Source organism: Protomyctophum parallelum, assembly GCF_964188405.1.
Source record: "Protomyctophum parallelum genome assembly, chromosome: 17".
Taxonomy (NCBI): Eukaryota; Metazoa; Chordata; class Actinopteri; order Myctophiformes; family Myctophidae; genus Protomyctophum; species Protomyctophum parallelum.
In genome coordinates, this window is record NC_139719.1 from 21,842,243 (window position 1) to 22,101,211 (window position 258,969).

At 43.1% G+C, this 258,969-nt stretch overlaps 7 protein-coding genes across 13 annotated transcripts; 3 read left to right on the plus strand and 4 right to left on the minus strand.

The window, feature by feature from the left end:
- The first annotated feature begins 1,040 nt into the window (after window positions 1-1,040).
- LOC310874307 (uncharacterized protein) lies at window positions 1,041-17,775 on the plus strand. 2 transcript variants are annotated; one of them, XM_083787058.1, is made up of 6 exons: window positions 1,041-1,232; window positions 1,890-5,125; window positions 5,748-5,841; window positions 6,924-6,973; window positions 10,564-10,629; window positions 14,793-17,775. In XM_083787058.1, the coding sequence occupies exons 2-5, from the start codon at window positions 1,895-1,897 to the stop codon at window positions 10,609-10,611; spliced, it is 3,423 nt and encodes a 1,140-aa protein (XP_083643184.1). In that variant the 5' UTR covers window positions 1,041-1,232; window positions 1,890-1,894; the 3' UTR covers window positions 10,612-10,629; window positions 14,793-17,775. The 2 variants fall into 2 exon arrangements, with proteins under 2 accessions (XP_083643184.1, XP_083643185.1); XM_083787059.1 differs by lacking the exon at window positions 1,041-1,232 and adding an exon at window positions 1,363-1,717.
- Window positions 17,776-19,842: 2,067 nt separating this feature from the next.
- On the minus strand, window positions 19,843-50,234 carry bsk146 (brain specific kinase 146). Its single transcript, XM_083786797.1, has 5 exons — window positions 49,945-50,234; window positions 26,341-26,620; window positions 25,352-25,554; window positions 24,075-24,266; window positions 19,843-23,158 (listed from the first exon to the last, which is right to left on the minus strand). The coding sequence occupies exons 2-5, from the start codon at window positions 26,513-26,515 to the stop codon at window positions 22,346-22,348; spliced, it is 1,383 nt and encodes a 460-aa protein (XP_083642923.1). The 5' UTR covers window positions 26,516-26,620; window positions 49,945-50,234; the 3' UTR covers window positions 19,843-22,345.
- Window positions 50,235-55,185: 4,951 nt separating this feature from the next.
- Window positions 55,186-118,238, minus strand: LOC310874523 (uncharacterized protein). 5 transcript variants are annotated; one of them, XM_083787359.1, is made up of 50 exons: window positions 118,119-118,238; window positions 116,850-116,998; window positions 116,547-116,698; window positions 112,013-112,557; window positions 111,550-111,706; window positions 111,277-111,342; window positions 110,671-111,155; window positions 109,827-109,952; window positions 109,262-109,459; window positions 108,578-108,727; window positions 107,427-107,687; window positions 103,121-103,301; window positions 101,708-101,874; window positions 101,472-101,618; window positions 99,625-99,800; window positions 98,674-98,849; window positions 97,411-97,635; window positions 95,460-95,569; window positions 93,534-93,755; window positions 93,358-93,451; window positions 92,518-92,755; window positions 91,637-91,784; window positions 90,948-91,122; window positions 90,108-90,285; window positions 89,055-89,181; window positions 85,729-85,848; window positions 84,340-84,493; window positions 84,136-84,248; window positions 83,603-83,753; window positions 83,161-83,412; window positions 82,289-82,501; window positions 81,064-81,245; window positions 80,304-80,487; window positions 79,459-79,601; window positions 76,601-76,785; window positions 74,215-74,474; window positions 72,692-72,932; window positions 69,040-69,223; window positions 68,459-68,582; window positions 67,951-68,034; window positions 67,460-67,639; window positions 66,649-66,926; window positions 65,503-65,651; window positions 64,205-64,289; window positions 61,503-61,617; window positions 59,968-60,087; window positions 59,107-59,370; window positions 57,871-58,036; window positions 56,736-56,904; window positions 55,186-55,987 (listed from the first exon to the last, which is right to left on the minus strand). In XM_083787359.1, exons 2-50 carry the CDS (start codon window positions 116,993-116,995, stop codon window positions 55,547-55,549), a joined length of 9,207 nt encoding a protein of 3,068 aa, XP_083643485.1. In that variant the 5' UTR covers window positions 116,996-116,998; window positions 118,119-118,238; the 3' UTR covers window positions 55,186-55,546. The 5 variants fall into 5 exon arrangements, with proteins under 5 accessions (XP_083643485.1, XP_083643486.1, XP_083643487.1 ...); XM_083787360.1 differs by having other exon boundaries at window positions 98,674-98,846; window positions 117,944-118,195; XM_083787361.1 differs by having other exon boundaries at window positions 56,736-56,901; window positions 117,944-118,195.
- Window positions 118,239-119,992: 1,754 nt separating this feature from the next.
- Window positions 119,993-123,375, minus strand: sult2st2 (sulfotransferase family 2, cytosolic sulfotransferase 2). The gene is made up of 6 exons (XM_083787097.1): window positions 123,095-123,375; window positions 121,751-121,962; window positions 120,917-121,043; window positions 120,598-120,692; window positions 120,294-120,474; window positions 119,993-120,183 (listed from the first exon to the last, which is right to left on the minus strand). Exons 1-6 carry the CDS (start codon window positions 123,231-123,233, stop codon window positions 120,074-120,076), a joined length of 864 nt encoding a protein of 287 aa, XP_083643223.1. The 5' UTR covers window positions 123,234-123,375; the 3' UTR covers window positions 119,993-120,073.
- A 907-nt stretch (window positions 123,376-124,282) lies between these two features.
- On the minus strand, window positions 124,283-153,209 carry radil2b (Ras association and DIL domains 2b). 2 transcript variants are annotated; one of them, XM_083787961.1, is made up of 18 exons: window positions 152,452-153,209; window positions 149,338-149,540; window positions 148,571-148,745; window positions 146,825-147,054; window positions 145,457-145,947; window positions 142,673-142,975; window positions 141,393-141,806; window positions 139,902-139,939; window positions 139,229-139,443; window positions 138,695-138,807; window positions 130,929-131,199; window positions 130,111-130,289; window positions 128,542-128,686; window positions 127,915-128,099; window positions 127,253-127,706; window positions 126,823-127,034; window positions 125,146-125,285; window positions 124,283-124,987 (listed from the first exon to the last, which is right to left on the minus strand). In XM_083787961.1, the coding sequence occupies exons 1-18, from the start codon at window positions 152,589-152,591 to the stop codon at window positions 124,894-124,896; spliced, it is 4,002 nt and encodes a 1,333-aa protein (XP_083644087.1). In that variant the 5' UTR covers window positions 152,592-153,209; the 3' UTR covers window positions 124,283-124,893. The 2 variants fall into 2 exon arrangements, with proteins under 2 accessions (XP_083644087.1, XP_083644088.1); XM_083787962.1 differs by lacking the exon at window positions 152,452-153,209 and adding an exon at window positions 151,791-151,925.
- A 2,976-nt stretch (window positions 153,210-156,185) lies between these two features.
- Window positions 156,186-208,128, plus strand: abcc3 (ATP-binding cassette, sub-family C (CFTR/MRP), member 3). The gene is made up of 31 exons (XM_083786852.1): window positions 156,186-156,516; window positions 168,383-168,559; window positions 169,647-169,772; window positions 170,449-170,586; window positions 172,229-172,354; window positions 172,561-172,622; window positions 173,590-173,719; window positions 175,916-176,160; window positions 177,408-177,585; window positions 178,132-178,293; window positions 180,818-180,910; window positions 181,278-181,481; window positions 182,276-182,422; window positions 183,199-183,286; window positions 183,986-184,052; window positions 185,015-185,141; window positions 186,326-186,502; window positions 187,306-187,473; window positions 188,831-189,014; window positions 189,551-189,659; window positions 189,909-190,071; window positions 191,307-191,514; window positions 192,993-193,303; window positions 198,353-198,552; window positions 199,436-199,562; window positions 200,753-200,854; window positions 201,908-202,054; window positions 205,048-205,206; window positions 206,076-206,242; window positions 206,648-206,842; window positions 207,244-208,128. Exons 1-31 carry the CDS (start codon window positions 156,481-156,483, stop codon window positions 207,353-207,355), a joined length of 4,635 nt encoding a protein of 1,544 aa, XP_083642978.1. The 5' UTR covers window positions 156,186-156,480; the 3' UTR covers window positions 207,356-208,128.
- Window positions 208,129-214,560: 6,432 nt separating this feature from the next.
- On the plus strand, window positions 214,561-217,652 carry wfikkn2b (WAP, follistatin/kazal, immunoglobulin, kunitz and netrin domain containing 2b). Its single transcript, XM_083786972.1, has 2 exons — window positions 214,561-215,076; window positions 215,302-217,652. Exons 1-2 carry the CDS (start codon window positions 214,765-214,767, stop codon window positions 216,856-216,858), a joined length of 1,869 nt encoding a protein of 622 aa, XP_083643098.1. The 5' UTR covers window positions 214,561-214,764; the 3' UTR covers window positions 216,859-217,652.
- The last annotated feature ends 41,317 nt before the right edge of the window (window positions 217,653-258,969 follow it).

Here is a 258,969-nt window from a genome sequence, read left to right on the forward strand (position 1 = left end):
CATTGATCATAGAAAGTGCATGTTTGATTGAAATATAATTAACAGTTTGCAAAATTACACTACATTTCAAGCACAACTCAATACAAAGACTTAACTGAGTGGACGACCCAGTAAAGCATTACACTTGTTTACAAGAGGGTCCACCTTGTTCAATTCACCAAAACATTTAGAGACGTACAAATAGACACTTAACTATATAGCCAAAGAACAGAACAGGAACAGAGAAAGGGAAAATAAACATACAGTGAAGGGGAAAAGGGGTGGGTGGTGAGGGTGATTCATATTTTACGGGGGGCAGTTTCGAATTGCAGCCGGATCCGTAGGTGCCCTTTCCCTTTGAGAGCGGTTTTGAAGGAGTCAAGGGATTCGCGTGTCTTAATGACTGTTGGTAGGGCGTTCCACATTTTGGTGGCATAGGAGCGAAAATAATTTAGTCCCTTATTTGTGCCGAATCTGCACATGGTTTGTTGCACTCGCTCTGGTGTTGTGGGTGTGGACTTCGTTAACATTAAGGAAGTATTTAGACAGGTACATGGGTATCTTGGTGAGTTCGTACTCATTTTTCATTTAGTGAGTTACGTGTTGATTTAGATTTATAGCCTATTATTTTATTGGACCTATCACTTTACCTGCCACAACATATGAGTATTGAGGGCCGGCCCGGCAGGGTCTTATATTTTAAGTTTTGAGTTAATTACTACTAATCGACTACCCATGGTAATAACAAGGTAACTTAAACAGAGCTATAACAATTAAGGTATGTATTGTACAGTAAGTTCAGTAACCTGCGCGCGCGCGCGCGCGCGTGTGTGTGTGTGTGTGTGCAACCACGGCTCACCTTGTGAATAGCCTGCCTGAAAATTATCACAAGTCAAGAGTGACATATGATGGAACAAAACCGTAGTATTATATCATAACAGATAAAAGTCACTAATGTTAAAAGGCTCAGGGGGATGAATCACTACAGCTCACGTGTCCCATAATGCAGTTCAGTGTAACTTGTGCCCCAGCTGAGTGAGTGACAACTGTGTGCGCTCAGTCAGTCAGGAAAACTAGATCTTTTTTGTTTTCCTGCTTCCCCCTAGTATAATCTTGGGGGGTTGCTGCTTCTCATAATTGTTGTTCAAGTCTTCATTATTATTAATAACGAATCCGGTGGCTGGCTTCTTGGAAGCGATGTTGGGCGGGGCGGATTCTTAAAAAATTGTCCGTTTCAAAGCATCCGTTCCGGGGTAAGTTTTGTGCACTATGTGCAGCAGCAGCAGCAACAGCAGCAGCACTAGCGCACTGAGCACAGTAGCCCTACTGCCTTTGTTTCATCCATCCCGGGGCCTTCTAGCATTAGCATTAGCATTAGCTGCTCGCTAACCCAGCGTGAGGACAGGACAGGGACGAGTTCGCCTGACGATGTTGTCGGTCAATAATATTGTGAAAAAGAAACCGGTCTTAGTTGATTATCTGGGACGTGACATCCCGGCCGTCCACTTGTCACCCTCGCGGTCTCAACGAGTGAGGCGCAGGGTATGAGCTAAACTATTTTAAGCTAACGATAGACGTATTTAGATGCGAGCTGCTCCACGTTCCGGGGGCTAAGGTTAACGCTAGACTCGGGTCAGATACGCCGAGGACAGTCCGGTCCTATCTGCGGGGTTCCGCTTGGGACTTGTAGCACTTTAGAAAACAACAGCTGGGGGAAGCAGCCAAAAGGTTGTTATCGGTAGGTGACTTCAAATACAGTATGTATATTGATACTAGCCAACTGGAACCTAGTTAGCTAACTTTTTTAATAATCTAAAATCAAAAGAAAGGAGGGGGGGGGGGGGAATAAACTTCTTATTAATAGTACACTTGTTAACTTTATTTCTCTTCTCTGTTGTGTTGCATTGTAGTTGCTATGGAGCAACCACCCGGGAGCTTAGATGATTTACAGCCCCAGGATCTCTCCACCTGCAGCATCCCCACTGTGATCAACGTAACCGGACAGAGTGAGGAATGCGTCCTCAATGCCAGCTCCATGGAGGCCCTACAAATGGTTAGGAACACCAACTGGTACCCTCACTCCGGGAACAGCATAACTGGACTACCTTTCTTAGAGACGGCACCCTCGGACAGCAGACTACTACAGTCGGGGGATCAGATTCAACCAGACAATGCCTTCTCCAACACTACACTCACCCTCTCTTATGTGAGCAGGTCTCACCTCTTCTCCACCCATGACTCTCTGTCTCAGCATTCAGCACTATATGGTGTACCGTCTATCGGAAAGTTCTCCCTGCCCCCTTATGAGTCAGAGAAGGGGCTCGGCGAGGCCGGCTGTGCGCTGAGCCAACACTACTTACAGCAAACTGATAGTCCTCTGGACCTTGCCACACAGACGGAACTCTTTCAGTGCTTGTCCCAGGCTCAGGAAGGGATTGAGAATGCAGTGGGAGTATGTTTAACGCAGCAATCTCACGAGTTCAATGGCGGGGTTGTTTCCATTGATGGCAATCAGGATAAATGTCTACAAAGCAGGACAGAACATGGCACTACTCAGGATACAGTAAACAGCGGCGGTATGGACAATTTTCAAATTGACTGCATTCAGCCTTTGCCCGACAGCCTTGCTGCTAATATGGGGGAGCCCACAGTTCTCTTCCTCCTCTCTGGAACACCCGGGTCCGTGGTCATCCCGGACGGCATGCACGCTAGAGACCTGTGCGCGCTGAGTGGGAACTACGCCAGTCCTCTCGAGGACCCCGTCTCCCCCTCTGCTACCTCACTGGACGACGTGGAGGCTGTGTTTTCACTGCCTCAGGCCTCCAGCTCCCCCAGTGCGGACAGCTCCATTGTGGAGACCGCCGAAGAGGCCGTCTGCTGGGACAGGGTAAACGGAGGAGAGTCCGTCCAGCCTGCGGCCCTGGTGGGTGTGACGTCTGGCGGTGACATCGCGGTGACGGCCGGCGCCGGCAACAAGTGCAAGTCAACAGGAAGTCGACGAAAGGCCGTGCTGGAGCCCTTAATCGACCTGACTGAGGACGATGACTTCCTGTCGGAGGTCTTGGAGGAGAAACCCAAGAAGAAGTCCACGCTTCCTCACTTAAACGGGAAGGTGCCGACACTGCAGAAGAGCTTTCAGAAAAAGGAGCTGCCCATGCGCTCCGGTAGAGGGTTGAGGTTGGAGGCAATCGTCATGAACATTAATGCCAGTAGGTACAAACCACTGGCATGCATACATACTGCTAGAAAACCCAGGGCCTCCCCAAACGCAGCTAGCATTTCGAAAGTTGTGGCTGTGAGTCCTAAGAAAGAGACCTCAAAAAAGAAAGGGAGCGTGAAAGCGCCTGTCTCGGCCAAAAAGACTAAACCGAAAGCGGCAACGCCGCAGAGGCGGAGAAGACCCAACGGCATCAACACTGACGGCTGCAAACAGTCTACCTCAGAATGTGAGACCATCAACGATTCCAAAACCTCCCACAACAGCAGCACACCTCCCAAAAAGCCCAGTCCTCGAGTGCGTGTCCACAAGAAGTCTAAGAACAAGCAAGGGGATGTTTCACAACAACCCAAACAATCTCCAGAGACCAGTCCTTACTTTCATGTACACAATAGGTCCAAGTCGAAGGCAAACCATGGCTTGATTCCTGAGCCACCGTTGAAGTCCAGCCCTCAGCCTTCTAAACGCAAGAGGCCATCGAGGCAGCCCAAGCAGGCTTTGCGTCGTGCAGAGATCGATGCAGTAGTTGGGATATCCTCACCACCGGCAAAATCTCCAAAGAAAAGCCCCGCCAAGCAGGCTTCACGTCGTGCTCCAACAGCGGAGATCGATGCAGTAGTTGGGATATCCTCACCACCGGCAAAATCTCCAAAAAAAAGCCCCGCCAAGCAGGCAAACCATGGCAAGATTCCTGAGCCATCCTTTAAGTCCAGCCCTCAGCCTTCTAAACGCAAGAGGCCATCGAGGCAGCCCAAGCACGCTTCACGTCGTGCTCCAACAGCGGAGATCGATGCAGTCAGGATTTCCTCACCGCCGGCGAAATCTCCAAAGAAAAGCCCCGCCAAGCAGGCAAACCATGGCTCGGTTCCTGAGCCACCGTTGAAGTCCAGCCCTCAGCTTTCTAAACGCAAGAAGTCACCGAAGCAGCCCGAGCACGTTTCACATCGTGCCGCGACAGAGATCGATGCAGTCAGGATATCCTCACCACCGGCGAAATCTCCAAAGAAAAGCCCCGCCAAGCACAAAGACAATAACGCAGGCAGCAGAACCCCCCCGACCCCACAAAAAACAAAAAAGGTGTCCCCTCCCCCGAAGAAGAAGAAAAAGAAGAGACAGAAATTCCGACCCATGATGCCGTCCTCCATGTTTTCCCCCAGGGAGCCCGAGATCAGGCTGAGATATGTCAACTACAAGGAAGAGAAGAGGGACCCGCGGCTGGACACCTTCTCCCCCTTCATCCGCAGGGAAGTCAAGCCGTCGTCGTCGCCACTTTGCACCGTCGTCAACTACCCCGAGCAGGAGCAGACGCGGCTGAAAAACGGCCAGGTCCGTTCCGGAGGAGGCTTTATCCCCGGAGCCGTGCCCAGCACTTCCTGTCTGCGACTGGGTCGTGCCTCGGCCCACAGCCAGCACCGCCGGTCGCTGGTCTGCTGCCTGTGCGGAGAGTCGGCCAACGCCATGGACTTGGGGGACCTCCACGGGCCATACTACCCCGAGGGTTACCAGCCCAGCACCAAAACCCCAGAAAGCACGTCGCCTGGCCTTAAGGAGGACGAGGAGAAGGAGGACATTAGTGATTCGGACTCCTCACTATGCAGCGATAGGGGCAGAAATCGTGCTAACCCACTGATACCGTGGCAGCGAAAGCCGAAAGGACATCTGTCGAAGCGCAAGGGCCCGTCGTCGTCGGGGAGTCAGCGGTGGGCGGCCGATGGCAGCGAGCGTTGTGGCAGCCCCGAAGCCAAGAGGGCCAGGGTGGATACAGCCCCCACAGAGGAGGAGGAGGACTGGTACAGCCCTCCCGTTGTGCCCCTGGAGCCCTGCGAGTACTGGTTCCACGAGGACTGCGGCATATGGTCAACGGGCGTGTTCCTGGTGAAGGGCAAAGTCTACGGGCTGGAGGAGGCTGTCACGATTGCCCAGGAAACGGTAAAGTTGGGAGGCCAGTAATGGAGGGTATGCGCGTGTTATGCTGAGTGGCACAAAAGTACTTTCTGGCCATGACAGTCCATACATCAAAACAGAAAAGTCCAATCTGCTTTCATTAAACAATGTTAAAGTCACTTTGCCACTCGATTTGCCATTCACTTTATGCATGCGATGATGCGCATACCCTCTATTCCAGATTGTTGTCAAAACAGACAGACATCTGTTTTGTAGTTAATTTATACTTGGGGAATTAATTAGGAATTGTCTGCTAGGGCAGGGCAATTAACTGAAAATATATCGAAAGCTAGATTCGAACCTCTAACTCCATCTAAAAAAGATCCTATAAACGAATCAACACAATTAGAATTTTGTTATAATCAACAAAATGTTATGAATTATTCTCAAGCCCTGTATTATACAGTAACACTGACTGTTGTACAATAGTAGATGGGAGTGTTTCACTATTAAACAAATCATCTACAAATGATATCACCCAACCCTATTAAATGTCTTCTGCTTCTTGTCATGACCTCACATGTGGTCTGATTGTTACAAAAAAAAAGAAAAGATCTGCATAAAAAACAATGACTTGAGATGTGTTTTCTTGGGGCTGTGTTTTCAGATGTGCTCTGGCTGCCACGGCTCAGGTGCCACACTGGGCTGTTTCTTCAAAGGCTGCCCCTGCAAGTACCACTATAGGTGTGCCCTGGAGTCAGGTGAGTGCTGCCCACTCCACAACATGTATCCATCACACCTTCACACATAACCCATTTTGGACTGAGGTCGATTAAAAAAAAGGCTTCTAAGTCTAAACCTTTCCGAAAAACCCATGTTTCTGTGTAAGTGGTGCTCAACCTTTTTCATGTCAAGTTCCCCCAGAATTATCTCCATTGGGCCACGGACCCCCATCTCAAAATATGTAGTTCCAGGGACCCCCCCAGAAGCCAATATTTTAGTTAAAAATGTTCGCTCTGAAATATATATTCAAAGATTTGCGCCACATTTTCACGAGTGGCGCGCTATGAGCTTGTAGATCTGCTATTTCTCTCATCAAACCCTGTCCACTCAAGACACTGCCACCGCTGCCACCTTTAGATCTCCATATATGGAGCTGACCTGTTCTGACATTCCATATGTTGATCTGACCTCATCAAACCCTGTCAAGACACGTTAGTTTTTCATTGTCTCTCCCAAGCTGGTTTGTAACAGCTGACTATACTGTGTCCTGACAGCAGTCTGACCCTGAGCTGATTTAAGCACACTTCAGCATGGATCTGGAGAGGTTCTGTTGCAGTGCAGTACAAGAGACACCTTGTCAGAAAACTGAACAATGAAATGTGATCGCTCCCAGCCAGGCTTTTGAAAAGATTTAGACGCCAATAGATGTCTTTAAATGTTATGTTGGTGCTGACCGACCTTTCAGTTCATGTATCTGGAGTTATGGCCTATTTGATATCTTCAAACCCAGTCATTTACATGGACATCAAGTCCTTAAAGTCCTAGAAGTTCTCTTTAAAAAAAAATAGAACGAAAAGTGCCTCAGACATGTATAGCGTATTATGGTATATATAGTATTATGCTGATTACCATGTAAAAGCGTGTAGTTACCTGGGAACAAGTGCTTGCATGTGTGTGTGTGTGTGTGTTTGTGTCTATTCCTGCAAATAGCTCCTTTGTGCTCTGTTACATGTTATTATTGCAGCCATAAAGGCAAAACCAGCATGCGGGGGCTGGTTGACGTTTGCTTAAATCTTCTGGGTGAGTCACCGTCGTATCCTCATTCTTCTTGTCTTTGCAGGCTGTGTGCTCACAGAGGACAACTTCTCCATGAAGTGCAAAAAGCACAAGGTAAGCATGAATAATTTGCAAATGGGCGTGGCCTCAAATATTAAAATATTTGCATTCATACATTCAAAAATATTTGGATGCCTCATTCAGGGCTCGACAGTGCGACTAGGTAGTCGCATATGCTACTAAAAATAGCACTATGCGAGTTGTAGAATTAAATTTGTAGCACTGGTACGACTACGGAATTTGACCGTTCAATTGTGATAAAGACAATTAAGGCTCTGATCCCGCAATACACATTCTATTAGTTTCAGTTCTATACATACATTTATATTTGTAGTACGGCGGTGTCGTTCACCAAAAAGAGCAGATCTACGTGAAGATGTGTCGAGGCTCGATGCATTTTAGCTTGAAGATCTGTTCCCCTTCCACCGCACCTCCCTCGGCCCTCCCCCTTTTAGCACTCTGTGCTCATGTGCTGTGTGTCTGTTGTTCCCTCGCAGGCACTGGCAGCACACAGTGTCAGAGTGAACGCAGCATGATAGCGTTGAATACTAAACTTATTTGTAAAGTTCGAACGCCAACTTTTAACCAAACGCGGGAGAAACACTGTGCACTGCACGCACAAATGAAGAGTGCACGCGCGCACGCACATGACAGATTATTATCGATCAAAACAATCCTTAGCGTCGCTTACAAAAGCATGTGTTGCACAGCACGAATGATATTAGTAATCATCGACCTGGCTGGATATATCAGTGGTCCATCCATTGTGTGACCTGCTTAACGAGCAACGGTAGGCAGCCGAGTAAGTTACCAGTTTAGTAAATTAATAGTCTACTGTAGCTGTGTATCAGATCTGCAGATCTGCATAAAAAAACAAATAGTCTATCAGCATAAAAACAAATTGGTTAAATAGATTATATAAAAATAAACATAAAAATTATATCCTGATGAATATCAATATTTTGATAATTACTGAAAAGATATTGTGAAATAATATTTTGCCATATTGCCCGTCCCTACCTCATATCACTACATTATAAAGAAAAATCACACCTGGGTGAAGTGAGGGACACTCTTATCATCCATCATACATCATCATGAATAATCTCGTACATCAGAATACCTAGCTGTGATTGGTTTAATAGCTGATTTGCTCGTTTGCATATGACGTACATATGACATTTTCTTTTCAATGTCAATGGGATTTAATGTTTTGATGTATAATTTACGTCATATTTAGTGGAATTTTGACCAAATTTCTCCGTTCATTGCCAATGGCAAATATTGAGACGTGTGGGGACAAGATTTAGTGGACATTTGACCTGAATTCCCCTTTCATTGTCAATGGCAAATCATGAGATGTGTGGGGACTAAAGCTATGTATACCGTTATACATAGGAGGGGCTAGCGCCCCTCAAAAACACATTATTTGATAACTTTTCATCGTGCTCCTAAAATAATTTGTGTGCTACTAGATTTTTCAACTTAGTCGCACACGTGCTACTTGGAAAAATGCTAAGCGTCAAGCCCTGGCCTCATTTTGCTTTGTAGTATGTTCCACCTCTATGAACAAAACATAATGGTGGCCTAACTAAGAGATGTGATAAATGAGTACATGCAGTTCATCAGCTTAGTGAGATTCACATTCTCATAATATGCTGCATTTCCTTTCCCTTTGCTTCATGCAGTGTGTATATTTGATATTATGCTTGTTAAACAATATTATATTTTTGATGAATCTCACACCAACATCGTTCTTGGTGAGCTACATATGCAACGTAAGGCGGTGGCCTGTTTATAGTATTAGTAGGCATGTCTCTAAACGGACACGTTGATCTCTATAGAGCAGGGGTTTTCAACCGATTGTGAACCAGGGACCACCACCTTGACTAAGGATCAACCTGGGGACCACTGTTGTGCAGTAATGGGATATGGGCTAAGATTAGTGCTTTCGTAACACTTGTTATGGAATGCATCCCATGTCTTATACTGTTTCTCAAATGATGGTCCACGGACTTAACTGATATACAGTACTGACACATGTGGCCCTATCTTGGGCGTGCCTTAACCTTTATCCCTAAACCTTTTTTTCCATATTTTACTATCTTGAAAAATACTAGCAGATACATTATGGCTATTATCGTCTATTTGAACTATTTTAATAAATAGTAATATATATATATAGTAAAAATGGCAAATACGTGCAAGATATAGCACATGATGACATGATTATATGGGCACATTAACATTTCCTAATAATGATGACTCATTCAGGCAAGCTGGTACAGTGGTACACCCTTCTTGAGATTCTAATTAACTGCCTTTTCTGTGGAATGTCTTAACCTCAGACTTCCCAGTAATTCTGATAACATTGGCACACTTCCATGGAACAGTGCACAGACGTTTAGTGCACTGTTCTGTTCCGTGGAAGAAAATACTTTGCTACATTACTAAATGCATGGTCAGGGACCACATACAATACCTCCACGGACCACCAGTGGTCCACGGACCACCTGTTGAAAACCCCTGCTATAGAGCGTCGCAGTCCCGCCCCCTCGGGAGACCCGGAAAATAATTCCCGTTCATTTTCCTCGTAGCCTTTTCAAAAATTTATTTAAAGACGTTTACGCCGCAGACAAAGCCAACTCTTGTCATGACAAATCATGACAATAAACACAATGTTTTGGGCCAAACAAAGAATTAGAAAGAAGAAAAGAACGGAAGGTTACAACACTTTCTTTTTTGTTGTTGTAATTTCTTTGTAATTATTTGTTTGGTCCAAAATATTGAGTTTGTTGTCATGATTTGTCACGAGTCACGACTTCAGATGGCTTCGTACAACGCTTAAAAGGTCTTTAAATAAATACTTTTTGAAATGTCTATGGGAAAAATGCATTGGGAATTATTTCCTGGGCCTGGCGTCGTCATGAAAGCGAGCGACACTGCGACGCTCTATAATCGTCGCCATTAAGAACAAATGATGTAACTAGAGATTTTCTGAAACGAGTCTCTCCAACTCTTTAATGAACAGAAAAACACATTTTCACGTTGGTTGCCAATCTCACCCAATTCAGTGTTCCATTTCCAATTTTGTCTTCTTTGTGTCATTACTTCCAATTTCATTCGTTTATTAACAAAAAAAACGAATTGTTTTAAACATGAAACATTACTTACACTACCTTTTTAATGTCTGTAAATGTTTGATCGTTCTTTGAAGAATGCAGAGGAAATAATGTTTTAACCACTTAAACCCTATTTAATATTTGGGCTATTCAAAAATACCCGATCTAAGTTCACAATGTGTCGAATCACGATGACTTCATTGTGAGCTTGTACAGCTGTGATTTTCGAAACATAAAAAAAATAGTGTAGATTTTTGCATTGGTTATTCAAAAATGGCATTTGTCTTTAAAAAAATATTTTTTATTTTTGAAGGTATTTGTAGAATCGGTCTCGGGTCTAATGGCTTAAAAAATGGCAGCTTGTACATCTGCATTTTTCTTAAATAGTTTTATTTTATTTTAGAAGGTATTTGTAGAATCAGTCTCAGGTCTAATGGCTTAAATAAATCAATGTAAAAAGATCTCTGTCGTGACAGTTTCCTGCACACTGAGCTCTGGTTTCTCTCCCTCCCCTCTCCTTAGTACAAGACATTGAAAGCCCCCCCTGGGACCAGACGGAATGACAGGTGACGAATCCAGCCTCATGTGGTAAGTATCATGATGTCACACACGCTGTCGGGTGGGAACCTTGTATGTCCAACAAAACCAATCCTTTTTTATTATTACTTTAAAAACATTTTAAAAATGGTGGAAATAGCATATATACAAGCTCACAACTTGTAGATCTGCTATTTTCACTGCTTTTGCGTGATCATGAAGTAGGTCATTAATTATTTTGGAAGAAGAAAGATCACGCAAAAATGCAAATTGCAATGTGGAGATGCAAGGTTTTTGCCCGTCTGCCTATAAACAACCGCATGTGTCATGTACCACGACACCTCCAGGGGCCAGATAACTGCATTAGACTTTTCAAAACACATTCAGTGTATTGCAGGGTATGACTAAAAGGTACCAATCACAATCCATCAAAATAAGGCTCTCTCGTTGGGCTGAGTAATGGCTCGAAGGGATGAGAACATGCAGCCAATTAAACTGACGTGGATGAATTGCAGCTGTACGCTATTATTTCATCCTGATTTAAAACATACAATCAGTCCCAGACAGTCATGCTTGATGCATGACTGGCGGTGTCCTTTATGGCTGAATTGAATACATACTAGGACCACAATGGAAACAAATAAGTCCCCAGGGCTTATTTTGTTTGATCTTTTTCGTGTCAATCAACATTTATTAAACATATGCCAGTGACCCCGATAAGGGAGGATTTTTACGGCAGCAGTGATTCCGAAACGTATTAATTTCAAGGACCCCCAGTTTCACACGCATTATGCCACCGAACCAACGATTTAATGGCATTTCTATCTCTGGTACCCCAATTTATATTGTAAAACCACTGTTAATTTAACTCATAGGGTGTACAAATGGAACCATATGGACGTGCTAGGGTCCATTTGTTTCCTTTTGTACACTCTCTGAGTTACAGACCCATAAGGGTCCATTTGGTTACAAATTATCATTTAGCTGGGTTCCCCCTGGAACTCCCTCAAGTACCCCTGGGGGTCCTCGGACCCCACTTTGAGGACCACTGCTGTAGGCACACACGCAACAAGCCATGTACTAATCAGGTTTTGTTTGGAGCAAGAACAGGGTCATTAAATATAGAGCGCCTGCTGATACAGTCCAGATCAAATCTTTACATTACATTGAGGCACTTACATTAACCCATTTAGGGGCGGGAACCCCATTTGGTGTCCTAAGCATTATGTTATACTTTAGCTATTGAAAAATAGCAGATCTACAAGCTCATAGCGCGCCACCGAGACAGTGCCGCGCTATGAACTATTTTTGAAAAATCGTGAAAATGTGGTGCAAATGTTTGAATATATTCTTTCAGGGCGAACGTTTTTAACTCAAATCTTTGCTCCTGGGGAGTCACTGGAACTACATATTTTCAGATGGGGGTTGACGGCCAATTTCATATTACACATTTTTGGGTGTTCTTGTGACATGAACATTGAACATGTTTGAGAACGGCTGACATAGAAACATGGGTTTTTCAGGATTCAGAAGACATTTGTAGAATCGAACTTAGGTCTAAATGGGTTAAAGAAATTGTATACGCCTCTCACATTACCAATGGCCGCTTCGCTCGCTGCTTGTATTTCCGATCACCATTTGGTTTATTTTACAGATGCTCGTGTTGCAACAGTGTTAAGGTTCATGTCTGCACACACACACCCAGTCGGATAGAAAGTGGCCTATAAGAGTCAATCCGCTTGTACTGTTCACACGTACATGATCCGTCATCCAGACAGCCTGTCAAAACAAGCAGCGGCTGTCTGCCTGCCTGCGCAAGGCTGTAGACTGTCTGCCTGCGCAAGGCTGTAGACTGTCTGCCTGCGCAAGGCTGTAGACTGTCTGCCTGCACAAGTCTGTAGACTGATTGCGCAAGGCTGCAGACTGTCTGTGACGCAAATGATTTTGCCACTTTGCATTGCACGTCATTGCATTTGGGATGATCATGGTCTCTCTCCCTGCTGCATGTATGGTGAAATGCGCACAACAATCCAGTTCAAAGGGACTGACATCAACTGACATCTCAGACTAGATTTATATTGATATAAATCCTTAACTTTACGGACGTTATGTCTGGAGAGATGACTCATGTCATTTAAATCAAATCACTGGTGTACACGGGACACAAACGTATACTGATTGACTACCCAATTGACATTTAATTTGGCCAGCTTGCATCATGCAAGGATAATCACACACTCAGGCCCAGGCTACACATATATGGATCTTTTGCTAAACAGCGTTTTCACTCAAACGGATGTTTTTGGAAACGGATAAATAAGTGAAGATTTTCAAAAATATCCGGAGCTGTGTAGTCATACGAAACGGAGCTTTTGAGAAACGATGACGTCACCGCTTATTAGCGCATATCAATTTTACTATAATTAGGTGAGAAATGCAGCTTGCGCCTGCAAGGAAACTACACTTGTAGTTCATGTTTATATATCACTGCTAAAGGTATATTCAGTGATTTCACTCAAAAAACCATAGGTTTCGTTTTTGGCTGGGACCTAAGCCTTTCATCCAATCAGGATAGAGAGCCAAAAACGAAACCTAAGGTTTTGTGACCCCCAGGGGTTAACTGGGGACAGGGAGGAACTCCTTATATGGTCAGCACACTCTATAGTAGAGAGGATTATCACAACAAAACAAAAAAAGCAAAGCTTGAGGTTAATTGCGGACCGCTACAGATAGATAAACTGTGGATATTAACCTACCAAATAAGGACCCAGGCCAAATGCCATTGCAGTAGGCTACACCTGCAACAACAAGTCTATGCGTGGTGTGTGCTGCTGTGCATAGCCATGTGAAACTATGTTGTAGTATATGTTTATTTCATTTTATATCTACAATGGTATATGTCTCCACAGTGAAGCTGGAAAATATAGCCTAGCAACCTACTACTATAGCCTACTAGCCTACTGGTAGGCAGAAAAATGGCAACCAGAATATCCCGTTCTGAGTGAAACTACTCCCTATGCACTGGCCCTATAGGTCTGACTCTGCTATTATTTTCTGTGCAGGAATTGCCAAGTCGCCAGAGCAATGGTAAAGTGTCTTTTTATAGACTTTTTGATAGTCAGGATTTGGAGATTTACGTGACATGCTGACAGCCAATGAAAGAAACATGTTCCACTTCCACTCACAATTTAGGAGGCTTTTAAAATGCGGTACTTATTCCTTCTTTAAAAAATATGATTGGTACCTCATAACGTCATAAGTGTAAATATAAAATCAAATATAATATAAACTACAATTGAAACCTGCTACTGCAGTGATTTTATCCTGTGTTCAATGCGTTTGTGTGTGGACTCGGGTATCTTATGGGCAGGGATTTTTTCTAAAACTGAGGACGAAAATATCCTTTTTACAAAAGATCCATATATGTGTAGCCTGGGCCTCAGTGTGGCATGCAAAAAAGAGCAACAGATCTAGACATCTAGTTAGCCTGCGGATTGATGTGTTGTTAGCTTGTAGATCTGAAATTGGAGATTCAAGCAGCACTTGGCTTTAACACATGGAGACTGTGCAATCACATATCAAATAATGTAATTGTAAGTTGTTTGCAGTAATTCGTTTTTTGGAAATTTCTTTTAAAGGGGGGACCACATTGGGAAAGTCTATGGCCATATTGTCACCATACTGTATTCTTTCTTTGTCCTTGATTGTCTGTTAACCTATTGTGTGTGACGGTTGCAAGCAATTACATCAATTAAATCCAAATCCTTTACGGTTAATGAAGAATTAAAAAAATAAAATGGCACAGTCGGTAGTGCTGTCGCCTCACAGCTAGAAGGTCCTGGGTTCAGGCTTCAAATGTCCGTGCTTCTCCAGTGTCCTCTCCTCCTAACATTTTGGCGATCCATTTGCATTTATTGAATAAGATTAGCTTTTAATAGGGAGAACTTCCCCCCCATTGGGGCCTAGATGCTGGTGGTGGCAGTGCAGATGAACCTCCTTCCTTCCAAGTAGAGTTGGGGATGGAGGTGGGTTGCTGATAAGAGAATGAAAGTGTCAGAGGCAGTGATATTTAAAGGCGGAGTCCAATCGCCTGATTGGCTGAATGGCTGCAGAGATTGGCTAGATGAGCTGGCCTCTCCAGCTGTATGACAACAGAGATCTTCCTCATTGAACCATTGCTAAAAGCCACATTTTCTTTCCCCCTGTTCCTCTAGGCATTCATCTGCAATGTTTTGCAAGGAGACGCGGGGGGACTGCTTACTCCTGCCCGTGGAACTGTGGATTCCATTGATCGTCGCCTGACTTTCGGCAGACCACAAAAGTCAGACACTTCCTCACTCTCCGACTGTTCTGTCACCGTCGTCACTCCACCTGGGAAGACGTGGCCTTTGTGGGCTTGACGACTCCCTCCGAGTAATGTCTAGCCAGTACCTGCGGGGCAGCAATGAGCAGAGGCTTGCAAATGAGGCCATCGACGGGTGTTCTAAATCCAGGCCTCCAAACCAAGGCCACCGTTGGACAGAGCGATACAAATTATTTTGCAGACTTTATCGCTTTGTAATTATTTATCGGAAATAGTTTTTTTCTTTCTCGCTCTTTAAAGGAAGAAATAATTTAAGTCTGAATTACAATCAAATTATATTTAATTTTGTAAGACTTTTAAGTATGTGATTATCTTGTTTGGCTATTTATTTCAAGAGGTTTCTTAATGGCTTCTCGTTTAGCACTTGTTGAAGAGGTTCGATTTATGTGAGTGTTTTTTCTTTTTAAGTTATTAGGTAATCCGATGCTGCCCACTTAAGCCAGTCAATGAAGTGCTGGTCACGTCGGGTTGAGTGTGGGAACGACCCCACGTTTATCCTCGACATCATCAATTTGTGACCTGCTGTACCCCTTAACTTCCCCTCGTAACTTCCTTCACAATCCATTTTAAAATGCCATCAGCTCAAACAGGGTTTTGCTTTTTGCGCTCGATCTCTCACGCATGATGGAATATTTTGTTTTGCAAAGCAGGGGAGAAAGCTCTACAAAACACACAGTACTTGCACTATTGGTCAGTGGTTGGGTATGTGATGGTGGCTAGGTATGAAGACGGCTTTATGTAGGGAAAATAATTCTGTGTGTTTGAATGTTAACCAAGCCCCCAAATAACGGGATTTCTACAGTAAGCACTTTGGAGCAGAACCTCACCTTCCTCCCTTTATGGAAAATGCTTGTCACACTAGCTGCAGTTATGTCCTCCTAACCTGACTGACCCCTGTCTCTCATTCTTCCTACAGTCCAGGCACTTTTATCATGACGGTGTTTCCAAAACGGCATCTATCTATGTCACCGTAGATGCTGAGAACTTGGTCGTCTCGTCGATGACAAGGCCACGCCTCGCCGTCGTGATGATGGGTCCTTTTCATAGTTTTGTGTTTCGCTTAAAGCACTTTGTTGTTCCATCAGGCTTGAATGTGTTCCCTGTAGAGTGTATAGACGAAGGTCAGACCGGCAGCTGTTCACATGTGGACGTACGGTGGGAGGCCCGGAATAGTTCCATTTGGAGTACACCGTTAGCAGGTGCAGGTGGGGGTTCTGTTGGGTTGCTGGGCGGCAGCCCGCCCCTGCCGCCACCGCCCTAGTTCATTTCATGTTTCAGTTTTCCGACTATAATTTGGTGACGACATTTTTGCACCACACACTCCGCCGACATTGCCGACTGAATGTGGCACAGTGCACTCATTGTTGCATCACACTATACATTTCCAAGCACGTGCATCTTCTTTACTCTCTCGGCGTTAAAAGACTCAAACTCAAACGCATTCTGGGGTTGCTACAACAGCTCTTTTGCTTTTGACATCGGATGTGATAACGACGTGATAAGAATGGCTGTTTTTATTTCTGCACAGTTCAACTTGCTTGATTGTTTGACTTGGGCCTACTTTTGTCCAACCAGAACCTTTTCAGTTTTAGGTGTAGTTTTTTTCCCCACCCCACCAGCTTTACTTAAGACAGCTTTCTGTATGTATATTCCTTTGGACATCCTGGTGACTAAAGGCAGCTTGTATGTATTTTTCTGCTGCAAACAATGGAAAAGGTCTGTTAGATCAAGTACCGAAACAACACTGCTCCCCTGCAGAGCACACGGGCACAAACAAACCTAACCTGGGACCTCAAATGAACAATATTGAACTCTAATGAACAATACATATTGAAATGTGTACCCACTACCCAGCATGTCCAGGGCTGGATGTTGATGTCTGGCTTTAGGATCGGATGCACCTTTATGCCAGCCTTGTTTTGCTTCACACCATTTTCTTTTTTGAGGCATTCGTCATTGTGATCAGTGTTGGTGGAAAACGTCTATGTACATTGCACCACTAGGGGCAGTGTTGTTCCATCTTGGGAGTGGGGCCAGTCAGTGTTGGAGCTCTTTCTTGTTGTTGTGCAGGATGGATCACAGCAGCTGTGAATGTCCCACTGATACACCGGCAGACGTCTGATCGCTTTGCCAGCTTTGACTGTCCTGTTAACACACCCGGGATGTTGGGGGAGGGAGGGGTAACCCACATTTCATCAACCCACAACACGTCTGTCTTGTGATCTGTGCCATTCTAATGATTTACAATTATTTATTTTATTTGTTGCTGTGAAATGGGAATGTTTTTTTGATGGGTGTGTCTTAAAAGGCTATATCCTCAATGTTACGGTTTCATTTCACGCAGGTGTGTGCGTTGTACGTCTTATGGTTGTGCCGAATTGCAGCATTGGAAATATGTTTTATTCTTTTTAATATGTTTTGTCCATGTCTAGATCTCAGGGCCGAGTCTCAGATATTGCAATGATTTGATTAAAGATTTTATTTCCTTTTATTTAAGTTTTCTGTTTGGGTTAAAGATTTTATTTCCTTTTATTTTTATTTTCTGTTTGGGTTTATACATTAACTACACCTGGACTTGGAGCGGTGATCGCTGATGTAGCAGGTCGTTAATTTGAGCAGCTTCAGAGGTGTATGAACTGCTACTCATCACATTCCAATGTCTCCTCCATGTGTATGTGGTGTTGTGCTCATTATTTTTTAGGCTACACAGGACTGGATTAGGGCTGCCAACTCATTGTTTTTCCATCAATTTGTTTTCCTTTTGTGGCAACATTTTGTACTGTTTGCCTCTGCGAGTGTCGGAGGTAACATAATCGTGAGAATAAATATTTTGTCCAACCCTAGTATTTTCTGCAAAGATCTTTGATGTTCAAGGTTATTCATCACAATTGACTACTTAAAGTTGAATTGATGAAGTAATAGATTTAAAGTAGCTATTAAAGCAATATGTCAACATTACATTTTTCTTTTTTGTATTCAGACAGCCAGCAATGGGTAAAACACAAAAATGTCACTCTCTGTGACACATCTAGGGGCCACAATCTGCATTCAAAGATTTTCCTAGAAGCTTTGTCATTGGTCGATTTGCCTGTCTACTTCCTGATTGCCTTGGTTCGTCATTTCCGCAGGGTTTCTTTTCTTTTTTCGACCAATGACAAAGCTTCTAGGAAAATCTTTGAATGCAGATTGTGGCCCCTAGATGTGTCACTGAGACTCAATTCTTTGGGGGAGCGTTTTACTCATTGCTGGTTGTCTGAATAACAAAAAGAAGAAAAAAGGTCATTCAAATTTTGATATATAATTGGTATTGCGTCAAATAGCAGAATGTTAGCCTATTTCCACTGAATGTTCACCCGTTTTGACATGACCGGAAGTCCCCTTCCATGACGACGACAGGCCTGGAAAAAGTCTATGGGGGGAAATGAATGGGGAACTCTGTGCTGGGGGGCTCTATTGAGATGCTAGGGTTTATGTGTTAAGGGTTTTACTTGTGTCCCCCAGGGGTCTTCTCTTTATTTACCCTCTACACCAAAACTAGGAAGATCTGCAAAATCACAACCCATCACAGCGGTTGTGAGCTTGTAGATCGGCTATTTTCTTGATGGGGAATGTAAACATTCTATCACTACAAAATACGAATAACCATCCCCAAGGCACTAGATTCACTTGCATACTGTGTGATGATTTATAGTTAACTGACTAGCTGGAATTATCAAGAAATGTGATGTGATATAATCCATGACCATCAAAGCAGACTGTATACCTGTATCATCCAGTGTTCTGGATGATACAAAGAAAACTCAAAGTCACTCCCAACAAGAATTCTCATATTTTATTTTATTATTGTCGACTAAATCTGCGCTTACAGGAAGACCGTTGTATTGTAAAGACAGAACCGGTTACGAGTTCTATAGTGCTGTGTTCATCTACTCACTAAAACCATGGTGCTTCAAAATGTCACTGGACAGAGAGAGAGACACACAGAACTCCATTACATGGCTTGCAACACAATACATCATGGCTGAGTAGACGGCAGTAGCTCACTCAGATGTTCTAAGGGAGGCAGGGTGGAGTTGGGCTGGGTTCCAGCCTGAATCACTGCGTTATTCAGGCTGGAACCTATAGCCTAGGGTGGAGTCTCCTGTCCCCAGTTCTGGCTTTGTTGTTGTGACTGTCCTCTCTCCTTCAGGTGACAAGGCAGTGGTTGCCAAACCTGAACTCTGGAAATCTACTGTGTAGAGACGTGTTCCCAGCCTAATGGCAATTCCTTTTTTTTTAAGTATAAATTAGGTTACAATTAATCTGGGGAAGTCTTAAAGACAGAGGTGTTCATTTGAAGGGACCGAGGAGGAATCCCGCGGGGTATAGGCTGCCGCTCAGGCAAAATTAAACATTTGGGTTTCCTTCTTTTTCTTTCACCTCATGAAACCACCCCCGTTGGATCTGGCATGCCCCAGCACTAGAAACTGAGACGTCTACACAGCATGTAACTGGCCAGAACCAAGGTCGACAAGGACCCATTGTGAGAAAGCCAACAACAGCATGAGGGGACACAGCACTGTGTACAGTGTTTGTATCGAGACTGCCACCCCATTGTTTCCGAGTCAGAATGCTGTCGATGAGGTCAGAGATTGTCACAAGATGTAGTAATTTGCACACGTGTTCAGTGATCTGGGGCCGCTTTGTGAATGTGATCCAAATGGTATTGGTTTGGAGTTTGAGTGACCCCTCGTTCTGGGCCTGAGAGAGAAAGAGAGCATTCTGCTCAGAGATCAACCACTTGAGCCTTTGTTGTATGACAAATATAGCCAATCTACACTATCTTTGCAGCACAACACCAGGTGTAAATGTGTATAAATGAAGCGTATAATAGGTCTAGGCTATTTTTTGAGAATCTTCCAACTACAACGACATGCCCAAAATAGGGACACCAGTGCACCACCACACACCAGGGTTAAGTCGATCAGTGTTGAAGCCACTGCGCTTTACAAGCTAAAGAAACATTTTCCTGACAGCTACTCTACGTCTACAGTATGAGGTATTGTACTACAGCTTGTGACAGAAAAAACTATGAACAAAATTCTCACAATAGAGCTTTAGCACATACACATTCATGCAGCTATTGTCTGTAAGTTGCAATGCACAAAATGCCCATTCCACGCATGTTCCAAAGCTCCTGGCTTTTTTTTTTCTTCTTGTTTATAGGCTACTTCATAAGTCAAAGAAAGGAAGCATTTCATTTGTTTTCTTTTTCTGATATTTAACTTGGCAACAAAGCAAGAAAATCTGCTCTAGATTTTCACTCTACAACAGATTTGGCAATTTCGAAGCAATGATTTCTCATAAAATATACAACCTTATCCATCCCTGTAATTTAAAACAACGCCTCTCATTGTATGTTTTCCATGCGTAGCCTACATCTTTTCTCCATTTCTAACTTTTGGGAGATGGATACACAACATTAATAGCATACAAATACAATACACTGAATAAAAACTAATTATTGTTCCAATTTGTAGCCCTAGGGTGTCTCAAGAGATCATAACAGCAATATTCACTCTGGGACATAATGCAATAAATTGTGCTACAGCAAAATTACACATCACAACATTTTACGTTTATTTTTTTGTCTTTTCATTTTTGTATAGCCAGTTCAAATTCCCATAGATATGTTTTAGCTACTTGTCATGCAATTTATAAAAAATGTGACTGTGTACATCATGTTCACTGGATTTATTTTCCTTTCTTTTTAGATCAAATTGAAAATGCTAAATGAGCATTTGTTTGTGTCCTCTCTTTTCAGACAATAGTTTCATTATAACATTCCAAAGAAAAGAGAAAACCATACCGCCCCAAAAAATCATAACGTGTAGAAAATAGTCTTTTTCAACCATGGAACAGATATGTTTGTGTTAAGCCTAATTTGTTTTCTGTCGCACGACAAGGTCGTGCAGCAACAATAGCCGACCTACAAGATCACGAGGTGTCACATCCACACCGTATTGTGAACTTGTTAGTTGGCTATTTCCGACATGCAAAACCGCTGTGCGATGAAATATGAATCGGGCTTTAAAGAACAGGTTATAAACAAAGAGATCCTGAGCTTTTCCTCAGTCTGGTCAGAGGCTCAGGGACATCTTTGTTTGCAGCCAGTAGCAGGGAAGAAAAGTCTCCCCAGTACATTGATCGAAATGAATACCTCACGCCTTGCCATATGTTTGCCTTGAGCTCTCCAGCTTTGATATGTACATCTCTAGAGTCAATATGTACAGCAGCAAAACAAAATGTGTTGCACAAACAAATGGATTTGGCACAGGTATTCCCCAAAACCAAGCTGAACAGAAACAAAGGTACTTTGTAAAAACCAATAGAGGAAAAAAAAAAGTGTATGGATGTTTCTCTTTTCTCTTTCTCCCAATTAATATAAATAATACAAATCTGAACATAAAATTAACGTAATTCTGCGTAAGCATCTTTTTGGGTTCATACATACAGAACACACAGTGAGGTACATACATACATACACACATTTCACATTTTGTAACACATTAAACATTATAACCATCATTCACTTGTTTTTTTATTTTATTTTATTTGACATGGTATTTCCGTATATTTTAGTCAACTTCAAAAATACAAATCAATAGCTCTGCTCTGTGTCCCTTGGCTTCATAAAAAAAAAACAACACCCAGCCACATATACTGCAAATAATTGAAATAATTCAGACAGTTTCTGTTTTGCTTCTTTTTTTTCTTCAATTTTTTGCTGAAAATATTGCTTTAAGAAATACATTTTGGTCTTCTTTTCAGACGTTTTGTTGTAACGTTGATCTCTGACGGAAGCCATTGTGAAGCTTTATTAGTCTGTTCGTTCGGACACCTCGTTGATTGAACGGTCATTAAATGATGGCCCCGTTCAACAGAAAACGTCCAAAATGTCACCACTGCTGCTGTTGCAGGGCACCTCCTCCTCCTCCTCCTCCTCCTACGACCGATATGAAGATCATGAAGCAATATGCAGACCAATACTGTACAATACTGTACAATACTGTACAATACTGTACAATATGCAGACCAATACTGCCTCGCTATGTCACTGCGTAGAATATTCTTCAATTCATCTGTCGTTCCAACAGGATACACATGATGTACCCATTGTTTATTTATATTTATATGTGGGTCTATTTTGGTGGGTGTATTGTGTGTCACTGTGAGGGTGTGTGAGTGTGTGTGCGTGTGTGCGTGCGTGCGTGTGTGTGTGACATGACTTATGTGACATGTGGGTGTGTGTGTGTGTGACATGCATGTCCATGTGTCGAGTGAACGGTACAAAAGTGTTGCGTCTGCATTGTCCGTGCCGACGGCGGGGCGAGACGCTGGCCCGGGCGGCGGTTATATATACTCTCACACACAGATCTCTATGGGCGTGGTGACGAGCATCCGGCCCCCGGGGGAGTTGTTCTCTCTCCGCTCGTAGCTGTTAGTGGACGACACGGAGCTGTTGGTGGACACCGAGACAAAATGGTGGCCCCCGCCGCCCGGGCCGTCCATCATCCCTCCCTTGTTGGCCCCGCCTCCCGTCCCTCTCTCCCTGTCGGCCACGCCGCCGCCGGGGGACATGGGCGACAGAGTCTGCTGCTTCATCCTCTCCGCCAGCAGCTCCGACTCGTCCTCCTCGCCCGACGACGACGACGAGGTGGTCCCGTCCGCCTCGCCCCTGATGCCGCCCCCTCCTCCTCCGCCGCCACCTCCTCCTCCTCCACCCCCTCCCCCGCCACCGCCACCCCTCTCCCGCTCCCTCTCCCGGTCGGCGGCGGCGCTCACCACTGCCGCGTTGTTCCCGTTGTGGTTGTTGTTGTTCTCGCGCTCGGCGCCGCCGTCCAGCATCCAGGTGTGGCTGAAGTAGCCGAAGACCTCCTTGACGGAGCAGCGGCGGTCCTGCTCCACGGCGAGCAGCCGGCGGAACATGCGCAGCGCCTGCTCGGTGAAGCGGCGCCACTGCGACGGCACGGCGGCCGTGCGCCGCCGCTGCCAGCGCACGAACTCCTGGTAGAAGGAGTCGGACGGCAGCGCCTTCTCCCACGGGAAGTTGCCCGTCAGCATGCAGAAGAGCAGCACACCGAACGCCCACACGTCCGTGCTGTAGTCCACGCAGAAGCCCTCGTGGCGCGACACGTCGCACAGCTCGGGCGCCGTGTACGGGATGGTGCCGCTCACCTGCCGGGGGAGGGAGGGAAGGAGGGAAGGGGAGGAAGTGGCGCGCGTCCATTAGTTTGGAGACCCAGCGTATGACATTTTGCTTTGTTAGAAACACTAGGTCGACCACATACCCAACATCTTCTGATATAACGTAGAAATGTTGAGCCTCTTCCCTACAAGACAATTGAGATTTTGAGTGTATGCTGGGTTTTTAGTTGATATTGAGCAATTCTATATCGGCTAAATATGTTTTTCTATAATGGATATATTAACCACTTAAATCCCAGATACTTTGTTGCACGTCAAATAGTGAAAATAGCAGTTGTACAATCTTGGAAGATCTGCTATTTTCGTCAAATATTTTCATAATGTTTTTTTGCCGAATGTTTATATCCATTTTTGCCGAATGTTCACCCATTATGACATGCCCAGAGGAGGGATGCTAGGGTTTATGTGGTTAAACTGTATGGCAGGGCGGGGCGATATTGCACTAAATTAAATATCACATTTACATCTTTAATCTTTAACAAAACAACTTCTATATGGATAATGTGGTGATTTTTGGGGATGATACTTGGTGCTATCAGAAGATTTACACATTCATTAGCAAAGGTGGATATGATGATCAAACATGTAGAGGCATTCATTGTTCATTTCAATCAGCAAGAACAGTCTAATATGTATGTATGACAATATTAACACTTGACTTTAATACAGCCTTTAAGACCAAGAAAAGACAACATTTAGATTATATTACGATATTATGGTAAGCTTAAATCTCAGACAATATCTGGTCTCTCATACCATAATATCGAATATATCGACATATTGGCCAGCTCTATTGTATGGCAAAGATGATAAAACAGCAAGCAAGATGGCTACTGTCTACGCAATGTACAGCTAAACATCCTAATCAGTTGCATGCGTCACTGACCCTTTTGACCGGGGAGCCTGCGCGGCGGGTCATGCCAAAGTCAGACAGCTTGACCTTACGGCACTCCCTGTCAAAGATGAGAATGTTCTCAGGCTTGATGTCTCGGTGGACAAGCTTCTTTGTGTGCAGGTAGTCCAGAGCGATGGCTACCTGGTGCACACATCGCTTTGCCACCGCCTCAGGAAGGCCCACCTGAAGGAGAAGAGAAGAGAAGAGAAGAGAAGAGAAGAGAAGAGAAGAGAAGAGAAGAGAAGAGAAGAGAAGAGAAGAGAAGAGAAGAGAAGAGAAGAGAAGAGAAGAGAAGAGAAGAGAAGAGAAGAGAAGAGAAGAGAAGAGAAGAGAAGAGAAGAGAAGAGAAGAGAAGAGAAGAGAAGAGAATGGTATACTAGGTTGCCATCAATCAATCCATTGATCATTAAATTAAACATGCTCTGAAAATGCACATGTATCACCCATCTGACCACTTCACACTGTTAATTTAATGATTAATCAATGAATAGATTGCGTTGTGTAATTTGTCGGTATCACAATAAAATCGCATTTTACAAGAATATATTTCCCTAGATTTTAAAGAACTTTTATTTATTTATTGTTGACCATGTAATAAATCTTTATGTTTCACCAATTATTCGTTCACAAAAACAAATGGACCTATAACCTCACAAACCAAACTTCAAAACCCTGTCCACCTGGGCGAAACACAGGGAAAAGAGACTCTCCCGTTTTAACAAGCTGGAGGTACCTTCACTAAAAACGCTCCACACGTTCCAAACTCTTCTCCCTTCTGGCTCCAACACTATGGAATGCACTTCCCATCACAGTCAGAACTGCAGTCTCACTCCCAATCTTCCGCCGTAGTCTGAAAACCCACCTCTTCAGACTCCACCATGGCCCGTAGCACTTGCCCTAGCCTAGCCCCTTAGATAGCACTTATGTAGACTTGTATTAGATAGTATTTTAAACAGACTTATAGCTTGTTACGTAGACAGCACTAGAATTGCATTTCATGTAGTCATAGCACTTTATAATTGTATAATTATATATTGTATAATATAATATAGTATAGTATGTATAGTTTACATAGATACTCCACTGTTACGTTCTTAGTTTATACATGATTCATGATAACTATATATTATTATATTATATATGTGATGTATGCCATGCTTTTGTTTTTGCTTAATGTAAGTCGCTCTGGATTAAGAGCGTCTGCTAAATGCCTAAATTGTAAATTGTAAATGAACATGAACCAAACACATGAAACTAATGAAGCGCACCTGTGGAGGAATGATGTCGAAGAGGTCCCCTGCCAGAGCGTACTCCTGTGCAAAGACGTAGTACTCGTCCGTCTCAAAGGCAATGCCGAACATGTTGATGATGAAGGGACAGGGGGACAGGTACAGGGAGATGCTGTACTCTCTCACAAACGACTTCAGCTTCGTGCTCTTCTTCTTCAGAAACTTCAGCGCCATCTTTGTGCCTGCCAGTGGAATCGGAGGAGAAAGCCACATCATAGAGGTGAAGAAGAGGTGAGTGTGTGTCTCTTCTGTTTTACTATCACTGAGAGGATATCGTTGCTGTCGGGCAGAAACCTTGTATCTCCAAGTTTGAAATGTTTGGGTTTTGTAAATGAATGCCCTACTTCATCACAATAGTACCATTAAATGCAGCAGCAGCACTGATTATAGCTACACCTGGCCTACAGGGCACTGCTCCATGGATTACACCTCAGTAATGGCCACCCCCAGGGCACCCCTCTGTGGATTCGTCTATAGATAATACAAACTATTTGGACTTACAATGTTTCGACTCTCAGAATAAAACACTCTGGAAGAACTGTTTTTTGTTCCCCCATGAGGAAAACTAGTTTTTATGCTAAATGAAGATGTTTTATTCATAGAGAAAATGTCCTTAACACAAAAATAAAAACTAAAACTAAAAACTAAACTAAAAATAAGCATTTTCACAACATAAAAAACAAGCTAAATTAGCAAACGAAAAAGGAATGAATACTAACTGAAATTTAAAACTAAAACAAAACTAAATGGAAAACTAAATGAAAAGTGCAAAACTATAACAACCTTTGATTGATTGATTGATTGATTGAATAGTTTTATTAGACAGAAATGTAAAAACAGGAACAGTCTAAACAACAGTCTACAGTCAAACACTTAATCTAAAATGCATATAGCACCCTTGCGGTCTCGTTTCCATTTAGGCCCTATATATGCAATCAATTGGTAGATAGGTGCATGTGTTCCCTCACCTCGGATCTTATGGATGACCAGGTCTACCTTGCCATAGGTGCCCTTGCCCAGCTCCCTGATGACCTCATAGTACTTGTTGACCTCTAGCCGCTCCAGGTTCTGAGCCGCGATGAACTGCAGCTCGTCCAGGATGTCCATGTTGGCGCGGGACACCAGCGGAGAGGAGGAGCTCATTGTTTTTGGGGGGCACTGGTTAGCGGGGGACGCACTGGGAAACACACACCGAGGGGAGGGCTGAAGCTCAGGCAGAACAAGAGCAGCAGCTAACAGCTGGTGTCACTGCAGAGAGAATAAACACAAAGGGGAACGTTATAGCTAAATGAAATATGAGAGGATGTTCTGTACTCTGTATAGTGTATAATGTCATATTTTGAGCAACTATACAGCTCACTAACAGCCTAAAGGTAATCTGGCGATCGTATTTTTAAGTCATCAAAAGCGGTAATATTGTAACCGAGAGGTAGCGACGATTTAGTAATGAGCCCCTAACAAACACCTCAATCTGAGCCTCAATTCAGAGGAAAAAGGGTTTTAAGATCGCTGATCGCTGATTAAAATATAAAAAGACATCGAAAGACGATCTAGGCACCGAGCGCCATTGGAAAGAAGACGTCAAAAGACAATCTTTACTTGGCGGCGAGTGAGTTAACCACTTGAACGCCAGCATCCCTATTCTGTCAAAATAGCAGATCTACGACGTGAGCCGAACATACAGTACAAACACATTGTTCTTAAGGTTTCTAGAGATAGTAGAATTTCAAATTGCACAAATTATTTATGAGGCTAGGAATAAACTAACACCTGCAGGAAATATACAGAAATAGTTCAAGGACAGGGAGGGGAGGTATGAATTGAGAAGGGAACTGAATTTGAATCTGTCAGTGGAGTGAAATTCTGGAATGGTTTACCTTGGGATGTCTAACATTGTAAAACTGTAACACAACTTTAAAAAGAGAATAGACATGATAATTGAGGGATTTATGGACAATGGGCAATTATATACAGTATATAATTACTAATTATATAGGGTATAACTGATACACTATATATAGTGTTTGAATGTTTTGTTTGAATATATTAGAGTGCTCTGCGGAGTGCACAGCATTCTGTCAGAGCTCAGCTCAAGCATTCTGTGAAAGGGAGGGGCAGAGGAGAGAGAAAATACGTCCCAAGTGCGTCGTCACTTGCCACCCAATACAACAGCCAGACTGTCACAACTCAAAAGGCTCACAATCACATCAGCCTCCAATTCTATAAAAACACGTTAAGTACATGGTTCATTGCCGCCGAGTCTTTGGGCCCCAATACAACAGCAATGGTTCAATATCCTCAATCAAATTAGTGCCCACATCAAAGCACAGACAATGCCAGGCAGCGGCAGTATACACAGACAAACAAGTCTACCTACCATTAACGGTTTTCTTGTTGACATTTTGTCTTCCCTGTGACTTTTTCTATTTAAACCCTGACGGGCAGGGTTGAAATTATTTCCAGGAAATTATTTCCAGGAAATATACAGAAATAGTTCAAGGACAGGGAGGGGAGGTATGAATTGAGAAGGGAACTGAATTTGAATCTGTCAGTGGAGTGAAATTCTGGAATGGTTTACCTTGGGATGTCTAACATTGTAAAACTGTAACACAACTTTAAAAAGAGAATAGACATGATAATTGAGGGATTTATGGACAATGGGCAATTATATACAGTATATAATTACTAATTATATAGGGTATAACTGATACACTATATATAGTGTTTGAATGTTTTGTTTGAATATATTAGAGTGCTCTGCGGAGTGCACAGCATTCTGTCAGAGCTCAGCTCAAGCATTCTGTGAAAGGGAGGGGCAGAGGAGAGAGAAAATACGTCCCAAGTGCGTCGTCACTTGCCACCCAATACAACAGCCAGACTGTCACAACTCAAAAGGCTCACAATCACATCAGCCTCCAATTCTATAAAAACACGTTAAGTACATGGTTCATTGCCGCCGAGTCTTTGGGCCCCAATACAACAGCAATGGTTCAATATCCTCAATCAAATTAGTGCCCACATCAAAGCACAGACAATGCCAGGCAGCGGCAGTATACACAGACAAACAAGTCTACCTACCATTAACGGTTTTCTTGTTGACATTTTGTCTTCCCTGTGACTTTTTCTATTTAAACCCTGACGGGCAGGGTTGAAATTTGGAAGCCCGTTGGTTCTCAAGCACCCCCATAACTCTGACCTGTGATGGTCCATTTGGTATCCCCTCAATGACCCTGTGGGTTACACTACTTGTAGTCTTAATCGACAAGTGAAATGTCATGATCGTGACAGCCCCTAACAATGAGCATATTGGCCCAGTACAGTAGAATGTGACTGCTGAGTGTAAATGGCTCCGTTACAGCGGTGACCGCAGTTAGACTTGGGGCGAGGAGGACTGCAGATACTGCTGATGCAATCTACTGTAACCGAGAGCTGAGTAAGACAATTAATAATAGCATTAATATAAAAAAAAAGAAAATGGCCATGGGCAGATTTTTGCTTTTAAACCTTGAAAGCTTAAATTGTGATACAGATGCATAAGAACTTATGCTATAGGCTACTGTACTGAACACAAACAATTGATTGATTCATTAAAATAAACATGCTCTGAAAATGCACGCGGCCCTCTGACCACTTAACACTGCAGTCATTCGGCTGAGTAGGTGAAGTTGAACGAGGCAAATCAGTGGATTGTGTTGTTTAGGACAGGTCCCTTAATGCTCAGCAGATCTGCAAAGCTCACTGCACACTGCACTGATGATATCCAAGCTCCATCACTGTGGACCACCACATTCAGGGACGTGCACACATAGACATCAAAGGTCTGTCTGTAAAACAACTGCCCTTTCCAGACCATGAATGCAGCATTTTACTATGGTGAAAGAAATTCAGGAGAATTGCTTTCCCCCCTTTATAGTCTCCAGAACTTGAACACAGCATTTTGCATTGAACATCTCTACTAGCTAAAGAGTGTTGCACCCTGAAAATAGCTGATCTACAAGCTCAGCGCTACGACGCGTTGTGACCTTTTAGATCTGCTATTTTCCCCATTTTTGTCCAAAAGTGCCCTCTTACGGGATTTCAGCCCCTGCCTCTCTAACACTCTCTGCACGTCCCTGACCACATTACAGTTTCATCCAAACAGGAGTTGATGCACCGATAATATATCCACTTACGTGACATGTACAGTAACATCTCCACTAAAAGGACATGTAATACTTCCACTTACGTTGACATGTAACATCTCCACTTAAAGGACATGTAATACTTCCACTTACGTGACATGTAATATCTCACACATCATGTAAACAGGATGACGGGATGTGAAACGAAGGAGCGTGAATTCTCTTATGTTTTCAAGGTCAACCGTGGACAAGATGTTCCAGCTCAGTGGTTCTTAACCTTTTCATTCAGGACACACTTGAAAATCTTGAAAGAGTTCACGGCCCACCCAATTCTCTTTATTCATACCGCAGCCATCTTGCCAGCAAGGTGATACCTAGGTGACACTTCCCAAAGACAGCCCATTCATCCAAACAGAAAAGTCCTCTATAATTATATTAAACACTGTGTTGTAGTAACCAGCAGTTAGCTCAGTGTGATGAGGGGCTGTGCTTGTGATCCACAGGTCCAGGGTTCAAATCCCACATTAGTCATGTGGCTCTGTGACACTTTGCTTTGCACACTGACTTTCAGAAGGACAACTTTAAAGCAGCACAGAAATTCCCCATGATTGTGTGCCTCAGTGGCCCAATGGGTAAGTCAAATGTTATCCGTAGTCTACCTAGTAGAAGTGTGCCCGTTCAAACCTGGTTCAAATCACAGACAGTGCAGGATAATTGATATCCATAGATCACCGACACTGTCCATATCCTAGTAGAAGTATGCCGGCCACATACTCCTAGTAGGATGCTGAGTAGGTAGGAGTGTGTGCAGTTAAGGGCCCTGGTGGATGAATCAGATAATATCCATAGAATACCTAGTAGAAGTCTGCCGGTTCAAACCCAACTTAGGATGGTGCTGTTTCAAATCACCATCACCTAGAGTAGGTATGACTGTGTGCCATTAAGTGGCCCGGTGGATAAATCAGAAAATATCCATAGAATACTCAGTGGGATGACAGGAGGAGAGTAGGCGAGGGGGGGTCAGGCAGGAGGTGAGTAGGCCCCAGGAAGGAGGAGAGTAGGCGAGGGGGCCCCAGGCAGGAGGAGAGTAGGCGAGGGGGCCCCAGGCAGGAGGAGAGTAGCTGAGGGAGCGTCAGGCAGGAGGAGAGTAAGTGAGGAGACCCCAGGCAGGAGGTGAGTAGGCGAGGGGGCCCCAGGCAGGAGGAGAGTAAGCGAGAGGGCCCCAGGCAGGAGCAGAGTAAAAAATCACTTTCACCTAGAAACGCCATTCACACTTTTTATTATTCAGCTTACTGTGGAGACACATGCTGGAACCTTTTACTTTGAAATGTTTTGTAGTTTCTGAGTTATTTAACTTAAACGCCCAATGCATTCTCTATGGCAATAGCACAAACTTTGGCATGCTACTAGTCCTACATACTTAAACCTACCAACCCCATTCTATCCTACTTAGGTTCATCTTACGGTGGACATGTTTGCCTGAAAAGGAATCTTTGAAAGGTGTCATAGTTTTAGAAATATAGTGCTTTCAAATTTGAGACTTTTAACATGGGGCTCAATGGCAGATTTTGGCACGTCAAAAAATCACTTTCACCTAGAAACTCCATTCACACTTTTTATTATTCAGCTTACTGTGGAGACACATGCTGGAACATTTTACTTTGAAATGTTTTGTAGTTTCTGAGTTATTTAAATTAAACGCCCAATGCATTCTCTATGGCAATAGCACAAACTTTGGCATGCTACTAGTCCTACATACTTAAACCTACCAACCCCATTCTATCCTACTTAGGTTCATCTTACGGTGGACATGTTTGCCTGAAAAGGAATCTTTGAAAGGTGTCATAGTTTTAGAAATATAGTGCTTTCAAATTTGAGACTTTTAACATGGGGCTCAATGGCAGATTTTGGCACGTCAAAAAATCACTTTCACCTAGAAACTCCATTCACACTTTTTATTATTCAGCTTACTGTGGAGACACATGCTGGAACTTTTTACTTTGAAATGTTTTGTAGTTTCTGAGTTATTTAACTTAAACGCCCAATGCATTCTCTATGGCAATAGCACAAACTTTGGCATGCTACTAGTCCTACATACTTAAACCTACCAACCCCATTCTAGCCTACTTAGGTTCATCTTACGGTGGACATGTTTGCCTGAAAAGGAATCTTTGAAAGGTGTCATAGTTTTAGAAATATAGTGCTTTCAAATTTGAGACTTTTAACATGGGGCTCAATGGCAGATTTTGGCACGTCAAAAAATCACTTTCACCTAGAAACTCCATTCACACTTTTTATTATTCAGCTTACTGTGGAGACACATGCTGGAACTTTTTACTTTGAAATGTTTTGTAGTTTCTGAGTTATTTAACTTAAACGCCCAATGCATTCTCTATGGCAATAGCACAAACTTTGGCATGCTACTAGTCCTACATACTTAAACCTACCAACCCCATTCTAGCCTACTTAGGTTCATCTTACGGTGGACATGTTTGCCTGAAAAGGAATCTTTGAAAGGTGTCATAGTTTTAGAAATATAGTGCTTTCAAATTTGAGACTTTTAACATGGGGCTCAATGGCAGATTTTGGCACGTCAAAAAATCACTTTCACCTAGAAACTCCATTCACACTTTTTATTATTCAGCTTACTGTGGAGACAAATGCTGGAACTTTTTACTTTGAAATGTTTTGTAGTTTCTGAGTTATTTAACTTAAACGCCCAATGCATTCTCTATGGCAATAGCACAAACTTTGACATGCTACTAGTCCTACATACTTAAACCTACCAACCCCATTCTAGCCTACTTAGGTTCATCTTACGGTGGACATGTTTGCCTGAAAAGTAATCTTTGAAAGGTGTCATAGTTTTAGAAATATAGTGCTTTCAAATTTGAGACTTTTAACATGGGGCTCAATGGCAGATTTTGGCACGTCAAAAAATCACTTTCACCTAGAAACTCCATTCACACTTTTTATTATTCAGCTTACTGTGGAGACACATGCTGGAACTTTTTACTTTGAAATGTTTTGTAGTTTCTGAGTTATTTAACTTAAACGCCCAATGCATTCTCTATGGCAATAGCACAAACTTTGGCATGCTAATAGTCCTACATACTTAAACCTACCAACCCCATTCTAGCCTACTTAGGTTCATCTTACGGTGGACATGTTTGCCTGAAAAGGAATCTTTGAAAGGTGTCATAGTTTTAGAAATATAGTGCTTTCAAATTTGAGACTTTTAACATGGGGCTCAATGGCAGATTTTGGCACATCAAAAAATCACTTTCACCTAGAAACTCCATTCACACTTTTTATTATTCAGCTTACTGTGGAGACAAATGCTGGAACTTTTTACTTTGAAATGTTTTGTAGTTTCTGAGTTATTTAACTTAAACGCCCAATGCATTCTCTATGGCAATAGCACAAACTTTGACATGCTACTAGTCCTACATACTTAAATCTACCAACCCCATTCTAGCCTACTTAGGTTCATCTTACGGTGGACATGTTTGCCTAAAAAGGAATCTTTGAAAGGTGTCATAGTTTTAGAAATATAGTGCTTTCAAATTTGAGACTTTTAACATGGGGCTCAATGGCAGATTTTGGCACGTCAAAATATCACTTTCACCTAGAAACTCCATTCACATTTTTTATTATTCAGCTTACTGTGGAGACACATGCTGGAATGTTTTACTTTGAAATGTTTTGTAGTTTCTGAGTTATTTAACTTAAACGCCCAATGCATTCTCTATGGCAATAGCACAAACGAGAAAGTAATCAACAAACTATACCAAATTATAAAATTATATAAGAAAGAGGCAATATTTATCTGTGGAACCAAGTCAAACTGAATGACTCTTCCATTATTCTCTTCCAAGTATTTAATGCTTATCAGGGTGGGGGGATCCCCAGTTCAAATATAATTATTTTGGTGGGGGTCACAGCCTGAAAAGGTTGAGAACCACTGTAATCTTGAAGAGTCCACCAAGGCTGGAGTTTCATTGAGCCAAGTTGATAACCATTCTCTCTCTGTCTTTCCAGAAATTCCTGTTACATCGGCTGATAGTCGTGGCAGGCCTCCCGCAGCAAATCACTAACAGGACAGAATTGGGAGGTCAGCAGGTCGCCACAGGAGCCGACCAGAAACTCTACATCTGACCTCAAACCCTTAGATCTCCATATATGGAGCTGACCTGTTCTGACATTCCATATGTTGATTCCTCCCCACCCGTCCTTCCTCTTCGATGTCTCCCTTTTGACTGATACCTGTCCATTCAAACTCTAGACGGGCCCGAGAGTTCTCAACAGGCCTGAAAATGAAGGCCCTATACCTGGGCTCTCATCAAACCCTGTACAATCAAGACACTGCCCCTGCTGTCACCCTTAGATCCCCATATATGGAGCTGACCTGTTCTGACATTCCATAATGTTGATCTGACCTCATCAAACCCTGTACACTCCAGACACTGCCCCCACTGCCACACTTATTTGACTTCAGAGCTACTTTCAAAATGACCATCTCAACAAGATCTACCCACCTTATCCCATCTGTGAAAATAGTTGTAAAATGTACCTGAGGGGGCTTTGGAATACAAATAGCAGCTATGTATGTGTGCAAAACTCGTGAAAACAAACATGTGTTTGAGCTGAAAGGCCATTTTTTATGTCAATCAATCAAGTCGCCTGAATTCAAGTGGCAGATGCCAAAAATATATACCCTAAACACAGACATTAATGCGTAACACAAACAATTATGACGAAGGTAAGGATGCAAATTGTGATTGGCCGGAATGCGATGATGTATGATAATGTACGATGATAAGAGCGCCCCTCACTTCACACAGGTGTGATATTTAATATTTAATTTATATATTTTAGGGGTAGGCCTATATATCATTATCATGTCTGTCCGTCCACCTGGGAATCTATCTACCTCCAGAGTGGATTGTCACATATATCCACAGCTGCTGCTGCCTCCTCACCTTTCTAACTGCTTCTGATATCCATGGATGGACATGTCCTCCTGCTCAGCTCAATCAGCAGGACCAGAACCAGAACACACACTAATACATTTTCTTCCAGTTCTTGGTACAGAGCGCCCCCTTGTGACTATAGTGTAGAGTCTACACTACTGTAGACGATATGTTTTATGAATCGGTTGGATTTAATCTCAGGGATGAAATAGTGAAGTGAATCATGATTGCATTTATTATGTAGGAAACTCAACTCACTCGCTGTACAAGGGGTGGCCAATGTTCAGAGGGCACCTAGATGTTTCTGTCGTTTGTCGCCTGTACAGACATTTTAGATAACATATAGCTAGTCATAAGAACTTTAAACATCGAACTTCCTATTGAGTTCATCTCTTACGAGTGAGAGATCCTTGGTTTGATTCCACTCAGTGGTGGAAAAAATACTAAATGTAGAAAGAAACACAAGAAACAAGCGTAGCCTCGATCGTCTGGGGCGTCGAACCCGGAACTCGTATCAACAAGGCTCATACGTTACCAGTCGACTAAAGAGCCAGGCCCAATAAGTATAAGCAATCAAACCCATGGTGACCAAGCTCAGACAGATATTTCACTGTCAGTCGTCAGGTTCACAAATGCAATAGTTTAATATATTTAGGCTATTTACATTTGACAAATTTAATTTACCTATTGAACCAGGCAATTATCACCACCACAAACTATTATAGAATGTTCATAAGTATATTTCGGACCTGACTGTGGAACTATATCATTTAATTAATTGTGTTATTGCATCTGTTGTATTTGGAACTGTCATTTCATTGTGTTATTGTCATCTGTTGTATTTCTGGAACTGTCATTTCATTGTGTATGTCATCTGTTGTATCAAATAAATCCACTAAAGACATTTAGTTGTAATTTTTCATTCCACTTGTATCAATTAAATTAAATCCACTAAAGATTAGGCCTAGTTGTAATAATTCATTCCATATTTAAATCCACTAAAGATATAGGCCTAGTTGTAATTCATTCATTCTGTCACTGAGGAAATCTAGCTCTTACATTTCCACAAAAGCACCGGCGGCGTGAGCGGACGTCCATACGCCGGTATGGAAAATAATCAGTCAATCAATCAAAAAATATATAGCAGAAGTTGAAAATGAACTACGCCGACACGCCGTGCACACGACGTTGATACGCCGTCTTTCTCTGGACGGCGTATCAACGTCGTATCAACGGCGTAGTTCATTTTTCAACAGACTGAATTTTCAGAAATCCACAAAAACAGTCCAAAACCGTCCGACGGCGTGAGCGGACGTTGATACGCCGTTGATACGCCGTCCAGAGAAAGACGGCGTATCAACGGCGTGTGCACGGCGTGTCGGCGTAGTTCATTTTCAACTTCTGCTATAGATTTTTATTTTCGTGTCCTGCACACAAAGTGCCCAAACACCAGTTTACATTTAATTATATTCATAATTGAATTAGAGTGAGCTGAGTGAGTGTTGAGCGTGTTTCTAACTTCATTAACATCTTCGTGCAATATTGAATTTATACGTTGGCTGAGTTAATTGGCTCATGCACTTTACTAGAAAATAATAATAATTATATACACAAACACACACACACACACACACACACACACACACACACACACACACACACACACACACACACACACACACACACACACACACGTGGGACTTGAACATGGAACCTCTGTGTTGAGAGCCTGATCATCAGACCAGTACACCATCTCTCAACCACTTCTTGACTGAAGACGTGTTCTTTTGTATGTTGTAACTTGTCAGTAAAGGGAAGTTGAAATACTCCAGCATTGAATTTTAACTATAGGAGAACTGGGATTTGAACCGGGCGCAGCTCACGCTTGCGACCAGCAACAATAAGTTTGATTGATGTATGTTATGTGTTTCAAGCCTTATGATCTGCTGTAAAACCATTTGCCCTTCGGGGACACTAATAAAAGTAACCTTGAACAGGGAATAGCCTATCTGTGCTGAGAGTCTGATTAGACCACGTCCCCAGCAGAAGTTTCTTGTATCCTACTCTAGAAGTGTAGCCTACATAGTTGAGTAACTTTCATGTCCCTGCATTTGTCTTTTAATGCTTTTGTCGTTGACTCGTAGCTATAATGGATTGAAATAATAGACATTCCAAACGGTCAGGTCCGAAACGTACTTTTATGAACATTCTATAATAGTTTGTGGTGGTGATGATTGCCCGGTGAAAATGAAAGAAGTTAAATGATAATTTTATTAAAATAGTTTATGAACATGACAGTCAAATCGCTGTCTGTGCTTGGTCACTTTGGTTTGGTTAATTATAAGGTCTGGCTCTTTAGTCGACTGGTAACTTTATGCGCCTTGTTGATATAAAGACCCGGGTTGGCCTCCAGGCCGAGGCTACACAACACTTTATACCACAGTGTTTCTTTCTACCATAGCTACATTGGTTTTTCCACCACTGAGACCACTGTTAATGAACTCGATTAGAACTTTTAATGATTTGCGAGTTCAAGGTTTAAAGTTAAATGTTAATCTAAAATGCCTAACAACACCAACAACAGAAACATCTAGCTGCCCTCTGAACACTTTACACAGCGAGTGAGCTGTAGCCTGACGCAGCCAGCTATTAAGTGATCTGTAGGCCTACATAAGAAATTCATTCATTCATTTTGATCCCTGCGATTAAATCCAACTGGTTTCATCATAGACATTACTACAGTCACAAGGGGGCGCTCTGTACCAAGACGATCTGACGACGAACTGGAAGAAAATGTATTCATGTATGTGTGGTCCTGCTGATTGAGCTGAGCAAGAGAGGACATCCATCCCATGGGAATGTCAGAAGCAGTTTAGAGAAAGGTGAAAAGGAGGAGGAAGCAGCCAGTCACATTCCCCTCAGCTGTATGGATGTATGTGACAATCCAGTCCACTCTCTGGAGACTGGAGGTGATGGAAGGAACCCATGTCATCAGCCACATTCAACGACAGGTCAACAGGCCTACAGGTCCATGTTAAATTAGCATCCCCAAAAATGTATACATTTATAGCAAAAATATGTGTAGTCTATGCTTTGGAAAATGGTTGGAATATTTAATAAAATGTATGATTGGAACGTGATCCAGTACATCTTTAAAACATTTATTTTTTATATAGGCCTATAGCATCACAGAAACACAAACATAAAAGCAACAACGTAGGCTACCCCCACAAAGAAACAAGGACAAACAGGACAAAAAATGTCATGGACATCACAGGTTTTGTAGCCATTTTGTAGAAACATAGGGCCATAAAACATATATAGTGTATTTGGCCACTCATTTCTAAAATAAATCAGGTGCCCACTGTACCGGTTGAGCATCATCTACTGTAAGACACATGCAATAAACATGCTTCCTTATGCTTATACATTTATTTTATGTTTATTTTACATTTTTTTATTCATAGTTTATTATAACTACACAAGCCTTTGGGCTTATATTTGGGCTAATAGGAATTGGCCGATCTACAAGCCCGAAGTTGGATCTGAACCAAGAAACTACAGTAGGTCTGGGACTTTAAGACGTAAACTCAGTGCTGAGAGTTTGAGCAATAGTCCACTACACCGTCACATAATTCTTATTGAAGGTACAGTATGTCAGTGATAGAAAGACAAACACAAACCCTCCCCCACCCAACCCCTTTCTAAAGAAAAGTGCATTTGAGAGGAAATAAGAAGGTACAATGAAGAGGGCGAAAAGTGAGGGGAAAAAAGACAAAAAGGGACCAAAGCAATTACCAAAAGTGTATCTGAGGAGATGACAGCTACATGATACGCTTATTAGTCCTACACCATCACATCTTTGAAGTGTAGAAGTTGTCTCCCAGTATTCATTTGTATGATAGTCTCAAAACGAAACAACAGAATATCTGAGACTCAAAACAAGGAACATCTGGGTTGAGAGACAGGGCACTAGACCACTGCACTAATAGACCTTCACATGCAAGATGTGGCCCCTGGTGTTTTTGAAGTTTATTTTGTATGGTACAAATGGACAAATGTGTACTGTATATGTTTAATATAATCATTTCCTAATTAATTAATCTGATACAAATATAACTTTCTCATTCATCACATCATAAGAATTATAAACCCATGTTAAATTCAATCAGGGGATTGTATAGCCTAGTTTATAGTCAGTAGCTCAGCAATTGGCATTTGATGTTGGGGTAAAACTCACAACTCTTTTTTTTTATCCTGCTTCACCTGAATAAAAAGGCCCAGCGAAGCCAACAGAGGTCAAACAGATACCCTGGAACTAACCGGAAGACCAACATGTCCATTTGGATAGAAAACGAATACTAGGACACTGCACAATCTTGTTTGTAATAGTGATACACAGACAGTGATCAGCTGCTATCGTCTGGCATTGGCAAGCAGTAGCACGTACAGCTTTAAGGCTCGGACCAGAAGGCTCCAGGACAGCTTTTCCACCAGGCGAGCAGGCTAATGGACACTGACGGCCAGTACTGTCTTGCTATACACACATGCACCCACAAATGTGTGTTAAATACTGGCCTTTGTTATTTATGTATTTATTTAATTTGTAAAGTGGACACTGAACAGAAGAGCAGTTGACACCCGCAGGTGAGAGAAATGAGTCAGTGCAGGTGACAAATGGAGTGGAGGGGGCCCACAGCTGCAGAAAACTCTCTCTCTCTCTCTCTCTTCTCTCTCTAACACCCCCAATTTTTCACTCCCTCTTACTGCTCTCTGAAATGAAAATGCTCCTACTCAGGGACACATGCACTCGGCCATGTGCATATCGCACACACAGACAGCCGTTTGCTGAGCTGTGCTGTGCTCTGCAGGAGTTGTAAACAGAGGAGGCCATTTGTATCTGTCAAGGTATGTGAAACGCTTACTTAGCACCGCGCATGGCCATGCGTGTGTCCTATACTCAACACATACCAAAGAACACGATCAGCTATACATATACATGTATACATCCTTGCTTCTTAGCTTGCTTTTTTATATGAGGATATTTATCTAAAAGTACAATCAGATCTATGTTATATATACATATTCTGTGTTTAATATACTTATACAGACTATATAATATTGTTGTATTTGTACTTATATAGAAGCAGCATTATCAGACTCCGGATGAGTCATAGAGCAACAGCAAATTTCAGCTCTCAACTCAATGTGGAGAAGCAGCATGTTGCCTCACTAAGCAGCTCACAACACTAATAGCAGCGCCACAAACCTGTGCGTGCGGCTTCATTTCACATGTTTGGCAGAAGAGAGAGAGAGAGAGAGAGAGAGAGAGTTTCACACCATGTTCTAAAAGGACAACTGCTTCCACATGGATGGACAGAGAGAGAATATCAAGAATTTGTCATTATCATCACATGCCAAGAGTGAAGGACAAGGACTGTTGAAGATGAACTAAGCAGGAACTGTCATTAGGGTCACTAGGGTGTCCTTTACATAAATACACTTACATGTATAAATTTAGGCGATAACTTGTGCGATAACATATCCTCTTCAAAGCAAGGCTGAACGTTTTTGTGCAATAATCCTAAAAGAAAATCTTTCTGTGTGTCTCTCTCTCTCTCTTAAATGTAATAGACTTAAACCACTTAAACCCTGTACTTCATTGATGGTGGTATTCACCAGGGCATTTCCTCTAGTCTACACCAAATATCTTTGCCAAAAACAGCAAATTTGCAAGCTCACGTGCTTTTAGATCTGCAAATTTGGCTGAAAGTTCACCCCAGAATAGTGACGCTAGGGGCTTATGTGGGTAAAGCGCATTGTCCTTGGAGGAAGATGCACAGAAAACACACTGTAGCCTACTTTTAAAGAACCCCCCCCTCCTCTCAGCCCCAAACACAAACACTCATTAACATAAGGCCTAACACCCTGTGGGACACAACACAAACCAGTGGCCGCATTTGAGAAAATCCCAGACTGCTTATGCAACCAGCGAGCAAATCTGATCAGTCTCAGCAGACAAATCTCTCAATAAGCTAAGGCAACGATACCAGCAGCACACCATGGAGCCGGCTCACAATCCCTGTGTCCTCAACCAACTAGAGCAAATGGCATAAATACTGTCATTGCCACAGTGCCATTAAACCAAGCTCGGTTGAAATCCTATGGCCTGTCAATTTTCCTGGTGCGTGCAAGGTGCAAATTAACACTCGAGAGGTCTGGGCAGCCTTGTATGATTCTGTGAGAGGACTCGGCGTCCTTGATTCTGTCCATATCTTTCTGTCACTCTCTATTCACAATGAGCTGTTTCAAAAACAAACTTACCAAGTCAGGTAGAAAAGTATTATCATTATTCCAGCTCGATATGCTACAGAAGAGAATGGCAAACAGAGGTGTGATTCTGAAGGTGACAAGGTTAGTCAGTTAGACATGTTTGTCCAAAAACTTGTATCAGTAACCATATCAATACTCAAATAATGTCAGTATTGCCAAGAAATCTTTCGTGCATCTTCATGGCATTGTCCAAGTGCCAGTTTGGATGACCCCTAGTCTCTGTCTCAAGACAGACTGCATGTTGACTCACGAGGACAAAGCAGTTTTTCCGTTATTTGCAGATGGGATTCTCAGATTGGATGACCCCTAATGACTTTGCCTTTTCTTCTACCAGAGCCATAGAGTATAGACAGAGTTGCGACATTGAGGGGGCAGAAAACAGCCCGGTCACGTGGTGCATGTACTCGCGCAAGCCCATAGACTCTATTAGACCCTATTCGCCAATAGAAGTCTATGTAGAAGACTGGCCCCCGTGAAGTGAACGGAGTCTTCTACTAGCACCAAACTTAGGCCAAAATGTCAACTTGCACAACATATATATATAAACTTTATTACAGGCTCATGGCCCACAGGGTAAAAACATACAATACATAGAAAAAGGTAAAATAATATATATATATATCTCATATATCTCAAATATGAATATTTGTGAATGCTCCCTTCTGGATGAACAGTGAACACAGACCATTTGAGTGATCCCGTGACCTTTCCTCTGCTGCAGTGGTTCTCTGACATTTGTGGCTCAGCTCATCCCTGTAAATAACGTTATCATCCACGGCAGCCCTGAATTTCATCGTTTCATTATAGCACCTTTTGCCATATTAGCGGGTACGTAAATAGCCCACAGCAGGGTTCCCCAATTAATTTTCCTCAAGGGCCATATTTTGACTAGGGTAACAGGCTGTGGGCCGAGTCGGCACGCGCGAGGTCGAGGTCTTGCCCTGAAAATTAATTTTCAGGGCAAGACCCCATTTGAAAAGGATCCCCAGTTTGACATGCAGAGGCTACTGACCCCCATTTAATGCCATTTATATCTAGTACCCCCAGGGGCCACAGTATGTAAATCTTTCCCCCAAAGATACAGCATGTCACGATGACAGACCGAAAATAATTGTTGTACTTGGTGTTCAACCACTTAAACCCCAGCATCCCTATTCTGGGGGGAACATTCACCAAAAATAGCCGATCTATAAGCTCTCAATGTGACACGTAGAGAGCTTGTAGATCTGCTATATTTGGTGAAGAGACGTATAAGTAAAGTGCAAGTGACATTGATAAATTCCAAATATTGTCAAAGTATTTCTGAGACAGCCTTGGACTTGCGTGAAGGCACCTACTTCACCTACTTTCAGTGAAGAAACCGACCTACCGTAACCTCACGTCACTACGTTTCTATTAACTTACGGTTCAGTGCTCATATCGAGTCAAGAACCCACCTACTATTTCCAAACATACACATACATGCAACCGGCCACCTCCGCGGGAGCCAAACATAATCATTTTTGTCTGCAGACAAGGACAAGTCTGACATCATCCAAAGTCCTGTTATGGTTACCGTTTCACAATGATAAGGATCGCTTCATCCAGAGAACAAATACACAGTTACACACATCTCACTGAGACATTGATGCTGCTGAATATCAAATTACACCAGCTTCCATCTCCAGTTAACACTCTCTCTGTGGCCTACATTGTGATTTGTGACTCATCATGGCAGTGTGCGTGTATATGCAAATGCGGGTGTGTCTGTGTGTGTGTGTGTCTGTGCACGCGCATGCCTTCAAGCATGAAATATCTTAAGCTGCCTTTGATCAGCTGTTCTGTCTCTCCTCTTCCTGGAGGCTTAATTCAAACGCTCACACATTTCAACCCAATTTATATCACTGCATCACTCACCTAAAATAACTGATTTTCAATGAACCAACTAAAATAAACCATGAAATGTACTCCCATCCTCCTCTATGGATGGTGCTGGATGGATCTGTAGCAGCCGGGAGATTTTCACAGGGAAGAACAATGTGTAATCTGGAACGTTAACCCCAGTGAGAAACATTTCCATCAAATGCTCCTGCAGTCTTTGTAAGATACTTATATAGTATGTGTAATCACAGAGATCAAAGAGCTATGAGACTTGAGTTGTTTATTATTCAGCGCGGGCAACGGAACTGAACACTGACAGGTACGGTGACACATGAGGGACAAACTAGACAGTGCCTACGGAAGCCCGAAAGGCACAATACATTACATCTCCCTTCTTCAGCAAAGAAAGCTATTAGTGCAAATAGAACAATTGTATTGTACAGTGTATAAACAACATAACCCAATGTCTTAGAATCAACTGAAGTTACAATACTGACTCGGAAGGAGAGGTCACTAGTACATCACTTCCAGCAGGCATCTTTACCATGCCTGTCCCTGACTGGTAAATTAACTTCAGTATTTATCAAATTACAAGTCCAGCCTATCAGGGGGTTTCACAATTCTGCCCCGTCTGGTTCTATACAGTTCACCTGGTTGGCCTGGCTGGGCTTGCACAGATCTCGGTGGCTCACCACGTAGCGAATGGCGGGGCGATCTCGGCGGCTCCCCACGTGGGGAAGGGTGCGGTTCTGGAAGGTCTAGAGGTCGTGTCGGCGGTGCCGGATCAGGTAGTCCGGTCCACGGCACGTTGAATGTCTCATGTCGTGACGTGTTGGCGGCCGGAGTGCTGGTGCGAATGTGTTGACTGTTTCGGCGGAACAGCCTGCCTCCACTCTCAACAACATAAGAGCGCGGAGCGCTGTGTGGTTGAAGTACGACTCCAGGGGTCCATCTGCGGTGTCCAGGATACGGTGCCAGTCGGACCTCGTCTCCAGGCTGTAGGGAAGTGCGAAGGTTAGCCGCTCTCTTGCGGTCATAGTAGAACTTCTGTGCGTCCTTGGTCTTGTCGAGCAGGCGCTTGACTTTCAGGGTGTCATAGGCCATAGGCGTGAGTAGCGCACGAGCAGCAGGCAGGTTGTTGCGAGGCCTTCTGCCCATGAGCAGTTGAGCTGGCGACAGGCCTACTGACTCCAGTGGAGTCGTTCTGTAATCCAGTAGTGCAAGGTGCTTGTCTGGCGCTTTACTCCATAGCCTCTTGACTGTCTGCACTGCACGCTCTGCTTCACCATTAGAGTGCGGCGTGTGTGGTGATGACGTTTTGTGCAGTATGCCATAACTCTTGCAGAACTCTTTGAATTCCTCTGACGAATATTGAGGCCCGCCATCTGTCCGGAGAATGGATGCAATTCCGTGCCTGGCAAACTGAGCCTTCAGAGCCCCAATTGCAGTTCTGCTGCGCATGTCTTTTAGTTCATCTACTTCGATGTATTTCGAGTAGTAATCCACCAACAGTATGTAGTGTCTGTCTTGAAACTCGAACAGGTCTGAGGCCACCTCCTCGAATGGTAGCTCTGGTGTTTCTGTCGGTTTGAGCGGCTCTCTGGGAAGCCTGTTTTGGATCTCGGCACACTTGGAGCAATTTCTGACCATATTCTCTATTTCGGCACTCATGCCTGGCCAGTATAGCACTTCACGAGCTCGCTGCTTGCTCTTCACCACACCTAGATGAGACTGATGTATGAGCCTCAACATGTTGGCTTGCATTGTGGGAGGCACCACAATACGCATGCCCTTGTACACAATGCCATCAGACACAGCTAGTTGGCTCCTTGAGTCCCAGTACGGTATAACTGGAATGGGCACCTCTCTTCGGCTGTCTGGCCAGCCTTGCTGAATTGTCTGCTGGAGAAGGCTGAGCTCCTCTTTCGAGCATTCTTGCAGTTCTGTATATTTTTGCTCACTCACTGACACGAAGTTGAGCATGGAGACACACTCTAGGCTACCTGCCTCTGGTGTGCTATCCTTCAGCTGTGCTCTGGACAAGGTGTCAGGCAGCTCCATGTCCTTCCCTCTTCTGTACATGACCGTGATGTCATACCACTGAAGCCGCAGGCGCATTCTCTGGATGCGCATGGGAGTAGACAGCAGCGGCTTCTTGTAAATATCCTCCAGTGGCTTGTGGTCATTGTATACGGTGACGTGTTTCCCAAATATGTAATGATGAAACTTAATGCAGGCATGAACAATGGAGAGCATTTCCTTCTCAATTTGCGCATAGCGCGTCTCTGCATCAGTCAGCGATCTGGATGAGAAGGCAACAGGCTGATTGTCCTGCAGTAACACTGCTCCCAGTCCAAAGCTGCTAGCGTCGCTGTATATCTCTACAGGCTTGGCTGTGTCATAATACTTCAGCACCGGAGGGCGCGTGCATAGCTGTTTCAACATGTCGAACGCTTGCTGTTGCGCTGGCTGCCATCTGAACTCGACGTCGCTCTTCAGTAGCTGACGCAGTGGAGCGTCTACCTCACTTAGGTTCGGGATGAATTTTGACAGGTACGTTACGAAACCCAGGAAACGACGGACACCGTCCTTGTCCGTTGGCGGTGGCATGCACCGCACTGCTTCAGTTTTCACAGGGTCTGGCTTCAGACCATCCGCTGTGATTAGGTGACCCACATATGGAACTGCTGACTGACGAACATGACACTTGTCAAAATTAAGTCTCAGATTGTAGCTCGTGGCTCTCTCGACCACTTTGCGGAGTATTGCGTCGTGCTCATTCACTGTGGGTGCGGCAATCAAGATGTCGTCCATGACACCTGTGGCTCCATCAATTCCTTCCAGCATCTGGTCCATGATGCGCTGGAATATTTCAGGTGCGCATTTGATCCCGAAGGGCAGTCTCAGCCATCTGAACCTCCCTATAGGAGTGTTGAAGGTTGTGAGAAAAGATGATGCTTCATCCAGCTCTATCTGGAGGAACCCAGATTTAGCATCCAAGACTGAGAATACTTTTGCACCCGGTATGGTGGAAATCACCTCTTCTACGGTGCGCATTGGGTGGTGCTCTCGTTTGATTGCTTTGTTCAGGTCACTTGGATCAATGCAGATTCTTATCTTGTCCTTGCGTGTGACGACCACCATAGAACTGACCCACTCTGTGGGCTGGTCCACCTTTGTGATGTGACCATCTCTCACCATCTCAGCCAGTTTATCTCTTATCTTTTCCCTGAGCGCCGCAGGTTGTCTGCGTACTGGATGCACAACGCCCTTTGCATCCGGATCAATTTTTATTGTGTATTTGCCGGGCAAGGTCCCCGTAGTGCGTGTCAACTCTGGAAAATCACGCAGGCCCATGGGCACATTTTGTGTCAGTGTGGTGTCATTGGCTGTGCTCACCTTGTTAATTTTCGCACCCTCCTGCAGGGAGTTCAGTCGAATAATTAGGCCTAAAGCCTCAGCTGTAGCACCACTGAGCACATTCTCTTGAGCAATGTCCATTATCTCCAGCTCTGCAATGACTTCACGGTCCTTGTATTTGAGTGGAAAATCAACTGCAGCAACTGGTCTCAGCCTGTGGTTTGAATAGGAGCGCAGTATTCTGTTGGAGCGTTTTAGCTCTCCTCGGTGCTCTAGTAGCTGGTAACTGTTTAGAGTCAGTGTGTTGCACTTCGCACCGGTGTCAATTCTAAACTGCACCTCCTGAGACAGAACACATATGTTTACCACCCACTTGTCATCTGCCACTATGGCTACTGGAGCCTCCTCCTGTGTCAGGCTTATATCCAGTACCTCTTCATCCGGTGGGTCCTCTTCAGCTGACTCCACACTCACTGAGCTCATGCCACGGCTGCGACACACTGCTGCCCAGTGGTTTGATTTGTGACAGAATGAACATGTGGAGCCCTGTGCTGGACATTTTCCCTGGTTCCACTGATGTTGGGGGTGTTTCCCACATTTTGGGCATATGGCTTGATTTCCTGCTGTCTGTCTCTGCTGCTGAAAGGGTCTCGACTGTACATAGCCCTGTGGCTTTTTATTGTAGACTGTGGACTTTGATTTGGTGGACACTGTTGACACTTGTGCATCCTCCTCCCTGACAATCATCATTTGCTTTTGTGACATTTCAAACTGCTGGGGAATCTCTATGGCTTTGGCCAGTGTCAGGTCCTCACCTTTATCTAGCAGTCTTTCCTGGACACGTTTTTCTCTCACTCCAGCTATTATTGCATCAATAAGCATGTCATCTGAGTCTGCATACTCACAGTCCATCAGCAGCAGCTTCAAATCCTTCACAAAGTGGTCAAAGCCCTCTGCAGCACTTTGTTTCCTCTGCTTGAATCGATGCCTTGCTATTCTCTTATTCTTTCTTGGTCTTATGTAGATGGCAAACTTATCCAAAACTTTGACCGGATCCTGTTTCTCACCGTCGGCCCAGTTCAACGTCCTGTAGATTTCTCTGCCTTGCTCGCCGATCCACGTTCCGAGCCAGCCCGCACGCTGTTTAGCTGCCAGCTCTGACAGGGGGCCGTCGAAAACGAAATCAACGTGGCTGCGGAATCTCTCAAATTCTTGATACAAATCGGCTGCTTCCCAGTCAATCTTGGGGTGTTCAAATGCTGTGGAAGCCATAGTTGCGCGGGTTGTTCTTGTCTCGTTTCTGACACCATGTAAGATACTTATATAGTATGTGTAATCACAGAGATCAAAGAGCTATGAGACTTGAGTTGTTTATTATTCAGCGCGGGCAACGGAACTGAACACTGACAGGTACGGTGACACATGAGGGACAAACTAGACAGTGCCTACGGAAGCCCGAAAGGCACAATACATTACAGTCTTATGGGTTGTTATGGTCATAATAGAGCTATATACATCTTCATGCCATCAGTTAGGGCTGGGCAAGTAGCATACAAGTAGGCCTATATCCACATCACAATTTAGGTATTTAGCAGATGCTCTTAATCCAGAGTCATTGTCAATAAGCAAGAACAACACATGGTGAATACATCAAATACATTAAAAAAAATTGTCATTGTCAATAAGCTAAGAACCTATAGCATCTGTCATATTACTTCGATTCGATGTCATCATATGAGGCTAGATCGTCTGGTATTTTCTATATTTTAATATTGTGACATAGGTGTTATCTCTCCGGGTTTGAATCTCGTAATGTATTTTTTTTTTTAAATGGGGGAAAAAAAGATGATCACAATGTGATATCTTCACAATATTGATATCCAGGTATTTGGTAAAAAATAAACCCAATATAGTGATATTTAGTTTTTTGTCTATTTTGCTCAGTCCAATTCCATGCAGGCTATATGTTATAATCTGATATACAGCAGTAGTATGTGTTTGGGTCTATCTCTGTTAATCTATAGTATGACATGTATGTATCCCTTTAATATTTAGGCAGAGCAAATCCATATACTTACAGTGACAGACTGGATAAAAGTGAAAGACCTGGTAATTCATCCAACGTGACTTTAATTAAAACACAGAACAACATGTATACTTGATAGGCACATTGGAGATATAACACGAGAGCATTTAAATGTATAAAACAGCACAGCTTCCCGTCTCAACAACCAGGCAGAGCAACCTCATATACATATATTATATCCACAATATGAATGCTCATGCAGCTGATGCAGGATATGTAGGCTTTATGCCATATATAGTCTGTTTCTCAACGTTGAGACCGGGGGGGGGGGGGGGAGGGGAGCCACCCCCATGGAGGGTAAAAAATTGACCCTTACAGGTCTGTAACTCTTATGTGTCAAATGGGGGCCTCATGCATATCAAATTGGGGGTTATTGAAATAAAAAAATGGTCAAGAATCAGTGTTGTACAGTTGTCCAGTGATGCCAAATAGCCTGCACCGTGCATCCTTGATTCCTTATAAGACTCACGGAATTGAGAAAGGACGCAATCATGTCACCCTCCGGGGGTCCTGGCCAATACTGTATACCATACTGTAACGTTGTTGAAGTAGGACTCATAAAATGTCCCCTGGACCCATTGAAAACCAATTTACATCAATGGTTGTCCATTGACATTCAGTAATACTGTACATATCTATTCGTCCTGGTTAAACACTACCAAATATCTCTTTGCCACAACTAGCTGATCTACAAGCTCACAGTGTGTCCACTATTCAGCTATATATTCATATGGTTAAGCATCCGATCCGGAGGGCTAAACATCAGTGATTCTCAAACTTGTGCAACACAAGATTTGCGTTGTTAAAATGTTTCAAAACTTTCCCCATTATTTCAAGATGTTTTGAAAATAGCCAATGTATATAGGCCTACCGGTAGGCTTAAAAGTGGTTAAACTGATTCATGCTACATTAACTCATTTTCCTGCATGGGGGACCGTCTGGAACCCCCTCGAGGATTCCTGGTGGGTCCCCGAACCCCACTTTGACAACCACTGGCCTACGTCACATTAACGTTTGAACCCCACCTGCTGTGAAAAAGCAGCAGGCCTCTCTCTCTCTCTCTCTCTCTAGCTCTCTCTCCCTGTGTCCTCAGTTTCTCCCTGACTGCATTGATTTGTCTCTGATGAGAATCAATGTCACTCAGTGCAACAGGACCCAGATCTGAGAGGACAGGGACAGACAGAGAGTGTCGTCCTCTTGGAAGATGCAGTAAATAGTCACCTGGCTGCCACCACTGGAGCAAAGCAGCAGCCCCATATAATATACCCTATACTAGGCTGCCTGCCTGTCACCAGCCAAACACAGGCGACTGTGCGCGTGCGTGTGTGGAGATATAAAGTGAGGGGAGGGAGGGAGGTGATGGCAGAAGAGACACACTGTGAGGAGGTTATGGTGATCAATAACAACACACGTCCCAGAAAATAAGCTAACATATTGGACAACTTAATCTAATGTGGTGGTAATAAATAGCCGAGGGAGTTGTGCCTGCCCAGAGAGCTGTGCACACATTACGAAGCACAAACATCGCACACCATCATCAGGGAGCAACCACGGCATAAATTCAATGTACACTTTGCACACAGTATTTATAGGCCCAACAAATCGATCTTGCGCTGAATCAAAGACAACACATGCAATGACAACCGAATCCCTTAACACACACACAGCAATGTCACCAGTTACATTTTGTTACAAGTATAGGCTAATTATTGCGGTATTATTTGTGCAAGGCAAATGCGCATTATCCGGACAGGACAGCAGGTGGGGGATGATGATAAAAGCGCATTGGCCGACTTGCGGCTCAAGATCAACCCCAGCGACAGCGTATTGTTTACTTACCATACAGATGGCTCACATTCGACAGGGCTCTGACGTCCGCCCTATCAACCCAGGCAGGTGGAAAATAGAGAGGGTGATATATCATATATGCGCGCATTATACTAGACTCTGTCAGCCGGATAAAACGCCTATCCAAAGGCAGCCAGAGAGAGAGAGATCACATTCTCGCTGGTCGTGCCATTGAACAGCAGAGACGGTCTATAGCGGTGAATTTGCCCCTGCTCAGTCAGCGAACCCCTTGCATTTCGCAGCCAGCCTCCTCTCTTCTCTTGCTTTCTGTTTGCTGTGCGTCCTCCTATTGTCTCCGCATTGCTCCGTTCTCCGGGATGAGAGGAGGAGAGGAGAAGAAGAGGAGAGGAAAGGAGAGAGAGAGAGAGAGGAGCGGCACTAGGGAGATGAGGAGGAGAAAATAAATCCCTGCCCCCTTTTACGCTGTCAGCCAATGGGATGTGCGCATGCATCGGCCGGGATCACACGCGCGCACCGTTCCTTTGCGCCGCTCCTTGCTTGTCTCCGTACAGATTACGCCACAAAGGGCTGAGAAGAGGACATCCACCTCTAGGGTACTACTGTTGAGAGTCTGTCCAACCACGGAACATTAGCCTTTCAGCACGAATAATGTGCCTTTAAAAGCTCTCTACTGTCTAAGAAGCCATCTGACTATTATGCACTACGGCGTGCTGTTGTTGTCAGTAGCCTAATGCCAGTGGGTACCACCAGTGATTCTCAACTTTTTCCAATTCAATGACCTGCCTGTTTGACATTCATTAGGTCATCATGTACGCTTTTCTCCTCTGGGGCTGTGAGTCTGGGACCCCTGAATGTACATTGTAAAAATCTGGTTTGGTTCAATTTTACACTCTCTGGGAATCAAATTAAGTTCATAATTTGCTGTTATGATGTACCCTCAAAGGTACATTCATAACCACACCTCTATGATGTATACCCTCAAAGGTACATTCAGAACCACACCTCTATGATGTACCCTCAAAGGTACATTCAGAACCACACCTCTATGATGTACCCTCAAAGGTACATTCAGAACCACACCTCGGGTACTGATTTGTACCCTTTGTTTTGGGGGTACTGAACAACACAGTTCCCATAGACTTTGTATAATTTCACTCCATATATGAAAAAGTCACAAAAATGGCACCAAAAAGATAGAAAAATAGAAAGTGACATGTACCCAAAAATATGTTGTAATTGTAAATATTAATATAAAAATATATACACATATATCAGTAGGTGCCGTTTGCCACTGCTGAAAGGTAATTGAGTGTCAATGTGCACTATAAATAAAAAGGCAGTGGCATATTGTAGCCTACTCCTGATCTACTGCCATGGGCTTCATCTCTCTGCTTTCATTTCATGCACGTTGTAAAAGCAAGAACACTCAGCAGGAAGCCGATTGTTTTGGCATTTAGGGTAAGTGATATTTTTTGGTTAAAAAGGTTAAATCACTGAACTGAAATACTGTATTAGTCGTGTGTAGCCTGGCAATGCATTAGCCAGACTGATAAGTAACGTGCATTCACTCACATGCTCCACCATGGAGCGTGCACGTGAGTGAATGCACGCCATCAGTCTGGCTAATGCCAGGCTATTAGTAGGAGGGAGGAGAGATGTTTCCACCTTTTCACTTCCATATTAGTAGTGGAGTAAAGATTCTACTGTGATGGAACAGCCTGCTGGGACTGATATGCAAAGACATTCTCAAGATCATCGGTTCAACTTCAAACCCCTGTTTTGGTGAGTAGTTTCGGTCATTTGGTGGGGGGCAGTCTAGGGGTCACTCATTAATAAACTAATTTGTATTGTTGACCTATTTCTATTATATAGCGTAGCTTTCGTTCAACTTTCACCCTTCTGTCACATGGAACTTTTTGTGCTAAGAAAATAGTTCCATGTGAAAGAGGGATCAACAAGTTGAACAAAAGTTGCGCTATATGGTAGAAATAGGTTAACAATACAAAAGTTTAGTTCATTAATTTATTTTTAATGTGTAGCCCCCAGACCCCCACCAAATGACCAGCACTACCAAAACCAGACCTCCCACCACATGACTCAGGCACTCAATGAATACGTTTGCAGCCACTATTATTATTGGTAAGTATTTCCTACTGCTTTAAGTCCAATAAAATGAACTAACCCTTTAACAGTGATGGAACAGCATGCACTGTGTTGTTCACTAGATGTTCCCAAGATTGCCGGCTCAACCCACACCAAGGTCCTACACTTTGTCTCCAAAGCATGTTTTGAAGGCCAACATCCAGAACAATCAGTCGGACGGTTCAGATATGTGGGGGACGGACATGCATTTTATCATGTTTACAACTCGCAGTGATGGGCAAGCTACTTGGAAAATGTAGTAAGCTACACTACCAGTTACTCTCTATTAAATATAGCTCAACTACAACGAAGCTATCCCCGGATAATTGTAGCAAGCTACACTATAAGCTACATGGCAAAAGTAGCTAGCTACATGGACACTACTTTTTTTTTTAATATTTTTTATCAACTTAATGATCAAGTTTCCACCGAACAAATAGCCTAATAGGCAGGCAAAAAACAAGCCCTCTGTCTGGCTTTTGGTGTCAACTTTTTCACATTTACTTGTATTAATGTACCTTGCGGTGTCAGGAGCCGGCTGTACATAACTGTGTCAGACTCTTCTTATCTAAACCAACCAATCATGGATTTTTTTCCAGGGATTTTTTTCCCCACAAAACTTTATTTAACAGTCAATTTGTAACGTATAGCTTTTGTTGAAAGCTACGTCACTACTTGGGTCTAAAAATAGCTACACTACAAAAAACGCTACTTGGTTCAAAAGGAGTGAAGCTACCGTCAAGCTACTGATAAATGTAGTTAAGCTATGTAGCTAAGCTACTTGTAGCTAGCTACTGCCCAACACTGACAACTCGAATGTATAGATGCTGCGATTCTGTAGGCTAGGCTGTCAGTGAATTTCCAGCATGTGTGATGTACAGGTTGTCTACATTTATGGTAAATAGACTCAGAATATTTCTGATTTACTAATTGGCGTTTCCTGGTTTGGTCATTTGTTTTCCAACTTGCTGCTATAATTGGATTTGTCAAGTCGAGTGCCGTGTTCATTCCTGGTGAGTCATCCAATGTATTTCAGACTTTGGGGCCTTTGTAATTAGAAGTTTGCCAATACATTTGTTACTGCTGCCAGGCAGTGAGCCAAATCACAGAGCTAAAGTAAATTGATACAGAGATATCCTTTAACGAGATTACATGCTGCCTTGAACAGCATACGGTTACACTAAGGATTAGACACTATGGGCCTGATTCTTCAACGTGTTTCCGCTGATATATTGCCGTGACGCTGGCGGAAAGGCATTTACGTGGATTTCCCACATTAATTTGGAATTCATGGAAATGGCCGTGAACTTGACGCTGTCTTTGGTTCGTCGGAAACTCCGCTAAATCCTCCGCCACCTCTTTAGGTGGCGGAGAAATTTGCGGAAGCATACACTTGCATATAGATTTATTCAGAAGGCTTTAGTCTTCATGCTGAATCAATAAATAGTCCCCAAATCTCAGATAAAATATGTAGGCATGTGCCCCCAACATATTGGTCGATCAGCACAAAAAATCAGCACAAAAAACGATATATATATATATATAAAAGCCGAGTGCACTTGTATGCCTAAATGCATTCATTATAGGCAAGTTAGCCTATAGAGTCCCATATACAGAAACTGCCCCCGCAAGCCGACACCTTTTTATTTATTTATTAGGATATTTATATCATGCGCGATTGGGGATGCTCACTCGGCAGCCTTCTATTCGAAGTGCAACGGTTGTGAGCTTGTAGATCGGATCTCGCGGACTCGCGCTGCATGTTAAAAAACAAATTCACAGTTATAATAAGAACATAGGCTTATCTGCATTCTGCACTGTACGAATCCAACATATAGTTTAGTGTAGACAGTAATGCCTGCAGTAGGCGGCGGCAGGCCTAATGAAATTGTTTTGTTACGGAGATCCTTAGTCAGTTGACTGCGGTGTGTGTGTGTGTGTGTGTGTGTGGGGGGGGGGTGCGTGTGTGTGTGTGTGTGTGTGTGTGTGTGTGTGTGTGTGTGTGTGTGTGTGTGTGTGTGTGTGTGTGTGGCGGAGGGCAGACAGCAGCGTACTGCCGATCCGATTCACATTGGAAAATGAATAGGGCTAATTAGCCCTATATAAAAAAAATAGAAGACCAATATTAGCCTAATGAATGCAGCGTGTTTGAAAGTCGGCCAGTCATATCAGTTTTAAACCAGCTCACCTCCACTCGTGAACATGACGGACACACAGACAGAATTTATAATAATGTATATTGATATTGATCACATGGATGCCACACACAGAATAGTTTAACTCACTGGATAAACTCACTGGATTATAATTTCTTCAGACAAGAGGATCCCAGGCCTACGAGGTAGGCCTATAGCCTAATATATTTACTTATGAATGTATGGGCTACTGTTCTTTATCGCGCAACAGTGTCGAGGGCCCATGCAGCCCCCCTCCCTCTCTCGTCTCTCTCTCTCTCTCTCTCGCTCTCTCTGAAAAGACGACTTTTGCATTGACATATCCGATCTTTTAAATATCGGATATGTTTTACCTCTGCAAAGGTGTGAGTGAACACCCGCCTTGGTCCCGAACTTAATTCAATAAATTATAATTATATTGCTTCAGCGGAGCACGCACCATTGTAAACTTGGATATAGCAGTGGCCGCGGCTGTGATCTCAGACAAACTGCTGTCTGCTGAGTCATGCTTGAAGCCTTTTATGGTCGATATGGGGCGTGGATCAATGCAGATGAGGTTGTCGGTTGCTTTTCCGATCACTTTGCACCCGCTGCTTTCAGTATGACATACACCTGCGATACGCCAGCGCACCTGTGGTACACACCACTCTCTGAATAACACGTCATCTCAACGTAGCTTGATCGGACGGATAAATACGATATCTGTTTCCGCCACCGTTACACTCTGGCGCATTTCGTTTTTGAAGAATCAGGACCTATAGCTTTAGTCTACACACACTACCGTAGTCACTGGGCCGCAGTGATCTGGGGAGGCTGGCAGATGGTCACTTACTGTATCAACGCTCATGATATCAGGCCACAGCTCACAGGCTCCAGATCGGTTATTTATCAAAGACAGGTTCACAGGAAGATAATTTGATAAAATTATATTATATATATGCTTCTAAAGTACCTGAAGGGAAATATCATTTTATTTTTCAACAGAAGCATACAGTAAAGACAAGGTATGAAAAAATAAATCACAGAGGGTTATTCAGTGTTTAAACATTGTATAAACAATGGAACAAAGGCAGTCAATTAACAAAATAAAAACATTTAAAAGGAATGTGCAAATGTTCTCGCCGTTTAAGAAAAACACCCTAGTAAAAGTCAAATTTTAAAATACAAAAAAAGACGAGCAAAAATATTCTGTTACAATAAACTAGGAGGAGGTTTTAAGAATGTATAACCTTTTCAGCTTTTCAAATGGAATGTGTAAACAAAAATAAAAGAGGGACAACACAACCGCAACAGCTCTGCGAGACTCCAAAAACGAGCTATACAAACAGAAACAACTCCACGTCTTTGGTGTGGAGATGCTGTGCCAAGTTACGAATGCGGCACAGGCGAACTCCCTGAGCGTCGCCCGCGCTGTACACCCTGTAGATGTGATACCTTTCTCTCTCCTTCAGGGCAAAGTCCAGCTCGTTGGCGGAGAGGTGGATGAAGGCCTTCTCTCGCTTCACGGTGGACTTCACCTCCACGTAGACGACCGTCGTCGTGCCCTCCTCTCCTCCCCCGTCCAGCCCCGCCCCTCCGAAGGAGAGTTTAAAGTCGTACGGCTGGCCGCTCTCGCCGTTCTGGTTGCACCACGTGATGTGCGCGGGGCGGCCCTCGGGAGCGTCCGTGTCCCTCCAGTGGCACAGGAAGGAATTGACCAGCTGCTCGCCCCACTCCCCGATCTCGGCCAGGGCTCTGGGTTCGTCGGACAACACCACCTGCCAACGACATCACTCTTGAGACGCAATTCCTTGATGGCGGCTTGCATTATCGCTCTGGCCAAAAGAATACTTTTACATCTCAGCTTATCTTAATCAATAATCAATAGTAACCATTTAACACCAATATATCTGGTCGTACGACAAAAAGCCAATAGCCAATCTTCGAGCAAAAATATGTACATGTCAATGCGTTGTGAGCTTGTAGATCTGGTATTTTGGGACGTTCAAAACTTCAAATACAAATGACATAAATGATAAACTGAGAATGGCACACTGGACTGAAAAGGGAAAAAGCTTGTGTCTCTACAGGCCTTTAAGGTCTTTTCATGCTGGGACAGTTGTTCGCCCCAAAATATATACAGTATATCTATTGTTTGTGTAACAAGTACATTCACATAGAACACTAATATTAGACGGCGACATAATGTTTATTGGGAACAAGGTCCAATTTCACTGTGAATGAAGGCATATACATGTATCCGTTATGATATTAAAGATGCAAAATCTTTGCACAGGCATTTTTGGCTTGCTTATTCGTCATGCTGCCGAGGTGTGACTGTGAACATCTTTTAACCCATTTTACGCGGGAACCCCTTTTGGTGTTAGCATTACGTTATGCTTTAGCTATTTGAAAAATCAAAGAACGACTGACATAGAAACATAGCTTTTTCAGAAAACTGTCATTTTCAAACAGACATTTTTACAATCTGATCTCAGGTCAGAATGGATTAACGAATGCCCTCACCGTGCTGGGTCTCTGACAGACGAGCTCCAGGTCCTCCAGCGCGTCCTTGGGCGGCTGGACTTTGTTCCACATAGGAGGATCCAGGGCCATGGGGGGCCGCTGGCCCTCTCCTGCACCACCAGTCCCCTGGAACACACTGGGCATCAGCACTGCCTCAGGGACAGCACTGCTGGAGGTGGAGGGAGGGGATACACAATCAGTCCTTTATTGATCCCACAAGGGAAATTCAGTTGTCATGGCAGTGCCGCAATATTGGCTACCAAAAAAACATATAGGATCCATGCTGTATGAGCCATTGACGGGTATAAATTAAAAAAAGTCACACTCGTGTGAAGTGAGCGGTGCCTTCACAATGACGACGTCTGATGATGTCCAATCAAACATGATGTCCAATCATATGAGCACATTCGCTGCTCAAACGGACAGACAGACACCCTGGGCAAGACCTAAGCTGAAAAGACTATCAGCGGAAGTTGCAGGATTTTAGCGGAAGTATTGCCCAAGGAAATGACGTTGATGCTTTACAAATCAGTTTACATTCTCCGCGAATGAACAAGTGTTGTGATTGGTCGGGAAAATATCGTATCTGGGGGAAATACATTTGACGGCTGTTCCGGAGAATACAACCGCCGATAGCTTCTCTGCCTTAGGTTGTGACCAGGCTTTTCTTTTTGCAGATAAGTAAGCCTGGGACCGAGGCTAACAGACAGAAAGCACCGGCTGCACCGCTCAAAAACTCTGTGTGCATGCGTGCATGCGTTAACCCATTTTGGGCAGGAACCCCTTTTGGTGTTTTAAACATTATGTTTTAATTTAGCTATTGAAAAATAGCAGATCCACAAGCTCATAGCGCGCCACCGAGTGGCGCGCTACGAGCTTGTACGTCTATTTTAGAAATCATTGAATATATATTTCAGAGCGAACATTTTTAACTAAATATTTGCTTCTGGGGGGGTTCCCTGGAACTACATATTTTGAGAAGGGGGTCCTTGGCCCAATAGACATAGCACCACTGACATAGAAACATTATTTATTTATTTAGAAGCCTTTTTTTAACCCAAAATGGGTTAAGGTGGGCTCATGTCGTGAAGAATAGTCCTTAACCCCAGATAGGTATCCAGGAGGAGAACCTTACTGGTTATTGGGTGTGGGCGGCTCGTGGTCATCCATCTTGGCGTGCTCTGCGGCTGCAGTCCTCTGCCTGGGGCCGACAGCTGGGGTCAAACCTCCGCCAGAGTCTCCGGCGCTGCTGGAGTCGGCTGTGCTGTGCGTCGCCAGAGTCCCGCCCACCCTGCCGCTTCCTGAAAGACATTGGACGGGCAAAATAAATGCACGCTCAGAGTCACCGTAGCCTAGCAGCGCGCCACCTAGACTAGACTAGCACATTAGACCCGACATCGAAATAAAAAAAGTCTTCTGAAAGAATATATATTCAAAGATTTGTGCCGCATTTTCACGATAAAAAAAAAATAGCAGACCTACAAGCTCGTAGCACGCCGCTCGGTGGCGCGCTATGAGCTTGTAGATCTGCTATTTTTCAATAGCTAAAGTATAACATAATGCTTATTAGTTAAAACACCAAAAGGGGTTCCCGCCCAGAATGGGCTAGATAAGACACTGAATGCATCGCCCCGGCTGCAGCACCATGGTCTTCAAACCAAGGTTATTATAGTTAAACCAAAACGAATTAAATAATAACAATTAACTACAACCATCAGCAGTGACAGAATGCTCTGTCATATAAGCCTTTTTAATGATATAAAAACGGGAAACGGGGTAATCATTATTTTTTTGCTTGGCTTTCCTTCTGCGGCGGACTCCTTGTGTTTCACGCCGTTCAATTCTTGTATGCAGGCCGACTGAAAAGGCTCATAGCTCTAAATCTACTGCGCTCTCCATGATTTTGACAAAGGGCCGATGTTCGGAGGTCTTTTCTGATTGTCCGGTGATCCCGATTGGAACATTGGCGTTTTCTAGAGCAAGGATGGCCTCATTTTAGCTCGCTAGCATTGCCGCTAAATATTTAGCATCTAAAATGGAAGAGCCAAAACGAACGTGTGTCACACTAAAAGACCATGCAGATCCAGGTCGGCAGTGAGGCGCCATCACTTTCATCCACCAGGGGGCAGTCGATGGGTTTTAATGATGGATTGCATTTTTATAGCGCTTTTCTATGTAAAGAGTGTGCTTACTCAAAGCGCTTTACAATGGCCCATTCATTCATACATTGGGAGGTAAAGGTGAATAATGACAAATGCAAAACCATTACAACCATTGCTCCAAATTGATGTAAATGTGGACGGTAAAAGGAAAGCTCTGAGACATTTCTACTTGACTGGGGTAGTTGAACTAGAGGGGTAGAATCTCTAACCTGCAGCATGTGAGATGCTGGGAGGTCCGGCGCCAGCGCTTGGATGGCTGTGGTCTGTGTAAGAAGCAGGAAGGTCTGCGGGCTTGTCATTGGCCATTGGAAACTGGTTGCCCTCGTAGCCGCCGCCGCTGTGACTCTGGGGAAGTCCGACATGATGGCCGCTTCCTTTGGGAGTGCCGTCGTTGTCTGGGTCCCTGTCCTTAGGCGCAGCAGGGGGTGGCCACATCTTCATGACCGCCTCCACGGCTCCAGCCATCGGACCACCTGGGTGCAAAACGCGCACGCAGTGAGAATAGGCCGCGTGCGGCTATGGGATTTAATCTTAGACTAATCACAAGCAAATAGCCCAACTACAAGCAAAAAAGGAAAATGGAGTTAGCTGGTTTCTGCCGGACAGCAACGATGTTTATGTTCACATACGTTCTTAAAGAGTTTGACTTATCCATGGCAGTTTGGAACTTTCTTAGCCCGTCATAAATCAAAATATACTGCAGGTCTGTTTATGTTATATGAGGTTGTTCGTTGTTAGGGTTTTATGGTGTTTTATGACCGCGACGTAAGGTTTTATGTCGAGGTTAGTCGAGGTAAGGTTTGGCATTCAGGATTGTTTTATGCTGTGTAACATGCCTTGTAAAGTTTTTATAGATTAAACTGATGTTTTACTGATTTACAATGTAGTTATTCGTAATTGACCATTTACAAATTAACATGCAATGTAAATTGTACCCAAAATGTAATTTTGGGTACTTTTACTTTGGTACTACTATAAGTAGGTTATATTTGAAGAAAATACTTTTACCCAATCAATTAATTATATATACACACCGGACTTTTAGTACTTCTTCCACCACTGTACAGTACCTGTACGGGCACCTGTATTCAATATGGATGCCCGTGGAGGCCAGCACATAAGGGTCTGCTCTCCGTCCGCCTGCCCAGGATGCTCTGTGTTGCTGACAGAAGGGGATCCCTTTGAGGACACTGAATTGGAACGGAGAGAGAGACAGAGACAGAGAGACAGAGAGAGAGAGAGAGAGAGAGAGACAGAGACAGAGAGACAGAGAGACAGAGAGACAGAGAGACAGAGAGACAGAGAGAGAGAGAGAGAGAGAGAGAGAGAGAGAGAGAGAGAGAGAGAGAGAGAGAGAGAGAGAGAGAGAGAAACAGGTTACGCAACATGTTATCAAACAAAGAAATTCTATGCAACCCTGTTTTCTTGGACCCGGTGATGATTGTTCTCATTTCATCACCATTTCACATTAGGATTTCATAGGTTGGCTTGTGTTCCGATTCCATTAGTCACTTAAGCCCCCATGTACGTCGATGGCTAGGGACTCTCCTTTTCTCCCTCTCCACGCCAACTCTCGTCGCTGAAAATAGGCAATCTACGTGGTCATAACTCATAACGTGTTGCAACACAACATGTAGAGTTCGCACGGCAAAATACGTGCACTGTGCAGTGAAGTATAAAAGATGCCCTGGCCTATCCTTTGGGGAAATTACAGAAACTCAAACACTCCCTTCGTGGCTCTGATGTAAAGGTTTCTAAAGTTTGGCAACCCCTCTCAGCACAGATGATCCTTTCAGCTGGACGCTGAGCGCCTCTCCGCACTGCACCAACGCCGCCTGGTCCTCCAGTCCCCATTTCCCTACACTGGAGGCACACTTCTTCTTCTCGGGGTTGTACGGTCCATGTCACCCTCTTGTCTCAGTATCAACACGACCTCTGCCAAGGTTTACCTCATTCTGCAGAATGTTCTCTTTCATTTTATTAATTTATTTCATACATGCAAGGGTTCTGTGTGTGTGTGTGTTAAGTCATTAGTTTGTCCTTGCAACTGTGTGTGTGTGTGTGTGTGTGTGTGTGTGTGTGTGTGTGTGTGTTCTATGCTGTTCTTTGAGCATTGCTAACAGCTGCTCTTTCATGTACACAGACAGCAATGAACAAACCATAATTAGCATATGTGCAAAACATTATGCTCTTGCACATCATAGTGTTTGCTCTGCGGCAGAGCTTTGTGTGCGTGCGTGCGAGCGGCGCATGAATTCTTCTGTGCACACTCATGAAACGATATGGAAATCAGGGCAAATGTCAGAGAGATGGCACTGACAACCGGCTGTGAGAAAGTAGCGCCTAGGTGGAGCTGCCGAAGCGAGCGCATTCCCCATTTCCCCTACTCTAATTATAGTGCGATACATACAGTAGCACTACTTTGTATGCAGCCGTCAATCTCACACATCTAAGCTAAATTGGGGGCGGCAGCGCACGGGGTGCCATCAATGTGATAACGTGTTTCTCATCAGCGTGAGAAACACTCTGATGGTGTTGTCATTTGTAGGGGGGGGGGGGGGGGCAGATGCTAAGACGCTCCGAGCTTTGTCAGACGTATACGTACCTCTTTCGAGTGTGAATTCTGGTATGAGAGGTTCTGGCACCTCCCAGGGTTCCTCGTCCAGCGCCAACTCTCTGATGTCCTCCTTTAGCAAGAACCTCTTCAAAGCCCCCTCATCCTGCCCAAACATTATGAAAACATTAACCACGTTCAAAGTGGCCCATGTTGGACATGGTCATTATAGGTCAAACCTTTCAAAAACATATATATATATTTTTTTTTTACGTTCGTCAACCATCGTGGTGTGAAGCATTGTCATGATAAGTTCTATATTTTTGTCAAAGTGTTAATGGCAATACATTCTGATAGCAATCGTTGCTATAGTGTTTGTTCAGTGACAGGGGTCTCTACAGCTCTTTAGAAAACGGTAAATGTATTTTCAGTCCGGGATACCAATTCTATCTCCGATCACGAGAGAGCTTGGAAGTGAAAGCAAAACAATTTGAGCAGACAAAACTGGAACTGGAACAGTATCAAATGTAAGCTGATAATTGTCTACTCTCTCCTGTTTGGTCTTCTTCAGCCAACTGAAAATGTATTTTCTGTTTACTAAAGAGCTGGAGAGACAGCAACGATTACTTATCAGAATATACAGATTTTGACAAAAATACTAAAATCAAAACTCTATATTTAACAACATGGATAAATAGTATACATATGTAAAAAAAAAAAAAAAAAAATACATATGTAAATAAACAGGTGCGCTTCCTCTGGGAACTGCCCTTGGTTAAGGCAGTGGGTGCTCAGCTTTGGGGGAAAAAAACAAAAAACATTTTAGTCTGCTCTGAAGGGGTGCATACTCAGTTTAGACTAGTCATTGGTTAGACATGGGTTAAGGTTAGGTTAGGTGTGCTTCCCCTCTGAAGAAAGCTTTGCCGAAACGTGTCAGCGTTCTCAAATAAACATGAGAAATTGCATCTGAGCCAGTCTTGCATCTTTTATTTTGGAGTGCCGCTTTTCCACTTATCTTGTTTATGAGGTATGGATGAATTAAAATACACATTTGTATAAATATATTCTTATTTTTTAATGTCTGCAGACATCTCCAATATTTATATACACGACAATATTGCTGAACTATGTGCGACAAAGATATCATGATTTAATTTTACCCTATGAGCAGCATTGGTTGATGGTTAAGTCTACAATCTTCCAGGCAGAACAGGAAGTTCTACACTACATCAGAGACATGCAAGCTCATTAAGATGTTGATGACCTAATTAGCATGTTCCAGCAGCCAAGCGTTTGATCACTTGCCTGGAATAATGAAATAACTTCAGAAATATTTAAAACAGGGTAATGGGGATAAAGTGGAAAACAGAGATGGCTGATCCGTAGGAGATTTCCATAAGCCATTCGCATCGGCATCATCTGTAAATCTGTTTAAATCTCCCTGACTTGGGAGTATTAAACAGATGTAATGACTCAGAGAAAATCGCTCATACGGTGATATGAGATGGATCACATCATAAAAACCTTTAACCCATTAAGACCTGAAGCCGATTCTAAAACATTTCTTCTAAATCAACAGTTTTCTGGAAAAACGTGTGTTGCTATATCACTGGTTCTGAATGTTTTCATGTGAAGGACCCCCAAAATGATATGCATTTGTGACAATATATTATATAACACAGCCCTGTCCTTGAGCCCGTCCGAAAGTAATGCTCGATTTATACAAAGTGCACTTAGGTGTGCATCATGCCACATGCAGTGAATAGTTGATCTACAAGCTCGTTCACTTCTGAGCTTGTATATATCTTCATATAATAGGTCCTCACTAATAATCATGAACAAACGCAATTTTTTTCTTCTCAGTCTGTATCTCATAGGAGGGCTGTGGGCTGTTCAGAAACCGTCTTCCAGTGACATCATCGATGGGGAATACAAGCTAATAGAAACTGCAGGCTTTCTAGTCCTGAAAAGTTGCAATGCGAAAATGGAAGCTATCGTTCTCACGATAATGAAAATATAAACATCTTTGTAAAATAATCTTGTTTAAAAGAAATCTGCCTAATGATGATGTCACTGGAAGACAGTTTCTAAACTGCCCACAGCTCTCCTATGAGATACAGACCGAGTAGAAGAAGAAAATCTATGAGCTTGTAGATCTGCTATTTTTCAATAGCTAAAGCATAACATAATAACAACACCAAGGGGTTCCCGCCCAAAATGGGTTAAGTAACATTTTGAGGTATTTGTACTTTACTTGGGTATGTTTACTTTTCAGTACTTTTCCTTCTGCTCCACTACATGGCAAATGTTGTACTTTTACTCCTTTACAATTATTTGAGAACTTAGTTACTATTTACTTTAGTATATTTTCATTATCATTACAAAACATGCATTAACCACTTCAGCCCTATACATATTTTGGCCTTTTGAAAATAGCAGATCTAGAGCTGCTATTTTCCAAAGATTTTTATACATTTGAAAACTTGAAATTGGACATTCTGCATAATTAGTACTTTCTACTTTAATTTCAGTCTTCAAACCTTCCAAAGTAGAAAAAATAGCATATCTACAATTTCACACACATCACATTGAGACTTGTTTTAGATTACAATAAAAAAATACTAAACTTTTTTGATTTGATATTTTTTTAAAGAATACAAGTAAATGAAACTGATGACGAATGCTAAACTATAAATAACCTTGCATCAGATAAGGATCACAGATCCAATGCTGGCAGTGGTCACATCGCTTACTCCGAGTGAGGTCATCAGGCCGCTCAGGAAATGCATCAGATCCTTTCTGTGGCTGACCTCCGTGCAGAACAACTTCACCAGCTCTCTGAATGCACCGACACACACACACACACACACACACACACACACACACACACACACACACACACACGGTTGATGAAAAACGCACAAGCTACAGGGCTTAAATGATAAATAAAGAGTAATTTGTTAATGCCAAAACTTCTCTACTGTCCTTTTGGCTGTTTATTGTAGGCTATAGGATAGGCCACTAACTATGCACCACCCATTTGTGGGTCGCGGACACCATGGGTAGGGGTCCCTTTCCTACATTTAGTTTTTAATTATTATTTCAAAACATAAAAAAAAAAAATGCAACATTTTTCATGAATTCAAAACAAATTCAATGATTTATTTTCAGTTAATTTCATAAAGATAATAAAATAAATAAATAAATAAATTCCATAAATTAGAAAACAAATGTTTAAGTAGTAGTGAGAATAAGCTGATCTACAAGCTCACAACGTGGCGCAAAGCTATTTTCACTAGATTTGTCCCAGGGAGACATCAAATGTCTCCTGTGGGTCACGGACTAAAACGTTTGGGAACCCCTGGGCTGGGCTGTCAGATGGGTCGAAAACAGGCGGAGGTCCTTTTGGTTCACCAATCTGAGCACCCGCCACCCTCCTCCCCTCTCCGGTAGAACACAGACTTCATCAAATTTGGAGCATTATTGGTTAGCGAAATACAAGGAAGTGGGCTTCCTATGCCAAATTTTCCAATGGGTTTCCCCAGATTTTCTTTTTGAGCCGAATGCGACCTAAAATAAAAGCCTGGGTACCGAGGCTAGTGAATACTTTACCCAACAAGCCATGAAATATGCACAATTTCTACTAAAACAAATAAAATTAGCTTATAGACTTCTACAAAGCATTGTTGTAGACTCATTTGCGAGCATGTATGAGAATTATTTTGACACTCCAGAGAGGAATCAAATTGACTCAAGAGACACATACTGAACATATATTGTCCAGTGACCCCCCCAGAGGCAAAGATTTGAGTTAAAGATGTTTGACATGAAAGAATAATATATTTAAAAGATTTCGTTTTCACGTTTTTTTTCCAAACCGTGAAAACGAGTGCCGCGCTACAGGCTTGTAGATCTGCTATTTTTCAACAGCTAAGAGTAATCAGGTTAAATTGGTTAAAAGCTAAGGTGACACAGATGCGTTCCAGGCTCCAGCCAGGTCTTAATGGGTTTAACAGGCCCAGGGAGAACCCCTCCACCCATCCATGCATACCTGCAGATGTCCAGCTTGGCTGACAGGTGGTCTTTCTGGATGTAGAGCTCCTTCTGGTCCTTCAGCAGACAGATGACATCCTGCAGCTCCACCACGGGAGGCTTGTCGTCGGTCTCAGTCAGCTGGTAGCGGATGTAAAGCTTGCCGACCTGAAGCGCGGGTGGACGCAAAAACGCATGCTCGTTTCTTTTGTACTGCATTAGAATTTGAGGGTTTGCTTCTACCCTTGCTTTGGATTTCATCCTGCTTCTTTACTGGGTCTAAAGGCAGAGCATTTAGAAGCGTTTTGCCGAGTACTTTTTACAACTCGACGACGGGCTCTAGTATGCACACACGCCATTTTGGAAAGAACTGGGGCCCCTTCCCTTCTTCCTTCACAGGTGTTACCGCTGATTAACGGTAACACCGACTAACGAAGGCTCTATTCCATTCAGAGTACTGCTCTTGAGTGGGTTGCAAACGGCCCCGCACGGGTGTGTAACTCTGAGGCCCTCATTTATCAACCGTGTGCACACCAAAATATGGTGTGCCCGCCAAAATTACCGACATTTTCGGCATTTACCATTTCCGCCAAAGCTTGAAATTGAACTTGAGTAGGACAAAAAGTCACGTCTGGTCGGGAGCTGTCGTATGCTTTGTCCTCGGCTGTTTTTCTGTCGTACACAAGCGGAGCAGCATTGTCTGAACTGCTGACACGCTGTCACAGGCATCTAAGCATATGTTTTCACTCCTAAAATGTTAATATAAAACTATGTATATGTACATAAAAAGAAAAAGAGAGATTTCCAACTTTACAAGTAATTCATTTTGCGAAATTAAATACAATATAACATGTTTACAATGTATTAGTTTGTGCTTAATTTAACAGTGCTTTACTGGCCTTGTTATGCGAGCACACTTGTGAGATGATTTGGGAGCGCATGCGGCATGACATCAGATGCCTACAATATATCACTGTACTGTCTGAGTGATATAAAAAAAAGGCATAAATGGACTGCACGGCGTGCACGCCTTTATTTCCAAGTGACAATGACAAGCATATACAGCTTGCCTATTTGCAATTGTAGCAGGCTATAGGCGTAAGGGGCTTAATCATTCAAAACCACACTGCTCTCCGCGGTACGCAGCGGCGTGCGTCGCCCTTACCTGCCCGTAGGACACCTTCTTAATCCTCTCTCCGATGTTGCTGTCCAGCAGCTCCTGGTAGACGTGGGCCAGCTCCTCGTGGTGGCAGAGGAAGCGCTGGATGTAGGGCGCCACCTTACGCACCAGCATCTGCAGGGAGGGACAGGGCCGCAGGTTCTCCGTCTGCGCCTCCGTGCGGACGCGCTGGGACATGCGGCCCACGCCGCAGATCTCCAGGAACAGCGAGCGGTCCTCCTCTTTGAAGGCCGGCGTGGTGTTGCCGCGGTGGTCTCCGGGCCCTGTCGTCCCCACGACGACAAACATCCCCCACGTGCAAAAAGAAGAAAAGGTTAAGTGGTGAAGCGTTTGACATCAGAGCAAAGTAGGGCGGGTGTTGCGCAGGAATGTATTTTCGTAAAAGTAGGAAGTGTACAGTAAATATAGGACAGTTGCATGGATGCAAGGCGGGGCTGAGCAAGGCGTTGCCTAGCAACTGGGCCGGTGCCTAAAACATAGTTAGACCTTTTTGTATCGATATAAAGCGATGTCAAAATGTATATACGACTATGGCACACAAGCTTGGGATAAAGACGTTTCTAACTTCTTTTTAAAGGGGCTTTAATTGATAACATTATAATCATAACTTAAGACAAATCTTACAACTCTCGTTCTAAAAAAAAAATAGAACAAATCTATGGTGGCCTGCCATATTGCTACTGCCATTTAGTGGTGGATGAGCTATGGCATGAAATGTGTTAAAATGATAAACTATTAAATAAATGAGTTAAACAAACTGTCGCCCACCCACATCCATGACGGCATAATACCGTACCGTATTGGCTGTCAGCCTTGGCCCTCTTCCTGTCTGCGGGGGGCAGGTTGAGCAGGAAGAACTGTCTGTAGGGCTTGAAGATCTTCTCCAGCTCTTTGCTGTCGGCGATCATGGGCCTGTCGGCCAGAGTGACCCAGTTGTTGTCTTTAGTGGGGAACACCCTCTTGTTCGACACCATGCCTGCATGGAATGGAGGGGCGAGACGGACAGACCGCAAAGTTGAAGATATTTTATGTGATTTTTTTTGTTAGCATGAGAAGGCTTTTGTGTGAGAATCAGAATCATCATTATTTTTATTATTATTTTTCCAAACAAACAAAGTGAAGGGGGGGGGGGGGGGGGGGTTAGGTGATCAAAACAAGAAAGAACAAATTGAAGCTCGTTACACACACACACGTAGGATCTCTCTTATTTAATGTAATAATAATTTAATAATTTAATTTTTAAGCGCGTGCGTGCGTGTGTGTGTGTGTTGTGAGCATATTCCTCACCCTTCAGTGTGGAGCAGTAGCTGGGGTTGGTTTTGGTCATCGTGTACTCTTGTTCCCCAGACACTGGAATCTTACACTTGTGAGCTAATAAGAGACATAATATTATACAGTATCATTACATTACGGCCACTAACCCCAATTGAGAGACCACAAATGCAGCATTTACTACATGGTGAAAGAAATGCAAAATGCCACTCCTCTGCTTTCCATGCCATATACCGGAAGGTGGCATTCAGTAGAATTGCTTTTTTTCCCCGAAGTCTCCAGTCTTCGAAATCAATGTCGTTACACATGCCGCATCCCCAGTAGATAAGAGTGCTGGGTTGCGCCCCGAAAATAGCAGATCTACAAGCTCTCAACGCTTCGCAGCGCGACGCGTTGTGAGCTTGTAGATCTGCTATTTTTGTCCAAAAGTGTCCTGCTGCCCCTCTGACACTCTCTGCGCGTCCCCGTACAACAACAGAGAGATCCTCACCTAGCCTGGCGTACAACACAGAGACATCCTCACCTAGCCTGGCGTACAACACAGAGACATCCTGCAGTACTTCTGCTGTCGGGATGGGAGAGGAAAAGCAGATGAGCTCCAACAAGCCCACGTACTGGTTCATGTTGGGACTGGGCTCCACGTTCAGCTGCACGCACGCACGCGCACACGCACACGCACACGCACACACACACACACACACACACACACACACACACACACACACACACACACACACACACACACACACACACATGCAGTTAATTAATTGAAACAAACGATCAAATAGGTGGAGTTACTGTATATGGTTTGGCAGATAGTTTGAGGATCCAATGTAGTTAGGAGGTTCTTTAATACTTTCAGTTGGTTTGATATTTTTTTTAAACAACAAACGTAAGGGTGTTCAATAGCATTGATTTATGGAAAAGAATTGAGTTAGGTGGTTTATTCCAGACAGCAAAGAGTGTATTGAAAAATGTATATATAGGGCATGAATTCATGACAAAAATATGGATAAGATCTTTGCCGAACGAGAATTAAAAGAGCTGTCAAGAATTAGAGCCCTTGCATGGGAAACACACGGAACACATAATAAGCCCACCCACCCTGTTGAACAGGTCCCTCATGCCCTCCAGGCGGTCGTAGAAGGGGGCCAGGACCCGGGGCTCCCGGACGGAGCTGTCCGGGGCGCGCGTCAGACTCCGGTAGCGCTGGAACATGCTCGTCGGGTCGCTCCAGCACACCTCCTTCAGGTGGTAGAAGCTGCCGGAACACCAGTCGCCATCTCGCCTGTGTGGACGAGATCGTTTACAGCTGTGGTTCCCAAACCTTTTCATGTCAAGGACCCCCATTTTGAAAATACATGCCAAGGACCCCCATTTTGAAAATACATGCCAAGGACCCCCATAAGAGAAGATTTGTACGGCTCTAGGGTACCCGGTTTTACCTGAATTGTAGGCTACGGTCCCCATTTTAATGGCATTTCTATCTCTGGGACCCCAATACATATTGGTCCTCATTCACAAAGGAGAAATACGCCACAGTGTAACTGATGCGTAAACAGATGCGTATTGATCCGTCCGATCAAGCTACAAATTTTTGCCGTGCAATTCAAAGAGTGGCGTGTACCACAGGTGCGCAGGCGTATCGCAGGTGTATGTCATACTGAATGCAGCGGGTGCCAAGTGATCGGAAAATCACCCGACAACCTCATTTGCATTGATCCACGCCCCATGTCACACCATAAAAGGCTTCAAGCATGACTCAGCAGACAGCAGTTTGTCTGAGATCCATCTGTCAAAAAAATAAAGGCTTTGCAGCTCAAACGAAATGGAGGTCCCCGACGGTGGAACAACAAAAGAATTATATTTTCCAGTGACTAGCGGCTTCACAAATTACAATAAAAATGATTGCTGGAAAGAAATCCCAGCCGCGGTCAATGCTATATGAATATAGCCTGCACTTTATTCATTTCATAATTCTACAGAGCACTGCAGGACCACAAACAAGCCCTCATAAGTTAGGGCTTTTATGTTATATCTAGGGATGCGCCGATCCGATACTCGTATCGGAGATCGGCGCCGATCCGGAGCTAAAATTCTAGATCGGGTATCGGTGGCAATGGGCCGATCCATTATCCGATCCAGTTGCCGCTCCGTTCTCCCGTTGGAACTTGAGACATGCTCCTGTCTGCCCAGTGCACAGCGCACAGTCAAACAGCCCCCAGGCTCCCTCAGCCCTCTCCCTCCTGAGCCTTGAGGTGAGGGAAAGGAGGGGCTGCGCTCATAGTCACCGCTCACTGACACTGCGCTGCGTGCACTCTACACTATCTGTCTCGTTCTGTCACTTCTGTCCCCCCGCTGTGTTCTTAACTTCTTTAACAGGTCGCTCGTATTTCTTTATGTAAGATAAAGAATCCGATGAACACGGAGAGCCAAAGAGGACAGTTGCCAAAGCCCCCATTCAATTACATCCTACTTGTTGTTGCTGTTCCTCGATAGCTGCTAAAGCTATCAACAGTAGCAAAAACACAACACTGCTAGGCTAGCAAGCTAACGTTGCAGCAACAGGATCGTTACCGTGTGTGTGTGTGTGTGTGTGTGTGCGTGCGTGCGTGCAGGGATTCCGAATATTAAAATAATAATAGTTTGAGTATGCTGGCCCACAGTAGCTACAGAATGTGCGTAGGGAGAGGGAACATATGGGGCTAATGCTGGCCATGAAGCATTGAATAATATCTGAATAGAACATTAACTAGAGTTATAAATAAGGAATAGAAACCAAAATGATGTGGTTGACTATCATCAGAAAGAAAAAAAACTTTCCTTTTATGTGTAGGCCTAGCTGGTTTATAATCCATAGTTACTATGTATAATGATAATAATAATAATAATAATAATATTATACATAGTAACTATGGATTATAAACCTAAAATAATAATAATTATTATAATAATTATAGGCATAATATTATTATGAATAGTAACTATGGATTATAAACCTAAAATAATAATAATTATTATTATTATAATAATTATAGGCAGAATAATAATAAAAAGAATAAACATTTTAAAAACTATGAAAGTGCATAATAATGCACAGCTTTTATTTGTACTTAGAATGTTAAACCCTCAGAAATCGCCATGGTTGACCAATATTATTAATCCACGTGTTAATAATATATATTATATTATTATATATAATATAATATATATAATAATGTATTAAATACATTACATTATACATTAGACATAGGGTATCGGATCGGTACTCTGTATCGGCAGATACTGGACCCCCATGTATCGAAATCGGTATCGAATGCCAAAAAGCCGGATCGGTGCATCCCTAGTTATATCTACATTGATTGTATACTCCTAGACCTACCACTGTAGGCTACTGTATATGTACAAACTGACATCAATCCATCAAAGGACACCAAAGGAAACTAAAAGATTTCCAAGCTTACAACGGTGAACGCATGCTCCGCTGCAGCAATGTAATTATTATTTATTTATTTAAGTTCGGGACCAAGGCGGGTGCTCACTCACACCTTTGCAGAGGTAAAACATATTATGTTATGTTCGCCATTTATAAATGAATTAATAAAAGAAGAAAAATAAAAATAAAATAAAAGAAAGTGTTATCAAACAGGAATATTCAAACAAACAAGGAGGTTGGAGCGCACACCAGTAGTGAAGAGGTGCTGACCGCGGGAGATAAAATTTACTGAAAAAAGGAGAGGTCGCACAGCTCGTAGTCACGATGCAAGTTTTTATTTCCAACGTTTCGGCAAACAAAGTTGCCTTCTTCAGGGAATGAAGAAGGCAACTTTGTTTGCCGAAACGTTGGAAATAAAAACTTGCATCGTGACTACGAGCTGTGCGACCTCTCCTTTTTTCAATCAATCAGGAATATGAAACCCATACAGTCTACATTTCAAGTAAATTGATGTATTTAAATAGAGGTGCTCCGATCAGGTTTTTTGGGACGGATCCCGATCACAATCTTGTGCATGTCAAAACTGTTCCTGTGTGTGTGGGGAGGAAGGGGAGAATGTTTAGGCCTGTCACAAAACATTATTATACTATAAATATATCCAATTTACTTTTATACCAATTAAATGGTATAAAAGATCGGTTTCTCCAGTTCGGGTAAAATCTTTTTTCATAGACCAAAACGAATTGTAAACTAAAGCTATAAGCTACAATGACTAAAACTAAGACTAAATATATTGACAATTTTGTCAACAAATAAAAACAGATAGACATTAGGAAGGGACTAGTGGACAAGAGATCCAGTATAAGTAAAAGACAAATCATTTTACTACACTTGGTTGCATGCTGAAAAATAGCAGATCTACAAGCTCAATCAGCCATTAAGGCCTGCCTAAATACATTTTAGTCGACTAAATCAACTGCAGAGTTAGTCGACTATGATGTTTAGTCGACTAAAACGAGACTAACACTCGTTATGAAAACTATACAAAAGACTATGACTAAAACTATCCAAAACAACACTGCTCTATTAATTCAGTCTGACCAGAAGCAGGGATTAAGAAACGACTAGAGGGGGGGGGGGGGGGGGGGGGATATCAAAAGCAGAGGCATGGATTCCCGCCCATGCCGTGTGAATCATGTTAAAGCAGGGGTGGGAAACTTTGACGATGGAGAGTTGCCACTATATTTCCACACTCACTGCAGAGAGAGCCAGATTGATGTAAAGCAATGGGATCGCTGCGTGTCGTGTCTGTCGACTGACCTGCTGTACTCTATGAAGACGGCTGGCGTGTGATGAAACAGCTCTCTCAGGCCGTCGTGGGAGCAGTTCTTATGCAGGTAGGTGTACACATTGTGGATGTGCTGCACGGTGGAGGTGAACTCTGACCCCTGGCTCTCCTCCTCCTCCTCCGCCGCCTCCTCCTCCCCCGGCTGTGCTTCTTTGACGCACCATTTCTTCCAGTAGGCGGCCAGCTCGTCCACTGACACGCTGTGTCTCATGCCTTTAAAAGTTACATACATAATCCAATGACACAGCATGAGTGTCTTCTACGCAACCAGAAATGTATATGAATCGTATAAAATACATATATATATCCCATTCTGACCTGAGATCAGATTCTAAAAACAGTTTTCTTAACCGTCTTCCTGCCATTGCCGAAGCCCTTCGGCAATTGAAGCATTAATTTGATATTAACGCTTGCTGCCATTGCCGAAGCCCTTCGGCAATTGCACTTTTATAGTGCATATGATTGATCAAGCCATAATGCTACTCACGTTAGCCGGTTAGCTAGCAGTGTTGTTAGCACTGCACTGGATCGTTCATATTAATTCACCGTCACCATAAGAATCCATTCTATCCGTTTCTTTCAATCGCCTGTATCTCCTATTCCTTGTCCCAGATGGCATTTTTGGTCAAAACAGCGTTTCTTTGACGGCACGAGCCGACGTTGTGGATGGCTAAAATGTACCGGCATTGATTCGATCATGTAAACAAAGGTTGTCTTGGCAACGTAAAGCTGGCAGGGATAAGCTCACTTCCGGTTGAGGCAAAATGTGGCTTTTCAAAATAAGAGCTCAAATTAAAAAAATGCTGGCATGAATTAGGTCCTAATTTCTCAATAAATGGCAGCAGTAAAAGGGTTAAAAAGCTATGTTTCTATGTCAGTCGCTCTTCGATTTTTCAAAAATAGCAGACCTACAAGCTCGTAGATCTGCTATTTTTCAATAGCTAAATCATGACATGATGCTAACACCAAAAGGGGTTCCCGCCCCAAATGGGATATATATACCGATAGCAGAGTAGATCAAGAGCCTGTGCCCAAAGACCAAAAGCCTAATATCTCCCCTGACCAAGGCCCGGTTTTTTCTTCACCAAAACATACAGACACGAAATAACACGTGACAGAAAACAAGAAATGAAATGGCATTTATAGGTGGCTGCCCTAGCAATATAAAGAAAACAAGTGCATCAGTGTCTGATGGCTTAGAGACCAGCCCTAGCTTTTTGTCTTGGCTTAGAGACCAGCCCTGAGCTTTTTTTTCTTGGCTTAGAGGCCAGGCAATCATGAGAACGTTTTAGTCTCAGCAGCTGCACCTTGAGTGACAGGGCTGGCCAGCCAATCATGAAAAGGTTATTGCCACTACATTGCAACTACTGCTCTGGGTGATTGTTGACTGGCTGGCTTTTCCAGCCACCTGTAAAAAAAAAAAACTCCAAAAACTGGTGAGTCAGCCCCATTATCTGGTTGAGCCTCCGGTGCAGACCCGGTCACTCACTCTTACCGAGAGCTTTGCTGAACTCGCTGGGCCGTGTGTCCAGGTAGCAGACGTGAGTCCCCAGCAGGCCGTGGACCTCCGGTGAGAACAGGTAGACTGAATTAGGACACAGGTACTCGGCCTCTTGCTTCCCGCCCTCCTGCAGGAGGTAGGCTGGGACCCATTGGAGGCGGGACAAGAAGTGGAAGAAGGAGGACTTGGTGGGTCTGATTTGCCGCCCGTCGCTATCAATCACCTGAGCTTTGCAGTACTGGGAGTAGCGGTCACTAAAGGAACAGAATAGAAGGCCAGTTCAGTGCTTGCTTGCCAAGGGAAACATTGCAAATGGTTAACATTTCAAAATGTGATCTGACCATCTCTCAGATAGTCAGAGAATATTGTCAGAATAATGGGGAATAGATTTTTTTTTTTTTTTGCGGCTTACGCCTTTTATTGATTTTTTAAGGGACAGATAGTAGGCTGACAGGAAACGGGAGAGAGATGGGGGGATGACATGCGGTAAAGGCCGTGTCGGGTTCGGGAGTCGAACCCGCGGCACACCGCGACTGGATCACCAGTCCGGTGCCCAGACCGTGGGCTAAAAACGGCCATAGCCGTGGCTGAAAAGAAACCAACATGGGATGTGTTAGTAGAGACACCTTTACAAAAACATTGGTGAAGACAGTTCTTGGTAAGAATTCCCAGATTGCATTAACATCCCCCGACTACGAGGAGATGCACGTAATACACCAAATGCTTATTACCCACAGCCCCTTCCAGCAGGCTCCGTAGAGATCCTATGAAACCCACATGATAACATAAGGGGGAAGGGAAATCACTTTGACTGCAGCTTAGATGTCACTTCAGAAACTCAACTTAGAAGGGGGGATAACGGTGTGACCTACATTCTGATGCACACTATACACTACACACTGCCAAGCGGCCATGCATTATATGTGCTTAATGATCAGGGGAGTGGAAGGCAATGGAAGGAAAATCGCATTTACACATTCTAGAGCCTGGCTCTCGGCTCTCGTCACTTGTCTCAAAGTGACAGTTCTGTAGGGAAAACACTTTTTATTTAGCTATGCCTACATATCCAACGCATCAATGGGCCTGTTGTATTGAAGCGACTTGAGGGTTTCTTGTCAATTGCTCGACTTGAGGGTTTCTTGTCAATTGCTCCTAAATGTCAGAACGACCATGGAACCTGGTATACATCAACTTATACTATTACATCATGTCCAAATTGGCAGGATTGGCTTTACATTAATCACGTAAACCATGATTTAACTCATTTAGACCCAAGGACGATTCTACAAATGCCTTTTTTCTGAAAAACTCATGTTTCTATGTCAGTGGTACTCAAACCTTTTCATGTCAAGGACCCCCAAAAATATATGTAATTGGCCACCGACCCCATCTGAAAATATGTTGTTCCCCCCCCCCCCCCCCCCAGGAAGCAAAGATTTGAGTAAAAAATTGCTTGCAGCGCGGCACAGAGTGAGCTTGTAGATCTGCTATCAAACGCTAAAGTATAACATAAAATGCTTAAAACACCAAAAGGGGTTCCCGTCCAGAATGGGTACATTTTGAGTATTACCCTTTTAAACATTCAACACAGTGATTTTGAATGACCCACCACCGCCGCCCACCTGACGTTCTCCTCACCTGAACTGGTGACCAGAGCTCAACACACACACACACACACACATCTGCTGCAGTCTGTAGAACAGAGCAGACATGCGAGTAACTAAACCCCAGCTAATCCCCTGGATGAATTATGTGGAGTGCTACACTCCTACCAGAGCCACACAAAAGGCTGATTCATGGCCTGCACAGACACCGGGGGGATGAAATGAGCACTAACGGTTATTTAATGTCCCTGTAATCACTGATGGACAGGGGAGAGAGGATCATCCTTGATGCACCCATTCTCTCAACATCATTATTCCACAGTATTAAAACACCCCATTAGTACACCTGCTGGTCACATGCTACACTAATTCTGGGCACGGTACAGAACAGGATATGGGTCATGGGTGTGTATCATGTTTTTCCCTTTTCCCAATCAGATTTTTTGGGACAGATGCAGATCACGGATTCCTCTTCTCATGATCGGCCAATACCAATCTTGTGCGTAAGGAAAGAATTCTAATATTTCCAAAATGATTATGTCAAAATCCACATCAAAACTTTTCCTGTGTGTGTGGGGAGGAAGGAGAGAATGTTTAGGCCCGTCACAAAGATGTAAAGTGATATTATACTATATATCTTAAATGGTATAAAATATCTGTTTCTCCAGATCGAGATAAATGGGCGATTACGGATCAAGTCATTTAGAGTGAACATCAGACGATTTAAATCTGTGGCCGATCGATCGGATTTTGTGTGTTTTATTTTATTTTATTACCCGGTATCCCAGTTTGTCTCCAACAGCTCCAGCAGAGCTCGTCTCTGCTCCAGAAGCCGAGGGGCAGGCAGCTGTGCGGTGGCCAGACTGTGGAACTCCTCGCTGGGGAAGTCATCCAGCACGAAAGCCCCGTCCGCCTGGCATGGCGCCCACTGGCTACTCTCCACCGCCCAGGGACTGGAGGCCTGAGGGGGGTGAGAGAGAGAGAGGGAATCAGACGACGAGAGGGCCCAGAAGATCAAAGGATGTGTGGGGGGGGGGGGGGGGGAGGATGGTTTGGTGCTGGTGCTAGTTTCAGAGTTGGTTTTAACTGCAAACTTCTAAGCACTGGTTTGTTTTTTTCCCCCACACAAGCGAGTGAGCCACCTCATTGCAATGGAAAAATGGCAGTACTTTTACTTTTCCTAGACAAGAGAGTTCCTATAGTTGATGATCTATGCGTGTGAAAGCAAAGACTAAGATACGTCCCTGTTCCTTTTGTTCTTGTGAAGCAGTTATGTTTATAGAGAGGGTTAGTATTTAAAGACTGAGAGAGAACTAAACGGGGGATCACACTATAGCAGCAACTCAACTTTGAGAGGACAGTGTCAGGCTGACAGAGTAGCTGTCAACAGAATACCCTCCTCCCTGCGGCACAGGCTAATTCAGGCAGCAGGCATCGTCTGACCTGAGCAACCTTGAAGCCAGTCCAGTGCTGCACGTCGGCGCTCGCCTGCTGTTTCTGCTCTCCGGCCGTAGATCTGTCTGGGCCGGAGAGTATGACTCATAACTGTTAGCACCTTCATCCTGCCGTTGCGGATTATACTCCTGTGAGTCCTGTCTGGCTCCACTCCAAAACTCACACAGTGGGAATCTAGTACCGCAGGGTCTCTGGAACTCTGATTCTGATCGAACTGGTATTGAGCCCCCCATTCATGCGTTAGTGTTTTATCCTTGGTCTTCACCGGTGGGGTGAGAATAATCTCAATTATGTAAGCCACATCTTTATAGTGTGTGTGGTCTCTAAATAGCATATTATGCAGTAACAGCACTGCAACGCCACTGTTAAAACAAGACGGACATTAACCCCATTTAGGCCTGACGATTTGCACCATCTTATGCAAACATTTACATGAGCATATGGGAGCAGACAGCACTAGAAAAATGCAGACTTAAACCAACACATTATTATAGGTTTCTGGATGATATATTTGGAATATGGGAACATAGCAAGGAAGAATTCCAGGAATTTATTGATGTTCTAAATAGCCATCATAGATCCATATCGATAAAATTTGTGACACACACTGAAAGGATTGACTTTCTTGATGTAACAATCTTCAAGGGCCCAAACTTTAACACAAATGGGAAACTAGACTTAAAAGTATTCTTTAAAGAAACAGACACCCACGCCCTATTACACAAAACGTCATTCCACCCGACACACTCCTACACAGGGATAGTCAAATCACAACTACTAAGATTCCATAGGATTTGCACGCAAATAAGTGATTTCAAAATAGCTTGTAAAACACTATTTAAGGCCCTCAGACTAAGAGGATACACTAGGACATTCCTCCGGAAAGCTCAAAGTACCTTCTTAGAAATAAGAGTGCAGGATCCAGGTCCCAAATTGGCCCTGATAACCAGTTATTCAACACAGAGCACACTAGCCAACAACAGAATAAAAAGGAACTTTGAGAACCGAACGGATGATCTTCTAAAAGATTATAAATTTATATCGGCCTACAGAAAAAACAAAAACCTTAAAGATGATCTAGTACACAACAAGCTAAAATAAATCAACACACCAGCACGCCAGGGACCAGAATACTTCAAACCCCCAAACAATTAGTCAAAAATAGAACTACAAAACGCGTGTTAGAGATTAAACAACAAATAACAACCAGAACCAGCAACTGCATTTACTTAATCACATGTGAAAAATGTGGTTTACAATATGTCGGAAGAAACGGGTAAAACAATAGGTACAAGGCTGGGACAACACAGATACAATATTAACAATGGAAAAAAGACAACCGCAAGGTTTGTGCAACATTTCATGGCTCACGGCATTGAAGCTCTAAAATGCGCTGGACTTCAACACAATCCCAACTGGACAGTAGGACAAAGACGTTTTAATGAAAAACTGTGGATTAAGAACCTCAACACGGATTTTCCTGGAGGCTTAAACATGCCTAAAATCAGATCTTGAACACAACAAAAACTTAAACTCAGGATTAAACTGGAGAAATCTAAAAATGATTGGATCAGACTTCCTTCGGATACATGGCGAATGCATTTATTCCTTGCATTGTGCCTACTGAAGTGCACTGAAGTTTTTTAATTCCCCCCCCCCCCCCCCCCCCATCTGAAAATATGTCGTTCCAGGGACCTCCCCAGAAGCAAAGATTTTAGTTAAAATGTTCACTGTAATAATATATATATATTCAAAGATTTGAGGCATATTGTCACGATTTTTCAAAAATAGCAGACCTACAAGCTCGTAAGCACGGCACTCGGTGCCGCGCTATGAGCTTGTAGATCTGCTATTTTCTCAATAAGAAACAAAAGGCAGTGGCAAACATTCAGCTGTGCAAGGATACAATGGGAGGAGTTTCCTTTTAGGGGTGTCAGGTGATTGAAGTAGCTTCTCAGCGCTGCAATTCTGAGACTCAGTACCCGACAATGCTTTGATCCGAGCTCAAATTGAGTCCACTGGCAGTATCAAGGGGCTAGAGGACTGAGTCTCTTTGTGTGTGAGTGTGTGTGTGTATACGGGCAAGGTTATGAGACAGAGAGAGAAAATAGAGCTTCAGCAAAATAACTATGGTAGCTGGCATGAGAGCTGGTTGACCTTCACACACACACACACACACCAGTTCTGTAGCGGTGAGGGTGCGTCTCTCCTTTCGGATGATCAGGTGGTCTCGCACGCCCAGCCTGCTGAACAGCTGCCTCCATCCTTCTACGTCACCGTCCGTCTCCACGTAGCAGGGACTCAGCAGTGACCACTCATAGCCTGGTGGAGTTGGTAGAAGAGAGAGTGTGTGTGTGTGTGTGGGGGGGGGGGGGGGTGATGAAGCATCAATCAGGTGAAGACAGGAGTGTAAGAGCGATGAACTGTAATTGAAATGAACGAGCTGTGGCATACAGTATTTCTTTCTCTTCTGCACCCACTCTACCTCCATCCTCTCACATGATAAAACAAACGACGAAGCGCGCACGAAAAAAAAGAAAAGACATTCATCCACCTCTTTACACCTGTGATATGACAAAAAAGCCGATTGAGATTCTGACGTCAAAATGGGATCAAATCGAATGGAAAGACCATGAACGGAGAGAGGGGAACCGCGGAAGCGTTCCAATCCTCTTTGTGACTTAGAAACGCATGAATGCATGAGCACGAGCGCGCACATGCATGTGCGCACGCACGCTTGCATGTGCGAGATTCGAACCCTGGACCCCCGGGGGCCAAGTGCTGAAATGTACACTGAACTAATAGAGCATTACTCAGCGAAGAAATTAATATGTGACCTTCTAGCATTACCTCTTGTTAAGCAGTAGCGGCCATACCCTCCACAGGGCCCAACGTTCTCAACACAACAGCTTGTAAGCTCTTCTAAAGCTTGTGAGCTTGTAAATCAGCTATTTTGTTATTTATTACCATCTATTTTAGATTGACAGAAATGACACAAGATGCCAAATGTTCACGACGACGTACCAGGCAGTTTGTTGGCCAAGTCCATGTTGTTGTACTGTGCAGAGAAGTGCACCCTGTCCTGTGCCGGGCAGAGCAGACCCCTGTTGGTCAGCACGGGAACCGCGGCGTCCGAATACTCCTCGCTGGAGGTGGAGTGCTGCTTGATGAACACCAGGTAGCTCACCACCACCGCCTCAGGCTTGGACTGTACAGAGAGGAAGGGAAGAGGAAAGCGAGGGATTGAAACAAGTAAGACGCGCAAAGGCGGGAAGCGAATGCAGCTCGTAAATTGCAACAACAACAATTCGAATAAATTACGTACTTTAAGTTAAGGTTTTTAAAGTTACGTTTTTTTTAAGTAATGTTTTTAGTGTTTGTATGTGTGCGTGCGTATTTCTTTTTACATTTTTTTTATTAAGTTAAGCCGTGCTACGGCTCGAAACGTTACCACTTTAAGTAAAGAAATCTCGGGAGCAGAAAATGGTGCGGAGTGTTTCATTTATTTAATTGAAAGAATGTGAGACAGAATGTGAGAGTGACAGGGAAACGACAGAGAGAGAGAGAGAGAGAGAGAGAGAGAGAGAGAGAGACAGAGACAGAGAGACGGAGTGAGAGAGACAGAGTGAGATAGAGAGATAATGAATGTAGGAGTGAGAGGAGAGATAAAGAGTGAGCGAGGGGGCAAAGCCGTTTCGTTTTGGGGGGTTTATAAAGCGAGATTCCACTGGCAAAGGATATGACGGATGTTTTCATTGAAATTCAAAAGGCATCTCCTCGTTACCTTCCAGCTGCTGCTCCTCAGCGCGGGGTAGATGTGTTGCTCCAGCAGCTGCTGGGGCTGCAGCTCGTGGACACCCAGCCTCCTCAGAAGCTCTCGCACCTGCTGGCTCTCCAGTGGGTCCACGCAGCTCAGCAGAGTGGGGTGCACCACACTCACGTCCTTGTACAGCGCCGAAAATGGCCCTGGGAATGGAGACAAGACAGACAGGAGTGTTACATTTAAAAAGCTAATGGAGATACTTTCTAAATGGAGAAATTAATCTTCATTCCTACAGGCTTGTACATCTATTTGCACATTATGACTTATGGCACACACACACGGTTAGTTATGAATTTAATACACATAGGGAGGGGCCTATGTGTATCCACGCCTTTGTTTTTTCTCGGCTTGATTACTGCAATGCACTTTTTTCTGGACTGCCTAAGAAAACAACTGACAGATTACAACTTGTCCAAAATGCAGCAGCCAGAGTTTTAACTAGAACTAAGATGAGAGAACATATTACTCCAGTTTTGGCTTCACTGCACTGGCTTCCGGTTGTTTTTAGGATTAATTTTAAAATGATTTTACTTGTGTATAAAGCTCTCAATGGTCTCGCACCTTCCTACCTACATGACTGCCTGCCTAAATATGTCCCAAACCGCCCACTAAGGTCTTCCACTGCTGGCCTGCTCGCTTTGCCTAAAAAAATGGCAACTAAAAAATACGGGGAAGCAGCTTTTTGCTTCTACGGGCCGACGGCATGGAACAAGCTCCCACTTTACCTTCGTCAGGCAGCCTCTGTAGACATTTTTAAAGCACAGCTCAAGACCCACTTCTACAACATTGCTTTTAATTGATCTTTTATTTTTTGTTATTCATGTCCTCACTGTATTGCATTACTGCTTGTTTTTTAATGTCGTTGCCTTGCTTTTCTTTTTTTTTCCATTGCTCTGTAAAGCACTTTGAGCTGCATTTCATGTCATGAAAGGTGCTATACAAATAAAGTTATTAAATAAATTATAAATTATTAAAATAAATTATTATGTAAGCGACTGCGGCAACCACACTTTCTAATTGTTTATTGTTCTAAAGAGTATACAGACAAAGGAACGATACCATATACAGGTTAATCTTAAAGAAATGTGAATAGCGTAGAAAAGTAACTCCTTTCCGTAGTTTAAAAAAAAGACCACATTGAAAATAATATAAAAGAAATATAAAAAAAAGATAATTTAAAACCTACCAGTCTGAGTTTTGGCTTTCCGTTTGCTGGTCGGGGATTCCTCCATGGGGAAGAACACGCCCTCGCCACTGAGTGCCACCAGGCGTCCGTCAGCGAGTGGGATTATGGGTAGTTCCTTGAGGGTCTGTAGGACGGAGTCTACGTCTCCATAGCCATGCTCCAGAGCACGGAAGTTGCACACCAGAAGCCTGGCCAGCTGGTGCAGGCCACGCTCTAGAAGACACACACAGTGATTAGTGCACAAGTGAGATATCCTCATCTAAAAGAAATTTTAACTATTGCCATTTGTCGGCTAGGAGATAAACCGTTTTTAATAAAACACATTGTGTTTGCAAAATACAATGATGCAATTTGAGAACTGAACATTCTAAGATACATTTTCCACACGCAAAAAAGGCAGAAAAGCGTATAAAAAAAAGCATAAAAAGGACTAATCAACTTAAAGACTTGGTCAACTGAGACCAAACTGACTAATGACTAATGATTGATTGAATGAATTAATGATTAATGGCCCTCTTCCCCTTGGCGGCCGATAGCCGAGTGGTTAGGCGCGCACCACATATTCTCTGATGCCTGACAGAGGATTCAATTCCCGAGCCTAGGTGGACCCTGTTGATGCATCTTCATCGTTAACCCCCCCCAAAAATATATGTAATTGGCTGCCGGCCGCCATCTGAAAATATGTTGTTCCAGGGCCCAGAAGCAAAGATTTGAGTTAAAAATGAGTTAAAATAGCAGACCTACAAGCTCATAGCGCGGCACTTTATAAATAGCCAAAGCATAACATAATGCTTAAAACAAAAAAAGGGTCCCCGCCCCGAGAATGGGTTAAAGGCAAAAAAAAAGGTCCCCCCACACTCATTCACACACACCTGAAGTGATGCCTCCTTCTCCTTGCATCAGCTCCTTGGCCATGGCGGTGGTCACCGTGGTGACGTCTGAACCCCGGAGCTGTCGCACTCCCAGGTGCGAGAGCAGGGAGATGGGCGGGGCGGGACGCAGGCCCGGGTGCAGATAGGCCAGCGACAGGTGCCTGTCGAGTTCCTCTCTGCCAATCACGTCGAGGATCACGGCGTCCTGGCAGACGGCCACCTGGGACGGCAGCTTGAACAGGACATCGCCGTCTAAGAGGGACAGAGGTGTTACCAATTACCAATTAATTCAACGTTGGCCACCCATCATCATGTAGATCTGCAACACACACACACACACACACAAAGATCGGAGTGGTACAGAACGATATAACAATTTGGCAGCGATACACCACAAGCAGCGTGGTTACAAAGAGCGAGTGGGGTTGTTGTTGGGTGGTACCTGGGCCGAGTGTAGGTAGGAAGGCCTTGCCCTTCAGCAGCTGTATAATCTGCCCGGCGACAGGCTTGAAGAAATCGAGCACCTCATCAGGCAAGGGGACAAACTGCAGGAAGTGACATAGGCCCCTCAGCCCACTGAACTCTGGGTGGTTCTGTAGCAGGGACGAAACAAAGGGGAGGGGGGAGGGGAACCAAAACAGTGTTTTAAGATCCCTCTACAGCAGCGGTTCCCAAACGTTCTTGGCCGTGCACCCCCCCCCCCCCCCCCCGTTGCACATTAGCATGATGTCATACAGTTGAATTATTGCAAAAATAAAAGAAATGTTAATTCAAGAAATTAAAACAAATATTAAATAGCCTAAGAAAATAATTTCGGGAATATTCGGTGCATCCCTAGATAACACCTGAAACCGCACTCGCGCACCACAAGAGGTACACCAGCACAGTTTGGGAACCCAAAACAGTATCTGTCCCATCTATCCATCTGTGTACCATCCACCCATCCACCCACCCATCCATCCCTAAATCTCTTACAGAGAAGACATCCATTGCCTGCAGGAAGAGTTGGGGTATCTCGGAGCGAAGCCACTGGTTCCACCAACTGTCTCTGTCCACATCTTCGCGCGAAGACGGGATGTCAAAGTCACCTAAGAGTGGCAGGAGAGACGAGAGCAGACATGAGTCCCACGATCACCGTTGATTTGGCGACACTGCGTGCGATCCGTTTCGTGATTTCACCTTGCACGATGAAGCGGAAGCCAAAACTGCGGAGGGGCAGGAAGGCAAAGACGGGCTGCTTCTGAGGCTGCGTTCCCATGAGGTCACTTCCCGTGACGTCGTCTCCCAGCTGGAAGGCCAGGGCAATCTCTGTAGACTCCACGTCCTCTTTGATCTGAAGGCAAAACCACACAGAACCACCACTTTTCAGCCAGCCAGTTGCCGAGGTTAAAAACCTAGAACGCCCGGGGTTGTTTAATCCATTACATTATAGCGCCCAGTCGATTTATAAACACGGACCACTTTTACCGACGGACCAGATATTGTTGTGTAGCAGCCAACAATAGCCACACCACTCTGGAGTCGATCGACAACAACGGGAGGTAAGAATAAATCTATCGCGACTAGCGACTGGACCGTGGAGGGCCGTCTTAACACAGGATCTTTTTTCATAATTAAACGGGATGATTTAGATCGGGAGTTATTAACGTTTTAAGATTTTGGTTTTCGTCGGCTAAACAGGGGAGGGAGTTTTTCGATGACGTCTCATTCTTACGCAACGTCGAGGATTGCCCAACAGGCGCTCCCAGGCTGTGTATAGCCATGCGACCCGTTCTCATATCAATAAACTTCGTCTTTTGGACAATACTTCGTCCTGGGCGTTCTAGGTGTTTTAAGGGTCTGTGCCAACAGTACATTTTCCAATGGTGTCAAGGGTCATAGTCAGAGGGAAAGGACGTTCGTCTCACCGACAGTTCATTACACAGAGATGCACTTTGAATGGTGTTTGAAATCGGTTTCGGACGTATGGAATCTCCCATCTCCAAGTCTGAACTGGCTCTGGACCATTTTGTTTCTTATATAACCGAACTCCAGGAAACTAGAATCTCTCTCTCTTATAAGAGAATATAGAAGGTCTCTGAACAAGATAGGCAGTTTCAGGACGGAAAAGGCTATTTCTACCCGACAGCTTATTAAGCATTACCGCAGCTGTCTGGTGAAGCTTGTGTGTGTGTGTGGGGGTGTGTTTACACAAAAGTCTTTGAGAGTCTGTCTGGATCATTGTCGTTGGATTGTTTTCTATCCCAGTGAAATAGAAATAAAATCAGAATGGCTGGCTAATGAGGGAATTTGCATGAGGCCCAGCAGGGGGTGCAGCACGCACACACACACACACACACACACACCACACACACACACACACGGCCTTGCTTGACTTAAGAAGAGGTATACAGACGAGACATGCTTATATAACAAAACAGTGAGAAAAAATACATTCTGCCCGAGCTAATTTCATTCCGTCTCTGGAAGAGGTGTTGCCTCATTCCCGTTATAAAACACGGGACCCAAATCGCTCACCATCAAAGCCAAGAGACAGGACAGGAACGAATGGGGTTGCTATAATAGTACCTTCTTGGGAAGCAGTGTGCGTTTGACCACGAGCCACCGCTCCGTCCCTTCCGGGTGCTCCACCTCCAGCACGCTGTGACTCAGATCTCTTCGGGTCATAGTCACGGCCTCTTTCTTACTCTGCCAAGAGAATGGGGGGGTAGAGAGGGAGGGAGAGAGAGAGAGAGAGAGAGAGACAGAGAGAGAGAGAGAGACTAAATATACTGACAATTTCGTAGACAAAAAAAAAATAGAATAAAATGTTAGGAAGGGACTAGTGGACACTATAAGTCATTTTACTCTTGGTTACAAGCTCACAACGGCTATTTTCAGCAAGTGTAAAAACACTCATTACGACGGCATCAAGGCCCACCAAAACACATTTTAGTCGACTAAATCACCTGTAGATTTAGTCGACTAAAATCTTATGACATTTAGTCGACTAAAACTAGACTAACACTAAGACATTTCCAGGTGACTAAAACTAAATGAAGACTACGACTAAAGTAAAATCGAAATGTTCTGCCAAAAACAACACTGGTGTGATGTGATGAACCATGTGTGATGTGACGAGTATGTGTACAGGTAAACGGCATGAGCGTTTTGGTGTCTACGAGGGAGCGTGCACGTACTGTATGAGTCACCGTCGTCTACGTGCCTGTTCTATATGCACGCCAGAGAACGTGCATGCGCAAATTCATATATTGTATGGCGTACAGTGCGAGTGGTTTATTGGTCACTCATAGAGGTACAAGCAGAGGAATTTGCCATGTTCCACATACACTGTACATAACATAATAATAACACAAATATAATAATGGATGTAACATATCTTTAGCAGAGACGGGGAATGTGCAGGAAGAAGGCATACATACATGAATTTCACTTGTCTAGTATGTACATTGTGCAAGTAACATTGGGAGCAGCTGCTCTGGATCCTTAGTTTAAATTCTTTATTTTTTTTACCTGTCCTCATTCAGGGCTTTGACAGCCGCAGGGGGAAAATAATCTGTGTGTGTGTGTGTGTGTGTGTGTGTGTGTGTGTGTCGCGCACACATACAGTACACTTGTCTGTGTCCATTTGCATGCATTCGTGGGTGCACATGAACCCCAAGCATCCCCATTCTCGGGGGAACATTCGCCCCAAAATGACCAGATCGGCTATATCCAGCGAAGTGATCCGGAGCAGATTACGGTACGGTTACAGCTGCTCAGATCCGTTTGACTAAGTATAGAGAGGTCTAAGTGGTTAACCCATTCTGGGCGGGAACCCCTGTTGGTGTTTTAAGCATTATGTTGTACTATGGCTGACATCTCACAGTGGATGTCCTCCAATCACCTCAAGCTGAACCCAGACAAGACTGAGCTTATCTTCTTCCCAGCTAAGTCCTGCCCTATGCGGGAGCTAACTATCTCCGTAGACAACGCCCTGGTAACGTCTGTCCAAACAGCCAGGAACCTCGGTGTTGTCCTGGACAGTCAGCTCTCGTTCAAAGCTCACATCACAGCTGTCACTCGATCCTGTAGGTTCACACTCTATAATATACGACGAATTAGACCGTTCCTCACCCAGGAATCAGCCCAGCTCCTAATCCGGACAACAGTCTTGTCAAAACTCGACTATTGTAACTCCCTCCTTACTGGCCTACCAGCATGTGCACTTAAGCCTCTCCAGCTGATCCAAAATGCCGCAGCTTCAACCAGCCAAAATTCTCACATGTCTCCCCCCTGCTCCGCTCCCTCCACTGGCTCCCGGTCGCTGCCCGCACAGAATACAAAACTCTGATGCTGGCATTCAAGGCAACCAAAGGTATGGCTCCCCCATATCTTGCAAGTATGATTGAACCCTACAAACCCTCCCGCGCACCCAGATCAGCCAACGCAGGGAAGCTGGAAGTACCCGCACTAAAAACGCCGGGACAACGCTCCACACGTCCCAAACTCTTCTCCCTTATGGCTCCAAAACTGTGGAATGCACTTCCCATTGCAGTCAGAACTGCAGCATCACTCCCAATCTTCCGCCGTAGTCTGAAAACCCACCTTTTTAGACTCCATCATGGCCCATAGCACTTACCCTACCCCCTTAGATAGCATTTCTGTAGACTTAGGCCTCTTTTAGACGGCGACCATCTCCATATAACACGTCAAAGTCCCATTGCGTTCTCATTTTTTGGACCATTTACATGAGAACGCACACTTGAATGAACACGCTACAAAGTGCATGCATATATATGCCAGGTCGCTAGGTGGCACGTGTCCTTGTGGGGTCCGTGTGACGCAGCGCTTATATAAACCATAGACATAAGTCACGCATGCGTATAACTACTTCCGTTCTTCTTCTACACAGAAAGTAAACAAACGTCGCTTCCTCATCACACCTCCAGCAAACCGGACTATCCGACATGGTTGTTGTTGTTCGTTTCCCCTAGCAACTGACGCATGCCTATGACACCATGTAAAAACGTAGGACACGGGGCGAGCCGACCAGAGCTGACGTAAGCCATGATGTCACAAGTTTTTGCGGATCCACCGTTTTGCCTGTTTATATGGAGACCATAGGAAACGGCGTTCTAAAAGATTTCCACTCTGGGAGGTGGTTTCACTTCGTTGCGTTTTCACCTCCTGTGAACACGGTTCTCGTCTAAATGACAGCAGCAAACAATACTTTATTTTGCCGTTTTTTATGAACACCATCCTCGTGTAAATAGCACCTCAGATAGCATCTGATACAGACTTATAGCATGTTATGTAGACAGCACTATAATTGCATTGTATATAGTCATAGCACGCCATAGTACATATGTATAGCATAGTAGTATATATATATAGTTTATATGTATAGTCTCATAATATAGATATTCCACTGTTACTTTCTTAGCTTACGCATGTTTTATGATAAATGCTTTTTTGTGATGTATTCCCATGCTTTTGTTCTTGCTTATTGTAAGTCGCTCTGGATTAAGAGCGTCTGCTAAATGTGTCTAAATTGTAAATTGTAAATTGTACTTTAGCTATTGAAAGAATAGCAGACCTACAAGCTCATAGCGCGGCACCGAGTGCCGCACACTTGGAGCAACATATTTACCGATGGGGGTCGGCGACCAATTACATATATTTTTGGGGGTCCTCGACATGAAATGTTATCATTATGTTATGCTTTGTTATTTATCTCAATATGTTATGCTTTAGCTATATTCAAAAAATAGCAGATCTACAAGCTTGTAGGTCTGCTATTTTTGAAAAATCGAAGAACGACTGACATAGAAACATAGCTTTTTCAGAAAACTGTCAGGATGTAAAAGACATTTTGTAGAATCGTCCTCAGGTCTAAACGAGTTAACACACACCTGGTTGTAGATGGTGATGGAGCGTAGGCGATGCAGGAAGAGAAGCAGGGAGGGGTGAACGTCGTGGAACAGGTTTCTGGTCTGGTGGCTCTCCGAGCGCAGGGGAAGGCAGATCTTAGTGGTCCAGCTGCCAGGAAGGGAGCAGAACGAAGCATGTTTAACCCATTCTGACCTGAGATCAGATTCTAAAAATGTCTTCTACATCCTGACGTAGCGCAAAGACATTTTTGAGCTTGTAGATCTGCTATTTTTCCAATAGCTAAAGCACGACATGATGCTAACACCAAAATGGGTTCCCGCCCAAAATGGGTTAAATAGAAACCGAGGCACAGCCTGAACCCGTTAAAACCGGGAAAGCATCCGTGTATCACACCCCTGTGAAGAGAGCAGTGCAACAGTTGCACCGCTCACTTCACAGGGGTGTGATTTTTATTATTATTACAGTATTAGTTTTTTTCTTATGAAAGCAGAGAGTATTCTGTTTCATACGGTATATAGTATGTACATGTCTATGTACTATAGGCCCCGACATTTTTTTTCCTTCAATGTAAAGTCCATAGCACACCAGGGCAGGGCCTGGATGAATACTGTAGCACACAATGTGTTAATATTACCAGACATCTGATGAGAGCATGTCATGTAATTTAAGCTATTAATTAACCTAACCTTTCATGTTGATTTACGCTGAGTCAATGCTGATGTGTCATTTCATGATGCCTAACTGGTTTATTGATGTCATTTGTAATCATTGTTTATTGACTCATTACCATGCCCCAGGTTTGTCCTAGTTGATGTGTGTTGATGTGAGTCCTACCCCCTACATACTGTGCACCTGACTTTGTTGCATGCCTCTACTAAACGTCTGGGAGCGTTCAAGACAGTGTGCAGGGTTTAGTCTCTACTCCATGTGTTCCTCATACTCTCCGTCTGTGACCGGTCTCATACCGTACGTGGCCCACGGAATGTTGATTAGCAAATACACAGAAAATCACACACGGGTGAAAACAAGATAATCAGCATGGGTGTACAATGTGTTAAGTGTCCTCGTCTCACCTTTGCTCATCAATACCATTCAGGTTCATGTCCAGCGGCCTCTCGTCCTCCACCCAGTGTGGCAGGATGTATCCCATGGGACCGCAGTTCTTGTCGAAGCGGAGGTGAAAACCGTTGGAGTGTACCTCGGGACAGTCTGTGACTTTAAACACTGACTTGAAGCCGATGCCCTTTTGTCCTGCAAAGCGTTCAGCCATCAAACACCAAGACATTAAACAAGAGGATGAATACGATGAGACACTAAAACTGTCTAGGTTAATTTACACTTGTGTCGCTTGTCAAAAATGACAAATTTCCAAGCGATGACGTTGACAGAAAATTCCACGTTGTGCAGGAAAGTCTAAATGAGGCTTTTGCTTTCATCTCGGCTCAAAGGAATGACACTTTGGTGGACCTGCGTAATCATAATAGGAACAGGCTAACAAAAAGAAGAGGAGATGTCCCCTCTGGCTGTCTTGTCTATGGTAATTACCAGCAGCGGCAGCAGCAGGTGCTGAAGCTGACATTTCACAACCCCAAGGAAGGAAGGGACTCGACTAATTACCATGCAGCTACTTGACACAGACATATTTTGGCCAGTGTGAGCAGGAAGTAATCTCAGAGCGCCACGGTAAATACGTGCGAGAGAGATGAGAGAGCTGGTCAACACTCGTGGCGGTTAAACGCAACTGGTAAATCACCGTTACGTTGCATCCAGACAGTGTTTGCGTGTCAGTAATTGGGTCATCCTGACATGAGGATGAGCATCAAAGTGCATAGTCGATGAGGTGGGCCCATAAGTGCCTCAAAGTTTTTTTATAGTTTCACCGAGGCGCCCTTCGCGTAGCTACGGTACTGTACCTATGTATCCATATTGGTGTTTGCCCTTGGTGGTGCGTCCTACGTCACAGATGGCCCTGATGTTCTCCTCCCGAAAGCCTCTCTCGTTGTTGAGAATGGTGATGCAGTCTCTCTCCACCACGAAAGCCAGGGCGGGTACAGTGCCATCCGACGGGTAGCTGTTGTCGTCTGCATTCTGGGGGACATGGGTTTGAACAGCACTGGTTACAGTTGGGAGTCATCGGACATGCTCCAATATGCTGCATGCTTTTCTCTGCATCTGGAACAGTAGTCTAGTCTTAAACCATTTTGGTCGGGAACCCCTTTTGGTGTTTTAAGCATTATGTTACGCTTTAGCTATTGAAAAATAGCATATCTACGAGCTTGTAGGTCTGCTATTTTTGAAAAATCGTTAAAATGCGTCGCAAGTCATTGAATATATATTTCAGAGCGACCATTTTCAACTAAAATATTTGCTTCTGTGGGGTCCCTGGAACAACATATTTTGAGATGGGGGGTCCGTGTGGCCCAATAGAGATAATTCTGGGGGTCCTTGACATGAAAAGGTTGAGCACCACTGACATAGAAACATAGGTTTTTCCGAAAAATGTTTAAAATTTAGAAGCCTTTTTTTTTTAAATCGACTTCAATCCAAAACGGGTTAATCTAGTTTACGAGTAAGAAAGGGAGTGAGAAAAGGGGTTAACCACCTGGATGAGCTCCAGAACAAAGTGCGTGTCTTTGCTGTACAGCTCGGCAGAGAGACGGTCCAGACTTCGGCCTAGCCTGTCTTGGTGGACCTTCATGAGCTTCTCTCCCTCGGCATTCAACTCCACGCCGACGCCGAACTCGCTTTTCCTGTTAGAATAACATGAGTGGAGGCAGACGAGAAGAAGGGGCGAGAATCTTGATTAGGACACTAATAATAATAATAATAATAAACTTTATTTATATAGCACCTTTCATACATAAATGCAGCTCAAAGTGCTTCACAGGGCAGAACGCAAAAATAGAATAATACAATAAAACACAACCAAGTAGTTAAAATGATAGAACAATGGCAAAGAACTAAATAAAAGTGTAAAAACATAGAAGAAAATAAAACACAACATGCAGCAAATCAGTCAGTCACTACTGCATATAAGCTGTACAACTTGTGTAGATAATATTTCTCAGATTTCAATCCTGTCATGTGGATCTTGGGGATCCACAACAGAATGGCTCCAATGTGGATCTTCCCCTGTCCTACTCCCTGCTGACACAAACGCCACCCCAGCCCGTAGGACTGCGTGCAGTGACTTATGTCACCCTCCCCTGAACACGTGCCAATTGTGTTTGTTTGTAGACGCTCGACAAAGCGGGTGGCAGGTTTAACACTGCGCCACCCGAGTGCCCTACGTCAGCAAATCTTTCGACTAGGACATATCTAAGATGTACGACTCCAAACCTATGCTTGACTTCAGCTCAATCAGAGCACAATTGACTTATATCCATTATGAAGTAAAATATTGAAATATATCACACACGCACAGCTAGCCCCTTGCAGAGCCATGTTGTAAACGTTTTAAAGGTTAATGGTTTAAAAACAAACCTGATGTCATTGATGATGACTTTCTGGAGGTCTACCGCACTCTCCGATTGGCTACTGGCGGCATCCTCATCGTCGGAAATGATCAATTCCACCTGTACCTCCTCCTCCTCGTCGTCCTCATTGCTTCCTTCTGCTTCACTCTGCCTTGGGCTGAAGCTGTGCGCCTCTCCATTAGGCACAGAGGTTAACTCATACAGCTCTTCATCTTCTTCCTCAAGATCCTCCTCCTCCACCACATCTGATTACAGGAGGGTATGCGGCAATGATCAACCAACATAATTAGATATCAACCTCCCGCCCTCTCGCTACTAAATCCTCAGTGAGCGTTAATTTGACTCACAGTTTAAAAATGTATATATATATTTTTTCTTTTCTGTTTTAACACTGTCAGAGTTAACTACTTTGAACATGGCATCCTTATGTTGGGCATGACAGAGTTGAAGATTCTCAAAAACATTCAAATTGAAAGGAAAATAAGGAAATGTTCAAAGATACAGTATCATGCACATATACAAGCTTGTCCACAAGATTGTAAGCTATTGTCTGTATTCGTCTAACGACAAAGTATATAGGTAGGGCATAACTACTTAAACCCTGCATACTTCGTTGACCGGTGTCGGGGATCTATCTATACTTGGCCCCAATCTCTGCACAAAAACAAATGCAGACATAAAATAGCTCACACATTTGTAGATCTGCTATTTTCAACAAATTATTAAACTATTATGACATGCGCAGAATAGGGTCACAAGGGTTTAAGTGGTTAAATCTAACACTCATACTCATAAAGTATGAAGACTTATAAAAGACATGGCGCCATGTTGGTTAGCTCAGACTCACCTTGTTGTTGCGCGTGAGAGGAGCCGAGACTGTCGTCCACGTTGGCATCCTCAAAATCCTCATCTTCACTGCTCACAGAATCCACCAGGTTAGACTAAAAGCAACAAACGTGAACCAAATCAAAACCAATTCAGAGGATGATTCTTATTAATCAAATGCATCTCACATTTCCTGACCTTGCGCTGCTTGCGCTGCACTACCGGTGCTGTGCAGGGATGGTCGGGCTTCTGTGGAGGTACCAGTTTGCTGTGATAGTCCTTGACCCAGTCCGTGATGCCCAGTAGGATGCCCAGCTGGTGCAGTCGGTTCAGGTGGCGTGGGTCGGACCGGGCCATGCTAAGCAGCACCGCTTTGGACTTGGCCTGGCCCAAAACACGGGAGAAAGGCTCCAGAAACACCTGGAAGGCACACAAACACACACGACTATTAAGACTAATGTCCTGAAGAGAAATACACTTTTTGTTACCACTGTGCTCCGACTCCCCTGGTGCGTTGTCCTCTTAAAACAATGAATGAGTGAATGGTTGCACTCAGATTGGCAAGATCAGCGAGTTTTTATTTCTGCATATGCCTTAAAAATGAACAAACTTTGGCCCAGAAATGCATAACACTGATTAAGGCTGGATGGCCGAAACGCATAACACTGACGAAGGCTGGATAGCCGAAACATTTGTTCATCAACACTTAATCTGCCAGGAATGATTAAAAACGTCTATATAATTCACACCAGCATTTCCCCCCAAAAATCCCCGACCGGATGTTATGATGTCAAAATAGTGTGTGTGTTGTCGCATATCACTTCTGGTCTCCCACAGTGGCTCGTTTTCTTTTTTTTTTTTTACGATTTACGATTTTTGCTTTTTCTGCCTTCCCTCCTTTATTTGATAGATTGGAAAAGTAGACTGGCAGGAAATGGGGAGAGAGTTGAGGGGGGGGGGGGGGGGTGACACGCAGCAAAGGCCATTGGGATCGGGGCCGAACTGGATTACCAACCTAGGTGCCCAGACGGCTACGCCAGCCGCCCCGGGCCAATAAACCTTGTTTTCAACAGAAATGCCATCTGGGACAAGGAATAGGAGATACTGTAAAGGCGATTGAAAGAAACAAGATGGCGCGCTTCAGTGTTATTGACAACACCAGCTAGCAACCCAATGCTAACGCGAGTAGCATTATGACTTGATCAATCAAAAGCACTATAAAATAGCCCATCCGACACATTGAGAGCTTGTAGATACCGGTAGACTATTTTTCGCTTTGTGTAACATGCTTCCATAGAAAACATGCTGGCTTCTATGGAATCAAAATGACTGAAAACAGCCATGGAGACTTGAGAACTTTAATCCATGTGGAGAAATAAAAAGCCACTGATCTTGCCACTCTGAGTGTGACCCTTCACTTGCCAAATGTAATTACTTAAGCTACAATCTGTATATTTTTAGTCCTCTCCCAACAGTGGGAGCCAATTGCAACTGTAACACATTTGTGGTAAACCAAACATCTACTCTTATCCCATTTAGGCCTGATGTCGAAATAAAATAAAAACGTTCGCTCTGAAAGAATATATTCAAAGATTCAAAGCAGTCCTACAAGCTCGTAGATCTGCTATTTTTCAATATCTAAAGTATAACATAATGCTTAGTTAAAACACCAAAAGGGGTTCCAAACAGTAAATGTACTACTTCAGGGAATTTCATGTCACAGACCCTCAAATTGACTTATATTTCAGTCGTGAGCTTATAGAGCTGCTATTTTCGCAATCTTTGAAAATATTTGACTTTGTATGAAAATGTTTGCCTATAATGCCCATTGCCCAGAAATAGGGACGCTGGCTTGAAGTCTCATCTTTCTTTCTGTTTTTCCAACGCATTGAAATCATTCCTCTACCACTGATGAAACTCTCCACCCCCCCCCCCCCCCCCCCCCGAAAACATCCTCTAGTTCATTTTTATGTGGATGAATGAACATCAAACAAATGTCAGTGACGCCTTTGGAGGCTGCGAGTCTGTAAAGCATGCCAGGGGGACTCTTCAAAGAGAAAATCAAAGTTCAACGTCTGTAGCAATATAATATTCCAGTTTTTTTGTGGTAGAAGTGCCACTGACCTGCTGCAGCAGGGCCTGGCAGGTTCTGGTGGGGATTCGGACCACGCAGTCCAAGAGGAAACGGGCCACGGTGCTGTAACACGAGATGTCCTCTTCAGCCTGCGACAAATCTAACAAAAAAATAACCACGTCACGCCATGAATGTAGAATATACATTTGTACCACGTCGGAAATTGTCGAGGTTGCAATTCTTATGTTTCTTATAGTGTACATTACGATGAACAGCTAAAAATGTAATTCACACTCATTGACGATCCTATGGTAGGCATTTTGATAAATGCATACCGTACTGAGCTTTTCACTTTCTGCAGCTTGATTTAATGTTTTTTTTTTCTTGCCAATGATTGCAGTTTTGCACAATTCATGCTCTTAAAATACCTGAATGAATGAATGGATGAATGAATGAATGAATGATGTCTTAATACAGTTAAAGGTGATATAGACAAGTTTTCAGCCAAAATCTAAAACATATATAAATGTATTTGTTTGGCCTTTTCCACCTATCTTTCCCTATATTATGATGCTGAGGTGTTCTCCTGCAACAGCACACTCCCCCTTTGCCCCCCCTGTGGCTGAATGCGCTGTTTATATCCATATCCACTACAGTTTACTACTCAGGACGTCGGAGGGGATTTAAACTTTTAGCCAATTGCAGCGCGAGGCAGTGACGGTGTGTTCAACCCAGTAGTATTATAATGAAAACGCGATGCGATTTCAATGTATAATATTATCCCCATATCTTAATTTCACTAACATTGTTCATGTGAAATAGTATGTTTATGATTTAATATGTAAGCCTATTGAAATGATGAGAATCGCTATGTATAGTGCATGGTTGGGTGGTGTGAAACTGAACAACACCAGCAGCAAGCACCCCTCAGAACTCGGATGATCCTTAGTCACAGAACGACTCGGACCCCAATAAAATCTCCTGGTTAGGCCTACATCAATATCGTTTTCGTTCATGTGGAGTGGGTTGTATGTGCTTATTTGTTGAAATGGTGGAAGTGGACTGTGGAAGTGAGTAATAGTATTTCACCAGCCACTACCGCGGCGACTGCCTGCCGGCCGGCTTGAAGCGTGCATTCAACCCATGCTCGCCAACGGGGACAGGCTAGCCGTCGCGGATCATAATAGCGATTTTTTCATTGCAATGACTAACCGTGGACAGAGTAGTTCACATGAACGATGCTGTAGTGGCTGGAGCATTTGAGGGGCAATATGTTTTATATGCACGATTACAAATAAAAGAGAATTGAATTGAGAGCCAGTGAGTCTCCTCTATTTCCTACTTCCTCATTTGCGGGACTCGGTGTGATATTGCGATTATGCTACAGTTACCCTTAAAAAAACATGTCAACTCAATGTCATTGTTGTAACTATGATATCGATAGAAATGTGTAATTTTTTTATGTCATATTTAGCCATACGAGCGCAATATCCATAGCGTTACTCCCAGCAGCAACAACAATCCCATAGCCTGAAGTGACCTGGCTCAGCCAATAGAATGAGGGGGGGAGGGGGGTGGAGCTATTATCGAATTATCGGAATCGGAAATGCCATCAATGAGGCATTTTGGACGATATCGATATCCGAATTAATTGGCGTTATGGCCGATAACCGATATTACCGATGTCGATATGATCTCATTCTGTATTGAAAAATTATAATTATTTTGTCCATTCTGAAAAATACATGTAACAGGGTATCTGCACTGCAGACTTGGGCAAGTCAGATTTAACTTAAATACCTTCATATTTAATATTGTGAGCTTGTAGATTTGTTCAAGCTGCTATTTTGGGCTTGTTTATCTGTAAAGACAGACCGATTAATCGGACCGATTAATTAATCCGTCTGATTGATAATCTAAAAACTAAAATTGTCCGATACCGATGTGTCTGCAGATTAATCTCTCATCACTACTGTACTGTAGTAGACTCCAGTCCACTACCTTCTTTAGCCACAGCTTCCGCCAGCGAGGTCTCCAGGTGATTGGCCAGGAGGGCCGTGGGAGCGTTGGCTATGCCGTCGGCCACCACCATGGACACCAGGTGGCCGGCCGTGCCCACGGGGTCGAGGGCCATGGCGGCCTGGGAGAAGAGCTTGTCCCCCGTGGCGGTGGTGATCCTGAGCAGGACGTCTGGCGACACCTCCAAGGCTGCCAGGTCTGTGTCGACTGGAAGCACATCATTAACCCATTTAGACATGAGGTTGATTCTACAAATGTTTTCTAAATCCTATGAGCTTGTAGATCTGCTATTTTTCAATAGCTAAAGCTATGGGTCCCTACATTTTAACAGTTTTCATGAATTAATACTAGGGCCGGGACTAATTGTGATTAATTTAGATTAATTAACTACAGAAAAATGTATCGCGATTAACTACAGATAAATTAATCGCACCTTTTTTTTCACCGCGGAACGTTTCTCACTGGGTGCTTTTCTATAGTACTGAAAACTGGAAATAATAAAAAGTCACCCCATTTTGTGTTGCCTAGAACTGGAGGTCTGACAAAAAACAGTAACAATATGAAGTAAGTACAGCTTTGTGATGTCACTGAGATGTACTTGTTACTGTTACTATTTTTTTTTCAGACCTCCAGTTCTAGGCAACACAGAATGGGGTGACTTTTTATTATTATTTCCACAACAGGTATATTAATGACAGTAAAATGTTGAAAATGAGTGGTATCCTGTAGTCACTATTCGTTGATTCACTGGGATACCAAAAAACATTAAAAAAAAAGGTTTCTCACTGTTCTCGGGTTGAATATTGATATGCGATAAAAATGCGATTAATCTAGATTAATTAATCGCAAAGCCTCTGATTAATTAGATTATTTTTTTTAATCGAGTCCCAGCTCTAATTAATACCATAAGTCATTTCTTGAATAAACTAAATAAAAATCTAAGAAATTCCATAAATTTGAAAACAAATGTTCAAGAAGTCGTGAAAACAGCCGAACTACAAGCTCACAACGTGGCGTGAAGTGGTGCGTTGTGAGCTTGTAGATCTGCCATTTTCACAAATTTGGGTCCCAGAGGAATGTCTAATTTGCCTTTTGGGTCACAGGATAAAAAGTTTGGGAGCCACTGGTACACAGCATATCTCGCGTATATTCTTCAGAATTGGGTGACTTAAATATAGACAAAAGCAAAAAATGCAGCACAATGCACAAAATGATCTTAACCGCAGCGGTGTCCCCGATTCCTACCTGCGTGCCTTTCGATGAAGTCTTTGAGGGCTCCGTGGAGAGGCCTGAAGACCAGCTCCCACTGACTCCACTGGCCCAGATCCTCCAGGAGGGGACAGGAGAGCAGACTGGCCAGGGCCCGGGTCTGAGACACCTCCCCGAGGAGGCCCACTGACTCACACAGAGCCCCGGCGCTGCTAGCAGGAGGCAGCGTGGGTGGGTGGGATGGCGTGAGAGAAAGTAGAGGGGGAGACAGGGGAGAGAGAATCAGGATTCATTGATAAGATTGATAGGAATGGATAGTTTAACGAAAGTAGGATAAAATGCACAAGACTTGTTTACATCAGGGTCCTCCATTTTCAATTCATCAGAACATTTAAAGATGTTATATACACTTCTATGCAAAAAAGGAAATCATCATATATACAGTTAAAAAAAGGGAAAACGTGTACAGTATGGAAAAAAGGCGGGGGGAGAGAGGGGGACTTTAACTTTTAGGATAGCCAGAACTCAGTAACAAATCATGATTTCTCCAGTTTCTAGCTTTTAGTGAACAGCTTATCACCAACAATCATACAGTATGTGCAGTACAATTATTGTTTCCCATTTTAACAAAAACGTATATAAAATTTTTTAACGCATTCAGACCAGACGTCGAAATGAAAAAAAAAAGTATTCTGAAAGAATATATATTCAAAGATTTGTGCCGCATGTTCACGACTTTTCTAAAATAGCAGACCTACAAGCTCGTAGCGCGCCACCGAGTGGCGCGCTATGAGCTTGTAGATCTGCTATTTTTCAATAGCTAAAGTATAACATAATGCTTAGTTAAAACAGCAAAAGGGGTTCCCGTTCAGAACGGGTTAAGGTGATGATTCATATTCAAAGAAGTGACATATCGTATTTTCGACATACAAGGGACGGGAGGGATCTGTAGGATTTCAGCAGTACAACCGCTAGCTTGTCGTTTACCTGCTGTGCTTGGCGAACAGGGCTGACTCATAGTAGACCTGGCTCAGTCCTCCTCCAATCAACATGTCTCTCTGGCGCTGGACCAGGGCTGCCAAGGTCCGCAGGGGACCAAACCCAAGGTCACGACTGTCATGCACGCCATAGTGGGATCTCAGTGCACGCTCAATGTGAGACAGCTGCAGTAGGACGAGACGTGTGGACTAAACTGAGTGAATACATTCAAACCAATTAACCCATTAGATAAAATGCATTAACATTTTAGCCCATTAACCCGTTTAGACCCGAGGACGATTCTACAAAATGTCTTATAAACCCTGACAGTTTTCTGAAAAACCTCATGTCGTCAGTCAAACATTTTCATGTCAAGGACCCTCAAAAATACCCCCCATCTGAAAATATGTTGTTCCAGGGACCCCCCCTAAGCAAAGATTTGAGTTAAAACGTTTTCTCTGAAGGAATAAATATTCAAAGATTTGCGCCACATTTTCACGATTAAAAAAAAAATAGCAGACCTACACTACAAGAATGGGTTAAAGACCTGAGGCCAATTCTACATTCTAAATCAGTAGTTCTCACACTTTCAAGAGTTTTCAAGAATGTTCAAAAATAGCAGATGTACAAGCTTGCTTTAAAGGTATATTCAGTGATTTCACTTAATTCAAATATCACTTATTTTTTTGTTTTGTTGTGATAATCCTCCCTACTATAGAGTGTGCTGACCATATAAGGAGTTCCTCCCTGTCCCCAGTTAACCCCTGGGGGTCAAAAAACCTTAGGTTTCGTTTTTGACTCTCTATCCTGATTGGACGAAAGGTTGGGTCCCAGGCCAAAAACGAAACCTAAGGTTTTTTGAGTGAAATCACTGAATATACCTTTAAGCTTGTACATCTGCTATGGTTCTAATGGGTTAATCAACTTAATCTAATTATTGATTCCATAAAAGGCATATTGCACACTCTGGCCCCTTTTCCACCGGTTGGTTCCCAATGGGAACCGGTTCAGTTCTTTTTGGTTTTTAGTCCATTAGCCAGAGCTCCAAAATTTAAACGTTAATTATGAATTGAGTGGGCAAAACCATACCTATATTAGATTATTATCACCATGAAATTTCCCCAATTGAGTACTTACACGAAGACAATGATTTATTGTATTACAAATTTTACATTTTTAAATATGCAAATGAGGCATTATGTAGGAAAACATGCAAAATAATCGAAAATATGATAAAGCTACTATGTGGAAGGGTTATCATTTATTAATTTACTTGTATTGATCCTAAACAATTTAATATAGTGTATAGTTTTCCATTTTGGAGCTCTGGCTCATGGACTAAAAACCAAAAAGAACTGAACCGGTTACCATTGGGAACCAACCGGTGGAAAAGGGGCCTCTGAGAGGAGAGCTGTGGAGTGTGGATCAGTACCTAGTAGGCCAGTCAATCTAAGATTTGACCCAAAAGAAATTGCAAAAGTAATCATTCAATGTTTTTTATGATCCTTAGGGTCATCCAAATAACATATTAAAAATAGAGTATTATATAAATTCAGGGGTTGAAAGTTGGAGAAGCATTATAAACATATAAGGCAAAAAAACCCCACTGAATTTACCATGATAATTATTTTTTTTAGCTTAGATTGACTGGCCCATTAGTGCACGTTTACATACCCAGTCTCATAACGTAGGTGTGTGTGCACATGTATGAAAAAAATCAGACCCATAAACCCTTATTTTATATTTCATCGTTTAACGGCGTTGTGCACCGTCAAACACGGGCTTCATCGATGCGTCGTGAGCGTCTTCAATTCAAAAAGACAAATGAAGACATCAACACTGTGTTAGTGACTCACTGCGTCTGCATCACTGGCGGTGGCGCTGGCCCCACACTGTTTGATGAACTCAAACACATCCTGTCGGCTGGGTCTGAAGCCGCAGCCCTGTGACTCCGCGCTGACGCCTCCCAGGCTTACAGCGCCGCCTACCGTCTCCTGCAGTACCTGCAGAGGAAAGAGTTACAGCTGAACTATATCTGAGGATGTAAGTTTTTATCTTTTTTTTTGTCTTTTTCTGGTATGGGAGATCCTACCTGAATGTGTTTTACCAAGAACTCCAGGAAGGTGCCCTTCTCTAGAGACGGGAACTCTTTGACCTGGAAGTGTTTAATCAACTTCTTCTCCAGGGATGAAATGTGGGCCAGGCTGACGGCTGAGCTGTGACTGGACAGGCTGTCCTTAAGGTACTGCTTGACAGCGGCTGAGGGACAGAGGAGGGAAAGCTAGTCGTTCCATTAAATAACGCCCCCCCCTCCTGCCAACAAACAACACAACAGATAAACCGATGTCTTAGTTCTGAACTGCCTTTCATTACTAGCGTCGACAATCGACAACTTCACAACCCAGGGATTATTATCTCCCGACAATGACCGCCTAGCCAGATATTATCCCTTACTTGGCGGCTGACCCCCATCTGAAAATATGTTGTTCCAGGGACTCCCTGGAAGCAACGATTTTATTTAAAAAACGCTCTGAAAGAATATATATTCAAAGGTTTGTGCCACATTTTCACGATTTTTCAAAAATAACAGACCTACAAGTTCATAGCGCGGCACTCAGTGCCTCGCTATGAGCTTGTAGATCTGCTATTTTTCAATAGCTAAAGCATAACACGATGCTTAAAACACCAAAAAGGGGTTCCCCGTCCCAAAATGGGTTAAAAGACTTCTGAGGAATACCCTGAGACCTGGCTGTACTATTAGCTTTTTTGCGTTATTTGCGTTAAAAATTGTGTGCCATGTTTACTGTAATCAGGGCGTCATTGGAAAAGAGAGCTGGCTCTCAATTGACCTTCAAGAATGAATAAAGGTGAGAGAAAAAGTCTTCACAACCTCCTGCTCTGCTGGGGTGTCTGATGATTCCTAATTGCTATGGATACATGACTAATGCGTCATCCTATCGCATGACAGACGCACAGCTTGAACACGTCCTCTTCCATAGACACTGTAGGAGCCATGAATTGGTTTATTATGTTTGGTCTATGAAATGAGTGGGCTGTCAATGGTGATTAATGTGGATAATTGACGGGCATAGGGGCGGACCTGATTCATTCAATACCTCACCTACTGTAGTTCACCTGCTTCACACACAGTGAGAGAGAGAGAGGGTGTGTGGGAAGCCGCACTTTTGTTGACCGCTTTATAGCGCTTATTTTGCTTTATTTTATTTACTTTGTTTACGTTTGATCGCTGTGGCTCTTTGCTTTATGTTTGAGCACCCTTTTAGTTATGCACCTTGCTTCAATAAAACACCTTAAACGCATTGTTTTGGACCCAGCGAAATCCTTTTGTTTGCGGAGCGCGTCTGACAACCTGGCCCATCCCATCGCCTCTCAGCGACTTATTTATAGATTAATCTCCTGTAGTCGCTCAACAGACAACGGAATTTGTCCGTTTTACACATTTAGTTTATTTCTATGATCTCAACCTGTGTTGTGTTTGGGATACCTTCACTCGGGGGCGCAGCGGTGGATTTGTCCTCAGTGTTGTTTTGTTCCGTCTTCTTGGACGGCTTCTCTTTGGCCACCAGGTCCTGCGGAGTCGCCAGCGACCCGCCGCAGATAGCCAGTTGGAAAAGGGTCGTCGACAGGCGGTCACTTGATACGAGCAGCAGGAAATCCATGACGCGCTGTTGTTTAAAAAGAATGATAATACACAAATATAACTCTGTTATCACCCAAGGGTAGTACTCACAGGCACACACAAACACAATCATCATCATCATCATCATACTATCATCATACTATAATTCAGTCAATGTCTGTGTGTCTGTCTGTGTGTCTGTCTGTCACTGTGACTGCCGTATCTCCTCACTGATTGCACCAATCGCTCCCACTTTTCAAACAGGCATTGACCATAATAATATGGAGGTCTTAACGAAGCCCTTTTTCCAGTTTAACAAATTGTAAATGAATTATGAATTTATTAGTGAATTAAAAATGTGAAAACGCACCCAGGGCGCAGTACCCCCCGCGGCTAGGGGGAAATATCTCGGGTAAGGGCTAGGGTAAGGGCTAGGGTAAGGGCTAGGGTAAGGGCTAGTGTAAGGGCTAGGGTAAGGGCTAGGGTAAGGGCTAGGGTAAGGGCTAGGGTAAGGGCTAGGGTAAGGGCTAGGGTAAGGGCTAGGGTAAGGGCTAGTGTAAGGGCTAGGGTAAGGGCTAGGGTAAGGGCTAGTGTAAGGGCTAGGGTAAGGGCTAGGGTAAGGGCTAGGGTAAGGGCTAGGGTAAGGGCTAGGGTAAGGGCTAGGGTAAGGGCTAGGGTAAGGGCTAGGGTAAGGGCTAGTGTAAGGGCTAGGGTAAGGGCTAGGGTAAGGGCTAGTGTAAGGGCTAGGGTAAGGGCTAGGGTAAGGGCTAGGGTAAGGGCTAGTGTAAGGGCTAGGGTAAGGGCTAGTGTAAGGGCTAGGGTAAGGGCTAGTGTAAGGGCTAGGGTAAGGGCTAGGGTAAGGGCTAGGGTAAGGGCTAGGGTAAGGGCTAGGGTAAGGGCTAGGGTAAGGGCTAGGGTAAGGGCTAGGGTAAGGGCTAGTGTAAGGGCTAGGGTAAGGGCTAGTGTAAGGGCTAGGGTAAGGGCTAGGGTAAGGGCTAGTGTAAGGGCTAGGGTAAGGGCTAGTGTAAGGGCTAGGGTAAGGGCTAGGGTAAGGGCTAGGGTAAGGGCTAGGGTAAGGGGCCTAGTATGTAGTAATTGATCACAGCCTTTATTGATCACACGAGGAAAATGCAATTGTCATAGCATCCCCGCAGTATGAAACACAGGACAAATACAGATACATTGAAGATTCAAGAATGGAAAATAAGTAAGTAAATAGATAGTAGCTTACACAGATTTTAAATAAAGCTACCAACAACCAAAGTCAAAGCAGACTTGGGGTCTTGCATGACGTATGAGCAGCTATTAACAGACGCTATTGGTGTATAGATTTAGGAATATGAATGCAGTCCACTGTTCAAGTGAAGGCCAGTAATGTAGTCAGCGTGACGGTGACACCAGTGTATATGACTGCACTTGTGTCTTAGTAAGGGACCCATTTTCCAGAGTGGGACTTTCTGGCACAACTTCACATACTTCCAAGGTGCATGGAGAAGGCAGAAATGTCCACGGTCTAGAACTAGGTCAGAACTCCACTAACACTTGAAATATATAGAACAACTTTATCCCATTCTGGACGGGAACCCGTTTTGGTGTTTTAACTAAGCATTATGTTATACGTTAGCTATTGAAAAATAGCAGATCTAGGGGGCAGCGGTGGCCTAAGGGTTAGGGGAGCGCCCTTGTTGCCGAAAGGTTTCCGGTTCGATTCCCCGGACGGGCAGGAAAACTCTGGGTGGGGAAGTGATTGTCATCACTCACCCAACACCGCTGAAGTGCCCTTGAGCAAGGCACTGAACCCCCAACTGCTCCCCCTGGAGCTACTTAGTGGCCAACAGTATAAGACTGTGGTTGTACTGGTCAGCTCCCAGGTTTTAATGTGTGTGTGTGTGTGTGTGTGTGTGTGTGTGTGTGTGTGTGTGTGTGTTTCCATGTGCAGGGCGTTGCTGAAAATGAGCACTTGTGCTCAGCTACTACCCAGGGTAAAAAAAAAGAAGATCTACATTCTACAAGCTCATAGCGCACCACCAAGTGGCGTGCTACGAGCTTGTAGTTCCGCTATTTTTTTTTTATGCGGCACAAATCTTTGAATATACTGTATATTCTTTCAGAGCGAACCTTTTTCTTTATTTCGACGTCAGGCCTAAATGGGTTATTGTTAGACCAACGGGTTTCAGCTTGTGGCCTTCATCATCAGACACCATTGCAGTCTATCCAGTGTGTGTGATACTCAGTCTTTACAGTAACAGGACACAGTAAGTACAGTACTGTATGTGCAGACTGAAATAGACATTGGGGTTCTAGCTAGGGATGCTCCGATCAGGTTTTTTGGGACCGATACCGATCACCGATTGTTATTCTCATGATCAGCCGATACCGATCTTGTGAAATGTTGCAAATTTTTATATTTGCAAAATAATTATATGTCAAACCTACGTCAAAACTGTTCCTGTGTGTGGGGAGAATGTTTAGGCCTCTCACAAAATGCAAAATGATGTTATACTATATATCTGACTGATTTGACTGAACACTTAAATGGTGTAAAAGATCCGTTTCTCCAGATCACGATCACTGGCCGATTATCGGCGCATCTCTAGTTCTAGCCGTCTTAAAGGTACGTTCAGGCTTGGATGGTTAGAGCGGCGCGATTACATACACAGTCAATGCAAAGACGAGAAGTTGCGCGAGCGCTGTGAACGGGAGCGGCGCGACCTGGCACAGCAAAAACGGGACGAATCGCGGCAAATATTTAAATTCAAGTCTGAACGCACCTTTAGACTGTCCTGGGAGTAGACTGAGGCAGACATTGGAGTTATAATCCTTAGTCTGTCCTTGAAATAAAGCACCTAACAGACTTCAGATGTTGAGTGACTTTGGACTATTCAATCTGGAAACAACAACAGGAAACGGCTCTTTTTCAAAGTGGAACACCATGTACACTTCAAGTACAGGATGATCTGAAGATGGATTGATGACTTTCGTCAAACTGATCAGTGATGAAAAAAACGTTGTCAAGACCTGAGTTGACACAGTTACTTGCAAGCCATTCCATGTTCCCGATTTATGTATTAGTAAGAACCTAAAAATGTACTTGCTGCAAAAACATGTACATTTTCATGACAAGTGAGGACTTGATTTGTGATCAACATGATCATAAATCAATCATCCTAATCACTACAAATGCTGATGCTTTTTTTCTTTAGAAAATAATTCACTCGAGATTTGACCCACGGGCCCGAGCTGCTCTGATACCATAACAGTTTCTTAATGAATGGAACAAAGTGGGTTATTAAAGTGTCACCCAGACCAAAAAACAATGTCTTGGCTGTCTCATTTCTAGCTTTAGGGAGATTTGCTCCCATGTGAAATGTCTACATGAAAGATTAAAACGAGAAACGGGTTTTGTGAAAATAGCAATTTGTTATGGATAATGAACAGCCTGCAGTCGCACAGAGCTGAACTATTTAACGCCACAACATTTACATTCGGCGACTGTCAAGTTTGTCAACATCACAGGGTCAGGCTCCACATCTCCAAGCCAGCGCAGCTTAGCTACCCACAAATGCTAACAAACTGGCCAGCGTCCCCAAACTAAAAACAACTCAAATATGCCACGGTCCCTCGTTAAAGGATTAGCAGATTGAAGGGGTGACATTTCTGTTAATGAGTGGAGAGGAGGCGAGCCGCGCTATGATTCCCTGTTCACAGTCGACAGTCAGCCTCCCCGGCAGCAGCACATAGTGAGGGGCTTAGCGGAATCATCACCCAGTCTTTTAAAGGGGCAAATAAAAGGACACCGTGCTAGGGTGTCATATCAGGCACGATAGCCACTCAAATCCCTGACGAGTTAACGCAAATGTCCAGAACCAGAGTGAAGCAAGCAAGATGATGATATTCCAAGCAATAAAATGCAACCAGATATGTGATATGTCTATATATTCTATAGGAGAATTTATAATTGCTGATGAGGATTCTGGTCAAAGGAGATGTGCGGCAACAAAGGAAGACGTGTGAGCTCCGAGTGACCTCCTAACCTTGAGTTCCGTTTGTCCTATTCTAAAAGCACGTTGGCCTAGTATTCTAAAAGCAACAACGATGAAGCAATATGAACCAATGATCAACACATTCTCAGTTGGGTCAATCGCCCAGTCCAATATACCATTCGTCCTACCTTGGTCATCTTGGGGCTGAAGACCTCTGCGGCGTTCGTAAAGACCGCGAGCACCGCCTCGGCCGCCGTCATAGAGACGTACTTCTTCCGGAGCTCGGCGCCGCCGAGCGAGGAGAACATGACGGGGCCTTGTGCGGGCTCCATCACGCTCCTCTTTATCTTCCTCATCCTCTCCAGAGCCTCTTCCTCCAGCTCTCTCTGGATGACCTCCTGGGCCTGCTGCAGGTAGAGGTGCTCCTGACGAGTCACCTTTATCAGGGACTGGAGAGGACAAAATAATAATAATAATAGTGTTGATTGGCCACTCAATAGTAGCCGATAATGGTGACTGATCGTGTTTTTATTGTCGTTTGCCTACAATACAATTTAAAATTACAATTTAGGCACTTACTAGAGCGATTTACAGTAAGCAAGGAAAACACAAGGTAATACATCAAAGGCACAGAAATAGTGCTCTGGGATCATAGGTAAACAAAGAACCTATCCCCAGTCTAAAACAGTGTAATCTCAAGAAAGAAAAATCTATAATCTATGTAGACTATACACACTACAGGATGCCAGGTCTACAATGACCTGGCATCTGTCTACATAGCATGCCATCTATTTTACATTCGTTCGTTATTAATGAATTCGTCATTAACTTATACATTTTGGAAGATAAATTTTACCAGACATGGCAACCCTTCATTGACCATTTCAATAGGTGCACGCTAACCCCTCCTACACAATAGATAACATATTAGAAAATTGGAAAGAAAAGTAAAGAAAAAAAAGGAACTGAGTATTTTATTTTATTTTATTTATTCTCATTTAAAAAGAAATGTCTGTAATTCAGTTAATTTACAACAACGTGTTGGGAAAGTTTTGAGAGCAAGAGTGTCTGTCCTGTGATCTTTGTTTTGTTTGTCTGTTCACATTTGTCGTTGTTTAACTGTTTTTTTTGTTTTTTCGTTTTTATCACATTTATATATCTTTTTTATTATGTATTGTATGTGGAATTCACATTATCTGTCTTTATCTTTCATTTTATGTAACTGAATAACTAATTTGTATTGTCAAAGATTGTCATATAAGTTGTCATATACAAAAAATGCCTAATAAAAACAGTATTAAAAAAAAAAAACTTATACATTTTGACATGTCTCTCTCACCGCTATGGGCAACCCCATGCTGTGTATCCTGATACCCAGCTCATAGGGAGAGTCGCTGTTGTAGTGATCAGCCAGGTACTTCATGAAATCCGCCAGGTCTATCTTCGGTTTGTTCTTCTGCGACTGGGTCCTCCTGAACATGCGCAGGTTCTGCAATAAAGAGAACATAATAGTGAAATTCAAGTCAAACTGTGGCCGCATACTCATTCTGTATATTGCATCACAAACGTCTGTAGTTACGACAACATGTCTTCTGAATCTTATGTCTTCAGTCCTTTTCTATCCAATCTCAAAAACAATGTTGTGGAGGAAGCTGGAAGTGACACTACAGACTATTAAGGTCCATGAGGGCCTGGGTCGGCTTAGCGGTCCAGGCACCTTGGCTGGTAATCCAGCATGACAGCGTGTCGCGGGTTTGAGTGTCTACCTACTGTACAACTATTAATAAAATACAAAAAAGCCCCAAAAATATCTTTCAGAGCCACTTGTGCCACTGCTCTTGAACCGAAACAAAATGCAGTCTACATAAAGAACCTTTTTGCTTGTGGTTGATACTATCTTTTTAACTCATGCTTTCACGCTGCAGCAAGGTTTCGTACAGCCCCAGCCATTTCTCAACCCCACCTGGAAAGAAAAAAACAAACACCAATTTAAAACTATTATTGCTTAATTGAGCAGTCGCACCCTCAGGATGTCCACGGTCTCGATCTGGTGGATGTCATCGTCCTTGGTGTTGCTGTCGATCTTGAACATGCGGTGGATGAGCGGCAGCTTGCAGAGGGGCCCCAGGTGGAGCTCCTCGTAGCGCTTCTTGTCCTTCAGGGCGGCCAGCGACTGGCCCAGCTCGTACAGCGTGCACATGGCCGCCGCCGCTTCTGTAGCCTGATACACAGATAACACCACTTTAGAGTACAAACAAACATACGATATGATGCGTTTCTTTTCCCTTTTTGCTTCCTTTATGATGAATTCCTGTTCTGTTCTTTAACTATATAGAAGTGTCTATTTGTACGTCTCTAAATGTTTTGATGAATTGAACATGGTGGACCCTCTTGTAAACAAGTGTAATGCTTAATTGGGTCGTACACTCACAGTTAACAGTCTTTGTATTGAGTTTGTGCTTGAAATGTACTGTAATTCTGCAAACTGTAATTAATTCTGAAAAAATATTTCAATCAATCAATCAATCAATCAATATGCTTGAATCGCTTGATTGTGTGTGTGTGTGTGTGTGTGTGTGTGTCTCAACCTCGATAAACATGTGGATCTCTCTGATGAGATACTGAAGGTCCTTCAGAGCTGGTATTTGCCAGGGTTTGATTCTGCCCGCTTCCAGCGAAGGAACCTGCATCAACGTGCACACCCTGAATATCACCTGGGGAAAAAAGGGAAGAAAACGTCAGGAATCCTACCAAATGTCTATTAACACTGCGATTTAAACCATTAAATCATAGCGCCCGGCCATTTACATTTATAGTAGCGGAGCACTTTTACCGGCGGACCGGATGTTATCCCGGATGTGGCTGTAGCAGCTAAATATAGCCAAAACACTCAAGAGTTATTGACGTTTTAAGAGTTTCGTCCTGGGCGCTGGGTGTTACTAATTGACAGGACGGTGAACTGGGCGATCGGGGTGTTAACCCATTTTGGGCAGGAACCCCTTTTGGTGTTTTAAACATTATGTTATAATTTAGCTATTGAAAAATAGCTAAAAACTAAAAAATTTTAAATCATAAAAATGTGGCGCAAATCTTTGAATATATATTCTTTCAAAGTGAACGTTTTTAACTCTAAATCTAAAAGTCTAAATGGGATAACCCATTCTGGGCGGGAACCCCTTTTGGTGTTTTAAACATTATGTTATAATTTAGCTACTGAACAATAGCAGATCTACAAGCTCATAGCGCGCCACTGAGTGGCGCGCTATGAGCTATGAGCTATTTATTTATGAATAAATATTTTCATAATTTTTCAAAGATAGCAGATTGTGAAAATATTTATTTCAGAAAACTGGAGGATTTAGAAGATTTTCTTTTAATTTCGAGGTCAGGCCTAAATGCTAGGATAAGCTAGTTTGGGACTTTCTTCTTCACCTTATCTTTGGTGACCAACTCTCCCTCTGTGGCGATGTCTCGAATCACATCCTGCATCAAACTGTTGACCATGTCCGGATCCAGGACCCTCTTCTGCCTCCTGCTCTTCACGTCCTCCTCTTCCGCCATCAGTACATCCGCCGCTCGCATGTTAGCCCCGTGTACCTCCCTCAGCTGGGCGTTGTATTCTTCCTTTGGGAGAACGTTGGCTTTTCTATAGACGTCTTCTCTCAGCAGCCTCCTCTGCTGGGTCTTGGACAGTTTGTCGAGCTCGGACAGGGCCGGGAAGTCAGAGTCACGCGCGGCGGTGACAGACACCGGCGCTTGGAGGACGGGCGGGGTTGCGGATGGCGGGGTAGCGATCAACGGAGGCCGGGTGCTCCATTGATTGATCAAGGTGCTCGCCGGGTCGCTCGGCTTCCCGGCGGTCGTGAGTTTGGACGGAGCGGGCTGGTGATCATCCTTCACGAGTTTTTTCGGTGTGGCTGAGATATGCAGAAAGAAAGGAATAACATTTTCATGTTGGATGTGATGGCAACTTTTTAAAATAATGCATGCATGTTTTTCACTGTGTGTGTGTGTGTGTGTGTGTGTGTGTGTGTCTACCTCCAGGTTGCTTTAGCGGAGCCATCACTTGGTCAACATTTGGTCCTGATGCTTGGTCAGTTATTTCTATGGAATGTTAGAATTTAGATCATTGTAGATACGGTTTGGGTAACTGTTGATATCAATGGTCAGTGGTGCAGAATGTCCATAACATTTCATGCCCAATGACCACATCAATTATTTATTTTGTCATTTTGTTCTGAGAGATTTAACATTTACAACTGTATTCCCTTGCGTGAATAATTTAAAAAAGAATAATGATTTGATTGGAACCTTTTGGTGCAGGCGCGGTGGTCTGTTTCCTGGTGGCCTCCCAGCTTTCATATACAGACATGTACTGTTGCAGGGGAAGTTTTTCGCCAAAGTGCAGAAAATAGCAGTTCTGTAGCTGATCCAGTGAGGCATTGGCATAGGAGTATGCCTTTATCACCTGTAACATATTGATATATTTTTTTTTTATTAAGAGTCATTTGCACAGGTTGTACCCAACACTCACTCACCCCCAAGTCTCCACTCCAACCCATTTTGGGCGGGAACCCCTTTTGGTGTTAGCATTATGTTATGCTTTAGCTATTGAAAAATAGCAGATCTACAAGCTCATAGCGCGCTACAAGCTTGTAGGTCTGCTATTTTTGAAAAATCGAAGAACAACTGACATAGAAACATAGCTTTTTCAGAAAACTGTCAGGATGTAGAAGACATTTTTAGAATCCGATCTCAGAATGGGCTAACTGACCTCAAAGACCCTTTGTAATAATTGTTCTTGCGTCAGGTTCCCACTTGACTTGGACGCGTTGGGGACCGAGACGAGGGGAGCAGAGCAGCTGGTTGAAGAGGCGACGGGCGCGGTGGAACCCAAAGGACCGCCGAAGGAAATTGTCGTGGAAGGAGGAGGGCCATAGTGCAAGTCGGTGGCCGACTGTGGAAGAGAGGCGGCGCCGGGGGCCGGAGACAGTGGTTTAGCTTTTGAAGTGGACTTCTGCGGCGTTGCCGGACGGTTCGTCCCAGACGCCAGCGCAGCGCTCGCGTTCCCGACCTCTGCCGCCCCGGCTCTGCCTCGAGGCCGGTGGGCCACGTGGAAGACCAGCTCCCCGTCCAGGGAGGTGACCAGGCTGTCCAGGGAGGTGACCAGTCCGACCATGGACTTGAAACCCAGGGCAGACGCGGACAGGTTGTGGTGGTACGTCTTGTTGTAGAATTCGGCCATCTTCTTTAAAGGAACGCCCCCCGGGTGCAGCTTGAGCATGCTCACTACATTCTCCAGAACCATCTTTGGCGATTCTAGTAGGTAGAAAAATAGAGCATACAGTATAGTCAATTAAACATGATGCAAACCAGATGTGAGCGAAATGCCTTTATTGAGAAACAAAGAGAGAAAAGCAGTTCTTGTTAGACCTTTCAGTAGGCAAAATACCGTATACTTGCTAGACTGACATTAGCCCCGTTTGGAAACTCACTGACATTAGCCCCGTTTGGAACCTCACCCTCCACTATTGGCTCCGAGAAGAGGTTCCCTCTCGAGCTCTCCCGGCATAGGTAGAACCGGGGCAGAACCCGTCCAAGAGCAGTGTAGAAAACACTTTTCGGTTCCAAAAAGTAAAAGGTATTTCCTGAGAGCTACAGAAGACTTGCCATAAATCTTCTATTGGTTTCCGTCAGGCTTGCTCTGAAGCGTACCACCAACCATAGTTCCATTTTGTTAATCCATTTTGGACGGGAACCCCTTTTGGTGTTTTAAACATTATGTTATAATTTAGCTATTGAAAAATAGCAGATCTACTAGCTCATAGCTCAGATCTACAAGCTCGTAGCGCACCACTCAGTGGCTTTCTGCATTTTTGCACCTGAGATATTGCACTTTCAGTAGTTTTAGTTTTAGAGATTATAGTTTTAAGCACTTAGTTTTTACATAGATTACTTGACACTAGACTGTAGCTGTTGTATGGGTTTTGTAACGCACAATGAATTTCACGTGCCTTTTACTCTGTAACTGTGGCTACGTTTACATGAAGGGTGATCATTCCGAATAAATACTTCAGAATAAAATACATCCGATGTAATGTTTTTTGCCGCGAGTTTACATGGGAAACGCCATCTGTTGGACACATAAAATATAGGCAGTTCATTCATTGTGACTGTCTCAACAATACAAACATACGATACTATGAAATCCCATAATTTCATTCCGCAGTAGCTTTGAGGCTGCTGTTGGATAGGGACGGGCAAATATGTTTACAGTCTTTTTTTCCCCACCCGCTGCGGCTCCGCTTCTCCTCTGGGAAGGTGATCATCTCGTTTTTATTTGTACTTTATTATCTACAGCACGGCCAGGGCACGCAACACACTGATTATTATTGTATCGGGTCGCTCGTTATTTTTGAGAGAGAGAGAGAGAGAGAGAGAGAGAGAGAGAGACCGTTGAACACACACACACACACACACCTGAAAAAAGGAACGAAATAACGCGCTCTATGTGCAAGCTCCTCGGCGCGCCTTGGAGCATGCTCAGAAAACAAATTTAAAACATTAAACTTGACGTCTAGTCTACAACTAAAATAAAAACACCTTAAATATTTTATTTCTTTCATAAATAAGGAATCTTTCACTCAATAGGAACTGCTCCTGTCGCAAGTTGATGATGTCATTTGTCCATATGGTCTAGCTCTATGGAATCTATGGAATGCATTTATGCTAATAATAAACGTAATACTTCCTAAGGATAGTATGAGCAGCAGCATTTATGAAAGAAATAGTTATAGAGGGCAAGTATAATGTTTTAAGGCATATTTGTCTTATTAGCCAGGGATCCTTTAAAAAAATAAACTGTGTGTTGTGTATACAGACAATGCAATAAAGAATTTGATGTTTGCAGTTCTGGGGAAAAAAAACATTTCCACTTGGTGTCCCTGTTGTAGGCATGTAGCTAATCAACAAGCTTACCCCACAATGCAACGTGATCACAGAGCTTAAGGTTAGATTTGTTTGTATTCACAACCTTGTCTGCTTACAACATAATGACACAGCAAAGCAGTAACCAAACTACTAGCTACATGAGAAAACCATTACAAAAACACAATTCCATGTACAGAACCACACTAATAAATAGATGAAATGTAAAAACCAATTTCTCACCCGTCAGTCAGTTTGTAAGTGGCCAGTATCTGAATCAGACAGTAACAATCCTCCTCTGTTGTGGATTTTAAATCCCCCTTCCTTCCTGTCTTATTCATGTTGCCAGTGTTTTCATTTTACAGTGGGCCAATCCCAGTGAAGCCATAGAGAAAGGAAACTGAAAGTAAGCCGGTATGCTCATTCAGGCACACTCTCCTATTCCTGGAAACAGAAACCTGGCTGCAACAAGAGCAGTGGGCAGAGACACTCGCTTGCTCCACAATCACATTTTGTTTCACAGCGTACTACTATGTGAACTTGTGAATCAATACCGCCCCCATCTGACGGCCACCCTGAGGCCACCCTGTACCAAAACTATTAGAGAGCAGCAAGCACTCCTCGTCATCTGGCCTACACTGTGTACTGTGTAGTAATGCTTCGTTGTTGTTCAAAGGTTATATAAAGTCCAATGAACAGGGCTGTAAACATAACTCAATGGGATCTTAAGAAATGGCATATTTGAATGATTACCGTCGGGATGCATATCCCAAAATGAATGGGTCCATGTGATATGAATATGAACAGCAAATGACATGGATGAAAGCAAATACGACCTGTTAGATCACAAATCAAATCATTCGATCATATCAGTCCCGTTCGTCGGGGCGCCCCTTGAAGCGCAGGCCAGAGGTGTCTGTCCTGGAGAGCTCTGACGTGTCTTTACTTTTCCAGACACTATATAGAAATATTTCTCTCTCTGTGACCTTGCTTAAGCACAGCTAGGGGGCACACTCTTATTGTAATGGCAACTGCTTAAAAAGGTCTACTTTATCCCATCAGTAGACAGGATTTACTTTACAGTATGGCATTATTTTACAGTCCTCTCAGTCTGTAGTTCTCTAGCTAATTGTTTTACAATGCCTAAAAAGGTATACTATACTCCGTGCAGGGTGGTGTTGTGACAGAAATATAAACACGACTAGACTCTTAAGGGAGCTTAGTGTTTCTGATACAAGGGAAAAGAAGACAGAATGAAGCAGAGGGATGACGTGAGAACAGGACAGCGAGAGGGGGAGAGCACACTAGTAATGAGTTTCACTTTCCTGATCTCATCATCAGCCAATTCACTCGAGTTGTTGTCTAGGAAACCATGTGACCTTCTGTTGATGCTAGATCACTGCAATCAATGCCATAGAGGCAGGAAATACTAAAGTTTTCCAATCATAAATGTACTGAACAGAGAACAGCAGGAATGATATATTTATATTTATAACATACACATGCCCAGCCTTTATTTACCCTGATGGTTTAATACAATCAGATCTGACTTTTCTGTTTCTAATCGATCGGCTGTCAATGACTGGTGTTGCACTCTAGATTCAACCCATTATAAAAGATCTAGTGTTGCAAATTGAGGTTGTGTGTGGACTATGTTTTTGAGGGGCGCTAGCCCCTCCTATATTCAGCTATAGTGTAGATTTTAGACTTACACAAACAATATGAATGGAGAATTTATGTCATATGTAGACAAGCAAATCGTCTATTTTTGTCCACCACAAATTCCCATTAACCCATTGATGCCTGAGGACGAATCTGGAAACGCCTTCTAGGGCCTGACCTAAGGTTTCTGAAAACCTTCAAATGCTTTAATATGTTGCTACATTTATAGCATGGATACTATGGTCCGACGGAGCATTGGTTCGAAGGAGCATTGGTCCGAGGTCCGAGGTGCGTTGGGGGTCGGGAGAGGGTTGGGGTTAGGTTTAGGTGTGCTGCCCCAGGGGAGGTTAGGGTGAGGGTTTGAGGTAGGTTGTCGTTCGGACCAATGCTCCGTCGGACCAAACACATGAACCCGTATAGCAATAGCTGATGAGACACAGAGAGCATGCCAGCATCAAAGGTAGAACAACGTATAGGTGTCAATGGGTTAACAATGAAAGGATGACGTAAAATGATAAGAGCGCCCTTCACTTCACACAGGTGTGATTTTTGAGTGGTGCAACCACTCCCTTACGGAGCTGTGTGTGTGGGTGGCTGTGTCTGAGCACGAAAACAGCATGGTTGTTTTTCACCACTTGTGCGCAACCTAACACACACACGCACATATTAACTGTATATATGGTGATTTATAACAATGACACCACATCATCCCTGCTCACCTTTACTTCTTCTTTTGGCAGCTGGTGGTGCTGATGATATGGATGAAGTAGATGATGCTGGAGATACTTGACCAGTGCTGTGCCAAACACTGAGCTCTCCAGATGAGGAGAACCGTAGCTCGGGAAAACTCCTCAGAAATGTCTCCAGGTTGCTACAAGTCAGAATTGTGAGGCACTACATCAAAATTTGACAAGCCAAGCACTCATTCAAGTAAAACAGTAAATATGGTAGAATATAGATATTAGCTAATTTCACATTAAACTCAATTTACATTAATCATAAGTTTGAGAATTGGACATTGCCTTTTTTTTATTTCCAAGGGTTTTCCATAGATATGTTGGTAGAGCATGTGGAGCCGATGTACGGGAGTACCCGGGGGATGATCCATACACAGATCGATAAGATCTTTCTTCACAGCATTCATCTCCCATGATCTATAAAGATCCATGACCTGCCAGAAACAACAACATACAAATTATATATCTCTGCTGTCGGGAGGAAACCTCATAACTAAAAAATTTCAGGAAATGAAAAATATACATTTTTCAGGGAATAAAGAAAACCTTATATTTTTAAAACAAAGCAATACAGCCCCATCAAAGTTGGTGTTGTAACTTCATATATTGTCAATTACTTTCATGAGGGGGAGAGGTGGTGGAGTTAGTTGCTTTAGCAGACATTTTAAGGGTCCAATTATGGAGTTAAGAGGTTTTGTCCAAAGCACTTTTTACTACTTTCCATTGGTTCAATATTTTCAAAACAACACACAGACATAAAAGGTGTTCAATAGCACGAATATACACGTCTATTACCGATATGGTACTGGTCCACAGCTTCCTATAACGCCACGCTATGGACCAGATCGTTAGTACTGAATACTGCATACGTTGGTTTTCAATGACGTTTCGAGAGTCGACATTTGATGTTGTGAATGTGATCAATACTGATTGTGTATTATTGTTGTTGTACGATTGTACTGTACAGCGCGCACTGTGTATTTGCTTTTTGTGAACCAATTGCTTGATTCAGATTGCTTATTCTGTTTTTTTGTTTTGTTTTTATCGACACTGTTGTGGAAGATTAATGACAAGAAATATGATATACCCTTTAACTGCAGTTTAAGGAATTCATGCTTCAACGTCATGTTGGAATCTTATGTAATGTTGTAACTTAAGGGTCATGTAACATGTAATGGAAAACTAATTCCGGCATTAAGGAAAGGTTGTTGGGGAGACTGATGGCGGCAAATACAATGCTGTTTACACTCGGAGATAATTTTTTTCTGATTATTCTCAACAAAGCTTGCACGACTTCCTCCTCCCCATCCATTATGGAGCTATGGCAGGCATTGCATTCATTAGTGTTTGTAATGTTCCTCCACTGCATTATTTCTTACCCTGATGAATGAACGTGAAGGCAGATGGAATTAATTAGAGATGATTTCCATGCTGGGCTAACAAAACATGATTGGCTAAAGAAGTTGCTATGCTAGCAAAGCAAATATAATTCACGATTCTGTTGCATTGCATTAAAGTCGTTATCGTGGGTTTTTAAAGCATGTAACAACTAACTTGGAAATTCTTGCTGCGTGAACAAGTTATTCTTGATATCTCGTCATCTGGACATTGTTGCAGGGTGTCTTGCAGTCACGGCACGTAAGGTGGAACTCGCACGCAGCAGCATCGTCCCACTCCCTGACTGACGTTTTCATGGAGCAATAAAGCACGCTGTCGGCCGGGACGGGTGTAAATAAAACCTCATATGTGCAAAAGAAGAAATATGATAATAAAAACAATGTCCAAAAATGTTTATTTTTTTATAATAAAATGTTTAATTTGTTAAATGGTCTTAAGTAATGTAAATGTAATTTCAGAATGTAAATGCACAACGTGCATCAATATCAAGGCCGTACAAGGTCAGGTGAACCTGTTTTTCCTTTCACCCCGTTCGTATACCAGGGGGACTAAAATATTTGTGTTTAAGAATATCTATTGATATTAAGCGAAAGCGAGGCATCTGTTTACTGTTTTTCTGTATTTAAAGTCGGCAAACATTATCTCTGTCACGTGCTTCCCGGCTAGACGAATGAGGACGCTGCGTTTGTCTCGCAATAATTAAAGATGGCTGCGCCCTGAGGCTAAACATAGTAAACATACCGGGTAATCGAAAAGTTATCAAAAAAGGATTCTAATTTCTAAAAAAGAAGCAGAGGTAAAGGGTTGAAAATGGAATCGGGTTCTGCTTGCAAGTTGAGGAGGGTGAGACTGAGAGTCAGAAGGTCGTAGACGAGCAGACCTTAGCGGCGCTCCTAATGCCTGGACATGGACAACTTTGCTGAAAATATTATTATTATTAATTATTATTGTTCACACAGATTAAATCACGTTAGAGAATTGGTATTTGAGGTCTGGACTGGAGTCAGTGGAGTGGGGACCGACCAACACCAAAAAAGTATTATTTTATTAGAAATACTGACACCCAGTGGAACAACCTGGACACAGCAATTGGTCACTTCCTGGCAAGGCAAAGCATTACTTTCACATTCTTCTTCCAGTTAAATCTCTATGGTGCTGAAAGTACCCTGTGACCCCTTTTCCACCGGTTGGTTCCCAATGGGAACCGGTTCAGTTCTTTTTGGTTTTTAGTCCATGAGCCAGAGCTTCAAAATTGGTGGGCAAACTATACCCTGTATTAAATTGTTTATAGGATCAATACAAGTACATTAATACATGATAACCCTTCCACAGTAGTAGCTTTTTCATGTTTTGGATTATTTTGCATATTTTCCTACATAATGCCTCATTTGCATATTAAAAAATGTAAAATTTGTAATACAATAAATCATTGTCTTCGTGTAAGTACTCAATTGGGGAAGTTTCATGGTGATAACAATCTAATATAGGTATGGTTTTGCTACACTCAATTCATAATTAACGTTCCAATTTTGGAGCTGTGGCTCATGGACTAAGAACCAAAAAGAACTGAACCGGTTCCCACTGGGAACCAACCGGTGGAAAAGGGGCCTGTATGTGTTGCTTGTGCCATTTTTGTGACATCAACTAATTTGCAATGAGTCATATGGTGACACCCCACCGCCCACCCCTTTTCCCCCTCACTGTTTCTTTTCCCTTTTTACCTCCTTTATGATGAATTCCTGTTCTGTTCTTTGACTATATAGAAGTGTCTATTTGTAAGTGTCTAAACGTTTTGATGAATTGAACAAGGTGGACCTTCTTGTAAACGAGTGTAATGCTTAATTGGGTCGTCCACTCACAGTTAACAGTCTTTGTGTTGAGTTTGTGCTTCAAATGTACTGTAATTCTGCCAACTGTTAATAAATATTTCAATCAATCAATCAATCAATCAAAAAACCTAGTGGGCAATTCATTATAATATTCACACTCCCGTTCTAACAAAAAAAAGCCAGATGAGCCCTTAGTTATTGGAACAACAAATAATTTATTTGATCTGAAATAAAAGATAAGGGAGTAAATAGTAGTAAATGCACATTTCCAGCCTGCCACATTTAGTCCCATACAAAATTGTATTTGACATCTTTCATTTTTTCTTTGTAAACGGCATCAAAATACTCTGCTTCTGCCACCGTTAACTGGTTTTTCCAGTCTCCTGCAATTCCTATAAAACACATGACAAAGGAAAAATCATCAAAAGAAATACTTCTTCAATAGGGTTTTGTGATTTTTGCTTCAATAATAAGACAAAATAAATATAGTACTGAGACACACCTTTCCTGAGAAATTCAGACTTGCTCTGGTCCATGAACTCGTTGGGGACCAGGGAGTAGTTCGACATCTTGTTCTTTTTCATGTTTTTGAACACACATCTGTCCGCTATCTTCTCTATCACCTCAGACGTCAGAGATTTCCCCACGAACTTAGACATTCTGGTTACCGAATCCTTCAGGTCCTGCACCATGCACAGAACATTTGATTTCATCACTGTAGTGGCATTATGGAAGTATTTTTCTGAAATCATAATTGTTTAGAAAATTATTACTGTATAAGAAATAACTTTTACTGTAAACCTTACCATGATCATTTCCTCGTAGGAGATGTACATGATGCTCTCTTTATCCGTATCGTTCAGCCAGCCCTTTATATGGTCAAACCATGAGCCAAACATAACTGCAAGAGAAATAAAACAAACCACAAGCATTCTGTTATAGGGTGTGTGAGCAAGAATCCCTTTTCTTTAATCAATTATTAACGCCAACACAATTATTTAGATAGAGTGGCTTTTGAACTTTGCCCATAGATCTTTATGCCATATCTGCGCCCATAGCTTTCAATATCAGCTAAGTGGATAGATTGTTATAAATTATATGACTAAGAGATGTGCAGAGCTCAACCTTGCCCGTCGAGGAACTTGTGTAAGAACTCAGTCTGTGTCCCTGGATTCACCAAGTAGGCGGCCATCCCATAGTAGTGGAAGGAAGAGGTGAACACATCCCTGGGGTTCCTCATGACGTAAATGACCTGAGGAGATCCAACCACATATTAATAATTTACTCATGCTCTGTCGATGGTCTATTGACAGTGGTTCTCAATTGCCGGTCTACCATGTCACAACATGTCGCACTGCAATGCTTCTAGAAATGTTATTTTTGAAAGCTTTTGACCCATTTTGACACATTTGAGAACTTTTTACTTAAAGTAGGCCTACAGTGAGTATATTCTGAATCTGAAGTTATCGGAGTACTATAATACTTTTGTACTTTAACTTGTGCTTGTGTAAAAATTGGAATACAGGACGTACTTTATTGTACTTCTTCCACCACTGTTCTCAACGTGAGATCCCCCTGGAACCCCCTTAGGACTTCCACCCCCGGGTTCCAGGGGGCCCCCAGCTAAATGACGGCTACATTATGAACCACATGAAATGATAGTGTTTAGTTAAATTATCAACCAGGCTTTCGGCCTGATCTGTTAACACCCAGAGATACAATTTATGAAATGGGGGGCCTAATGCATGAGTGCAGGTCCATAAAATTTAAAACGAGAATCAGCTCTATTTGTTTTCTAATAAGCAAAAGGCACCTTCATGAAAAGATTGTGCACCATTCAACTCAACATCCTCCAGTGTGACGACCGTATTGTACACAAACGATAATAGGTTACATGTTGTATTTGTTTGTCGCAATGCATGACAGCTGCTGTCTTTCACAGAAAATGCGACACTATACCTTCGGCTTGTCTTTGAAGAAGGACTGTGGCATCATGTTGTAGTGGAAGTGTGTTGCAAAGATGCGAGGGGAGGGCCTCTCTTCCAGGTTAAGAAGGTAGGCTCTGTGTTCCTCCAGCCAGGGAACCCTGTCCCAGTTGGGCACAGTCTCAACCGGGGTTGGATCCCCACCACTCTGGATGAGAGGAACAATCTCCTGCATCCATGTTGTACCTGAACACACACACACACAGGACACTATGGTCACATTCTATGTTTTCACTGCAAAGTAATAAGGCCAACATAACTGTCCATTGTCCCACCCACATAATGCACTGTGACATGAATGACAATGAATAATAAGTGTTCTTGTTGAGTCATGAATGCACAGAATTGATTGTTTATTGAGACTTAATGTAACAACGCATAAAAGCCACGCCTGCACTACTTGTTCCATGCCTCTCCGTTCCTGAGTTATGACCAATATGTCATTTTTTTAAAGGTATATTCAGTGATTTCACTTAATTCAAATATCACTTATTTTTTTGTTTTGTTGTGATAATCCTCCCTACTATAGAGTGTGCTCATGGCCATATAAGGAGTTCCTCCCTGTCCCCAGTTAACACCTGGGGGTCAAAAAACCTTAGGTTTCGTTTTTGACTCTATCCTGATTGGACGAAAGGCTGGGTCCCACAGCCAAAAACGGCTTTTTTGAGTGAAATCACTGAATATACCTTTAACCTGACCTTGATTGTGACCTTGTCCTTGACCTGTTTCGATCTCTTCACCGATGCCTATCACCTGACCTGACATTCATCTATCCATTCTTAAGTCTATCTATTTCAGAATCAGAATCAAACTTTATTGTCACATTACATTACAAGTAACATGGGTGAAAGTCTTGTTTGTGCAGGCTCATCATTGCAGTTAAAAGAAAAAAAAATATTTAATACACATGCAGGCATTACAATACAAAATATAACCTTTCAAAGGAGTAATCTCAGCTTCAAGAGTTTACTCTTGTGTTTGAGTTTCTCTATTCTCTGACATTATTGCACATGACACGACTACTCATTTTCAGAATTTTGATCATGGAATTCAACAAGACGCAGCTTTTGAAACAATACATACCAGCATGTTAGAATAGTCTTTTAGGATATGGAGAGGTAAAAATAAAAATATATATAATAGAAATACAACTGACATGATTTGTCAAGTTTTGCTGTGAATTATTTCAGACAAAAAGCAAATGGTTGATCTGTATAACTAATGGTCAGTGCAACAAAGGATGGAATCAATTTGGCTACATAAGATGCATATAAATTGTGGGTATTAGCTCTAACGTTTAGGGTAAAACACTACTTACCTGACTTGGGATAAGTCACAATGACAACGTCATCTGGCCGGAAAGAAAATTCCTCATAGTGTTTTAGACATTCTGGAGGATGTAGAAGTGAAGGCACATAAACCCCCTTGTACACAGAGTATAACTCTGCTTCTGTCATCGTTCAGCTGTGCTAACAGACTGCAAATAATCAGATCTAGTTGACTCGCATGATGCAGCTGTGTTAATAAAAAAACGTTATGGACTTTGGTCTTCTAAATTATTTGGACTTTGCTATTGGCTTTTCACTTTGGGATCCTCACTTCCTCTGGCTCTTCTGTGTAAGATTCTGTTGTAACTTGTAGCAACGGAGGTGTTGTAAATGTGTCCACATGTCTGAACATAGTCTAGTGGCAGCCGTACATGAGGAAATATGAAAACATGAGGTGAGATCATCACAGATATATATATTGTATTTCACCTTACCTTCAGAACATGATCCACTCACCCCTCCCCGTATAGTTACGGTAGATCATCTAACACAGGATGTCTGTCTGTCCCTCCCATCCCTACGATCTCCACATTTCCAAATGTTTGATGTGTTTCAGTGTTTGTTGCTTTGAATATGAACTAGCCTTGGGAACCAACTATTCCCGAAACATATGTGGCCCATAGGGCAGGAGCCTATCTTCTGTGTCTGTTGCCTGAGGCAGCCTCATGTCAATATGAGAACCCATGGGCAAATAAAGGAGAAACAGCACCCTCTTTTCCTTTGAGTCAACCGTCTGTCTCGAGAGACTAGCCTCAAGTTTACCCCCTGGACTCGAGTCAGTAGTAATGTCGCAGGAACTTAACCCATCCAACCCTTGATGCTGAGTGCCAAATAGGGCTGCATTATGTCCCATTTGTATAGTCTTTGATTTGAAATGGTCAGGGGATTGAACCACGACCTCCCAATCTCATTCTAACTACAAGGGCACTGAGCTTTGTTACTTTTGTCCTAGCTACAAATAAAAAAATATAATTTAAATTTAACTGAGGTAGCCTATGTAGAAAACATAGGCATCTAATAACCTGCTTTCCTCCTATTATAACTCAAGAACATAGCCTGTGTGTCTTTGCATATTGCTTGCTGAAACCACAGTACAGTATATGAAGGTGTCCCTCTCTGTGAAACATACACACACACACACACATACTCTGCTCCACAAAATAGACTGTTTAGTGTAATTAAAAACAATTATTTAATGCATTTTTGAGAGGTATTGAACATAATATGAGCTTTTGACCAAACAGTTATGTAATTATGTGACACTCGATACAAGATCAATCACCCAGGGGTGATATGCATTGTCAACTTGCAGTCATGCACAAATAGATTGATCTGTCATTTTCGATTGCTACATCATTTGTAAACTATCCCTATGTGCATACAAAACAATTCACAATATTTGAGACAATTCACTTCAAATGCTATAAATATGACATCCACTGGAGGTCAGTGTCAATTGAATATACTTATTCACCATTAATGAATATGCATATCAAATATAAAGTACTATACAAGGAGCAACCAAAACCTAGGCTTGTCTGTATTATGTGATTCAGCGCAGGAAATACATGAAAGGCATCAACTTCAGAACAAACAGTGCATTTGTTTCTTTTCACCATCGAAATCCTTATATCGACACCCATAGTGCACCACATTTCTTCATCTTCCGGGTGTGATGATGTAAGGGCAAAATGTACGACGTGTGAATATGGACAATTGGGGACGTTTACATGCAGTTTGTGTCCAACTGGTAGTCTCAGGATGACCAGCTACATTCTGTTGAACACGTTTAGCATTTAGTCTGTAAGGCCTTAGCTGTCCAGTCAGATCTGGCCACCAGCAACCTTGGTCTTTCACCCGAAGACTGGATCAGCTCCTTTCCACTGAGAGAGAGAGAGGGAGATAGATGAGGGAATTATAAGCAATTTAAAAAAAAGTATTCTCATTTATATTTTGATGTTTACTGGCAACTCCATAGACCATATCTGTAAAATGTAGGATTTGAATATCGAATTGTTCATCAATGGTTATTTCTCCTCACCGATGGTAGTCCAGGCCAAGAAGGCTAATCCCATTAATGGCAAGGATCCTGTCTCCTGGTACCAGCTTCTCACTCTGGGCCGCAGGGGAGTCTGGGACGACCGCTCGGATGAATATACCGTTCAGCCTCAAAGGAGTGTCCTGGAGATGGACAGTGGTGGACAGACAGCAACTACAGTAAGTACATTTACTTGATTACTGTAAGTACACTGCAAACTGATGACTTTCACTCCATTCCAAATAGAAATATTGCTCTTCTACTGAGCACTTAAGCCCTGTTTCAAATGTACTGAAAATAGCTGATCTACAGGCTTGCAGATAGTATTTTCACAATTTTGGAAAATATCTGACAATTTCTGAAAATGTACTTGAGTACATGAGTATTTACTTCATACTTTGCATTGCTGCAGGCAGCAGGAACGAGCCGACAGGCGAGTTCCGTAAGCAGCGCAAAAGTGCCATTAATGACGGTAGCGCACACCCTTGAGTGTAATATTGCTATTATATCACAGTTAACCTTATAACTAAGACATTCGATACAAAAATCATAATTATTTTATGACAGATGTAGCCACTACGACCTAAAATGTCCTGTGTAAACACCTAAGCTTAGCTGGTAGTCACTGCCTGCGAGCGCGAGGACTACCCAGCAGAGCTGTTTTTTGTTTTGATTAGGTGTGCGATGCTCGTTTGAAGCACGGGTAGAGAGCAATTTCAACCAATCAGATTGCTTCCTCGTACTTTGTACCAATACCTGGAGATGGATGCACATAGAGAGGCTTAATTAACTTCATCCATCTCTATTGCAAATCTTTCAAACTAATCTGTATTTAGTTGTACAATAACATGACGTTTGCATCATGCTTTTCAGTAAAAAAAAAAATCTGGTATTCATGGTCATGCAAGTATAAATTAATTAATTGCTTTTGTTTGTCATTATTGTTTGTCTGTTGTCCTATTCTTGAGATCTAAGGGAAACTAATGAGTGGAAGAATAGCATTTGTAATTTCACTTTGTGACCAGCAGGGGATAGTATTATATAATATAGTAGAACACTAGATAAAGGAATACTGCAAGTAAAAGAGTTAACCCATGCCCCCGACATTGATAATGGTGAGGTCCCCTTTGGATTACAATAACAAACATTCACTGGACCACCCTGCTGTTATGATTGAAGACAGGTGTGTAAAGGAGATAGACGAGAGATTTACAGAGACACAGATAAGAGGGGAATTTCAGCTCTATTGAACCCGGAATGCTTTGCACATGTTTCCGTCCGCAACTCATGATATTGATACAGAATATTATGATGCATCGCTAACAGCCAGGCAGTCTGAGAGAGGCAGTTCATTGAAATCACATGTATTGTTGATGATGCTGATGTTTCAGAGAACTGGAAGGGGGGAAGCGGAGTGTAATGGGATAACCCTGGAACCTCAGAGCAGATGTTTCATCTGTCAAGAGGGCTTTTATGATTTTCACCTTTGACCTCACACAAAGGCCTCTCTAAAAACAATCAGGGATAACGTGGGAGGTCACGCGTACTTACGGGATTCCCTCCCCTGTGAGTTATTGGCTCTGCCTAGAATAGCACGGAACCACAGTGCTAGTAGTATCTAATGGGGGGGCCAACTGAGTACAGTCGGTTCATTCGTGGAGTATCACTTAACTCGCTCACCCTAGCATCAACCAGAGCGAGGCCGAGTCCTCGTTCACCACGCTCCAGCTCGAGGCTGAAAACCTCCTCGTCGTTGCTGTCATATTCTTCACCCTCCTCATCGTCCATCTCGTCTGCCTCCTCTTTTAACGACACGGTTCCTCTCTTGTCAGTGCTGTCCAGCCGCAAACAGTCCGTCATCAGCGCAGCCAAACATTCAGACACAAGTCCACCTGAGAAGAAAGCACAGCTTCATGGGATTTGGCCGAGAACAGACAGACCGCAACGGCAAGTGAAGTGAAGATTGTAAGCCAAAGTGAGGAAACTCCTAAGATGAGACTGTTGACCTTTTCCTCCCTTCAACTGTACCTCATTCGTCTTTTCTACAACCCCAGCTGTGAATTATCTTTGAATTATCTTTCTCTCTCTGTCTCATTCATCATTCCCTTACCTTCGTCATGTAAGTCGACACCAGAGGGCCAGCAGGGATCCTCACCGGGTTGCAAGTCGCTGTCTTTCTTCTTATCTCGGTCCTCCTTCTCTGGGTTAAACAGCTCCAGGTTGAGGGGGGTTTTGGTGAGGGGGGTGTTGGGTGGGGTGAGGAGACCAGAGGGGTCCAGCGCTGACTTCCTGAGCCCGTCTGTGTCTTTCGTCTCCCCACTTTGCAGCTTAAGACTCTTCAGCTTCTGGGACAGAATAAGGTCCCCACCGGAGCTGAATTCATCCAGGCAGAGGGTGGAGGAAGAGGATGGAAGTGGTGAGAGGGCTGAAGCAGCAGACTCATGGCACTGGGCGGCAGGCTGAGGTAACGCCACATCACCCGGCGACGAGTCCAAAGATTCAAGGCTGGCTTTTGGGAGGACATCCATCTTGATCAACTTAGCTTCCATGGGAAGAGCACAACTCTAAGACAAAGAGTATTACAACGTAACATAAAAACACTAGCAAAATGTCTCTCGTGCACTAGTTTGCGAGATCAGCGCAGTGGAAAGACAAACACACAAACAGGCATGAAAACATAACATCCGCCAGCGCCTGGGGCCTGGCAGAGAAAATAACATGGACAAATCAGCGTGAAAGCGTAACAATAGCAGCAAAGCTTTTTTTTTTTACCTGCTGCTTCCTAACAACTGTATCTCCACAGGGCTGTGAGTCCGAAAGGGCAGAGATGAGCTCTATGAGCGTGCCCAGCTGTTTCCTCAGGGCCGGGTCTGTTACTGCTCTCCTCAGCTCCAGGTGATAGCCTCTGCCCGGCAGCACCAGAGGGTGGTGGGTGTCAAAACTCTCCAGGACATCAGCTGAAGTTGGTGGAAAAGAAAAAGAATGACATGTGCTGCAATAGAGCAGAACGACACCCACTAATCTTTTGCATAACCTTTTGGGAATAATCGCACAAATTGTGGCTTTAATAATAGTTATTTAACTATGAATTTAACCCTAGAACACTAAACACAGGGGATTTTCACCCGGACAATTATATTTTTGTAATTTTCATAATATTATGATTTTGATTATGATTATGATATCTGAGGTGGGTGGGTCTTTCAGTACCTTCGTGATGCTCAGTGACATCATAGGTAGGTTTGTTTCCCTGCCCACACTTGACCATTCTCACATGTCCCAGGAATGGGTGGGCCAAAGGAGAAGTTCCCAGCTCCATTTTGTTATTAGGAATAGTTTTAAAATAATACCCACATTTGTCAGCGATTTTGCTTTAGCCTTTAGTCTTCTGCGTCTCACCAGTTTTGTGCGCCGCTGGTTGGTCTTGTGGACACGGAGCCCAGGTGTGTGGACGAGGAGAGGCTGGACTGTAAGCACTCAACAGGTGGTGCAGCTGAGCCTCGCTCAGGGCTGAGAAGTCGGAACGCAGGGACAGCCAAGATGTCTACTCAAAGATGCACACACACACACATGGATGACATTTTTTCAAACCTATCCCTAAAGCTGCAGATAGCCGATCTACACGCTCGCTCACAATGCATTGCATTGTTTTTTTAAAGATATGTTTTTGCGGCTTACGCCTTTATTGATTTTTTTAAGGGATAGAAAGTAGGCTAACAGGAAACGGGAGAGAGATGGGGGGATGACATGCGGTAAGGGCCGTGTCGGGTCCGGGAGTCGAACCCGCGGCACACCGCGACTGGATCACCAGTCCGGTGCCCAGACCGTTACGCTACGGCCTGGGCCAATGCATTGCATTGTTGTTGCGATCTTGTAGATCTGCTATCTTCGGTATGTGACACCGGCGTTCAACCATAGAGTTATATATAATCTAGGGACCGGACAGAGAATCCAGGGGCCCGCCCTGTTCATTTCAATGGAAGCTGGAGTTTGAAGGTCCCGAAAGAACGCTCCACTTCCGCATTTAAAAATAAAAATCTGAGTGCTAACGAGCGTTCCGTGTTAAACCCCAGCTGCGTGGGGTTTACTCATGCTAAATGCACGGGCAAAGAAAACCCGCCTGCCTGCAGTGCCAGCTTTGGCCAGTAGAGTTTGGCGGCTTCAACGTTGGCCAGCCGCTCTGGGGCCCGGGCTTGCATGCAACTAAGTATAAATGAGACATAACTCCAACCACAACCCCTAAACCTAACCTCTAAATGCTTAACTGCAACCTGAATCTTTTCCTAATTGTAAGCCTAACTCCCCAAATGTTTTTTTAACCATAAAACATCATTTATTTTGTGAGGACCAGGAAAATCACCCTCAATAATGTATTTTTCTCAAATTCCACTATGCTCTATAACCCTCACAAGTATTGTAATAAGTAAGTACAAACACACACAGACACATAGGGAGAATGAAAGCATGCATGTTTGACAGTTTGACAAAAGTTCATGCAGGCAGCATTTAGTCAGCATCGATTTTGAAATAAATAAAAAAAACCTTTGAGAAGTACATTTTATACAGAGCCAAATGCCAGAAGAGCAATCCATCTCTCATTTTACACACACATTAACGTCACATTAAAAGACTACAAAGGAAACAGAAGAAAACGTTGCATTAACTGAGCGGCTGGGGTCAAGGAAAATGGCTTCAGGGAACATCACTCTTCCTCTACGTGCATGAAAGCAGCATTGTATTCACATAATCAGATCCTCACACTGCAAACTCTCTTGTTAATTATTTCCATTGGCTGACAGTCCCAGCTCCATTGACTGTGCAATAAATGTGGTGTGTGTGTGTGTGTGTGTGTGTGTGTGTGTGTGTGTGTGTGTGTGTGTGTGTGTGTGTGTGTGTGTGTGCGTGCGTGCGTGCGTGCGTGCGTGCATGCGTGTATACGGCTTACAGAATAGGCTTGTATGTGCTTACCTGCAATAAATTCTCTCTAGGTGTTGCCAGTAGATTAACAGCTGATGAGAGAGTGTGTGTGTGTTCCAGGGCCAGTTCTCCAAGTCCGGAACCAGAACCCTGGGCCCAGTCCAGAAGCAAATCCAGACTGGCGCGGATGCATACCCCTCTGGACCACTGGTAGAAGCCTGCCTCAGATCCTTAATTCACACAGATTATGGGGAAAAGGATTAACCCAAGACCTGTGGCTGATTGTACAAAACGTCTTCTAAACAGTTTACTGTTGCTATATATATCAGTGGTTCTCGAAACCATTTCATGTCAAGGTCCCTCAAAATTATATGTATTTGGCCGCCGGCCGCCCCCCATCTCAAAACATCTTGTTCCAGGGACCTCCAGAAGCAAAGAGTAGAGTTAAAACTATTCGAAAATAGCAGATCTATGCTATTTTTTGAATAGAATATATAATGGTTAAAGTGGTTGAAAATCTAAAATGACACAGATGCTTCCCCTGTTTTAATGGGTTAATGAAGTCATGCATTCGTTCAACTACACAGTATGTTAAAATGTCTATGGTGTTGCACCAGTACCACAACAATATTATTATAATTTTTGCCTCGTCGGGAGCAATATGGGGGTTGACACTTTGACACTGAAGGGGAGCCTGAACTGCGAACCCTCCCTTTCCCAAGCGGCCATGCATGAACTCTACCTCCATGAGCCGCTGTCGTATGCATGCACGCACGCATGCACGCATGCATGCGTGCGTGGCGTGGCGTGCCTGCATGAACCCGTGTGACCTGATTATGTGCTCATACTATGCTGCAGGCTATACCCACCTCTCTCCATGAGGGAGTTGAAGAGTGAGGCGTTGATGAAGTAAAAGATGTAGGCGAGGAGTTGAGAGGAGATGTCTGGGTGGACGTGACAGTCCAGGAGCAGGTGCCTGGTTTCAGTTAGGACCTCCAGGACTTGGTCCGTCTCGTCGGGGACCTGCTGTGGAACACCGTTGCCCAGGACCTGAACACTCTGGGCGGCCGGCGTCTGCAGCTCAGTATCCTCCCGGAACGGGTTGCTGTCCAGAATGCCTGGCAGGATCGGGTACAGGACCTGGTTGGTAAAACAAGACGAAGGAGACTATGAAAGTAAGCAAAGGAAATTCCATAAAGCCTGTACAGAAAGGATCTATTTGTTTCACGTGGCCAAATATAATATTTTATGGAAAGTAAACCATTATCCGTGATCTATGGGATTAATTAAATTTATGGTCGGAATCAAAATATCCTTTTATATATTCTTTCCTCCCAATTACTGTATATTTCCCGGTAGGAGGCTTCCTTGTCCGTTTTGGATTGTTGACCATTCCTGTGGCTTCGTTTGAGGTCGGAAAACTGAAGTTGGGATGGTTGATGCACTGATCACTGGGATAAACTGGAACATGTAGCTCTCTAGACCAGAATGCAGACCACCCATAATGTGTCTCCCTCTGTCTGCGTCTATATCTTACACAGACACACACACATATCGACGTACTGTAACACACACACAGACATTAAGCAGTCCAAAGCCACTACTAGAGAGAGGGAGAGAGAAAGAATAAGACAAAAAAGAAAGGCGTCAGAAAGCAAAAGAAAGCGAGAGAGAGAGAGAGAGACAGTCGGAGAAAGAGAACGAGAGATGGAAAAGAATATACCATTTCCTCCTTTCAGCCAAAAGCTTCTTGTGCTCTTTTAGAGCAGGCCTGGACAACGATAGCTTTGTTCAGCCCTAATTGTACACAGACATCCCCCGTTCCCCTCCAAGCCCTCTCTCCTACACCCACCAAGACTCTTTGGCCAGCGCCAGTCATAGATCCACATTCCTCCAAAGCTGAATATGGCGCATGTGGGCTTGGCATGGCCCAGCTACAGGACTGCTGAGTGAAGGGCTTTTTGAAGGAATCCGCCAGAGCAGATCATTTTACATTACTGTAAAGGCCCCGCAGGGCGAGTGTGAACAGCACAATATATAGCCACATTTCCCATTACGTGAGACAATGGAAATGGGGCGGATGCGAAGCGAAATATAGTGTAACGTCCTCAGCGTTTTTCAGATGGAAAATGTCGCTCAGTGGAACCAACCTCCACTCACTTCGGACAAAAGCCACTCGCTCTGACTGTTTAGTCTGTTGTCGGTCGCCAGGCCATGCTAAATTGTAAGTTCTGTAAATTGGACGGTTGTGACATGCAACAATTAACCTCGGGGTCCTGATGACAGGATCTTGAAACATGCATCCGTGGAATTGTTCTCCCTCGAAAATGCTTTGTTATGTGTTTAGGCATTTTTGTGTGTCTATGCGGTATGTGTGTGTGTGTGTGTGTGTGTGTGTGTGTGCGCGCGCGTGCGTGCGTGCATTCAGTCTGGTCTGCAGTGGTCTCTGTACAACTGCTTACGTACTTGTATTGTTGTGCACAGTAAACACGCGGTCTAGTGTCCCCCAGACCGTGATCAGCAGGCCTGTGTCCTGACACGTCCTCCATGGGAATAACTGGTCACCGATGGCGCCTTTTGTCTTTCATGCCACATAACAGAAACCATTCCACCCAGATTGAAGAGCATGAAATACCCCAAAAGGTAAACACAGATTGACTTCCATGTTATTCTTGCTACGGTTGGATCTGGTGCCTGGCGGGGCTTATACTTTGCCTGTTGGATTTAGATTTGAATGCAACAAACCTATAGCTGAATTATCCTGCTGTGGAACTCACTGGTTGGATGAGAGCAGAAACAAGAAGCGCTATTGAGGGCTGCTTGCTGAGAAATCCAGCTCCTTGATGTTGTTCACAAAAAACTCTCTGTGTCTGCCTCTAGTTCGTCTACTCTGAAGTCTCAAACGAATACTATGCCCAGCCCTCGCACAAAATGATTTATGAACAAGGTTAAGACCCATCAGACCTGTGTTGCTATCAGTGGTTCTCAAAACCATTTCATGTCAAGGTCCCCCAAAATTGTATTGTATTTGGCCGCCGGCCGCCCCCCATCTCAAAACATCTTGTTCCAGGGACCTCCAGAAACAATGAGTAGAGTTAAAATTATTCGAAAATAGCAGATCTATGCTATTTTTTTAAGAGCCAAAGCATAAAATAATGGTTAAAGTGGTTAAAAATCTAAAATTACACAGATGCTTCCCCTGTTTTAATGGGTTATGGTAATGAAGTCATGCATTCGTTCAACTACAGTATGTTAAAATGTCTATGGTCAGAGTCTATGGTCTATGGTCAGAGTCTCAAACGAATACTATGCCCAGCCCTTGCACAAAATGATTTATGAACAAAGTTAAGACCCACTTCGCACCATCAGACCTGTGTTGAGAACACGGGACAAGTGTATACGCTTAACGTGTAAGCCAATAAGCTTCAGCGATTCTCTTCCATGAGATAATGGGGAAGGGTAGAGAATATGCTGGAATAAATCATTATGCTTTAAACACTAACCTTATGATAACCTTGCATTGGCTGCCTGCTTGCCTTATTTCAGTTAGTATATCCTGTTTCAGTTTAGCTGTCAGTCTGAAGAACCTCAACCTACAGACGGCTATGATGGATGAGAAACTCATGGCCAAAACAGCCTGCACGACCACAAATGGCAAACACGCTCGCTGGGAACACTGCATATGCGCACGTACGCACACGGCACGGCAGGCACACACACACACGAACATGTGCACACGCGCGTGCATGCACACACACACACACACACACACACACACACACACACACACACACACACACACACACACACACACACACACGCACACGCACACGCACACACACGCACACACACACACACACACGCACGTCGCACACACACACACACACACACACACACACACACACACACACACACACACACACACACACACACGCACACACACACTCACACACACGCACACACACACACACACACACACACACACACACACAAATAAGTCTAATGATAAAAAGCAAGAGAAAAGTACAGTATATCTACAGTAGATGACATGCCAATATTCTGTCGAGACACATAATCACATTTCATATCGTGCTTGTACAAATGTATTGGATTTATTAGGCTTCATGTCCATGTATCCCTCAACATGAGGCATCTGGAAGTCGTTTAGCTCCAGCACACTGACCAGCATTCCTCCATAAGAGGACAAAACGCTGAGTGAGGACAGGTAGTTAGACAACCACATCCTCTTATACAAGCAAATAAATATACCGTATATATGTGCAAGTGATATAAAGTCACGAGACCAGAAAGCTACTATTCAGGAATGTCTCTTGGTTTCCTCCTTGGAGACACGATAGGACTTCTCTCCTTCCACTTCCTTCCTGCACAGGAAGCAGAGATAGAGGGACCCCTGGGTGTGCATGTTTCTTTGCGAGCACGAGGTCCCCCTCAGTCCCACTTGGCAGAGCATGACGGTGTGGCTAATGTGTGTTACTGTTAATGCTATAGCGTCCCTCAAAAAAACCTGACTTCCGTTTGCCCTGTTCTCTTTAAACTGGGTGGTGCCCGTTCAGAGCATCCACGGGTCACCCCTGTACTGGACAGGAGATGGTGGGTGTGACACTGATATTTTCCCTGGACCTTTTTGACGTCATTTCTACTTTGCCATTGGAAAAGGATAACTGGGATTGGGGGGGGGGGGGGGGTGCATTTTCCAATGCTGGGTTAATTATTGTAATTGACGAATGAATGAAACATTCAAATAATTAGAAGATTAATCCCCAAATTAATGTTGAAACTGCTATCGTGAATCATGATATTATAAGGTGATGAAGCCTACTGTGCACTGTGCAGCCCTATATATGGTTATGACATCTGGTTACGATAACGGGGTGGTGAGAAATTCTCAAAATATGAAGTAAGCTGACACGAGGAATGCTGCTATTCCGCTTCACGTTGGAAAGGCCCACTTCCACATTTGTAAGTGAAGTAAAGTGAGTGTTTTTAGAATTGTCTCACCCACGCCCACCCAACTCAACCGGAAATTTGCCTGAAACGTACCCAGTATATATATACCCACCAAGGTTCCATGTAGGTAAACATATCAAATGGGAGCGGGGGGTTTCTGTGGACGCAGCCTATACCGCAAGTCCACTGCAGCTATGCTATAGCATTTTTTTCACGAAGTACGGTTTCTATAATTAGTACGGACATTTCAGTACTGCGGCATGTGGACAGTTCAACAGTCAGCTCTCTTCTTACCAGACGCAAGTGTGTCTCACACGACTACGTGTCTGTGTGTAACAGTTGTTATCGCAGTGAAAGGTCTCCCACATTATTTGAATACCTAACGTCTGAAAAGTGAAAACCGAGTGCTCCAAAAGTCACCTGGCAGCATTTCAAGAACCTTCACTGAACTCACACTACACTCTACACTCTAAACGCACGCACGCACTCACGCACGCACGCACGCTAACACACACACACACACACACACACACACACACACACACACACACACACACACACACACACACACACACACAAGGACCCCGCTGTCCTGTCTCCCCTCTATCATAATGCCCCCAGTGTGGCAGGGCAATATAGGACAGGTTAGAAAACCCTTGAGTGCATGGGGGTAAGTAACTGGGCTCTTTATTCTCCGTCCGTCTGTGATTATTTTCCTTTCTTGAGCTACATATCATAACCGCCAGAGAGGAGGAGGCCAGGTGGAGCTCACACAGAAGGTCAAGTCATACTATAGTAGTGGCTAAACTGGCTATACAGGAAGGAGGGTAGCAGTCTGGTAAGCCCCAACGCCTTTGACCCGGAAAGTCTCCTCATTGACTGAGTGGTATAGATGTTGCCTTTGCTACGCTTATACGCTATAGGATCAAACCTTTGTATCTGCTGCATGTAGAGCAGCGCGGCTCCCAACCGTTTCTTGGTCGGGGGTCCATTTGAACATCTTGAAAGTGCCCACCCAAGCGTATACGTTTTCAGAGCTTTATTTTTATTTTAGTTTATTTTAATGATCAATCAATCGATTGTGTTTGCCGGGTTGGATCAATGGAACTACTTTAGGTTCCCATTTATCGGTCACTATGAAATGTTTCCAGGGTTTAAAGAAGAAAATACTGTGATTTAATTTAATTATTTTAATTCATAGCGTTTTGCTAATTTGCAGGCCCACTTGCAGGACAACTCCCAATGCCATGATGAGCCTTCATTATTGGGAACAGGACAGCTGGCTCCATCGTTGGGGCTACCCCGGACGGGGTGCAGGAGTTGAAAAAGTTGCGTATAGCACGGAAACTGGACGCTATCATGGACGACCACTCAAACCTTAGCCTGGGCAGCATTCCATTTGGTGTTTATGATCCGGTCGGGAGCGGACGGTAACTTTCGTCACGTTGTAGTTATAGATTTGTAGTCAACTGGCAGGAAACCACAAGGCGGAATCGAGTATTATGAATGAGTACTTTCTTATTCCGCCTTGTGGTTTCATGCCTGATGACTACAAATCAGTGACTACAACAACATGACCATTACCATCCACTCCAGACCGGTTCACGCTGCGATTTCGGAACAGAGACCAGGCGTTCCTCCGAGGTGGAAAGCCTGGTGACGCGAGGTTACTCAAACCGCCTTCACTTGGAGATTGTGGGAAGGAAGGTTCAGCAGGAGGGGCCACGACAGATTTATCTTCCCCAAGGGGACAACCCGCTAGCTATGATGATGCGTAATGAGGCACACGATGGTCATTCAGCTCGTTCAGTAGACTACTTGGCTCTATGCACACACGCCATTTTGGAAAGAACTTGGGCCCACAGTGTCAGGGTGCTGCTTTTGTGCATGTTGGCTCACTGGAAAGTGTCCTTCAGTGGGTGTGTAACTCTGAGAGTGTACAAATGGAACCAAATAGACCTGTACACTCCCAGAGTTATGGGGGTCCTTGAAATTAAAAAGTTTGAGAACCACTGCTGCACAGTATATGGAACAGAGCCTTAATTATAGTAGTATCACAAGTAAGACGCGCAAACGCGGGAAGCGAACGCAGCTCGTGTGTGTGTGGTTGTGTGTGTGTGCGTGTGTGTGTGTGTGTGTGTGTGTGTGCTACAGCTGCGCCCTGTGTGTGTGTGTGTGTGTGTGTGTGCTACAGCTGCGCCCTCTGGTGGCGGGCGGGTGGTGTAACAGCGGGACAGACACACAGACAGACACACACACACACACACAGACATTCAGCCCTTGCTCTCATAGTAAGTGGCTCACTGCGTTCGCAATCAGTAATAGCTCTGGTCCATAGCCGTCTACTGCTTCTACGATTCTGCCCTGCAGTATAAGGCTATGGGACTTTCGGTTTTAAATCTCAAATCGAAATCAGACCAGCCTCTCCTCTTTAGCGTAAATCAAATCACCAAAACAAAGGCGGCTTGAGTCATTAGAAAGCCTACTTTCCTTAGTGGACGCACTCTACCACACGTATAAACGTTACTTTTTGGGCAGAAAGGGAGTTCTTTTCACCGGAGGAAGAATATTCTTTATGAGGCAATTCTCTGGGCAATATCGGAAGAGGGAGCAGCAGAGTAACTAAAAGTATTTTTTTCCGGTGGAAACAAAATCCCCTTTTGGCCAAAAAATACCGTTTATGGTGTGGTGGGGGGCTCAGAGTGCGTCCACTAAGGAAAGTAGGCTTTCTAATGACACAACCCGCCTTTGTTTTGGTGATGTCATGGTCTGTCACTCCACAGACCATGTCTCCTCCCTGGCCACTCCCACATTCCATTCCTTCACACTGCAGTCCCCTTCACTCACCTGTCTCCAACTCCCTCGTCAGCCCACCTGTGAACATTTTGCCAATGTACCTGCTCCCTATATAACTGGACTCTTTGCACACACTCACTGTCAAAACTTTCGTCATTCTTCCCCGAGTTCCTGGTTTTTATCTTCTTGATAAGGTGTGATTTTTGGACTATGTTTTACTGCCTTGTACTCTAGAGTTGCCTTTTTGGACATTCCTTGGGTTTGGGCTTTCAGCTACTACTCGTTTTAGTTTGTTACCTTTACTGCCTTGGATATAAATAAATACTTTGATTTTGAACATTCCTGTTTGTGGCTTGCATATTGGGTTCAGTCACCCTGCTATCCTGACAGGTGAGTAGAAAAAAACGTTACTTTTAGAGAGTAGAGGCTGGTCTGATTTCGATTTGAGATTTTAAACCGAAAGTCCCATAGCCTTATACTGCAGGGCAGAATCGTAGAAGCAGTAGAAGGCTATGGACCAGAGCTACATCAGTAACACCCGAAGGAAGTAGGGAAGTGCATAAAGCCCCATTGCCCCAAATACAACATTGTCTGACATGCTTATACTTGTGCATTCTCTTGTACTTCCTTTGTCTTGCACTATGTAAGCTGTAACTGTTGAGGGTGTATATTGTATCGTATATTTCTGCCAATTATGCTTTTGGCCACTGAATTGACCTCACAAGATCAATAAAAGTCTTATCTTATAGGAGTTCAACATCCGATTTTACAGACCATGGGGAGGTGCTTGTCTCCATTTCGATTGGAGACACATACAGTATAGTCTGTGTACATGTAAATGTGTACCAAATGTACTCTGGATCCTTCTTACCTTGGTGATGTAATACACACACTGCTGGAAGGTGAGCATGACCAACTCCTCCAGCACCGTCATCGTTTCCTCGCATGCGGAACGGACGCATGACAGACGCAACTCCAACAGGGCTGAACACGCGCGCCACACACACACACACACACACACACACACACACACACACACACACACACACACACAAACGTTTATTACTATACTGTACTGTGAGAACAATTGTCAATGACAGTGGTTTTATTAATGCCTTTTTTAATTGCCCTTTTTAACCAAGACAAAGCCATTTGTACACTCTCTGCGTTATATTAACACAGAGAATTATACACTGATTGAAAAAAAGATTGAAAAACACATCCATAAGAACCGGGAGAGGGAAGTCTGGAGCTCTCCGGTGCAGTGGAGCTGTTGCCCCCGCCACCCGACTACGGATAAGCGGTTGAAGACGGATGGACGGAACACAACCGTAAGTCTGAAGACCAGATGTTGAGAACCACTGTATCAGAGTGAATAATGAAGGCACGCTGCCGGGCTACTAACCCAGGTTTTCCTCTTCTTCTCTGTCCTCTTCCTCCTCCTTTCCTTGCTCCCTCCTGGTCCTCCAGGCCAGAATGAGAGGCAGCTGCTGCTGGACGAAATTCAGCAGTTCCAGGCCAGTGGACATCCACACCACCAGGGGGCGCAGGCCCGTGGTCACCTCTTCCAGGCTAAGGGGCTGTTGCGATTCCCCAGAGTCTGGACCCACACTGCGGAGTCTGGGAATACATTCGATCTGGTTTAAGTCATATGATATTTGATAGTTATGAATCCTGAACAGTGGTGTAAAGTAAAGTAACTACAGTGCATCTACAGTTTCATGGTACATTTTTATTTTTACTTTATTTGCGTTATTTCCATTTCTTGATACTTTATAGCCTACTTCTACTCCACTAAATCTCAGAGGCAAATGTACTTTTTACTGGTACCCCCATGGTGCCTGAGCACCATGGGGTACCAGAGTGGAACAAGTTTTAAGTTATAAATTATACGTTTTATGTACATATTGTTTTACTACGGTACTGTATATAAAAATGATGTGTGCACCCCCTCGTTATTTATAGGCCCTATGTTATACGTTTTGAAAGAACCCGTGAAATGGGCCCACCATGCACTGATCCAAAATGCTACATGTAAGCCTACACTACTAAACAATGAACAGACGGAATGCACTCACGCTTCAGGCTGAACTGCAGCAAAGTCTTTAGTGTGGTCCTGTGTGATGGGATAAAAACAGGTCTGTGATCAGTCCATGGACATACAGTAGACTACAGGACATATGTACATGTATTACAAATGTACAATATAATCATACCGAAACTTATACCTGCGCACTGTCCACTAGACCTGTCACAATTATGTATCCCCCGCATCGCAATCAGTTGAAATAATCGCAATTATTACATAATAGAGTGCATAGGCAATGGCATGCATAAAGTGAGTGGCAAATCGAGTGGCAAAGTGAGTGGCAAAGTAAGTTTAACATTGTTTAACGTTGTTTAATGCAATCAAATTTGGATGTATGGACTGTCAAGGACAGAAAGTTCAGTCAGACAACTCAAGGAGGATGTAATATATATATATTTATTGAATATAAGATAATCAATGCAATATATTTATTATGGTTTGGCGATGTATTGGATCTGCTTTTTAGGTACTCGGGTCAAGCGCATCAGTCCCAACCATAGGGACTCTGAATCCCCCGTACCTAAACAGTAGATCCAAAACGACAGGTGGTAGCTGGGGTGGAGGTGGGTGAGCACTTCTATACAGCAGCACGGGTATACAGTATAGCAGCAGCAGAATTGAGCGCAGGTTGTATGACAGCAGCACGCTGATACAGCAGCAGTAAGCAAGCAGAATTGAGCGCCGGTTGTATGACAGCAGCACGCTGATACAACAGCAGTGTAAGCAAGCAAGAAGGCAGAGGAATGCAAACCTCTGGTTCAAGTAGCCGGTATGAGATGGGGTGAGTGTGTGATTGGCTGAGTGAATCATGTGGATGAGAGCGTGATGCTGCGGTGGCCCAATTAACAGCCGGCGCGCTGACTGAGGTTCCCTGACTGAACTTGCTCCGCGCATGTCTACGACAGGCGCAAATGCTCATTAGTTTTTTTGCCATTCAGTCAGTAGGCGTACCCGCATAACTACCGGGTAGATGTCACACGTGTACCGATTCTATTGTCAGAATCAGCAGTTATAGCAGATCTACAAGCTCACAACGCTTTGCGATGCGTCGTGTGAGTTTTATTTTATATTGAAATGATTTGTCATATCTTCCCTTTTGTTTACAAAGCCTAATAGCCAAACAGAAATTTCATTTATATTCATAATGTTCCAATCAATGCCAAAAACCCAATTTAATCTTCCTCATAACATTTTTACACATGACAATTAATCATCGCATAAAATGTCACGATCTTGGCCTGGGCCGTGGCTCGGTCCAGGCACCTTGGCTGGTAATCCAGTCTGGCAGTGTGCCGCGGGCTCGACTCCCGATCCCGACGGCCTTCACTGCATGTCCCCCCCCCCCCCCCCCCCCCCCCCCCATCTCTCTCCTCAATTCCTGTCAGCCTACTGTCTGTACCTCCATAAAAAGTATAAAATAAAGGCGAAAGCCACAACAAAAGAAATGTCACGATCTTTGACAACCCTTCTCTCAACTCACCCACATGGCACTCTGCACCTCACCGGCTATGAGCAGCAGCAGCCTGCGGAGGTCCGAGGTGTGGTGGTGCGCCGCAGAGTGCTGGACACACACGCACAGCAGGAACGCCACGGTCAGCGCAGGCATGTCTTTGGCACTGCAGGCGCGTCGTCCCATGGCAACGACGTCCTTGATGATGCGGTCCTCCGACTCCACCGCGTAGCTCAAGGTCAAGTTGTGGCCGTCGGCATCTTTGAGGAAGGGAGCGCTTTTCTTTTTCGGGGTGCTCCTCCTGCCGGGGCTCTGGGCGTCGGCGCGAGCCGAGACGCAGGTGTCGCAGAGCACGGGTTGTGCAGTCCGAGGTTTAGCGGTGGCGCGGCCCAGTAGCCACGGGACAGTGGGTAAGCTGGTGGCAGGAGTGGTGTCGGCCTGCTCCTTTGTTTTCCCATGAAGAATCACAAGATGGAGAAAAGCATTATAACTAGGGATCTCTTTTTTTTTGCTGCTCCAGATCAGATTCCGATCATTTGATTTGGAGTATCTGTATTTTCCCGGTCTGATATTTATATTTTTGAGGGGCGCTACGACAATGACAAATTAAGTCATAAGGTGTCGTTTACGTCATATTGTCTCTTTATTGTTAATACAGTAGCATTTGCGTTTGTTTTAAATCACCATTACATCACCTAATCAACATGAGTTAAACTTTAATATATTAGCGCCTCTCACCCCTCATATATGACACTTATGCCATATCACAATAGTAGCCTACAATATCCAAAATCACAGACAATATGCAGTCTATGATAGATAATATTGATACTAGGGATGTCCCGAACAAGTTTTTCATTTGAAAATGACGTGGTCGGTCCCGACAACCCTGATTATAACAGATCACTGCTGTCGGAAAGAAACCTTGTATCTCCATATATCAACTTTTGATGTTTTCTTTTCGTAAATTAGTGCCTTACTTCATCATACAAGTAGTGTCTCATAAAAGTAGTGATACTAGCAGATCTACAATAATACAAAAGGAACGGTTTTGGACTTAATCCATTTAGACTAGAGTTAAAAACATTCACTTTGAAAGAATATATATTCAAAGATTTGCGCCACATTTTTACGATTCTTCGAAAATAGCAGACCTACAAGTTCAATAGCTAAAGTATCACATAATGCTTGAAACACCAAAAGGGGTTCCCACCCAAAATGGGTCAAACGGTTTCTATCCCAGACAGCAACCATATGCAACATGAAAATAAGCATCACTTATACAATATTTTTGGGGCATTGCTTAGCACCTGGTTTGTGGCAGCAGAGGTCAAAGGATCCTTGAACAGAAACAGGTAGTGCCGGCCCAGACCGATGACATCGCCCGGACTGAGCTCCACCTCTTTTGTGCACGCCTCTCCGTTGCGAGTAACCATGGCGTCCTCGTGAGGGCGGAGCAGGGTGTGGTCGCAGCCGCCATGGCGGTGTAGGCACGAGTGCCTCGGAAGGATGTCGGGGGCGAGAAGGAGGAGGTCAACCTTTGACCCTTCTTCGTTCTCACTGCCACGGCCAATCACAGTGCTTTGCTCGGCGAGTAGGTAGATGAGGAAGTCCTGAGGAGGGAAGCAAAAACTCCTTTTGAGTACAATTATTCATACTATGTGGAGAATGAACGTCATTTAATTCCCACTGCGAAATGTGTGCTGTTAAGCTGCGTTAAGTTTATATATTCGCTCGGTTTGCCATGTTTGTGCCGTGTCAGGTCGTGCCGCGCCCGTCCGCGCAACTTCTCGTCTTGGCATTGACCTTGTATGTATGCTCTAACCATCCAAGTCTGAACACGCCATCAGTGGTATAATTATAATAATGTAATTATAATACAGGCATTGTGTTTTTCCAGACCCGATTTTATTAATCACAATATGTGGCAGGCACTGTGTGAGGGCTTATTGTGTCCCCTTGTGATGTCGGTCTTTTCCAACAAAGCAGAATTAGTCAACTGAATGAATTCACAAATACCACCCAAAACCCTTGTCATAAGATCCAATCACATGGCATGATTATTTTAGCCTACTTATGAGCTTTTTTGTATTGACAATCTGCGATGCAGAATCTAAATTACAGTGATGAGAGGTGAGAATGAGATGTGTGTGTGTGTGTGTGTGTGTGTGTGTGTGTGTGTGTGTGTGTGTGTGTGTGTGTGTGTGTGTGTGTGTGTGTGTGTGTGTGTGTGTGTGGAGAGAGATGAGGGAGGGAAAGGGGTCTCTGTGCCCACTTGTAATCAGTCAGGAAGCAGTGCCAGGGTTGCCTGGTTGGGTTTCCTGATCAGTGTTTTGACATACACACTTTAGCTACATTTGCTGACGTTTTTCTATGATTGTCCCCCGCTGTCTGCCTCCGTCTCTGTGATTCTTTCCAGGGAAAAATAAATAGCTTTTGTTGTTTGAACCCTGACATAATGTTTTGACCACCTATTCAAATGTTTTCAAAAACAGCAGATCTACATTCTCACAATGATCTGCTATATTTTTTGCCTATATTAACATTTCCATGAATATAGGGACACCAGTGGTGAAAGCAGTAAATGTGAGCTAGCGTGTATTTGTGAGTGCGTGAGTACATGCATACGTGCGTACATGGGTGGGTGGGGGTGTGCGTGCGTGCATGATCGCGTGTGTGTGCCCGCCAGGGTATGCACGTGTATAGCAAACCTCCCTGCCTCCCTATCTAATATTTCCTGTGGCCATGGGGATCCAATCCATTCCAATGCACTTTATTTATATAGCACATTTCACAACGCAAGGTTTACAAAGTGCTGTACAGAAAGTCAAAAGCTAAAACAAAAGACACCAACAAACAAAGTTAGAAAAAGGACACATTACAACAAGCCACAGAAAAACACAGAACTCTCAAACAGAATTAAAAGCCAAGGTGTACAGGTGGGTCTTAAGGCGAGATTTAAAGGTCTCGATGGTGGGCGTCAGTTTCACATGGGAAGGAAGGGAGCTCATTCCACAGTTTGGGGGCTACGACAGAAAAGGCTCGATCACCTCTGGTCTTTTAAACGTGCCTTTTTTGTGACCTGGAGATTCAACTGGCCAGCAGAACGCAATGACTTTGAGGGAGTGTAAACCTCTAAGGTCACAGGTGTAATATGGTCACGCCTACGGGTTCCAGTTAGGAGACGCGCAGCTGAATTTTGGACCAGTTGTAGACGTGCCATGGAAGACTGGATTAAACCAACATACAGTACAGTGCATTGCAGTAGTCTAAATGAGTGGAGATAAAAGCGTGAATGACACGTTCAAAATCGTTTAAAGAAAGCACAGACTTGATTTTGGCAAGCAGCCTCAGGTGATAAAAGCTGGAACTAACCACAGCGTTTACCCGTTTGTCAAGTTTGAGTGCATTATTCAATTTGACCCCAAGGTTAGAGACAACAGGTTTGGCATAAGGCTGCAGGGGACCAAGGTCGGTGGGTTACAAGTACAACACCAGGGCCACTATAGGCCCAAACACTATGACTTCCGTTTTTCTTTCATTTACACTGAGGAAGTTGAGAGCCATCCAGGCCTTAATGTCATTGAGACAGTTAAGAAGGGGTGTCAGGGAGTCGTTGCTTCACTTTTTTAGAGGCATATAGATTTGGGAATCATCTGCGTAGAAATGATAGGCAATTCCATGTTTCTTGAAAATTTGTCCCAGGGGGAGAAGATAAAGGGAGAACAGTATTGGCCCCAGGATCGAGCCCTGGGGGACTCCGGAAGACAGGGGGGAGGAGGAGGATTCAAAATCTCCAAATTTTACTGAGAAATGTCTATCAGAAAGGTAGGATGAGAACCAATCTATAGGGCAGAATCCCTGACACCAACAGAGTGCTCTAGTCGAGAAATTAGAGTCTTCTGGCAAATGCAGAGGTTAAATCTAGAAGCAGCAGGATAGCAGAGTCACCAGAGTCATATCCCCCTTTGGCTGAGTCTTCTCTCCACAATGGAGAACGGGGTTTGAATCCAGGTGGTTAACACAAACAGGTAAAGAGACAACCGGCGTGGGTGACACAAGGTGGGATTGAGATGTGTGTTTGAGTGACACACCTGTGTGTGGCTGTAGCCCTGCAGCAGCAGCAGGTAGGGACAGTCGTGAGGAGGGTGAATGGAGTAGTGTGTGGTGTTATCGTCGCTGCTCTCCGTCTCCTCCCTCTCCGACGTCTCCCTCTCCCTCGCCGCCCTCTGTCGGGGTGGACAGAGGGCCTCTGTGTCAGCCAACGGCCCGGCAACGCTCCCAGGGGCCACCGAGAGGGTCTGAACCTGACTCGGAAAATTATTCTGTTGAAGGCTTGGCTGACCATTATGCTTGGATCCATGCTTGTGACTCTGCGCTGGGTTTTGAGTCTGGTCAAGGCCCTGGCTCTCCGGACACTGGTTCTGATTGGCATTCTGCTGTGTCTCAGTGACTGAGCCGTCAGTCAGGTCCATCTCACTTTTGCTCCTCCACAGGGGACTGGTCCGACCCATAGTCCTCTCTATGAACGTGGAGGTGACTCTGGAACGACTCTTCTGCAGTTTGCGAGCCTGGGCATTAATACCTGAGAGGGGTTGATTGAAAATAGAAGATAGTTAAGGAAGATCCTATAGTCTCGCGTCGCCAGACGATCGGAGCTCTCCGTCTACATTCAGTGGGTGGAAACAATTCGGAGGAAATAACTTTAAATACGGTCCTTCATATTGGGACGGTGATATGATTTGTTTTCAAAGCAATAGGTTTGCAATAGGTTTGTCAGTGGCCATTCTTGCTCTTGTTCTAGCCCATATCGAATGAAATCTCACTGGACATACCGGTAGGCGGCGATCTCTGATCGTCTGGCTATGCAAGACAAGGAAGATGTAGTGATCCTCTATTTTTTTTGTGAGTGTGTGCGAGCGTTGTGTGCATGCTTGCATGCATGCCAGAGTCAACACACGGAAGCTGCATGCGTACAGGAAGCAGACGGCAGTGGAAAGAGAGACGGAACGCATGGAAATAAACGTTCACCTCTCACAGCAGGGCTCCACAAGCTAACACTGATAGGGGGCTGTCACAAGCTGTGCCATTTATTAAGAAAATACATAACAGGACACTCTCTTACATCATAACCACAGCTGTATCAACCATGACTCAATGACTTCATTTCTGTCATACATGACAGAAATTAAATAAACAATAGATGGAGAAAATGAGGGAAAGCGAAAGGGGAGAAGTATGATATTACCACTATCATCACATCATGTATGCATGAAACATCAATGGAAAGTTTTGATATATATTTCATATATTTCGTATTATTCTGCATACATCATAGCTGCTGATAGTTAGGAAAGCACTAATGAAAAAAGAATCAATCCAAACCATAATAGCAAATGTTAGATGAAGTAAGATGTAATTATGGGTCTGTAAAGGCCTCAGGTTCTGATTGTTTACTGTACCAGCAGTGACAGTGTCCTCCTCTTTTGACCTCTCCTCTTCCACAGTGCTCCTCCTTTGTATTTCAAAACGACGTGCCAACCCCTCCCTGGGTTTCCACAGTGACTGGAGGAGCAGGGGCTTCTCGTTGTCGCCGACGACTCGGAAGCCCTCCGTCCTCCACTGGTGGTCGACGGAGCCAATGGCATCGCAGAGAACATAGGAACCGGCCTCCTCTTTTCCCAGACCGTACCTATAGGCCACATTGCAAAGTTCAATGTTGGAGATTTGCTTTTTAAAATGACACATGGACTATTGTTATCTACAAAAAAACAAAAACAAACAAAGGCTGTTATTGGCCCTATCGTGGGCATGCCTTACTCTTTATTTTATTATTTGCCATATTTTACTATCTTGAAAAACAACATAAAATATGTTGTTTATGTTTAGAATAGTAAACTTATAGTAAAATGTTTACATCAAAGCTTATCAAAATTACACCTTATCAAACAAATCCCATTAAAACCGTACTTGGAGAATTATGTTCAACCACCCTTTTCTTATCAACTAATGTACTGTCTTATCAATAGGTCATAAGATGTATTACTTCTTTACTGACCGATTACTAACCCCTACTGTTTCTTTGTTCCTGTATTGACGTTGCCAGGTTTCATTTCGTGGGCATGAAATTGAGGAAACAGGAATATTGTTTTACTCTGTCTTCTGCAGGCTGGATACCCTTTCTATTAATCACTTTTTGGTTGTAACATAAGCAAAGAATGCAGAAATTCACCCTCTGGAGAGGGTCTGTCTGTCTGTCAGGCCAGGCGAGGCTCTGGTTTACTTTAGAACGTTCCAGAACTGCTGTGTAAACGAACAATTTGGCACACATAGACTATATGTATGCTATACTGTAATTATAATAAACAGCTGTCTTTAAGAACAACAGTTGAATTGACCTTTGTTGATCTCTAGATGTGCCAATTGTAACAATATGCATGTGTTCTCTCTTCATCACTCAGTGGTAAAGGATTTATACATCAAAGAATGATTTCTTAGCTTTGTACTGTACATGCAATACATAACACAATAGGAATGCAACAGAGTAAATAACATGCATATGAGGATGGATACAGTATATCAGAGCTTTGAGTAACCAATATGCTCCCCTCTGTGACACCAGGGGTCCTTCAGGGGTTAGGTCATGAATGATACTGTAGTTAGTAACCAAATAGACCCTTGGTGCTGTGTAACTCAGAGAGTGTACAAATGCTAAATGGACGCTCCATTAAGACAGCTTTTACAATCAAAGTGTTGAATGAATGCCACAGAGATCTTAAAGCTGAAATTTACCCTGGATTTAAATATATTTGTTTGACTTGTCATCGTTCCAACACTGACACCACTCTGTTTTAGTAAATGTTTATTGTGCCTATGTTTTGGTTATTCATCTTTTTGTTTTTCCTGCACAACAAGCATAAGTTGTGTATTTGCGATACAAGGATACTGGCTATGCTAAACAGCACTCTCAAATGCTGTGCTGCTGCTATTGATAAAGATCATTGTTTTTAAATCCCTGCAGTGGGGCCTTTCTTTATTGAATGCCTACATGTCTACTCATCCTCCTTTTTACTAACACAAGAATGAGGACTAGCATGAACAAACACATGCTTAAATGTCCACATGCTGTATACAGACGCCACGTGTGCAGACAAATATTACACATCATGCAGGCACAGATACATAATACTACTGTAGAGTAGCCTTACCTTTCAAGGGCTTCTTTTACTAGCTCCTGTGCACTGGAGTGTGTGGTGGCCAGGACACTCTTGTAATGGGCTCCTCGACAGATTTCACTGCCAAAGATCTTCAAGATGCCCGGAGCGGTTATCTGATTGGAAAGCTCTGATGGGTCATCCTCCATTGAAGTGTCTCCAGGTTTCACTATAGATGACAGGACATGACAAGCAAATGAAACGTCATTAAAATCTCAAGCCACGGTGGGATTTTTTTGCTGATGGCTTGATGCCCAAACTTTTTTTTTCAAAAACAAGATGTCCTCCAATGACAGAGAGCAGAATCAGGCGTTCAAAATCTGATATGGGGGGGCATTGTGATGTGCTATGACACTGTTTCTCAACATCCGGTGGGGGGCCCACAGGAGGACCCTTAAATGCTAGGGTCATTGTATACCTGGTATCCTATAGTTTCAATGTACACTAGATCGACTTTTGATAGTATATTGTTTTGACTGATGCTAGGTTCTTAGCATCAGCATTATTAGGTTCTTTGTTTACCTGTGATCCTATAGTTTACTGAGGCACTACACTGTCTGAGACACTGTCTCAGACAACTATTTGATGTGTTTACCTTTATTGTAAGTGTCTGCTAAATGCCTAAATTGTAAATTGTGTGTGTACAAATGGAACCAAATGGACCAGTTTCCATTTGTACACTCTCAGAGTGTCAATTTGGACCTAGGCCCACCAGGGGTCTGCATGGTGGTACATGTGTTTTCAACAAGCCACGGACATACTGCTGCCTTTCTGGGACTGGCCGCCGGACAGCGATGACCTCAGACCTCCGCTCAGGGCTGTTAGACTGGGGCTGGAAGCTGGGCCGCGCAGGAAGACCCCAGAGAGGCGGTTGGTATGACGACGGATGCGGCTCTTGCTGGGCTGTCGGATGGCTACGCCCTCACTCTCCACCGACCTGGTGGATGAACCGGAGGAGCCCGACCTGAGAAGGAAAGCGGAGGTTATAGTGTTTGGACCTAGTGGTCCTGGTATCGTTCCCACTGACCGGTGGCAGGTTCCTAAACTAGTTCCAAACTAGACAACGCCCTTAAACTTGATAAACAGGTAAATGCTGTAGTCAAGTTTTTATCACCTAAGGCTGCTGGCTAAAATCAAGTCTGTGCTATCCTTTAGCGATTTTGAGCGGGTTATCCATGCCTTTATTTCTACTGTAAATGCACTTTATGTTGGTTTAAATCAAGCCTCCCTTGCTCGACTCCAGCTAGTCCAGAACTCTGCCGCACGTCTACTCACAGGTACTCGCAGACGTGAGCATATCACACCTGTTTTGGCCTCCCTTCACTGGCTCCCTGTCCGCTTTAGAGTTAAAATTCTACTGTTTGTCTTTAAATCTATGAATGGTCTGGCTCCTCTATATCTGTCTGACCTTATTGAGGTCTATACTCCTCCAAGGTCACTGCGGTCTGAGGGCCAGCTTAATCTCAAGGTCACAAAGAAGACCCGCTTAAAGTCCAGAGGCGACCGAGCCTTTCCTATTGTAGCCCCCAAATTATGGAACGCACTCTCCTCCCATGTCAAATTGGCCCCTTCCATCGAGACTTTTAAATCTCGCCTAAAGACCCACCTTTATACCTTGGCTTTTAACCCCGCTTGAGTTTCTTCGGTCCTTGTATATGTTTTTGTTTCACTGTGACGCTGTTGCTTTTCTGTGATGTGTCTCAGTAAGTTTTCACTGTTTGTACTTTGTATTCTTGTTCTGGGTGGTAGCTATAGTGTATTTGTTTTTATTTTCTCCTGTACAGCACTTTGTAAACCCTGAGTTTTAAAACGTGCTATATAAATAAAGTGGATTGGATTAGATTGAATGATGAGGAGGGAGGAGGGAGGAGAGATCACAGATCAGAGACGGAGTATACATGTAGGGATAAAAAAAATGTTTTTGCTATAAAACGGAAAAGAGACCCGAAGAAGATGAAATCTTTGAGGAACAGGGTGAGAGATGTTAGAAGGAAAAGTGAAGACAAGAAGTAATGATATTTTTTTGGAGGATAAAGACAGAAGTAAGGAAACTTGTGTTCCAGCATAAGGTCAGACTGAAGAGGTCTTTGGTCCATCAGTCGACTTTGAGGCTTAATCAGGATTTTGGCCAGGACTAGACTGAGCTGTGAACATTGCTCTTGTCTTTATGTTTCAATATGTATGTCATTGTATTTTCTTTTATGTTTTGTGTATATGTGTTATTGTATATATGTGTATATATCATGTATATATTGTGTATGTGTATACGTATGTGTTCAAAGTAGAAAATATTTAGGACGACCGTTGAGCCGAGACATGGACACTTTCAAAGAAATTAGAGAAACGGTTGGATGGCACTTGATGACATGATGACACCCGCCTTCTAATGAGAGTCTTGGAAGAGCCGCCCATCGACTAATCTAATATACGGCAACCTTCCCCGTGTTTCTTCACTAGTCCGATCCAGAAGAACACAGTTTGCCGGCCACTACTACAGAGCTGACAATGAGGATATATCTTCCCTTCTTCTATGGAATCCTGCCTCAAAGCAGACAAGAGGTAGAAAACTGTCGTTCCATGATGTCATCGCTAGGGACACATGCATCAGTAAGCAGGACCTGGGGATGGCAATGAAGGACCGGAAAGTCTGGCATGGCATTGTGAAATCCATGATCTCGACCGCGGTCGAAAATGATGATGATGATGATGATGTGTTAAATAAGGCCACTGGGTCGCAAGACGAAAGACAACATTTCGGTGCAAACTCACCATATCATATCATATCATATAATATCATATCATATCATATCATATCATATCATATCATATCATATCATATCATATCATATCATATCATATCATATCATATCATATCATATCATATCATATCATATCATATCATATCATATCATATCATATCATATCATATCATATCATATCATATCATATCAAACAGGGTCCGGGGAAGGACAAAAGAGTTGACATAAAAGGGGAAAAGGAGTGTAAAAGTGAATGAGAGAATGAGAGAAAACAAGTAATAAAGATGAAGTGAATGATAAATGACTATACGCAACCGTCCGCAGGAACTGAAAACATCCTTCATCATTCTACAGTATAAAGGCATCAGCAAATGAAGCATGGGTATACGTTTATGACCAGAAGAAAAGGAATGAAAAAGTTCAATCAAGAATTAAGGCACATAGGCTATACTTACGTTTCTACCACCAAAACAATGCTGCAGTATCCACTCCCGCATTCGCCTTACAGTACCTCGCTCGCTCTCAGCTCTTTCAGTTCATTAATGAATAATAAAATAATAGTGTTGTTTTGCCTACCTCAGAGCAAACCTCCTTAAGCTGCTTATCACAATGGTTCAAAGGCTCTCTGCAGTTGCACCACCAGGTTCAGATTTTAGATTAATACCATTAGTATAGCTAATACACTCTGGGCCTTTCACTAATGATAAAAAAACAAAACAAAGAAAAAAACAATGAGAGTGCCTCAAAAACTGAATTTGACTGCCTGATCTGTCCTGTATAGTGCTGGGGAGGAGTTGAACTTTGGTCAATAGCTATTAAACTTTTTTAATCTTTGCCCATTTACTTTACAAGCTCTGACTTGCCCCCTGGTTTTGAGATGTGTATATCAGTTTGTTTGTTTTCAAAAGCATTAGCCTATATATAGACAAAATATAGCCTACAGGATGGATAGGTCCTTTAATAAAATAGAGGAATTGCAAAATGTTGGTCACACATGCTGTGCACAGGCTATAGTAGCCTACTGGCTATATAGACAACAAGTCAGAAGTATTACAACCCCAGTGAACCCACCACAGTTCCAAAATGACTTTGACTCTGTCCTTAAAGGCTACTTACTGCTGGGAACCATCACTTGTCTTCCTTCCCATCTTGAATCGTTTCTTGGCGGTGGCTGCAGGTAGACGCACCGGTGAAGACGCAGCCGGTCTGGGTGGGAGAGATACAAGATCCTCCCGGGATAGCCTGATAAAATTCATCCCCGTTACACCGTGGTTTGGTATTGTTTAAAAAAAATAAGAAAAAAAATAAGAAGAAGAAGAAGAAGAAGAAGAAGGGTGGGGAAAAGATGCAGCCCGTATAAGTTAGCCTACTTTTTGAACATCAACGGAAAAACTCGCATCAGCCATCACCTTCCATTGGATATATATTGTCTGCACTAGTGCACAGTCCGCTTTACTCTGATTCATCGTAGAGAGAAGGCAACTTTCATTGAATTGACGAAACCGCTGGGCTGGTTCAGTTTACACAGACGCATACCAGAACATGTGGTGCAGATGTTCAGGCTCCCATACAGCTGTTGTAACTGTTGAAGTTATGATGTTCCAACAACCGGCTTCAAGTTACAGCTTGAATCTACTGTTACAACACACTGAGTGACCTGACGGAATTATAAGTGCTAACAAATTCCAACTCTCTATTTTGCCTGAAAGTTTAAACATGGTTTAACATTTTACCCAAAACTATATAAATATCTGTTATAGAAAACTGGTAGGCTAATTTAATTAAAATGTTATTGTATAGGCTACAGTTAGGCTACTGTAGAATAGGTTAATAATTATATCATGTATTGTAGAGCCAGGCATCTTCTCTCCTTTTTTTCCAAATTCAAGACGGACGCGGTCGAGCTCGGACCCACTTTACAGATGCGTGGTGAGAGCGCAACTGCTTGGAGATGCCAAGCTCACACCCACCGCAGCACCGCAGTCAGACCCGTTCAATGAAATATTTCATTGTCAAGGTCTCCTATACGACGTGGACTAAGTTTATGGGAACACCGTGAAACGATATCCTATTCCTCTCTATAGGGAAAAGAAAAAGAAAAAAAAGTTCAACTCATGGAAATAAAGCTCAAAAGCTGCCCTCCCTTGCGCCATGAATACTATATAATAGTAGGCCAGGTTAACATCCAGGCGCATAGCTCCATCTTCTGGCTGAATCAAGCATGACTATTTCCAAATCCCAATTCGCAATACTTTGAAATACTCCACTATCTCACAGAAGCTGCAGCAAATATTGTACTTTTATGTCCACTACATTTATTTGAAAACGTTCGTTACTAGTTACTTTGTAGATTTTGATTATTATTACAAAACATATATTAACCACTTCAGCCCCCCCTATACAAGCTCACAATGCGGACTTGTGATGTGACGCATTGTGTGCTTGTAGATCTGCTATCTTTCAAAGATTGTTATACATTTGAAAACTTGAAATGGGACATTCTGCATAATGAGTACTTTTACTTTTGGTATAAAGTACTGTGAGTGGACGACCCAATTAAGCATTACACTTGTTTACAACAGGGTCCACATTGTTCAATTCATCAAAACATTTAGAGACATACAAATAAATAAAGAGAATGTGTGTGTGTGTGTGTGTGTGTGTGTGTGTGTGTGTGTGTGTGTGTGTGTGTGTGTGTGTGTGTGTGTGTGTGTGCGTGCGTGTGCGTGTGTGTGCGTGTGTAGTGTGTGTGTGTGTGTACCACAGTGATCTCATTGTTCTAATTAACCACTAGATGGAGTCCTTTGCCCCTTTTCATATAGCACCCACACAAGGCCTCTTGAGAGTCAAGTTGACCCCAGAATGGCTGCCTATTCGAGGGCATGTCTTACTTTGTGTTGGTTCTGTGCGTGTCTTATATTCACTAAGATTTAGTATTCCTTTCATTTTGTGCAATTATATTAATGTTTTCTCCCTGACTCTGGGAAACTTGTCGAGGTCTTCATGCACAGATAGCGTTGGGTCCTCCCTGCATTCTTCTTCCTCTTCTCTTCTCCCCCTCACCTCAGTTGCCTGTCTCACTCTCTCTCTCTCTACTCTCTCTCTTGATCTGTACCTCCTCTCCTCCCCTCCCTCTCTCTCTCTCTCTCTCTATCTCTCTCTCTGGAGGGCTGAGCTAAGATATAATCATCAATGAATGTATTCCATGATATGCCTTTATGTTGCTTGAAAATCCTGCCACAATCTGTCAAATAACATCCACGTATACGTATATTCGTGTAATAAATATCACTTGAGACCACTTGACAGTATTTGTTATTACTTATTCCTCAACCGTACAGTGTACAAATTAGCCACAACAGTACGTATCAGACACATGCCATGCCATGCCATGCCATGCCATGCCATGCCATGCCATGCCATGCCATGCATACAGATGGCATTCTACAGCAAAGTGTTTATAGTTTCAATGTACGGATATTGTACTGTTAGAGGAATTATATGTTCTTAGTTTATATGATCCTAGATGACTAGGCCTATTTCTACATGCATTTGAATGATGTATTACCTTAATTGTGTTGTTGATTAAGGGCGTCTGATAAATGCTTAAATTGTCATGCCACATCGGCATGTCATGCCATATGTGCAATATGCCTATGTCATACTACTACTACTACTACTCTGGGAACACAACAATACAATCTGGGAACCCATCTGCAAAACAAAGGGAGATGTGAGTCAACAGTCTGTCTAATCTCTCTGTGAAACCTGTTTTTTTCAACATGTATTTCAATGCCTCTGTATTCACACAAACCTGCCATGTCATGCCATGTCATGATGACATACCATGACCTGCCATGTCATGATGACGTCATCATGTCATGCCATGTCATGATGACATACCATGACCTGCCATGTCATGATGACGTCATCATGTCATGCCATGTCATGATGACATACCATGACCTGCCATGTCATGCCATGTCATGATGACGTCATCATGACATGGCATTTCCATGTCATGCTACTTTTTGTGTAAAGGTTTATGGACTTTTAATGTTTGCTTTAAAGCAGGCTGTGATGTCATGTGGCAGTGTCAGCCAAGTCTATGGACTTTTAATGTTTGTCTTGAGGACGCAATGATTTAATTGGCTGATCACCTCATAGCGAAGATTTGATTGGCTGAGCAAAATACAAATTGATGGATAAGACGCCAAAAGGGATTAGCCGAAGGACATTTGTGATGATTTGATTGGCTGAGCACAGAATGTGACGCATGATGATGTATGATGATAAGAGTTCCCCTCACTTCACACAAGTGTGATTTTTAACAGCTTTTGTCCTCACACGTCTCAAGATTTGCCATTGACAATGAACGGAGAGATTAGGTCAAAATTCCGCTAAATATGACGTAAATAAAATATCAAAACATTAAACGCCATTGATTGACATTGAGCAATCACAGGCAACAGGCATTCTGATTGGCCAGTATGAGATGATTTATGATGATAAGAGTATGATGATAAGAGCGCCCCTCACTTCACGGGTGTGATTTTTATGAATAGTTGAACTAAAATAGTTACAGTAAAATGTAGTTAAGTTATAAAGTACACACTACATGTAGCATGTTAATGTGTGTGCGTGTGTGTGTGTGTGTGTGTGTGTGTGTGTGTGTGTGTGTGTGTGTGTGTGCGTGCGTGCGTGAGTGTGTGTGTGTGTGTGTGTGTGTGTGTGTGTGTGTGTGTGTGTGTGTGTGTGTGTGTGCGTGCGTGCACCAAAGGCGGGGACTACGGTGCGGTGGGCGGGGTCATCTCTCCATCACGACAACCTCCGGATGGATGACTTCTGCAACGGAAGAGTGTGTGAAATTTTACTGAACGACGCGGACAGCAAGAATTCTGAATTCAGTGAACTGGCTGTGTAGAAGACGTACTGGTCACCGGGCTGCTGTTGTTTAAAGTGCCTCGCCTACCACCAGTCCACCACCACCACGGCTCCATTCGTTTACACACGTGAGAGAAGATTGGCATGTGAGAACTGAAACAAGTCTGCTTCTTATGCGAAGGACTAAAATAAACATACTGGTGGAAGAAGGAAGGGAGCGACCTGTCAGAAGGAGCAGGAAAAGATCGACCCTCCACGGAGATGGAGCGGCTGTGCGGACCAAAGCTCCCGTTCTGGGTAAGTATTACTGGGGGGGTTGTCACTCACAGTCAGTCACTTCAGTCACTTGTGGTGGATGTGACTCCTCCGTCACTCCGTGCATCTCTCAATCATCATTATACTCGTCAAACTCAAGATGAAGTGATGGACAGCTTATTTTAACGATATAGTAGTCCCTATAGTTGTTTTTTCCCTCGTTCCATGTCGTCGTCTCTTTTCCGATTCTGTACAGTTATCACCTGGCAACGTTTTGGCGTTTCTTTTTATCTAGCCAGCTATTAGTTGCTTACTGCTTGTTTGAGAATGAGATAGTAGATGTAAACAACTCTTAACAAGTTTGTCCAGGACCATGAAGGCAGGTAGGCTATTGTAGTGCCTGTTGCAGGCTTAGTTGCAGCTAATGTGAGGTCAGGTATGCCAGCTGATTTTAATTGACTTTTAAATGCTTTTATGTGTGAAACAAGTCAAGCGCTATGTGTCCATTTTGTATTAACAAATAGTAGGCTACTTAGTCGTCAGGACTTAGCTTAATCAAATGAAGCCATTCTGCAGAGACCACCGCTGACAGGACCCTCTGTGTTTAGACTAGGGTTGGGCTCTCTTGTGTTTATGTCCACCTGACTTTTTCAACTTCCTGGATATTCCAATGATGTCTCGGTGGCTTAAGTTGCTTAAGTTGCTTATACTCAGGAGTTCAATTGAGCTCATCTAAAGCTGTTGTGTTGTTGCTCATGTCCTAGTTCAGTGGTAAGTGAAAGTGAATAGAGGAAAGGTGGGCAAATACTTCAGGACGGTGCTGCCTACTGTCCACTCTCCCCCCCCCCCCCCCACCTTTGAGTTTGGTGTCCTCCACCCTTCCTGTTACCCATCATGGCATGTTTAGTTTTCAATCAGTTAGATCAGGACCCTCCCTGACAACTCAACCCTGGTCTATAATAATCTAAGATCTGACCCCAACTCACTTTGATTGCACTGTCTGTCAGTGTCTGTAGGAAGGCTGTTGATCACAATTCATTGAATATTCAGCAGCCCCTCCAGCTGATTCTTAGAGCTGTATTTCAGCAAACTAATTGGACAATTATTTAAATCTCTCTTTAACATTTTTCAAGCTTACAGTCGGTAGGTACATTGATTTAAGCCGAGAGAGAGAGAGAGAGAGAGAGAGAGAGAGAGAGAGAGAGAGACACACAGACATACACTATAATAAGAACAATACAAGAACCAAAACAGAAAATGTTAAAGTCACTGTGATGACTGGAAATCAAAACAGTGATGACTCAGCATTATTTAGACTGTTACTTACTACTAGTGATGTAGCCTTCAGCTTTAGATCTCATTCATTATCACCAAGGCCACGACTTGTCATGTGGCTGCACTTTACAGTTCATATGGACCCTCCTGGGTCCATTTGGTTTCATAAATATATGAACAACAATACACCATGAGATATATCTATGTAATAAGTAAACAAAATCACCTAATTTGACTTCATTCAGAAGTCAAATTTGTTGTGGTAAATTGAGATAAACCATGGAAGTACAGTACATTCAGGAAATGTGTTTAATTTCCCCACAATGGAGTGTTCACTTTCTAGCCTCACTTGGCCAGGGCCTTGCGATTTGTCTGGTTTTCCAGTCTGTTTACTTTCAGACCCCAAAGACTGCTAAGCTCACACAAATTCAGGAAATGAGAGTTGTGAAACTCCTGATTGTAGCTTAAGGCCGACCACATTTCTGTGAAAGAGGTATATACTGTATGACTATGAGACCGGTAACATCAAGGCTATTGATGTCATCTCAGGCTGTGTGAGCCATAAAACCTTTGATTCTGTGAAAAACGTTAAATGAAAAACACTAAACAAAGGGTATTTATTAGTATATCATATCATTCAATATTACTTTTTGTTTTCACAAAATCAAAGGTTTTATGGTCATGATTCACCAGGATCCTGAGAGTTTTCAGTGCGTCCAGAAAACCATCACCACTGCGATGCTCCATATACCTGTTTTTTTGGGGGGGTTTTTGTGTTACTTGTCACTTATCTTCCTAAACTGAGGCAACATTTTTCAAACCCATTTAGGCCTGAGGCCGATTCTAAAAACGCCTCTAAATGCTGACCTAAGTTTTCTGATTTTCTTTTTTTTACATTTTTGAATACTGTACATACTGTACAGAACCCCATTACCCAAAAGGGGTTCCCGCCCAGAATGGGTAAAGAAGAATTATCTTCCTAAACATTCTGAGGCAACACACCTGTCTATTTATTACTTTATCTGCGACATGACCCATCACCAAAATGTTAGCTGCCCTCTTGCGGCATGACAAACGAATACATAAACAAGTCTATACCCCCCCCCCACACACACAAAAACAAAAACAGCAACACCTATTTTGGCTCCAACATCTGTGACCCATGAATCTCACACTTTGTGTAGCTCCGAGCACTTCCTCTGGTTTTTTTTATTGGGTGTTTGTGGTTGGCCTAGATTTATAATGGGCAAATTCCTAAAAATCATAACCATATCCATCAATGCATCAATGAGTGCATCATCGTTTTCGCAATTGAAGGTTTGGAATCAATAATGGTGACAGAAACACAATTTTCAAATCTGGAGCATTTCCCCTCAAGCAAGCTGTTGAACTGAACTCCAGTGTAAAAAAATAAAAGATACAAAATAAAATCACAGAAGAGCATGCTGACGGCACATGACTACAGTCAGTTCAAAGGACGACCTAAAGCCACATCACAGTCAAATATGGCCAACAGCAGTTCCTCGCCCCCCCGCAGACAGCCTTAACAGTAGTCTGTCTCCCACAACCCAAAAGCTGTGGGTCTAACAGGGACCAGATGGCAGCCATGCTGCTGCCCAAACTAGTTTCGGGAAGCCCCTGAGCATTTCATGACAAAAGCCCAGACAAATATGTCACCCAAGCTCCCACTCTGTCTGCGGTGCGCTACACACTGTACAGTATGAGTATGTCATTGACTTTGTTTGACTTTTGCCGGCATTGCTGATAAGCAATCAAGTTTCTTTCATCAGAACGAGAAACTGGGACAGTTGTATAGGATCTTTTAAAACCACACAATGCTGCATACGTTGTGCTGGGAAAATGCGGGGGCATTCAATTTGTATTTTTTTTATATATCTTTTTATATATCTTTGTTATTTGCTAGTGTACAGTAAACTGACAGGACATGAGAGAGAGATGGGGAGTGACTCACATTTGAACCCGCAACATGCTGGTAGGCTCAATTAGCAGCCTATGGGCTCTATTTTTGTCACCGCTAAACCACTTATCCCTAAACGTCTTTGCCTTTTTCTACTATTTTGAAAAACATTTTGAATAGTTCAACTAGCCAATCCACATTAACACATTGTGAGCTTGTAGACTGGCCATTTTAACTATTCAAAAATGTTTAGCAAAATGGTAAAAAAAAAAAGGCAAAGAAGTTTAGGGATAAGGGGTTTAGCAGTGACGAAAATGGAGCCCTGAGTGTCCGGACGTCCACGCCAGCCTTCCGGGCCTCTTTTTTACTATTAAGTTTAATGTGATGACTGACATTGTAAAATCAACCCGACTGTTTAAAACATTAGTAGGCTATGTGGTTACAGTGGAGCCACGTTTAGTTTAAAACGGATCTCCTGTGCCGTGAGTGCTCTCCCCCATATCTGGACTCTGTCCAAATTAATGAAATGAATCATGAATGTTAATATTAATGAGTTAGTCCATTGTCACTCCTTACCAGACTCCACCCTAGAACAGGTGTGAGGTGTTTGTTCAGCTTTTCAGGTTTTGTTCAGAACTGGCCCTTGGTGGCTTTCAGAAAAACATGGAGTACTGTATGCCTGACCTGTCAATAACATACCATGCTTACAACCTAGAATATTTGTCAACTGACAACAGACATAAAAATAAGTTTTATATATGTGTACTGCGTATCACACATACTCGTCTTTTAGAACTACTAGAACTACCCTGTATGACACAAGTGAACTGCTTAGCAGCTGTCGCATTCATTGTCAGTGGCAGCCTGCTTTGTGAGTTTTCTCCAGTTTGAAAACTCAGCTGTTGTTTCTCACATTTATTGAGTGCTATAATAACTTAACCCTATGTAGAGTAGTAGATAGTTACACTATTGTTAAATAAAACATGCTTTTTCCGGCTCGTGTATTGTATGCATTTCCATTTGGTAAATGTCTTTGTCCAATGACAACAGTAATAGCTATTTGAGAGAGAGGAATAGAGATGGAGAATGTATATCGTCTCTGTCTCTGTGTGGAAACCTCTCATGTTCAAAACTGTTACTTTTCAGGATTCAAATTCAAAAACATGTGTAAGAAATAGGGGCTACAAACGTAGCAGTATACCAAAGAGCATGTTGCATAATTTGTTTTGTTTGTCTGTAAATCCACATGGGACATTCACAATCCTTCAGGGTATTAATGGACTAATAATTACGCTACCGAACATTTTATGCCTGTTACTAGGTTACTAATTCCCACCGTGTTGGCATCAAACCAGATATTGTAAAAGTTGAGATAGATTGCTAACATAACCAAAAAAGCATCAAAACCTAGCTTAAAAAAAAACTCAAACACTTTTCAGGTTAAAATGTCTAAATCTAGATTTAGAAACGCATCGCGATGTGACTTTCACATACAATGTGTATAACAGGGAATGTACAGTAGTATTGGGGAGTGTGCAGTGTGCACTCTGCTGGTGTTTTATTGCCTGATTTATTTTCTTCCCATTGTATATAGTACAGCATATAGTATCTATAGGGCTAGGATTTCTAGTTGGGCAGAGGGCCAGATGGAATTGGACCAAATCATGTGCAACTACACTACTACAGTATGCAATCCTCCAGGTCTTTTCTCTTCTTTGTTTCATAACCTTCACTGCCACCAACAAAGTCAGATTTTTGTCCTAATTCCTACATTGAGATAACCTTCTAGTTATGGAGTCATACTTTTCACATATAAATAATCTACGTTGTGCCTTCAGGGTTGATCGTTGCATAATGGTCTTTGTATAAGCAAGGATTATGTTTCTGAAACTGTATGACTCAAAAGTTGCACAAAGCTAAATCAGATCCCCATGGTCCTGACTTGCTAGGTACAGTACTACTGTATGCGACAATCCCACTGAGTAACAGGATTCATTAGGTGGAAAATTACTTGATTGTGAGTGGTTAATAATGAAAATGGACTAATTAGCTTCAGTTCATCATAATCATCAAAGGGATTAGGCAAAATTATATCAGGGGGGTCATGTTTTTTAACCCATTTTGGGCGGGAAGCCGGGAACCCCTTTTGGTGTTAGCATTATGTTATGCTTTAGCTATTGAAAAATAGCAGATCTACACTACAAGCTCATAGCACGCCACTCGGTGGCGCGCTATGAGCTTGTAGGTCTGCTATTTTTGAAGAATCATGAAAAGTGACATGAAAGTGTTTGCGAACGACTGACAAAGAAAAACAGCTTTTTCAAGAAAACTGTCAGGATTTAGAAGACATTTGCAGAATCGTTCCCAGGTCAAAATGGGTTAATGGCATTGCAAGGGAATTGTCTAGTTGATTGACAGCACTGTAATGCAGCTTCTCGACATTTTTAGTTTCAGGTTTCAGCTCTTAGTGCTCTCGATATCCCTTCATGAGTGAGAAATGAGAGGGTACATAATGCATTTAGTTGAGAGTGAGACTGCAACTTGAAATTATGGCAATTTCTGTGCCTTTCTAAATCTAAATCTGCTTCCTTCTGACCTTTTTAATGACTTTTCCTTCCCATAGTAAGTGGTCTCTGTCAGCTGTTTGCTTGCAAGTGCCACTGCCATGCCATGAACACTTGCTATAAAATATGTTTTTATGTGGTTGCATCCTCCTAAAAGGTTGAAATAGTTCAGTTAGCGTGTGTACATGTGTCTTTTTGTCAGTTGCGGGTCATTATCTAAACACTTGTCTCTGTACACTCAAACATTAGGCTTTCACTGTGATTAATACGCGAGTTGAAACCACCACGATAAGATTGTGAGGGAGTTAAGCTGGCAATGCATTCCTTAGTGCAAAAAAAGGGAAAGTTTAGAGTAGACGTGAATTTTTAATTTGTTTTGTAAAATAACTGGCACAGTTTTGTAAATTTATTTTATCTATACTTTATTTTCTTGACATTGTCCTAATGTTACCTTTTTAGTAGTACACTGGAGGAAATACGTCGGTCATTGCATATTTTAGAAGCGTTACTTATCATCACTTATGCCTTTTTGTTGGACATAAATAGTGAAAATGGACGATCTACAAGCTCAATAGCTTCCATTTTAGACCGTTTTTGACTTGTGGTTAGAGTGTCCGCCCTGAGACTGGGAGGTCGGGGTTCAATCCCCAGGCCGGGGTAATACCAAAGACTCTGAAAATGGGACCCAGTGCCTCACTGCTTGACACTCTGCAAAAGGGTTGGATTGGGGGTAAGTCCCTGCGACATACTGTCCAGGGGGTGTACTTGTACATCAAGCTGCCTCACGCTACAGAAACAGGAGATGGGCTCCTGCCCTATGGGCCTCATGGCTACTTACTTACTTTTTGGTTAGTTCATCCATCCACATGTCTCACCAACCATCAACATTTTCAAAACTGGCCACAATAAAGCACTAACACTGGAAAATTGTCTGAATATCCTTGCATACTGTATATATTCATCCGTAGTCTTGTTAGTCACCAGCATCAAACTTGATAAAAAAGATCAGGGTTACAGGGTTTTCAGATGTGGCATTTCTCTCATTAGGCCAACCCTCAAGTTGCGTGCTGCACAGTTAATTAACAAAAGATCGAGATCTAGATTCAGACACCTATGCAATCTCATTTCTAAATTTGAGCAAGAATCGCACAGCAGATTGCTATCTAATTCATTTTAGTTACTCTTGTGTTTTTGCTACAAGAGAGAGAGACTTTAAGAGAGGTTTAAGTCAAGCACTTTGATATTGTCTGTTTAAAGCCACCGTAGTTGGCTCCAGTTGCCACATTTTGAATATACGTAATGTTCAGCAACTACAGACTAAAGGCAATAGATGGAAAAAATGAGAATCGTGTGAGAATTGTGATCTCAATTCTTGTGGAGGAAAGAAATCGAGATTCACATTTGTGCAAGAATCGTGCAGCACTATAGAGGGTATGCGCGTGACATTATCATCAAACCCGGAAGTTATGCAGGAATGCTTACGGAGTGGCAAAAAACTACTTTCTGGCCTTGACAACCCATGCATCCATACAGAAAAGTCCTATCTGATTGCATTAACAACGTTAAACAATGTTAAACTCACTTTGTATGTTGCTTTGCCACTCGATGTGCCATTCACTTTAAGCATGCGCATACCCTCTATTGGCCGGCGCCCGAGTAGTTACGTGAAGGTTAAATAATGAGAATAGGATAAATCTTCTCAGATGTCCTACTGTATGTTACAGTATTTATTTCAATCGGATATTTTAATGATTTCTAGTAGAAATGTCCCCATTCTTCATTTCCATGTCACTTTATTGCCTTATGTGAGGGTTTAATAATTACTCACGACTAGTGCAGTACAATAGGGCCTGTTATCAGGGTTCTTAAAGGCCAGTCTGGTGATGGTGAGTCATTGTGTAGAGCTCCATATACTGTATGGGTCGGCTGACCTTTCTTTGTCCTTCATTAGTGGGCTACGGCCATTCCCCGTTCGGGGCAGTGACGTCAATTATTGAATTATTGCTCATGTCAGTCATCTCTGTATTTGGGCAAAAACAAACAACATAATTGGGCATAAATTGGACAGACAGACACACAAATAGTTACACAGGCCAGAAATCTATAGATGCATTTATAGATGGATATTAACTGTGGATGTACTGTATGTGCCTGCCTTTAATTGCCTTTTGTTTTTGAAATAATGCAGAGAGTTGTTTCAGAGAGTGCAATTTGTATTACATTTTTATGTTTTACAGATCAAAGTATTTGATTTTTTACTTGGTTCTTGGCTACTTGCACTGTACAGTACAAGTCACGTTTCTCCCCCACTCTCTTCGGGATGTGCATTGCAAGTCAAGGATGACTACTAATGTACATACTGTATATTGGAGCCTTTTGGCCATTTGCGTAATTCCATTATCTTGGATTGCCAGGCTTAATTTGGAGGAATGGAGGCTCCAGCCCCAGGCTTCCCCCAAGCCTAAAAGGGGAAATACAATAACATTATGTCTGGGGTAATTGTAAATGCTTACCGGTATTACATTTTCTATCCAGTCATAGACAGACCCCGTGAGTATCCATTTTCGCTTATTTTATTTGGGTGGAAACCACAGACAAATTATCAAAGTATCAGTGTATCACATAAATGGAAAAAAATAATAATAATCTCAATTAGAATCAAATTAGCCCATGCCCTGAGGGTAATCTGAAAAGAACAAGGTTGTAGCCCCACCCCCAAATCTGAGGATACATGGGGCGTTGTTTACGATATCTTGACGTCAATAGACATGATACTGTAACAGCTGGTCCAACTGCCACAACACTAGATCATACTGTACAGTATACTATACACACACTATTTTGCTCACATTCCCCCCGAACATACACACAAATCTATGGCAGTAGGTGTGTGTGTGTGTGTGTGTGTGTGTGTGTGTGTGTGTGTGTGTGTGTGTGTGTGTGTGTGTGTGTGTGTGTGTGTGTGTGTGTGTGTGTGTGTGTGTGTGTGTGTGTGTGTGTGTGTGTGTGTGTGTGTGTGTGTGTGTGTGTGTGTGTGTGTGTGTGTGTTATGATGGATATCTACAAGGTAGCAGCTGTGTTTATCTTCTGTTAGTGGTTGGGCCTATAATATAACTGTTTGTCCATGGAAACACATTTACCACTGCCTTGTAGTCACAGCAAAATGTATTAATTTGCACATTAAGACATTGTGTGACGCGTTTTGAGCTTATAGATCGATTGTAGATTTCCTCTATTTTTGAAACTCAAAACTATATGAAACATTTTCAACATGTAAATAAATAATTGCGATTATGTTATAATTGTGAGTGACAGGGCTAGACCTTGTTATCAGGACTGTGTGTGTGTGTGTGTGTGTGTGTGTGTGTGTGTGTGTGTGTGTGTTAACCACTTAAAGTCCATATGGTTGATATGGTCTTTTCTGTTTTTAATCTGCTCTTTTCAGCAAAGTATTCTATTAACACAGTTGAATAAACACACTTATATCCCCAATAGTTTTATTATCAATTAAGGCAATTAGTTGATTAATTGTTGCACCTCGTATATGGATTATCTGTGTACGTGTGTAGGATCATATGGATGCAGAGATTAAAATAGGGTGCATTTTGCATCCCAAAACGCAGTTTATAGTTAAGGGGGGAGAAAAAGGCAAACTATGACTCCTAACATCGTTGAAGTGGGACTCATAAAATGTCCCTGGCTGGGACCCATCTAAAAGACCATCTCTGCATCCCGGGACTCATTACATTGAAAACCTATTTACATCACTGTGGATGATTAGAAAGAGATTTTACAGTAACCTAAGTAACCATGTGTAACTGTTCCAGAAAAGTAGATGAGTGAGTTTTCACATTTGGCAATGCCAATGTGATTTCTGTTTCTGTTTTACTTTCTTTCTCACACTGCACAGTATTATTAAACTGGGTGTGTTACTCACTGCCACACATGGCTGCTTTTCATTTTTCATACATTTCATGCAAGTTAAGCGCTTTCATGGTTTACCATTTGTACTAATTTGTAACTTAGGGACACATGGCAATGCTTCATCATGTAGTTCAATTCAGGTCATTTTTGTTCATTCCAGAGCATTTTCATTTATAGCTGCAATAGTTACTTGAAATGTATAGGGCATTGTTCATTATTAGTTCACATATATACTTTAAAATGAATTTAAAATGGTACAGTTTAATAATACATTCTACAAATTTGAAACGTATTGAGCATCATGATCGTTCAGGCACGGCAGTCAGGCGGTTCTCCATGCTCGGCTCACCCAATCTCCTTAATTCTCATTCGCTAGCGTGAAGTTAATACAGCGCATACAGGTACATGCACCCATGGTAGCCTTTTTAAGCAGAACACTATTGATTGACTGTTCACTCTTCATACTACTGTACATGCTCAGCATTTGGTTCACAGCACCGATCCTGCAGCCTGTCTGTGTCATCAAAGTCCCTCCACCTCCCAGCCTCCTCCCTGTGGCATTTAGTTCATGATGTTGTTGAATGTACAGACGGTCTACAGTATGATTCATCATTCTGTGTATTGTTTTGGTATCTGGTGCCCTTGAATGGTTCAATGTTACGTTTTCGCAATAACTCAGTGATGTAAATAGGTTTTCAATCTAATGAGTCCCGGGATGCAGGGATGGTCTTTTAGATGAGTCCCACTTCAGCGACGTTAGGAGTCATATTTTGCCATTTTTACAAATGTAACTCCCATTTCATTTTATATGGTTATAATGTGGTTATATTCATATAGAAAACAGAAGAAGAAATTATTATTATAACTAAAGCTAAGAAAAATAAACTAGAATTTTAGGCCTACAATAGTGCATCCCGTGGATGCAGAGGTCGTTGTTTTATTGCGTCCCTTAACTATAAACTGCGTTTTGGGATGCAAAATGCACCCTATTTTAATCTCTAAGGTCTAAACCACACCAATGAATCGCCATGCAACTCCAAGTAGTTGCATGTAGTTTCATGCAACCATTATGCCCAATGGCAGTTGCATGGAGTTGCATTGGTGTGACATGTCCTTAAAACTGTGTTGTTGCAAGGAGTTGCATTGCTGTGGTTTTGGCCTTAGGCTCTGCTTCTGGGGGTTAGTGATCTCGCATTCCATGTCATGCTTGCACACTAGGCACAGATAATGTGTAGTATCACGGGAGCCACACCTCCAAACTGATGATTAATCCTGATGAAAGTGTCTGACTGAAAATCACTGCTCTTGATAATTAAACTGCATGTGTATTGTGTAACCACAACAGTATGAACAAACTAGCGGTTGTTTAGTAACTGGTTACCAAGACAACATGGCTTTAAAATATAAACACAGTGGTATGGTGTACATGTGATAATGCACTAGTATCCAAATATTGCCTTGAGTGAACCACTGAGCTCAAGTTTCTGAGGGCTGCAAACATTTAATTGAAATGTTCAGTTTTTAAATAATTGTGCAGAGGAAAATGACAAACGGGACAAGTAAAGAAATAGCACCAAAATCTGGCGGACACTAACCGTTTCAGAAACAATTCTGATACAAAGTTGTTTTGGTGTGGGTTTTTGTGTGGGTGACTGGGTGTTGTTAATGGGATTAGCCATGTTTATATCATTTGTATAGTTTTCAATCAATCAAACTTTATTTATATCGCACATTATACTGTATCAAGTGCAGTTCAATGGCTTCACAGAAGAGGTTATTAGAAGAGATTAAAAGACAGGAGGCTAAAAACGAAGAAAAACAGGCTCTGCCAGATTCCAGAAAAAAACTAATCTTTAAAAAAAAGTCTGAAGTAATCTCTAGGCCTGTCACAATTAATCGCCTGATCGCAAGTACTTGAACTAATGGCAATTATTTTTGCATAATCGTTAAAACGTTTCTATTATTCTCTATAAAAACAGCTGGATAAAATGATCAGAAATATCATATTTCCATCATTATCTCTAAGTAATTTTAACCATTTTCTTTTAACGCTTTAAACTTTGCATCTCTATTTGGGGTATTGGGATCAAAAGAAACATTTTCATAAGTGTTCTAAAAATAGCGTGAAAGAACATGGTGCAGCATGTGACTCGGAGGAAATTACTTGCGACGGTGACGGCCCTACTCATCTCAACCTAATTGCCTACAATCTGGTCTGTCCCTACAGGTGGCCAATCAGACGATCCACTCGGAGAGGCCTGACCTGTCCACATGTTTCCAGATGTCTGTACTGGCATGGCTGCCCTGTGTCTTTCTGTGGGCCGTCTGCCCCGTCTACCTCTTCTACCTCCAGAGGAACAAAAGAGGCTACATCATGATGTCCATGTTGAACCGATTCAAAACGGTGAGATGGGTTCTCTCTCTCTCTCTCTCTCTCGGTTGCTCTGTGTTTAGTAAATACACTGGAAAAATCCCACAGATGGTCATCAAAATGTTTAGATGAGTTATTTGGCAATGATAACGTTCCAAAGCTCCCCACGCCCATGCCAAAGATGATGCATCTTCTTCTATGAGTCACTCTCCGACCCACTCCATTCCCATCTTTACCATCCCGTAGACCCGTACGGCTAATGTATACTTTGTTGCGTCACCTCTTCAATTGGTGTCCCTTGCTTTCAAATGAAAAGCACTAAATTATCCTTTTTTTTCCTTTTTTGCAGACGTAATTCCATTGAGTTGACTTTTAGAAGGGTTTTTGATTGATTGATTGAAGAATTTATTAACAGATTGGAGAACTGTTAACTGTTAGAACTCAGGGCTTAAAGATTTCAGTCCCGAGGATTTCATAGGGGTCATTTGATGAGATCAGTGCATATTTTCAAAAAAACATTTTCAGTCTTGGGGGTTTTTGTTTTGCTTTAAGCCCAGAGAACTGTTAACTGTGCACGCCACCATAAAGCATTAAACTCGTTTACAATAGGGTCCTCCATTTTCAATGTGCGATGTATTGTAAATGAGCGTGTACAGTATGTTAACCTTTTATTTTAAATCCTACTGTATATACTTTGATGAGTCCACCAATGGTCTTACCGATCTACAGACCTTGTAGATCTGCTTTGTTTTTGCCAATGTTTGCCCCCAAAATAAAAATAGGCTTCAACCTATTTTGGGCGGGAACCCCTTTTGGTGTTAGCATTATGTTGTGCTTTAGCTATTGAAAAATAGCAGATCTACAAGCTCATAGCGCGCCACAGAGCTTGTAGGTCTGCTATTTTTGAAAACTCGAAGAACGAGCTTGTAGGTCTGCTATTTTTGAAAACTCGAAGAACGAGCTTGTAGGTCTGCTATTTTTGAAAACTCGAAGAACGACTGACATAGAAACATAGCTTTTTCAGAAAACTGCCAGGATGTAGAAGACATTTTTAGAATCTGATCTCAGGTCAGAATGGGTTAATCTCTTTCCTTTGACTGTTGTTAATTGGTCTGCTCAGGGGTTTGGCTTGGCGCTGTGGATCGTGTGTTGGACAGATCTCTTCTATACGTTCTACGAGTTGGACCAGGGTCTCACTCAGCCGCCCATATTCTTTGTCACTCCCCTGGTGGTCGGCATGACAATGGTGAGAACGTTACACAAGTATTACACTTTTACATTAAAAAGGCACTTTTTACTAGGCACATTACGGACTTTGTGATGCACAGGGATATCACTTTATTATTACCAAAAATGGACTAGAATAGACTTTATCAAGTAATTGTTAAGGCCCGGTCTAACAGTCACTACTCTTAAATTGCAACTCATCTGGTAGCTAATGAATACTAATATTAATGTGTAAAACAGTTTCTTACTAATCATTTCTAGTACATTTTGACTTTTCTTTTCCACCGTGCTCTGACTTCTACGTGCTCTGACTTGGTATGTTAATATCCACTGAAAATCGCACACAGTGGCAAGAGACCAAGAGTCAATTTAAATTAATATAATGTATTGTTATTGTATTATAATGTATTGTATTGTTGATAGGCGGACAGAATTACACCGTATTAAAGGCAGAGCTGCCTCAGGAATGGACACAGTGCTGCCTATAACGTGTTGTGTCTTGCAAACATCACAACCATTTTACAGTCCTCGGAAGTGAAAAAGATTTGACCCGGTAAAGTTTGAGAAGGCCTCTCCATTTTCAGCTGTACCGTGTCGCTAATGTAACTCAATCTTTCCCTCTGGGCTCGCCCACTTCCTCCTCTCGGCCTCCTGTTTAATAACTCCCCACCCCCACGCCTCTCCTCCTCCATCAGCTGCTGGCCACCTTTCTGATCCAGTTTGAGAGGTTACGCGGGATTCAGTCCTCGGGCGTGCTCTTCATCTTCTGGTTCCTGTCGGTGTTGTGCGCCATCGTGCCGTTCCGCTCCAAGATCCTACACGCGTCCAGCGAGGTGAGAAATTACACTGCAGTCCTGACGTGGCGACCTCCGTCTACTCCTTCATCAAACCCTCACTACCTCACTTACTCACTCGCCACAGTCTCTTTTTTTATTTAACCTTTATTTAACCAGTAAAATCTCTTTTACAAGTGGGAACTGGCCTAGAGGCAGAAATAAAAATTACACTTCAATACCACAATCGTCAATGTTACATTTTGAACCAGCAAATACAACATCCATAATACATCTTAAAGTACCTATGCATAAATACAACAAGTCACCTGTCCTACTTTTTAGTAGCAGGGCAAAATACACCATATACACAATCTCCACGATCTGAGCCGATATAATAAATATATAGGCATGAACATAGGCTAGTACACATCCAAACATGTGCAAGTGTTTGATTGTACATCAAAGATGATCCTTTTGAAACTTCTCAAGGGAACTTTCAAAGCCAATTTTAGTCTCTCCTCTCCTCTCCCCATCCCACACACCTCCCTGCCCCCTCTCCCCATCCCACACACCTCTGGCCGTATTGGGAGCTTGCTGTAAGGTGGAGGTTTTCAAGGGGTCATGCGGGGACACGCTACAGACCGTAATGCGCCGCAAAGCGCCACTGCAAAGCCCTCCAGAAGGACAGACTGACAGGCAGATTTATGAGTGTAAATTAGGAGCGCAGAGATTAACACACAGGAAGTGGTTAGATAAGATAACAACGTGCAAGATGCAAATTTAAAAACGCAGCACTGTGTTGTGTCACAAGGAACTAGCAGCGACATTACCATTTTTAAAGACAAGGCAGAGTTCATTGAGAGTTGTATTGTCGACAACAAAGAGCCCATGAGACCAAAGCATCAAATGTATTCCACATGTGAACATAGCATGTACTTTTCTGGCAGCAAAGAGACAGAGACAGACTGGCTGTCAGCCGTTAGGCAGGGTCGTCCCGGGCCACTGCACTCCTTGCGCTCCTGTAATTGCGTTGATTCAACACATGCAAATACCCAAGTAAGAGCATTAGGAAATAAAAAGAATGTCATTAATATAATAAACCGATCGAGCAGTGTTGTTTTTGGCAGCAAATTTAGATTTTAGTTTTAGTCGTAGTCTCTTGAATAGTTTTCATTTAGTTTCGGTCACATTTTAGTCACCTGGAATGTTTTAGTGTTAGTCTAGTTTTAATCTACAGTTGATTTAGACGACTAAAATGTATTTGGGCAGGCATGGATGCCGTCGTAATGACTAATTTTACACTTGCTGAAAATAGCCGATCTACAAACTCACAACAAACTCACAACACGTCGCGCTGCGACGCGTTGTGAGCTTGTAGAGCGGCTATTTTCAGCATGCAACCAAGTGTAAAATGACTTATACTGGATCTCTTCTCCACTAGTAGTCCCTCCCTAACATTTAGTCTAGTTTTTATCTGTTGATGAAATTGTCAATACATTTAGTCTTAGTTTTAGTCATCATGGCTTACTTTTCATTTAGTTTTCGTCTGTGAAAAAAGGTAGTTGTAGTCGACGAAAACAACACTGCGATCGAGGTGTTGTGAGATATGGTATGGTAAGTAATCGTACTGTATATCAATCACATCAGCACGCCACCAAACATCTGGCCTTACAGCACATTGTGGTGTTTCGTGTTTCAGAGCGAGGTCCCAGACAAGCTGCGCTTCACCATGTTCTACCTCTACTTCATCCTGGTGGTGTTGGAGCTCATCCTCTGCTGCTTCAACGAGAAGCCGCCTCTCTTCTCCAATGCCGTCACAGACCCGGTGAGTCAGACCCACCATGTACACTACAGTAGGTACACAGCCTAATGCTGTTTATGCCTTGGCCACAGCCCGAAACGCACAGCCACGCTCATATATAACATACCAGTGTAATTGCAGGCCTTGAATACCTCCCTTTGTCGAATCAAATTTGCCGACGGGGAACCGGCTGTTGTATAACATTTGTCTGGCCTATTTTCTCTTTGCAGAATCCCTGCCCGGAGTCCACAGCAGGCTTTCTCTCCACTATAACCTTCTGGTGGTTCACCAGGTAGGCCTCCTCCGCTCTGTGGAGGGACACATGTACATAACACATGTTGCATGCATCAATTATTCATCTATTTTTGCTTAATCACCTGTCCTAAACCCTATAGAGCGTGGCAGTCCCACCCCCTACCAGGGCCCAGGAAATGATTCTCTGTTACTTTTTCCTCATAGACATTTCAAAAAGTATTTATTTAAAGAAATGTTTAAGCCTCGTACAAAGCCAACCCTTTTCGTGACAAATCATGACGACAAACAATTTTTTTCGGGCCGAACAAATAATTAGAAAAAAGAAGAAAACGGCAGGTTACAACACTTTTTTTGTTCTGTTTTTCTTCTTTGTAATTATTTGTTTGGTCCAAAATATTGTGTTTGTTGTCATGATTTGTCACAGCTCGAGTTGGCTTTGTACGAGGCTTATAAGTACTTTAAATAAATAAGTTTTGAAATGTCTATGGGAAAAATGCATTAGGAATGATTTCCTGGGCCTGGCGTCGTCATGAAAGGGGGCAGGACTGCGACGCTCTATATACTTCATTGACCGGCGTCCCACTGGGCTCTCTACTAGGCCCCCTCCTATTCCTCTCCACGGCAAATCTCTTTGCTGAAAATAGCCCATCTACTGTACAAGCTCACAATGTGTCGCGTTGTGACGCACTGTGGGCTTGTAGATCTGCTGTTTTTGCCAAAGGTTTGCCCCAGTATAGGGACGTTAGCTTTCATGTGGTTAAAGCCTACAATTTGTACTTTGTTTACTGGGGTCAGTACTTGGCCCTGTCGTTTTTTTCCCTACACTAAATCTCTTTGTTGAAAATAGCCAATCGCTGATCTAAAATAGAATGTTCACCCTCAGTACAGCATATACTAGTGAAGCTGTTGTTCGGTTAAGTCGGGGCAAAATTCGATTGTGATTTCTCAAATTTCTCAAATAATGATTAATCTAAGACTTGAAGTACATTGCCTTTCTCTTTCAGTATGGCCATTAAAGGCTACAAGATGCCCCTGGAGGCTAAAGACCTGTGGTCCCTGAACCAGCAGGACCAGTCCAAGGAGGTGGTGCCCAAGCTCCTCAACGAGTGGGACAAGGAGCTTGCCAAGGAACACATCAGGTACGGTACAACACACAGTAACCAATGGGTGGGAAGATGGACTGTTTGCTGAGTCACAGTTTGTGGGAAATATAGGATTGCTGTTAGTTGTTCAGATTTGCAGTCTCAAACTATTACAGTATATAGTGTATGTACTGTATATCCTGTATGTCTATCTAGCGTCAACATAGACTGCTCCCTGTGTTCATACGGGGTACAAACTACAAAGCCTAATCATCCTTTTGCCAACAATAGTACCACCTTTCACTCCTTTCTCACAATAGGGTAAAGGTGAGAGGAAGTGGGTGGGGCTGTGTGTGTGTGTGTGTGTGTGGGGGGGGGGGGGGGGGATTGTGCATGTCGCTGCATGCACACTGCACAGATTTCACTTCAGGTCTACTGACTCTGTCCCACTCATTCTATTAAGGCAGTTAAATGTTATTATGTCAAACCATTATCACTGCTGTAACATAGTGTTGTCTTCAGAGATCAGTAGGAAAGCCATGGGGGAGAAGTGGACTGAGTGGGACAGTGTAAGAGTGTTGTGTACACAGAACTTATCTCTGCAAAGATTAAAAGCCTGGTATAAGAATGTATTTATACCGTTGCTGCACTGATGCGTTTTGTATACAGTACATTACATAGAGAACATTTTTGGTGTATAAACTGTATATGCTGGTCCCATATGCTGTAGAACGTATACGTCTATAGCCTTCTTCTAGCAGAACTGCATTGCACAACCAAAGAAAAGTACATTTTACTCTTCAGATTCAGATACCTTTATTTGCCATTGAGTATACACTTATATGTACACATGGCGTAACAATAAAGAACCTTGAACTGCTGTATACTATAATGTGCTTATTATTTAAGTACAAAGCAGCCTAGTTGCCTCGTCTCTAAGAATTGGGGCCCCAGGTTGCCTTTGTGTGGTTATACAAAGGCAAACCTTTCTCAGTGAACGTCTCTTATAGAAACACACTTGACAACAGCTTGGGAACTATGAGTATAGCCTCCATTATTTTTTTATCCTGGCATGCTCTTCTCTTCTTTCTGTGATTATCCTGTGGTTTGCTCGCCAGACGTTTGTATCGTCTTTCCCCATTCAAACTACAAAGACTTGGAAAAAGGATATAGAAGAGTTGTGGAAACCTGTTTGGTGGAGTGCTGATGAATCCACATCTCGGTTGTTAGATTTCACACATTTTCAGCAATACTTTTTTTTTTATAGAGGGACAGACAGTAGGTTGACAGGAAATGGGGGAGAGAGATGAGGGAGGGGGGGTGACATGCAGTAAAGGCCGTCGGGATCGGGAGTCGAACCCGCGGCACACTGCCAGGCTCGGGCTACTGGCCAAGGTGCCTGGACCGCTGAGCCATGGCCCAGGCCATTTTCAGCAATTATACCACAAAGACACATGCTACATGTTCATCAGAGAGGTGGTGCTTGGTCTGAGACAAACAATGTATTACAACAAATACAGGCAGTACAACGATACATAAAACACATTTTCTGAAAACCATGCTTTGACCTTTTTCTTAACCTATTTCGACCTGATTTCATGCCCGGGAGACACCTCTGTGTCTCATACACATCTGTGTCTCTCATATAGCAAGTTAGCAACATAATCTTTTTTTTAATTTATTGACAGATTGTGGCTTTAAAAAGACTGCATTCACTGCCTGTGTCTTTCACTAACCTTTTGAAGAATCACCCGATCGGGAACGTAGCTCCATTGCACGAATGTGTGCCTTAAAATAGCGCGATCGAATGTACTAAAATGTCGGAAAATATTCCGCAATCGCCAGTGACGACGAGGAAGAAAAACACGGGCACCTGCCAACATTGTCCATAGCATTCCATTGCATTCAATTACTCAGTGGACCTCAGAAGGGAGTGTCACTTGTTTTTTTTCAGGTCACGTGATCCAAAACGTGTGACGTATCACAAAGTAGCCGCGGAAAAGCTTGTGTGTGTTAGACGTTATCATAATCGCCCAATAAAACAAATCAAACATAACTCGGAGAACTCTGATTCGGCAGGGAAAGACACTATGAATTAAGTCGGGAATTTGAACATTTTCAGAAAACCTTTTAGGTTAGGTTTTAGAAGCCGTTTTTAGAATGGGCCTCGGGTCTAAATATGTAAAGGAGATGACTGCTGATGCTCTTTCCTCTACCCGACCACACCTGCACCCTCCCCTCACCTCCTAGCGAGCAGAATCCTCCTGCAGAGGCTCTGTTCACGAAGCCCGGGTCAGCAGAGACGACCAATCACGTGGGAGGCGAGAGCAGCCCGGAGGAAGTGGAAGTGTTGCTGTCTAAAAAGAAAGGCCTTCCCAGACGGCCGTCTTTCCTGCGAGCGTTGATCAAGTCCTTCGGACCCTACTTCCTGATTGGCTCAGCCTACAAACTCCTGCAAGATCTCATCACCTTTGTACAGCCTCAGCTCCTCAGGTGAGTCATTTCCCCCCCCCCCCCCCCCCCCCCCATTATTTCAACAGTTTTTTTATTACATTTTGACACTTGCTTTGGCAATGTAAACTTATGATTCCTCATTCCAATGGACAACAACACAACAGCCACAGTGTAGAACAACATTAGTGCACTGTCTGTGTGATGGAGTTTGCTTTGCCTGTTTCTTTTTTGCATATTGATTTGCGTGATGACTGAGAAATGCAAATTTGTATTATACATATAGCTGTACTTTTGATATTATGCTCCCGTCTTTGTTTGGGATCATGCAAACTCAGTATAGTATGGAAATCTGTTTAATCTTCAAACCACAGTCACAGGTTTCAGGGGGAAAAAATCTATTAAGGCCTGTTCTCTGAAACCCTTATCCCCAGCCCTGTTTAAATATTCTATGCGATAAGCCGCAATAATGTAGAACATGAAATTGCTGTGTAGATACTAGAGGCTGGTCTTGGTTATTCTAACAATCGCAGTAAAACGGTTTTGATTGTTTCCACTGGTGTCATATGAAAAACGACTACACAGCTGAGCTCTCTGAGTCAACATTTTATTTGCAGACCATTCATATAGATATATTTCATTTGGCATAATACAGCCGAATAACTACGGCAAAATAAATTGTCCCAGTAACTTACATCCCTGTCACACTATTTGCCTTAGGCAAATGGTGTGTAAATTAACCTAGTATATGACATCATGGGGTGACAAACCGCAGAGGATTGTGGAGATAATTGTATGGTGACATGCTAGTGAGATGCATTTCTGCATAGAAAAGTGTGTGTGTGTGTGTGTGCATGCCATTTATCAGTCAGTGCAATCAATGCAATGGTTTTTGGAATACGATGTAGTCGCTGCTTTAATAATACAACCTCCAATTCTCTGAGATGCTTTTTTAAATGTTTTTTTTTGTGGCTTTCACCTTTATTTTATATTATTTATGGGGGGACAGACAGTAGGCTGACAGGAAATGGGGAGAGAGATGGGGGGATGACATGCAGTAAAGGCCGTCTGGATCGGGAGTCGAACCCGCGGCACACTGCCAGACTGGATTTACCAGCCAAAGTGCCTGGACCACTGAGCCACGGCCCAGGCCTCTTTAGCTATTGAAAAATAGCAGATCTACAAGCTCATAGCGCACTACAAGCTTGTATGTCTGCTATTTTTGAAAAATCGAAAAACTACTGACATAGAAACATAGCTTTTTCATAAAACTTTCCCAATGTCCTCAGGCTGCTGATCCGGTTCACGCAGCAGAAGGGCGTTCCTGAGTGGTCGGGCTATGCGCTGGCCTTCCTCATGTTCTTCACCGCCCTTCTGCAGACTCTCATCCTCCACCAGCACTTTCATTACTGCTTCGTCACTGGCATGAGGTTACGCACCGCTATCATAGGAGCCATCTACAGGAAGGTACACACTCGCTGACGCACACACGCCCAGTTCACACCAATGATTCGCAGTGCAGCGAGCTGCAACTTGCAACCACTTAGTTGCAACAGAATCCCCAAACTGCGCCCACATGCAACAGGGGCCAACAGCAGGCCATGAGTCAATGGCCTGCCATTGACTCATGAATCAGTTGTGTGGACTAGGGTTTACGCGCGCGCACACACACACACACACACACACACACACACACACACACACACACACACACACACACACACACACACACACACACACACACACACACACACACACACTCGCTCTTAGGTCCATTACACACTCAATTATGAAATGCTATTTACAGTACGTTACAGATCCAAATACACGCTCAATTGACATTTACTACTCAACTTTTCGCTGATTTAAAGATTTGCATGCTGTGCCTTTCACATGCACATGCCACAGTTGTAAATGTGCGCACATGCCACATTAAGTTTAAATTTCACTAAGCTTGCCATTTTGAAGATAAAAACCAAGAGGGTTTTTTTCTCTCTGCCTTTGCCTCTCCAGGCGCTGGTCATAACCAACGCAGCCAAGCGTTCATCAACGGTGGGAGAGATCGTTAACCTGATGTCTGTGGACGCACAGAGGTTCATGGATCTCATGACCTTCCTGAACATGCTGTGGTCTGCTCCGCTGCAGATCGTGCTGGCGCTGTACTTCCTCTGGCAGGTAAGGGCTCTCGTATGCATGGGTAAGAGTGAGTGGAAGGTCAAGGTCAAGTTTATTCATATGTCCAAAACTGGGACATACGTATACATTATCACAAGATATGTTAACATTAAATATAAAGTGCAACCAGGGCTAAAGTGCACCGAGTGTAACTACATCTACCTCCTCCTGCTTGCCTTGTTGATGGCTCGGATGGAGGTAGGTATGAATGAAACATTTTACCCGTTTGTTTTTGTAACAGGGGTCTTTAGCCATTGGCTGGATGGCAGGAATTCATATTCCCGGTATAGGGGGTGAGAGCTGTCTGCTCTAATACATGATGCTTTTTTTAGCACCTGCTCATCATATAAATAACTCGGGCAGCTACATTTTGCCCCCTATATGTACAGAGAGGGTGATCAGTCATATCAGCCTTAGGGCTGATAACAGTGTTGTGAAGTGAAGTTAAAGTGCCACCACTTGTTGAACTGTCACTGTGAGCTACCTCACTCTGGAAGAGTAAAAGAAAAAAAGAAAAAGATATTCAACATTTGAGTTTGGTATAATTCTCGTGTGAGGACGAGTTTATCAGAGCGGGAAGGAAACAAAACAGGGACTTTGAACAGTTCACAGAATGGCTGTGAATCCTGAGCACCTTTTTATTGTATTCTCATCTCCTGAAACCGTTGAGAAATCCCAGTGAGGCTACCATTTTGTTCGCCAAGATATTTTGTCATAGTCACAAAAATATAGCTATACTGTTAGGAAGGTATGTGATAAATGATTGATATCTCTGCATTCGTCGTTGCCCTTAGGTATTGAAGTTGCCTCGGCCAACGACAAATGACAGGTGATAATTTCTTCATTTGAATGTCTGGCTGATAATGTACTCATTACTCACATTAGTCACATATAGGCATACAATAAAAAATCAGCTTCTACCAAGGTCAATGCTAAGTGATGCTTTTCAACTCCTAACCCTTTTCCTCCAGCAACAACACTTAACCGTCTTCCTGCCATTGCCGAAGCCCTTCGGCAATTGAAGCATTAATTTGATATTAACGCTTGCTGCCATTGCCGAAGCCCTTCGGCAATTGCCCTTTATTAGTGCATATGATTGATCAAGCCATAATGCTACTCACGTTAGCCGGTTAGCTAGCACTGTTGTTAGCACTGCACTGGATCGTTCATATTAATTCACCGTCGCCATAAGAATCCATTCTATCCGTTTCTTTCAATCGCCTGTATCTCCTATTCCTTGTCCCAGATGGCATTTTTGGTCAAAACAGCGTTTCTTTGACGGCACGAGCCGACGTTGTGGAGTGCAAAAATGTACCGGCATTTTTCGATCATGTAAACAAAGGTTGTCTTGGCAACGTAAAGCTGGCAGGGATAAGCTCACTTCCGGTTGAGGCAAAATGTGGCTTTTCAAAATAAGAGCTCAAATTAAAAAAATGCTGGCATGAATTAGGTCCTAATTTCTCAATAAATGGCAGCAGTAAAAGGGTTAATGCCCGTCATGAAACATTTAGAGGAGCTTTTATGTCCAACCATTAACTAGTGAGCTGTAATGCCTTTCCTTGGAGAATTCACTATCTCTCAACACTACTTGTGCAGTTGTTACATTAATCAATGAAAAAACAATAAACAGAGCACAGGATTGTTGCTGGTCCTTTTCAATCCATGCACAGTGGACACATGCTGGTATCAAGCTCTGTTAAAGTAACATTATTAGCCTTTTTACAACCTTACCTCCGTATTGGTCCTCACTAATGCTCAATTATACGACCGTGCCATTTCTATCTAGTTGCTCTGTGTCTCAGTCAGTCAGTGGTTAACTAAAATGTACATGCCAATGACATCATCAGTGAGGAGTTCAAGCTAGATTCTTTTTTCATTGATGCAACAAAAGCGTGTTGATGTTCCAGGAAAACAAAGGCAGTACTTTCCATTAGCTTTTTATTAGAATTAATAGTGAGGATTGAAATACAATGTACAATGGTGAGCATTAGTGAGTTTATTTTGCATAGCTGTGTTGAGGTCGCTTGAGGTCGGGAAAGTTACACGACTGAGCCACCCAGTGACCAAGGTGATGGCAATAATACTAATCAGTAATCACCGTAGTCCCCTGCATTACATGAAAACTGACGGGCGTAAGTTGGATAGTTTCTCCCTCTAACATTTCCACCATATTTCCAGTGCATGCAACCTACTGTAGGCCTGGTTGACTAGATTTAGAAGACATTTTGAAGCTCTTGCTACTGAAATGATCGATTATTTCTATGGAGAAATCCCGTCATTTACCATGCATCTCAATGGGTGAGAATGACAGCTTGCCATGTCCCCTCTCTTGCTTGGACAAGGACGGGTTGGGGAGGGACTTAGCGACGGGCTACTTCAGTTGTCAAAAGAAAAGAAAAAACAAGTTGAGAACCCCTGCTTTAAAGGAACCCTTTATTAACATTTTGTGTCTGGTGATTTTTGCATCAATGTAAAGTGAATTGACAATGTCTGTCTCTGCATTGTTGTGCTTTCTTTCCCCTAGACCCTCGGGCCATCAGTGCTAGCAGGCTTGGCTGTGATGATCCTTCTGATCCCGTTAAACGCAGCCATAGCCGTGAAGACACGAGCCTATCAGGTACGTGCAGTCATACCATTTACTGGTATAGCAGAGAATACTAGAAAGCACTTGGCAAAGTTCTGTGTAACATATGTCTACGGATATGATCTTAACGAATAAAAATAAAGTTGTGCATGGCATGCTTATATTCTCATGTGTCTTTTTATTCACCGGTATTATATTGTGTGTGTGTGTGTGTGTGTGTGTGTGTGTGTGTGTGTGTGTGTGTACTATACATGTAGTTTGTATGAAAGTATTACAGGTGTGTCTGCTTTAATTCTCAAACTATAAAAAAAGATGTCTGTTGAACTGTACCCACTGCACCTCTCATTCAATCTCTCCTCTCTCGCTCCGCCTCGCCCCGCCCCCACTCTCGCCCCTCCAGGTGGAACAGATGCTGTACAAAGACGCTCGCATCAAGCTGATGAACGAGATCCTGAATGGCATCAAGGTGCTGAAGCTGTACGCCTGGGAGAACTCCTTCAAGGACAAGGTGCTGGCCATCCGGGAGAAAGAGCTCACCGTGCTGCGCAAGACGGCCTACCTGGGAGCCCTCTCCACAATGGCCTGGACCAGCGCACCCTTCCTGGTATGTTCAGTCCAACCCTACCTACGCATGCTGCTAGGCAGCTTTCCCATTGTAAACAATAGGGACTCAATTTCCCATAATAGAAGATTTATTTTTAAATTAACCCATTTATTTCTGGATAAACTGCAACAGGAAGTCTTGGCAAACTGCCGCTGTGTAGAGAAGGGCATCTGCCGGGCTCGCCATGTCGTAGGAAAACAATGCTATTGCTTGCGACGTGCTTCTAGCAATGCGTTTCGGTGTGATAGCCCCATTAGTCTGATAAATGCTGCATTTATATAGCCGCTTTTATCCAAAGCGCTTTACATAGATGTGCATTACATTCACCCATTCACACACGCATTCATACACTGATGGCAGAGGAAACCATGCAAGGAGCCCGCGATCCAACAGGGAATCTCACGGTTTCCCCATCCGGCCACTCTACCCCCTGAGCCGCTGCTGCCCGGATAATGTGCAATACTGGCGGCCTGGGCCGTGGTTCAGCGGTCCAGGCACCTTGGCCGGTAGTCCAAGCCTGGCAGTGTGCCGCGGGTTCGACTCCCGATCCCGACGGCCTTTATACTGCATGCCCACCCCCATCTCTCTCCCCCATTTCCTGTCAGCCTACTGTCTGTCCCTCTATACAAAATAAAATAAAGGTGAAAACCAAAAAAAAAGAAAACATACAAAAATGTACAATACTGGCTTAAAGTTTATCTAGGTTACAGCTGTACCGCAGATCTGCGTTCCTTGGATTTACGAGTGTCCTTTTTTTTCTTATTTTTTTTATTTTTTTCCCCATGTGCTATCAGGTTGCTATGACGACGTTCGCTGTGTATGTGACTGTGGATGAAAATAACATCCTGGATGCAGACAAGGCCTTTGTCTCCCTCTCTCTCTTCAACATCCTCAGGTTCCCCCTCAGCATGCTGCCACAAGTCATCAGCAGCATTGTGCAGGTATATTCTGACCTGAGATCAGATTCATACAAGGTTTCCACTGGACACACACTGGTCTGATTAACCCATTCTGACCTGAGATCAGATTCTAAAAATGTCAGTCGTTCTTTGATTTTTCAAAAAATAGCAGACCTACAAGCTCGCAGGGCGCCACTCGGTGGCGCGCTATGAGCTTGTAGATCTGCTATTTTTCAATAGCTAAAGCACGACATGATGCTAACACCAAAATGGGATCCCGCCCAGAATGGGTTAAACTTTTCATGCTCCGTTTTGAGCTCGTGGGAAGATTCCAATTAAGATTTATTTTTAAATTAAATTGAAAATGCAAGGTTTTCTATCATGACATTCCCAAAATAGGGATGCCAGTTTGAGAAATGGTTAATAAAATGCATTTCTATTAGGGTATAGATATAGAATTTGCCTCTACATTGGGAAATGAGTGAAATGAATGAGTGCACACAACGTACTGATATAATAATTTAGGAAATAATTCATAACTTTTTCCAGCTGTGTAATGTTGCATTATTGTGTGGTTGGCACACCTGCACCCCACGGCAAATCAGTGTTCCTCTGCACACCTGTTTAGTAACCACTGCTTTACTGTACTCTACTGTACTCTATTCTACTCTTCTGTTTCCTCATATTCTCTCCACTCTTGTCCCCAGACCTCTCTTCTCTTCTCCACTCCTCTCTACTCCACTCTCCCTCCATTCTACCGTTTTGCTCACGCCCACATCATTCATCATTCACTCACTGTGTTTACTCTGTCCTGTCAGACCAGCGTCTCTCTGAAGCGTATCCAGAATTTCCTGAGTCACGATGAGTTGGACCCCGACTCGGTGGACAGGAAGAACACGGCTACAGGTGAAGAATACAGCATGGCCACTCGGTGGCGCGCTATGAGTATGGCTATGAGCTTGTAGTTCTGCTATTTTTCAATAGCTTAAGTATAACATAGTGCTTAAAACACCAAAAGGGGTTCCCGCCCCAAAATGGCTTAACGTTACACATGCTCCTGTGCCCAGCGGTGCGTACACAATCCCAACAAACTAGGAAGGTCGTTGTGGCGCCGTGCCAACATTAAAGGATGTGCATTGTTATTGTCTCAATTCAGCGCTATTTCCTGCACGAGTTCTTAGAATAGAATGTTTTAGAAATGAGTCATCAACTTCACACTTGTACCCGTCACCTTGTGGCTGAATGCCCATTTGTACAAGAGTGATGGGGGTTTGAGTTTGCACGAGTTTATAAACGCTCATTTTTCATTAGCTCTTTGGCCGTCGCCAGTGCAAAAACGGTGTGCTGATTAAAAATCACACCCGTGTGAACTGAGTGTTGCAACTCCCCTCTCCACCCCCCCCCCCTCCTCTCTCTCTCTCTCTCTCTCTCATCAGGCAACAGTGCAGCACTCTCTCTCTCTCTGTTTCTGGCACAACAGCGCCCCTACTGGTACTCAGTCATACTGGCGCTCATAGTCACATAGTCACATGAACACGGACATTGCTGTTCTTTGGAGTGGTTGCACCACTCAAAAAACTGATTTTACTTTTTGTTATCCAACAGATTATTCTGTCACCGTTGTCAATGGAAAGTTCACCTGGGGTAAAGAAGATCCTCCATTTCTACACAAGTATGTTTGAAAATGTTCATTCACTTAATACGGATCACTGTCTCTTTGGCATGTGGATAGGTCTGTTGCTTTATGCTGTACCTGCATAACTTAACTGTACCTGCATAAGTGCTACCAAGCCTACCATAACGGTGTGATGCATTTTTACATGCAGGTGTTTTCATGCCTGAGCCTGCTGATTTTAAAAGTGTTGCATACTACCTTACAGTGCCTCAGATTTGTACTAGTAACCTGCAACTGTAGCTGTCAATGGTCCTATGGTAAACGCTAACATCTCTTTTACTTTTATACTTTATTTGTACGGGACGTTAAAGCACATTCAATACATGTCCGTGAACACAGTCAGCTGAACGTGATCTCATGTAAACGTGCCGGATTTAGCTTGGAGCTCATTTCCGCCCGTCGTCCCCACATATAAAACAATACAGTACACACATACAAATACATAAAACAAAAAACTAAATTACTGCTAGCTATCAAACATAACAATACAATACCTAACTAAAACCTAAAATAACATTACAAACCCATACCTAAATAAAAGCCTAATCAAATAATAAATTCCTCAAAACATAAAATAAAATAGAATCTGGTATCTACTTTTTCACGCACAACTAAAACAATGAAATGTCACAGACATTGATAACATGGATAATGTTTAAAGGTACATGGGATGGGGCTTTCCCAGGCCTTAGACTGACTGCGGCGGTCTGTGACATCGTAGGCCGCCTCTGATGGAAAGGACATTCTGTCCAGAAGGCGTCTGCCTACGATGGACCTCACAGTCCCGGTCTCTCTTCTTGTGAATAAATTCTTGCACTGGAGGAGCCAATCCATGTGAACACTCGTATTACAAACCACAGACTTTTCAAAGCTTTAAGAATGATAAAAAAAACGTAGTGGCTCTCTTTTAAAAGCTGTTAAGCCTTTTCTACTTGTCGCTGTTCTCCCCTTTTCCCCAGTCTCAGTCTGATGGTGCCCCAGGGCTCCCTGCTGGCTGTGGTGGGCCATGTGGGCTGTGGGAAGTCCTCGCTGGTTTCTGCCCTGCTGGGGGAAATGGAGAAATTGGAGGGCGAGATCTCCATTCGGGTAAGCGCTCAACCTGACATCCGAGACTGCAGGATCGGCACATGCAAAGTCGCTGCATGGGCTGGTCCTTCTGGCATCCTCACATTGCCTTTCAGTTCACATTTATGTTCACATACATTTTTGAGCGCTCCACACTGATCCAATGACTGACATGCTTCGTGTGTCCCTATGTCCGTATGTGTGTCCGTTTGGAGTAGGAACAGCTGCAATACTGCTGGACATCAGTGGTCCGTGGACCACTGGTGGTCCGTGGAGGTATTGCATGTGGTCCCTGACCATGCATTTAGTAATGTAGCAAAGTGAAGATTTTGTATTTTATTCCACGGAACAGTGCACTAATCCGTCTGTGCACTGTTCTGTGGAAGTGCGTCAATGTTTTCAGAATTACTGGGAAGTCTGAGGTTAAGAAATTCTACAGAAAAGGCAGTTAGAATCTCAAGAAGGGTGAAGTGTACCAGCTTGCCTGATTGAGTCATCAGTATTAGGAAATGTGCCCATATAATCATGTGCTATATCATTATTAGGAAATGTGCCCATATAATCATGTGCTATATCATATTTGCCATTTTTACTATATATGTATTACTATTATTAAAATAGTTCAAATAGCCGATAATAGCCATAATGTATGGATGTAGATCTGCTAGTTGAACTATTTTAAAATATTTTTCAAGATAGGAAAATATGGAAAAAAAAGTTTAGGGATAAAGGAAAATATGGAAAAAAACGTTTAGGGATAAAGGTTAAGGCACGCCCAAGATATCAGTACTGTCAGTACTGTATATCAGTTAAGTCCGTGGACCATCGTTTGAGAAACAATATAAGACATGGGATGCATTCCATAACAAGCACTAATCTTAGCCCATATCCCATTACAACACAACAGTGGTCCCCAGGTTGATCCTTAGTCAAGGTGGTGGTCCCTGGTTCACAATCAGTTGAAAACCCCTGATATCTACATATTTATTTTGCTTGCACCAGAGCTTGTCTCCAAAGGCACCGCTCACTTCACGTATGGTGTGATTTTTTTCCTTTTCTGTTTACCCTAATTCTTAAGGTTTTTTTTTTTTTTTTTATCTTGAGAATGTGAAATGCAGAGTTACAGACGTGGTTCATGTGTCCTAAAAGTCACATTTACGTTCCAGTTCCTAAAGAAATACCCTCCTCCTCCTCTCCATCTCCAGGGCTCGGTGGCGTACGTGCCCCAGCAGGCCTGGATCCAGAATGCCACTCTGAGGGACAACATTCTGTTTGGGAAGGCTTACAACGAGCAGAAGTATCGCTGCGTCTTGGAGGCCTGCGCCCTGACCCCCGACCTGGAAGTCCTACCTGGAGGAGACATGACCGAGATAGGAGAAAAGGTGCTAATTGGGATGGGTCTAAACTTGACATAGGTGTTTGACTCTTTCTTTGTTTTCAGCCATCATTATCACAGTTGTGATCTTTTCACCGGTTTACCTATACGTTGCTGTCGGCCAGAAGCTTGTATGTCCATAGTTCAACTTTTTATGTTTTTTCGTGACTTATAGGGATAGTTCACTGACATCAATTACTCGCCTCATGGAGCTTTGAATTCAGAGGTTTTTTTTTGTTTTGTTTTTGTCGCATTCCTAAGCCAATAATTTGAGGACCAGCGGACACTCAAAGAGTCTCCATTGAGTCTGCCGTTCATCAAATTATTGACTTAGGAATTGGCTTAGGAATGGAAAAGTCCATGAATTCAAGGCTTCATGGGTTGACTATTGAAAAAACTAAATTACACCCAGGCCGTGTGAAGTGAGGGGCGCTCTTATCATCATACGTCATCATCATACATCATCTCATTCTGGCCAATCATTAGTCTTTTAATGTTTGTGTTTACACAAACACTCCAAACTGGCCATTCATTATCAATGGCATTTAATGTTTGTGTTAGGACAAAGTTTGTGTTTACACGCACACTAAGATCTGGACATGGGAGTAAAAAATAAGTACTTTTTTTGGATGAACTATCCCTTTAATGCCCTACACTCCATCCAGTCTACAAGCATCGCACAAAAGTAGTGAAAACAGCCGATCTACAAGCTCACAACGCGAGAGCACGTGTTGTGAGCTTGTACTGTAGGTCGACCATTTTCGCAAACTAATAATAAAACAGCGACTAATTGTCTCTTTTACTCCCCAGGGCATCAACCTGTCGGGAGGCCAGAGACAGAGGGTGAGCCTGGCCAGAGCTCTGTACAGCGAGGCTGACGTCTATCTGCTTGACGACCCTCTCTCCGCTGTCGACGCCCACGTGGCCAAACATATCTTTGACAACCTCATTGGTCCCGAGGGGGCACTGCAGGGCAAGGTGAGGAGAGCAGATAAGTCTTACCCTCCTCACCCCTAACCCAATTAACCTCCTCGTCATCCTGTCACTGCGCTTCCTGGAGCCGGAATTATGAGAACCAGAGTTTTCAGGGAGGGAGGGAGGGTGGGAGGGTGTGTGTGTGTGTGTGTGTGTCCATTCAACCTTTGTTTATTTTCTCTGAATGTGGGCAGAGCCCTCATTTTCAATGATGCCGAGATTACAGTAGGCATAATAAAACAGAGTAATGATATTGAAATAAGAACGGCAGGAGGAAAGAAGTTGTGTACTGTGAAAGCAAGCAAAGAAAAAAAAACAGAGTATGAAAACAATTACAATGTAAAACAACAAGAATAACTAGCAGGTTTTGCCCCAGTGAGATCATGGAGTTAATATTTAAAGTGTTTTTAAATTGTAACTCATTCCGTGCGTGCGTGTGTAGTTTGAGGAAGGGACTTGTTGAGCTTCAAAACCAATCGTGACAAGAGTATATTCAGTTCGGTGTCTGTAGTGTCAGTAGCACTGATGATACTAAATAGACACGCGTCTTCAAGGTTCAAGGTTTCTTTATTTTGTCTCCCGAAGGAGAAATTTGTCTTGGGCCCCAAGGACCCACCCTGCAGCATACAGATACAGATACAATACAACAACATTAAAAAACCACACACCACCATACCTAGTGCAAAAGAGGGGAAGAACATCACCTCATAACCTTCGACCCCTACCCTGTCTGCCCTCTGCAAGGACTCTGTTAAGGAGTGTGATTGACAGAGGGACAAAGGAATGCTTTTAACTATTATACTTGCACGCGTGGACGTCTTAAATTAAAGACAACATTTTTGCATAAATCTCAGCATGTGGACTGTTTGTTTCCTGTTTGTTGGCCTATCAGTTGACTGGAGTCCCTCAGGGCTCACAACACAACAACGCCTTGTAGATCTGCTATTTTCACAGAATGTTCGCCCCAGGGTAGGGAAAGAGTTTCATGTACTCAACTTAAAGGCCAATGTGGATAGTTGACTGGAGTCTCACAGGGCTCACAACACATTAACACAACAACACCTTCTAGATCTGCTATTATCACAGAATGTTCGTCGCCTAGTAGCGCTACTAGGGTTTCATACTTTCATGTACTCAAGTTTGTCCTCTAGTCTATACCGATGCGACTTATGACGTCCAAGAGATTACCACCAGCACAGTATTATACAGTGAATTTCATATAGCTTAGACTAGAGACTTGGATAGATAGATTGGGGGCTCTGTGATGGCCCTAGTGGTTAAAGTGAGTTATATATATATATATATATACGTATATATGTGGAGTACTTAAGTACAGTTGTCTCCTGTGGTTTCCCTGCAGACTCGTATCCTGGTGACGCACGGCATCAGCTTCCTGCCGCAGGTGGACAACATCCTGGTGATGGTGGAGGGCAGGGTCTCTGAGATGGGCTCCTACCAGGAGCTGCTCAAGCAGAACGGAGCCTTCGCCGAGTTCCTCCGGAACTACGCCCTGGAGGACATCGTCGAGGAGGACGAGGCGACGGGTATATTATTATCCATATGCTCTTTATCTCTGGGTTTTTTTTACGGAGCAGTAGACTGTATGTGCGTGACATTATCATCATACACGGATGGCAGTTTCGTTATGAGATGATTTAATGTCCTATCATCAGCCCTTATCAAGACCCATGCAATGCAGCCAGTATGAACATTTCCTACATGTTGACCTTTGTTGTCAGCCGTTGTCCGACTAACCCTTCACTTCTGCGTTTCCTAGTCGCCTACTCGCGGTAGGCAGTATGTAGGAAATGTCCATTGCATGGTCTGATGAGGAACATAATTGGTTGATAACATTCAAAGTGGGTGACCTGGAAGTGATGCCTACTGAGTGGCAAAAAACCTTTCTGGCTTTAACAGGCCATACTTCCAAAATCTGATTACATTAAACTACGTTAAACTCACTTTGACACTCAATATATATTTTTTACACATGCCTTCAATACTTTTTGTATTGAAGTTTGTATTTAAGTTGTAATAGCAAAAGAGTTGTCCTCAAAATAACAAGTAGTGTTTTTTACAGTGGATTTCATTGAAGAAGAAGACGAGTTCCACGATGACACCCTTAGTAACCATGCAGACATGGTGGAAAATGAACCGGCCTTCAATGAAGAAAAGAGAAAGTTTATAAGGTACTGGGCTTAAAAAAAAAATATCTGATTATGGCGCTGTTTTATTTATGTATTTATTTATAGCTGTCTGCAAGTACCAAAGGTTTAATTTTATTGGGAATTCAGAAATCGCTGGACCAAAGAGGATGACTAGTAGAGGTTCTTGTGCACTTGATCTAAGCACATGAAGAAAGGCTGACTCTAGGGTCTGACTCTAGGGTCTGACTCTGAAAGAAACAAAACCATTTATTTTGCCTCCCCTTGTTACAGGCAGATCAGCATCATTTCAGCGGACCAAGAAAACCCCAGAAGCCGCTCTGTGAGGAAGCACACGTGCAGCATGAAGAAACCCTCCGAGCCTCAAGCTGAGAAGAAGCCCAAGTCGGAGAAGTCCAACAAGCTGATCCAGGCGGAGACCGCAGAGACCGGTCGGGTCAGTGCTTTGTCTCTCTCTCTCTCGCTCTCTCTCTCGCTCTCTCTCTCAATTCAATTCAAATCAATTAAATTCAAAGGAGCTTTATTGGCATGAGAAAACATACGTTTACATTGCCAAAGCAAAAGTGGAACAAAACAATCAAGATAAAACAATACAATGTAAACAGAGCTGTGTTATATTATCACTTTGAGTACGGTAATACTATCTTGTGATACTATAAAAGATTGTGCATTTTCTGTCAAAGATAGTTATACATCCATATAGGAGACGTTTTATACTTTTGAAAGCAGTATTTCAATGTTTTAAACATGTTATAAACATGTGGTGGTTTTCAAACTCTCCTTGGGGTGATTGTAATCCGTGGGAAGTACATGTCTCTGTCATGCATGTTGTGCTCATATAGGGTGGGATTCTCCCATGTGTGGGGCTGGGAGTGGTTGTTTTCAGAGCTTGGGCACAAGTGTATCGGGGTGTGGTTGGTGGTGCTTGCATGTGCATGGATGGTGGTCTCTCTCTCTCTCTCTATATATATATATATATATATCTCTCTCTCTCTCTCTTTTTAACTGCCTAAACGGTTTCTCCTCTAATCCTCTTTCATAAGTTCATAATTACCTACTGTATTTACTTTAAGCCTGGTTCGGAGGAGGCAGTGCATAACTAAAGGATTAAAAGTGTTTATCCATGGCCATCTACAGTATGCTGTAACGTTAGCTTGACATTTCTAACATTGCAAACATATCCCCTGCTATGATTCTTATCTCAGACTGGCCTTAGGCAGATCCGCTTGTTCACCTGTTGGTGAAGAGTGCCGTTTACATTAAACATGACTTGACTGTATTCTAACCTATTCAAGGCAAGCGCTTGGAGGAATCGGAGAAACATTTGGCATAGCTCGCTGACACTATCTTTGAAAGTTCAGGAAATACTGTATAAATAATGCATATAATTTATATGCATTTGAAATTCAATAAAAAGGTTACTTTTCAGGTGGAAAAAATAGCAAAAAATGATTCGGGTTTTCAATTCAAATATAGCAAAAATAGCTGATCTACAAGCTCAAAACGTGTCGCCTTGCGACTTGTTTTGAGCTTGCAGATCGGCTATTTTTGCTACGACGGTAATATGCACTGTGGCCCTCTGGAGTGAGTGTGGAAATATAGTGGCCCTCGCCATCGTCAAAGTTGCCCATCCCTGGTTTAAATGGTTACCCCACTCTCTTCCTCCACCAGGTCAAACTAAAGGTTTATATGGAGTATGCCAAGGCGGTGGGCGCAGTGCTGTCCGTGGTCATCTGTGTCCTGTACGCCCTCCAGAATGCCGCGGCCATCGGAGCAAACGTCTGGCTCAGCCACTGGACCAACGACGCCGCCCTGAACCGAACGGACGTGAACGTTCCCAGCCGGGTGGGAGTGTACGCGGCACTGGGCCTCACACAAGGTGAGAGAACCACGTCCGCCCACGTTAAGCGGGCATTCAAAATTGCATGTGTCACGTACAGCGATGTTTCGGCATTGATCCACTTTGTTTACATTCGTCAACTTTACCATTGCGGTGACACGAGTCGTTCAGGTTATCATAATATGAAAATAATCTTGAGTTTATTCAGCTCACAGGTCTGATGCCGTTTTGTAAGTATGTCTCTATGTTACTGTTGGGTTCCCACTGCACATTGGATTTCAAATGGAATTTCTGCATTGGGTTTGGAATAAATGAAGAAAATAGGATCTGTAGCAAACCAAGGCTTATGATATTAACATGTTTTCTTAGGCAAAATAAGCTCCACAATTCAACACACTTAAAATTTTTAATTATAAAAAGAAAGCACACAATCACTGTAATTTATGGATTACTATGTCAATTGACAATGACAGTAGTATATTTTGTAGCTTGTATATACATTACACACAGCCTGATCTTCCTGATGTTCTCGTAGTTGCTTTGCATGTGAACAAACAAACCATGGACTGTAAAGAAAACAAAAAATTACACACGGTCTTCCAGTATGCCTTTTGGACAAATTAAGAGCACATCGCAACACTAATAGCTTTCAGGTCCTCACAATATTTGCACTGTGGACTCTATACAATGAATGAACTGTTATAGGATTAGGCAAGAACACTAACTTAATTCTACTGTTGCGTATGTACGGTTGTGTTGCACGCTTGTGCCATAATTCCTTTAATCTATTCATCATGCATCATTTCAGCCATCAGTATTCAACACGCATCGCACTGTTTATTTATATAGTGTTGTTGTGACATTACTGCTGTTCCTCTTTCAGTGATACACTTAACGGAGACATGCACGTCTCGCATCTTTGGATACAGGAGAGGCGCAGCCGTCCGTGTCTCACTTTTAATTCCACAGTCGTCCTCCTAAATCCGCACAAAAACCCTTTTTAACCATAACGCCTTTATTCAGCAGGTGTGCAAGTAAAAACGACAACTATAACGTCTTCGTCGGGTCAAACGACCTGGCGAAGATGTTCTAGCTACATCGAAACGTTTTCGTCGTTTTGTTGTTTCAGCTTCGACTGTCGGAGGGCTGATCAGGGCTCCTGAGATGCACTGGGCCACCTTTTATTTTTACGGTTTTGTAACCCATTTTTCACCCCTGTGTCAATTATCCAATGTGATCCTGGGCTCTACACACCCTCCGCCAACCTGGGGAGAGCAACGGACTTGAACTCATGCTTCCTTCATGCATGAGTGTCCAAGTTTCTCCTTACAGGTGGAGGCAGTTTAGAGACCAGGATTACTGCATGTTTTTTGTGAGGGTACCTACTACCCTAGGGGACACGGGGAGAACATGCAAACTCCACACAGAGGGCCACCTTTTTAACCCTAACGTTTTATCCTGCCCTCTCCTCCACCGGTTCCCTTCCCACACCCCCACCTCCTCCATCTCCAACGTAGGTCTTCTGGTCATGTGCTCGGCGTTCACCCTGGCCATGGGGAACATCGGCGCGGGCAAGAAGCTGCACGTCAACCTGCTCGTCAACAAGTTCCACACGCCGCAGGAGTTCTTTGACACCACGCCCATAGGGCGCGTGATCAACCGCTTCTCCAAGGACATTTACGTGATCGACGAGTCTCTCCCGTCCACCGTGCTCATGTTCCTGGGCTCCTTCTTCGCCTCTCTCTCCACCATGATCGTAATCATTGCCAGCACGCCCATCTTCGCCGTGGTCGTGGCGCCGCTGACTTTCGTATACGTGTTTGTCCAGGTACCCCCATGGCGGCTTCAGTTTGTTTTTTAAACGAGGCTCGAGGCCCCGGCAACCGCTGTGGACGTCCAATTAACAACGGCAACCCCCCTTTTGCCCTTTGACCCCTGCTCTTCTTCTTCTTCTTCTCGTGCTCTGTGAGCACTTCCTGTTCCCGAGTGGCGCTCTGCATGGCTTTTCCTGGTGCAGCAGCTGTTTTGTTGACCTCTGAACTTTTGCCTTGGCTCCGCCTCCTCCTCCTCCTCCTCAGCCGTTGATGTTCCGGGTGTGTTGACCGCCGTCCGCCGTCTGCTCTGTCCTAATCGTTGTGCCTTTACTTCCCTTTTACCCCCCTCACAGCAGCCCAACACACTTCCTGTCCTGCCTGCAGAGACACACACACACACACACACACACACACACACACACACACACATGGATTCAAGTTCTCAGTCGTCAAGACTCAAACCTGATTTCAGTCTTTTTGATTCCATAGAAGCCATCGTCATGCCATCTTTGGAGGCACGTTGCACAGCGAAAACGTTCTCTCAATCATTGGGAGCATGTACAGTAGATCGCCTATTTTCTGGTTATTATTTTAGGGCATTTTGATGTGGTTCTTCCACAAAATCTGTAATGGTCTCGGTCGGATATCTCGTATGAAAGCAAAGGTTAAAGCCTCAATCTGTCATTTCTTTCACCTGGTTGACACTAGCAACATTACTAAAACATCATCGTTTTACATGTCGTGTTGATTGTTTAGGAATCGGTGCTAGTGTGTTGCAGCGGCTCCTTTCATGAAGTCCCACAAATCTCACATTTAGGACTTGGTCATGCAAACATTTTCAGTCATGAGATTTTATTTTACGGAATCCTACTGTATTTTTCGACACGGTCAACTAAATATTAAGCTAACTCAACGACAAGAGCTTTTTAATACTGGTTCAAATCAGAATCACTTTTATCACTTTTATCATTATGAGTACATAAATGCAAATTAAGTATGTCGTCATATTATTATTACAGGTAAAGGCTAATGTAAACTTTGGCAAACGGTGTATAACACAGATGGCATATTTTCAACCGAAAATATGTCTTGTCTTGCCTGTCCTCTGCCTGCCACAGTAACAGTGAGGATATTATTTCACATTGTAGTTGTCTTTAGTGATGTTTGGCTCCCTTTAGTGGCTGGTTAGGGAGATAGCAGCTAAAGTGTGTGTGTGTGTGTGTGTGTGTGTGTGTGTGTGTGTGTTAAGGCTGTACCCTAGCCCTTATTTTAGGACTCGAACTTCGGCAGGAATTTTCGAGTGAACATTCGGACCATTTGTTTCTAATTAATTAAAAAAATAACCGTCTCGATCAGAGCGTCTGAGTTTCTGTAGCAGTTTTCGGGAGGGCGGGGGAGCAGTCGGTTTGGGGGGGTTCCCGACGGCTGCGCGTCGCTTCCTCCTCTGACAGAGGGGAAGCGAGTAAGCGACGCCGTCAGAAGCCCCCTCGCTCAGGAAGGCCTCCTCACTCAGACACACAACGTGTGTTGTTGCGACAATAACATACAGCCTACCGGTATGTAAGAGGAATATAAACACAAGACCGTGGCGCAAAACTTCATATTTACCCTGCTCTAATGCAACAAAAGTGTGTTCTTACATCCTCCATTTCACGATTTCAGCACTCGTGACTCGAGGGCAGCGCAACACAGCGCAGCAAGAGAGAGAGAGAACTAACCTTTTTCTCAAATTGTGCGATCGTGCTGGTGTGTGTGTGTGTGTGTGTGTGTGTGTGTGTGTGTTTGTTGCTGATTGGCTGCAGGCCCATCACCAAATGAATGTGCACAGGGCAGCACAACAAGGAGATAGACATAACTTCTGACAGGAATGCACTAGAAACTTACTTTTTTTGACATGCTCATATCACATTCTCGCCAAGATATATTTTCGAGTTAATAAAATAAAAAAATAAAAAACCGAATGGTTCAAACCCATTAATTAAGATTCGAGTGCCAACCCTAACGAGCGAACATTCAAACCTTGAATGTTTCGGGACAGCCTTCAGGGTGTGTGTGTGTGTGTGTGTGTGTGTGTGTGTGTGTGTGTGTGTGTGTGTGTGTGTGTGTGTGTGTGTCCATTGTTTATTTTCTCGGAAAACGAGATTAAGCCGTGTGTGTGTGTGCGTGTGACTGCTTGCGTTCACACCTCAGATTATCTCCATTCAGTAAGTGGAAGTGAGCTCAGCAGCAGCATTAGATAGTAATCTGCCTACAATAACAGCAACAGCGTACGTTGTGTGTCCCACACTATGCCTACCGGTAGTTAACATTTATTTGATCAAATATGGACTTTTTTTTTATATACATTTAACAAAGGTACACAATATATGTTTTTCCTTTTTTTTTTTTACATTTTCCCACAGAGCACCTGTAATAATGCCATTGAACACTGGTTGAGAAACGGTGACACGGTGAAGCACTCCAATTAACTCCATCTGTGTCATTTTAGATTTAGAAAAAGTGTGAGGTCAGGTCTTAATGGGGTTAACACGGGTGTCTGATATCACCTGTACCCTCCCAGAGTAATATAGTAAGAGAGCGGCAACACACTTTGATCTCGCCGCAAAGCGGGGCGCTATGGGCTATATAGTTCCAAACATTGGAACTATCCCATTGAGATAGAATGAGCACTTTCGCATTCCATTGTTACAATGGAGAGTCAACGCTAGTGTCACCACTCTCTTACTAGATTACTCTGTACCCTCCCTCCCCCTCTCTCAGGTGCGCTGGTGCTGGCTAACGGCCTGCTGTTCCGGGCTTACAGCATGCTGCTCGCGGCCGAGCTCACGCACGACAACATGCTCCGGAGGGTCTTGCGGGCGCCGCAGGCCTTCTTCGATAGCGTGCCCACCGGGCGCCTCCTAAACCGCTTCGGCAAAGACGTGGACACTATAGACACCTCCATTCCGGAGAACATTGACATATGGATGCGCACTTTCTGGTACACACTGAATGTGCTGCTCGTATGCTCTGTCCTCACTCCCATGTTCCTCGTAGTCGTAGGGCCGTTAATGGTGTTCTATTGGTGGGTCCAGGTAAATAGGAAACGCCAGTTTGCCAACTCATTGATAGCATGCTGTGTCTGAGAGTGTTGTGGTGTTGTGTTGTCTTTTGTCGGAAGACGTCGTTGCTGTTGTTGTCGTCATTTGGATGTGACCCCGATGGTCGCTGCTGTCCTAGTGTTGTAGTGGCGGTGAGGCTCGGCCTCCGGTAGACGCAGTGGGTGGGCCAGCGGACAGCCTCTTGCGAGGCTATCTGGCGCCCCCCTGCGCAGTTTTGTCACGGCGGTTGTTCTGGACAACAGCACCACTGGAAATATAAGAAAGGGAATTCAGACCCCTGTCTCCATAAGACACTAAGGTGGTCTCTTAGGATCAGAGCCCGACCGATGACTCAGTTGGATTCAAATCATAAATTCGGTAAACATCGGTTAAAAACTAGTTTTAAAGCCGATGTGCCCCAATGTTTAACCACTTTCAACCTGGCAACTCTATTTTCGGGGCATTTCATTATAATTTAGGTGAACATTTTCAAAGGTTGTCCAATGTATCTTAGTGTGACATGTTTGAAAAATGTATACGGGTTAAGTGGGTGTATATATAAACTTTGGTTCAATGTGTATTTTAAAATGACTTGTTTGCTAAAGTTAAATGTCTTCAAATAGAAACTAATCAATTTCACGTTTCTCAATTTGATTACAAGATTTTGCAGTTAGTTTTGACCAAATACCAGTCTCAACATGGTGGGCTAGGACTCAATGGGACCCCCGACATGTGGCATGGGTCAGGCTCTAATTCAGACACTGTGGTAGCTGGTGAACAGCCAGCCGTTTAGTAGTTTGTGCTAGTAGTAGTTGTGGTGTGGTGTGGTGCTTTAATCATTCTTTGATTATTTAATTATCAATCATTCTAATTATTGGGAACCGTTTCATTACGCAGCACTGATTCATGCAAAGTACTGGCTTTTTGACTAGCATTTTATGTGCTTTAAGTGCCATTGCTTTTCCCAATCTCTTAAAAAACAATCCGTCTTCTCCTCATAAGTCTGAGCCTTTGGGTGCAGTGATTTAGGTGGGAAGAAGATTTGTTTGTAACAGCCCCAAGTTTGATTTTAAACATGAGTGCCACTTTGGGCATTTCATCTTCAATCCTGTAGTTTGCAATGTCATTGAATATTTTTATATAAAAAAACCCTTGTCTCTTCTACTAACGATCAAACCGAAAGGGCGAAATGAGGTTCTGTCGAATGATCTAAAACAATCCTGTACCTGGCCTCAGGGTGGCGTTGTGAGTCTTTCCTCGAGTAACCTCTTTATAATTGCTTTCTTGTTGCATGGCATGCTTTCTGCACCATTTATTACCGTCTTACTAACAAATGGGCTCCAGCTGAAGCTGCCTGATTTACACAAAACAACACAAAACATCTCACCTTAATTAATTAATGATACTAATACGCTATGGAGGGAAATTATTAAAAGTTATAGAAGCCAAAACAGTCACTACAACAATATGATGGCATATAGGCAGTAATATCTGTTGAAAATGTTACCACAGGTTTCTAGTTCATATCTGAACTACTGTATTTTAGTTACGATAATGACATTTTTAATCGATTTGCATATTTTGATTTAGACATTAGATATGCTTTTGAGATTAGGTGTGAAAACACCTGCAGAGTTTAATATAAATGATTGTTAGAAGAATTGGTATGGGTTGTAGACTATAGCCTCTGAATACAATTAAATAATTTCACCCAGCACTACACTGTTTCCAAAGCATGAAGCAAATCAAATGACCAGAGATCCAACATTATATTTTGTGGTGTAAACATGTCAAATCAAACACAGACATCGAAATTAGCTCTGCAGGTGTGTCTGGCTTCTGTGCGTGTGCGTGTGTGTGTGTGTGTACATTTGGGTCTGCTTACTGTATGCATATCCTAACTTTGAATGTCTTACCGTGTGTGTGTTGTTGTGACACACTTAATAATATTGTGTTTGCTTCTCTCCTCTGAATGCTTCGTAGAGATTTTACGTAGCCACATCGAGGCAGCTAAAGCGCCTGGAGTCTATCAGCCGCTCTCCCATATACTCGCACTTCTCCGAGACCATCACGGGCAGTAGCGTAATCCGAGCCTTTGGCAGGAACTCTGCCTTTGTTCTGCTGAATGACGTGAAGGTTGATGAGAACCAGAAAAGTTACTACCCTGGCCTGGTGTCCAACAGGTAGGTGCCCTCACTCGTGCCATGAGCCATCGCCAATGCAAAGAAACGGTGGCTTTTTTTCTTACACAGCCACTGGTGTGTGTATGGGGGGGGAGTGGGGCGGTTCTGTGCACTGCACAATTGATTGTTAATCCTGAGCGTTCCATTTAACATCTTTCAATCTGACATCTCTATGTTGGGCATGTCATTATACTGTGTTGGTGAACCTTAATAGGTGATGTGATGCGTTGAGCTTGTAGATCTGCTGTTTTTGCTATTCTTGGAAATGTGTGTGTGTGTGGGGTGTGGGGGGGGCGGACACACACCAGGTTGAAGATGGTTAAAATGTTTTTAGGATATATAATTTGTGTCTGTATTGGGAAGTGAATGAACAAAGTACTGATATAGTATAGTATAAAGGTAGTATAGTACTTGTTTGTATTGTAATAATAATGTGATGTTATCCCAAGGCACACCTGGACTTGTGTCTGTCTGGGAACGACTGAGAAAATACATTGACTATTTGTCAATCAAGTCAAATTGGAACGTTGTCAAATGCATGTGCACAGGCCACTCTGCAATCTATTTTAACTATCTGTTCACATAGTTGTGTACAGTTACTTATTTACATCATCCAGACATTCCAATTAACATTTGCCAATCATATTGTCACATCTCAGACAGAATATAAATAAAATGCTGTGTGTTTGTCATGTTTCCTTGCCCTTTTAATGTAGCCTACAGTAACCACAGGAACCAACAGCCTGATCTACAAGGTCACAACGCCTGGTGCTACGACGCGTTGTGAGCTTGCAGATCTGCTAGTTTCGGTGGCATGCAACAAAGCCTAACATGACCCTTAATGGCGTGTCTATGGCACTGTGTTAACACTGTTAATTCCTAGATGGCTGGGCGTACGCATTGAGTTCATTGGGAACTGCGTCATACTGTTTGCTGCCCTGTTTGCTGTGATTTGGAAGGACAAACTGACCGCTGGGATGGTGGGCCTGTCTGTGTCCTATGCTATACAGGTAGGTACACAAACCTCTTAACATATTTTGATACTCTCCTGCTTGATCATACTACAGCTTCACACAAAAGCATCAAGTAGCTCGAAACAGCTTGTACATCTGCTACTTGTGCCATTTTTTTAAATTTGAATCCTGATCAATTACAGCTTTGGACGTATGAGGTTTCCACCTATTTTCCTTGGCCCTCCCGCAGGCAAAACTTCTGGGAACTCATATTTGTTCCCATTGATAGCCACTAGATCAGGGGTCTTGAATGTTTTTCAGGCAAAGGACTCTTTTTCAGTCAAAGGACTCCTTATTTCAAGTATATTCAATAATTATATTCATAATTAAACTTTTTAAATTGATTTCATAGATAGTTTATACTTCAGCCCTATCACCACCAGTGTTTTTCCTTTTTTTGTTAATGTGTATTTCATTTTTCAACATATAACCACTAAACCTTCAAAACTTGATCAAACCTCAGTTTGATATGCAATAGGGCAGGCTACAGACCCCTGCATTCAATGGCATTTCTATCTCTGAGACCCCAATTTATATTGTAAAATCAATGTTAATTTAACTCTGAGGGTGTACAAATGGACCCCATTTGTACACTCTCAGAGTTACAGACCCAAAACCATTTGGTTCCAAACTATCAAGCCCGACACACACCGTCTGCGACCGCCGCGCTTACCGCCGCGGCACAGTATTGCCGCGCGCCATAGCCGCACGGCAACACCAACAGGACGTGGCGCGCTACCACGCGGCTGGGGAGTTTTGTTGACTATTCCATTGCCACGCCCACGGATAGCCGGGTGGAGGCCGCGCGGCAACGCCTGAAAAATAGAACAGCGGTGCATCGGCGCGGCAGGCGAGGCGTGACCGCGCGCCAGCGCGCGTCAGACGCAGCCGGTGTGCGATAGGTTCATTGAAAATAATGGAGGCGGCTGTGTCCGCCGCGCGGCTGTGTCCGCCGCGCGGCTGTGTCCGCCGCGCGGCGGACGCAGCCGGTGTGTGGTGGGCTTACTTTAGCTGGGGACCCCCTGGAACTCCCTCAAGGACCCTTGGGGGTCCCCGGACCCCACTTTGTAAACCACTGTGCTCTAGGGGTTGAAGACCTATGCGATCACATTGTTTCTATAGTGTGGAGTGGACCTCTCTCCCATGCACCATCGCCATTAAAGCTGTGTTGTGTTGTTGTACTGTAGGTGACCATGTCTCTCAACTGGATGGTAAGGATGTCTTCAGACCTGGAGAGCAACATCGTAGCGGTAGAGAGGGTCAAGGAGTACTCGGAGACCAAGACAGAGGTACAGTACTGCTGCGTGTGGGCGTGCATTGTGGCGATGTGCGTGCGTGTGTGTGTGTGTGTGCGTGGCACCATTAGCAATTGCCAATGGCACGTAAAGTTGGCACTTAACGGGTTTTTGTTTGCTTTAAAAAGAAGAAAAAAAAATATTGTCGGGTTTTGTGCTGGCCCAGAGAGCATGCTGTTAAAAGGCAGGAATTTTTGCACACCTTCCCTTAAGCTGACACGCTGCCAGGTCATGTTCTCAAACAGAACAAGACCTATAAACCATAACTAGACCCATAAATGTTATACTACCTTCTGCTCCTCATGGAGCCCCTCTATTTCACATACTGTAAGATACATAGGGTACATGCAGCACTGTGCACACGCCATGCCTTTCTCATTAGCCATCACAGAACATGCAGAATGTCACCATTCCATACCTGGCGTAGTTTTGATGTGATTATTTGTGAATGTCTGTTGCAGTATATTAAATGGTACGATATGTCCCCCTAAGTTTAGTACAAAACAATTGTTTGGCAGCTATGAGCTGTGTTAGTAGAAGATTCCAAACTCTCTTGAGTCCTTGAGCTTAATTGGCAATCAGTACCTCTTTAACCCATTCAATCCGGGTAAGCATCGGTTATTTAAAATTGTAGCTACTGTATATACTGTACATTGTGTGTCATGAAAAATAGCAGAGCATGTCACTTCGTGCCGCGTTAAATATGAGCTTGTAGATCTGCTAGTTTTGAAGAAGAAAAATGAATATATATATTCAAAGCAAATGATAATTATGTGTAACTAAAATCTTTGCGTCTGGGGATCCCTGCTGGAACAAAATATTTTGAGATGGGGTCTGTGGCCAAATACACATCATTTTGGGGGTCCTTGACATGAAAAGTACCACTGATATAGCAACACACGTTTTTCAGATAACTTGATTTAGAAAACATTTAGTGTCGGCCTCAGGTCTTGACGGGTTAAAGCCAAGGAGTTGTCAGTACTAAGGACCATAAGGAGAGTGTTTCCATTGTGTGAAACGGTACGTTTTGCGGTTTGCGCCCCACAGGCCCCCTGGGAGGTGGAGGACAAGAAGCCTCCGCCTGACTGGCCAACGGAAGGGAACGTGGAGTTCCAGAACTATAGCGTCCGGTACCGAGAGGGCCTGGACCTCGTCCTGAAGAAGCTCACCCTCACCGTCAAAGGAGGAGAGAAGGTGAGAAGCTAGCGGCTTACGGATGTTATCAGACGATTTGATCACCGTCATCAGCCGTTATTATCGACACCATACAATGCAGCCGTTATCAACACCATACAATGCAGCCGTTATCAACAGTAACACCATACAATGCAGCCAGTATGGACATTTCCACATACTGACATTGTTGTCAGGCTTTGGTCACGTTGTTTCCGACTAACAGCTAAATCTAACCTTAACTCTAACCCCCTAACCTCAGTCTTAACCGGCCACGTAATTCCCTTTAATCTCATATCAGTCTTTACCGGCCATGTAAGTCAGTATCACGATGTTTTCACTTCGGTGGCAGTCATTTCACTTCCGCATTTTCTAGTCGCCTACTTGCGGTAGGCGATATGTGGAAATGTCTATACTGGCTGCATTTCATGGTCTTGATTAGGGATGGAGCTCGTTAATTTTTTTTTATAACAATCACCTTATCGACCAGGCTTATGGAGGTGGGTTCTTATCGAGCCCACTATCGAGCATTTTCTATTATTTTGTGGAAAGATGGGAGATAATCAATTCTGAACAGAACCAGTATATTTTACTAGGGCCTTGGCTTCAACAAACAGACAAACAGAACAGTACTTTTCTAACAAACGGAAGGCAATTGACCTTTTTAGCAATACAATAATATTCAAGGAACTGTTAAAGCTGCTATAAGCAATAATATGTCCAAATTTTAATGACCTTTATTTTTTTATTTTTTTTTGTTATTCAGGTTATTGGGTAGAACGCTCCCAAAAATGTAGTCTCTGTGACACATCTAGGGGCCACAATCTGCATTCAAAGATTTTCCTAGAAGCTTTGTCACTGGTCGATTTGCCTGTCTGCTTCCTGATTGGTTAGTCACTGCGACCAATGACAAAGTTTCTAAGAACATCTTTGAATGCAGATTACGGCCCCTAGATGTGTCACAGAGGGAGCGTTCTACCCATTGCTGGCTGTCTGAATACCAAAAAAATAAAAAGGTCATTAATATTATTGCTTATAGCAGCTTTAACTGGTTAATATGTGTACAGACAGTGACATTAAAAGCGTAATGTTGTTTACTCGGGCTGCGCTGGTTGGCAGGTATCAATACACTTTTAGACATATTTGTGCCAGCATGGGGCGATTATCTTGATCGCCTCTTGGCTTGATTGTTTAAACATGATGTCATGGGCCGATATGCTCGATAACAGGCTTGAAAAGCCCAAAGCTTATTGATAACGGGTACTCTATAAGCTTTTCGGTACATACTAGTGATTATTATCGGTTGATAACATTCGAAGCGGGTAAGCAGGAGGTAGTTGTGGGTTGAGGCTAGGGTTGGGATTCGTTAGGATTTTAACGGTTCCGGATCCTTCCCGGATCCCTCTTAACGGTTCCCTTAACGGATCCTAATATAATTTTTTCCCCTTTTCTTCTGACATAAATGATGCTTATATTATAACTAACCTAACCAAGTACATAATAAAAACAAATGAATTAATTAAATTATTGAAAATGCACTTTACAAGTATGAGGTGGCACTATTATTTAAACTTCACCACCACCACCACCAGCTAGCCACCACAACAATATCATTTTTACTCTATATTGCAATTTGCTGTATATTAAATACAGTATACACATTGCAATAATGATATTGTTGTGGTGACAAATGTTGTCTTTAATGTTCAGATTAATTTAATATGAAGGACCCCTTACCCTAATGGAAACAAATAGTGCTTTCTTGGAATAAAGAAATCCTTTTAGCAGACCTTGTATTGAACTGTAGGCTACGTTCCTGTGCTTTTTTCTGCAAACTGTTTATAAAGTAGGCTAATCAATCTATGGAGGTATATGCACCTAAACGCTGGGCTCTCAACAGTCACGCGATTAATTTAGAGCCAAATCAAAAGCAGTTGAGTTGCTTATAAGTTGTAAAAAATAAGTGCAGAAAATTGATTTGGCATGATTCATAAAATATCAGACAGAAAGACGTCGAGACATTGGCGTTCTAAATTAACACCATTAACAACAGTTGTACAATACACCTAATGAAAAGCTCTGTAGACATTAGTAGTTTTTATTTTCTATTACGTTACTAGCCTGGGGAAAGTGAACCAGCCTTGCATCATCCTCATCCCCCGCCGGCTGTGGTGGAGCTGCGGGGAGTGTGAGCTTTCCGCATGGCTCTCAAACGCGATTTGCCTAGATTATTCTCGTGAGTTGTGGACTCGTGTAGGCGTATTGATTTTGAGTTGTTTCATCAATGTGGACGTGCAACTGGTACAAGTTGCAACAACCTTTGCAGGGAACTATAGCATAACATTTATTCCACTTTGCGTGCTCAGCCTCAGAGTAATTTCCCTCTCTGTTAACCACACTTTGGAGATCTCTTCGACATCACTCGCTCCGCAGCGGTGAGCGGTCGCTGAATGCACAGAACAGTGGGCGTATCCTCCCCGACCCCACACACTCCTTTAGGTGGGGTGACGTCACCTCAGGCTCTGCTTGCATGCATGCACATTGCACAGACACAGCGGAGCTAAATGACGACTGATGAGAACCGTTTGGGGAACCGTTAATAAAAAAACGATGGAACCGGCTCCGGATCCGCAATGTCGGAACCGGGTCTGAAATGGACCCGGTTCCGAATCCCAACCCTAGTTGAGGCCCGGGTTGAGTTGTGGCCTGGTAGACGTACGGAAAAAGATCAACATTGAATATGAAATTGACATAATTATATGGTATGTTTTATAGTATATGTATATGATATAGGTTATTTACAGAAACAAAGAATAAAGAAAAGCCATTGGGAGAGATACTGCAGAAATACTCTCGAACCTCGATATTCAATTTTTCATAAAAAATGCAAATATCTATAGCAGTAGATGTGATGATTAGTCCAGTAATGATGACCCATACGTCTGTGTGTGTGTGCTTGCTTACCGCATACTGGGGAGAATGTTCATAAACTGTGAGTTGTCCTCTATGCACAGATCGGCATCGTGGGACGTACGGGTGCAGGAAAATCCTCCATGACACTGTGCCTTTTCCGCCTGCTGGAAGCTGCAGAGGGAGAGATAACCATCGATGGGGTTAAGATATCCGAGATAGGCCTCCACGACCTGAGGTCCAAGCTCACCATTATACCACAGGTACCACACACGCGCACGCACGCGCACGCAAGCACACTGCACCCGTACGTCACAGGGGCGGCGGTGGCTCAGGGGTAGAGTGGCTGGATGGTAACCGCAAGGTTGCCAGCCCGAACCCGGTGTAAGAATGTGTGTGTGAATGGGTGAATGTAATGTACAATCTATGTGAAGCGCCTTGGATAAAGACGCTGTATAAATGCACCATTTACCACACACACACACACACACTGTCTTGGAGGTATGTCACACTCCTCCCTTTCAGTGTGTAGTGCTGTTTTATCTTACAGTACACGTTACCAATAACACTATACTGTATATCCCATATCAGAGCTGTGATTAAACAAACACTTCTTCTTCAGCCAGTAGTGTTGTTGTTACAGTCCACTATAGTCTGGACATTTCTAAACACTACATGCGGTATATTTGTTGATCGGGCTCCCCAAGGGGGTCCATCTGTGGCGACTGTGGCTCAGGAGGTAGAGCAGGTCGTCCAATGATCCATGGGTCGGCGGTTCGAATCCCGGCTCCTCCTGTCTACATGTCGAAGTGTCCTTGGGCAAGACACTGAACCCCAAATTGCTCCCGTTGTGCTGGTTGGTACCTTGCATGGCTTCCGCCGCAATCGGTGTATGAATGGGTGAATGTAATGCACAATCTATGTAAAGTGCCTTGGATAAAGGCGCTATATAAATGCACCATTTACCATTTTACTTAACACTCCAAATCTCTTGCCGAAAATAGCTCAATCTACAAGGTCACTCCGCTGCGCCGTGTGAATGTTTTCCTATTGTGACATGATGCTCAGAACAGGGACGCTAGGGGTGTGCATGTTTAAAACTCCCACCTCACTGCATCGCTCTCTGCCTCAGGAACCGGTTCTATTCTCTGGGTCCCTGAGGATGAACATTGACCCCTTTGAAAAGTACAGCGACGAAGAAGTGTGGAGGGCCCTGGAACATTCTCACCTCCACAAGTTTGTCAGCAACCAGACAGCCAAACTGGAGCTGGAATGCTCGGAGGGAGGAGAAAACCTCAGGTAACCCTCCCCTCTCTCTCTCTCTCTCTGTTTGCCATGCAGTACCGTCAAAGATCGTACTTATAAAACCAAACAAACGAGTAAATGTGTCTACAGGTTTTTCTTTTCCTTTTTTTCTTACCTCACTTTAGACCTTTCGTTGATTTGTACGTTCTAAGAATGAGTTTTAAGAAAGAGTGCTCCGCTTCAATGCTTTTTGTGCGTGAGTGTGTACAGGTATATACCGTATATAGATCTCAAGTGACGCAGAGCAACTTGCATGGATTTTTGAACATAAGATATTCGCACACAATATTTTGGAGAACGCATGGGACAAGCGGACAAAGAAACCATACATAAGATGTATATTTATTTCACTTTTGTTTTTGTTTCCACCATTTTGTTTTCACCATGTTCTCATTGTAGTGTGGGCCAGAGGCAGCTGGTGTGTCTATCCAGAGCCCTGCTGAGGAAGACCCGGATCCTGGTTCTGGACGAGGCCACGGCTGCCATCGACCTGGAGACAGACGACCTCATCCAGTCCACCATCAGGACACAGTTTGAAGACTCCACCGTCTTCACCATAGCACACAGACTCAACACCATCATGGATTACACAAGGTTTGCCACTTAACCCATTTTGGGCGGGAACCCCTTTTGGTGTTAGCATTATGTTATGCTTTAGCTATTGAAAAATAGCAGATCTACAAGCTCGTATGTCTGCTATTTTTGAAAAATCGAAGAACGACTGACATAGAAACATAGCTTTTTCAGAAAACTGTCATTTTCAAACAGACATTTTTAGAATCTGATATCAGGTCAGAATGGGTTAACATTCCACCTTAGTTATGATAAAAGGATAACACAAAAAGAAAGCCCTGGGTGCTTCTTTCTATTGTGGTCCAATTAAATTAAATTTACGTAATTTATGTATGGTAGCTACATGGTTTTTGGTTTTGACAGATGTTTTTTTTGTTTTTTGTTTTTTTTAATGACTTCTCTCTTCTTTTACCTTATTGCAGAGTTCTGGTGTTGGACAAGGGACAGATTGCTGAGTTTGACACTCCGACAAACCTTTTATCTCAGAGAGGAATATTCTACGGCATGGCTAAAGATGCAGGACTGGTACAATAGCATCAATTTCTCTATCCAAACGCCATTAACCAGGCTTCAGCATCAGCTCGTTTCAGTCAAAGTTCATGAAGGGCACGGAAGAGTACATTTCAGGTTTGTATCTATGATTGGTAATTCGTAATAACAAATTCAGGGGCAATTGGTACCGTAGGTGTTTGTGGAGTGGAGCTGAAGCCAAGCCTAAACTCTTAAACAAACTTGTGGAAGTTGCAAATCATTTTTGATTGGTTAATTGTTTTAACTTGCGTGGAGTGCGCCATGAGTGGGGTTAATGCATTAAGGAGGACATTTCAAATGGTTAATTTGGCAGTCTGAAAATACTGAATAAACTTCTGCTGATACCTTTTTCCTGTGATTGCATAACGCTCACACTGATTGTGTTCTCCTGTGTGGCAAGCCCCACACATCTGGCATTCAGTAAAAGTCACCGGAAAAAAAGTATTCGCAAATACTGTTTTGACCAAGTCTGCTCTCTTTAGTGCCTTCTGGCAGAAATACCCAGTGAATGTATCATTTTCTACTGCAGCTGCAGAAAAGAGGAGGAAGGAAGTCGTTTTTATTTTGTTACTTTTTCTATTCAGAAAAAAATATATATACTGTTTACTATGCCACTGTACTTTCCATACAAGAAACCGTGAACGTTTTGCAATGAACCCAGCTATTTTTGTACAATTTCATTATTTAAGCTACTTTTTAAAGAGTTGCATCATATAGGGAAGTTTGCTCAGTTAAACGTGTGATTACTTTGTAAACCAAATCTGTAAAAACTTGAATTCTGTGTCTATGTCTTTATTAAAAAAAGAAAATCTGTTGTTTTTTGTTAGTTTCTTTTCTTTCTTATTTAACCTTAAGAGCAAGTAACTTTAGACAGTAGTGTAGGGCAGGCAATGACTGTTTATTATATATATATAATTATTGATACTGAAGAATCGGATCGTCTCAAATGGTTGGGATATTAAATTAAAAGGAATTGGATTATCAAAATAATATTCACTGCAAATTTGACTAATACTAATACTGTGCTCATTGTACAGTCAATGGCAATGTACTTGTTCAAGTACTCCACTAGAGTGGGCTCTACACTCATAGTCGATCCTACACCAGACAGGCAGTAGTTTCCTGTGGAATAGCTTGAATTGAATTGGAATAGGGTTCCAATAATTTAACCAGATCATTTGTGTGTAATGCATCCATTGTCACAAGTGCTATATAAAGCGTCTTCTCTTGTTGAGGTGTTTTGGAAAGTAATGAAACTGTGGTTGGTGGTTGCCTTATTTAGATGATTACACATTATGTTATGAGCTGTGACAGTGGTCCAAAACTAACAATTCACATACAGGATTACACAATTGTAAACAATTGACACTGCACGTACCTTATGTTAACTGGAAACAAAAAGTATAAACATTAATTTCAAACGTCAAACACTCTTATCAATTTAATTGCTTTTTACAGTACATATTGTCCCCACAAGCATCCTTGCAAAAGCTATTAGTCATGGCTTCTCCTATGTGGTGGATAGTGAGCCAGCCTCTGTGGATGTGGTTGATCACGGCATGGTGAGACGGAGAAACTGGATGCGGGCCCATCTCGATACTGATTAAGGATTAAGACCATTTAGGATTAAGAGAAGGCAGGCTCATGCAATGATTGTGATCCAAGTTCAGTGCATACATCACTCAGGACTATACAGTCACGGCAAGATGTCTCTCGTCGTCCCACACCACAGGGACAACTGCGGTTAGCACTTCTTCGCAAATGCTTTCCTACTAATAACTGAATCTATTTATAATTCCTAATGTCACCAGATTGCCAACACTGACAGATGCTGATGATGGCCAAGGATGGATGATGGCTCAGGCTGCCAAAAGCGCTTAGTAATGTGATGTCCCTGCCTATGGGCAAAGCCACATAAAACAGGTTGGCTTCGGCTGGGCTCTGCCAGTCTCACCAACCCCCCCCTATCAGTTTATGCTGCAGGCACAGGAATCGGAGGTAAAAACAATGATTAAAAATAACTTTGGTGGTGACAAAGCAAGAATTTCTTGTGGCAGCCAACAAATCCATCCTTGTTTACCTGTGGGCTCTCTCGCTCCCCTGTGCTTTGTCAAGGTGTTGCTCAATGTTATGTCTGCCAGGGTGAAATGCCAACTTGACATGTAGATGCAGTAGTAGATAGATAGTCGTCTTTCTTCATTTGATTATAGCCTACTGATTTACTCACATTAAAGCTCACATTTTAAAATGGCATTCTATAGGCATTAATATGCTCCACGTTCTCAGATCTACACAGCTTCTATACTCATGGCCTACAACTCATTTTTTAATATTGGCTAATAAAGTTCGTATTGCAAATGCAGACGGTGTGCAGGTCTTTGTGCACTTCATGTGCGTTTTTCTGAAATACATTGAGCCCTGCCTACGCACCCGCCTCAGAGCATACAGGTGTGCATAAGACTTTGTTTCTAAAAAATCTAAAATTGATGAGCAATTCTGTTGCCTCAATCACGATCAATTGATTATGTGTGTGATTCGCCAGATAATACGGACAACTCCAGGGAGCGACGGCTTGTTTCCACTGGTGAATCACAGATGGATCTCCTTGTTGACAAGACCCCCTCGGCCACGGGTTCGATTCCAGCCACTGGCAGTTGCACAATGATATTGCATCCCGTTTTGGACCAATGGTGCCAAAGACGGGCGTGAAAGTAAATCTGAAAAACAGATGAATACAGTGACACTCGCACAAATCCATATTTATACGCGGTTGTTACTTTATATGGAAATACGAGTCCTCAAATAACCTCTTGCTAGAGGGCGTATCAGTTAATAATTTGCCTAATTCCATGTATCAAATCCGCCTACTATTATCTCCTGATGTTTAGCCCCAAGATGTATCCATCCACTGTGGCGTTGACAGGAGTTTATTAATTTGGGCTCTGCATGAAACGGCTTATTCATCGATGCCAGGTAATGTTCTGACTGCGTAAGGGGGCATCTAAGGTAAGCCCAATTCTCTTCCGTGATGGTTTCAGGTAACATTCTCCGTTTCCTCTCACTTCATCACCAGTGACACCTGAAGATGACTTGGCTGAGGGATGTGTGATACTCATCAACCGCACGCACACACACACAGATAGATGGATGCACACTGCCAAAAGCACGTATCGCTTGTTTGATATGTTCTGATCTTAAACTGGCAGGTGGCGCTCCTCCAGTGTTGGGTAGTGATGACGAGGCTATATCTCTGCCAGCCGTTCTTATAGAAGTACATTTTAGAAGACCACTCGCCTGCATGTGGACCAGGTGAGGCAACTCAATGATATTGGATGTATAAGGTCGGCTCCCCTGCATTACACTCGGCAGGGGAGCCGAGTTACTTGAGTTGAGGTTCGGGCGAAGGAGAATGCTCTTCACATCAGATGTTCATTAAACCCTATATTCTATTAAACCCTTAGTTTTGACCGGAGTCCCCCAGGGTATTCAAGTAAGCCCCCTTTTTTTCCTTCTACACTAAGGCCTCCATCCTGCGCCACCCTTATCCCTATTTGCCATTTTTTACTATTTTGAAAAACATTTTAAAATAGTTCAACTAGCTCAGTGGTTCCCAAACTTTTTCGTGTCAAGGACCCCCAAATCAACATTTATTAGGCCACGGACCCCCCATTTGAAAACATTATGCCAGTGACCCCGATAAGGGAGGATTTTTACGGCTCTATAGCAGTGATTCCGAAACATTAATTTCATGGACTCCCAGATTCACACGCATTATGCTACGGACCCCCGATTGAATGGCATTTCTGTCTCTGGTACTCCAATTTATATTGTAAAACCACTGTTAATTTAACTCTGAGAGTGTACAAATGGAACCCGTTAGGGTCCATTTGGTTCTATTTGTACACTCTCTGAGTTACAGACCCATAAGGGTCCATTTGGTTTCTATCTCTAATTGAGCTAGGTACCCCCTGGAACTCCCTCAAGTACCCCCAGGGGTCCCCGGACCCCACTTTGGGAACCCATGATACTAGCTGATCTACATCTACATGTTGTGAGCTTGTAGATCAGCTATTTTAACTATTTTAAAAGGTTTTTTTAAATAGTAAAAAAAAAAAGGCAAAGTTTAGGGATAAGGGTTAAGGGGTGGCGCAAGATATAGCCCTAAATATCTTCTCCGGGTGGAAATAGCAACCTGTTCGCACCAGAATCATGTATGTGGTTGACCATTGACCCCTAACGCTGCTTTCCGTTCTTGCGTGCACAGAACACGTGCATCCGCAACAATAACACACAAACACTTTGCACGGTACACGACTACTACACACTGTTATCGCAATGGAATGCAGTCTAGGTGTGCTGTCCTCGTTTGAACTCTGTATACGAACACAAATTGAACCGATTTTCACAGAGGAAGAATAAATAGTTATTGACAGTAAACAAAGTAACTTAGGTTTTTTTTCCTTGGGGGGGGGGGAACAAATTTTGAGGTATTTGTACAAAGTAACTATAGTTACTTTACTTGAGTAGACTTAGATTATTACTACAAAACATATACATTGACCACTTCAGCCCTATATACATTTCGGCCATTTGAAAATAGCCGTTCTACAGAATGCGTACCATTTTAATTACGGACTCTTACTTGTCACAGAGTATACTTCTATATTGCAGTATTGGTACTTAAAAAATGGGAGTACTTTTTCCACCACTGTCTTTATGGAGCTTCATGCATCACCTCCTCATCTTCTCTGTAATTGTTTTTAGATACATTGTCCTCATTTCACCTTTCTTGGCTCGCGATCCCATAGCATTGAAAAGGGGTGTTATCTATCTAAGCTACTCCTCTGTTTATGTTCCGAAAACCCAGCCGCCCAGGTAAAGTCAACCACATGAAGAAAATGCTCTGTATCTGGAGTGACATCATTTTCCAATGTACCTGAAATGTCTACTGAAAGACTTCATTCATTCTCAAATGTCTTGAAGAAATAATAATCTATTTCAGACGGCATGGCTATTATTCTTAGAATGAAATGCACAACCTTTGTTGTATTTTGTGTTTTTATCAAATTGCTTACGTGGTCATGTCTGTTGTGTTGTTGTTCTCTGGACTGGTTGATAGACTTCCGAACTCTCGTAGAGAAACTACTGTACACGAGCCTCAACAAATGGTGACTGCATGTATTGTTCCCAAGTGTAAGAATTTGTTCGGACAGTCTGCCTTCTCAGTAAATGGGCCAAATCTTTGGAACTCTTTGCCTACGGTTCTAAAACTAGAGACGGATGGTAATGTGTTCTACAGAGGACTCAAACTATGTTTGAAATCAAATCAACTGTGCTCACATGTATAGTTTGGTTTCTGACTGGTTACCTGAATGATTATGTCTACTCTTATTTTGTTTCAGAACGTTATGGGTGTGATTTTGATGTTAAATATTACTAGTAGGCCTATTATCTTTTTGTATTTGGTTGTATTTTAGACTATAGTGTCAACAAATGACCAACAACGTTTTTAGAAAAGTCTCTTGTCAGGTGTTGAAAGCTAGCAACGCATCTACCAATTGTGCAACATGCAATGTGATCGTGATGTCCATGCCAAATAAACAAACATAACATCAACATGTTTTCTTGTTTTCATTAATGTTCATGGATCTTAATTCCATGAAACCATATGGCATATGTACATTTCCATAAATACAGCATAGCTAAGCCTTGTAGCTTGAGATTTTAAATGTCTATACAACGACAGTTACTGCACACATGTTCATTTGGATGTATACTGTTAATACGGGAATATTGTTTTTTTATTATGTGAACACCTATATGAGTTTTCTAAGATGTGAAAGGGGTGAAACCATGTAGATGTCTCTCATTACATTAGTGTAATTTTACTTGATTAAAGAGCAATGATTCCCCCAACTTAATTTTGTGGGTTTTTTTCTTTTTTTTTAAGATGACAGTTTAGGTATTTTTGTAGCGCAATAACATTATAACATCCTACATTGACAACCTATAGTATAACCAATCAATCAATATAGGATTGCAAGGGTCTCCACAGCCAATCACATAGAGTTCTTATGATGTCTGCCTGTAAAAACAATCAGTGATAGTTTGCTAGTCTTTCTCATAAACTACTCATGTAACCTTTTTTTTTAAAGAACAGCAATTAGTTTGTCTTATTTAAATTAATAGCCCTATATATTATTTTTAATACATATAATGTAGATATCATTATAATTATTGAATTAAAATCATGGAGGTAAAACATATTTTATCTTTATGAAGATGTTTTCTTCCTTTAATCAGTAATGATATACATTTTCTATTGTCAGACATGTTTCATGCATAGAATTACTTCTTATTATGCACCCATCATTTCATATTTCTCTAGGGGTTATATAATTATACAATAATTATATTTAATTTTGGCTTATTGGCGTATAAGTAAAGAACAGGCTGTGGGGGAGAAGGGATTGTTTTAATGTATTTTATGTTCACTTTTCTGCCATCCTTTAAATTATGAGAGCTACCGAAATCATTCAATTATATCAGTATTTAATATTGTATTATGCATGGGACACGGCCACCCATCTGTTTTGTCAGTGTTACACAGATTTAAACAACGAATAGAAATGGAGATAAATTGTATAGAGGTACAAGTATTAATTAATTAATTATTTTACAATAGAGACACTATTTTTATATAGCCTATATGCGATAGTCAGATTATTTTAAAGCCCACCAATATCACTGTACGATTATTTCACCTAAACGTGAGCCCTCCTCAATAGACTATTAGGCTAATCCAAAATGTACGATTTTGGTTCATTCTGAATGAACCAAAATCGTTCATATCACGAGTCTTTCTTTATTTCTGAAGAAGGAAACATTGTTACATGACAGTATAACAATCAATGTATATATTTATTTACACCGTATAATATAATAATACTGCCAGTTCACTTTAGTACGGCACCAACCAAGCTCCATTCGACGGTTTAAATCAGCAGCGCTAGTCTCTCTGTATGCGTCTTTACGCGCAATGCGCTCTGGTGAGCTCCTCGATCGTGCGTTCTGGGGCTCACAAAGGGTTAAACGGGGATACCAGCAATCCTTTTAACAGGCAGGTGCCCCGCCAGTCCCAGCCCAAAGCTTACCACTGTTTCTTTTCTCTTTTTTTTTGGTAAGTTCTTTCAACATCTCAGAAGCAATTCATAACTGTCATACTTAGCGGGTTGTTAGCAGTGGTCGCATTAAGTGTGGCGCTTGTTTTTTTTTGTTGAGCATGTAGTATAAATAGAGCATCCTTGTTGTTGCGGAATTTAGATGCCGAAGTGGACCTCGACAGTCATCAATTTGCACTGACAGCCGTTTACAAATTACAGCGTGTGTGTGGAGACCCTCGGATCCTCGGCATGTTCTCGACTTGTTTCAGTTTTTCACGTCAAGATTCACCGGCGATGTACATCGCCCGAAAATACTCGCTGGCTCACCGAAGTTTCCCCCAAATACTTTTTCGCAATTCTGTTTTTGCGCTGGCGATGTGGTGGATGCTGTTTCCTCGCTGGATCTGCTTCCTAGCGTGCCTGTCAGTGTGGATGGACCATCCTGTCAGAGCCATGCCGCGTGTAGCCTACTCACACGCGGGCATCTGCCCCAATGACATGAACCCCAACCTGTGGGTGGACGCCATGAGTACCTGCACACGGGAGTGTGAGGCCGACCAGGTGTGTTAATGACATTCATTAACTTTAATGGTTATCACTCTTCAGTCTACAATGGTTGTCACACTGCTTCATTTTTGACGTTATATACATTTATGTTATCTAACTTATCCACATACTGTACACTATCATGTACAAATGCATTTTTTCAATAACTTATTTAATTTTGTATTTTTATTTTCATTATTGTAATAATAATTGTTTTTATTATGTCCTCCTCTCTTACAGGAATGTGAGACCTTTGAGAAGTGCTGCTCTAATGTTTGTGGGAACCGGAGTTGTGTGGCAGCGCGTATCATGATCGGAAACAACAGAGCCGTGGGCCTGCCCAAAGAGGCCACCTGTATCAGCTTCATGTGCCCCCAGCAGGGGTCCGAATGTGACATATGGGACGGTCAACCGGTGTGCAAATGCCGCGACCGCTGTGAGAGAGAGCCCCACTTCACCTGCGCCTCCGACGGCATGACCTACTACAACAAGTGCTACATGGACGCGGAGGCATGCTCCAAGGGCATCACCCTCGCTGTGGTCACCTGCCGCTTCCACCTGACCTGGCCCAACATCAGCCCCTCGATGCCCCAGGAGACCACCCTCCGGCCGACCACCGCGCCCCTCCAGGCGACCGTCCCGCCTCCCACTGCGGCCCAGCCGCCCGTCATGGTCAGCAGCCCCTCGCGCAAGACGGTCATCGCGGGCGAGACGGCCAGCTTCCCGTGCGACGTGACGGGGCGCCCGCGGCCCGAAATCACCTGGGAGAGACAGAGGCAGGAGGACGGGGCGCAGAGAGTGGCGATGAGGCCCAATCACGTGCGAGGGAACGTGGTCGTCACTAACATCGGCCAGCTGGTCATCTACAACGCCCAGCCACATGACAGTGGCATCTACACCTGCATAGCTGAGAATTCAGCCGGGTCGGTGGTGGCCCACCACCCACTCACCGTGCTGCCCATGCAGCCTCCCAAGAGCCTGGAGCACAGGAACATGACCCGTTGTCTGGCGGAAGAGTGCCTTAAACCCCCTGAGAACGGTGAGGACTGTGGGAGCGAGCAGGAGAGAGTAAGCTGGTACTACGAGCCTAAGACTAACAACTGCTTCTCCTTCATCCACTGCCATGACAACAACAAAGATAACCAGCAGCGAAGAAAGCTATTGGACACATACGAGGGGTGTATGCAATGCTGTGGTCCAGAGCTGTCGGGCCCCTGTGGTCTTCCCATCCTGCAGGGCCCCTGCAAGGCCTACGAGCCACGCTGGGCCTACAGTGGCGCCCTGCAGCAATGCCAGTCCTTCGTCTATGGAGGCTGCAGCGGCAACGACAACAACTTCGAATCCAAAGAGGCCTGCGATGAGATGTGCCCCTATCCGAAGAACCACCACTGCAAGGCCTGCAAGCCCCGCGGCAAGATGGTGACCAGCTTCTGCAAGAGCGACTTTGTGATACTGGGTCGGATGACGGGGCTGACGGAGGAGAGGGACTCGGGCCACGCCCTCGTGACCGTGGAGGAGATCCTCAAGGACGAGAAGATGGGGCTCCGCTTCTTTGGCCAGGAGCCCCTGGAGGTCACCTTCCTGAACATGGACTGGAACTGCCCCTGCCCGAACATCACCGGCGCCACGGCTGAGGGCCAGGTCATCGTCATGGGAGACGTGAACGAGGGCATGGCGGTCCTTCAGCCGGAGAGCTACGTGGGCGCTTCCAGCCCCCGGCGCATACGGAAGCTCCGAGAGGTCATCTCCAAGAACACGTGTGACATTCTCAAAGACATCACTAATAGCCCTCAGTAAGGTGGCTAGTTTACCGTTTCTTAAAATCATAATGTGTTCTTAACCTCTTAACCTTTAGCCTCGCAGACCACCCAGTCTACCCAAACGTGACACTGATTGACTGTTATCTTCGAGAACAACACAAGTATCAGTTATGTTTTAGTTTTTTTTTAGGGACCTTTAATTTCAACTGAGATCATTTTTTTATCAACAAAACAAACATTTTATTTTCTTTCTTTTTTTCAAGATTCAAGGGTAAACTAAAATGTCTTATGTTGATGTTATGTTGTACAGTACAGAGGTGTGCTTTCGTGTGGTCTGTTACATCAAAGCCTTTCGGTCATGGTTCGGTCGCTGGTGTTGTTGATTGAAATAGCATGCACAGGAGACATTCATCACAATCCTCTTGTTACGGTATCCGAATCCCCAGACCCCTGGCTGCCCTCCACTGGAAATGGAGGTTGCAGACCTGCTCTGAAGCACACACAACATGTGTTTATAAATGTTTCAAGTTTCATGTACATATTTTGATGCTTTTATACGACCTTCTTCTTTTTCACTCAATGCTCAACATCTGAATGTGACTTTGGAAAAAGCACTCTCTCGTGTGATGTATTCGATATGCGTTTCATCCAATTTCATGCAGTTACTGTACATACCGTACAAGTGTGACTAAAGTACATCCAAAGATCATGCTCCCATATACTGTGTTCTGTGTGATTAGATTTGGTTCATGCACATAGAGTGATAAGTTGTAATATATTTTATAAACCATATTTCTTTCTAAATCAGCCACTCCGGCATTTATCTTTCTTTTTTTTATCTTAATTTGTTTTTTTAGCTATTTATTATTGTAATGTTCTTTCCTGTGCTGTCTCACTTTGTACATCACTCTTAATTATGCAGGAGTTTCCAATTATTCTCTCTGAGTTTTGTAGATATTGATATTATTTGACGATGTTTTGCATACTTGTGTGTTTTGTTGTGAGAAAATAAAGATTCTGGATTTTCTTCTCAACTTCATTTCTATCCAATGTCCATACGACAATAAATATGTTGGGGCCTAATTATACGTTTTCAAATAGGTTTGCCTTGATTTGTTCCAAACATTTACAAATTCCTTGTCAAAGGTTAAATAAGGCTAGCTCAGAGGTTAAGTGTGTTGATGCGGGGCCATTGACTTTCGATTCAGGGATTATAAATCCCCTGTTTTCGTGCAGGACGGTGACATGCAGCTCTGAGAGGCAGCTGTAGCAGTGCACCTGGGTGGCTGTTCTGACAGGGAGATGATGGAAGAGAGAAGGGAATAGCATGTCCCTGGCCCACCCTGGTCGCCCCTTTCTCTCTCTCTCTCCGACTCACTCCTCATGCCGCGCAGCCTTGACTCCCTCCCTCTACCTCTGTACCCTTTCCCCGAAGAACTCTGCAACAGGGTACTTCCAGCCACGAGTACCCCTCCCAACTGCAGCCCCCTCCCCACGGCTGCATTGTTAAAAAAATGAAGAAAAAAAAAGATCTTAGAGGCAGTCTAATTGGGTAAAGAACCCCAAGCTGTAAACCTCAGATCCACTCCCATACTGGAGTTATGTCTTTCATGCCATGCCAGGAGGCGTCTCTGGGCTGCCCCAGTCAGCAGAGCGAGCGTCAACCAGGGTGTTCCTCTGACTTCCCAGATGAGGAGCTCTGTTTCTTCCATCCAGCGCAGGGAGGGAAGCAGGAGATTACCCTATGCAAGGCGTTCCTTTAAAGTCCCATGATCCACCTGGGAGCACAGGCCTGCACTTAAAGCAGCTGTTGAAGCTTCTGGAGAAGATAAATAATGTGTCTCTCCGAGTCCACACAGAAGCCTGGATCATGTAACTAACCAATCAAACCATTTGTCTTCATTTCAAGCCATTAGCAGGGATTTGCGGTAGCCTATCTCACACTAGATTTCAATGGATAATTTGTTGTTTTTTATCACTCTGAATGAATGCGTGAATATTTGATTCCACAGGGGTTCAGAAGGTTTTTTTCCACTGGTTTTTCCAATTGGGTTGCTGATTCTGTACAGTTGTACATGTAATATTCTTTCTACCTCAATATATAGTGTGTGTATGAAATTAATTTTTCTTGTTTCTTGTTTATGTTCACTTACAAGAATATTTAAATAGGATGCACAAAGTCTAAAAATGTGAGGGATAATGCCAATAAAAACCATTCAGGGGCTTGAGAAGTGGCATTCTCCAGTTATATGAATATATAATAAAACATTAGACAAATAGAGGTGTACGTAAACTGTCAAATGTATTATGTGAACATATTTTGATCCCATTCATGTTCATGTTGGCTACCAAATTAGGTAGTGACAATAGAAAGATCTAGTGTGTGTGTGTGTCTGTCTGTCTGTCTGTCTGTCTGTCTGTCTGTCTGTCTGTCTGTCTGTCTGTCTGTCTGTCTGTATGTCTGTGTCTGTGTCTGTGTCTGTGTCTGTGAATCCGGAGCTCAAAACAGCTGGACCAATCGGTGTCAAACGTTTTGTGCATGCTGCCAGTAGGCGAAGGAAGAGTCGATGGTGGCATCCTGCTTAATGTTTTGGCTATAGGTCATGAGCCATAGGTCATTAGGTCATACAATCAAAATGTTTTCCCCTTTTCCCTGGATTCCACTTCTGGCCATGGCCAACTAGATTTTCTTCAAAACACACTTTTTGAATTCATAGCTTGAGAACCGTCTGACTGACTGACTTCAAATTCCGGCTTGCACATGACAGAGCTGGGCTCGAAGGAGTGCGGTGCCCTGCAGCGATCATCTACACCATGGGTTTTCAACAGGTGGTCCGTGGGCCACTGGTGGTCCGTGAAGGTATTACATGTGGTCCCTGACCATGCATTTGGTAATGTAGGAAAGTGAAGATTTGTATTTTAATTCATTGTATTGACCACAAGTTGAGAAACAATGCAGTAAATGACGTGGTGACATGTCGATGTTGTCAGTTACTGGATTGCCTGGTTGAGTCACCATTATAAGGAAATGTGCCCATAATTAATTGCATGTGTCTGCTCGCTCATACATACAGTAAGTTACAATTGCAACATGATTTTAATATGGAAGGTTAATTTTCCCCCCTCCCAACACAACGGTGGTCCCCAGGTTGATTCTCAGTCAGGGTGGTGGTCCCTAGTTCATAATCAGTTGAAAACCCCTGATCTACACTACAGCGATTTGCCGATTTACCACTACTTCAGCAGCCCCAGGACGCTATTGCTTACAAAATAGTGCAGATGAAAATCCTGTGCATTCACCTGCTTCGAATGTTATCAACCGATAATCTGCAAGTAGGCGACTAGGAAACGTGGAAGTGAAATGACTGCCGCTGAAGTGAAAATAACATGAAACTGTGCTATACAACAACCTTGCTTTATGTTTACTTAGGTTAGGGTCAGGGTTAGAGTTAGAGTTAGGGTTAGTAGGCGGACAACGCAAACAATACAACGTCAGACAATGGCTGACAATCTGTCTATACTGGCTCCATTGCATGTTCTTGATAAGGGCTGATGCTATTAAATCGGCTGAAAACATCCAAAACCGCTAGTGCATCAAGTCGGACCTGAACAGTCTGCAGCTTCCTCAGGCCCTAATGACTGCAACCCACCACTTACACAGCCTTCATGGGTATGCCACCCAGCCTGGTGGAGATGTGCGTTAATGAGGTAAGGTGAGCAACTTTAGGTTCTTCATACCAGAAACAAAAACATTTTGCCCAGATAATATCGGTCACAAATTATTATTATTATTAAATTCACTCTTCATAAACTACAAAACAGTATAATTATGTATAAAATAAAATAAAAGGTATATGACCTTTCCTATACTTTAGGCTCAGGGGTGGTGGTGGGTCAGGGGTAGAGTGGCTGGATGGCAACCGCAACGTTGCCAGCTCGAACCCGGGCTCCCCAGAGTTTAGTGTCGAAGTGTCCTTGAGCAAGACACTGAACCCCTAATTGCTCCTGATGTGCTGGTTGGTGGTTTCCACCACCATCGGTGTATGAATTATTGGGTGAATGTAATGCACAATCTATGTAAAGCGCCTTGGATAAAGGCGCTATATAAATGCACCATTTACCACAAACTGACTTTATAATACTACCCCATTCCTACACTGGAATTGTTATTTATGTTCAAAATCACTGTACAAAAACATATATGTTTTAAAACTGGCTTAGGACTACGGTGGTAGTTGTGGTTTTTTGATTCCTTGATACACAAGGTGGTTCATCTTAAACATTGATTATATATTGATAACTTGCACACTTTTCTTTGGTCCAGTTCAACTAGGGTAACTATAGTTTTTAATAATCCTGTAAAAACATTTAGAAATGCCACCAATCATTTTTTTGTATGCCACCCAACCTCCCAGACTAAGTCAATTAAAACAACACCTTTTAAAGCAACAACAATGCCGAGCCTTGGGTCTACAAAAGCACAATTTACTATCAATTAAAATTCCGCTTATGCGAAACATGTGTGAACCTTATTTTTTAAAGCTCTAACGTGAGCAGTCCTAGCCACAAGATTGAAATAGTTATTTTTTTTATTATGCTCTGCAGACTTTTCTCTTGCAATAACGACGGCTCTTGGGGTGGGTTTGTTGATATGAGGGGGTCAACGCGTTCACAGACTCGGTTCACCCAAGGCATAGTCGGCGTTACGTACATACAGCCCTCCTCCCTGGGGTCACAGAGGACTGACCTGAGCTTGGTGCCTTGGCGTCGGTTCAACTTCTAATTTCTATATCTATGTTGTGTTTTCATGGGAGAGTAGTGTACTGTACAGTAGCACCTGTGGAACAGATCAGCAAGCAGGGTGGTTTAAGACCCTCTGATTCATGACCCGCATCTGTTATGCCCATATCATTTGGAAAGGCTATCGAAGAGATACAGTACAACCACTCACACGCACTAACCCGAAATGAACAGCCTCCTCCATGTGGCAATTTATCATAAAGGGTCTCTCTCCGAAAAGGCCGGACTCACTGGGACAACACCAAGGGTCTTTGGTTTGAACCGCATTATACTTCTGTTGACACTGGAATGTTTGGAGATGTGTGCGTGCGTGCGTGTGCGTGCGTGTGTGTGTGTGACTTTTACCCATAGTCAAATAAATCCATAGTCGGTATAAATCCATAGTCGGTATAAATCCATAGTCAAATCATGGTACAAATCTATAGTCGAATCCATAGTCAAATCATATCATAGGCTAGCTGGTACTCTTTAAGATTGTTTTTGTCAATGTGTCTCAAAAAGGTTGTGTCCCACTAGAGTGATACATGCGCATTTGCTCATATAGATTGACATGACAGTAACGTTTGTATGCCAATGTATGTCAATGTCAATGTGAGACTAGTATACCAAACGAACAGCACATACTGGTGTGTTCCTCGGCCCTCGCACAAGACATCAGAGTGAAATATGGACATGAATATATTGATTTGAGCTCACTCTTTGTGTGCACTAACAGAGGAACTTTGTGTATACTGTACTACATGCCTGCCTGTCACTTTTGGAGCAATAGAAAGCTCCTGCTGTGTCAAATGCATCCAGGCTGACAACACGCCATCGTTACATAGCCGACACAGCAACAGTACGTCTAAAATTGAGGATTTCCATTTGACAAAACAGCAACAATTAAAGGTTGGTGGTAGTACACTTACATTTGACATGTATTATGGTCAGTTATTATTTCAGTGGTCTATTTGGCCACAAAAGGGCCTGTTCTTCTTTACTTACACACTCCTCCTTTAGTCCTTTCACACATAATCGATCTGCACTCTAACTCCAAAGTAGGCCGGTGGCCGACTGCGACGGGCACGTACAGGTCTAGTTCCTATAAATCTAGGTAGTAATGTAAAAAGAAATCACACCCGTGTGAGAAGGACAACTTTAAAGCAGTACAGAAATTCCCCATGATTGTGTGCCTCAGCGGCCCAACGGCAGGGTTGGGAGGGTTGCTTTTAAAAAGGAATCCCCTACAGTTACAAGTTACTTGCTAAAAAATGTAGTCAGTAACGTAATCCCGATTACTCCATTAAAAAAGTAACTGCAAGTTACTTTCAGTTACTTTTGGATTACTTTTAAGTAAAACTCAATTTAATTAGATAATACAAGTTTTACCATTGATAGACAAGAATGTTGAGCCTATGAAATTAAGATAAGGAAATATGGTTAAGGTAATTTAATTGTTAAGAATTTGACCTCTCTGAACACTTACATTACCATCCCACTGAGCAATAGCCGGCTATTAGACGTGCGTCTAAAAATGGGATAAAAAACGTCTAAAAAATAGACGTCTAAGGGGCACGGTGGCACAGTTGGTAGTGCTGTCGCCTCACAGCTAGAAGGTCAGTCTGCTGCCCCCCCAGGTTGGCAGAGGAAGTGTAGCGCCCAGGATTACATTAGATAATTGGCACTGGGTGAGAAGAAAACTGGGTTACAAAATCGTGGGATAAAGATTTAAGAAAAAAAAACACGTCTATTTTTAGACGTGTTTTAGACGTCTATTTTTAGACGTTTTTTATCCCATTTTTAGACGCTCGTCTAATAGCCCATATCGTACGGCATATTTTTTTCATCATTTTTGAGGATTTGAAAAGAATGGAAAAAAAAACCCATGGGTTATAGCCCATCGTTTTTTGAATTATTGATTCTTTTTTTTTTATCCTCGTTTTTCATAATTTTTGCCCCTTTATTGCCTGAGATTCACTTCGCTGCTCTACCGCTATCTTACTTTGAAATGTGATAATTATTCATAAGACTGTAAATACTGAAATTCTGTACAAATGTACATACATCCAGGCGGAATTGATAAATGTATACAAAATGTTGTAAGGAAAATATTGATGGAATATATATGTATGTGTATGTTTGTATATATTTGTGTTCTGATCCTAGCACAATGTTGCCAGATTTAAACACAAAAGGGGGTTTGCTCAAATGTCGACAACAAAGTTCCTACAGTCACTCTAATGACATTGAGATAGATTCAAGGTTAAATCTATTTTATAGGATTGCTAAATTAGATATTGCTGTTGCTGATAGAGTATTGCAGAGTCATGACCCCTTAAAGAGAAACTCTTCAAGGAAAATGCTGCATCACTGCTGTTTTTCTTTTGTATATTATTCGACTGTTTATAGGCACCCCATATATCTTCATTTTCACATAGGCCTACAGACTAAGAACTGAGCCGATGCGACATCCAAATATTGCTCTCACTTACAGAAGGACCACCATTACATAGAGCCACACATAAAATGTCTCTCATTTTAGGTACAGGTCACAAGATTCACCATTTCAAAGCAGTAAACCAATTCTGAAAAGGAAGATCCAGAGCAAAGATTATAAAGTGCAATTACCCAATTCACGTAGCAGAAAACCTCAGAAATGTTATGATGATTAGAGATGATTATAGACTTTGGACAATCTATTTGATGTTTTGTTTGTTGTTTTGTACTATTTTCAGAAATTGGTAGGCCTACGACATGAAATTAAATGCAATCTCTTCCTCTCTATACCGTCTTTATTGGTTTGAAGAACACATTTTAAAAGCAATTTTGGAAATCAGTCATTACAAATTGGTCTTGGTGAGATGTGGTCTGTCCCACCTGTGTCAATTTTAATGTGCGCCTCATAATGCTTTTTCTGGTGTGTGTGTGTGTGTGTGTGTGTGTGTGTGTGTGTGTGTGTGTGTGTGTGTGTGTGTGTGTGTGTGTGTGTGCGCGCGCGCGCGCGTGTGTGTGTGTGCGCGCGCGAGTGCACACGATAGCAGACAATATTTCCAGTATTATTATTTTTTAAGCATGCTCTGTGAGGTGAATAAAGAAAAGGCCTTTTTCTAAATGAATTCTGTAGGTGGAATGTACTGTTGACAGCTGAAGATGGTCATTATACGTGTGTTGTGGATATAGTGTACACCTGCGTAAATCATAAAGCGTGGAGGGACATTGTACTAGTATGTGCGAAGCAGCATGCTTTTTGACCATGCCTATGAAATATGTCTCATCTTTGGTCCTATCTACACGTGCTTGTATTTATTTTTTTATATATGTGAATAGACGAGCTTTGCAAACTTGAAGAATAATTCAGTGCTGTCTTTGACTTATTTTATCCTCTGTGTTACTTTTGTGTTGTTGTTGTTGTTGTTGTTGTTGTTGTTCTTCTTCTTCTTAGCACTAACTGCCCATCCACTGTACTCTGTCTAGTGTCTAAAGACACAATTGGGTGTCCACTGGATAAATTACATTTTCACCGTGCATTTGAAGACAAGTACATTAACTCCTAAGACAGTACAATAAATTAATGTACTTGCATCGAATATATTGAGTAAATGCCAACAAACTCAAACTGTAGCCTGTTGTAAAAAGAAATTGAAAACATTCTGCTGACATGATGTAAGCGTGAATGACGATGTACTTGTCACTGTACTGCTGAACAGTTCCTCTAAATTAATATGAAAAACATGGTTTGTCTTCCAGGTTAGCCTATTAATAAGGAAAGTATGTGGTACACAGGTTCTGTGTCGCCCATATGCAGGGTTTGATTTGTCAAAAATAAATAAAAAAGGGAACAAATGTATAATCAAGGGATCTTTTCAGGCATCAAGGGCTTCAAGGCCCGTTGTGTCAAACTGTGATAACTTAAAGTGTCTTAATCAGCGATCAGTGAGTTGTAGATCTACATAAGAAATGCATTCCTGAGATTAAATCCAACTGACCAGTGTCATCATAGAAGAACATATTGTCTACAGTCACAAGGGGGCGCTCTGTACCAAGACGATCTGACGAGGAAACTGGAAGAAAATAATGATTGTATTTTTAGGTACCAAAATCTTCTATTGGGTTAGTTTTGACAGCTACGAGTCAACGACAAAAGCATTAAAAGACAAATGCAGGGACATGAAAGTTACTCAACTATGTAGGCTACACTTCTAGAGTAGGATACAAGAAACTTCTGCTGGGGACGTGGTCTAATAGTCAGACTCTCAGCACAGATAGGCTATTCCCTGTTCAAGGTTACTTTTATTAGTGTCCCCGAAGGGCAAATGGTTTTACAGCAGATCATAAGGCTTGAAACACATAACATACATCAATCAAACTTATTGTTGCTGGTCGCAAGCGTGAGCTGCGCCCGGTTCAAATCCCAGTTCTCCTATAGTTAAAATTCAATGCTGGAGTATTTCAACTTCCCTTTACTGACAAGTTACATACAAAAGAACACGTCTTCAGTCAAGAAGTGGTTGAGAGATGGTGTACTGGTCTGATGATCAGGCTCTCAACACAGAGGTTCCATGTTCAAGTCCCACGTGTGTGTGTGTGTGTGTGTGTGTGTGTGTGTGTGTGTGTGTGTGTGTGTGTGTGTGTGTGTGTGTGTGTGTGTGTTTGTGTATATAATTATTATTATTTTCTAGTAAAGTGCATGAGCCAATTAACTCAGCCAACGTATAAATTCAATATTGCACAAAGATGTTAATGAAGTTAGAAACACGCTCAACACTCACTCAGCTCACTCTAATTCAATTATGAATATAATTAAATGTAAACTGGTGTTTCGGCACTTTGTGTGCAGGACACGAAAATAAAAATCTATAGCAGAAGTTGAAAATGAACTACGCCGACACGCCGTGCACACGCCGTTGATACGCCGTCTTTCTCTGGACGGCGTATCAACGGCGTATCAACGTCCGCTCACGCCGTCGGACGGTTTTGGACTGTTTTTGTGGATTTCTGAAAATTCAGTCTGTTGAAAAATGAACTACGCCGTTGATACGACGTTGATACGCCGTCCAGAGAAAGACGGCGTATCAACGTCGTGTGCACGGCGTGTCGGCGTAGTTCATTTTCAACTTCTGCTATATATTTTTTGATTGATTGACTGATTATTTTCCATACCGGCGTATGGACGTCCGCTCACGCCGCCGGTGCTTTTGTGGAAATGTAAGAGCTAGATTTCCTCAGTGACAGAATTAATGAATTACAACTAGGCCTATATCTTTAGTGGATTTAAATATTGAATGAATTATTACAACTAGGCCTAATCTTTAGTGGATTTAATTTAATTGATACAAGTGGAATGAAAAATTACAACTAAATGTCTTTAGTGGATTTATTTGATACAACAGATGACATACACAACACAATGAAATGACAGTTCCAGAAATACAACAGATGACAATAACACAATTAAATGACAGTTCCAAATACAACAGATGCAATAACACAATTAATTAAATTATATAGTTCCACAGTCAGGTCCGAAATATACTTATGAACATTCTATAATAGTTTGTGGTGGTGATAATTGCCTGGTTCAATAGGTAAATTAAATTTGTCAAATGTAAATAAATATATTAAACTATTGCATTTGTGAACCTGACGGCTGACAGTGAAATATCTGTCTGAGCTTGGTCACCATGGGTTTGATTGCTTATACTTATTGGGCCTGGCTCTTTAGTCGACTGGTAACGTATGAGCCTTGTTGATACGAGTTCCGGGTTCGACGCCCCAGCCGATCGAGGCTACGCTTGTTTCTTGTGTTTCTTTCTACATTTAGTATTTTTTCCACCACTGAGTGGAATCAAACCAAGGATCTCTCACTCGTAAGAGATGAACTCAATAGGAAGTTCAATGTTTAAAGTTCTTATGACTATGTTATCTAAAATGTCTGTACAGGCGACAAACGACAGAAACATCTAGGTGCCCTCTGAACATTGGCCACCCCTTGTACAGCGAGTGAGTTGAGTTTCCTACATAATAAATGCAATCATGATTCACTTCACTATTTCATCCCTGAGATTAAATCCAACCGATTCATAAAACATATCGTCTACAGTAGTGTAGACTCTACACTATAGTCACAAGGGGGCGCTCTGTACCAAGAACTGGAAGAAAATGTATTAGTGTGTGTTCTGGTTCTGGTCCTGCTGATTGAGCTGAGCAGGAGGACATGTCCATCCATGGATATCAGAAGCAGTTAGAAAGGTGAGGAGGCAGCAGCTGCTGTGGATATATGTGACAATCCACTCTGGAGGTAGATAGATTCCCAGGTGGACGGACAGACATGATAATGATATATAGGCCTACCCCTAAAATATATAAATTAAATATTAAATATCACACCTGTGTGAAGTGAGGGGCGCTCTTATCATCGTACATTATCATACATCATCGCATTCCGGCCAATCACAATTTGCATCCTTACCTTCGTCATCAATGTTTGTGTTACGCATTAATGTCTGTGTTTAGGGTATATATTTTTGGCATCTGACACTTGAATTCAGGCGACTTGATTGATTGACATAAAAAAATGGCCTTTCAGCTCAAACACAATGTTTTCACGAGTTTTGCACACATACATAGCTGCTATTTGTATTCCAAAGCCCCCTCAGGTACATTTTACAACTATTTTCACAGATGGGATAAGGTGGGTAGATCTTGTTGAGATGGTCATTTTGAAAGTAGCTCTGAAGTCAAATAAGTGTGGCAGTGGGGGCAGTGTCTGGAGTGTACAGGGTTTGATGAGGTCAGATCAACATTATGGAATGTCAGAACAGGTCAGCTCCATATATGGGGATCTAAGGGTGAGGGTGAGCAGGGGCAGTGTCTTGATTGTACAGGGTTTGATGAGAGCCCAGGTATAGGGCCTTCATTTTCAGGCCTGTTGAGAACTCTCGGGCCCGTCTAGAGTTTGAATGGACAGGTATCAGTCAAAAGGGAGACATCGAAGAGGAAGGACGGGTGGGGAGGAATCAACATATGGAATGTCAGAACAGGTCAGCTCCATATATGGAGATCTAAGGGTTTGAGGTCAGATGTAGAGTTTCTGGTCGGCTCCTGTGGCGACCTGCTGAGCTGGCTTTAAGATGAACCTAAGTAGGCTAGAATGGGGTTGGTAGGTTTAAGTATATATGTAGGACTAGTAGCATGCCAAAGTTTGTGCTATTGCCATAGAGAATGCATTGGGCGTTTAAGTTAAATAACTCAGAAACTACAAAACATTTCAAAGTAAAAAGTTCCAGCATGTGTCTCCACAATAAGCTGAATAATAAAAAGTGTGAATGGAGTTTCTAGGTGAAAGTGATTTTTTGACGTGCCAAAATCTGCCATTGAGCCCCATGTTAAAAGTCTCAAATTTGAAAGCACTATATTTCTAAAACTATGACACCTTTCAAAGATTCCTTTTCAGGCAAACATGTCCACCGTAAGATGAACCTAAGTAGGCTAGAATGGGGTTGGTAGGTTTAAGTATGTAGGACTAGTAGCATGTCAAAGTTTGTGCTATTGCCATAGAGAATGCATTGGGCGTTTAAGTTAAATAACTCAGAAACTACAAAACATTTCAAAGTAAAAAGTTCCAGCATGTGTCTCCACAATAAGCTGAATAATAAAAAGTGTGAATGGAGTTTCTAGGTGAAAGTGATTTTTTGACGTGCCAAAATCTGCCATTGAGCCCCATGTTAAAAGTCTCAAATTTGAAAGCACTATATTTCTAAAACTATGACACCTTTCAAAGATTCCTTTTCAGGCAAACATGTCCACCGTAAGATGAACCTAAGTAGGCTAGAATGGGGTTGGTAGGTTTAAGTATGTAGGACTAGTAGCATGTCAACGTTTGTGCTATTGCCATAGAGAATGCATTGGGCGTTTAAGTTAAATAACTCAGAAACTACAAAACATTTCAAAGTAAAAAGTTCCAGCATTTGTCTCCACAGTAAGCTGAATAATAAAAAGTGTGAATGGAGTTTCTAGGTGAAAGTGATTTATTGATGTGCCAAAATCTGCCATTGAGCCCCATGTTAAAAGTCTCAAATTTGAAAGCACTATATTTCTAAAACTATGACACCTTTCAAAGATTCCTTTTCAGGCAAACATGTCCACCGTAAGATGAACCTAAGTAGGCTAGAATGGGGTTGGTAGGTTTAAGTATGTAGGACTAGTAGCATGCCAAAGATTGTGCTATTGCCATAGAGAATGCATTGGGCGTTTAAGTTAAATAACTCAGAAACTACAAAACATTTCAAAGTAAAAAGTTCCAGCATGTGTCTCCACAGTAAGCTGAATAATAAAAAGTGTGAATGGAGTTTCTAGGTGAAAGTGATTTTTTGATGTGCCAAAATCTGCCATTGAGCCCCATGTTAAAAGTCTCAAATTTGAAAGCACTATATTTCTAAAACTATGACACCTTTCAAAGATTCCTTTTCAGGCAAACATGTCCACCGTAAGATGAACCTAAGTAGGCTAGAATGGGGTTGGTAGGTTTAAGTATGTAGGACTAGTAGCATGCCAAAGTTTGTGCTATTGCCATAGAGAATGCATTGGGCGTTTAAGTTAAATAACTCAGAAACTACAAAACATTTCAAAGTAAAAAGTTCCAGCATGTGTCTCCACAGTAAGCTGAATAATAAAAAGTGTGAATGGAGTTTCTAGGTGAAAGTGATTTTTTGACGTGCCAAAATCTGCCATTGAGCCCCATGTTAAAAGTCTCAAATTTGAAAGCACTATATTTCTAAAACTATGACACCTTTCAAAGATTCCTTTTCAGGCAAACATGTCCACCGTAAGATGAACCTAAGTAGGCTAGAATGGGGTTGGTAGGTTTAAGTATGTAGGACTAGTAGCATGTCAAAGTTTGTGCTATTGCCATAGAGAATGCATTGGGCGTTTAAGTTAAATAACTCAGAAACTACAAAACATTTCAAAGTAAAAAGTTCCAGCATGTGTCTCCACAATAAGCTGAATAATAAAAAGTGTGAATGGAGTTTCTAGGTGAAAGTGATTTTTTGACGTGCCAAAATCTGCCATTGAGCCCCATGTTAAAAGTCTCAAATTTGAAAGCACTATATTTCTAAAACTATGACACCTTTCAAAGATTCCTTTTCAGGCAAACATGTCCACCGTAAGATGAACCTAAGTAGGCTAGAATGGGGTTGGTAGGTTTAAGTATGTAGGACTAGTAGCATGTCAAAGTTTGTGCTATTGCCATAGAGAATGCATTGGGCGTTTAAGTTAAATAACTCAGAAACTACAAAACATTTCAAAGTAAAAAGTTCCAGCATTTGTCTCCACAGTAAGCTGAATAATAAAAAGTGTGAATGGAGTTTCTAGGTGAAAGTGATTTATTGATGTGCCAAAATCTGCCATTGAGCCCCATGTTAAAAGTCTCAAATTTGAAAGCACTATATTTCTAAAACTATGACACCTTTCAAAGATTCCTTTTCAGGCAAACATGTCCACCGTAAGATGAACCTAAGTAGGCTAGAATGGGGTTGGTAGGTTTAAGTATGTAGGACTAGTAGCATGCCAAAGTTTGTGCTATTGCCATAGAGAATGCATTGGGCGTTTAAGTTAAATAACTCAGAAACTACAAAACATTTCAAAGTAAAAAGTTCCAGCATGTGTCTCCACAGTAAGCTGAATAATAAAAAGTGTGAATGGAGTTTCTAGGTGAAAGTGATTTATTGATGTGCCAAAATCTGCCATTGAGCCCCATGTTAAAAGTCTCAAATTTGAAAGCACTATATTTCTAAAACTATGACACCTTTCAAAGATTCCTTTTCAGGCAAACATGTCCACCGTAAGATGAACCTAAGTAGGCTAGAATGGGGTTGGTAGGTTTAAGTATGTAGGACTAGTAGCATGTCAAAGTTTGTGCTATTGCCATAGAGAATGCATTGGGCGTTTAAGTTAAATAACTCAGAAACTACAAAACATTTCAAAGTAAAAAGTTCCAGCATTTGTCTCCACAGTAAGCTGAATAATAAAAAGTGTGAATGGAGTTTCTAGGTGAAAGTGATTTATTGATGTGCCAAAATCTGCCATTGAGCCCCATGTTAAAAGTCTCAAATTTGAAAGCACTATATTTCTAAAACTATGACACCTTTCAAAGATTCCTTTTCAGGCAAACATGTCCACCGTAAGATGAACCTAAGTAGGCTAGAATGGGGTTGGTAGGTTTAAGTATGTAGGACTAGTAGCATGCCAAAGTTTGTGCTATTGCCATAGAGAATGCATTGGGCGTTTAAGTTAAATAACTCAGAAACTACAAAACATTTCAAAGTAAAAAGTTCCAGCATGTGTCTCCACAGTAAGCTGAATAATAAAAAGTGTGAATGGAGTTTCTAGGTGAAAGTGATTTTTTGACGTGCCAAAATCTGCCATTGAGCCCCATGTTAAAAGTCTCAAATTTGAAAGCACTATATTTCTAAAACTATGACACCTTTCAAAGATTCCTTTTCAGGCAAACATGTCCACCGTAAGATGAACCTAAGTAGGCTAGAATGGGGTTGGTAGGTTTAAGTATGTAGGACTAGTAGCATGTCAAAGTTTGTGCTATTGCCATAGAGAATGCATTGGGCGTTTAAGTTAAATAACTCAGAAACTACAAAACATTTCAAAGTAAAAAGTTCCAGCATGTGTCTCCACAATAAGCTGAATAATAAAAAGTGTGAATGGAGTTACTAGGTGAAAGTGATTTTTTGACGTGCCAAAATCTGCCATTGAGCCCCATGTTAAAAGTCTCAAATTTGAAAGCACTATATTTCTAAAACTATGACACCTTTCAAAGATTCCTTTTCAGGCAAACATGTCCACCGTAAGATGAACCTAAGTAGGCTAGAATGGGGTTGGTAGGTTTAAGTATGTAGGACTAGTAGCATGCCAAAGTTTGTGCTATTGCCATAGAGAATGCATTGGGCGTTTAAGTTAAATAACTCAGAAACTACAAAACATTTCAAAGTAAAAAGTTCCAGCATGTGTCTCCACAGTAAGCTGAATAATAAAAAGTGTGAATGGAGTTTCTAGGTGAAAGTGATTTTTTGACGTGCCAAAATCTGCCATTGAGCCCCATGTTAAAAGTCTCAAATTTGAAAGCACTATATTTCTAAAACTATGACACCTTTCAAAGATTGCTTTTCAGGCAAACATGTCCACCGTAAGATGAACCTAAGTAGGCTAGAATGGGGTTGGTAGGTTTAAGTATGTAGGACTAGTAGCATGTCAAAGTTTGTGCTATTGCCATAGAGAATGCATTGGGCGTTTAAGTTAAATAACTCAGAAACTACAAAACATTTCAAAGTAAAAAGTTCCAGCATGTGTCTCCACAGTAAGCTGAATAATAAAAAGTGTGAATGGAGTTTCTAGGTGAAAGTGATTTTTTGACGTGCCAAAATCTGCCATTGAGCCCCATGTTAAAAGTCTCAAATTTGAAAGCACTATATTTCTAAAACTATGACACCTTTCAAAGATTCCTTTTCAGGCAAACATGTCCACCGTAAGATGAACCTAAGTAGGCTAGAATGGGGTTGGTAGGTTTAAGTATGTAGGACTAGTAGCATGCCAAAGTTTGTGCTATTGCCATAGAGAATGCATTGGGCGTTTAAGTTAAATAACTCAGAAACTACAAAACATTTCAAAGTAAAAAGTTCCAGCATGTGTCTCCACAGTAAGCTGAATAATAAAAAGTGTGAATGGAGTTTCTAGGTGAAAGTGATTTTTTGACGTGCCAAAATCTGCCATTGAGCCCCATGTTAAAAGTCTCAAATTTGAAAGCACTATATTTCTAAAACTATGACACCTTTCAAAGATTGCTTTTCAGGCAAACATGTCCACCGTAAGATGAACCTAAGTAGGCTAGAATGGGGTTGGTAGGTTTATGTATGTAGGACTAGTAGCATGTCAAAGTTTGTGCTATTGCCATAGAGAATGCATTGGGCGTTTAAGTTAAATAACTCAGAAACTACAAAACATTTCAAAGTAAAAAGTTCCAGCATGTGTCTCCACAGTAAGCTGAATAATAAAAAGTGTGAATGGAGTTTCTAGGTGAAAGTGATTTTTTGACGTGCCAAAATCTGCCATTGAGCCCCATGTTAAAAGTCTCAAATTTGAAAGCACTATATTTCTAAAACTATGACACCTTTCAAAGATTCCTTTTCAGGCAAACATGTCCACCGTAAGATGAACCTAAGTAGGCTAGAATGGGGTTGGTAGGTTTAAGTATGTAGGACTAGTAGCATGCCAAAGTTTGTGCTATTGCCATAGAGAATGCATTGGGCGTTTAAGTTAAATAACTCAGAAACTACAAAACATTTCAAAGTAAAAAGTTCCAGCATGTGTCTCCACAGTAAGCTGAATAATAAAAAGTGTGAATGGAGTTTCTAGGTGAAAGTTATTTTTTACTCTCCTCCTGCCTGGGGCCCCCTCGCATACTCTCCTGCATGACCCCCCCTCGCCTACTCTCCTCATGCCTGGGGCCACCTCGCCTACTCTCCTCCTGCCTGATCCCCCCTCGCCTACTCTCCTCCTGCCTGACCGGCCCTCGCCTACTCTCCTCCTGCCTGACCCCCCCTCACCTACTCTCCTCCTGTCACCCCACTAAGTATTCTATGGATATTATCTGATTTATCCACCAGGGCTCTTAACTGCACACACCTACTCAGCATCCTACTAGGAGTATGTAGCCGGCATACTTCTACTAGGATATGGATATGGACAGTGTCGGTGATCTATGGATATCAATTATCCACTGTCTGTGATTTGAACCGGCACACTTCTACTAGGTATACTACGGATAACATTTGACTTACCTGTTGGGCCACTGAGGAATACAATCATGGGGAATTTCTGTGCTGCTTTAAAGTTGTCCTTTTGAAAGTCAGTGTGCAAAGCAAAGTGTCACATGACTAATGTGGGATTTGAACCCTGGACCTGTGGATCACAAGTACAGCCACTCATTACACTGAGCTAACTGCTGGTTACTACAACACAGCTTTTCTGTCCTAGTTGATGTTAGTGTGGAATGCAAAGTGTCACAGTAAAGACTGGGGTGGGATTGTGCCCTTTTGGGGTTTGAACCCACCATCTCCCGATCATGTGGCAGAGTTGTAACAAACTGAGCCACTGGTTCCAGACAATTCACACAGCTTTTTTGTTTGTTTTGTTCTTCTGTAAATCGGTCTTGACAGTAAAGAATTGAGTGGGGCTTGAACTCACCCTCTCCCGATCATGTGGCCAATGTTCTAACACACTGAGCCACTGGTTCCAGACAATTCACACTTCTTTTTTGTTTGCTTTGTTCTGCTGAAATTGGTCTTATTCATCTAGTTTTTCACCCAGTGAGATCAGCCTAAGAGTCATAGGATTTTCTGTACCTCATTTCAACTGCCGAAAGCCTGGATTGAACCAGGGACCTTTAGATCTTCAGTTTAATGCTCTACCAACTGCGCTAATTTGGCTTGTAAGTGTCACATCCAGAATATATTTTTCAATTGATTGTTAGTTCTTAAACAAATAAACTCATACAGTTTTCCCCCAGTGAGATCAGCCTGGGAGTCATACGGTTTTCTGTACCTCATTTGACCTGCTGAAAACCGGTTCCATTTGTACACTGTCAAAGTAACTAACTTAATACTATCAACATCTATCTATTCTATAGTCCCTCTACAACAGTGTTTCCCAAACCTTTTCTTGTCAAGGACCCCCACATTTACACTTTATTAACCTGTGGAACCTGAACCTAACCCTAACCCTAACCCCATAAGAGAAGATTGTTACAGATCTAGCAGTGATCTAGAATGATCAATTATATTAATAAAACGTCAAAAACTGTGAAAAGGAAGAAAATGAAGTTGAAGAATCACTAAAAATCGCCCAGGCCGTAGCGTAACGGTCTGGGCACCGGACTGGTAATCCAGTCGCAGTGTGCCGCGGGTTCGACTCCCGGACCCGACACGGCCTTTACTGCATGTCATCCCCCCATCTCTCTCCCGTTTCCTGTCAGCCTACTGTCTGTCCCTTCAAAAATCAATAAAAGGCGTAAGCCGCAAAAAAATATCTTAAAAAAAAAAAAAAAAGAATCACTAAAAATCTAAAACAGGTCAGAGTATTTCATCCAGTTATAAACAAGGAAGTGGTCCGGGTCTCAGTCTGCGACCATTTGATTGGAGGAGACAATGTAAGGAGCCCTAGGATTGGTTGAAGGCAGACCGATCTGATTGCCAAGGAATCTGTCAATCAGAATGATTGGCACGTCAAAAACCAGCATCTTCCTACTGAGTGTGTTGGGTTTGAACTAGCACAATTCTACAAGGTACTCTACAGATAACTTGTGATTTATCCGTTGGGCCACTGAGGCACACAAACATGGTGAATTTCTGGGCTGCTTTAAAGTTGTCCTTCTGGAAATCAGTGTGCAAAGCAAAGTGTCACAGTTATGACTAATGTGGGATTTGAACTCTGGACCTGTGGCTCCCAAGGACAGCCTCTCATCACACTGAGCTAACTGCTGGATACTACTACATAGCTTTTTTGTGCTATTTTATGTAAGTGTGGAAAGCAAAGTGCTTTTTTGTTTGTTTGCTTGTAAGTGACAAATCCAGAATGTATTTTTCAATGTATTGTTAGTTCTTAAACATAAACTCATACAGTTCATCCCACAGTGAGATCAGCTTGAGGGTCATACGGTTGTCTGTACCTCATTTCAACTGCCGAATCTCAGGTTTGAACCAGGAACCTTCAGATCTACAGTCTAACCCTCTCCCAACTGAGCTATTACAGCTTGCAAGTAACACATCCAGTATTTATTTTTACATTGACTGTTACTTGTTACTTCTTAAACAAAAAAACTCATAAAGTTTTTCACCCAGTGAGATCAGCCTAAGAGTCATAGGATTTTCTGTACCTCATTTCAACTGCCGAAAGCCTGGATTGAACCAGGGACCTTTAGATCTTCAGTCTAATGCTCTACCAACTGCGCTAATTTGGCTTGTAAGTGTCACATCCAGAATATATTTTTCAATTGATTGTTAGTTCTTAAACAAATAAACTCATACAGTTTTCCCCCAGTGAGATCAGCCTGGGAGTCATACGGTTTTCTGTAACTCATTTGACCTGCTGAAACCCGGTTCCATTTGTACACTGTCAAAGTCAGTAACTTATCATCTAGTATAGACCCTCTACAACAGTGGTTCCCAAACCTTTTCTTGTCAAGGACCCCCGAATTTACACTTTATTAGCCCGTGGAACCTAACCCTAACCCTAACCCGGCTATAATCCATGGTCAAAAACGATGAAAAACGAGGATTTGAAAAAAAGACAAAATCACTTCCAGACCATGGGCTATAGTCCATGGTGTCGGAGTGATTTTCGTCCTAAAAAATGATGAAAAACGGCATGCTACAGTTCCCTAACCCTAACCCTTGATCGTAGGAGATAGTAATGTAGGACTCTACAGATCGAGTGCTATCCAGTCATAAAGTTTGAACACTTGAAGAAACTACTACAGAAAACTGGAAACACCGCCAATGTGGCGCACTGCATCCTATCCGTAGGAATGAACAATCGACAGCAGGTGACAACAGAAACAGGACGGAAGACAATGAGGGTATCTAGTATAAAACCCAAGTAAGTGACCTCTTCCCTATTTGTGACCACACTGTCACCCACTCTAACTGTGAAGCCCGGGGACTTGTTGAGGTTATGACTTGAACCAAATAAAATAGACTCAGTTTTCCCAAGGTGCAGTGACAATTTGTTGTCGGAGAGCCAAAGACAGATGCTACCGAGCTCTGTGCTGAGTACTCTCTCGACCTGCGACTTATCTTTGTCCGAGACCAGGAGAGCTGAGTCGTCTGCGAACAATAACAGATTGCATTTACATGCCGAGTTCATGTCGTTTACATAAATTAGAAACAGTAGAGGCCCTAGGATGCTCCCTTGGGGGACCCCACACTCTACTGGGAGGGAGGTAGACAGGGTACCATTCACATCGACCACCTGTTTCCTTCCCTCAAGGTAAGATCTCACCCAGTTTAACGATGGACCATCAAAACCGATTGCCTTCAGCTTGTTTAGCAGTATGGAGTGGTTCACAGTGTCAAACGCCTTTTGAAGGTCCAGCATGACCATGCCGCAGTATTTGCCTGAGTCCACCTCACGTCTGATGTTATCTGTCAAGTATAACAGTAACAGACATGTGTCAGTGGAGTGAGATCGTCTGAAGCCTGACTGGAATTAAAAAAGAAGCTTGTTATGAAGCAGATATGAATTTATCTGTTCATACACTAGTCTCTCTATGACCTTTGAGATGGAACAAAGGATGGACACAGGGCGGTAGTTCCCAGGGTCCAACTTGCTGCCCTTTTTATAGAGAGGAACTACTCTTGCAAGTTTGAATTCCTGTGGAACATGGCCCTGTCTGATGGACAGGTTTGTAATGTGAGCCACAACAGGGGCAATAGAAACCGCTGCATCTCTGAGGAACCTAGTGGGGATACCATCATGGCCGGTAGCCTTAGTTGGCTGTAAGGCACTGAGTTTTGATAACACGTCCTCTGTTGTTACGGACGAGATTTTGAAACTGTCCTCAACAGCACCAAGACTTTTGTAAAAAGAGCTTGTTTATCCCCGAAATTACTGCACATCACAGGTTTTGTATTTTGTAGAAATATAGGGCCATAAAACATATATAGTGTATTTGGCCACTCATTTATCAAAAAAATCAGGTGCCCACTGTACCGTTATCCATCATCTAACTGTAAGACACATGCAATCAACATGCTTCCTATGCTTATACATTTATTTTACGTTTATCCTTTCATTCATCGTTCATCGTTTATTTTTATTCATTGTTTATCCTTTTATTCATCCTTTCATTCATCGTTTATTATAACTACACAAGCCTTACATTATATTTGGGCTAATCGAAATTAGCGGATATACAAGCTTACTTGAGCTTACAAATCTATTTATTCTATTTTAATGCCTGGATTGACTGAGATACAAGTTACAACTACTCTCATCACAGCTGCCTAGCATCATCTTCTCTGAACCACAGCATCCTCTGGTGTTGACAGCGGTTACTTATGAGGATTGACAATTTTGATTTGTATCATTTCTGTTTCTGTTTCTGTCCGTATGCAGGAAAATGGTGCATTTATATAGCACCTTTATCCAGGGCACTTTACAGAGATTGTGCATTACATTCACAGTCACAGTCACACACCAACACTGGAGAAAACCATGCAAGGCACCAACCTGCACATCCGGAGCAATTATTAGAGACTAACGGGGTTTGAACTGGGAACCTTGCGGTTGCAATCCGGTAACTCTAACCCTCGAGCCACCACGGCCTACCAGTAGGCCTACACCTAGTACGCCTGTGTTTCTCCTCTTCATGCAGGCAATATATAAAACTATATTTGATATATTTGTCCATAGCTTCAGAACCTAAAGGGCACGAGGCGAGCATTCTGACAACATTCTGTTGGATTCATATGATGATGCAGTAAAATTGCAATGACCTGTGTACTCCACTAGAATGCAGCACAGGATCACAGCTCCCATCACATAAACACTGCTTTCACTGTGCCCTGCATCCATACCTAGATTGGTGATACTGTAAATTCACTAGACTATACGATTTAATTCCTAGATTTTCACAAAAGAGCATTTATAGTCAACATCTAATCTGCATTTTCCTGGGACAACATTATCCCGGCTGCATTGCAGTGTAAAGAAATCCTTCTGCTATGTGTGACTTTTATTGTCCTCTATATAGTGGAAAACTACTCCTGGCCCTGCCACAGATAATTGACCATGTAATGAAGATAGTGTGTGGGGGTGGAGGTCCATTCTGCCCGCAAGCCTGCTCGCCCCCTCCCTCCCTCCCTCCCTCCCTCCCTCATTCAGTGGGTAGATTACGCTATGAGCCACCTCGCTCTGTAAACCCGTTAGTGAGCCCAGGGGTCACTTCCGCTGCTCCGCGGCACTGCTGCTGTCCTTATGTAATGGGCTGGCGGCAGGGACACATGCTGTACAAAGAAGAACACAATACAGTCATGGGCATGTTACGTATGTAAACATTCAACATGCGTGCCCGCCCGGCCCGCACACACAGACACAACACATGCAAATTCAGTAAGGCTTGGCTTGGCTTGCACTTTCAAACTGATGTTCCTTGTCCCAATAGGCTTGGTGTTATGAAAATGGCAGCTATACCATCTTAAAAAGTAATAATAGACAGTATTACTATAGTATTAGTAAGTATAAAATATGTTGTTAATTGCCAGGCGGAAGACACTCACTGGGGACAATAACTTTTCAGTGTGAGGTTTTCACTGGCTTGTAGGATATTGGTTTTGAATATTTCATTACCATCTGAGGGATTCAGGTTTTTTTAATACATAATGGGCCCTTTGATAGGGCCGTGATGCCAACTCCACGAACAGAAAACATCAGCAAAGATTACATAATAACACTCAAGTGCATTTCACACTGAACATTAAAATGTGACAGGCTCATAATGAATACGGCAGCAGAAAGTCATAAAAGCTAGAGTGAATTCTGAAGATGAGAGTTTGCTAGTTGAAGAGTGTGAGTGCATACTTACATCAGCCCCATGCAGCGTAGCTTTTCCGTGTGTGTGTGTGTGTGTGTGTGTGTGTGTGTGTGTGTGTGTGTGTGTGTGTGTGTGTGTGTGTGTGTGTGTGTGTGTGTGTGTGCGTGCGTGCGTGCGTGCGTGCGCAGCATAACTAACTACTCCCCCTCCCCTCTCCCTTATAGTTGCTATTTGTGGAGCAGCATACAGGGTGGTCAAGAATAGAACACCAGCCAAGTAGAATGGCTTGAGGACCTAAAGACCTGGCTTCAAGAAAACAAAGCCTCCCCCCCCACACTCTGTCTGTCTGTCTGTCTGTCTGTCTGTCTGTCTGTCTGTCTGTCTGTCTGTCTGTCTGTCTGTCTGTCTGTCTGTCTGTCTGTCTGTCTGTCTGTCTGTCTGTCTGTCCAGTGTCTAATCACTCATGTAAGCTCCGACCTGAATCTCCCACACGCCTTCCTTATGCAATCCCTTCAACAGAGTGAGAAAGAAAGGAGAGAGGGAGAGAGATACAGAGAGAGAGGGTGAGAGATGGAGAGAGAGAGAGAGAGAGAGAGAGGGTGAGAGATGGAGAGAGAGAGAGAGAGAGAGAGAGAGAGAGAGAGAGAGAGAGAGAGAGAGAGGTCGCTGTTCTAAATCTCCACTGCCCTGGCTCTGTTGCATGCATTATGCAATCTGCTTTGGATGTACAATCAGGGTGTTGGCAGATCAGACAGAGATTGAGAGGACAAAAGAAAGAAGAGAGAGAGAGAGGGGGGTGGCTGTGTGTGTCAATGAATATGTCATCTATCATCATGGAGAATACAAGAAGACTCGCCCCGTTTCTGTTTTCCTCCCAGAATTTTCCCCAGTGAGGGGTGGGAGAGGCTGGACAGCAGACAGATTTTGAATTTCTCTAACTATAAACTTTCATGACTGCAGACAGCCTAAGTACAAATATAATTTATGAAAAGCTACTACAGTGAAGTCTGTTCACAGAAGTTGTTGTAGGATATGTGGGGATTATCTGACGAGGTACCATTTGAGGGGGCAAAACCTTACATAATACTAAATTGTTTATAGGGTCAATATAAGTCAAATAATATAGCCTTTCCACAGGAGTATCTTTTTATATTTTTCCAAAAAGAATACAAACAGCCAATAGCATATTACAAAGTTATCCCCCTCACTGGGGAAGATCCCGGGAGGAAAAACGGGCACGCACCGGGGTGAGTCTTCTTGTTACCATCATGGAGTATGTCACACAATGAACCTTGCTTCCCCCCCCCCCACACACACACACACACACACAGGTTAACCACTTAGATCTCAGCATCCGTATTGTGGGGAATAGACGACGAGCACACAACTCACTATGACGGTGTGTGTGTGTGTGTGTGTGTGTGTGTGTGTGTGTGTGTGTGTGTGTGTGTGTGTGTGTGTGTGTGCGCGCGCGCTCACAACGATCTCAGATCGTCTATTGTTCTGCTTTCCCCACAATAACAGAAGAAAACCGAATAGAACCTATATACTGAAAATGTGTGTGATTTGAAAGAAATTGAAAATTACCGTAAATGTTTTTTTTGTTTTACTGCCCATTATATGAAGAATTAAGACATGTATTATTTTGTAAAATGATAACCATCTGTGTTAACTTTTTCTGGTTAGAGGACTACGAAAAACTGGAATTTTGCTTTAGGAAAGGTATTTTTGCTTTAGCAGACCTTTTATGCAAAGCGTGGGAAAAAAGGCAGAATGTTTTGTTTGTGTAAAAAAAAATATATATATATCTTGTACACTTATGCAATATTGAAGCAATGATTTGTATGGTGTGTCCTATAAGTCCATGTGGGCTGGGCGCCTTGGGTGCATGACACAAAAATAAAGAATCTATCTCTGTACAATCTCAGACTTAAATTACCACGGGTGTTTACTGTAGGCTATAGTGCTGAAACTAGGAAGAATCCTCAACTTAAAATTAGTACACATTTTGGCACAGCTTATCTCGGCACGATAACAGGAACTTTATTTGATACAGTGGCAGCTGTGATAAAAAGATATCATTGCTAGTTCACTGCATGACAAATGGTCTAAGCTGAGGAACTAATATTTCCCTAATCAGCGCTGTAGCTATAAATGGAAATGGAAAAGTATGGGACATTTCTATTTGATCACAATTATGAGTTTGTCTCCACGCCAGACTTTAAATTTATTTTTGTCGACACAGAACTTTGTTAATGCCTAATTCACACTCTATCATCGTACTGCGTCGGGAATAGCAGATCTACAAGCTCACCGCGGGTTGCTTTGCAGTATTGCAAGCTTTATATTATGTGTGGCTTAATTCCTACATGGGAGTAGATCTCAGATAAGTCCATTTGCTCTCTCCTGGCTCCATTGTTTGCAGGTCTCTGAATAATTTGCCCGTTTAAAGCAGAGCAAAGCTCTTAAACCCTGATTTCCCCCGGTCATCCCATGGTTTGCCTCGTTTATCTATTTTCCCTCCCTCCCTCCCTTCCTCCCACTCCTCGTTTACCCTCTCCCTCATCTCCCTGCTAACTTTCCTTTCTTCCCAGCAGGTCACTGGGTGTGTGGGAAACAGGGTGACGGAGGGCCGCACGGCCAAAGTCTACGGAGTGGAAATCGCGTCCTAGCATGGGACAAAATGGACAGGTGAAAAAGGCCTCGCAAAAAAAAAGTGGTCAGACGAGACGCAAATGTCTTTAAACTATACATAGGCTACTGAGACACAACTATAAAGCACGTTGTACATATTCAAGCGTGTTGTTCATACACAAACACGCTCATGCATACAGATGTGCAGCTTCTAAATTCCAATTGTTCACACAGATTAGCCACTTAAACCCTATATACTTTGGCTGGGTGGGTTCCCCCAGGCTTGTATCAGCATGTATACTGTATGTATGCTTGTGTGTGGGTGCATGTGTGTGTGCGTGCGTGGGTGTGTGTGTGTGTGTGTGTGTGTGTGTGTGTGTGTGTGTGTGTGTGTGTGTGTGTGTGTGTGTGTGTGTGTGTGTGTGTGTGTGTGTGTGTGTGTGTGTGTGTGTGTGTGTGTGTGTGTGTGTGTGTGTGTGTGTGTGTGTGTGTGTTCTGTTTAGGGCATTGTCTCTATACCACCGGCGCCAGCCTGCAAGCTTGGCACAGCAGACGGCATTCTCCTCACATGAGAAACGCATTTGAAGAAGTGAAGCTGGAGCAGGGGAGAGGAGAGGGCAAGGGCCGGGGGAGGGGGAGGGGGGAGGCGAGCGGACACCGGGAGGTGAAGGTCACGGGGTAGATCAGGTTGAAGGGACAAGAGGAGGACATGAGAGGAGGTGTCCCCGAAGCACATAGCTGCAAGCAGACTCCTACAGTTGGATGCGCTCCAGGAAAACTGCCTGGGTACACCATGTTCACTCTCCCAGCTCACGCACGTACACACACACACACACACACACACACACACACACACACACACACACACACACACACACACACACAACACTCCTACTCACAAGTTTGTTTGTGACTGGCTGATTCAAAGAACACAAACAAAAGCCTACACAGAAAATAGACTGTTGTGACACGGGCATTTGCACCGCGTACATGAGCGAGCGCACACACACATAGACAAACATGTACCAACATGTTTAAACATGTACCAACATGTTTAAACAGTGTACCAACATGCAAGTTGCCTGCCCAGTGTGCCCACGCTATCATAAACAACATACAAACACATGCATGCACTCTCCTCCCAACACACAATCATTATCTACGTTTAATATGGAAACATGATGTACTCATCATCAACTATATAAGTGTGGGAAAGAGTGAGAATACTATTATGTGGCCAAGACCATGACCGTCACTTATAATGTCCCCGCAGAGCGGATGTGGACAGATGATGAAGTGTAGCTCCATTCTGTTAGATTTGGTCCGGGGCCATAGACCGAGCTGACACCACACCATGCAGCACCCCTCCTCCTTGCTGGCTGGCTGGACACGACTCCCTCTGCCTCAGCCTCTCAGGGGCAGCCAGAAGAAACTTCCAATGAGTCCGCCTGAAAAGCCAAAAAACGTGCGGTTCCATTAGGGAATAGGTGGTGACGCAGAACATCCACTCCTAGTGTCGTAGTACTCGAGTCCGGTTTCGATCTAGAGTCCACATTTTCATTTACTCGGCCTTGTATCGGTCTCGCACATAATTTGACTCAGTCTCGGAGCAAGGGACTCGTCCTCCATCGACTCCACTCGAGTCACTACAATGCAGTGAATATGTATTATACCCATCTTACAGCGGATTCAAATTAAATGAGGGGCCAATTCACATTAACATGCAGTGACGTGCCTGACTGCTCTCGCAGTGTTTTCTGTACCTATCAAATGAGAAAAAATAAAATAAAAATCTGGTCTCGCTCTCGACTTGGTCTCGCCTCCCGTCGGACTAACCCTCCCCCCCCCCCCCCCCCCTCAGACTTGGTTTTAACTTGGACGCGCAGCAGGTGGACTTGACTATAGGCCTACCCCACCATGGAAGGCTCGGCTGGCACTCACAGTTAAGGAAGTGTTGTACAGTATGTAGAGAGCTATGACCTGCTGAATGACCCATGCCTCCTCGATCGATCCCTCTATCATGGCACAGATGGTGTGAGCTGGAACACCATTAATAAGGAGATGAGTCATTGCCTTTGATCCTCTTCCTTTCAGGCACCCGGAAGAACCCCCCTGCCCCCCTCTTTAGTTTTTTATTTATTATTTTTATTTTCATTGAACCATCAGCTCTCCTTCCTATATTGCACAAGTCCTCTGATTCAGTGCAATTCCCTGGTGCATGCAATCAAGTAGCATTTCAGCAGGTGCTTGCAGTCTAGACAAGTGTTTTCTATAAAGACTTTGGCTCAGTTTGTGTTCTGTTTTCCAACTCCCGTTCCCTGACCTGAATATTAATGCTCGTTGATGAGTTCTGTGAGATACAGACCTGTCTAGCCTGCAATGCACATTTTCAAGCCCTACAAACATATTTCCATTATTGTCTTGATTGTCATTATTCCGAATGCCCACAATTCGGAACTAACATTATCCCAAACCCTAACCCTAACCTCTGTCTTAACCGGCCACGTAGGTCACTAACCCAAACCTCAGTCTTAACCGTCCACACCTCAGTCTTAACCGGCTACGTAGGTCGCTAACCCTAACCTCAGCAGTCTTAACCGGCTACGTAGGTCGCCTTATGGGACTTATGGGCAGTCCCCAATGACCTTTAGATCAACTTGTGTCAATGTAAAAGGTTGAACTCAATAGACTGAAACCAATACAGCAGACAACCAGATGGAGTGCTATTAGTCATTACATTACTAGTATGTTTTGCACTCCGTCCGTGTGTGTGTCCTTCCTTCCTTCCGTCCTTCCGTCCTTCCGTCCGTCCGTTATCAGCTAATCTCCGGCACCGTTAACCATGCCAAACTTTGCACACACACTCCCTGGATAACCTCTGCCCCACATTTTCCAGAACGGCCTGTTATAGCGCCACCATGAGGCAGCTTTTCACATTCTTTACCTAAAACTGCACCGATCTGCGTGAAACGTTGCATGCACACTCCCTAGAGGCCAAGGACAAACCTTTGACCTGCATTTTCCGCATCTGCCTTTTATAGCGCCACCAGGAGGCTGACTTTTGGAAAACATTTTTTTATATTACTCGTTACACAGTATCTCTATAGTCATGTGCTCAAGTCGGATCTGTCTGAAATTTCATATTCCATCCTAATTGGCTATAATTGGCTTTCAAAGTTTGCAAGATTGCCCCGTTTTGAACAAAAGCCTCAAATCATGAACGCAGCGTGCAATTTACGTGAAATCTTTCACACATTTTCTTACTAGGCTGAGGAATATATCCCACCCTTTTCACATTGGCCTGTTATAGTGCCACCAACAGGTTGATTTTTGCAAAACACATTTTTAGAACAAAATGCCTCAAATCATCCAATTGCCATCAATGGTGTAAGAACAAATGGCACCCTTTTCACATTGGCCTATTATAGCGCCACCAGGAGGCCACAACCTGACCTGTCCTGGTGGAGACCTGTGCCCCGAGGGGCACTTTTTCTAGTTTCACATTGTGATTGTATATCGTTTTTTTATATACAAAAACAATATACAGACGTTGCTTGGACTCATCACATCAGCTAAAACACTTAAAGATGGAGTGCCGCCCTAAAACATGATCATCAGGTCTTATTGTTATATAAGGAGGTATAATCTTTTCAAAATTCTTTACAGTATTTGTTAAAATGTTGTTTTTATATGGGCATGCCCACCAGTTCATTAAGTATGCCTGGTTTGCCTGGTGGGTGGTGATCCACCTGAACTGAAGCCGCACCCATAGCTGTAGTTGTATGATAAAAGGGGAGGGGTTAGGGGAGGGGCTGATAGTGTGATGACACTATATTACTGTTTATTTCATTGGCCCGTTTGACTGTCAAGGGTTCAGCCTCCAGGAAGAAACATGGACCCTAAAGAGAATACACCATGATTGCACATAAAAACGACTCCAGGGTGTCTAATGAAGTACAGTCACCTCATAGACACATGAAAAACTGGAAAAATACAAAAATTGTGGCACTCCATCTTTAAGTGGAAAAGGCTATATACACATTTACACCTGTGCTGAAATCTACTGGTGTGGTGACACAATCACACACTCAGTAGACGCACATTCACATATGGTATGTACAGTATACACACAGACACACATACTCACACACACAGTCAGATACACACAAATATATCCTTTGAGCTTATCTCGATGACTCACTCATCCTCTTTCTCTACCCTTGCTATATTTGGGAGTATCTCCAGGCTTGAGTAAAACATTACCAGTGGGGGGTAGAGAATAGAGATTGAATGGATGAGAGGCCAATGCGACCCCATTTTCTTAATGCTGCAACTACGTGATTTCACTGATTGCAGCATAATATGATGTTTGTTGGAGATGTTTGGACTCTAGGAGGTAATGTTTTGTGGGTGTGTCTGGGAACAGTCTCACAGTATTAGAAACCATGGGCCTGTATATTGGTTAATTGCACTCCCCTAATCTCAACGCACACAGCTGTGTCTTGTCCTTCCCCCCTAAAAAACACTTAAAAAATGGAAAACCAGTAATGCATAACAGTGAGGAGATTCTCTTGTGCTTGCCAGCCAATAGCCTAAATTAATTTGAATTTGATCTGTGGCTCATTTAGCCGAATGGGATTTTTTGGTTAGCTGGGAGACAATTAAGACGCAATCAGCTATGAACACAGCTTTTCCATAAATCTTATTTTCAGTCTGCGGTACTCTCAGAGTCCCAAGACTCATTCCCAGCCTTACCTCAAACAAGATGAGACCCCCAGCAGGAACTGAATGTATTGATTTTTGCTGCATGATAATTATAGCTTTCATTAGCAGTGACTGCAAAACAGACTGGACTACTCCACGAGTCACCTTATCCCAATTACTCAGCATGGCCGCTGGCGCTGTCTCCCTGAATACCGACGAATCCACAGAGGGGTGCCCTGGCCACGGCCATTACTGAGATCTGTGTACCCTGATTAGCTACACCTGGCCTACAGGGAGAAGTGCCCTGTAGGCCAGGTGTAGCTAGGCTAATCATTTAATGGTACACCTCACTGACCTCAGTAATGGCCGCACCCAGGGCAACCCTCTGTGGATTCGTCTTAGTGTCCGTCACATTGAGTTACACCTAGTCTCATGTGTTTTAGGAGTGGGGGGGGGGTATTAAAATCCAGGTCAGTAAGTGGTGTGTAAGCGTTGTCTGCATCTTATCTCCAAATCTCCAAGCCTCGTTAGCAGCCCCTAGAGGCCATGCTGCTCCTTACACCCAGGTGGAAATAGAGGGTAACTATGCACATGCAGAAAGTGAGTGTCAAATCGAGTGGCAAAGTGACTTTAACGTCGTTTAACGTAATCAGTAACGACTTTTCTTTTTGGATGTATGGGCTGTTAAAGCCAGAAATTACGTTTTTGACACTCGTTCGGCATTCCTGCATAACTTCCGGGTATGATGATGATGTCACGCGCATACCCTCTATTGTGACAGAAGGGTTGAAACTGAAAGCCATCATGGGGTCACCAAAAGCAGTAGTGTCGATTCTGCCTGAGATATATTATCCACAAACATGGCATTTTGGCCTGAGGGGTGGTGCAAAAGGAATCACTAAATATTTAAATTTAAGGTTATCTTCCAGGCAGCATGAATGCACTCTGCAAGTTTCATGACAAACAACACTTTGAGATAACTTGCGTGCAAGTGGATATCCTGACCACTGGGTCACTAAAATCGGTACTGCAAATTCCATTCCAGTCCAGACAAATATCTCTTGAGATAGGCCTATTTTGTTGTTTGGGACCATAGTAGTGGACGGACAGACGGACTGACAGAAGCACTGACGGATTGACCGAACGAGATACCGGTAATCATATTTCGAGCCCTGCTGCTAGCGAAAGAATGATCAAAAAAGAATGATAAAGAGAAGACGACGACGATCTACAAACACACAATGGCGCAACATGGCGCGTTGTGACCTTGTAAGCCTATTTTCGGCAAAGAAAATTGGTGCAGCAGGAGGAAAAAAGGAGCAGACCAAGTATAGTCCCTAGCTTGCTATCAAATCAATGTAAATGTGTCGCATATCAGCAGTCCAAGTGCATTTTTCCATGTGGATGCTCAGCGTTCTCCGTGGGTGCTCGGGGCCCCGAAGCAACCTAAAATCATCACCTGTGCCCATGGGGAACCCCCTGGTCAACTAAGTATATATAGGGTTTAAGTCTTTAAGATTCCGATAAACCACGCACAATCGCCAGCAAGACACTAAAGTGAATGTTCCGAACGCAAAAGGACATTGGGTTCTAAGTGCAGCTAGGGCCTCTGTGGGGTGCAGCATATCACAGAGTGTCCTTTTAACCTTGGTGGACCTGTTCGTATTGGGTCAGTGGGCGTATGAACCATCTTCTCTGGTTGGTTAGGCTCTGTAGAGCAGGTTACCCTTGCACCACTACAGACAGTCTCTCTCTCACTTTCTCCTATCTTCATCTCTCTCTCTCTCTCTCTCTCTCTCTCTCTCTCTCTCTCTCTCTCTCTCTCTCTCTCTCTCTCTCTCTCTCTCTCTCTCTCTCTCTCTCTCTCGGGATAATTGTATCAGATATAAACAATGTGCACGTCACACACCATAACACACAAGCAAGGACACATGCACGTGTCGACACACATGCGCGCGCACGCGCGCACACACACACACACACACACACACACACACACACACACACACACACACACACACACACACACACACACACACACACACACACACACACACACACACACACACACACACACACACACACACAGATTTGCACTCCTTCACTTCACACACAAGGTAAACACACTCTCAAACGTACATGGACATATGCATGGGGGCGGATGCGCGTGGTGGGGTGACCCGTCATCTCTCAGTGGTCGCTATAAAAAGAAGCTTTCCTCTCGGAGTGGATGGAATTGCATAATGGGTGTGATGATGTCAGCATTGCTCCCCACGGTAACAAGTGACGCTGACAGGCAACAGGGAGGAGGAGCAGAGGATGACATGGGAGGAGATAGAAGAGAGAGAGGCTGAGAGTGGCTGAGACTAAGAAAATGTGAGGAAAAATAAGGGGGAAAGCATTCACGATGATTCAGTCGAGTATAGTGGGTTCTGTCATGTTCACAAGAAGTGAATAGAGCTTGCTGATTCCTTGCCTTGTGGCTATACATTTGTTGTCAGCGAGCAGTGACACAGCCTCCATGCAGCCAGGGCTATCGTAATTAACCTCTAAAACCATATATGTACTTATAGGGGACTCCCAGGGGCCTGTACTTTGTCCCATATATATATATATATATATATATATATATCCTAGGTTAGGATTTAGAAGGCATTTTTTGAATCGGCCTCAGGTCTTTCTGAAAATATGTCATTGTCGGTGAGCATTGGTTCTACGGCAATGTATAAAATTCACAAACACACACGTCCTTGTCTGTTTCTCATCGCTCTGTTAGCAGTCTGTGTCTGCATACTTGTGCCTGTGTGTCACGTTGCCATAACACTGCCCTAAAAACAAAACAAAGACATACTTAACATTTTACGCTGCATGCGTAGTCAATAGCAACACCGATACTTAAAGCTTTGTGTTCAAATCAAAATGATAGGGTCTCCTATATTTACAAAACTTCTGGAAAACCTAATGTATAGTCCTATATGCGTCAATGTTTATTATTTGTTGTAGCACAAGCACCGTAGGATTTAGCAAAGACTGGAAGTCATGGAGTGTTCCTCATGCGGGGCGGCCAACTCTCGCGCACAAAGCGTGAGACACAAACAAATGGAGCCTGATTTGCACACTGACTACATCCCTCTCGTTTCCATGTATATCAACACATTAGAAATCTAATTTCACACATGTCTCGACACATCAGAAATGTGTTTACAAAATGTATCGACTTGATTAAATGGTGGGCTCTGCTCTTGATCACATGGTGGCAGCAGTATTTCCCACAACACAATACCCATTCCTTGCTTTACGCCTACTACAGTTTCTGCCTGCAAGAGACTTTTATCTAATAATTGGATACTGTACTTTTCTCTGCTGGAGTGCTGGCTAACTGTATCTGTTTGATGATGCCGTCTTGCAATAGCGGCAGCTTTTAGGAGGATACTTATTTTCTTTAACTTTTACGTTTCTGATTTCCTTTACAGTTAGGCAAGGCAGCTATTAGTGTGGTACTGTGGATAAATGAGGTATACTGAACATCACACAAGAATAGGATAAAATTACTATGAAATAAAATACTAAATATTTTACATACAGTATGCACCTGGGGGTTCTACATTTCTCGATTGTGACCTTGACCTTTGGCACTTTCAACACCTAACTTGATGTTTTATTGATCATTCCAATCAACTTTCATGAAAATCCAGCCATTCAGTTATTTTGCCAACAGTCAGACCTGAGGAGGGAATGATGCATGCGCACACCACACACACACCACACACACGCACACACACACACACACCACACACACACACACCACACACACACACACCACACACACGCACACACAGCTTAATCTCGTTTTGTGGTTTCTTTCAAGCTCCGTGAGAGATGGGGGCTAGTTGCAACATAAATGTACTTTGTTCACATTTAAAGGAAACAACCATGCTGATTCTGGGAAATAGCCAAATAATTACCGCGTAGGACAGGAGATATATGAGTGTACTTAAAGAGCTGAAAAACAGCAGGAGGGGAAGTTAGGAACAATAGAGAACCAGTGGTCGGGGCCTCTATTGTTCCATGGGCTAATTAATCTGATTTAAAATGCATCCGAGTAAGGGATATGGAGTATTCTCTCCATGCTCATGGGTGGAAAGCATACTAGACCAGGATCCAGGTCTGACCAGGATACTAAGCAGTATACTAACCAGGATACTGACCAGGATACTGACCAGGATACTGACCAGGATACTGACCAGGATACTGACACCATACTAACCAGGATACTGACACCATACTAACCAGGATACTGACACCAGGATACTGACACCATACTAACCAGGATACTGACACCATACTAACCAGGATACTGACACCATACTAACCAGGATACTGACACCAGGATACTGACACCATACTAACCAGGATACTGACACCATACTAACCAGGATACTGACACCAGGATACTGACACCATACTAACCAGGATACTAACACCATACTAACCAGGATACTGACACCAGGATACTGACACCATACTAACCAGGATACTAACACCATACTAACCAGGATACTGACACCAGGATACTGACACCATACTAACCAGGATACTAACACCATACTAACCAGGATACTGACACCAGGATACTGACACCATACTAACCAGGATACTAACACCATACTAACCAGGATACTGACACCATACTAACCAGGATACTGACACCATACTAACCAGGATACTGACACCATACTAACCAGGATACTAACACCATACTAACCAGGATACTGACACCATACTAACCAGGATACTGACACCAGGATACTGACACCATACTAACCAGGATACTGACACCAGGATACTGACACCATACTAACCAGGATACTGACACCATACTAACCAGGATACTGACACCATACTAACCAGGATACTGACACCATACTAACCAGGATACTGACCAGGATACTGACACCATACTAACCAGGATACTGACACCATACTAACCAGGATACTGACCAGGATACTGACACCATACTAACCAGGATACTGACACCAGGATACTGACACCATACTAACCAGGATACTGACACCAGGATACTGACACCATACTAACCAGGATACTAACACCATACTAACCAGGATACTGACACCAGGATACTGACACCATACTAACCAGGATACTGACACCATACTAACCAGGATACTGACACCATACTAACCAGGATACTGACACCAGGATACTGACACCATACTAACCAGGATACTGACCAGGATACTGACACCATACTAACCAGGATACTGACACCATACTAACCAGGATACTGACACCATACTAACCAGGATACTGACACCAGGATACTGACACCATACTAACCAGTATACTGACCAGGATACTGACACCATACTAACCAGGATACTGACACCATACTAACCAGGATACTGACACCAGGATACTGACACCATACTAACCAGGATACTGACACCAGGATACTGACACCATACTAACCAGGATACTGACACCATACTAACCAGGATACTGACACCAGGATACTGACACCATACTAACCAGGATACTGACACCATACTAACCAGGATACTGACACCAGGATACTGACACCATACTAACCAGGACACTGACACCATACTAACCAGGATACTGACACCATACTAACCAGGACACTGACACCATACTAACCACCAGGATACTGACACCAGGATACTGACACCATACTAACCAGGATACCGACCAGGATACTGACCAGGATACTGACACCATACTAACCAGGATACTAACACCATACTAACCAGGATACTGACACCAGGATACTGACACCATACTAACCAGTATACTAACCAGGATACTGACACCATACTAACCAGTATACTAACCAGGATACTGACACCATACTAACCAGGATACTGACACCATTCTAACCAGGATACTGACACCATACTAACCAGGATACTGACACCATACTAACCAGGATACTGACACCAGGATACTGATACCATACTAACCAGGATACTGACACCATACTAACCAGGATACTGACACCATACTAACCAGGATACTGCCGCCATACTAACCAGGATACTGACACCATACTAACCAGGATACTGACACCATACTAACCAGGATACTGACACCATACTAACCAGGATACTGACACCATACTAACCAGGATACTAACCAGGATACTGACACCATACTAACCAGGATACTAACCAGGATACTGACACCATACTAACCAGGATACTGACACCATACTAACCAGGATACTGACACCATACTAACCAGGATACTAACCAGGACACTGACACCATACTAACCAGGATACTGTCATCATACTAACCAGGATACTGACACCATACTAACCAGGATACTGACACCATACTAACCAGTATACTGACACCATACTAACCAGGATACTGACACCATACTAACCAGGATACTGACACCATACTAACCAGGATACTGCCGCCATACTAACCAGGATACTGATACCATACTAACCAGGATACTGACACCATACTAACCAGGATACTGACACCATACTAACCAGGATACTGACACCATACTAACCAGGATACTGTCATCATACTAACCAGGATACTGACACCATACTAACCAGGATACTGTCATCATACTAACCAGGATACTGACACCAGGATACTGACACCATACTAACCAGGATACTGACACCATACTAACCAGGATACTGTCATCATACTAACCAGGATACTGTCATCATACTAACCAGGATACTGACACCATACTAACCAGGATACTGATACCATACTAACCAGGATACTGACACCATACTAACCAGGATACTGATACCATACTAACCAGGATACTGACACCATACTAACCAGGATACTGACACCATACTAACCAGGATACTGACACCATACTAACCAGGATACTGACCAGGATACTGACACCATACTAACCAGGATACTGACACCATACTAACCAGGATACTGATACCATACTAACCAGGATACTGACACCATACTAACCAGGATACTGACACCATACTAACCAGGATACTGACACCATACTAACCAGGATACTGACCAGGATACTGACCAGGATACTGACACCATACTAACCAGGATACTGACACCATACTAACCAGGATACTGACACCATACTAACCAGGATACTGACACCATACTAACCAGGATACTGACACCATACTAACCAGGATACTGACACCATACTAACCAGGATACTGACACCATACTAACCAGGATACTGACACCATACTAACCAGGATACTGACACCATACTAACCAGGATACTGCCGCCATACTAACCAGGATACTGATACCATACTAACCAGGATACTGACACCATACTAACCAGGATACTGACACCATACTAACCAGGATACTGACACCATACTAACCAGGATACTGACACCATACTAACCAGGATACTGTCATCATACTAACCAGGATACTGACACCATACTAACCAGGATACTGTCATCATACTAACCAGGATACTGACACCAGGATACTGACACCATACTAACCAGGATACTGACACCATACTAACCAGGATACTGTCATCATACTAACCAGGATACTGTCATCATACTAACCAGGATACTGACACCATACTAACCAGGATACTGATACCATACTAACCAGGATACTGATACCATACTAACCAGGATACTGACACCAGTATACTGACACCATACTAACCAGGATACTGACACCATACTAACCAGTATACTAACCAGGATACTGACACCATACTAACCAGGATACTGACACCATACTAACCAGGATACTGACACCATACTAACCAGGATACTGACACCATACTAACCAGGATACTGTCATCATACTAACCAGGATACTGACACCATACTAACCAGGATACTGACACCATACTAACCAGGATACTGACACCATACTAACCAGGATACTGACACCAGGAAACTAACCAGGATACTGACACTAACCAGTATACTGACACCAGAATACTGACACCAGGATACTAACCAGGATATTAACCACCAGGATACTATAGCAAAACAAATAAATGGTAAATAACTGAAGGTAACAGATTGTGTGCGGTGGCTGGTTGGGATAAGAGGAAGACAGGTCTGTCTCTCTGCGTGCCGCTCTGTGTTCTAGCTGCTCTCCTTTTATATAGAGAACCTCAGTCCGACTCCTCGTTAGCCAAGACACCAGCACTCCTGGAAGCTCCATGCCAATCACTGGCCGTCCAGTCGCTTTCCTGGCATGGTCACACCTGTTTTAACATACGTTCACACCCACAGTCTGACAGCCTCAGCTCCACCTCCATCATAACAAATACTGTAACTACAAATACGACCACAGTCTGGTTTTCATATTTTTTTCATCGTCAAAAACCATGAAAAACGACATACAATAGTACGGTATGTCGTTTTCCATGATTTTCATCATTTTGTCATAATTCTTTCCGTCCTTACTCTGATTTTTGGAGGTGGAAAGACTCTATATATACTAGCATTGGGAGATTGTGGAATAGTTGTAATTCCCCAGTGTATAGCCAACACGTTCTGAATGCTCCCGCCGACAGATTCAGTAAGCACAGCTTGGGTTCTGTTCTTGAGAGATTAATGTCTGGGTGATGTGGATGTGACATAGGGTTATATATTCATATGGCATTGCCACCTGCTCAACGGGGGGAGAGGGGGTGCAGAATTAACCTCTGCGCCTGTGACATGCATCCGTAATGACCAGACGTCATTACTCCTGCATGCCAGTTCTGCATACCACTGTCCGCTGCCTGGTCTCAAAAGGTGCCAAAGGGGTAGAGCATTTGTGTGTGTGTGTGTGTGTGTGTGTGTGTGTGTGTGTGTGTGTGTGTGTGTGTGTGTGTGTGTGTGTGTGTGTGTGTGTGTGTGTGTGTGTGTTTTGTGTGCGCGTGTACGCGTGTGCACATTTGTTTGTGTGTGTGTGTGCCTGCAGGTGGTGCAGCTGACGGACTGGTGCAGAGAGAACAACCTGCTCTTGAACACACCCCTGTTCATTAATGGGGACTGTGTGGAGAGGGTGTCCTCCTGCCGTTTTCTGGGAGTCCACATGGAGGAGGGCTTGACCTGGAGCACGAACACCTCTGAGCTGCTGAAGAAGGCCCAGCAGAGACTCTACTTCCTGAGGGTGCTCAGGGGGAACAACATCACACAGAGACTGCTGGTGTCCTTCTATCGGTGCTCCATAGAGAGCATACTAACGTACTGCATATGTGTGTGGTACACCAGCTGTACAGTGGCGCAGAGGAAAAAGCTCCAGGGGGTCATAAATACGGCACAGAAGATCGTTGGCTGCCCTCTCCCCACACTGGAAGAACTACACAGAGACCGCTGTCATAAAAAAACTCTGAACATTATAAAAGACACTTCCCACCCCGCTCACTCACTGTTTGAACTGTTGCCATCAGGCAGACGGTACAGAGTGATCAAGTCCAAGACCAACAGATTCAGTAACAGCTTCTATCCCACAGCGGTAGTTGCACTCAATGCTGCTAAAAAATGATCTGTTGCTGCGACACTTTTTAGTTTCTCTGCTATCTTAAGTACAATAAGGGTTTGTTGTGCGATAACAGCTGAAATTACATGTTTGTGCATTAGTGCTGCTGGGGTTGTGCAATAACAAGAAGTCATGTGTGTTTTTGTTTTAGCTTGTACAGTATGTTGTTTTGTGATATGATGCACTGATTGGTTGGCACTTTTAATTTCGTTGTACACGTTGCAATGACAAATAAAGATCTATCTATCTTAGGAAAACAGACGTTGTGTTTTGACATTGTGTCCCCCCTGTGTCTCTTATGTCTCAAGTCCCAACTGGTCCTGGTCTAAATATGGTCATTAACTCCAGGCTTTTAATCCCCCACCTTTGCCAGAACAACTTTACCGGCCGGTCACATCCTATCCCAGTGTGGGTAGGGTACATCCTGGAAAACTTTCCAACGCGTCAGGTGATTGGAGAACTGGAATGCCGACTATTTTGCCTTCGTCATGTGATAGGCTAGTGGTGTCATGGGTGCTGTTTTCAAGGCACAAGTGTTGCTGACAAGTGGAGTGGAGTGACGCTAGACAGTCGATGGACGTAGACATATCTATAAATAGGTAAAGTGCCTTAATGTGTGTGTGCATGCGCACGCGCGCGCGCGCGCGCGCGTGCGCGCGTGTGTGTGTGTGTGTGTGTGTGTGTGTGTGTGTGTGTGTGTGTGTGTGTGTGTGTGTGTGTGTGTGTTAAATCTACACGTGTGCAGTGAGCTTTCCTGTTTTTTCCTGCTATTTAAAAGCAGAGAGAGCACCACAGACACAGAGTGCCTTTGAAACCATACTTTAACATACTACTACTAATGTAGAGCTTTTTTACTATAACCACTAAGGTTTTAGTAAGTCCTAAAACTGGACTATGATTAGGCCTTTAGGGTCCATTTGGACCACCTTCAAGGGTCGCTGGACCCCACTTTGAGACCCACTGCAGACACTTGGGACTGTTTAACCACATCTTCTTGTGCCAGTAAAATCTGTCTGTTCATTTAAATCTTCACATTTTCATTGAATTAATTAAATTATTTTGGGCATCATGCATTAAAACGAGGGCTGGGACTGATTCATTTAGATTAATTCATAGAAAGAAAGAATAACGCGATAAAAACAAATATGCATTTGTTTTTGCACCACGGAACCTTTCTCACTGGACAAGTTGCAGGCCAACCAACAGACAACAAACCCCAGCGCACGCAAAGGGAGAAGAGGCCGATCAGACCCTAATCGGTCTCATTGATTTGCTCGTATACCAAACATTGCTTCTCAAGTAAAATATTGATATGAGATTAAACATGCGATTAATTTCGATTCATTAATTACAAAGCCACTGATTAATTTGATTATTTTTTAATCAAGTCCCATCCCTAATTAAAACATATAACACACATTTTCTGAAACATGGCTGCGTATTCTTGTTGCGAAATGTTGCTGTCTTTTTCTTTTTACGTGTTTAATTGGTTTTCTAATTTGATAATTATTTTAGGTGAAATGTGCTTTGCACATCCAGGCTGCGATGAAAAAAAACAACAGGAAAAAAGGTGCTGAGGTGAGCCTGAACAGATCGGGTAAGCAGAATCTATTCCTGTACACTTGTGTTCTCACATTATCATACAGTCCTTCACACACGCTGTAGGCCTACTGTAGACACAAACAAGCACTTATGCATCTGTTCTCATCTTTGTGCTAATTACTTAGATTGGTACAGTATGTGTCAACATGTGTCAACATCAACAGCACTTCTCAACACTCGAGCGGACATAATTCGATTTGTAAAAAATCAGAGGGTACATTGTCTTAACAGTTTCCGTGCCGCGAATGGATTACTCCAGGTTAATGTCGCTGCCATAAAAGACTTACGCGACTTTTGTTTTATGTG

Bases quoted from the DNA above. Each gene is read 5' to 3' on its own strand.
- bsk146 (XM_083786797.1), bottom strand. From the start codon at position 26,515: ATGAGCTCCTCCTCTCCGCTGGTGTCCCGCGCCAACATGGACATCCTG. The intron at 25,555-26,340 runs GTGAGGGAACAC...TTCCACTGGCAG, and splicing joins GGTCATCCATAAGATCCGAG to GCACAAAGATGGCGCTGAAG. The intron at 24,267-25,351 runs GTGCGCTTCATT...CTTCTCCTTCAG, and splicing joins TCGACATCATTCCTCCACAG to GTGGGCCTTCCTGAGGCGGT.
- radil2b (XM_083787961.1), bottom strand. From the start codon at position 152,591: ATGAATTTTATCAGGCTATCCCGGGAGGATCTTGTATCTCTCCCACCC. The intron at 147,055-148,570 runs GTAAGGCTACTC...TGTGGCCTATAG, and splicing joins GTAAAAGAAGCCCTTGAAAG to GTACGGTCTGGGAAAAGAGG. The intron at 130,290-130,928 runs GTGGGTATAGCC...GTGTGAATTAAG, and splicing joins CAACTCCCTCATGGAGAGAG to GATCTGAGGCAGGCTTCTAC.
- LOC310874523 (XM_083787359.1), bottom strand. From the start codon at position 116,995: ATGGATCTTTATAGATCATGGGAGATGAATGCTGTGAAGAAAGATCTT. The intron at 84,249-84,339 runs GTGAAATCACGA...TGCCACTCTTAG, and splicing joins CTTCCGCTTCATCGTGCAAG to GTGACTTTGACATCCCGTCT. The intron at 61,618-64,204 runs GTAAGCGATGTG...ATGTTTGGGCAG, and splicing joins GCCTGATGACCTCACTCGGA to GATGAGGGGGCTTTGAAGAG.
- sult2st2 (XM_083787097.1), bottom strand. From the start codon at position 123,233: ATGACAGAAGCAGAGTTATACTCTGTGTACAAGGGGGTTTATGTGCCT. The intron at 121,963-123,094 runs GTAAGTAGTGTT...GTGTGTGTTCAG, and splicing joins TGTGACTTATCCCAAGTCAG to GTACAACATGGATGCAGGAG. The intron at 121,044-121,750 runs GTATAGTGTCGC...GGATCTCCTCAG, and splicing joins TCTTCAAAGACAAGCCGAAG to GTCATTTACGTCATGAGGAA.
- wfikkn2b (XM_083786972.1), top strand. From the start codon at position 214,765: ATGTTCTCGACTTGTTTCAGTTTTTCACGTCAAGATTCACCGGCGATG. The intron at 215,077-215,301 runs GTGTGTTAATGA...CCTCTCTTACAG, and splicing joins GGGAGTGTGAGGCCGACCAG to GAATGTGAGACCTTTGAGAA.
- LOC310874307 (XM_083787058.1), top strand. From the start codon at position 1,895: ATGGAGCAACCACCCGGGAGCTTAGATGATTTACAGCCCCAGGATCTC. The intron at 5,126-5,747 runs GTAAAGTTGGGA...CTGTGTTTTCAG, and splicing joins TCACGATTGCCCAGGAAACG to ATGTGCTCTGGCTGCCACGG. The intron at 6,974-10,563 runs GTAAGCATGAAT...CCCTCTCCTTAG, and splicing joins TGAAGTGCAAAAAGCACAAG to TACAAGACATTGAAAGCCCC.
- abcc3 (XM_083786852.1), top strand. From the start codon at position 156,481: ATGGAGCGGCTGTGCGGACCAAAGCTCCCGTTCTGG. The intron at 168,560-169,646 runs GTGAGATGGGTT...TGGTCTGCTCAG, and splicing joins TGTTGAACCGATTCAAAACG to GGGTTTGGCTTGGCGCTGTG. The intron at 186,503-187,305 runs GTGCTAATTGGG...TTTACTCCCCAG, and splicing joins TGACCGAGATAGGAGAAAAG to GGCATCAACCTGTCGGGAGG.